Source organism: Meriones unguiculatus, chromosome 6, assembly GCF_030254825.1.
Source record: "Meriones unguiculatus strain TT.TT164.6M chromosome 6, Bangor_MerUng_6.1, whole genome shotgun sequence".
NCBI lineage: Eukaryota > Metazoa > Chordata > Mammalia > Rodentia > Muridae > Meriones > Meriones unguiculatus.
Window position 1 is genome coordinate 69634054 of NC_083354.1, and position 288358 is coordinate 69922411.

The window sequence follows — 288358 nt, forward strand, 5'->3', positions numbered from 1 at the left end:
CTTGCTAACTGAGTTGTGTCAACCCAGAACGTTGTTTTGTGCTTAAAAGCTCACCCAAGGTTCAGGGCTACATTGGGATCCCAATCATGCACTGTAATTGCTAGCAGGCTAATAAAGATTTTTCTATTGGCTTAAACCCATGTCGGAGCAGTCTGCTCTGGTGGATTCCCCACAAAACCAAGAGAAAATATAACTCCAGAAAAAAAGATAAAATATCTCCCCCAAATTCTTTGTCATTATAAAGATCCCCCTTCCCACAGGATACAAAATCACCAAAACAAGAGTTCAGCATCTAGCTGCAAGACCACAGGAATAACTGGAAATGGTTTTTTTAGTGCTAAAGATTTGGATTCCAACACAATACCACTATAGAACCAATAAACCATAAATCTTAAGGGACAGGCAAGACAGGTCTGTATATAGGATTATGGACAAAGACAAAGGGTTAAGACATTGTAAGAAAGAAGAAGAAAAGAAGAATAACTGGAATGATTTAATTGTAGCTTATGCTATCCATGACCTAAGGAGATTGTCACAGGGTTAAGTTGCTAACACTGATGTAGAGAGCTCCTCAGATGAAATAGTGCATGTTCGGTTATGGGCATGAGCTTGTGGCATATTAATTCCTGTATATCTGTGTATCCTTCTGTAATATTTATTTTAAAAGTTAAAGGCAGTACAAAATACTGACTGCCATTTGAAAGGGGTCATATAATAGATCAGAAAAAAAGAGGATAATTATAGTTAATATGCCATCTGGGATATATGGTTTAATGTTCTAGCATTTGCATAGCGCGTGCGAAGCCTTGGTTTAAGTCCCCAGACATCACTGAGGAAAAAGCAGACATCACTGAGTTTGTTTGCTCAGCTTTCTTATAGAAAGAGAAATTCTTCTTCTTGGCACAAAAACACAAGGAAAAAAAATGTAGCTCTCAGATTTCTGTTGCTCACATTTCCCTGTGGTCATATTAAGGCCAGATGACAATGGAGCTGTGTCTACAAGCTCTGAACAAAAAGAAGGATTTCAGATGTTGGCACCCAGTCACACTGAACTTCTAGTGTAAGTGGAGTAAGCAGACAGTTTTAGGCATGAAAACATTCAAGGAGCATAGCATTCATGTGTCCATGACAGATGATGAGTCTAGCCCACAAAATAGATGATATGGAAATCAGCATTAAAGGGACACCAGCAAAAGCATATTCTGGGAAGAAATGGTAAAAGAGCTAAATATTCTTGGAAGAAAAATATGTGTGTCTGACCCAAATCTCCTAACACTAGGTGACCAGTTCTTCAAGGACAAAGGCTAACGCAGCTTTAGCAAGGGCAGAGAATGCCTGAGGCACAACGCTGAAGAGCACTCTTAAAAATGCTGCTTGTCTAAGAAATGCAGTTCCCAAGACTTGAATGAAAATAGAGGTCTCAGTAGGTAGACAATGCAGCAAGAAGACACACTAGTTTATATACCTTTATATATAGAACATGGCAGAGATTATGATTTATAAAACAACTAACACTTAAAAATAACATAACCAAGGAAAAGTGGTGATGTTCCCCTCCTATTTCCAGAAAGTAAGTCAAAATTGGTAGCAATAATTAAAAAAAAAACCCGTTTAAGTTTTATTTAATGCATGTATGTTTTGCCTGCCTGCATGTATGGGTGTCATGTGTGTGCCTTGTGCCTTTGGAGGTTAGAAGAGGGCTGAATCTCCTGGAGCTGGAGTTACAGATAGTCATGAACCACCACATGAGAGCTGGGGACCAAATCTAGGTCCTCTGCAAGAACAAATGTACTTAAAGCTAAGCCGTCTCTCCAGCCCGCAAATCTGGATTTTATTAACTTTAAATTTAGTCTGAAAGATATTTACATGCATTCCAGAGCTTTAATTTTATTTATAGTACATTTTTTACATTAAACTCAAGCATTTTTTTCTTTTACTGTTTTCAAGATCTTAAAACAGCATGTCCATTTTGTAGAAATTGACAAGATGGTCCTAAAATTTGCATGGAAATGCAAGGATGCTAGGACAGCCACCCTGATCTTTGAGAGAAGAAAGTTGAGGGATTCATTCCACAATGTAAAAGATACTACAAAGTTCCAATGATCAAAGTCTGAAGCTAGATGTATGGATAGATCCATGGAACAGATGTAAGAGTCCAGAAATAAGTCTTTGCATCTATGGTCAATAATACTTTTACAAGAGTCCCATGTTCATTAAAAGAAAAAAATAAAACAGTTAAGTGGTTTGGAAACAACTATAAACTGGGCCCCATGATGCACACCTGTAATCCCAGCACTCTGGGAGGCAGAGGCAAGCAGATCTCTGTAAGTTCAAGGCCAGCCTGGTCTACAAAGTGAGTCCAGTACAGTCAAGGCTAGACAGAAACCCTGTCTCAAAAAAAAATAACAATAATAATAAAGAAAACAACTATATACCTACATTCAAAAGAATGGATTTAGCCAGGCAGTGGTGGCAAATGCCCTTAATCCCAGAGCACAGGAGGCAGAGGCAGATGCATCTTTGTGAATGCGAGGCCAGCCTGGTCTACAAAGTGCATTCAGGATAGCCAGGGTAAGGGAAGCCCTGTCTTGAGAAAAAACCAAACAAAAAAAGAATGGATTTGGGAGTCAGATGGTGATTGCACATGCCTCTAATTCCAGCACTTGGGAGGCAGATGCAGGCTGATCTGTTTGAGTTCAAGGCCAGCCTGGTCTACAAAGTGAGTTCCTGGACAGACAGGGACCCTGTCTCTAAAAACCAGAAAGGGGCAAGGTGGGGATGGGTGGGATGGATTTGGACAGGTACCTCACATATCACACCAAAAACTAAACCCAAATGGATCACAGACTTAAATGTAAGAGCTGAAACTATACAGCTCTTAGAAGCAACCGAGGAGTAAAACACTGGTGGCCTTGAATTAGGCAAGGCACAAGACAGTGTTACAAGTCTTTATGTGATTGTGCACTTCATTTTGATTTAACTTCACTTGCTTAGCTTTTCAGGAAACTGTCAAATCGTTTTCCAAGATGGGAGCCATATTTTCAGTTTTTGCCATAGGTGTTATGGAATCCCAGTTGTCCCATTTACTTGCCAACCTGCCGGAATCAGCTTTTAAACGTTAATTATTGCGATAGAAGGTAGTGACTAATTGACATTCCTGTCATGCACAGTGGCAGTGAGTGTTTCATGTGTTTTGGGGAGACATATATGTACATATATGTTTACATATAGCCATATGTGTGTCCTCTTTGTGAAGTTTTTTTTTAAGATTTATTTATTTACATACATGCCAGAAGAGGGCACCAGACCTCGTTATAGACTGTTGAGAGCCACCTTGTGGTGCTGGGAATTGAACTCAGGACCTTTGAGAGAACAGCCACTGTTTTTAACCTCTGAGCCATCTCTCCAGCTCCTTTGTGAAGTTTTAGTTCAAATCTTTTGTGCATTTTTGTTGGGTGGTATATAAACACTTTGTGGGATGTATATGTTACGAGTAATTTCTACCTATTTGAAATCTATATTTCATTCTTCTTCTCTTCCTCCCTCCTCCCTTTTCTCTTCTCTCTCTCTTGCTCCTCCTTATCCTTCTCCTGCTCCTCCTCCTCTCTTTTTCTTTTTCATGAGACAAGGGTTCCCTCTGACATCTGGGCTGGACTAGAACTCAGTGTATAATTTGAGCTAGCCTAAAGCTTGTGTCACAGCCTTCTGACTTACGCTTCTGCACCACTGAGCCTGTTTGCAAGCCTTCTTGATGTCTTTCAGAGAAAAATGTTTTCCCTTTACAAATTTTTTACTTATGGTGTGACTGTGTATGTACATGTAGGCGAGTTTGTGCATGCATGTTTGTGCACATATACACATACACATGCGAAGGTAAAAGATTACAACTTTATGGAGTCATTTCTTTCTTCTCCACAATTATACAGGTACTGGAAATTGAATATAAGTCTCCAGGCTTGCATGGCAAATACCTTAACCTGCTGTTCTATCTCATTGGAGGCCACCAAAGAGAAAAGACTTTAATTTAGATGAGCAATTTTTTCTTTATTATATTGATTTTTATGTATCTAAGAAAATATTTCTTGAGAAAGAATTTTTTCTCCTACATTTTTTCCAAGGTTTTATAGCTTTAGGATTTAGGGCAGTGATCAATTTTGATCTAAGATTTGAGTAGTCAGTGTTTATTTTTCTATACTTACATCCCCTTGATTCAGCAGCTTTTGAAAGGATTATCACATTACTATTGTAAAAAACTGTGGGCCTCCACGTATAGGTTAGTTTTCAAATTCTATTCAATATTTGGTGATGGTGTCTCTTCAGCAGCCTGTGATCCCTGAGCCTTCTCTCCAACCCCTTCTAATTGACAATTTCTATTATAAAAAGACTAGACTATTTTATTTAGCTTCCTATTTACAGATCTTGGTGAATTCATATGTTAATTTTAATAGTTGTTTTATATTAGTGATTAAAAATGCAAACCATCCTATTACTCCTAACTAGGGATAGTCTTACTTCCTTTGTGATCTTACTTCCTTTTTTCCCCATTTTTCATTGGTAATTATCTCCAATGAAATACTGAACAGTGTGATGAAAACAGATTTTAAAAAATAATTTTCTTTCTTTCTTTTTAAAGATTTATTTATTTATTATGTAGATAGTGTTCTGCCTGCATGTGTGCCTCCAAACCAGAATTGGGCACCAGATGTCATTATAGATGGTTGTGAGCCACTATGTGGTTGCTGGGAATTGAACTCAGGACCTCCATCATTAAGACATCTCTCCAGCCCTCGTCTCATTTTTTCTATCACCATTAAATAGTCCATTAGTGCCTCTCCTCCCCCTCTCTTCTCTCTCTAACATCTCTTACACTTGTTAGATAGCTCAGATGGACTTCAAACTCCCAAGCAAATTCTCCTGCAGACTCCTGAGTGTTGGACCACTAAGCCAATATTATGATTCTAATTGTATGACTCTTACATATTCTTTAGATTCTTTAGGTGTTTTCTATCTATTCCTGGCTTGCTAAAATATTTTTATTTGATTATGATAAACTGAAATGTACCCACCCTTTTACACAGAGGTTCTAGCTCTGGGAGCTTATGCTGATTTTTATACCTGTGTATAAAGTTATTTGCTTGTGCCTCCATGCCCAGCTTATTTTGATTTTTTAAATTACATTAATCTATTTATTTTGAATATGGGGGATGGGTCTGAAGGCCAGAGGACAACTTTTGGGAATCTGTTCTCAACTTCCACTGTGAGGGCCCTGGTGATCCTTTATAAGGCATATATATTTTTTAAGAAGATAGTTACAATATTATAGATACGTTGAAGAAAAAAAGCAAACTTCAGGAATTTATACAAAGTACAAACAAATATCTCAATCACTTCTTATTACCTCTTACTTTTCCAGGATGATACAAATAGAAATTTGAATGGGCCACCAAGATAGCGCAGCCAGTCAAGGTGCTGGCCATGAATCCTCATGATCCAAATCTGAAGAGCATTTTTTATTACCTCCTACCCTAGACCCCAGCCCCACTCTCAGAGGAAGTACTTCCCATTTGACTGTAAACTGTAGTCATTGGTTTGCTGGTCTGTCACTCCGTCATTTCGACAGCTTAATCTGAGGATTACCTACTATGCAGACCCTCCCTCCTTAGTTCAAAGTACTTGCTCAATAAATGTAGAATGAATGTCAGAGCAGAAGAAAGGGCTCTGGCTAAGACTCCATCAATAGCTTTTATTACCCAACCAACAACTGAGGATTGAGTTTCTCAAGACTTCCCTCCAGCTGTACAAGTTCAGGCAATAGCACTTTAACTAAGTCACCAAGGAACTCTACATCTCTCTGTGTAGTTAGAGAAATCTTCTTAGATTTGACAAACCGGATAAGTGGTAAAATGAAGAAAAACCCCAAAGCAATGTAGATAAATGCATTTATCTTTAAGATGAACACAGATCTCTCACACCTTTGTTCCACATAGAGTAACGAGTTGTCTCAGGTCAAGCTCACCACCACCATAGTTCTTCATTAGCTAACTTAAACAGGAAAATACAGAATTTTTTTTGTGTTGCATATTATTTCCCACAGAGGTCCAACAGTATAAATTGTTTAGCACTTGTTAAAAAGAAATCAAAGTTTTCACTTTTCCTGTTATGTCAAAGCAGATGACTGCAAGCCCTTCCACCATGCTGGCTGTGCAGGGTGGGGCTCAGACAGGACCTGATGGATTTCCATGCAGCTCAACAGTAGCTACAGTGAGGTTTGTGTGTGGCCAGGCCTTCCACATTCACATTTCCAGCGCTTCAGAGTTAATCAGAGCACCAGAAATATTTGCAAAAATAGTATATTTGGGGGTAGTGGTGGCAAGATGACTCCGTGCAAAGGGAGTTTGCTGTGAGACCTAATGACCCAAGTTTGATTCCTGGAATCCACATGGGAGAAGAAGAGAATCCAGTCTTGCCAGGTGTCCACTGACCTCCACGTGTGTGTTGTAGTATATGTACACACAAAAAAACATACATGGAAAATAAAGTCATCATTTCACTTGAATCCAGGTTTGCATGTGCTCACCTGTAATCCCAGGACCTGGAAAGCTGACCAGACTCTACTCTGCGTCTTCACACAGAAAACACCGGTTTTGTAGACGTGAGAAACAATGACCCTCTCTTCACAATAAGAGAATGCTCACTTCATAACTGGAGTTGTGAAATGCAAGCAGTTAATTTAAGAGCTTACAAACTCAGTCCGCCTACAACGGCAGGTGAGCTGAGAAATTACATGTTTTTATTTTTTAAAAATAATTTATTTAGTTGTATGTGCATTAGTGTGAAGGTGTCAGATACCTTGGAATTGGCCTTACAGACAGTTGTGAGCTGCCATGTGGGTGCTGGGAATTGAACCCTGGTCCATTTGAAAGAGCAGACAGTGCTCTTAACCACTGAGACATTGCTCCAGCTCCCAAGAGTAATTGTTTTTAAAAAATTAATTAAATAAATATTTAAGGGCTGGAAAAAGATGTCTCAGTGTTTAAGAACACTTGCTCCTCTTGCGGAGGACGTGGGTTCTTTTCCCATCGTGATGGTGGCTCTGGAACTTTCGTTTCAGGGCATCTCACACTGCTTCTAGTCTCTGCAGGTTCCTGCATGCGCACAGTGCACAAACACACACAAAGTAAATAAATATTTTTCTAAAATGTTAGAAAGTCTGTGTATGCGTGCGTGCGTGTGCCTGTGCGTGTGTTCCGGTGCCCCCAGAGTTCAGAGGTGCTGGATCTCGCTGGAGCTGGGTTTACAGGTGGCTGTGAGCTGCCTGATGTGGATGGCAGGAACCAAACTCTGGTCCTGCAGAAGGGTGGCGAGTGTAAATGCTGGGCACCTCTCACGCACAGGAAGTCCCGAGGACAGCCCAGAAAAGAATGTCAGAGCACCCGAAGGCTCCGTTCTCAAGCCTCACCCCTCATGGTCTCCCAAGGACAGTGGGCGAGTTTTTCTTCCCTCTGTCTCAGGGGCTCATTGAGCTCCCTCCCACCGCACCGCACCGCACCGCACCGCACCAAGCAAAGGAAGCTGCAGACCCAGGGTAGAAACTCACCGAGAGGAGCTGGGGGCTGAGACAGAGGATGAGGAGAAAATGGTGATTTTTCTACCACATGCTATGAACTCTGTGACACTCATCTTTCACCTTCCCCTCCTATGAAACAAGAAAATTTGAAACTTACTTCATACCACGCGAGTAGAGTCTTTATTAGAATGAAAATGTGAAGATAGCTGCAATGGACTACCCAGTCAACCCAGCAAGACAGCCAACCACCTGACATTTCTCAAGATCAGAATTGAGGAGGGGGCAGATGGATAACAAGTCGGAGCACAAACAAACAAACAAAAAACCCAAAAAGTATTTTAATAGCTACTGTAGAACTAAAGCCATTTAAAAAGCTTGTTTAAAATAAGCTTTTCTGATGAGAACATTGGGTTGGGTAATGCTTCTTTCATTACAGCCTTTCAAAGTTAAGAATAAAACTGCAAGCTGGTGTCTTTATGCCAACACTTGGGAGGCTGGGGTAGACACTCACACTCACACACTAAACTATCATGTTGTTTCAAACTATCAAACTGGCAAGTTAGACAAGAAGATGGCAGTCTGGCTCGCGGCTGACATGTGCAGAGTGGTTGGAGCGGAAATCGGCAGAGCCTATACAGAAAGCGACCTGGGAAGTGTTTATCATGACATGACTGGCTAGGAGCTGAGAGATGGCTCAGAAGTTAAGAGCGCTGGTTCTTCTAGAGGACCCTGTTTGATTCCTATCACCCACATGGCAGCTCACACCTGATTTTAGCTCCAGTCAGTCCCACAGGAACCCTCTTTTGGCCTTTGTGGGTACTGCATGAAGACAGTGCAGATACACATGCAGGAAAAAACACCTGTACAGCTAAAGTCATTTTTAAAAAGAATAAAAGAAAAAAAAATGAAGTTCTACTTCTGGCCAAAAGAGTCCCAAATTCTTAAGTATACCTTAAACCACTGTAAATATAAGCCAACATATGAAATAGTCATTTTTAGGACATTGACCCTCAGGTAACACAGAGCAGTGATCTGGAGCCAAAGGAAATACAGAGACATTTCCTCCTCACTGCCACACACAGCTCACTGCAGAGACAGGGCCCCTTCTCCATCCAGGAAGGCAAAATCAGCTTGAGCCTAGTGGGTTCCCTGTGCTGAGAAATGGAAGTCCAGGATAGATGTGATTGCAGGGAGGATATGGGGGGGGGGTGACGATAGCACAAAGGTGTGCCCTCATGCAGGCAAAATGGCACCGCAGTGCTCTTCACAGTAGGGAAAGATGCTCCAGTAGTCGGCTACTCATCCCTTGTAGGGCTGCATAGCCTCAATGACGGTCAAGTTCTTTCTGTGATGCAACAAACAGGTTATTTGGGATGCTAAGATGGCTCAGCAGATACGGGTGATTGCTGCAACGCTTAATGACATGTGCGCCGTCTCTGAGTCCATGTATTGGAATGAGAGGACTAACCACCGCAAGCTGTCCTGTCTCCTCTGTGTACACACCGCGGCACACGCGAACTCCACCCTCCACAAATAAAGACAGACATGTAAGAAGAGTAAGAGAAGATACCTTATTTGAAACCATCAGAAAGTTTATCGTAATGTGTTTTATTTTGTGTGACATAGAGAGAGATACACATATGTTCTTATGCATGCATTAAGAAACTTCGGAAGAGTAACACAGAAACCAGCAAGTAGTTACTTATGCTTATACAGGAGATGAGGAACCGGGCACACTGGGACCAGTGTTGAGAGGGAAAGAATTCCTCATGTACACACACACACACACACACACACACACACACACACACACACATCCTGTGAAAGCATTCCGCAACCTACACATGTCCGTATTTGTAGGCCTACACCCACTTAGTCACACTTAGAATCCTTCCTTCACCTGTATACCTTTATTCTCTCTCCTCTCACCCGCTTTCTCATCATCTGTTATGCAGCCATCAGCCCATCATATCTACAGTCATTCTCCCTGGCTTCCCTGAGATTTCGCCCACGCCCCTGACGCAGACCTCACAGACCCCCCTCAGTTCTTTTGTGACATCTGGCTCAGTGTTCCTCCTCCACTCCTGTCTGATTACACCAGCTCCCTCACACCGTGGCCCAGCTGCACTATTGTATTTTTTCCTTTGTACTCGCTACTGTCTCCAGCATTCCAACCCGAGACCTTGTCTCTCCACCTCTTGCTGTCACCATCAGCCCGGGAAGTCTGACTTCTTCACGCACACGCTAGGATGTCATCTCCAGCTCCCGCCCAGATGACCTGCTACCTTGCACTTCTTTTGCCACAGTTCTTTTAATGCTGAATTGCACTTGCTTGTCCGTTTCCTGCCTCAGCTAATAAACTACAAGTTTCTTGAGGACAAGAGCCTTCTGCTTTCCACCCAGGACTCAGTGCTTTCACAGTATAAGCTCTCAAAACCACATGTTGAGTTGAATGAGTTGATCGTGTCTTGCAACAGGAGTCGATAATATCCAAAGGATTTTGGAGTTATAGCATGCTAAGCATCCCATTAAGGCATCTAAAGAGGCCCGAGGATAATGTGTTTTTTAGAAAATATTTTTAAATTATTATTTTAAAAATTGTGTGTATATGTGTGACTATGGGTGTGTGCAGGTGTGGTTTGCCGTCAGGGCCTGTCCTAGCTAACTACCACTGCCAGCTTGACACAGCCCAGACTCACTTGAAGGGATCTCAGGTGCGGATTACCCAGATCAGATCGGTTTGTGGCAAGATTAAAGATTGACGTGACCCAAACCACTGCAGGTGGTCCTACCCTGGGCAGGCAGTCCTGGGCTACATATGAAGATCATATATATATATATATATATATATATGATATATGTATATATACCATATATCATATATCATATATATTTGAGATATATGTATATATACCATATAGCTCAAATATATCATATATATTGTTGTCAAATATTAATATTTACTATTGATTTATCTTTTGGTTAAGCAGTGGTTATTCCTAAACTAGCCGTATACTCAAATCATCACACAGAGACTAGGATTTAATTAACCTAGAGCACAATGCTGGGCAATAGTTACTCCATCCTAAACTTCCAAGCTTGCATAGCTTCCCCCCATTTGGAATTTCCAACTTTATACTTGCTATTAGATATATTTTAGGTCCAGTTTATTTCTCCTCATGGTCACAAGCTTTGTCCTGCTGATCTCTGCTCTTCTACTCCTCCCTCTCACTTCCTTCTTCTCCCCTCTGGACCAGAATGTCCCATCCTATTCTCTCCTTTGCACTGCTTCAGCTGGTTGTTTTATTGACAATATTTTGCCAATATCTCCCACACGATCCTGGTTTTGGCCACATGAAAGTTGCAGGAGTTAGGGGGTCATGGAGAGAAGCTGAGGCCTGGCAGCTGAGGCCTGTCAAGGTTGGTGTCCCTGAAAAGAGGCCAGAAGTCGCTGGTCTTCAGCAATGCAGCCTCCATTACAGTGGAGGCCTTAATGTATTGAAGATGTCAGGACTACAGGATGATCACCAAGGAGGGCAGTAGATGTAGCATAAGCCCATCTGAACTTGTGAGATGGGCTGTGTGTGCTGGTGGTAGCAGAGCTGGAGAAGGGGGACTGCCCAAGCCCTTTGCAGCCCAGAAGATCGCAAGTGAGTTCTAGATGTTGGATGATTAGAATTTGTTTTATATTTGGTTTTGGATTTTGCTTTGATCTTATTATAATTGTGCCCTGGTTCTTTTTTTCTTGGAATAAAAAAAAATTATATAATTTTTTATAGGAGCCCGTAGTTAAAAGACTTTGTATTTTTAAAGAAGACTTGGACTTTTAAAGTGTTGAAATTTTTAATGACTGTGGGACTTTTAAAAGTTGTCCTGTGTTCTATACTGTATAATAATATTAATATGAGATCTTGGGGAGAAAGAAAGGGAAAGTTATAGTTTAATAGCAATATGTTGGTATATCAAATTGACAAGTGAAATGTATTCATTAGCCACAGGCATCAACCTGATGCAGCCCTGTAAAGTTTTAAAGAGTCTCAAGTGAGGAATTGCTCAGATCAGATTGCTTGTGACTGCATCCCTGAAGAAGTGTCTTGACTAATGACACTAGCTGCTGTGGGTGGTGCCACCACTGGGCAGGTGGCCTTTATCTGTCTAAAACAGTTTTTGAACAGAGCACCAGAGAACAAGACACTACGCGGTCCCCTCCGTGGTCTCTGCCTCCGTTCCTGCTTCGTCTCCTGCCTCGGCTTCCTCGATGATGGACTTTAACCTGTGACATGAAATCAACTCTTTCTCTCCCCAAGTTGTTTTTGTCAGTGTTTTATTACCGCAACAGAGAGCAAACCAGAGCAGATCCATTGGAGCTGAAGTGGGAAACAGTCATGAGACACTCAGCATGCACACGGGGCACTGAACTCTGGTCTTCTTAAGAGCAGTAAAGGAATATACCCACGGAGCCCTTTCTCCAGACATCCCGAAGGTATCTTAAGGTCATGAAACATGCAATCTTATACTCAAGAGTACTTTTAAGAAGAATCACATTAGCTTTGCAGAATATCACAGTACAGGAATGGATTGATGTTTTACACTGTCCTTAAGGAAAGTGTAACGAAGTATGGGCCATTTTCCAGATCCGACGTGGTGGAGTCACAGCAGAGCTTCTAGGTCCCACGCTAAGCGTCCCTTTGATAAGAAGGCGTGCATTGTGCTGGCTTTTTGTTGCAGATGTGAAAGAGGAGTGTGAATGCCTGTGTCCAAAAGAACCTTGTGTTTAGCTGCCACTGTGGGCCCACATTTCTACCCTGGTGAAGCTGCTACCTCACACTACCGCTCTTGGCATGTATGGTTGTCCCAGAGCTAGACTGTGCCACTGTTAGTTTTTATCTCTAATATCGCTCAAAACTTGAGGATCCACACCTTTAGGCGCGTGCAAGGACAACCTGGCTAACTACGGTTCTCACTACAGTAGGAGGATGACAATGTAGCTGATCTTTGCTACTTTGTGGGTTCTTTTTTCCCCATCCTTTATCCCCTGGATTTTACCCCTTATCACTAGACAGGAGCAAAAGAGGGGCAGAGGGGGGTGCATGTGTGTGTGTATACACACATATATACATATATATGAATGTATGCATATATATCCTTGAATCTAATGTTTTTCTTCTCGTTTTTTTCTTTAAGCACAGCTAACTACCTGTAACTAGTACTCCTGCATAACCAACAACCATTGACCTCTCTTGTGGGGTCTTGCATTTATATACTCTCTGAAAACTTCCCAAAATTCCACGTTATGCAATTGCAGAAACTTTCTGCAGCCAGCAACACCGCACCTCTGCTGGGACACAAGGCGTAGTCAGCCCCATCCCCACACCTGTGATTAAAATGAAAACATATTCCTATAATACTTCTGTGTATTTAAAAGAAGCTGAAATTCCAGAATTCTCACCACAATAATATCCTACACTAGGTCTCTGGGATTTTTGATGGTTTGTTTGGTTTTTGTTTTTGAGCTAGGTCTCCCTCAGGCTGGCCTCAAACTCAAGAGGTAATTCGAACTTCATTTTTTTTTCACTTTTAAAAATTTATTTATATTTTTATAAAATACAGTTTATTCACTTTGTATCCCCACTGTAGACCCTCCCTCATCCCCTCCCAATCCTACCCTCTCCCTCATCTCCTCCAATGCCGCTCCCCAAGTCCAATAATAGGGGGAGGTCCTCCTCCCCTTCCATCTGACCCTAGTCAATCGGGTCTCATCATGCATTGTTTTCCTCTGTGGCCTAGTAAGGCTGCTTCCCCCTCAAGGGGAGGTGATCAAAGAGCAGGCCAATCAGTTCATGTCAGAGACAGTTCCTGTTCCCCTTACTAGGGTACCCACTTGGACACTGAGCTGCCATGGGCTACTTCTGTGCAGGGGTTCTAGGTTATCTCTATGCATGGTCCTTGGTTGGAGTATCAGTCTCAGAAAAGACCCCTGTGTCCAGAAATTTTTGATTTATTGCTCTCCTTGTGGAGCTCCTGTCCCCTCCAGGTCTTCCTATATCCCCCTTCTTTCATAAGATTCCCTGCATTCTACCCAAAGTTTGGCTATGAGTCTCAGTGCCTCCTTCAATACCTTGCTGGGTAAAGTCCTTCAATGGCCCTCTGTAGAAAGGGCCTCTGTCCTGTTGCCTGTTTTCTCCCTCTTCTGATGTCCATCCCCTTTACCTTTCTGCATGAGGATTGATAATCTTACCCTGGGACCTCCTCCTTGCTTAGCTTCTTTAGGTGTACAGATTGTAGTACGTTTATCCTATATTATATGTCTAGTATCCACTTATAAGTGAGTATATACCATGTGTGTCTTTCTGCTTCTGGGATAACTCACTCAGGATGATCTTTTCTGGTTCCTACCTTTTGCATGCAAATTTCATGATTTCCTTGTTTTTAGTTGCTGAGTGGTATTCCATTGTGTAAATGTACCACAATTTCTGTATCCATTCCTCCGTTGAGGGACATCTGGGTTGTTTCCAGCTTCTGGCCATTACAAATAAAGCTGCTATGAACATGGTTGAGCAAATGTCCTTGTTATGTATTTGAGCATATTTTGGATATATGCCTAGGAGTGGTATAGCTGGATCTTGAGGAAGCACAATTCCTAATTGTCTGAGAAAGCACCAGATTGATTTCCAAAGTGGTTGTACAAATTTACATTCCCACCAACAATGGAGGAGGGTTCTCCTTTCTCCACATCCTCTCCAGCATGTGTTGTCACTTGAGTTTTTGATCTTAGCTATTCTGATGGGTGTAAGGTAAAATCTCAGGGTCGTTTTGATTTGCATTTCCCTGATGAATAAGGATGCTGAGCATTCCTTTAAGTGTTTCTCTGCCATACAGTATTCCTCTATTGAGAATTCTCTGTTTAGCTCTGTACCCCATTTTTTAATTGGATTACTTGATTTTTTGCTGTTTAACTTCTTGTGTTCTTTATATATTCTGGATATTAGTCCTCTGTCAGATATAGGGTTGGTGAAGATCCTTTCCCAGTCTGTCGGCTGTTGTTTTGTTCTGATGACAGTGTCCTTTTCTTTACAGAAGATTTTCAGTTTCATGAGGTCCCATTTATTGATTGTTGATCTTAGAACCTGTGCTGTTTGTGTTCTGTTTAGGAAGCTGTCTCCTGCACCAATGAGTTCAAGGCTCTTCCCCACTTCTTTTCTAAGAGGTTTAGTGTGTCTGTTTTTATGTTGAGGTCTTTGATCCACCTGGACTTTAGTTTTGTGCAGGGTGATTAAGTATGGATCTATTTGTACTTTTCTACATGTAGACATCCAGTTAGACCAGCACCATTTGTTGAATGGTGCTGTCTTTTTTCCATTGTATGGTTTTGGCTTCTTTGTAAAAAATCAAGTATCCATAGGTATGTGGGTTTATTTCTGGATCTTATGTTCAACTCTATTTATCCACCATTCTGTTTCTATGCCAGTAGCATGCAGTTTTTTTTTTTTTTTATTACCATTGCTTTATGGCGCAGCTTGAGATCAGGGATGGAGATATCTCTAGACAATCTGTTATTTTACAGGATTGTTTGAGCAATTCTGGGTTTTTTGTCTTTCCTATATGAAGTTGAGAATTTTTCTTTCAAATTCTGTAAAGAATTTTGTTTGTATTTTGATAGGAATTGCATTGAATCTGTAGATGGCCATTTTCACTATGTTAATCCTACTGATCCATGAAAAATCTTTCTATCTTCTGATATCTTCTTCAATTTCTTTCTTTAGAGACTTGAAGTTTTTTTGTTTTTTTTTCCAAACAGGTCTTTTACATGCTTGGTTAGAGTCACCCCAAGGTACTTTATGTTATTAGTGGCTCTTGTGAAGGGTGTTGTTTCCCTAATTTCTCTCTCAGCCCTTTTGTCTTTCATAAACGGGGAGGGAAGGCTACTGACTTTTTTGAGTTAATTTTGTATCCAGCCACTTTGCTGAAGGTATTTATCAGCTGAAGGAGTTCTCTGGATGAATTTTTGGGGTCGCTCATGTATACTATCATATCATCTGCAAGGAGAGATACTTTGACTTCTTCCTTTCCCATTTGTATCTCCTTTGATCTCCCTTAGTTGTCTTACTGCTCTAGCTAAGACTTCAAGTATTATGTTGAAGAGATAAGGAGAGAGTGAACAGCCTTGCCTTGTCCCTTATTACAGTGAGATTGATTTGCGTTTCTCTTCATTTAGTTTGATGTTGGCTATAGGCTTGCTGTATATTGCGTTTACTATGTTTAGATATGTGCCTTGTATCCCTGATCTCTCCAATACTTTAAACATGAATGGGTGTTGGATTTTGTCAAATGCTTTTTCAGCATCTAAGGAGATAATCATGTGGTTTTTCTCCTTCAGTTTGTTTATCTGGTGGATTACATTGATGGATTTCTGTATATTGAACCACCCCTGCAAATCTGAGATGAAGCCTACATGGTCATGGTGGATGATATCTTTTATGTGTTCTTGGATTTGGTTTGCCAGTATTTTATTGAGTATTTTTGCATCAATGTTCATAAGAGAGATAGGTCTGAAGTTCTCTTTTTTTGTTGGGTCTTTGTGTGGTTTAAGTATCCAGGTGACTATGGCTTCATAGAATGAGTTTGGTAATGTTCCTTCTGTTTCTATTTTGTGGAATAGTTTGAAGAGAATTGGAGTTAGCTCTTCCTCAAAGGTCTGGTAGAATTCTGTGCTGAAACCATCTGGTCCAGGGCTTTCATTTTTTGGAAGGGAGACTGTTGATGACTGCTTCTATTTCCTTGGAGGATATAGGACTATTTAATCTATTTACCTGATCTTGATTTAATTTTGGTAGATGTAAGTTGAACTTCTGAACCTCCTGCCTCCTCTTTCTGAAAACTGAGATTATAGGCATGTACCAGCACACCCAGTTTATGTGGTACTTGGGTGGAATCCAAGGCTTCATACATGCTAGCCAAGCAGTCTACCAACCTAGCCACATGCCCAGTCTCTGTCATTTGATTCTCCAACTTCTGTCTTATTGCATCAGAATAGGCTGAATGCGGTTTTGACTGTAGAAGAGAGGCATCTCTCATTCTTGCAAGCTATAGACAACCTCACATGAGAGGCAAAAGCCAAGAGAAAACATAGCAAAAAGCCTGGGCTTTGTAGTTGCTATAGTACCAATATAATTTATTTAGTACATCCCCTTTTATAATTATATGCACATTTTGTTCAGTTTCTCTATAGAACCTGTAGTGACAGACTCCACCCTCCTTGATGCCTAATTCAGCATTATCTCTGACCATGTAAATGTTCCATCATCCGGAAAGAGATATAGCTTTCAAATCTTTTAATGTAAACATGCAATGAAACACCTTTCTGCACAAGGCACTCTACGGAGTTGTGTTGGGGGTCCCAGCAAGCAGTAACTTCCCGAATTTTTACTTTAGGTGGAAGGCAGGCATAGTTTCGAACAAGGCAAAGGCCATCAATGAAACACTGTGTTTACTGCTTAGGCACTGTAACATAGTTATATAGTCCAGACCATATGGTTACATGTGTTAGATCTGCCACATTTGCGTGAGACATGTAATTAATCCTAACATTGATTCCACACCCCCTAGAGCATTGCTCAGGAGTGAGGTAGGGATGCAGCAGAGCACTGTTGTATGGGTAACTGTCAGCTACATGGGTAATATGTAACAACAGTAAAGGTAGGAACTTTTACTGTTGTCTACTGTCTTCTGGAGGGTAGAGCAATTCACCCGAAACAGAAAGATGTCCTCTGCATGTTGAGGTCTTTCAACTTTTCATTAGCTTGTTCACAAGACGGTGGGTTTTACACTGGGTACAGCAGCGCTTGCCTGCAATCCCAGCACTCGGGAGGCAGAGGCAGGTGGATCTCTGTGGGTTCAAAGCCAACCTGGTCTATAGAGCAAGTCCAAGACAGCCAAGGCAACACAGAGAAACCCTGTCTCAAAAACCAACAAAACAAAACAAAAGGGTTTCTTTGTAGAGTTTTGTTTGTCTGTGTCATGTATTTTTCTCTTTCATTTCTCTTTTCTTTGTCTCTCCCCTTTCCTAGTCACGGCTACTTTCATGTTATATGTTGGGGGCACAGAGGTGCTTGTCCTCACAAAGAAGCACTCAGAGAACCAGGAATGTTAACCCTGCGGGGATGTCTTCCCGGTGGAGGAGATAAAAGCAAATATCTGCATTCCATCCGAAGGCTGAGAGTTAATGGTTAATGACCTGGTCACCATTTGCTGTCTGTGGAGGCAGATCTCACCCACCTTTCGCTATAGAGGCAGACCTCACAGAAATGCCCCAGGATGATTATCCCAGACTCTTTCCTCCCTGGAATGTTACCCATCCTTAGGGGAGATGTCACATGCATTTTATGGCCTGCTGACCTCTATGCTATTGGTCAGAGGCCACACTAGGTGCTAGACCTTTTAGCTATACAAACTACCCCATGGTCACATGTACTTTGTGAAAGAGTTTCTATGCAGTCACACCTTAAGCTTTATTGTGCACCTGTAATTGGACTGACTGAGCAGATTGTTGCCTGGAAACCGTTGCCCAAATTGTGTTGTGTTTTAAATATACTGACATTAAACCATCTGATATTAGACTCCCTGAAGTCTGATCCAGGTTGATGAAGTCAACCTGCACCGGGTTCTCATTCTTATCTCTTCACTAATCACTGCCTGCACTGACACCCGCAACAGTCACCTCACACACACACAATCTCAGATTTCTCAGAAGAGATCTAGGGGGGTTTTGTTGTTGTTGTTTTGCCTGTTTGTTTTTTTTTTTTTCTTTTTTAAGACAGATCTCATTCAGGCTGGCCTCAAACTCATGACGTAGCAGAGGATGACCTTCTCCTTCTGATCCTCCTGCCTTCACTTTCTAAGAGTTGAGGTTACAGACATACATATACTACGACACCTACTTTATGTGGTATGTGTGTACGTTCATACATATATGGACATATACATACACACATATAGGTATGTATATACGGTGTTGGCCTGCTACAATGCCCTCCTGTATTACACAGGTAAGAAAAGATTCTAGGGGAGGGAGAACAGATCAGTGGATTTAAAAGATTATGGGAGCACAAGCAGATAAAGAATGGTCAAGGAAACAGAGCCAGGTAGAAGCAGAAGACAATAAGATCACTGTCCTGAATGTTGACTCCTCTCCTTGGTGGAGTCCTCTTGTTCGCCGTCTGGTCTCTATTCCACACTGCTTTTTAAATAGTCCGCTTCTTCTCCTGTGGGCTCCCAGTTCCACAAATTTCAGAACAGGGTGATTTTAGCATGTTGCATTTCTAAATTTAAAACCAGAAGCTAATCTGTGTACACAAAACTGTTAATGATGTCTGTGACTAAACTATGAGAGAGTTTCATTCTCCATGCTGCACTTTCTGAAACATCTGAATTAAAAGTGCAGACCTGTTCTATATTGATGGTTAGAAGACTAAAGAGACCTTTAGGAAGCCTCTAGAGCAGTGGTTCTCAACCTTCCTAATGAGAGTTGAGACCTTTAATACAGTTCCTCGTGTTGTGTTGATACCAACCGTAAAATGTTCTCGTTACTACTTCATCACTGTACTTTTGTTACTGTAAGAAGTCGTAATGTAAATATTTTTGGAGACAGAGGTTTGTCAAGGGGTTGCGACCCACAGATTGAGATCTGCCGCGCGAACTACTCTGCTTCCACAGGAGGAAGCTCAGGAGAGGCTCGAGATTTAGAGCGGAGCAGCTTCTGAGCTTTGAGGAAAACCAGCTACAGTTTGAAAAGCTCATGTCGGCCCCACCTCCCAGAATAATGCTATCAGAATGGCCATTTCCTGTTTGCTCTGTTTTTCTCTAGTGTCAGCAGTCAGGGATATCAGGGTTCAAAATTTAGGAGATGTTACATAGAAGCATTTTAAAAAGTGTTTGAGTTTGGTGTATTGACTCATACCTACAATCCCGGCACTCATAAAGCCGAGGCAGGAACTTCAATGCAAGACTGAGGTTAGCCAGGACTATCCAATGACCTCCAGGTGAGCCTGAGCTGCAGTATTGAGGCCCTGTCAAAACAAACAAGTGAACGAATCACAAAGGGATGGGGGTATTTTATTTTTGTTTGTTTTAAGAAACAATCTCTTTTAAATATTTTTAAAAATGTATTTACCTTTATTTTATGTGCATTGGTGTTTTGCCTGCATGTATGTCTATGTGAGGGTGTCAGATCTTGGAGTTACAGTTGTGAGCTATCCTGTCTCAAACATAAGAAATATGAATGAACTTGAAAGCGTCTAAGAACATAGTATAGAGAGAATAGTAAAACCAAGTTACTATTGAAGACTAACTTACCATGTTATTAATAAGCATTTCTGAAATAAATTAGGTGGTTTGTATTTTCCTTAGAGATCACAAGCACAGACCCATAGGAATGAAATAACTCCATCAGTCCCTGCTTGTCTCTGGCAGAGGAGGAAGGGTATGGGTTGAGGAGGAAGGGGTGATGATTCAGGAAGGAACAAAAAGAGGCTGAGTGCTCTCAGGAAACTGGCTTGTGTCTTCTGGCTCCTTGTTCCTGTTTCCTATACCTTCCTCTCTCCCTCTCCCTTCCTCTCTCTCTCCCTCCCTCCCTCTGTCCTCTCCCTGTGTCCCTTCCTGCCTCCCTCCCTCCCTCCCTTCCTTCTTGCCCAGCTGATATGGTAATATGTTTTTTTTCTTTTTACATATTTAGATGGTCTCTATCTCTTGGCATATCAAATATAGAAGTAAGGATAGTAAAATATTAAGACTGACATCTGTATAATTTTTTTTTCTAATTTCTTTTGGCTTTTTCTAAGACAGGGTTTCTCTGTGATGCCGTGGCTGTCCTAGAACTCATTTTGTAAGCCAGGCTGGCCTCAAACTCACAGAGATCCATCTGCCTCTGCCTCCCTGAGTGCCTGTGTAATCTCTTGCATTAAAATTCCCACATTTCATTAGGAACCTATATAAAATTTCTATTTCTACATAATACATCAATGCAGACTTTGAAGCCAGGCACAGTGGCACATGCCTATAGTCCCAGCACTCAGGGAGGCAGAGGCAGGCAGATTTCTTGTGTGTTTGAGGCCTGCCTGGTCTACAGAGTGAGTCCAGGACAGCCAAGGCTACACAAGGCAACCCTGTCTCAGGGGGGAAAAAGCGAAAACACAGACATTGTAGCTTATTTATTATGAGACAGCAATATACAGGTCAGAAGTCTGGATCAGGATCAATGGGAGTCTCTCCTTTGAGTTTTCATTAAGACTAAAATGAAAGACTCAGGCATTTTTGGGCTTTTGCTGCAGTCTGAGGTCCTCATCTTTGCTCTTTTATGTTAGAATTCTGTCCTTGGAGTCATGTGACTAGGTTCTTGGATTTCTTGCTGGCTATTAGGTGGAGGACATTTTTAGCTCTCTTGCTTTTTCTGCCCTGTGACCCTTTCTGTATCACCGCATTTTGTATGGTTAGGCCAGTAGGATTGCTGGAGCTTAAAATTCTTCTGCGTTCTTGTATCTCTATTAAGCCTTTCTCCAGAGGGGCTCATCTGATATGTTCACACTCATCGAATAATCTTCATTTTGATTTATAACAACTGGTTAGGGATATAAATTATATCTGAAAAAAAAAAATCCTTTTAGCATGTAATGATAACATTCATAAATTCTTCCCGAACTTTAGGGTAAAGGTTTATAAAAAGCACATTCACCACAGAACAAGACTACCAGGGTCATCTCAGAATTCCAAATACAGCTCTCCCCTGTCCCTAGAGCTCCTCTTTCCCTTCAGGCGGAACATATATTGGGCTAGTGAGGTGGCTCAGTTGGCACAGGTGCTTGCTGCTAAGCCTGATGGCCTGAGCTCAATCCCTGGGACCTCCTGTAAGGAGAACCATCCCCTCTGACTTCCATATATGTGCTGTGGCATGCATATGTTCACACACATAAACACATGCATAAAAATAAAAATATAATAAAAATTTAAAAACACGTATATTTCTGAAGTCTCCCAGGAATATCGTATCAGTGAAGTATGAATTTGATAGCATAAATCTCACCATCTCAAAGTAAAATCTCTCTCTACAAAGTACCTCAGTCTGGAACACATAGGGCTCCTGGCACAACCCTTTAATAAATCAGAGCTACAGTTTTACTAGGCTAGGACAATCCATCAACCCCTACTTGTTATATGTAATTACACTTAATGGTAGATTGCCACTGCATACCAAGCTTTTATGGGAAAGATAAAACCTAGTTTCTGGTGGTGAGACCAAACTCAGATTTCAAAATCCCTTGACCTATAAGCAGTTAGCCTTTTGCAGGATCCAGTAGCAAGCCAAGAGGTTATTTCTCAGAAGGATAGTAATAATGCTAAGAGTACATGGATTTACTCCCAGTCTCTAGAATTGTTTTCCAAATCTATTGGCATCTGAAAGAGATTCTAATAGACTCTAATTGGCTTCTTGGTCATTAGCATCAAGTTCATGAGGCCTAAGTGAAAGAGAAACTTGTACTGTAAAATAGATTTATCACCTATGTGGTAGTTTAATTTCTGTTATGCTGAAACACAATTACAAAGATCAATTTAGGGAAGAATCATTTTTTTCAGCTTATAATTCTAGTTGCCATCCGTCATTAAGAGCAAGTCAGGTCAGGGACTTCAAAGAGCTAGTCACATATTCACAGAGAGAATAAATACTTAGATGCTTGTTGCTTATTTGTTCTCATAGCTGACTCCACTCTTATTCAGTCTGGGACCCCCTTCCAAGGGAATGGTATCACCCACAGTGAACAGATCTTCCCACATCAGTTATTTAAGGCTGTTCAGACAGACATGCCTACAGGACAAGCCAGTACAGACAATCCCTCATTGAGACTTTCTTCCCCGGGTGATCCTATATTGTATAAAGTTGACAGTTAAAGCTAGCTTTCACAACCTATTCAAAGGTGCCAGAGGATGAATAAGAAGCAAACACATCCTGTGCTGGCTAGTTTTTATGTCAACTTGACACAAAAGAGTCATTGTGGAAGGGAGACCCTTCACTGAAAGAATTCCCTTACCAGATTGGTTGGCAAGCCTGTGGGGGATTTTCTTGATTGATGGGGTGCGGACACAGCTCTCTGTGGGCAGTGTCACCCCTAGACTGGAGGTCCTGGGTTCTATGAGAAAGTAGGCCCTGAGGAGCAGGGCAGTAAAGCAGCACTTTCCTTTGGCCTCGGCATTAGTGTCTGCCTCCAGCTTCCTGCCCCGGCTTCCCTCAGGGATGGACTGTGATGTGGAAGTATAAGCTGCAGGAAACCCTTTCCTCCCCAAGTAGCTTTTGGCTGTGGTGTTTGTTACAGCAATAGAAAAGTAACTAAGACACTCCCACCTCCATCCCCACAAAAAACAAGTTAAAACAAGACCCCGGAAAACTAGATGAGCCAGAAAAAGCAAGAACCTTGTACCTGCACCTTGTCTCGGTGTTTATAAGAAATTCAATCCATAGGAAGCTAAAGCAGCCCAGTTCTGTAAGTTGAATAAGGTTTTTATTCCCAGTAGAAATGGGTGGTTGAAAACCCAGTCAACTTAAACTATAGGGAGAAAATTTTTAAGAAGGAAATCTCCCCAGTTCTTTAGCAAATAGATTTACTTAGCATGCCCATGCTGCTTAACCTGTGGGTCAAATCTGCCTCCTCAAGGTATTAAAGAGCTTGCTGTGTCCTATATGTCGGATAATACACACAAAGAGGGAAGGTGATACATTGTGACATTTCGCGGCATCTAAGACAATCAAGATGTCTGCTAATTTCAGCAGAGAATAGGAGAGCTCAGACAGCCACAGCCAAGGCTGAGGTGTACTGGAAGCTCTGCCAAGCAACAGCAGAGTTTCTTGCAGTCCTAGGAGACTGGGAAAAAAGTATTTCTCATGTCAATGCCTGTAGACCAGTAGTGGCTCTGTCACTAATATTTCTTCCCCAGGGCAGATACAAACCTCCTCCTGAGGTCCTAATGGCAAACCCAGTTACAACTCCACAGAGTTTTGTCCTAGGGAACAAATGAGCTTATCAGTTCTTACTTACAGAGCAGTGAGTGACTGGTCACAGGCAGGAACATGGGTGACCCTATAGCAGCCACGAGGGAGGGTCTGTACTCAGCATGGATGATGACTCTCCGTAGCTGCTAAGCCGGAGGGTTTTTATCATGAAGGGGTGTTGAATTTTGTCAAAGACCTTTTCTGCATCTGAAATGATTATTGATTTGTGTCCTTGAGTCCATTTATAAGATAAATTGTATCCCCGGAATGAAGCCAACTTGGTCATGATCTTTTTTTTTTTTAAACATTTTATTATTTGTGAGTTTCACGGTATGCACTCCAGTCCCCCTCATCTCACTGTCCTCTCATACCTTCCCTTCATCCTTGCAACTTCCCCACCCCAAACACACACACATCACCACCACCACCAACAACAACAAATCAAAGCACGGAAACATCTCATGCGAATTGTAGTGTGTCACAGTGTGTCCCACAGTATATCCCTGTGTCCACACATCTTCATTTGCAAATGTTCACTGCAATGAGTCATTGGTCTGGTTCGAGGTCTCTGGCTTCTGTGACACCATCAACACTGGATCTTCAGTGGGCCTCCTCCAGGTTATCCTGTTGTTGCCCTGTGTCATGGAGATCCTGCAGCTTTAGATCAGCAGGACTGGTTCTTTCGTGAGTCCCAAACACATTTTGGATGGGCCAACTCAGAGACCTGGATCCGGGCCTGGATAGCAGCTGAGCTTCTCAGCCCTCTCTCTCCCGCTTATCCGTACCACCAGGATGACTTCTCCAGCACTGCTCCTGTTAGGCCGTTCAATGTCACCATCAGCAGGAGTCACTGTCATCTCTCCTGCTCTCCTGTCCTCAGGGGTAGCTCACCAACACCCACGCCTCCAGAGCCACCTCCACTGTGCTGCCCAAGTCAAGGTGTGGGGCCCACTTTCTCAAGTGCTGCAGCCTGCGAGGGTCTGGGACAGCTCTCCTGCTCTCACCCCTCAAGGCTGGCTCACCTGGGCCTCTGCCATCGGGCCAGGTCTACCATGTTGCCTAGGTGAGATGCAGGGCCAGCTCTCTTGAGTGCTACAGCCAGTGAGAGACAGCGATAGCTCTCCTTTTCTCCCAACTACCACAGGAGGCAAGAGGAAGGGGGAGGAGAGGGCATCAGTCCCCTTTCCCCAGCACCTCATGACAGATAAGTGGTCAGCTCTCCTATGCTTTGGCACTGGGTGCTGGTTAATCTGCACCCCCACCACCAGGGTCAGCTCTGTTGTGCTATCAGGGGAGGTGCAGGGTCCACTCTCTTGAGTGCTGCAGCTGTTGAGGGGCTGGGCCAACTCTCTCAAGTTCATGACCCTGTGGGCAGCTTTCCCTACTGCCAGAGGTTCGAGGAGCAAGGTGAGGGGTGGGTGTCACCTCTGCACCCATGCCTCTCCATGGCAGACGAATAGCGAGGTCAGCTCTCCCACACTCATGCCTTCACGGTTAGCTCACCCACACCTCTGTCACCAGGGCCAGTGTGCTACCTGGGTGAGGCACACAGCCAGCTGTCCTGAGTGCTGCTGCCAGTGAGAGATGGGGCCAGTTCTCCAGAGGCCCCAGCCAGTGAGGGGCAGGACCAGTTCTGCACAGCCACTCAGCTTCCAAGTGTTCCCTGGTGGCTGTCCCAACTGGGGACACCCCCATGTTCTATACTGGTAATATGAGCTGGAGATATCAGCACCAATCCCTGCCTCTGCATAGCCATAGACACAGACATGGCCATCATTGGCCACTCAGGCTGGAACCTCTGTGGTAGGCTTCTGTCCTGTTTCCTGTTTTCTCCTTCTTCCAATGTCCATCCCAATTGCCTTTCTGAGTGAGGATTGATCATCTTACCCAAGGTCCCCCTTCTTGCTTAGCTTCTTTAAATATACAGATTTTAGTATGTTTATCCTCTATTATATGTCTAATATCCACTTATAAGTGAGTATATACTATTGGTCTTTCTGCTTCTGGGATAACTCACTCAGGATGAAATTTTCTGCAAATATCATGATTTCCTTGTTTTTAATTTCTGAGTAGTATTCCACTGTGTAAATGTATCCACAATTTCTGTATCCATTCCTCCGTTGAGGGACATCTGGGTTGTTTCCAGCTTCTGGCTATTATGAATAAAGCTGCTATGAATATGGTTGAGCAAATGTCCTTGATGTGTATTTGAGCATATTTTGGATACATGCCTAGGAATGGTATGGCTGGATCTTGAGAAAGCACAATTCCTAATTGTCTGAGAAAGCACCAGATTGATTTCCAAAGTGGTTGTACAAGTTTACATTCCCACCAGCAGTGGAGGAGGATTCCCCTTTCTCCACATCCTCTCCAGCATGTGTTGTCACTTGAGTCTTTGATCTTAGCCATTCTGATAGGTGTAAGGTGAAATTTCAGGGTTGTTTTGATTTGCATTTCCTTGATGACTAATGACATTGAGCATTTCTTTTAAGTGTTTCTCTGCCATTCAATATTCCTCTACAGAGAATTCTCTGTTTTGCTCTGGACCCCAGTTTTTAATTGGATTACTTGATTTGCTGCTTTTTAACTTCTTATAGTTCTTTATATATGCTGGATATCAGCCCTCTGTCAGATATAGGGTTGGTGAAGATCCTTTCCCAGTCTGTTGGCTGTTGTTTTGTTCTGATGACAGTGTCCTTTGCTTTTCATTTTCATGGGATCCCATTTATTGATTGTTGATCTTAGAACCTGTGCTGTTGTTGTTCTGTTCAGGAAGTTGTCTCCTGTACCAGTAAGTTCAAGGCTCTTCCCCATTTTTTCTTCTAAGAGGTTTAGTGTGTCTGGTTTTATGTTGAGGTCTTTGATCCACTTGGACTTCAGTTTTGTGCAGGGTGATAAGTATGTATCTATTTGCATTCTCTATCTGTGGACATCCAGTTGGACCAGCACCATTTGTTGAAGATGCTGTCTTTTTTCCATTGTATGGTTTTGGCTTCTTTGTCAAAAATCAAGTATCCATAGGTATGTGGGTTTATTTCTGGGTCTTATGTTCAACTCCATTGACCCACTATTCTGTTTCTATGCCAGTGCCATGCAGTTTTTGTTTCCATTGCTTTGTAGTACAGCTTGAGATCAGAGATGGAGCTATCTCTAGACAATCTGTTGTTTTACAGGATTGTTTGAGCAAATTCTGTGTTTTTTGTCTTTCCATATGAAGTTGAGAATTTTTCTTTCAAATTCTGTAAAGAATTGTGTTGGTATTTTGATGGGAATTGCATTGAATCTGTAGATTGCTTTTGGCAGGATGGCCATTTTCACTATGTTAATCCTACTGATCCATGAAAAATCTTTCTATCTTCTGATATCTTCTTCAATTTCTTTCTTTAGAGACTTGAAGTTTTTTTGTTTTTTTTTCCAAACAGGTCTTTTACATGCTTGGTTAGAGTCACCCCAAGGTACTTTATGTTATTAGTGGCTCTTGTGAAGGGTGTTGTTTCCTTAATTTCTCTCTCAGCCCTTTTGTCTTTCATAAACGGGGAGGGAAGGCTACTGACTTTTTTGAGTTAATTTTGTATCCAGCCACTTTGCTGAAGGTATTTATCAGCTGAAGGAGTTCTCTGGATGAATTTTGGGGGTCTCTCATGTCATATCATCATGTCATATCATATCATCTGCAAATAGTAATATTTTGACTTCTTCCTTTCCCATTTGTATCTCCTTTGATCTCCCTTAGTTGTCTTACTGCTCTAGCTAAGACTTCAAGTATTATGTTGAAGAGATAAGGAGAGAGTGAACAGCCTTGCCTTGTCCCTTATTTCAGTGAGATTGATTTGCGTTTCTCTTCATTTAGTTTGATGTTGGCTATAGGCTTGCTGTATATTGCGTTTACTATGTTTAGGTATGTGCCTTGTATCCCTGATCTCTCCAAGACTTTAAACATGAATGGGTGTTGGATTTTGTCAAATGCTTTTTCAGCATCTAAGGAGATGATCATGTGGTTTTTCTCCTTCAGTTTGTTTATCTGGTGGATCACATTGATGGATTTCTGTATATTGAACCACCCCTGCAGATCTGAGATGAAGCCTACATGGTCATGGTGGATAATATCTTTTATGTGTTCTTGGATTCAGTTTGCAAGTATTTTATTGAGTATTTTTGCATCAATGTTCATAAGAGAGATGTCTGAAGTTCTCTTTTTTTGTTGGGTCTTTGTGTGGTTTATGTATACAGGTGACTATGGCTTCATAGAATGAGTTTGGTAATGTTCCTTCTGTTTCTATTTTGTGGAATAGTTTGAAGAGAATTGGAGTTAGCTCTTCCTCAAAGGTCTGGTAGAATTCTGTGCTGAAACCATCTGGCCCTAGGCTTTTATTTGGAAGGGAGACGGTTGATGACTGCTTCTATTTCCTTGGGGGATTAAGGTTTATTCAATCTTACTACCAGATCTTTATTTAATTTTGGTAATCTATCAATAAATTGTCCATTTCATTTAGATTTTCAAATTTTGTGGTATATAGGCTTTTGTAGTAAGACCTAATAATTGTTCAAATTTCCTTAGTGTCTGTTGTTATGTCCCCCTTTTTGTTTCTGATTTTGCCGATTTGGATAGTTTCCCTCTGCCTTTTAGTTAGTTTGGCTAAGGGTTTGCCTATCTTGTTGATTTTCTCAAAGAACCAGATCTTGGTCTCCTTGATTCTTTGTATTGTTTTCTTTGTTTCTAATTCATTAATTTCAGATCTGAGTTTGATTATTTCCAATTCTCTACTCCTCTTGGGTGTGTATGCTTCTTTTTTTTCCTAGGGCTTTTAGGTGTGCCATTAGGTTGCTTATATGAGATGTCTCCAACTTCTTTCTGGAGGCACTTAGAGTTATGAATGTTCCTCTTAACACTGCTTTCATTGTGTCCCATAAGTTTGGGTAAGTTGTGCCTTCATTTTCATTGAATTTTAAGTCTCTAATTTCTTTTTTTTCATTGCTTCCCTTACCAAGCTGTCATTGAGTAAAGAGTTGTTTAGTTTCCGTGTGTATGTAGGCTTTATATTATTTCTGTTGTTGTTAGGGTCTAGTTTTAGGCCATGATGGTTTGATAGGATACAAGGAATTATTTTGATCTTATATCTGTTGAGGCTTGCTTTGTGCCCAACTGTATGGTCAATTTTTTGAGAAGGTTCCATGAGGTGCTGAAAAGAAGGTATACTCATTTGAGTTTGGGTGAAAAGTTCTGTAGACATCTATTAGGTCCATTTGATTTAGGACCTCTGTAATTGTCACTATTTCCCTATTTAGCTTCTGTCTAGATGATCTGTCCCTTGGTGAGAGTGGAGTGTTTAAGTCTCCCACTATTAAGGTATTGGGATGTATATGAGATTTAAGCTTTAATGATGTTTTATTTACAAGTGTAGGTGCTTTTGTATTTGGGGCATAGATGTTCAGAATTGTGATGTCCTCCTGGTGGATATTTCCTTTGATGAGAATGAAGTGCCCCTCCTCATCTTTTTTATTAATTTTGGTTGAAAATCTAGTTTATTAGATATTAAGATAGCTTCCCCAGTTTGTTTTCTGGGCCCATTTGCTTGAAAAACATTTTCCAGCTCTTTACTCTGAGGTAGTGTTTGTTGCCGATGTGTGTTTCTTGGATGCAGCAGAATGTTAGATCCTGTTTCTGCAACCATTCTGTTAGTCTGTGTCTTTTTACTGAAGAGTTGAGTCCCTTGATATTGATAGATAATAGTTACCAATGAATGTTAGCTCCTTTTATTGTGGAGTTGGTGGTTTTACTGTGTTTCAATGCTTGTTTTCTTTTGATTTTTTGTTGTGAGGTTATCTATATCCTGTGTTTTCTTAGGTGTAGTTGTTTTCATTGGATTGGAGTTTTCCATCTAGTATCTTCTGCAGGGCTGGGTTGCAGTGTAGATATTTGTTTAAGTTTAGTTTTGTCAAGGAATATTTTATTTTCTCCATGTATGTTAATTGAAAGCTTTCCTGGGTATAGTAGTCTGGGTTGGAATCTGTGAGAGTCTGCATGACATCTGCCCAGACCCTTCTGGCTTTCATAGTTTCTGTTGAGAAGCCTGGTGTGATTCTGATAGGCCTACATTATATGTTACTTAGCCTTTTTCCCTTGCTGCTTTTAATATTTTTTTCTTTGTTCTGTAGAGTTATGTGACATGAGGAGTTTCTTTTCTGGTCTAGTCTATTTGGTGTTCTGTAGGTCTCTTGCATATTTATGGGCATCTCTTTAAGTTGGGAAAAATTTTCTTCTATGATTTTCTTGAAAATATTTTCTGGACCTTGGAGCCTGGAATCTTCTTTTTTGTCTATTTCTATTATTCTTAGATTTCATCTTCTCATGGCATCCTTGATTTCTTAGATGTTTTGTGCTTGGAACTTTTCTCATTTTACTTTTTCTTTGAGAGAAGTATCAATTTCTGCAAGTGTATCTTCAGCACCTGAGATTCTCTCTTCCATCTCCTGTATTCTTACAAGTGATATTTACCTTTGTGGTTCCTAATCTTTTCTCTAAGTTCTCCAGCTCCAGGGTTTTCTCTGTTTGTGTTTTCTTTATTGATTCTAATTCTGTTTTCATGACTTGTACTATTTCCTTCATCTGTTTAAATGTGGATTCCTGTCTTTCCATGATGGCCTTTATTTTTTTGTTTGTTTCTTCTCTCTATGCCACTAATTGTGCCTCTACTTGTATCTCTATTTGTTTGGCTGTAGTTGCTTGTATTTCTTTGAGAGCTTTGTTCATTTCCTCTTTATTTGCCTCCATTTGTTTAGCTTTCTTTGAGAGAATTGTTCATTTCCTCTTTATGTGCCTCTAAGAACTGGGTAAGCATAGCTTTAAAGTCATTTTCCTGTGTTTCTGGTGAATTGAAATATCCGTTGATTTGGGGGGTTGCTGGTGAAGCCACAATGTCCTGATTTTTGTTGGGTGTGTTTTTACGCTGACCTCTGGCCATCTGCTTATCTGTAACCTTCACTGTTTGTTCCTGGAGTCTGTACTTCAGACTGGGTCTGTCTTTCTCTGGAGTGTTCTTCAGGAAGATGAGAGAGGTCCACTGGTTTGAAAGTGAGTGTTGGTGTGTCACTGTAGCCAAGGAAGGAAGGGCACAGGTGCAGGTGCACAAGTGCGGGTGAGCAAGCATGGGTGTGTTCGTGGAAGTGTGCCTTGAAGGATAGAGTGCTAGAGTGTGTAGATACCTGGAATGTGGAGCTTAAGTGCAGGAGGGGGCGCCGGTGCTGGCGCTGTTTGCAGAGTCAATGTGCATGCGCAGGTTCCCTGAATACCTCAGCGGCCTACAGGCCTGTTGTACTGTCCTCCTGGTATTCTGATCTCTCTGGGCTCAGGAATTGTTTGCCTGGACTCCACTGGTAGACCCACAGACAGAGGCTTCAATGTTGAGAACACTGTCCCAAGAATCCCTGTGTTGCCCACATGGGTGTGTGGGTGGCAGGAATCAAAATTTTGGCTGCTAGTATAGAGGGACCCTGGGTCTGGGGCTCTGCAGGCGCTCATTTGAAGGGGCACGCACTGGCTGGCAGGCCTAATTGGAAAGCGCAAGGATCCCCCTGTTCTCTACTCTCAGATTTGGATCTGCAGGGGCAAATAAAAGCGTAAAAGATTTGTCAGCTCAGTGGTGTCCACTGTTGTCTGCTGGCAGGGAGACCCTTTCTTGGGGTAGCCACTTCTGTTGTCTCAGTCATGGAGCATGAAGGTTCCTGTTAGGGCCAGCTGCCACCTCACTGCCACCACCACAGATCTGGGAGGCTGGTACAGCCACCTTCTGGGAGGCCCTGGAGGTGTGACAGCTTCCTGCCACTGCTGCAGACCTGGAAATCTGGTGCAGTTGCTTGCTGGGAGGCCCTGGGAAGCCCGGAGAGCTGCCTGCAGACCTGGGAGGCCTTACAGCTGCCTGCAGCTGTGGAACCTGGAGGCCCGCCTTCGCTGTCTCAGTTACAGAGCTAGGCTTGGAGCCTTGGGCACTGTGGGCCACCTCCGAGGAGGAGGGAGGGGGGAGGCCCATCAAGGGGAAGAGTGCGGGGGTGGGGTGGGGGGAGTTGAATATCCACCGCCCTCAGTCCCCAGAGAAGTCTGCAGGTCACCTGGATCCAAATGGTCTCAGCTCACAGGTTGTCCCCTCTCACCCAGGAGCCTCAATGTCGGTGTTCTGGCTTCAGCTGCCCCTCCACTCACTAATTTTGGAGTTTCAGATCCTGTTCCCCTCAGATATGTTGCGCGCTGGTCGCCGCCATCTTGGAGCACCTCTTTCTATTTAATTTCACTGAGCTATTTCTTTGTGTCTTCTTTAAACTCCTTGAATTTTCAAAAAGGTTTATGGTTGTCCTTTTAAATTCTGTGTCTGGGGTTCATTTAGGCAATTCTCACTGGGAAACATTTCTACAGGTATTGGAGAGAAACTAATGTCTTGATCTTTCACATTTTTGGTATTTTTGCAAGGAGATCTGGACATGTGGACTTTTTTGTACAATTTATTTTATTATTTATTTATGTGTATATGTGTATCTGTGTGAGCACAAGTGCCAGCAGACGCCAGAAGAGGGTGTCCACTTCCCAGGAACTGGAGTTATAGATGGTTGTGAGCCACCATGTGGGTGTTGGGACTTGAACTCAGGTCCTCTGAAAGAGCAGTCAGTGCTCATAACCACTGAGCCATCCCTCCAGCCCTGTGGACTTGTTTTACTCGTTCTAAGTCTGATGTGGACAGAGCAGTTTGGAATGAAAGAGAGATGTGTGTATAGGTTGGGCCTGGATGATGGGCCTCCACAAGGTCTTGGGTGAAGGGAAGTCAGGTGGACAGAGGGAACTTGGCTTGTGTACCAGATATGCCTCCTGGCCCACGCCTGAGTGTGAGGTAGGCCTGATAGGCCCCAAAGGTTGGATGTGGTGTGGTAGAGTCCTGAGATTGAAGGATAGGCGCGTTCTGGAAAAAGCATGGAGATCAGTTGAGGCCCAGGCAGGGGAGGCCACACTGGAGAATTGGACATGGGACCCAGGCCAGATCTGGCAAGCTGGGGAGAATGCATGCATGACAAGTGTCAGAGACACCTGCTGGGCCAGAAGGATGTAGGAGATCAAGCCGGGCGGAAATGTTGGGTGCAGACACTGGGGGCACAGTTCTTTGGGGGAAAGGCTTGCTGGAGATTTAGAAAGTGTGCCTGATAGTGCTGCACTTTCCTCCCTTAAAGGGAGCTAGCCCACATTTCCACCCAGGGCTTCCGAGCTGTGAACTAGACTTGGTCTGCAAAGTAGATGAGAGGAAATAATGTCCCATTAGTGATCCAAACTGGGTCCCTGCTCACCAGACCTTGAGTTTTTCCTGGAGGAGTATGTTACCAGTCCTCTGTACATCTCATTCCTGCATACAGGGCGAACACCTTTAATATCAGAGTCTGAAAAGGGAAGGGCTCCAGAGCGAGGGCATTTCCACCCAGCCTTACATACCAGGCCACACGCGAAATGCAGGTTGATGAATTGTGTGACATCACCCACTGGCTAGGTACGTCGGATGTGTATAAAATAGGAATGTTGTTCAGATTTATGTTGTATGAGTTTCTTGGCTGATAAAAAGGCTAAGGATATCAGAAAGCAAGTGTGCAGGGGGAACTGCTGTAGTGGGCTGAGGAAAGGTGAAAACTAATCAGGGTCAGGCTTGAGGAACATTTTTAAAAATTAAGTGTGTGAGGGCTCTGGCGCTTTCTCAGGGTGTAAGAAACTACAGAGAAGCGGGAGCTAAGACCAGCCTTACGGATTGCCAAGTCCTACTAATAGTCTTCAACTGTCTCAAGTAAATAGTGGGACCCCTCCCCCCCCCCCCCCCCCCCCCGCCTCCTGCGAGTGCTTCTTTTTTTTTATTTTATTTTTCTTTTTAGTTACATTTTGTTAACTCTGTGTCCCAGCTGTATCCTGCTCCCTCATTCCCTCCTACTCCCACCCTCCCTCCCTGGTCTCCTCCCTGCCCCTTTCCAAGTCCACTGATAGTGGAGGACCTCCTCCCCCTTCATTTGACCCTGTTTTATCAGGTATCTTCAGGGCTGGCTGCAAAGTCCTCCTCTGTGGCCTAACAGGACTGCTCCTCCCCTGGCGGGGGGGGGGGGGGAGGTCAAAGAGCCTGCCCTTGAGATCCTGTTAGAAATAGTCCTTGTTCCCCTTACTTTGGAAAACTACTTGGTTACTGAGCTATACCACAGGCCACATCCGAGCAGAAGTTCTAGGTTATATCCATAGATGGTCCTTGGTTGAATGTCAGTCTCAGAAAAGACCCTGTGCCCGGATATATTTGGTCCTTGTAGAGCTCCTATCCTTTCCTCATCAGACTAACTCCCCTTCTTTCTTATGATTCCCTGCACTCTGCCGAGGGTTTGGTTATGAGTCTTAGTGTCTGCTTTGAAACACTGCTAAGTAGAGTCTTTCAGATGCCTTCTGCGGTAGACTCCTGTCATACATTCAATGCACATCTCATTTGTCTTTCTAAATGAGGATTGATCATCTTCGCCCGTGTCCACTTTCTGGATTATCTTCTTTAGGTGTGTAGATTTCATTATGTCTATCATATCTTGTAGGTCTATATAAGCGAGTATTTACCATGTTTGTCTTTCTCCTTCTGGGATACTTCACTCAGAATGATCTTTTCTAGATCCCACCCATTTGCCTGCAAATTTATCTGGCGCTTTCTCCGACAATTAGGAGTAGTGCTACCTCAAGACCCAGCTATACCACTACTAGGTATATACCCAAAATTTGCTCAAGTACACAACAAGGACATTTGTTCAACCATGTTTGTAGCAGCTTTATTTGTAATAGCCAGAACTTGGAAACAACCCAGATGTCTGTCAACAGAGGAATGGATACAGAAATTGTGGTATTTTTACACAGTGGAATACTACTCAGCAATCAAAATGCAGAGTGCTTCTTTAAAGGTGAGTCTGCATGTTTACTGGTTGATAGGAGTCTCTGGATGTCTTGTCGTTTCCTGACTTGGAATTGCCCACGGATGTCTACCCTAAGCTGGGTTCTGGCTTAATCTCTTTGTATCCAGTCTTTAATTCTCCAACCCAAGTTTTTTCACACAGCTGTTACAGCTAGGCGGTCCCTTAAGATACACCAGGTTGGAAATAACGAAATGCTTTCTAAAGGAGATCTTAGGCAAGGCGTGGCATGCCAACTGCGCTGACAGTCACTGCAATTATATTTTTTAAAGGTTTTACACTTTATTACTGGACAAACCACATTCCCAATTTAGACATGACCAAGTCTCCAGGCTAAAAACGTCGAACAGCATCTGTAGGATCCGTCGATGACCATGATTCAGGCCTCAGTCTTGCCGTTGTGCAGTTCCTCACAGACCCAGCTTCGTTCTCCTCTGGTGCCTTCTCTTGGAGTTGTACCTGACTTTGTTACCAATTTCCATCCGAATCGGTCGAGGAATAGGACGACTTTGCTTTTGTTTCCTGGCCAGGAGTCGCATGATTCGGAAAGTCTTGAGAGAGGACGCGGGGAGAAGCCGAGTTAGGCGCGAAGCTCTGGAGGGAAGGAGAGGAGGAGCGAGTCGCTGCAATTACATCCCGACTTCAGGTTCTTTCACAGGCCTCCATTAAAACGCCAGCCGGGCGCAGTCGCTCCGCTCCGCGACTTGGCTGGAGGGAGACGCCTGTAATCCGTTGCCAGCAGGGGCAGCTTAGCCTTCGGTCACTGGGACTGTGTTCCCCATTGGCTGCTTGCAGAAAGCTTCCTTTGGTCCCTTTCCACGCGAGTCTTTCACAGCACATTTCGTAATGCACTGGTGCCTTCAGAGTGAGCAAGCGGTACGGCAAGTGACAGCGCCAGCGAGAGAGCAGCCGGCCTGTGGAGGTGGCGTGCTTCCACTTTCGCAAAAATTCACCCGGGAGACAGCCCACTGCAGTAGGCTCATTCATGAGGACAGGGACACCAGGATCGCTGTGGGTTTTCCGAACAGTCTGCCTAGCTGTGTTTTGACACCTGTAAAAGATCCCGGGACTCGGGAGATTGAGAAAGACCGCGAGTTTGAGGCTATCCTGGGCTACATAGTGAGTTCCAGACCAGCCTTCGGATACACAGGGAGACCTTGTGTTAAAAACAAAGAATACATCCCTCTGGCCATGAAGATTTTGGTGACTGACACTCCTTACAGCATCAGTAGTGATGAATAACTGTTATCAACAGTTGGCGATAAAGAACTGACAGAGAAGAAATAATCAGAATATCAGGTTTGTTTTCACAGAAAATGATACTAATTATCAGACATTGAGTGAATTACTCTCAGTTACGCCTTACCATGATAAACTCTGAGGAGTGATTACTGTTCGGATATGGCCAACACTTTCTGTATTTTCAGGGTAGGTATTTTGTTGTCTCAGCTATATGCTTTATGTACTTAGAAGTCAACACTGACTTCTGTGACAGGCCCCATGTCAACAATTTAGAGTACAGAGTGAAACCTTATCTCACAGTGCACAGTGTGCGGCCATCTAAACAATACATGAATCAAATCAGAGTCTATCAGTTGGCTTCTACAAAGGAAAATAATTCTTATCTCCATTCCCTCATGAGAAAAAAATAAAAAATGTATTCTTTTCTCTATCGTCATCACTCAGAAAAACTTTCTCTTGTTTACTTTATGAAAATGGCTCTCATGTTTTTCTAATATATTTACTATGTTATTTTAAACATGTAGCTTTTGCATATGGAGTATGTGCACACACATTCTCACATGTGTTTACATTGAATTAGGTGCTTGGGAGGAGAGGGAACTTTTTCCTCATTTCTTGTAGAGACAGTTTTTTCAGTATGACACTTCCCCTTCTGTCAAGCACTCCTGGGCTTTTTCCAGGAAAGATGGATTGACCCAATAACTTGGAAGTTGAGGAAGCATATACCGACTATGATCAATATTCCTTTCCTTATGTGGGAAGGATGCCCACCAGAAGCATAAACAATATTTTCTCTAATCCATATGATTAGTGGGGGAGAGTGAGAAACGAGTGGACAGATGTGATGGATTCCAGTGTTCCCTTTTAATCTCCAGTTCTATGTTAGGAATTCTTTTGGTAGCAAAAATAAGCTATTTTTTTTTTTATCATCAGAAAATCTGGCATTGGGCTAGGGTTATAACTCTGTGCTTAATTGCCTACTTGTGGTTCGATCTCCAGCACCACAAAATAGGGGTGTTGTGTGTGGTAACTGAAATTTTCCAACATATTTCTAAGTCTTTTGTTTGTTTTTTGTTTTGTTTTGTTTTTAAGATAGTGATTCCCTGTGTAGCCTTGGCTGTCCTGAACTGGCTCTACAGACCAGGCTGGCCTCAAACTCACAGAGATCCACCTGCCTCTGCCTCCCTGAGTGCTGGGATTACAGGCATGTGCTACCACACCTGGCTATATTTCCAAGTCTTACTCTTCAAATTTTCAGAACATGATAAAAAAACAAAACCAGAACAAAACCAAGAATGTCTTTGTTGGGCTTCCTCAAATGCCAATGTAAAGGGTTTTTTTTTTTTTTGTTTTGTTTTAGGTCTCCATCATCTTGGGGGAGGGAGTAGTCAGAGATGCATATACAACTCAAGGAGGATGAAATGGCGGCTCAAAGAGTAAAGTTCATGGTCTCGTAGAATGGCTTTCTTCCATAGAACCAGAGAGGTCTTAACTAGTCAGAGGGGGTGTCCAAACAGCCACCGGAGAACCGCGCTGGGCAGAGCTGGGACCGGAAGCAGGTCAGTGCCATGGTCACATGCTGCTCTCCTCTCTACTCAACACGTGCTATAATCCGTGTCGCCAAATAACACATTAAAAAATAAAAAGCAATAGGAACCCCCTGTGTTTGACTAGGGCCCTGAATCGGCTTCTTCCCACGTTGCAGGTTCTGAGATGTTACAATCTACCATTCACACGTAAGTCCTCAAGTAAGGGAATTCTAGAGAAAATTCAAAAGATGTGTGGGTACCTTCAGAAATGTGGGTGGTTTTTGTTTGTTTTTATACTTACCTATATTATATGTATGAATGTTTTTCTCCTGCATGTTTGTATGTGCACCACATGTAAGCCTGGTGCCAGGGAGGTCAGGAGAGGGAATTGGCTTTTTGGAAACTGGAGTTACAGATGGTTTTGAGCTGCTGTGTGGGTGTGGCAAGCAGAGCCCTGGTCCTCTTCAAGAACAGCCAGTGCTCATCGCCCCGCCATCTCAGCAGCTCCATTTACTTGTTTCTAAGACAACATGCCCCTGAAGGCTTTCAACATAGTATAGAGTGTTGGGGTTCAGAAAAAGTGTCCACGTGTCTCTAGGGCCTTTTCTTGCCCTGCAGTGTCCTCCCTGCTCACTCTCTCAGAGGATGGTAAAGAACAATGCTGATCCACTGAGCTTTCACTCCCTTTGCTCTGTCAGAGCCCTTTCCCTTCCAAATGTCTTGATCTGGCAGTCCTGAGCTCCTAAAAGACAGAAGCTTCGAAGCGCGGTTTAGTCACCGTTCCTACCCCTAGGGAAACCCAGTCCTCTCTCCCTTACTACCTAACTTGCCCAAGCCCCTTTCCTCATCTGCAAAGTCATGTGATGTGCTTTACAACATACTTCACAAAGGTGTTGTAAGATGCGTGCAAACTGACACTTCAGGCAGCGTCCAGTAAACGGCGACATTTGTGACTGTGTCTTAGACCTTCGATAATCCAGCCATTGACAACTTTCCAGGAAGCAATATTTGCACCCTTTGCCTCAGTTTCTTCAAGATAGCCCATGCAGAGCCAGAACAGGAAGGATAAGCTGCTTTATATGAAGGTTCAAGCACAACACTGAGAGGTGGAGCTGGAAGCCTTGAGCGGCAAAGTTTTGATTAAAAAAAACCAAACAACTCACCCTTAGCCTAAGGAATTGGGGCTTTAGAACTCGGTCTGAAAGGATCTGGCTTCTTCGGAAGGGATCATTCTGAAGTCAGCAAATTTGCTGACCTGTTTGTGCCCTAGGAATTGTGGAGAAGGATAAAGGAATGGAGGTCTAACTGATTTCATCTCCTCTCCCTAATCTGTGAAACACAGTTAAGGTGAAAGGACAGTTCAGAGTGGGTCAAAGACATGCCCTTTGTGGTTGGCACACCTGTACAGCTATCAGCAGGAGCCCGAGAAGACCTCAGAAATCTGGAGGGTAGCCACGTAGTGGCAGACAATGTCGAGGTTGGCCCCGGGACCCTTCAGCCCACCTCCAAGGTAGAGAAAGTCACCCCAGATGAGTCTCTGTATCATTTGAAAGGGTTTCAGATAGGTGGAGAATAATCCACATGGTTTACCAGAGGGAGTTAAGTGACGTGCTCCCAGCTAAAGCCAATCAGCTTCACTTCTCCCTGGGGTGACTTGGGGAAATGTGGGTTTCGCCATTGGCCAACGGCAGGTGGAGACAAGTACTAACAAGCCCATCGTGTGCTTCCTTCAACGTGCTGAAATCTGGCCTCAGGGCATCGCACAGATGCACAAATCTGTGTTGCAATGGAAACTTGGACACTTGCCTTCACTCTTACCTGAGTGAATGTAGAAGTGAAATTATTACTTAAATTGTTATGTTCTTCATTGGTTTTTCCATGTTTTCTTAAAGTGTTTGATGATTAAAAAAAAAATTCACATGAAGTGCTTGTGAAAACCACCAAGGAATTTCTCTCCCTAACCCCCCAAAAACTGAATTAGGATTTATTGAGGGAGAGGAGCTAATTTTATATATTTAGGTGTTTTACTCCGACCCAAGCTTTGTAACAGGACTGAGGGGGGGTTATTCAAGCTAGACACAAAACCACTGGAAGCTCAATGAAAACACTTTAAAAAACTACCACCTCCTCAAAGACTCAAAATTACATGTACTCACAGCATATCTTCATATAAGAGGAGAGGGAGAGAGGCTGCTTCTCTTGTATTTTGGTCTCCATGTGGACTGGCCTCTATTTCTTACATCTTTACTTGAAAAAATCTAGTTGATACTCCCAAATTGATCGCTTGAACTTCCGTTTCTTTCAGAGGCGGGGCATATGATTGCCACAGGACCCCTCCCTTGAAAAGGTCAATGTAGGGATATATATTTTGGGATCTATAAGTAGATTTATTTCAGAACAAATGGAAAAATGAACCTTCATTACTCTCTGGAGCTATTGCTTAAAACAAAACAAAACCCTCCCTAACCCTTTTGCCCAGGCATGACCAGGGCAACGTAAAATTGGGATAGCCAAAACTTGAATCCGAAGCTTGTCATATGCACTCCCTATCATTGTCCTACTTAAGTCTATCTTTTGCAGATGCCTCTTAGCGTTGCCTCTAAGTGTGCCTACAGCCGTGATGAATTCGAGGTGAGTCCTGTCTGTGGAGAATTTGAGGTGAGTCATATCCGTGGTGAATTAGAGGTGAATCCTGTGTGGGTCTTGTGTGCCCTGAAGTAGACAGGGCTTGGATGGAGATTGCTCAATAGTAGAGAATGTGTGAGGCATTGGGTCTGACCCCTACTACTGAGAGGATGCAAAGAAAGTGAACAGAGTTTAGTGTACCTGAAGATACACTGGGGAAGGAGTTGTTTAATAGGTACAGACCTCTGTCTTCTTCCCAGAGGCCAACTGAACAGATCTTAAAGAGGCTCGAGCAATTTTCGTTTTTAACAAAATACCATGGAGATTCGGGCACACATGACCTGTGCCTCTCATCTAGAATAATAATGATCTAAATGGCCTCAGGCAGATAAGCAAAAAGACCAGATGAACTCTCTAGGAACAGAGTTCTTATTTTTCAACCACTCCTTATTGTAAAAACCCTTCTAATGTTTTCTCTCGAGTAATAAAACTGTTAAGAGTGAGCTTTTAGACAGGCCCTTCCACCATGAGGACAACCTAGAATCACAACCATGGATTGTTCCAGTCATGACCACCACAGACAACCTGGAACAACTGGGAAGCAGTGTGCTAATCAAAATGAGAGGCGAGGAACACGAGATGAACCTGATTATCCATTGCTATTCTCAGTCAGGTCAAAAGGGCAGCATTCCCCAAAGAAAGTCTATGCTTACTTCAAACACAGTCTTTCATTTGTGCAAATGACTGTACCATAATTGCCACAGCCCCTCCTGGCCATGTAATTAGACTGTTTAGCTCACTTTTCCAGTTAGCTAGGAGATACCTCTCTGTGCCATTCTTGGCGTTGTAACACTAGGCCCATTATTATATTATTTGTTGATTGTAGGAAGGGGGATGGATGAGATAGTATCTTATCCAAGGCTAGTCTTTAACTACACTATGTATCCAAGAATGGCTTTACACTCCTCATCCTCTTGTCTCCAATTCCCCAGTGCTTGAATTATAAATGTACACTACCATTTGTGGCTCAACATTGGGGCCAAGAAAGTCTTCTCTTGAGCGATCTTTTCTTGCCTTCTTTCCATCTTTATCATTAGATGTCACTAGAGAGTGGGGTGTTGAAGTCTCCCACTATTAATGTGTGGGGATCTATATGTGCTTTAAATTTTATCAATGTTTCTTTCACAAATGTGGGTGCCCTTGTATTTGGGGCATAGATGTTCAGGATTGTGATGTCTTCCTGGTGGAATTTTCCCTTGATGAGTATGAAGTATCCTTCCCCATCTCTTTTTATTAATTTTGGTTGAAAGTCTATTTTATCAGATATTAGAATGGCTACTCCTGCTTGCTTCTTGGGTCCGTTTGCTTGGAAAGTCATCTTTCAACCCTTTACCCTCAGGTAATGTCTATCTTTGTGTCTTAGGTGTGTTTCTTGTATGCAACAGACTGCTGGGTTTAGTTTACGTATCCATTCTACAACCCAGATGCCCCTCAACTGAAGAATGGATGCAGAAATTGTGGTACATCTACACAATGGAATATTACTCAGCAATGAAAAATAAGGAAATCATGAAATTTGCAGGTAAATGGTGGGATCTGGAAAGGATCATCCTGAGTGAGTTGTCCCAGAAGCAAAAAGACACACATGGTATATACTCACTCATATAGACATACAACATAGGACAAACCCACTAAAACCTGTGCATCTAAAGAAACTAAGCAAGAGAGAGGACCCTAACTAAAATGTCCAATCCCCATCTGGAAAGGCAAAGAGGATGGACATCAGAAGAAGAAGAAAACAGGAAACCACCTAGGAACCTCCCACAGAGGGCCTCTGAAAGCCTCTGCCCTACAGACTATCAAAGCAGATGCTGAGCCTGATGGGCAACTGTTGGGCAGAGGGAAGGGAATTTTATGTAAGAACTGGGAAATAGTAAGAGCTGGAGAGGACAGGGTCTCCACAAGGAGAGCAACAGAACAAGAAAATTTGAACACAGGGAACTTCCCAGAGACTCATACTCCAACCAAGGACTATTCATAGAGATAACCCAGAACCCCTGCACAGATGTAGCCCAGGGCAGTTCAGAGTCCAATTGGGTTACATAGTAATGGGAAGAGGGACTGCCTCTGACATAATCTGATTGGCCTGCTCTTTGATCACCTCCCTCTGGGGGGGAGCAGCCTTACCAGGCCATAGTAGAGGACAATGCAGCCACTTTTGATGTGAACTGATGGACTAAGATCAGAAAGGAGAGGAGAACCTCCCCTATTAGTGGACTTGGGGAGTGGCATGCATGCAGAGGGAGGAGGGAGGGTGGGATTGGGAGGGGAGGAGGGAGGGGCTTATGGGGGGATGCAGAATGAATAAAGTGTAATTGATGAAAAATTAAAAAAAAAAGAATAATAATAAAAGAAAAAAAAAGATGTCACTAGAGTGGGCCGATCTGGTTACACAGGAAAAGATGGCGAACACAGCAATGGAGGGTTAGCAGTAGTGAAGGTGGCTGTGGTGGTAGTAGCAAAAGAGCAGCCGAAGAACTCCAGAGGGCGACCAGGACAGGAAGCAAAGTTGGCAGCGACAAAGAAGGCTGCAAACTGCTGAGGAAGACACTACAGGTGCTGGTCACTGGATGAGTTCCCAGGAGCTGCCATGCCTTACAGGTCAAGTGTCTCACATCCTGACCCTGGAAGATATAATGATAGTTGCTGTTAAAGGCAAAGGTTCAACACCCCAGGTAGAAGAGCTCTAACATTAGCATCTAGGCTGAGGGTCCAAACGCTTGAGACCTGTTCAGGAGCTGTCACTCTAGTGAGCACTGCCTGATGTTACCTGCTGGCTGTATTCACAGCTGCTGGAAACGAGGGATTAAAGTAGCCAACTGCTGCAGCAACTGGTGCTTAAAGTCCAGCATTACAAGGCTCCAATCCGAGTGCCTGAAGTTGTGACTCCAACTTCTAAAGGCCAGTGCCATAGGCCTCTACCCCTCAGGGCTTGACACTTTAAACCTCTGGTCTGCCAGGCCAGCCCCTAAGCCTTGGGCACTAAAGGGCCCAGGACTGCCTGCGTAGAAAAACTCCTGTCAACTCGTGACTCATGATTTCTACCTGGGTAGAGCAAAAGGATGCAACCCTAATGCTGGTGACAGTTTGTCCCTACTGATGCACATTTAAATTTCACTTCTCCAAGTGGAGTGTTTATTGGGTAAAGGCCAGAGAACGGTGACTAAGCTATGGGGTACCTCTTTTGGTTGGGGTTAGTATCCATCTCTCAGGAGAAGTTCAGGGTGTGCAAGGCTGGACTTATTCTAGAGTGGATTGAAAATCAAGTATCTCGCCTTCCTTTTACCTGGGTCTCTCTTGTATACAGCAACTCGTCAGTCTCACACGCACATTGTGTGGTGATGAAATACAGATGTCCACTAATACAGATGTCATCACCATGTTAGGATGCCGTCTGGTCTTGAACTTCACTGCTTGCAGAACTGTCAGCTCAAATACATCTCTAATATAGGCTTTACAGATTTTTCTGTGCGTAAAAACATTTTCAATTTTCATAACTGATTATAGTGTGCTATCTATGTAACTGCAGGAACAGGAGTAATCATATCTAATTGCAGATGTTTAGATTAAGGCACGGAAGAGTTAGAAAAGGTCTCTAAGATGGTCAAGAAATGAGGCTGAAGTACCTGGTCCTCAGGCTCTCCCTTCTTGCTCTGGAATGATAATGAGAGAATCTTCCATTTTAGAAATGACCTCTTGACTTTTAAGGAAGAGTATTGCCTTCAGTAGGGCTCAAGCTCTGGTGGAGACAGTAGGCACTTCAACCAGAGTTCTACAACTACCTAAAGCAGAAATTGGGAATGCCCCTTCTCTCCCTAATCAAGGACCACCCACCTCCAGCAGAACCTGAAGACGCAGAAAAAAAAAAAAAAGTCAAGAGGGCAAATTCAGTGTGCTAAAGGGAGACTGGGAAGGTGTATAGAAAGCAGGTACCTCAAATAGGCTTAAGGTAAAGGTTCTTTGATGATGTAACAAATACTGTGTATGTTCATAGCCTGACACACACTCTTACGGATGTAAAATATTGACAGGAGACCTTTGATTAAAGATTTAAGGAGGATTTTTCCCCCATAAAATAGATTGGCTGGTCAAGTGTTGCTTTATGTAGGAAAATGTCTTATTTCCTAGTAACCACTAGATGCTGCTAATGGGCTGTGGAGTGTTTGTTTGTTTGTTTTTTGTTTTATCTAAGGCCACTAAATTATTGGCGTAGAATTTAAGGGAGCTCAAGAGAATTTACAAACATTACAGTCTATACATACATATAGGAAAATATATCCTACAAAATCAGCAAGGAAGTACTAAAGATGGCTGAGTATTTAGAGGAGATGTTGGCATTGTTGAAGGTCACATCAGGATTTTGACTCCTATTTGTCAGTTAAACAGGAATGTTAAATCTTTGGAGATTACCTTTTGCACATCATCTGAAAGTAAACACTGTAACCAATGGATCATTTGCAATAGGGAAGATTTGAAACCAGACCAGATGCCCAGTGACAGATGAACGGAAAAAGAAAATGTGGTGTTTATACACAATGGAATTTTATTTGGCCATAATGATGATATGTCATCTGCAGGAGAGTAGCTGGAACCTAAGAGCATATCAAATGAAAGAAGCCAGTCAAAACACGTATTGCATGATTTCTCTTACAGAATCCAAATGTAACTATAAGCATCCATGTACATAGGATGTAAAAATAGAAGGGCTCTCAGGGGAGGGGAAGAGGTCTAAAGGACAGGGAGAGAGGAGAACAAAGAGAAGGTAATCAGTGGGGCAAGAAAGCCAAAACATCCATGTTTTCTCTCTTATGTAGAATCTAGATTTACACAGACACACACTAAAAATGTAAACAACAAAAAAGTGCCACTATTCTGGGTATTGTTTTCGTTTTTTGAGACAGGGTTTCTCTGTGTAGCCTTGGTAGTCCTAGACTCAATTTGTAGACCAGGCTGGCCTCAAACTCACAGAGATCTGCCTGCCTTTGCCTCCCAGAGTGCTGAGATTACAGGTATGCACTACCACTTGGGTATTCTAATTTTTAAATTTTATTTAAATTCACTGCTTTTTGGCTAAGCAAGTGAAGCTTACCCTCTTTGTGAGTTTTCTTTTCATGCATTTGACCAATCTTTTTTATTTTTATTTTTTATATTAATTACAGTTTTTTTGCTTTGTATCCCAGCTGTAGCCCCCTCTCTCATTCCCTCCCAACCCCACCCTCCCTCCCTCTTCTCCTCCCTGCCCCTCTCCAAGTCCACTGATAGGGGAGGTCCTGCTCCCCTTCCATCTGACACTAGTTTATCAGGTCTCATCAGGACTGGATGTATTTTTCTCCTCTGTGGCCTGGCAAGGCTGTTCCCCCCTCAGGGAGAGGTAGCTTGATTTAAAAATATCTGTAGGAGTCAGGCATGGTGGTGCATGCTTTTAATCCTAGTAGATGTCTTCTAAAATTCACTGCTGTAGATGTCTTCACTCATTCCTTAGTTATGATATAGACTACACATAAAATACCTCAATGGTATGAATTCTCTTGATGCGCAGTTAGGCTTATTTCCTCATAGTGAGACAATTGGATTATTTATGTCTCTTATTGGATTATTTATGTCTCTTATTTATGTTATGTGTATGTCCTGGTGCTGCTATGTAGGCAGTTCTTTAGGAGTGCGATTACTGGTGCTTAGGATGTGTGTTTTATTTAGGATCCAGTGCCACACTTGTTCTCACACTGCTTGTATCAACTTAGATTTTTCCTAGTGAAATACACCAGTTCCTCGTGCTCTCTTGGTGGTTCCTACAGGTTCCGTATTTGCCAATCTGTTGAGAATGCAATTGCATCTTATGATGGCTTTAAATCGTATTACACCCTCAGACCTCTAAAATAATCAATTTTATGTTTATGGCTGTTATGCCTGTACATATGCCTGGCACCACTTGCATGCCTGCTGCTGGAAGAGGCCGGACGAGGGTGTCAGTCCTCTGGAACCTAGTTATAGACAGTTGAGTGTCAATCACTGTATGTGCTGGAAACTGAACCTTCATCCTTTGGAAGAGCAACCAGTAGCCTCAACTGCTGAGCCATCTCTCCAGCCCCATACTCTTGCTTCTTTTTATGTGATTCTAGTCCTATTTTCTTCTTCAAAATGCCTATTAAGTCAGATCACTAATATATTTTTATTGATATTTAGATATTCTTTATATTCTAGGTTTTAATCTTCTAGTTATATATGTTATAAGTATCTTCTGATTACAAAAGAGGATTGTATCTTTGGATTAATATAAACTCTTAATTTATTGGATTAATATAAGCTCTTAATCTCACTTCCATCTTTTTGGTGTGGTAATTTGACATCTCAAAAACTCTTTCTTTCTTAGAGTTTAAATTTAGGTATTTATTTATTTATCAATCTGTTTATTTACTTACTTAAGAGGAGGAGCTTGCCAGCACATGCTCGTGTAGGTTAGAGAATAACTTGCTGCACCCAGTTCTCTCCTCCTATCACGTGGGTGTTAGCAATAAGCATTCTTGCCAGCAGAGTTGTCTTGCTGGCCCCAAAGATTGTTTTTTCTTATCCTGAATTTATAAAAGTATCTTCTTATGTTAGATTGAAAGTTTTTAACAAGCCGAGAACAATAGCTAAGGATATTCTACAATCAACTGTGTGTCAGCAACCCCATAGGCATTTAAGGTAGTGTGGCTAGCAGTCATCATCTGTACTTAGGATGTCAAATGTCAGAGAAAAGGACGATGTGCAGGGGTCTGTCATTTGATGCCTTCTTTTGAGAGAGCAGCTGGTGGGCTGTGACTCGATTCTTTCCTCTACCCAAGGCTAGAAAGCACTTCACAGAGAATTCCTGAAAGGTTGCCATGTGCCCTTTGCACTTAGGGTCATGGAAGGCTGATGTCTGGTTCACGCTTGGGGAAATGGATGGGTACAAAGTGATTGGATCTGATGGTAGAGCAAAGGGAGTGATCAGTGTGCTCTATTAGAATTTGTTCCGGCAAAAAGTGTTTCCCGTGAACTAGGTACAGACTCTGTTCAAAAGGGAGCCAGCCTGGTAAAATCCAGACCAGAAGGTACAAAGGGAGAGGAGACCTCAGCAGAGAAGAAATAGATAGACTTCCATACTCCGGGTTCCCCAAATTAAGTAATCATTTGAATAGGCTACATCCTCCCAGAGCAAGTGGTCAGAAGTGTGTGTCAGAGATCAGTGGCAAGTTAAACCTACAAAATCCTTACAAGACTTCTTATGAGAGAATCAACTTGAAAATAATGGCAGGTCCCAGCAATACACAGATGCCTTCAGATAAAAGTATTCAGAAATTCATTGGTAATATTTGATATCCAGTTATCTGCAGGGGGTGGTGGACTGTGTTTAAAATAATAATAATTGATTACACTTGCTAGAGTATTGTGCAAGGAAAACTTTTTCTAATAGGCACCGGAGTCTCTGAAACAGGTTCTAAGAGTGGAAAACAGAGCTTGGCTCAGATATGCATTTAGCATGGACAGTGGGAATCGATAGCCAAGTGCGGGGGTCAGTAAGAGGGACATATTAAAGAGCTAAAATAGCCGAAGCAAGGGAGATCAGGAGGCAGTAGGTACAATAGGGCCCTTCCTGAATACATAGGCCCGCGGGCTAGGGCGTAACTGCGGGGAGTGGAAGAGGTAGGCCACCTGTTGAGTGCGGTCAGGAATCTGGGGCTGGAGAGTTTTTGCTATGCTGATTTATCAGAAATCTTTGCAAAGGCTACACGTTTGAAGGAACTGTGCGATAGAGCCCAGCGTTTGGGAAACGTGACTGAAATTTGGCCAAGCACAGAGCCTTTGTTACGGGAAAAACTAGGATTTGCAGCATTAGAAGAGCCTGTCATGCTATATAGCGTACATAATTTATACAGCAGATGCATTCCATACATCACAACCTCTTAGTTCCTGCTTTTCTTTTACTGATCTTATAGTAAAATACGTCAAAAGAACTAAAAGTTAATGAGTTCTTTTGTACATATCGCAATTATCTTTGATATAATTTACTTAATTATAAGCATATATATTCTTTAATGAATACATGTAGAACTGACTTTATGTTGATACATATATTGTTGAAAGCATATATTGTTGAAAGTCCTTTGAACTCTTGTTCTCACAAACTAGCACTTGGCATGGCCTTTCCTGCCTTCCTTTCTCTGTCCCTCCCACTTACCACTACTGGTCAGGTAGTTGTGAGAGTGAAGAGAAACTGGAAAAAAGAAGTCATAACATGCAGAACACATTTTGGAAATTTCAGTTCTCTGAGAAGAATATGAGGTATTCCGCCATCCAATAACATTGGCATTACATTAGAGAGAATGTGTACGAGGTAGAAAGCTGAAACAGGCCAGGCAAAAAGAAAATGAGTAGGTGAAACGAATGTTGGAGGGGAAGGATGACAAATTGGACAGTAATGTCCACATTATTTGGGTTTCTAGTCATCGTAATTACTTGTCTTTTATCTGTCTCAGCCGAGGCCTGCCAACATTGATTGCTTGCTTGATCTTTACCAGTGTAACTAGCTTGTAGCTGATTAACTAGCTCTCAGCTCTGACCTTCCATTAAAAAACCTCATATTTCTCTTTGCTAGGAGGCACTAAGAGCCAGCTCTGGCCTTATGGCTTTTAGTGCCTGTGCCACAGTGGTCAGTCTCTGTCACTTGATAGTAGAGATGCGACTGGTTTCATCCTTGCACAAATATCACAGTGCCTTACTAAGACCTGGATTTTATACTATAGTATATGTCAGGGCCTCACAGCTCTGTAGCGTGAGGTTGTAGTGACTGCTGTAAGGAATGCATTTCTGTTTCTAACATAAAAAGAGCAGTAAAAATACAAAATATAGAGGCACAAAATGTCCCTCCTCTATAGTATAATTCCCATAGAGGGTCTAGAAGTTGTCCTGGGTGAGTTGGTAGGTGACAGGTGATGAACGTGAAAGTCTAAGATATTATGTGTTACTGTACATTGTTTTTTGAGACAGTGCTCCACTATGTAGACAAGGCTGGCCTCAATCTCACAGAGGTCGGCCAGCCTCTGACTCCGGAGTGCTGGGACTGAAGGCGTGCACGGTCACACCCAGCGTCTTTGTGAAGAGGAAATGACATCTCCATGACTGTGGCTTAGGCACTACATTAAAATCGAGGAGCCATCTACTGGCTTGGATCGTGTTCTTCCTGGGACTTCAGATGGAATCTGTCTGGGAAACGGAGCTGTGTGGTTAGAACTAATCAAGATGAGCCTAAAGGAGTTAGGGTGGGCTTTCCTGTAATATATTTGTTTATCTTAGAAGAGAGACGCAGAGACAATATTATATAATGAAGACAGAGCCCCATGCACCTCCATGCAGAGGACTTCCAAGAAGTGTTGGCAACCTCCTCAGCTGTCTCATACCCCATACATCTGCTGATTGCTGAGTCTTCATTGCATCAAGAGGCCGTGTCAAGGCACTGACCTTTACCATCTCAGATTGTGTAAGGACATTCTACGGTGTTTGCAAAGTGATGAAATAAATCTCCTAGCAGTACATTTACAGTACTGCCTGTCCTGGGTGGCACGTAGCTGTGCTATAAAAAGAAAGTCATTGCATTGCCTGGCATCAAAACTATAATTAAGCTCTTTTGGTTTTGTTTATTTTTCTATATCTGCAGACATACAAATTAATTTAAGTACATTTACATGATTATTTTGAAGGTTGCTCATTGGACAATCTCATTGGTTCAGAAACTATTAAATTTGGGTTTTTTTAATTATATATTGTTTGTTTATATTGGTTTTAGTTTTGCTCTTCCTCCACCTTTATTTAGGCAGGGTCTTATGTGATCCTGGCTGGCTGTAAAATTTCTATGTAGCCAGGGATGGCCTTGATTTTCTGATTTCTTTTTCTCCACCTTTAAAAAGAGATTTATTATTATCAACTATCTGTGTGTGTGTGTGTGTGTGTGTGTGTGTGTGTGGCGATGTGCCCATGAATGCAGGTGGCAAGGGAGCCAGATGTGGGGAGGGATATCGACACCAACAAGAATAGCGTTTTCTGTTCGTGCGTAGCTGGACTCAAACTGGGCCACGATACCTTTGAGAGTGAACCATCAAATTTCATTTTTTCACATAACAAGATCCTTTCTCAAAAAGAGAAAATATATTACATATTTCTATAAAATGGAATATTTTTCTTTCATCAACTGTGGTTATCCTAAAATAAAGATTTGATAGGAAAGGTGGGATAAATGCTTCATTTGTTCCTTTATTAATTTTATAATAAACAGTGTTCAGCATCTTCCAAGAGTGGTCAATTATTGTTGTGAATACCAAATTCTATGTATTTTCAATAGAGTTGAAAAAAAATTTTAATTCAAACTACCAAAAAAAAATTGAGTTATCCTTCTTTTCAGTTACTCTTTGAGTATCTGGTCCCATCACCTCTGAAATGCTTGGGTTTCCCTGGAGGGGTCAGTTCTCTGACCTAACTCACCCTAAAGCAGTTTTACCTGCAAGGCAGCACCGTTTCCTGCACAGGTACCCTTGTCCATTATTCTCTGTCTTGCACTGAAACCCTGACCTTCATTCTTCTTTAAAATATGACTGTGTTCTTGAGGTTTGTCTCTGCCGTTTCTCCTTTGTGCTTCATAATTGCTAACTCTCATTAAAAGAGCTGGGGATGGTGGTACATACCTGTAATCCCAGCCTCCTGGGGAGACAGAGGCAGGCAGATGTCTGTAAGTCTGAGTCCAGCCTGGTCTACAAAGTGAATACAGGACAGTCAAGGCTAAAGAGAGAAACCCTGTCTCATAACAAAAAACAAACAACAAAGTAAAAGAATTAAGCATGAGAGTTAACCTCAGACACCCCAAATTTTCTCTACTTAACTTATTAGTGCCTGGAACAAAGGCTGCTGTCAGTGGAAAGTGAACTGCTGCTTATGGCCTCTAGAACAACTGATCAGTCTTTGTTGGGAATGCATTTTCTCCTGCCCAGTGGTGAAAGTAGAGCTGAGTGATCAAAAGTGTTGATGAGCAGGAGAACAGATAGGAATTTACATATCATTTTAACACAGAACATATTAGATTAAGAAGGGAATGGAGGTCTACTTACTCTTAATTCTTATGAAGAATGTTTCTGTAAACTTAAAACCAACCTGATGGTTTTTATCAGTGAAACAACAGTGGCTTAAATATGATCTATAAGTAAAGATAAAAGGCAATAATGATGAACCCACTACAGGGAATAAAAATGCAGGAATTGGGGCATTAGAAAATTCTAGTTCCACCCTCTTATTGACAAAAAATTAACACACACACACACATACTAGTAAAAATTCCAGTGATAGGAAGAAACTCAGTCTTGTCTGAACCTTTAAGCTCTCACACAGCATGTAGACAGCGATATGTGTCTTGAGCAGTTATGTGGTTGTGCTTACACATTGATTGTGCTTACACAAACTGAGACTTTGGACATGGCCAGGCAATCACTGGCTGGAATGGCGTCATGTGTTGTACAACTGTAGTTTGAATTTAAAACCTTCAAATAAAGCTGGGCCTGGTGATGTGGGTTTGTAATCCCAACTACTCAGAAAACTGACGCAGGAGGATGTCAAATTCAAGCCAGCCTGGACTACAGAGTACGTGGAGGTCAGCCCAGGCAACTCTGTGACTCCTTGACAGGGCTGAGTGGCAGACACTTGTCTAGTGTGCACCAGTCCTGCAATTCAGTCTCTAGAACAACAAAAACTTTCAGGTAGTTTGAATCGCTGAAATGTGAAAGGCACCTCAGAGGGTGGATGTGACGGCAGAGCACTTGCCAAGCTTGACCACCGAGGTCTGATCCCTGGGTCCCACACAGGGGAAGGAGAGAACCAGTTCCTGCAAGCAGGTGTTCTTTGAACACCACGCCCACCTACCCACCCCCACACCAGCCTCTCCACCAGCTCGTCCCCCCATGCACAGAGACAGAGGAACATGCAACAATTTTTAAAAATCATTGAATTACTTTTTTAAAAAAATCCTAGAACTTCATTGAGAAAATAATCAATTTTGGGTGTTGTTAGCCACCACTATTATAACATTTGATAAAAGGAAAAAGCAGTTATTGTTAGTATTTAGGCACCTGTTTCTGAGTTGCCTAGCAACCTATGATGTCATCGTGTCACAGGCCAGGTGGCTCTTGGCTCTTGCCCTCTCCCCTTTCTTTGTTGGAGGGGGGACCCCTGCTCTTCCCCCATCATGTCTCCCTCTCTCTTCTCTCTCTCTCTCTCTCTCTCTCTCTTCATCTCTCCATCTAATAAACCTCTTTCATATAGAATCTGCTGTGTGCCTCATCATTGTCTTAATTAGTCCTAATAGTTATATACTTCTTTTCCTATATAATCTGTATTTAGAGTAATTTATAGAGTAGTGTAGTGAGAAAAAAATGTTTATTGGATTAGGAGATCAGAAAACCTTGACAAACATTTCTTTTAGGGGACACTTAGGGAGGTAGTATCAAAGGGATTAAGAAGTAAGGACCCTGTTTTCTCCCTCTTCCGATGTCCATCCCATTTGCCTTTCTAAGTGAGGATTGATCTTCTTACTCAGGGTCCTCTTTCTTGCTCAGCTTCTTTAGGTGTACAGATTTTAGTATGTTTATCCTCTATGATATGCCTAGTATCCACTTATAAGTGAGTATATGCCATATTCTGCTTCTGGGATAACTCACTCAGGATGATTTTTTCTAGATCGCACCATTTGCCTGCAAATTTCATGATTTCCTTGTTTTTTAATTGTTGAGTAGTATTTCACTGTGTAAATGTGCCACAATTTCTGTACTCATTCCTCAGTTGAGGGACATCTGGGTTGTTTCCAGATTCTGGCTATTAAGAATAAAGCTGTTATGAAGATGGTTGAGCAAATGTCCTTATTGTGTACTTGAGCATATTTTGGATACATGCCTAGGAGTGGTATAGCTGGATCTTGAGGAAGCGCTATTCCTAATTGTCTGAGAAAGCACCAGATTGATTTCCACAATGGTTGTACAAGTTTACATTCCCACCAGCAATGGAGTAGGGATCCCCTTTCTCCACATTCTCTCTAGCATGTATTGTCACTTGAGCTTTTGATCTTAGCCATTCTGATGGGTGTAAAGTGAAATCTCAGGGTCATTTTGATTTGTGTTTCCCCAATGGCTAGGGACATTGAGCATTTCTTTAAGTGTTTCTTTGCTATTCTATATTCCTCTACAGAGAATTCCCTGTTTTGCTCTGGATCCCATTTTTTAATTGGATTACTTGATTTGTTGATGTTTAACTTCTTGAGTTCTGGATATTAGCCCTCTATCAGATATAGGATTGGTGAAAATCCTTTCCCAATCTGTAGGCTGTCATTTTGTTCTGATGACAGTCAACAGGAAATAGGACAGGAGCCTATCACAGAGGGCCTCTGAAAGACTCTCCCCAGCAAGGCATCAAAGCAGATGCTGAGACTCATAGCCAAATTTTGGGCAGAGTGCAAGGAATCTTATGAAAGAAGGGAGAGATATAAAGACCCGAGGGGTCAGGAGCTCTACAAGGAGAGCAACAGAACCAAAAAGTCTAGTCAAAGAGGTCTTTTCTGAGACTGATACTCCATCCAAAGACCATTCAGGGAGCTAACCTAGAACCCCTGCACAGATGTAGCCTGTGGCAGCTCAGTGTCCAAGTGGGTACCCTAGTAACAGGAACAGGGACTGTCTCTGACATGAACTCAGTGGCAGGCTCTTTGATCACCTCCCCCTGAGGTGGGGGCAGCCTTACCAGGCCACAGAGGAGGACAATGCAGCCTGTCCTGATGAGACCTGATAGGCTAGGGTCAGATGGAAGGGGAGGAGGACCTCCCCTATCAGTGGACTTGGAGAGGGGCATGAGAGGAGATGAGGGTTCGGTTGGGAGGGGATGAGAGGGGGCTATAGCTGGGATACAAAGTGAATAAACTGTAATAATAAATAAGTAAACAAACAAACAAATAAATGAATAAAAAGAAAAAAGGATCCAGCCAGGCGGTGGTGGCACACATCATTAATCCCAGCACTTAGGAGTCAGAGGCAGGCTAGTCTAAAACTCACAGAGGGCTTTCCAGGGTTACACAGAGAAACCTTGTCTTGAAAAACAAACAAATATACAAACAAAAGAAGTAACGAGCCACTTGGTAGACTGTAAAATCCCCTGGGTCTAAGATTATATTCTGGCTTTAGAATATTCTGGAGCCGAGGCCTCTGGGACATGTAGATAATCAAGTCAGAAGTATTAGAAAACGGCCCAAACCAGGCTTGAGAGCTGGCCATGATCTGGTTAGACCAGAATCTCAGAGCAGAGCAGATGGCTCATGGCCATCCTGCTTAGCCATGCTGCGGAGGCAAGGCTGAGGCCTGAGAGCCGGGGAGGAGCCACGGGGGAGCGAGGGGCGGGACCTGGGGGCAGGGGCGGAGCCTTGTGCTCCTGGGCAGGCTCTCGTGCGCTTGGGCGGGGCCCCGGGTGCCGGGGGCGGGGCCTGGGCCTGTCGGGCCCCTGCGGTTGCGCGCTGCGCTCTGGTGTCCGTCGAGCACGAGAGCGGCTTAGCCCGCGCGTCGACGACCGCGCCGCGAGTGCGGATATTGGCGCCCTCAGCCGCCCAGAGAAGCCTTCCGTGTCGTTGTTCTTTTTCTTTTTTAAAGCCTCAGTTTCCTCCCTCCCACGAAGCGTGCTTTTACTTTCGGATAAAGGAGGAGATTAAGACCCTCGAGTGAGGGCGGAAGATGGAGAAAGGTTCCCGGGTCTCCGACAGTGACAGTGATGAAACAGTGATTGAGGGGTCAGTGACAGAGAACGAACTGGAGGACGAGGAGCTGCCCTGGAGAAGGTGACCTCCGTCAGGGTTGGCGCCCTGAGCCCTCGCGCCTAGCCACTGTCGGCCTAGGCTTTTCGTGGTTTTGAGTAGGAATGGCCGCCAGCAGGACGGGCTGGTGGGGGAGACTAGAGCTTTGGGGGACAGCCATGCTAGGAATGCACAAGTAGCAACCGTCCTCAGGCCCCACGCCCAGCTAGAAACAATAGGGTGGTTATGGGTTTATGGCATTTTAAAAGTCCTTGTCTTATATTGGGGCTAAGTACTTGGGATATGAACAAGGACCGCGTTACCCCAACGTAAGCTTTGGTCTAGGAGGCGGGTCTCAGAATTTCGTTTAAGAACTGTAACGGGGAATCAGATTTGCATCAAACTAGAAACGTGTTAGAAGAAGGAATGGTCCTGGAGAGATGGTTCAGTGGCTGCTCATCCAGAGCACCGGGCTTTAATTCCCAGCACCCACATGTAGGCTCACAACTGTCTATAATTTCTCTTCCGGGAGACCTGACACCCACACACAGGCACACATGTGGGCAAAACACCAATGCACACAAAAAGTAATAAATAACATATTAAAAAATAGGTTCATTTTGTCAGCATCCCTTTCAAAGCTTGTATTGCACTGTGTAGTATGAATAAACTATGTAATGTGTTCAATGATTCCCTTAATGACATTCAAACTGCATTCTCTCATTGCCCTCTACATAATGCTTCTTGAATGCTGTTTATGTCTTGCTTGGCCTTATACCTGATGCCAATTAAATAAAGCTTTATTATTGGAAAAAAAAGACAGATTTAAGAAGTATTTCAGCTTATCAGTCTCATTTGAATACAGTCTCGGTGTTAGACACAGGGAAAAAAAAAGGCCATTACCTTTGAGAAAACTAGGCCTGGAAAAACACTATAATACGTGGCGTCCAGGGATATGTCTTGGGAACCCAGTGGAACTCTTAGCCGCACGCTATATAAGTGGTTGACAAGAGTTTGCCAGGGGTGGCTTCTGAGTAAGAGCTTGGAGGTGGCAAGGAGTCAGCTCTATGAAGAAAAGGTAGTGTTCTTGGAGAATGGAGTGCATGGGTGTAGCTGCACGGGTGGAACATAGCACTGAGTTACATGTTTTGGTATGTGTAAGTTAAATCTTTCAGAATTGTGAGATAGATGTGCACTGATAAAGAGGGAAGCAGGTGAGGTCTGGTAGGCTACGTACACCCTGTGTGTTCCTTGGTAGGATGCTGATGCTCCTTTCTCGTTGTTTTCGGTTTTCAAGACAGGGTTTCCCTGCGTAGCCTTGGATGTCCTGGAACTCGCTCTGTAAACCAGGCTGTTCTCACATTCTCCACATGCACCTGGCTCTGCCAGTGGGGAGTGCAGGGATTAAAGGCCTGCCTGTGGCACCACTTTGAGAGGTGGTAGTTGGAATGGAGGGAGCAGAGCAGATCTGAGAAGTCTCTGCAGGGGACATTTGGTAGGAGATGGTGACTGATTAGACGTGGTAGGGCACTGAGCCAAGGCTATAAAGAATAATACCCAGATTACTGCTGCTGTTACTTCTCCCTCTTCATCTCTTCTTCACTCACCATTCTCCTTTTAGGGTCTCACTATATATCCCAGGCTGGCCTTAAACTCACAATAATCCTGCTGGGATTATATATGGGCACCAGCACTCCCATTAAAAAGAATGTATACACACAGCATTTATTCTTGCTGGCGCTCAGCGAATGTTTTAGTAAATGCATGGAGTTTCATAATAACCATTACAGTCAATATCTAGAAGTCTACCACCTTCAAAGGTGTTTTGCGGTGTCTCTCAACAGTGGCCCCTGGCCCGTTTGAATTATTGTTCTTTAACATGTGAACGATTTTCCCCTTCTCATCTTTGGTTCTCAGCAGTGCCATTGTGGCATGTCTGCAATGATATTTTATGTTTACTTGTTTGAACTTCTGAGCTGCTTTTTTTTTTTGTTTGTTTGTTTTTTTCAAGACAGGGTTTCTCTGTGTTGCCCTGGCTGACCTAGACTCACTTTGTAGACCAGGCTGGCCTTGAACTCACAGAGATCTGCCTGCCTCTGCCTCCCAGAGTGCTAGGATTATAAGTGTGCACCACCACCCCCGCCCCCCGGCTTCTCTTAGTGTCTTGAAGATGTAAATGTACTACATTTAGGATCTGTCATGGTTTTTTAAAAATATTTTTCCTATGTCAATCTAATTTTCTTCTTAAAATTATTTATATTTGTACATGTATGTATAGACGCGATATATGTGTGGGTGCATGTGCTGTGTCAGATGTGTGGAGGTCAGAGGACAATTCTTGGACACTATCCTTCTGCCTTTATTTCTGGGGATGGAATTCAGGGTCAGCAGTGTTATGTGTTACATAGCTAATGCTTTTATTTGTTGAGCCATCTTGCCAACCCCCAGTCTCTTTTCCTTTCTGTTTGATGTGCATTTTAGATTTTGATGTATGGTCTTTCAAGCCCTTGAACTTCTATTTAATTTTTTTTCTCTTAGGGGCTCAGACTATATAATTTTTCATACCATAATTTAGGTTCATTTATATACACACACCCCTTTTAAAAAACAAGGTTTTTCTGTGTACCATAGGCTGGCTTTCAGCTCAAGGTTTTGTTGCTTTAGTCTTTCTAGTGCTAGAATTATATATTTTAAATGGCTACTTCAACCTAATTATCTGAAAGATAGGTGTTGATTCTGTTTCTCAAGGACATTCTAGTACTGTATTCGTGTGTTTATAAAATAAGTTGAGGAAAGGCAGGAGCGAGAAAGCAAAGCATATGAGGCATAAACTTAAATAGTCACATTAAATAGTTCATAAAAATAAGTTTTCATCAAGATCTGTGCCAGAGTAAAGGGTCTACTATTGATGAAGGCAGAATGTTGCCAAATACTGTTTTTTAACCATTATGTTGAAAGCATGTTTTAATTAGATTTGCTTAATTGAATAAAAAACTCAATGTGATGTTAGGACTTAATTGCTAAAGTTTTGGTATACATAAAATTGAAACCTAATTGTCAAAAATCCATTATATTTTTAATCAGTGAAAATTATTTCGAATCTCCAATCAGATTTTAACCTGAAAAACATTTTAATTTCCTCCTCCTTTTTTAATGGCTAATACTTTTCAATGTTTCATCTTTCTAATATTAGAAAATAATATGGTTCAAATGTTAGTCTGTTTTGGAAACATGTAATTAATCTGTGCTTTCTTTTTTACATTTGAAAGCTTGTTCTTGAATCAAGACACAACTTACAGATTTGAGTCCTGTCTTCCTTCTGGTATAAATGGAATATGCAAAGGTGAGGAAAACCTTTTACCTGATGTTGTCTGTGTCCCAAGTATTATTATTCTGTTAGCTTCTTATTTTATGTTACTCTTCTTCCTTAACTTTACAGTATTTCTTCTGCACATATATGATATCTCCTAGGATCCCTTAAGATCTATACTAAGGACAGCAGTGAGAACTGTAGCTTCCACAGGCTGTGTGGGACTCCTAGAAGGGAGTGGCACTGGGCAGCTCTTCTCATCCATCTTCTACTATCCTGCCTAACTCTAAAACCAATTTGTAAAAGTATGAAAATAACATTTTTTTCCTTTTTTCGTGTTTTTTAAACTTAGCACACAGAGTCATGAGTTATGTTATGGCCTTTTCATACATATATGTCATTATAGTTCTGATTTATCTCTCATCAGTAAGATAGGTGCGTCTGTGTGCGTGCATGCCTGTGTGTGTATATAGATTGACGTGTGTGGATATACACATGCCTATATGGAAGGATGACTTCATGTATCATCTCTCCAGCAAGCAGCTTTCTCATGTTAAAACTTGTTTTGTGTCCTAGTTGTCTATTTTAGAGAACGTTCCATGGGCTGTTGAGAAGAATGTGTGTTCTTTAGTGTTTAGGCAGAATTTCCTGTAAGTGCCTGTTAGGTCTGTTTGATTTATGATGTCATTTAACTACAGTTTCTGTTTTTTCCAGATGACCCATCACTGTGAAAGCGGGGGCATGGAAACCACCCGCTATCACTGTGTCGGAGTCCATCTGTGGTCCTGAGTCTGAGAGAACTTCTTTTATGAAATTGGGTGCTACTGTGTTTGGCGCAAATGTACCCAGGGTTAGAACATCCTCTGTTTTCCTTTTAATGAGTATAACTAGTTTTGATATGAAGTCTGTTTTCTCAGGTATATGTTTTTCACCCTTTTACTTTAAGGTGGTGTCTGCCGTTGGTTGTAAGGTTTGTGTTTTTTGGAGGCATCAAAAATATGGATCCTGTTTTCTGATCCACTCGGTTAGTCTTTGTCTGTTGGGGGAGTTGACATGATTGAACCTTGTTTGTTAATTGCTGATGTTTTGATTCAGTGTTCTGGAATTGTTTCTTTTGTCTTTTTGAACAGTGTTTTAAATGTTTCACATCTAAGCATCCTTTTAGTGTTCTCTGTAGAGCTGATTTGGTGATCATAGTTTTTTAAAATCTGTTTTTGTCATGGAAAATCTTTTTTCCTCGACTATGACTGATAGTTTTTCAGGGTATAGTAGTCTGGACTGCTATCTGTGCTCTTTCATAACTTGTAGAACACTAAGCCTGATCCATTTAGGCTTTTGTTCTCTACTGAAAATCAGCCGTTATTTCTGACGGTCTTGCCTTTCCGTGTGACTTGATCTTTCTTTGTTGTCACTTAGTGTTTTAATATGATGTGGGGAGTTTCTTTCCTGGTTCTGTCTATTTGGTATTCTGTTTGCCTTTTGGTCTTTGATAGACATTTATTTCTTTAGATTAGGAAAGTTTTCTGTGATTTTGTTGAAAATACTTTCTGTGCATTTGATCTGGATCTTCTGTTCTTTTCCTATTATTGATAGATTTGATTTTTTAAATAGTGTTCATATTTGTATATGTGCATTGCGACTGTTAGGTCATTGGTAATGTTCTTGGGATGAGAATCTAGTCGTGTTTACTGAGTGTTGAAAGCCGTGTTTCCTGTTCCCCCAACTTGTCAGGTGGTTGATCAATTGTGTAGTTCTGGCTATCTTGGAACAGAAATATGCCTTATGAGGACTGGCACTAAAGGTGTGTACCACCACACCCAGCAGCATATTTTTTATTAGATTGGTGTTTAATTTGTGAAGTTTGTGTGTATGTGGGTGTGCACACATGTGCCCATATAGATTAGAAGGCAAGCTTGGGTCTCATTCTTCGAAATGCTGTCTGCATTTCAGAGTCTCTCCTTGCCCTGGATCTCACTAATTAAGCTAAACTGTCGCCAGTAAGCCCCAGAGATCATCTTGTCTCTACATCCCTGGTGCTGGGATCATAAACATGTGCCTTTACGCTCAGCAGTTTTACATGTGTTCAACTCATGTCCTTGTGCTTGTGGGGAAAGTAAGTGCTGTACTGGCTGAGCTGTATCTCTAGTTGTTTTAATGCTTCTGTTCTTAATATATTTACAATATTTTGGTATATGAGAAAAGATCTAATTTTATTTTTTCAAGTAAGAAACTAATTGTCTCAATATGATTAATTGGGTATTCCATTTTGTTCTGTTTGAAACACTATAGTTATGATATGTTAAACTATAAACTTAAAAACCAGGAATTTATAAAGTGACATATTCTGAAGCATATGCCACAGTTTGTGTGTGTAGGTCAGAGAGAATCAACTTGTGGGAGTTGATTCTCTTCTTCACCTATGTGTGTCCTAGTGTCCTAGGGAGTTGTAATTGGTTAGGCGTGGCAGGATGCAATTATTCTCGCTGTGCCATGGCTTATTAAATTTCTATGTGCATATAAATGTCAATTTCTATGTAAATATCTGTTTTCCTCTGCTTCATTCATCTGTGCCATTAGTACATTAGTATCTTAAGCTCTTGGTGTATTTGGAGGAAATCACACAGTTACTTCTGAAGCAACTTCTTATGTTGCATGACAAGGTATGTCTTAGCTAGAGCTGCTTTTAGAAATGACAGCAAGCACTTTACGCACCAAGACATCTCCCTAGGGGCAGTGTATACATCCCTTCATCCCAAGGCCAAGAAATATTAAGCATTGTTTTGTTCAATGCAGCATGACCCCGAACTAAGTAATAATTTTAAAATATTGACATATAAAAGTGACAGTTAAAACTGTAGTGTGGGGCTGGACAGATGGCTCAGTGGTTAAGAGCACTATCTGCTCTTTAACAGGGCCTGGGTTCAATATTCAGCACCCACATGGCAGATCACAACTGTCACAACTCCATTTCCAAGAACTCTGACACCCTCACGGTAAAGGATGGAAAATGAAATTAATTATTTAAAAAAGAAACTGTGATGTACAAATATTTTGCACTGTGCTAGGATTTGAATCCAAGCCTCCTATGCTAAACATGCATGCTACTATTTAATAATATATAATGTTAGTATTTCCCATCAGATGATTTTTAGTGACATTTTACAGTATTTATAAAATTCTTGACTTCAACTAAGGAATTAAAACTATTGCAAGATATTGACTATTATACTTCATTACAGGCATGCCTTCTCCTGAGATTCATCTTGGGTCCAAACAGAGAAAGGACTACGAAGAACAAAAGGATAAAGATGAGGCATTGTTGACTGTTAGTGAGGACCCAGTATTACAGGTGTGTCATTGTTGTTTGAACATACACCCATCAAAATGGAGCTGCTATCTGTGGCAAATTACTAATTATAAGGGGTTTTTGCCCATTAATATTTTGGTTCTCTTCCTTTGTTCAGTTATAGCTTTTGAAAGCAGTCATTCAGTTCCTTAGTTGTAAATTTGGTGAAGGTCCTTTGTTTTAGGAGGGGGAATTTAAAATATTTTCTTTTTGCTCTTCTTCCAGCTTTGTTTTTCAGTGGAGAATAGGAAGTAAAAGGAACAGAGGTTACAAATAGGATATAATAATTCTCATTTTTATATCTATTTTGTGTCAGAGTTCATTTTAAAAATACCAGTACAGTATAATTTGAGATATACAGCATTAAAGACTCTCTGATGTTTTATGTGTGAGTACACGTACATAAGTGTATATAGATTGTCTAAGAGTTGTTTCTACTTGGTGTGAATACTATTGGGAGAAGTAGGAGATTCTGACCTGGCTTGATTAAGCCAGCCAGCCAGGGGTACCTACCTACAAAGTCTTAAGGAATGGAAGGGAAGGTACATGTTGATGTTTGTGTTGCAAAAGGGGCTTTACTTTATAGTACAGGCTTGTCTAGGACTCATAACGTAGTTCAGGCTGGCCTTGAATTTAGGGCAGTCTTTTTGCCTGTCTCTCTCTCTTTCTTTTTTTTAATTTTTAAGCAAAAACAGGTTCGTTAGAAAAACTTGAACAAAGCAAAGGTGTATTGTTGTCCAGGCACGAATACCCAATGGGCTAGAGCACTGAATGGAGGTTTCTGCAGTCTGGGTTTTTATTAGGGTATTTTTCCTTGGGGGTTGGGGGACTGGCTTTAGACTCCTGAAAGATAGATCTCTTCCACATGCAGTGCAGGAGGTTTTTTTTTTATCCTAGATGGTCAGCCTAAGACTGTCATGACACCATTTTGCCTAATGAACTGTTAATGGGGTATTAGCAGACCCAGAGGTTCCTCATTGCAGGGAATGTTTGTTTTCAAAGAGCAGTGAGACAGTGCATGTATGAGGACTTCACTCCTTGCTGGGGCAAATACCTGACACATGAAGTTTAGAGAAGGGAAGTTTTATTCTGGCTTACAGTTACCAAGATCCTGATACCAGGGTGGGACCCTGCCTCTGCCGCTTCAGTGCTGGGATTGCAAGCATGAGCTACCACACCTGACTCTCATTCCTCTCTCTCTCTCTCTCTCTCTCTCTCTCTCTCTCTCTCTCTCTGTGTGTGTGTGTGTGTGTGTGTGTGTGTGTGGTGCACATGGATTTGTGTTGGGGGGTTACCCACACATGTGTATGTGTGCATATGAAGGCCAAAGGTTGACATTGGGTATTCTTTTTTTTTTTAATTAATTTATTTTTTATTCAATCACTTTGCAGCCTGACCCCAGTCCCCTCCCTCCTCTCCTTCCAGGCTTGCCCTCACACTCCCTTCCTTCCCCCCCTCTCATAAGGGGGAGGCCCCTAGGGTTACCAACCCTGGCACTAAGTGTGTTCTCTCTCACTGAGGTCTGATGAGGGGAAAGGGATCCAGAGGCAGGCGACAGAGACAGAGACAGCCCCTACTCCCATTGTTAGGGGACCAGCATGAAGAACAGGCTGCACATCTGCTACATATGTGGAAGGGCCTATGTCTAGCCAATGCCTGCTCTTATGTTGGTGGTTCAGTCTCTGTGAGCCCCCAGGGGCCCAGGTTAGTTTACTCTGTAGGTCTTCTTGTGGTGTCCTTGACACCTCCAGCTTCCTCTGTCTTTCTTCCCACTCTTCCCCAGCTTGGCCTATTGTTTGGCTGTGGGTCCCATGGGGTGGCTTTCAGCTTGGGCCAGTTCCTGATTGACATTCCCTCAATCTCTTCTCCAACTTAATCCCTATACTTCCTGTAGGCAAGACACATTTTTGGGTTGAAGATTTAATGGGTGGGTTAGTGTTCCCTTCCTCCACTGAAAGTCCCACCTGGCTACAGGAAGTGGTGATTTCAGGATCCTTAACCCCAGTTGCTAGGAGGCTCAGCTAAGAGTCATCCCCAAAGCCTCCTCTGTCCCAGGATGTGCCCCCACTGATTTCTTTTCTCTTTCCCAGTACCCTCTCCCTGGCTCTCCTCAACATTGGGTATTCTTGTTAGTCCCTTGCCATTATATTTTTTTGAAGTAAGATCTTTCATGAATCTGGAATTAGCTGATTCTGATAGACTGGCCAAACCACTCCAGCACTGGTCTCACAGGTGCAAAGCACCACACCTGACTTTTCTGCGGATGCTGGGGTGGAACTTAGCTCCTCATGCTTACAGAACAAGCGCTGGCCAGGCCATGGTGGCGCAGGACTTGAATCCCAGCACTGGGGAGGTGGAGGCAGGCAGATCTCTGTGTTTAAGGCCAGCCTGGTCTACAGAGTGAGTTTCAGGACAGCTAAGGCCACACAGAGAAACCCTGTCTCTAAATGTGCCTGCGGGCGCACACACACACAAAAGAACACTATACTGATTGAGCCATTTCTATAGCCCCCATTTTAATAGTGGAAATGACAGGAGTTCCAAAAGTGACTGAAAGTTCATTTAATACTACACCTAGGAAGGTTTACTTCATGAATTATTTTTCATAAAAAGAGGATATTTAGTGCTAGATACTTTCCTTGAAACTGGGATATCTGTGTTTGGCTTCTAATAATTTGTTTAAAGTTTTCTTTTTCAATTTCTGAGTTAAGAAAAAGTAGTTTTCCATCTACTTTCTGTAACTGAAATAAGTATGTATGTATGTGTGTATATATATTTGTTTGTATGTATATATGTTAATGGAATTCTATTAGTATTAATTAATGTTGGTTATTAATACAGTGGCAGTTTTCTTCAGCCTGCTATTTTATAAATAAAAGACATGAAACTTGTTAGATTTAAAACATCAGGGCTGGACAGAGATCAACTCCCTAAGCTGCGTGACTGCCTTGTAGCCACACGTCCCATGCCACTTGCCTCAGTCATTCCTGCGTGGGCTGCTTCTACTCTGTCAGGCCAGTCCTCAGTCCAGATCCATGAGGTCTTGGCCTCATGCTCTTGGTTACCCCTTGGCAACCTGCTCCTTTCTTCCTCTCCCCTCGTGCTCCTCCTGTGACCCCAAAGCTCTGGACCATTAGCTCTGCCTATTTCTCTTCTCACCAGCCCAGGCTGTGGGCAACCTTATTAGCCAGTCAGGGATAATTTGGGAGGCAAGGTTCACACAACATCATTTTGTGTATGAGAGCATCTGCTTGTAGGGCAGTAAGGATCTTGGGGAAGGGGGCAAGCACTTAACACTTAAATACATACTAGCTCCAGATCAACCACAACATGCATTTGTATGTGTGTATGTGTGTATGTGTATTTATGTATTTATGCATGTGTGTGTCTTTCTTGTGGTCTTGGAGATTGAACCCTTACCTTCTAGGGAAGCACTTCACAGTACTTCAGTTTTTATCCCTTAAGAAAGATTCCTGTTTATTTTATAAGCATTTACTATGGACTTTGTGCCAGGCTCTTCACTTCCACCAAAGAGTATGGTGTTGAATCCTTGGTTATCATTGTACTTAGAGTAGTTTTTTTAAAAATATGTTTTGCCAGACCTGTACTGGGTAGAACCTGGAAACATCCAATGTTGGAACTCCCAAGTAATTTCAGATTACCCGTAATTTCAGCACAATTGCCTTAGATACTTCTAAGTTAGTGGGTGTGTCTTTCAAAGGTTAACATTAGATAATAAGTTATCCATATTAGTATGTGAAATTAGTATGTGAAAGATAAATTAAGTACTTTATATTTGTCCCTCCTTTTAAAATTTTAATTGGAAAACTAGAAACCTTTTTTAAATTTTATTTTATTTACATTAGTGTCCTGGCTCCATGTATGCCTGTATAAGGGTGTCACATCCTCTGGAACTGGAATTACAGACAGTTATGAACTGCCATGTGGATGCTGAGATTTGAACCTGGGTCCTTTGGAAGAGCAGCCAGTTTAAGTTTTACAAATGAAACAATTATCAATCCCATAAATTTAACAGTCTCAATGTTCTTATAAGGATCCGTTGGTGTGATGATCCTTCATAACTGCATTTCTGGTCATCTGTCCTTCAGAAAATGTTCATTTCAGCATCAAAGTTTTGCAGTCTGTCAGTCTGATGTATAATGTCTGTCTTCTGCTGTTTCCATGAAAGGGGGAATACACTTTCTGCATCTCTTCCTTTAGTTGTACCTTTCAAGTGAAGCTTCTCTTACTCAGATCGGATCTTTATCAATTTTGATGGAACCCAGTCTTTCATCACCTGTGGAAATAAAAGCAAAACCTCTTTCCCAATGTAACTCATTTCCTGATTTCCATTCTGATGTTAAAGCATCTTTAAAGTGGACACCTTGATCTAATTCAGCATTTTTTTCTACAATCCAGTATCTTTCAACTAATCTTATTCCTCCTTTCTGTTTAGCAAGGTAAAATTAGATCTTTATGAATCTACGCATAAACTGGACACTCCCATTCCATGCCCAGCTCCATGACAGTGAGCCTACTTCTTAATCACCAGATCCTCAATTCCATTAGGTACCCTAGGTTCGCAATTAAGCACTTTCTGTTCTTTCTCTGTCTTTTGTCTCTCAAGCCTTTATACTATCATAGCTAATTTTTCTTGTTTTACAGCTATTTTTCTACGTCTTTTAAGAGAAAATATATAAAGATTGCAATTGAAAGTAGAGAGGGGTTTACTCTGGTGGTCACTATTGCAGTAAGCACTATGATGGCTTTTTCAAGTAACATTTCTATCCCCTCACTTCCTAACCTTGGTCTTAAGGGATCTGAAATGGAGTTTTCCACTATTTAATGCAGGAAAACTCTGCCTATATAATTAAATTTTTTTTCTTTTGGGGTGGCTTTTTGTGATTCACTGTCTGAGAGGCTCCTTGCTCCGGGCGTCCAACTGAACTTATATTTCCTCTGAAGATAATCCTTGGCAAATTTCTCCTTTGTGGCTTTCTGTCAGATGTCTCCTGTCCTCTGAGAAATTTCTGTCAGATGTCCTCTGCTTTCTGAAATGTTGGTGGGCTTTCTTCTTCTCCAATCATGTTTGATTATCCTTTCAACCATGTTGAGTACCATAACCCAGATCTACAGAGTGAGTTCCAGGATAGTCAGGGCTACACAGAGAAACCCTGTCTCTACAAACAAACAAACAAACAACTAAGCTAAACAACCTTCCCCCCCCCCACAAAAAAAAAAAACCAACAACATAAAAGCTAATCTATATTGGGCCAGGATTTGGCATATGATCACCACTGGGAAGGTGAGTTTGCCTAAACCCATTCTAAAGAGATAAGCAGGATAAGGAATTATCCCTTTAATGATACTTTCCTTCTCAGAATTCTCTTCCTGGACATAGCTCCTGTGAGCTTCCATGTAGTTTGTCTGAATCTGTCTGACTCAGAAAGGTGTAACTTTTTTTTTCACAGCCTAAGTATGCTTGCTTACATATGTATATATGTATGTATGTATATATGCATGTATATACATACGTACGCACTCGGGGCTTTTTTACTCTAAATCTCTTACTCTTTATGCTGTGTGGCTGACTTCTATGCCAACTCATCTCAAACATGACTTTAACCCCCTTCTTCATGCTCTGGTCAGCTGCTGAGATTTACAGTTTATCTGCCCTGGGGTTTTTCTTTTAAATGCTAATAATTTTTTTTTTTTTTTTAGTTTCTATTTGAGTCCATTCTTAATTATTTTATTAATGAGACTAAGAACTATAAGAAGGGGCTCTGATTTTCTCAGTAACATATCCTATAAGCTTGTAGGTGATTGAAATAACAGAATGAGCTAATGGCAAGATGAAGTTATATATAAATAAATGCAGGTTTATTGGAAGCAGTCAGGGAGAGGAGGGGAGAGAGAAGGGAGAAGTATATGCGGAGAGAGAAGGAGAGGGAGGAGGAAGAGGAGGAAGAAGAGATGAGGAAAGGAGAGAGAGAGGAGGGGGGAAGAAACCAAAATGTCTGATTATATTAGTGAAAGGCCTCTGGGAGAGAGGAAGCCCTGCCCCTGGGCTGGGAAAGTCAGGATAGAGGGCAGAGTATAGCAGCCACACCTTGTAGCAGGTAGGGACCAAGGGATGTCTAAAACCAACAATAGGAACATTCTTAGTAAAATGATTCTTGGGTGAGGCTAGTTTTATCTTCTAACCTTTGATTCTCTGAGTTTTATAAAGCCTGTATAGAAGGATGTAGATATACGTGGGTCCTATATGGATAACTTTGAAGTCTGTAGACTGCATTGTCAACAAATAGCACTGAACATTAATTGGAGAAGATAGAGGTGATTTTTTTTTTCAAATTTTGAAATATTTTTATTTGAAATAATACAAAATCATAGAACGGGAAATTACTTTATTTTGATTCCCTTTGGCTAGCAATAGTATGTTTATTGTTATTTGAAATTTTTTAAGTTAAAATTTTATTTATTTATAAATTAGTATATTACATCATAGCCAGGTGTAATGGTGCATGCCTTTAATCCCAGCATTCAGGCAGGCAGAGGCAGGTAGATCTCTGTGAGTTCGAGGACAGCCTGGTCTACAAAGGGAGTCCAGGACCGCCCAGGCTACATAGAGAAATCCTGTCTCCAGTAAACAAAAAAACAAAACAAAACAAAACAACAACAACAAAAAAAACCGTCCTCCCTGAGGCAGACTGTTTCTTCTTTAGCATTCCTTAGTTGCCTGTAGTTCTTTGTCTATGGGTAGGCCACCATGAGATTTCTCCCTTCTATATTAATGCATCTATTGGTGAACTTCTTCAGGTCTTATTTAGAGACCAGCATTATTGTGCAATTTTAACATCCCTACCATTTCTAGGAGATAAAATCTCACAGCAACTTTCCTGGTTCTCTGGCTTTGTGTCATCTTTGGCCTGGGCCCACCACAATCACTTACTTCTCTGTCATAATCAATTGTGCTTTTCTGTAATGGTATTCTGTTGCAGGGAAAAGTTTCTTTGATGAGGGTTGAAAATTACGCTTATCTATGGTTATAAGGATAGATGTTTAGAATGCAGTGAGGAGTTATACTGTTTTTGTAAAATGGTAGTGGCAGGTTCTCCTCTAAGATCTGTGACCTCACAAGCTAGGTTTCTGGTATCAGGCATGGTTTTCTTCCTGTTAAGGGACCATAAATTCATTTAAGAGATGTTGGTCACTACTAAGATGCGAGTGCCCCTGTTGGACTTTTAGGGCTATGCTGCCATGTTGGTGGTTGTTATAGGTCATAGGCATCGCAGCTAGGTAGGACTGTTGGATGTTTCCATCCCTTGGACGTTTCTGTTGCCCCTCCTGGTACTATTAAAGCTTGTCCATGGAGAAGAACTTTCAGGTAACATCCAGCTTAGCTTCCAGGTCTTATGGCTGAAGTGCATGGTATCTTCAGCAATCCGGATTTACCTTCAACCCATAGGAGACAAATGAGGGCAGCATTCTAAAACCTATATTGTTTTAGAAGTCTCTTGAAGGCCCCTGACCAATAACTCCAAAGAAGAGTTCTTGTGCCTGGTATTGGAGTTTTTGTTAGATAGTCTGTGGTTATTTGGAGGAATATTATCAAGTGGTATAACTTCATTTAAGATATATATATATATATATATATATATATATATATATATATGTACAGATACACTGAACATTAATTAGAAAAGATACAGAAGTTCTCATATACCACGATGTGTTTGTGTGTGCTTTTTGGAAAAAAAATTATTGTGTTAGTTTGGTTGTTAAAATGTTTGTACATTAAGGCCAATGACTTTATTTTCAGAAAGCTATATCTATAGATCATAGAAATAGGCAGAGTATCCCCAGTAAAAAATTTTTTCTAAACTTTTTTGACAATATGTTTAAGGCAAGTTTCTTTTTAGAGTGAACAAAGCAAATATTCTGTGAAATACTAAACTGAAAATTAGATCAGTGAATTTTATCTTTTTTTAATAGGACCCAGTAGCTTCAGTTTTTCTGGTATGATGTGAGGGTGTGAAAGAACCAGCCAGTCATTTGATGTACTGAAGTAGTCTAATTTTTTTGTCTCTAAGAAAGAATAATTAGAGGCAGAGACAGGCAGATCTCTGTGAGTTTGTGGCCAACCCAGCCTAAATAGGGAGTGCCAGCCAGAGCTCCATAAAGAAACCTGTCTAAAAAAATAAGAATAAAGAATAATTTAAAAAAGACCTGAAGTGGTAGTGCACGCCTTTAATCCCAGCACTTGGGAGACAGAGGCAGGTGTAGCTCTACCAGGCCAGCGTGCTCTACAAAGTGAGTGCTAGGGCAGCCAGGGCTACACAGAGAAACCCTGTCTCAGAAAAGAAAAGAAAAAAAGAATCAGGACTCAGAACCTGACAAGTATTGCTCCTCAGAATCATGGGTCAAAGAGAGGAGGTAAACATGGAGTAACATATTTCCCCTTCTCTTTGCTTACACCTTATGTTATTTGGATGTCCCCCACAGTCTCACTTGTTTGAATATTTGGTCCCCAACTGATGGCACTATTTTGGGAGATTGTGGAATCTTTTAGAAAGTGAAGCCTGGTGGGTCACTGAGGGCAGGTTCTTGTAAACAGTCTGTGCCACAGGTTTCTGCTACCCCAGCCCCAGCCACTGGGACTTTCCTGCTATAGTTCATTACACCTGAACGATGAGCCAGAATCTTTATTTCCTAATAATGAGAAAAGTAACACACTTACCAACTTATTTTCTAGAAGTAATATATAGAATAAAATATATAAGCTGAGTAACAATAGTAACTAGAATAAAATATAATAGAAAGAATGCGAAAAACAAAACAAAAAAACCGAACCAAAGAAAGTTAAAAACTTGATCATGAAAGGATGTTAACAGAATAAGAAAGTAGTCCATGGAGTGGGAGAAAATTATTTGCAAATAGGATTGGTATCTAGCATGTATAAAGAATTCTTACAATGCAACAAAATCTACTCCATTAGAAAATGAGAAAATGGCCAGGCCTATTGGCATAGTCCTGTAACCTCTCTTATACAGGACACTGAGACTAGAAGATAGCAAGCTCAAGGACTGTTGGGCTATAGTGAATTCAAGGCCATACTGGTTAACTGTCTTAAAGTGAAAGAATTAAAATGAGGGCAGAGGTTACAGCTCAGTAGTAGAATGCTTGCCTAGCATGCATGAGGCCATTGGTTTAATCCCCAATACTGTAAAGGAAAAAAAGAAAGGGAATAGCAAATAATTTGAATGATATTTCACCAAAGAAGATATACAGATGACTAATAAGCACAAGAAACTATGCCAACTAAATCTCCCTGGGGGGCCATTCACACTCATTAGGATGACTATTAGAGGTGGCAAACAATAGAAAATAAAGATTAGCAAGGATGTCTTAACAACTGGAACCTTTTTAATTGTAAGTATGAATGTAAAATGGTACATTGTATGGTGATTCCTCCCAAAATTAAACAATAGAATGCCATATGATCTAATAATTCCACTTCTGAATCTATACCTGAAAGAAATGAGAATAGAGAGCTGAAGAAAGATTTTAGTTCATGGCAGAATTATTCTATAGAAGTATTTATTATTCACAATAGCCAAAATGGTGGAAGCAATGCAAGTGTTGATAAATCATGAGTGGGCAAGTAAAATGTGGTAGATAGTCAATAGGGCTTATTCAGCCTTAAACAAGAAAATACTGATACATACTACAGCATGGATCAGCCTTGTGTGTGAAATAAACTCTTCACAAAACCGCAAATACTCCAAGATATTTCTAGAGACGTCAAATTTATAGAGACAGAAAGTAGATTTCCATGGTGAGAGTAGAAGGAAATGAGGAATTTGTGTTTAAAGGGCATGAAGTTTCACTTGAAAAGTTTCAGAGGAAAAAGTTCTGGAAATGCATGGTGATAATATGGCACAAAATATAAGCAACTTAATGCCTTAAAACTATGCATTTAAAAATAGTTAAAATGGCATATTTTATGTCTATTTTTGCACAATAAGAAAAGCTTATAAGGCCTCAACCTTACACAAAGAACTACAGGCAAATGAGGACTACCGAGAGTCAGAGAGTCTTCTCTAGAGAAGAACACACCCATTGGCTGTTCAGTGCCAAATGGTGGCGTTATACAGACTGAGCAGGTTGTCTTTATGTCTTTAGGAACATACACACACACACACACACACACACACACACACACACACACCCACACACCCATGTATCTAGCAACAATAAAAAAGAGAAGAGACCGACAATTTAAAAGAGCAAGAGGGGTATAAGGGAGAGCTTAAAGGGAGGGAAGGTAAGGGGGCAATGTTGTAACTATATTATAATGTTGAAAGCAAAAAAAATTAAAAAGCTAAACACTAATGTAAGCATTTTCTGAAGTGTTATGTTTTTGGTTTGTTTCATTAAATTATAATTTCTCAGTTTGACAAAAACTTTGTTTTCCCTCCTTAGGATCTTCCAGATGAAACAACACAAAATCAAGTTCTGTTACAGTTAAGTATAATGATTTTGGGCTTCATTATATTATGGGGTATTTATTTTGTTACTATTTGCACAGCTGAGTGTTTTTATAAGACTTTTAAAAGTATATATCGTGGAATATTAGTGGCATAAATATAGATTGTTTTATAAGCATTCAAGATAAATTTAATTTCATGTGATGCTAGAATTAAAGAAATTCAGTTTGTCTGCTAATGTTATTTAAAAAGTGAACTTACAGCATAGCTTAAAGGAAGAATTTTAGAGTCTTCGCTGTAATGAAACAATATTCTCTCATTTCCTTAAAAACAGTAGTTCTCAAAATACGGTGTGTGGACTCTCTGGGTAGTTCCTGAGTTTCTTTTATGTGGCCTGGGAAAACTGTTTTCTTAATAATACTAACATTATTTGCCTCTTTCTGTGGGGTTTACGTTTGTACTAATAATGCTAAGCAGTGGTAAGTAAAATGCTTAATGGTCTTAGCATGCGCTAACTGTAAAAAGGAAATGATGCTAATTTTACTTAAGAATGTGTTTGATAAAATTAAAAAGTTGAAGGTTTTTACAAAGTGTCTATTTTTAAGTGTGCGCCTTTTCAGTATTCACGGTGGTGAAACTTGCAGTAGCTTTGAAGCACTTCTGTGCAATGTGAATTAGTCACAAGAAAGACACAAGTACACTCGCTTTAGTTAGGAACATCATAAAACCCACTTAAAAAGGCTCAAGAGTATAACTGACACACTAGTTATTCACAGTTGAAGGGCTGGAGAGATGGCTCAGGTTAAGAACACTCACTGTTCTTCCAGAGGTCCTGAGTTCAATTCCCAGCAACCACATGGCAGCTCACAATTGGTTAGATGGCTCAGTGGTTAAGTGTGCATACTGCTTTTGCAGAGAACCCACACTCAGTTCCTAGCACCTGTGTTGGGTTGTCCATGACTGCCTGTAAAAACAGGTCAAGAGATCCGACTTCTTTGCCCTTTGTAGGGATCAGCACTCACGTGTACACAAGTGCGCACACTTAATTAAAAACAAACATCTTAGAAAGGAATAAAGTAGACTGGTAATTTCAAGAAAAGAACTAATAATTATTGTTGCCAATGGATAAAGAACCTCAAGGTTTTATATTTATCCCATGAAAATTTCATGCATGTATGCAGTGTGTCTTGATCATATCCACCCCTCAGTCTTCTATCTCCCTCTCAATGTCATGTCTTCTGTTTATAAAAACAAAACAAAACAAAACAAAAAAAACCTGCTGAGTTCCATTAGTGCTACTCATGTGTGTGAGTCACGAGCAGGGGCAGGACAGCCTTCCAGTGACCACACTCCTAAAGAAAAGTGACTCCCTTCCAGCAGTCATCAGTTGCCTATAACTCCCCAACCAGGGCTGAGATCTCAGGAGCCCCTCCTCCACCCATGCTAGATTTTAAACTGGCTTGATCTTGTGCAAGTCTTGTGTGGGTAGCCACAGGTGCTGTGGTTCATGTGTACAACAGCCATTTTATATCGAGAGGATAGCATTCCAGTGTTCGCTGTTGTGGGAGCCTCAGGTGGGGGAGCGATAGAGATGCCCCATCTGCCTCACAGTGGCTTATTCCCGGCATAACGTGGCCCCGCAGTGACCACAGCCCACTTTAGCCAGAAGCTTCAGTTTTACAAAACTGTCTCTTCTTTCCCTAGATTTTTTCAAAATTAAAAACAATGTATTTACATTGTGGGCTGAGTGGCTGACCCAGACACGGTGGGTATAGAGGAGGTGGCTGCTCCGTGCCCAGGCGACTCTCCTTCCTCCAGCCTGAACTACTCGACCGGGCTCGTGTGGAGATCCTGCCGGCTTGACTAGGCTGGAGAGTGAAGGCAGGGCCAAGCTGAAAGCCTAGATGATGATTCCATTTTTCTCAGGGGGTTACCATCGATAAGCCCAGTTTATGGTAATATTGCCCCGTATTTTGGGAAGCAAAGAGAAGATGGGCACACTTACCAGTGGGCAGTACATATAAAGCCATATAGAAATGAGAGAAAGCAGTATTTCAGAAACAAACTGAAAAAGTGGTCATTGAAATACAGTGAAACAAGATGGTGAATATGGAGGATCACTGCAACCCAAAACACCTAAGATGTCCTCACAGATTGAAGATCTGAACTGGGGCAGCCAGAAAACATTTTCAGAAAAAAACCCAAAAAACTGTGTAATTCCTGGGACTCATAGGAACCATATCACTTCCCCATTTTCATTCTCATTCAAGTCAGATAGCTCAGAATCTAAAGTCAATCTAATTCAACTACATGATGGAGGACACTTATTCATTGTAAATGAAAATTGCTCCCTGACTGGGGAGGCAGTGATGGTCTTTCTGAATTAAAAACAAAAAAACCAACCAACCAACTAAAAGCCTCATTCTTTATTCAGTAGTTTCAAAATTTCTCAAGAAACTACAGTCAAAAAAAAAAAAAAAAAAACCCAAAACAAAACAGGAGAGACATCAGACTAGATCTAGTCGCTGCCTGAGATGGATGTTTGAGTGGTTATTGCTGAGGCTGAGGTCATAATTCAGAAGCAGGAGGCTCTCTTTTGAGCTTATTGGCTCCCAAGATAGAACAATGCATGCTCAGTGTCCCCAAGCAGTTCTGTGCTTTGCAGGAGGCTTCTTGCCATTGTTCTGGATCCATAGAAGTGGGTTGTAGAACCTCTCTTAGCTCTCCTAATAATTGCCTTTGTGTATTTAAACTGTGTTTTAATACTCAATATATTCCCAAATTTAAAAAAAGGAAGTTCTTTTGTTAAACTGTGGTTTTATTTTGTTTTCAGTTAGCTTATTCTTTTCAGATTTGGCATTCTTTCCTTTTAGGCTCACAGAAATTATCATTCTCTTTGGGGAGCTTAATCAACATTTTCAGCCTAACTTTTATTGACCATTTTTGGTTATGGACAGGAGAAAATGCTCTATTTGTTATTGCTAAGGATTTAAATAGCTCTGCCTAATATATTAAAAACTATTGTTAAAACACATGAAGCAAGAGGATTTTTTTATTTCAAACAGCACAATGCCTTTTTGCGTGCATGCAGTAAATTATTTCAAAGAAATAAAATAGCTATCTGATTGCTTTTTTCAGTCAGGTGTTTTGTTTTTTGTTCGTTTGGTTGGTTGCTTTGTTTTTTGAAACAGGATTTCTCTGTGGAGCCCTGGCTGTCCTGGACTCGTTTTGTAGACCAGGCTGGCCTTGAACTCACAGAGATGTGCCTGCCTCTGCCTCCCTGAGTGCTGGGATTATAGGTGTGCACCACAGCACCCAGCTCTTCAGTCAGCTTTTAATTACCCAAAAGTAGAGAATCAAATTTGCACATTAGACATGACCTTCATTCTGTTTTAATCCTCTTCCTTTCAGTATTTTCTGCTCCCCCTTTATACTTGTTATGAAATATTTTAAAAAGTAGCAAATAGTATCTGAGAGATTTCTCATGTGACTCCCACTTACATCTAAACTAATGCCAGACCATCAGTATATTTGAGGATAGCCCAGTTACACAATTTGGAACCATTTTCTCTAACCATGCTACCCTTATTTGGTAGAAAGTCATCTCTCAGGTCACTTTCAAACCTAAATGTAATTAAGATTGTTTAAATTTCTGAATTTATCAATTAGCCTTTTTAGCACTCTTTATTTTTGGATTAACTTTAACAAATTGATAATAATTGCAAAAGTAATATAATAGTATAACCACAATTATTTGTTTTCTTTCCATTTTAAAGTATGTTTTTATTAATTAGTTAATTTATTTTTTAGAACTAGAGAGGAATTACCAGCATTCACTGTGTCATTTCCTCACCCTGAACTTTCATGGAGCCACCAAAACACTGAAGGTATGCTTTCATGAGCAGCAATACATAAGCATCTTTCTTTATGAGTAGAAGATCGGGCTAGAGAGATGGCTCAGCAGTTTGGAGCACTGACTGCTCTTTCAGAGGACCCAGGTTCAATTCTCAACATTTACCTGGCAGCTCACAGCTGTCTGTAACTTCAAGATCTGACACCCTCACAGACTTACATGTAGTCAATACATCAGTGCAATAAATAAACTTAAAAAAATTACAAGACCTGATTAGATGTGATTTATTTCCAATAGGCTGGTGTATTTTAAGTATAAAGTCAAGTTGTTGCTGACCTTTAATTGTGTGTCAGCTGCTGACTGGAGAAACAGGGCAGTTGTACCCTGTATCTCTTGTTGCAAATATGTACGCTACACTTCTGGTTTTGAAGAATTATATTTGAGAATGTATACATGCCTCACGTAGGCCCATTTAGCCATTTTTCCCCTTCAATACTGAGGTATCTTGCTAGTGACTTCCTCAGAGTAGGTATTTTGCCTGCTGTTTCACAGTGGAGCAGATATGCATAGTTGTCAGTGTTCTTGTGTTACAGAAATGGGCACAAGGACATAATAAAAAGCCTGTTAAGGTCATAAACTTCTACTTTATATTACTATTTTTGCTATTACCTATACATACATGCACTCTAGTACCTAATTTTTAATCTATGTTATTTTTAATGTTTCTAATAAACATTTATTGAATGATGTCCGAATGCAGTGAGTGCATGAATTCTAAATACAGGGTCACTGATCTGTCTTAAAGCATGAAGGTAACAAGATACATCTAAGACATGTCATTCCTGGAAAGCAAGGACTGTTTTCAAAGTGTCTGTGGGCAGTGCTGAAAGAATAAAAGCGTAATCTGTTCTTGCTTCTACTAGCCAAGCTGTGACAACTTAAATGCAGACTAAAAAGAAAAAAAAAAAAAAAAAAACCCAAACAAACAAGAATTTTTTTTTCTGCACAGAAGTATATTTTCTAGAGTGCAACAGCCAGATTACAAAGTGAATAAATTATAATAAATAAATAATTAATAAAAGTTAAAAAATAAATGTACAAATGGTTGCCTTAGTACAAAAGTGACTATAATCAGATGTGTTAAAATTTCTGTGACTTGAAATTAGGGACCTGTTAATACATGCGCTGTTTCTCTTTTGTTTTTTCGTCTTTTAATGCTTAGGGATTGAATCCAGAGCTTCATATATGCTAACCAGGCATTGAACTACAATTTAGCCCATTTTCTTTCTTTATTAAGTATATATCTGTTCAAAAAGTCTAATATATTTTTGTTTGTCACTATAAGTGGAGAAAGGAGAACTGAGTTAATCAGGCAGTCTTGGAGAAAATAAGAATTATACCAAAAAAAAGGGAAAGACCACTTACATAGCACCAGTGGTAACACATAAAATCATCTAAGAAATGAAACTGAACAATGTCCTAAGGTAACAGATAACCGAAAGCCAATTAAGGAGACTTTGCACATTCTAGATTCCTTTACTATTGGAAGTCAAAGCTTTCAATGACCCTGCTTTATTACCACATGCAGAAAGAAGGTGTGAGTTTACACTAATATTAGTAGGTCAGGACGTAATAACGAGACACTTTTCTAACACTAACCAATAAAACTTATAGATGGTATTCTGTGACAAAGTGTTAAGTTACAAAGAAAAATTCTTTTGAAGTTCAAACTATTATAGGTCAAACTAGAAAATGGGTTATTCAGGTTTGAATCCTCTCAGGGGTTCCCATGCTCTAATAAAAGAGATAGTCAGGAACCCAGATTCTGTTGCACAGTTGGTCGAAGACATTTGTTTGTGTTTGATATAAGTTCTAAAAGCCTGGATGTATAAAAAAAGTATTTAATGTTTATGATGAGAAAACAGAATTAGCTAACTAGACTCAATATAGTTGATCCTAATTTGTTGACAGTGTTCCAGAGCTAAACATCCTGTTCTCTGTGTCAGACCTGACCAGGTGTCATAAGTGAAAAGGTAGATAGGCATAGTTAGTATAACAAAAGTTATATTTTATTATGCTGAGTGTCATCATACAAGGTTCTAAATTCCTAACTATGGTCCTACGCCTTTCTCCCCAGTGCTGCTCTCCTACGCCACAAATTTTAGCTGAAGGTCAGGTCCAAGTTAGGTCCCTGATTTGAGGGTCAGGATCCTGGGGGAGACTGTCCAGCTGCAGTGCAGATCAAGGTGGCATCTCTCCAGATGTGCAGAGCAGAGCATTGCTCTTGGTCTCTGCTTATACACTGTCCAGTGAGCAGTGTGGAGTTCTAGGACTGTGTCTGGTTATATTAAGTGAGTGACGTCCCTGGGTTCTGGTTATCAGGTGCAGCCTTGGGTCTAGTGGGGTTCCTGACTTAGCTATTTGTGCATGCCTAAAGTGCATTTGTTACCAACCTCATTAGACCAGGGTATTGGCTTTGTCCTCATCAATGGGGTCGAGTGACACTTACAGGGTAGCATATCAGGTCTACTGCCTATTGGATATTTACTTTACAGTTTATAACAGTAGAAAATTACAGTTATAAAGCAACAAAACATTTCATTTATTATTATTGTTTTGTTTTCTGAGTCAGGGTTTTCTCTGTGTAGCCTTAGGTGTCCTAGACTCACTTTTTAGACCAGGCTGGCCTCCAACTCATAGGGATCCATCTCCTCCTGCCTCACCGAGTGCTGGGATTGCAGGCATGTGCTACCATACCCGGTACAAAAATACAATTTTATGATTGCAAATTACCACAACACGAAGGTTGTTGTGGCATTAGGAAGGTTGAGAGCCATATTGTAGGGCCTGTTTACTCAACAATGAACACAACGTGTTGTATTGTTTTCTGTCTTCATGGCAGAACAAGTGATCAGAAAAAAAAAAAACTTGCTAGTTTAATAATAAAGTTTATTTTCTCTAGGAGTACTATTCTGAGGAAGTTCAGGCTTCCACTGGGTAGTGGCCAGGCCACATCCCCAGAGTACCCCAAGGGCCTTTTTCAGCACCCCTAGACACAGGTGGCCAAGCTCTGCCCTATAGAGAAAAAAAAAAAAAAAAAAAGCTCAGGATCAGGTCACAGAATCCCACCAATCCCTGATTTGCCCTAAGATTCGGCCACAGAATCTCACAAATTATTGAGTTTGACTCAAGGTCAGGCCGCAGACTCCCACTGTGGTAGTTTAATAGGAATGAATGCTTGGCCATAAGAAGTGGCACTGTTAGGAGGTGTGGCCTTGTTGGAGTAGGTGTGGTGGCTTTGTTGGAGGTGTGTCACTAGGGTAGCTTTGAGACTCAGAAGCTCACGCCTTGCCCAGTGTGGCACTCTTTTTGCACCAGCACCTTGTCTGCCTGCATGCTACTGTGCTTCCTGGCATGATAATAATGGACTAAACTTCTGAAACTGTAAGACCCAGTGAAATGTTTTTCTTAATAAGAATTGCTATGCTCATGGAATCTCTTCACAACAGTAGTAACCCTAACTATGACATCTACCAATCCCTGAGCTCAAAATCCCACCAATCCTTGAGCTTTCTCCAAGATCAGGCCACAGAACCCTGCCAGTTCCAGGCCTCTCTGAAAAGCCTTGCCTCTCCCCCTTTTCCTGGAAACCTTATATAAAGCCTGCCTCCTACTCAGTTCTTTGTATCCTCTTCTCTGCAGGAATGGCAGCTACTCTTTTGTGTCTTTCCCAGTAAATGTCTTGTGTGAGGTTTGCTGTGCAGTGTGACTTCATGGTATTCCTTGGGTCTGAACTGCTAGGATACCTTTCTCCTCAGAGCTGTAACACTTACACTCTTTAGCCACAGGATCTTGTGCCACTAGAAGGTGGGTAATGGGTGGCATTTTTGGGTGGATGTCTGGATGCCTTTCAATGTTACCATCTCGACCATCAAAGTCTTAGCTTTGGCTTTGGTACTGGGAATGATAGGAACTGTGGTGAAATGATAGGAAATGTGGTGAAAAGGGTTCAAAATAAATATTACTTTAATATTAACAAGTTCCAGTAACAAACAAGTAAGAGTGAATCATACTAACATTATTGCTCCAAACCTTGTTGAGCAGAACCGATAAGTTAGGTAACTATTATAGTTGGTTGTGCTCTATGTCGTAAGACATTTGCTGTTAACCTCAGTGGGTAAAGTGCTTGTTGTATAAATATGGGGACCTGAGTTTGATCCCCAGTAAAAAAGCTAAATTTGGGGCTGGAGAGGTGAGTCAGTGGTTAACAGCACTGTGCTCTTCCAGAGTACTCAGGTTCAACTCTTAGCACCCAGTGGCGGCTTGCAACCATCTGTAACTCTAGTTCAGGGGGATCTGACACCTCTTCTGGCCTTTTCAGGCCCCAAGCATGTACATGATCTATAGACATACATGTATGCAAAGTACCTGTACATATAGAAGACATTAGCACATGCTTGTAATCCCAGTGCTAATGAGGTGGCTTTAGGTGGATCTTTGGGGCTCACTGGCCAGCCTGCCTAACCTACTTGGTGAGCTCCCAGACCCCAAAAATAAGTTGACAGCTCCTAAGGACTGACACTCTTGGTCAATTCTAGTCTCCAAAGGCATGTGCACCTGTCACGGACCGGCCCAGTCAGGCTTCCGGCGTCCTTGGGAGAACAAGGCTTTGGACAAGAAGACACAGATTGGGCGATGAATTGACAGACAGAGACACCTTGATGTTTTTGGCTCTGCTGCGCTTTACTGAAATTAAGCTAGTATTTTTATAATGATTTTACAAAAGGCACCTTAAAGTTGGCATACTTCCCAGAACATTCAGACTTTTACCAAGAATACAAAGTTTACATTTTAACTCAAAATGTAGTCAAACATAAAGCAGTGCCCACAAGAAATCTTGGCCTAAAAACTTTTTGATCAGAGCAAACAAAGAAAAAGAAACCTCAAATGTAGTTTTATTATTGCTAACCAGTGAAGAGGAAAGTCAGGAGCTAAGTCAGATGCCTGCCAAAATCTCTCTGTATATCAAAATCTAACTACACCTTTGTTAACCATCCTCCCATATGTCCCGCTAAAGATTTATAATCTTCCTTAGAAACAAGGCACTGAAGGGAGGGGAAACTCCCACCAGCTGCACCTCTCATGCTATTATTTCTTAAGAAGGAGCCTATTATTTTTTTTACTATTTTTAATGTCTATTAATACTAAATCTAATTTATTACTTTTCTTAAACTTATTTCTTTTACATATTATTTTTATTAAAGCTTTTAATAATCTACTAGTAATAAATTTCTTTATAAAATTAGTTGTGCTGTTTCAGGAGTTACAGAAAAAGATCAAAAAACTCATTAATCCAGCTCCACAACCGCAACCGAAAAAGTGTAGAAATCTCAGAACTTGTCTCTTTGCCAGGCCAGGGACCTTCCAGGGAGCAAATTTCCGAAGAAAGCGTGTCTCCCGCCCTGTAGCACATGCTACTATGGCGACACTGGTGTGGGTGTAGCATGCATCCACATGCACCCATATGAATATGCATGCCTTCCTGACAAGTTTGAGGTTGTAAAAAATTAAATGTTATTAAATTTGTAGTTTTTATTGTCGAAAGAAATTTCAGTTTGTAATCAATATTTAAATGTTAAAGAAGCAGTAATTTTCAAGTTTTTGTGTGTAAGTACATGTGTATGTGTGCACACACATGTTTGCAGTTCATGTTTAGGGCAGAGGTTGAGAGCAGGTATCTTTTCCAGTAACTGTTCACCTTATATTTTGGGTCATTCATTGAACGTAGAGCTTCTGAGTTTGGCTAGATCATTTAGCAAGCAAGCCCAGGAATCCTTCTGTATGTAGCCAGCTCTTCTGTAAGTGGGTACTGGGGACTGAACTCGGGTCCTCATGTTTGTACAACAAGTACTTTACTGAATGAGCCCTTGCCTCAGCCTCTCTAATCATAGTTTATTTCAATGAGATAATAATATAAGATAATTAATTAACTTAGCAAGCTTTTAAAATGACAACTTATCATATAATGTTAATTATCTTTATGATGAGATTGTTAAAGACAACGTGGGGAAAGATTTTTTCTTTTCTTTTTTGTTTATTATTTATAGTTTTCTTTATTAGTCAAAGAAATTGTGAAGAATTTTTCATTTTTCTTAATTCTAACTTCAAGAATCTGTTTAAACAAAGAAAAATGTACCCTCTCTTCAAAGATAATTAAAGCTATGTTTAATTTATTAGTATTAACATTTAAATTTTTATTTTATTTTTATGTGTGTGAGTATTTTACCTACATGTTTGTCTGCATGTCCATGTATGCAGCGCCTGTGAAAACCAGGAGAGGGCATCAGGTGCCCAGGGACTGGGGCTACAGATGGTTGTGAGCCAGCAACATGCAGGAGTTGAGATTCAGACTTGGGTTCACGTATAGGTTAGCAGTGCTCTTACTCACAAAGCCATTTCTCTAGCCCCAGTGTTACTATTTTTAATGACTTAAGATAAGGGTTATACCACTGTAGACTGAAATGTTTGCAAAGGAATTGCATCTGTGCTAAATAACCACAGACTTTATTTTCATAATGGAACAGTAAGATTCACACTGCATAAGTATTGTATTTTCTATTATATGTAATGAAGACATGATTGCAAGTATAAGGGGAGTTGCCTCTAAGTTCTATTTAAATTCTGCATCAGTTTATATGGTGAACCTAAGCATCTGTGGTTTTTAGTATACACAGAGATTTTATAGTCAGTCTTCTGTGAATACAAGAGATGGGTAGACTTATTTTTTTTTAAATAATTACAAATCTGATTTAATGTGAGAATGCAACTCATATTCCAGCTTTAAGTGGCTATATGTGTAAATTGTCATAAACTAAATAAATGAGTAAAATGTGGCTTGGGGAAGAATAAAAAAAAGATAAGGGTTATAGAACTTATCACTGCTACTTAACATAAAAGATTCTAAAAGAAAAATGTGATTAAATATTGGTTCTAAATAAGTAGTAAAATTATATATTGGCTGATTTTCACTGATCATTCTGCAGAAATACAATGCTATTATTTTAATCTCTTAAATTATTTATTTATTTATTTATTTATTTATTTATATTTATGCTTGCATGTATGTCTGTTCTACCTGTGTACCTGGTGCCTGTGAAGGCCAGAAGAGGTTATCAGATACATTAGGACTGGAGTTACAGACAGATGTGAGCTACCATGTAGATGCTGGATGGTGGGAATTGAATGTACAGCTTTTAGAATAGCAGCCAGATTTTTTCTTTTTTCGTGACAGGGTTTTTCTGTTTAGAGTAACTCTGGCTGTCCTAGAACTCAACTCTCTTTGTAGACCAGGCTAGCCTCGAATTTACAGAGATCCACTTCTTTTGCCTCCTAGTAATGGGATTAAAGGCATGAGCCATCACGCTGGCTTTAGCAGCCAGATTTTAACCTTCTTAATTTTTGTACTATTATTATCAAATGGCAAGGTGAAGCAAAACACCAAAGACCAAACAACTGAAGCAACCACTCCCTACATTGTCCCCCCAAAACCTAAGAGTTTTAGATGGTATGAAGTTTAGCAGGTATATTTATGCTTAGTTTCTTCCCTGTAAACCTGTATTGCCTGCAAGGATGGATGTATTCTTAGAGTCAGCAGATTATTGCTTCTTGTTTTTGTTAGCTGTGTAGATTTTGTCTATTGTCAGAAGAAACCAACAGAATGACTCAGTCACTGTTTGCAGTATCAGTGAGTTGTGCATTCTACCCAACTATATTGGATTACTTGTACATTAATGGTAAAATGAAGGTAAAAGGCAGAAGGGATATAGAATAGGAGATCATTCTGTTCTAATGATCATTCCTCAGTCTAATTTGGTGTGAGTTGCTCTGATCCAACATTACTTAGAGGAGATAGGCTAAGAACAGGACAATAGAATTGAAATCTCAAAGTCTCAATGATCCCCTGGTTCCTTTTGGCCCTACATGAAGTAGTCACATCTAACTGCAGATAACTTGAATTCATTTAAGTTCTATTACCTATCACAGAAGAGCTCTGAGAAAGTAGTTACAAATTCTGCTTGTGTAGTTATAAATACTTAGAAAAACGCAACAGAAATAGAGAGGTTTGTTTTTAGCTAAACTAATTTTAAATACTTACAGTTCTGTTTGGATTCACATTGTTTACCACTCTAATTGGCAGTTAGACCTGGGAACATGGAGCCTATAATGAGGTAGACTAAACTCGCATGCAACAACCAACTTTCTTCATAGCATCATAGTCAAGAAAGGTTACATGAGTAAAGTTCTCAGGAGTTCAAGCTGTAGACAATCACAAGGACAAGCTGCATGTGGCAGAATGTGTTTCCATAGAGGCCTGTAAACAGGTAACAGTAGCCAGCTGTAATGAATAAGCTGAAGAAAACTCACTCCTCTCTGCTACACCTGAGAGGGACAAGAAAGCACATTCCAGGAACAAGTCCATGTTCATGTTTTGAAGAAACCGAGTGTTGTTTTAATGAAGGAAAATCCCAACTGTTCAATTTTACTAGTAAAGACTAGGGAGCCAGATGGTGGGGTGAAAACCTGCTAGCTCAGAGAGGCAGAGAAAGTAACCAGCTAGCCTTCCTTCTCAGCTCAGGTCTAGATGGAAAAAACCCAAAAGGCTCACTAGCTCAGCTAACAGCCCAGGAGCAAAAGGACAAACCAAACCAACAAACAAAAAACCCCCAAGGCCAAAGACTTGCTAGCTCAAACCCCAAAAAGCCAGGGAGCTGAGGAGCTGAAGCCTAAGCTAAAGCCAGAGCTTAAGCTAATAGCCCTTCTTCTTCATGTTGCCTTAAATAACCCTCAACTCAAAGTCCCTCCTACTCTTTAACCTCTATCAGCTGGTTTCTTGCTTTGCCTCTTGATCTAGGGTTAACTTTATTAGGTCTGGTATACAGAGAGCTCTTGGCTTAAAGGTGTGTGTTAGGGCTGGGTGAACCACATCATAATCACCAGTTTACAATAAACAGAAAGTTTATTGGATTAAAGGTGTGTGATAGGACTCAACCACACCAAAGAAACAGGGTTTACAGTTCACAATATTGGGGATCACTGTGGGATTAAACATCCTGCAACAATTGAGGCCACTTTAGACCTCTGTCTTGTTTTTGTCTTTTTGGAGTTTTTTTCAAAAGCATTCAGAATTCTTCTTGTACAACTCTAACTTCATTCATGGACTGTGTTGCACATATTTATTTAATCTTTCTTTCCTTTCTTTCTTTCTTTCTTTCTTTCTTTCTTTCTTTCTTTCTTTCTTTCTTTCTTTCTCTTGTTTTTTTTTTCTCCCTCCCTCTCCCTTTCTTCCTCTCTCTTTCTCTAGCTCTTTCTTAAAAAATGATGAACCAAAATGTCTGATTTAACCCTGGTTAGTCTTAATCTCACTGGGCAGCCTAGGATGGCTTTGAGCTTCTGATCCCACTCCTGAGTACTGGATTATAGGCCTGGGCTGCACTACTGCTCCTAGTTTAAGGGTTAAAGGCTTACTAGGGGTAAGTAAGTCTACCAGGGAAGCAGTCTACCAGATGAGCTGTATCCCCAGCCCAAGAAATAAAGGATTTTATCATTTTCTAAATAATAATGTTTACATCAACAAATTGATATATTTTTAAAATGTTTGAGATATCTGTTGAGTTATTTAAGAAAATTCAAGTTTTGTTGTTATAAAATCCTGGTTGAATAAAACTAGAATAAATGCATACTGTTCTCTTCTAGGGCCTGAAGCTGAAAATTGTGAAAATTTGCCAAACCCAGAAAAGGTTGGTTTAATGTAACCAAGATTGACTCTGTAGATTGTGGATTTAGATTTCTTAAAAGTCATGTTGTTTAAGTTTCAAGCTTATTTAGACTCTCCTCTAGGTATTAATCTGACTAAATCACATCAATAGCTAGAAACTTATTCTTTTTTGTATAAATTTGGTGTGTGTGGGGGGGGATAGAGAAGGAGACAGGGTCTCTATTTGTAGCCCTGGCTGTCCTGGAACTCTTGCTGTACACCAGGCTGGCCTTGATCTCACAAAGATCCACTTGTCTCTACATCTCAGGTGTTAGGATCAAAGGCATGCCACTAGTACACAGCTACAATATTTTTTGAAGTTATAATATAATTACACCATTGCGCTTTCATTTTCTTTCCTCTGACTTCTCCCATGCACTCTACTTGTCTGCTCTCTCTCAAATTCATGGTCTTTTTTTTTTTTAATTGTTTTTATACTTCTTATATGTAGGCCTGTAATCTCAACACCCAGAAGAGTCTTAAGTTAAAAGTTGTGTGTGTGTGTGTGTGTGTGTTTATGTTCCTAAATGTATTACAGCTTGTTCAGTTTGTTACCTGTATGTATATGACCTCAGAGCTGACCACCCTGGGGAAGATCATTTCTTCCCCTCTCAGCATTCCTCCATTGTCTGTAGTGCCTTGGTTAGGGTTGAGACCCCACAAACTCTCCCCTACTATGTTAACAAGTTTATTGGTGTCATCATTGTTCAGGTCTTGTTGATGAACAACAAGGGTGTTGTTCTCACATTTCTAGAAGATATAATCTCACAGCAAATTTTCTGTTCCTTTGGCTTTTACAGTCTTTCCACCCTCTCTTCAATAATCTGTGAGCTGTAAGCGCAGTGGTTGTCTTGTAGATCTATTGGCTGTTCTCCATATTTTGATCAGTTGGGTTTTTCTGTAACTTTCTCCTTGTGTTGCAAAGGGATTTTTTTTTTTTGGTAGAGATTTTCTTTTTGTAAATATTTAGAATGTATTTAGGAATCATGCTGGTTTAGTAAAGTGGCAATTGTAGGGTCTCCTCTAAGGTCCTCACTAGCCCTGGGTAGTTGTCTGGGTTTCCAGTGCTAAGGAACTCTTATTGAACATGTCTTATGTCCAACTAAAGAGCTGTTGGTTTTCAACAATGTGCTATTGCCACTATTGCACCATTAAGATTGTTGTGCTGTACTGGTCATTGTTATGGTTCAGAGTTGTTATATCTGGGTAGGATTATTGGTTCCTTCCCTGCCTTGTAAGCTCACATGGTGCTTTCTGGTGTCATGAAAGATAGTCCTTGGGGAGGAAAACGTTGTCTAAAACTCTGTTCATGTATTTATTCTTCATTATCTTTAGTAATTTTCTGATCTGTGTTTTTACCACTATTGCAAGTCTCTTATTCTATGTTTAGAGAAGTGTACAATTTGGTATTATGTATGCCCAAATGATGGAGTGTAACCTTTTTTGTTGTTTTTAATGTTAACCTCATTTCTTTATTATTTCAGGCTTGTTTTTCATTGTCCTGTTGCTAATGTTTATCAAGGGCCTGTATTGTCTTTGCTTTTTATTTCGTGCTGTGAACTGGCTCTGCCCACAGTGGACTCAACATCCTCCCTCAAGATATCAAGTAATGGACCTTCTAGGCCCACCTTATTTTACCATTTTACCTGGCTATCTCATCTTAGCTGTCCCTTCTATATAATTACCAATCTTTTATTGCTGAAGTTTGAGCCAGAGGATTTCGAGTGGATGTGGCTTCAAGGGTAACTCTTTTTTGTATCTATAAAGTACTGATAGAGAGATATTTCTTTTCTTTAATATATTTATTTTTATTAATTACAACTTATTCACTTTGTATCCCTGCTGTAGCCCTCTCCCTCATCCCCTCCCAACTCCACCCAGCCTCTTTATTCTCCTCCCATGCCCCTCCCCAAAAGTCCACTGATAGGGGAGGTCCTCCTACCCTCTCATCTGACCCTATCAGGTCTCATCAGGACTGGCTGCATTGTCTTCCTCTGTGGCCTGGTAAGGCTGCTCCTGCTATCAGGGAGGTGATCAAAGAACCAGCTACTGAGTTCATGTCAGAGACAGTCCCTGTTCCCATTAGTAGGGAACTCATTTGGAGCCTTTGCTGCCATGGGCTACATCTGTGCAAGGGTTCTAGATTATCTCCATGAATGGTCCTTGGCTGGAGTATCAGTATCAGTCTCAGAAAAGACCCCTGTACCCAGATTTTTTGGTTCTATTGCTCTTCTTGTGGAGCTCCTGTTCCCTCCAGGTCTTTCATCTCCCCCTTCTTTCACAAGATTCCCTGCAGCCTGCCAAAAGTTTGGTTATGAGTCTCAGCATCTGTTTTGATATCCTGCTGGGAAGAGTCTTTCAGAGGCCCTCTGTAGTAGGCTCCTGTCCTGTTCCCTGTTTTCTCCCTCTTCCAATGTCCATCCTGTTTGCCTTTCTGAATGAGGATTGATCATCTTACCCGGGGTCCTCCTTCTTGATTAGCTTCCACTCCTAGGCATATATCCAAAAGATGCTCAAATACACAACAAGGACATTTGCTCAACCATGTTCATAGCAGCTTTATTCGTAATAGCCAGAACCTGGAAACAACCCAGATGTCCCTCAAATGGAGGAATGGATACAGAAATTGTGGTACATTTACACAATGGAATACTACTTAGCAATTAAAAACAAAGAAATCGTGAAATTTTCAGGCAAATGGTGGGAACTAGAAAAGATCATCCTGGGTGAGGTATCCCAGAAACAGAAAGACACACATGGTATATACTCACTTATAAGTGGATATTAGACATAGAATATAGGATAAACATACTAAAATCTGTATACCTACAGAGAGACATTTCAAAGAGCTGTTGTGAAGACCATGAGCAGTGATGACTTCTGGCCTGGCACCTATTTCTATCAGAATAAATGTATGTTGTTCCTTCCCTTCATAAGTCATTCATTCATGCCTCAAGTCCTTTCTTGATTTTGGATCTGTGTCATGTGAGTGGTAATATTGACCAAAGTAATTGCTTCTTCTCTGATACTTACTTTTCACTGACTATACGAGCATTTCCCAGTAGATCGTCTGAAAACAAACTTTTAAATAAAATGTTTGGAGACCATTGTGTCTTAGATCTTTATATATTTTGAAAAACTTTATAGGTAAGCAACTTGATTAATTTTGTCTCACCAAAAATTTATTAGAAAAAAATCAGCAAAACTGTTTATTGCTCCCTGAAGGTTAGCTACTCTTACCTATTAAGTTTCTATGGGGCTATTGCTTGGTACACCTTAGTGTTCTGAATTTAATAAATGTAAAAGGACTTTAAATAGCAGGGAGCCCTTGAGATGTGACTCAGATATAGAGTAGGATCCAGTTCTTGGTTTTCTTAGCTTATAAGAAAGTAGTTAGCATTACAGATAAATAAAGGTATTTTCTTAGGCACTGTATGCTATAGACATGGGAGATGGTGGCAGATAGAATGTTAATTTTTTTATTTTTACTCTTTTTAAATCCAACTTAGAACAAATTATTAGCAGTCTAAGGACACAATAACTCTTCTTGCCAGAGAGGTATTGGGCATGTTGTGGGGGTGTAAATGTTATTTTTATTTCCTCTGACAAGGGAATGAAATAGGTGCCATACCAAATCTATACAAATACAGGGCTTGAGCTGAGCCCAGGGCACTTTTTTCTCTGATCTAACTATCCCTAGGCCTCGGCCTGGAAGCTTCTAGCCTCCTAATCTAATCTTCAATAATCTGAACCTTGAAGGTTTCAGCTTTCAGCCTCCATCTACTATCCTAGGCCTAGAATGCTTTCCGACTCTGAGACTTATTGCTGAATAAATTTACCCTTTCTAGCTGTTTCTGAACTCTTGCTAGCTGGTTCAACTCAGCTGTTCTGGCCCAAACTCTTCACCAAGCTGATGGATTCAATCTGGCTTCTCTCTCTGCTTCTTCTGACTGAATTGCTCTGCTTCATCTCAAACTAACTCTGGCAATATGTTCTAATCTTCTGGTTCCTTTTCATTCTCTGGCTTCGTTCTCTCTGCAACCTGTCTGTAAAACTGTCCGGTAAAGCTGCCACACACTCTAAGTGAACTACTCCTAGTACCCTCACTGCTCTCCCTGCGCTGCTCTTAGGGAGCCTCCTGTTCTCCCAAGAGCTGGCCATGTCCTATCCCTGGCTCATTCTGTTCTCATTCTTTGATTCATCCTTTGACCTTCCCTCAATTAGACTTCCAAACATAGCTGTTTTCTTCTATAAACTAAGCTTTCTTTCATTGTTTGGGATTAAGTTTGTGTACCAAGGGCATGCCTGTATTCCAGCTGGATCACATAGACCTAGAAGGTCTTTAGATGTGATCCCTTGCCACAGCAGCCATGTTGCTGGATTAAAATTCCTCCACAGGGGGAACAACAAAAGTGCCTAAAAACTATAAATTTCAACACCTATAAAGTATATTATTTTTCTGAGTAGCATAGCAGCTAATTTGGATAGCAACTTTAAGACTGATTCTAATATTGGACATTGGAAACTTTGTAAGAACAAGAATAATCTGTTATAGTATTGCCTTCAAAGTAAACTCGCTGGGAAAGTTGGTTTTTGTTTGTTTAAAAATTTAAAAAAACAAGTTATCAATTTAAAATCAGGATTCATAAAGTTTCATAGAATTGCACCCTCATACATTTTATTTCCCTTTCTGATTTCCTGTTCATTTCATTTTCTTATTTCATATTTGCATGTTTATTCAGAAGGTGAAATTATATCAATTTTATAATTTTTATGACTAATAGAAATATTTCACAAGAAAGAATTTTATATCATTACTTAAACTGTGAAGTATTGAGGTCATTTCTTAATTTAAATATCCAGAGCACCTGTCTCTTTTGTTGGAACAGATAAAGCTTAGTTGAAGAGATAATTTGTTATCTGTGATACTAGTGTCACTCTTGGTCCATTTAACCATGTATTCAGGCATTACCAATTTCATATAGGAAAGTAGTAAGGAATATTTTTATTTATGGATGAAGTAGACAGCTGGTAAAAATAAATTACTAACAAAATGAGCTATAAATCTAATTTTTAATGTTACTTTATGTTTTATGTAATACACAGGAACTAAATGAAAACATAGATTCCCCTGAAATTAGTCTTCTCTCAGGTACTTCTCTTATGGCATCTGATTTGGTTGCACTAAAGGAGAAATCATTACCAGAGCCAGTGAAGACCTTAGCAGTAACATTTTCTGAGCCTGGAGAGGAAGTAACACTGACCATGACATCTAAAGAAACCAAAGATGAAGAAAAATCTCTTGAAACATTTGTGTCTGCTTTAGAAAGGTTACTAGAATCATCAGGAGACACCCAAGAGGAAACCCTTCTTGAAATAATGAATGACTTCAATTCTCAAGATTTGTTGAACCCATTGAGCAACTCCTTGAGTTCTGTGTCAGGCCATTTGAATGCCTTGTCAGCGTGTTATAAAGATGTACAAGAAAACATGAAGGCTGTTGCTGCGCTGCCAGCTGACTTCCTGGCAACCGACAACACATTACTGGGTACTGGTGTAGAACCTCTCTGTCAAGGACAAGAGAAAAGCAGCTGTGTTAGTGGTGGAAATGAATGTTTACAAGTGCAGCCCACTATGTCTCAGATAGATGAAGATTGCACACAGATAGACCAGGTGAATTTTCTATCCTACTGTTGAGAAAGTTCAGGTTATCTAGGTTGTGAAACAACCATCTTTGAGTAGGACAAGTGTATATACACTGTATGATTATCTGAATATAAATTTTGTAGTGACCTGTAACAATCTTGATTGTGTTAAATTCAAATCATTTCATCAAATACCAACATCTAGAAGATATTGTGTAACTTTCACAGCTAGATGGCTCCTTTTACAAGTACTGGGTAGAGTACTTGTAAGGGATTAAGTTAAAATTCTTTTCTCCTCAATTTATATAAGAAGGCATATCATTTGGTTTTTTTTTTTTTTAGTATATAGGAAAGAATTTCTTATCAGAAATTTCTCTTGTTCAGAATATTACTATATTTACCTGAGGACAGAGTAGATAATGAGCCCTGTGGTTTGACGCAGAGTAATTTGGGCTACTAAGTGTCAAGCTTTCTTTAAGCTCTGATTACTTTTAGTATACGGGTGAAGAGCCATAACTTGTGGTTTTAGAATTTCTACATTATGCCTGGAGGCCCTGTAGAGACATAACAGGAGCCAAGTTCCCTTTTCATGTTGACAGTTTGTATTTTCATTATTTTAAAATTAAATGTAAGTATGGTGATACATTCTTGTAATACCCACACTGGAGAGGCTCAGGCAACAGGGTCAACAGTTCAGAGTTCAAGGCCAGCATGGGCCCACAGTAGCACCCTGTCTCCAGACCAAAACCAAAAGAACATATCTGACATTACAAGATTATTTAACAGTATGGTAACACAAGTCCTCCACCTAAATCCACAGTTTGGTGCATCTTCAGTTACTTCTATCCTGTGCTCATTTATTTCATTTAAATGAGACTGTATAATACAGAATGCATTGCAACTTATTTTTTAAATATATGTTGCTTATCTTTTTAATGTGGGGAAATTTAGAACTTTTAAATCTTTTAGATTACTAAAATAGGATGTAAATGTATTATAATTTAATCAATTAATAATGGAAACAGATTTCTTTTTTATTTCCTCATCCTCCAGAAGATGTAGAGAAAGCCTGAGTTTCTGTTGGAGCATATAAACCTGTAGTAATGCCAATGTAGTCTGGCTGTCAACTCTCAGATAGACCTTAATATAGGACTCAGAAAAGAAAACAGAAGAAAGACACATAAAAATCTCCTTGATCTTTATCAAGGAGATCAAGATGATTAAACATCTCAGTTCTGGTATAAGAAGAAAGACTGAGTAAAATGTAGAAAATATTAATACTGGTAGAGCAAGCACAGGTTTTAGTGAGTCTTCAAGTTTAAGGAGAAAAACCCTTTAAACAGTAAAAAGAAATAAAGTTTAAAACTCAGCTGCAATGAAAATATTTAATATTTTATTTTGTGAAGCTTTGCATCTGGTACATAAATGAGCTCAAAAGGTTTAGGTGGTACATGTAAAATGTAAATGTCTTTGTAGAAGTTAGATCTATAGTAGTTTATCAAGGAGAAATTAGAAGATTCATGACATACTATTGACCTTTGAAAATATAAAAATTATCTATCACCTTATCCCCTAAATTTCATTGCTCTGTCAATGGAGTACTGGGTTGCACAGACCCTTAATCTGATCTTGACTGGTCTTTGTCATGTTCTTATGTGTGTGTTATTCTGAACAAGTTCCTTACAAATCAATGCACCAAAAGTGATCTTTTATTTTTCTTTGAATTTTAAGGTGAATATTGATGAAATAAGGTCTTTCCTTTTCTCCTCTGCCACCCAATCTCCTTATGAAGTCCAGGCTGACCTCAAACTCACAGTCCCCCTGCTTCGTTCTTTTAGTGCTGGAATTATAGATATGTGTCACCAAGACTGGCTCCTTATGTTTTCCATAAGCTTAAAATCTTTGTTCTTTTAAAAATATGATTATAGAATTTTTCATTATGTGCACATGTGCTTATGAGTTGTTATGCTTTCATCTTAAAGACATTTTAGTTGTAACAAAGTAGAAGATAATTTTAATTTTTTGTTTTAATGTAACTATGGTTATATGTATATCTTCATAGACTTTAGAAGATGCAAAACTATTTACGTTGCAAACATTGACTCATGAAAATGCCACCTCTTATGAGCAACTAAACAATAAGGGAAATTCAGATCTCATGAAAAATGCCTCCGTCCAGGAAACACCTCAAGTACTAAGAAGATCATCTAGACTGGAAAAACTGAAAGCAAGCAGAGATGTGATGGTAACAGTTGACATATTGAAGATGCCAGAAAAGATTTCATCTAAAACATTTAGCTATGAGGATCAAATGGATAGCACATTTACAACTGAGAATTTCAGGTATTCTATCAAATTATATTATTCTTACTAGATACGCTGCAAATCCAATTGGCAATTGGGTGATGGAGGATGTTAGAAGCAGTATCAACCTACCCTTAAGTAAAAAGCCTTTTATGTTGCTGGGTTTTTTTCTGCAGTTTTTGATCAGTGCCCTACTATATAACAACTCCCTTTACCCATCACAACACTGCAAAGAACCTGCCTCCTTTTCCTACGAGATGAATAGAGTGGATAGTAACATGCCAGCTGGGAGAGTGAGGAGGCCTAACAATTAAAAGTCTGACAGGGGCCTGTCTCTCACAGAGTTAGCTACAGTTTTCTTAGACCCCATCTTCATGTTTAAGTTGCTTTTCCAGTTGAGAATAACTCAGTGTGGGTTTTCAATTTTTTTGTCAAACTTTTATGTGATTTTTCATGAATGTTTATGGAAAACATTGCAATTATTTAATAAGCCCATTTTTAAAAGAATGCTGGATCCTGTTTTAATGATTTACAGTAACAGGAAGAATATGCGTTCATCCAGTATCAAGAGTGAACATATAAGGAATAAGAAACAACTTAGAATAAAAAATGGTGAGACATATTTTGAATATTTCTTCATTCCTTCAAGTAGGTTATAGAAACAGAACTGAAGTAGAGCAATTTCTAATATGATTTTATATTTGGGTGTATGGCTAACACAGCAAAAGACTGACAATGCATACCAAAAATACTGGTAGAGAAAAGAAGAAGGCAAATTAATTAACAGGTCAATTATTACTAACTTGTTCTGTTTCTATATAACCTATAATATTAAACTAAAAAGTTGTGTTACAATAAAATAATATAGAAACAGTGGTTAAAAGAAGTAGTGCATGTGACAAAATTGAAACATGGATTATAGATTGCATGTGAGTTTTCTGAATTTGAAAATAATATTTTTGATTGTATAAGAGAGAAAATACATGTTAAGTATTAGTGGTAAAACTTGTATAAAAGTTCTTCACTATCATTCCATCTGTTATATACTACAATATCTGTTATATACTACAGATGATAGGTAGGTAGATGGATGGGTGAGTGGGTGGGTGGATGGATGGATGGATGGATGGATGGATGGATGGATAGGTAGATGGATGGGTGAGTGGGTGGGTGGATGGATAGATGGATAAGTAGATGGATGGGTGAGTAGGTGGGTAGATGGATGGATAGATAGGTAGATGGATGGGTGAGTGGGTGGATGGATGGATGGATAGGTAGATGGATGGGTGAGTAGGTGGATGGATGGATGGATGGGTTGGTAGATGGATGGGTGAGTAGGTGGGTAGATGGATGGATGGATAGGTAGATGGATGGGTGAGTGGGTGGATGGATGGATGGGTGAGTAGGTGGGTAGATGGATGGATGGATAGGTAGATGGATGGGTGAGTAGGTGGGTAGATGGATGGATGGATAGGTAGATGGATGGATGGGTGGGATAGGTAGGTAGGAAGGAATAGATGAAAATTATTTCAAGTAGTGGTAAAATGTTTAACTTTGAATCATTTGCTTATTTTTTTCTACTCAGGTCAAACTCAAGGCTTCACACATGCTTATCAAACTCTCAACCACTTGGCTATATTCTTAGAACATTATTATATTTACATTTTCTGAGAGTCTGAAATCATTTCAAAATAAAACACAAATTTAATAAACTGAAAAAAAATCCCAAGAACAGTATTAACTAGATAAGCAGTGTAAGAGGAAATTATATATAATTATAATAATTACAGTGCTGTAAAAAAGAAGAAAAATTCTACTTATGACAACTAAACCTATATCATACCTATAAGAAGAGGGTTTAAAATTCCTCCTGACATACCAAAAGTTGAACAAATGGAAACAAGAAACTAGTTCTCAATTAGATTTAGAACTTAAGAAGTTTATCCCATTTGTCTTTCTAAATGAGGATAGATCATCATACCCCGTGTCCGCTTTCTTGAATATCTTCTTTAGGTGTATAGATTTCATTATGTTTATCCTATCTTTTAGATCTATATAAGCGAGTATATTCCATGTTTGTCTTTCTCCTTCTGGGATACTTCATTCAGAATGATCTAGAAAGACAAATGGGATATGCATTGAACGTATGACAGGAGTCTACCGCAGAAAGCATCTGAAAGACTCTACCTAGCAGTGCTCCAAAGTAGATACTAAGACTCATAACCAAACCTTCGGCAGAGTGCAGGGAATCATATGAAAGAAGGGGAGTTTGATGTGGAAAGGATAGGAGCTCCACAAGGACCAAACGTATCTGGGCACAGGTTCTTTTCTGAGATGGACACTCAACCAAAGTCCATGAGAGGATAAAACCTAGAACCTCTGCTCGGATGTGACCCGTGATAGCTCAGTAATCAATTGGTTTCCCATAGTAAGGGGAACAAGGACTATTTCTAACAGGAACTCAATGACTGGCTCTTTGACCTCCCCACCTCCCAAGGGAGGAGCAGTACTGTTAGGCCACAGAGGAGGACTTTGCAGCCAGTCCTGAAAATACCTGACAAAAGGGAGTCATATGAAAGGGGAGGAGGTCCTCCCCTATCAGTGGACTTGGAAAGGGGCAGGGAGGAGATGAGGGAGGGAGAGTGGGATTGGGGAGGGAATGAGGGATACAGCTGGAATACAGAATTAACAAAATGTAACTAATGAGAAAAATAAAATTATATAAAAAAAAAAAGAACTTAAGAAGCTTTCTTCCCTCTCAGTTACTTACAAGTACTTGAGATCTCAATCAAAAGTAGGTTTGGGGGGCGAAGGATGTAGCTCAGTCAGGAAAATGCTTTCCAAACAAATACAGGACCTGAGTTTAATTTCCAGCACTGTGGTGGTTTGAATAAGAATGGTACTCATAGGCTCATGTATTTGAATGTTTAGTCATCAGGGAGTAGAACTTTTGAAAAGATTAGACGGATTAGGAAATGCGGCCATGTTGCAGTCGGTGTGGCCTTGTTGGATGGACTATATCAATGTGGGTGAGCTTAGAGGTTTCAAATACCCCCCTTCCAGACCTGAGGGTCAGGATGTAGCGCTTAGCTACTGTGACACGTATGCTGCCATGTTCCTACCATGATAACAATGGACTAAACTCTGCAATTGTAAGCCCACAAGTTGATGCTTTGTTTTATAAGTGTTGCCTTTGTCATAGTGCCTCTTCCTAGCCACAGAACAGTGACTGAGACAAGCACATTCTTGTAACCCCAGCACGTGGAGAGGCAACAACAGGAAGATGTGTGGGTATTGATGGCCAGCTTTTCTGTCAAATCCTTTAGCTATAGGTTTAGTGAGAAACCCTGTCTCAAAAACTGATTGAGCAAAGACTCTTGACATTGACCTCTGGCTAGCCTCCATACACCCCTGCACATATCCTCACATATATCACACATATATGTACAAACGTGCACACACATACAAACCATAGAGCTGTGTGTGTGTTTCATGCATGTGGGTATGTTGGTGTGCATGCCTGTGCCTATGCATGCAGAGGCCAAAGGAGGCATCAGGTGTCTTGCTTTACCACTTTCCACATTATTTCCTTGAGACAGAATCTCTCCCTGGCCTGGAAGCTTGCTGTTTTAGCTATATTGGATGGCTGGAAGAGCCACCTTCTTTTGCCTCTTAGTGGTGAGATTTCTGGCATGCACAACTATGTCTCTGTTTTTACATGGGTGCTAGGGATTTGAACTCGGGTCTTCATGCTTGCAGAGCAAGTACTCTTACCCATTAAAAAAATCTCTCTAGTCCCATATACATAGATCTTTGTTTGCTTGTTCATTTTATTATTTTAACAGGGCTGGAAAGTAGCTACAAGAATGCTACAAAATTATACCAAATTTCAGGTAGAAAGGTAAGTATAAAAAAAAAAAAAACAGGAAAATTTAAGAAAAAAAAACAGGAAAAATTAAGAAAAAACAGGAAAATTTAAGAAAGCCACTGAAATTAATTTGTCATGGTATAGGACTACACAGATAAATCAATGAAATTGAAAAAAGGATTTAGATTTGGAAAGCAGATACAGTGGGAATATAGGGTGATGAGTGGTACAGACCTTATTTAAAGTATTGGTAAAAAGGACTGAGTGTTTCAGATAACATCCCTCATTCTAAATTGAGTTTTAGGCTGATCAAAGGTTTAAGCGAAAAAAATTTGGAAGAGAACAGAGGTGAACTTTTTTGTAGTCTTAAGACTGAAAAGTCCATGTCTCTTTAAAGAATTATTCAAAGAACTATGATAGGAAGGAGAAATGTATAGAAGTACATTCCACAGAAGATCCAACATGAAACAGAAGAACTATTGTAATGCAACACAAAGGTTTAAATGCACTAGCATGGAACTAAGTCTCATGAAACAGTCAGTACAAAGAGGGAGGTTATATCTGATCTTTATGATAATGATTTTACAGGCCTTGTCTTCACACTCACTACTTGTATACGTTAAATAGTGTGAGTTTTACATGTCAAAATACTAATATCTAAAAGCTTTATTACTGATAGTGGCCTTAAATTTGAAAATTACTCATTGCACCTTGGTATGTTAACAATCTCAAAAGGAAAAACTATATAGATTATTTCAGCAGATATAAAGAAAGCATATAAATAACATCTAACATTCACTTTCAGTTAAAAATTAATAACCATGGATAGAGGAGGATTTCCTCAATCTGACAAAGGGCATCTACAGAAATGATATAACTATTATATTTATTGATGAAATAATAAATGCATTCTTTCTGTCTTGGTTAGGGTTTGTATTGCTGGGACAAAGTACTATGACTAAAAGAAACGGGGGGGGGTTATTTTGTTTTGTTTTGCTTTTCTTATGTTACAATTCTCAGGTCATAACCTATTACCAAGGGAAGTCAGGACAGGAACTCAAGGCAGGGATATGGAATCAAGAACTGAAGGAGAAGCTTTGGAGAAATACTGCTTACAGTCTTGCTTCCCATGGCTGGTCCAGCCTGCGTTCTTACAGTTTCTCATGCAGCCCAGGAAAGCATCAGCACAGCGAGTGGGACTCTCCCACACCAATCATCAGGGAAGAATACGTCCCTCAGCCTTGCTCACAGGGCAAACTGCAACTGAGAGTCCCTCTTCCCAAATGACTCCAGTTTGTGTCAAGTTGATAAACTAAACTTAAAATAAGCAAGAAACCCCCTAACAAAATATCTATTCTCACCACTTCTGTTAAACATTGTGACATTCTAGATAATTATTATGTAGAAAAACAAAAAGGAACAGTGTTAGAAAGAAGTAAGAACATGTTAGTCACAAACAACACAATCATCTATGACAAAAGTTTGATGGAATTTATAATAAAAGCTACTTTAGCTCTGGAACTGTTAGCCAAAATTTAATACCTAAAAACTGGTCACAGGGATATGCCATCGTGTATGGCTTTTACATGGGTGATAGAGATCCAAACTCAGGTCTCAGGCTTACAAAGCAAGCACCTAACCCACTGATTCATCTCCCCAGCCCAAGGTTCCTTTCTTAAACAAGCAATTTATTTAATGATTCAAGGACCTCCTTATGTAGATTTCTGGTACCTAAGATTTTTCTCATCTATGGTATCCCACTTGGAAAATTAAATTATAGCTATAACAGCCTTCCCAAACTCTTGATTCTATTTTCTAAGATTAGTGGGATCACCTTACTTTGTAACACCCTTCTCCTGTACTGAAAATTCATTTGAATAGAAAGCCATTGGGACCTTGGAGCTCATTGAATTCATTTTCCTATACTCAGGGCCAAAGATCCAAACTGCAAATTTTCTTGTTTGCAACAGGGTCCTACACATATTTTGTATGTTTTCTAGTTGTTCCCCTTGAGAAGACAAGTCACTGGGCATTAATGTTTTTCATAGCTTAGTGTTCACTGAAAAATTATTTATGCCTTGTGTTCTCATTTGCTTCTCTTGATAAATTACATAATTATAATACCAAGTACAACCAAAACAGACATATTTTAGAGCAAGCACCATTTTTTTTCTTAGTAGGAATACATATTATCTGTGGGAGGATCTTGGTATTCTTTAGAAAAGAAAGGACAGTAGTCTCTAATGTTTAGCAATTAGGATGGTCTGTCTGTTTTTCTCCCTCCTTCCCTCCTTACCTCCTTTCCTCCTTCTTTACCTCCCTTCCTCCCTCCCTCCCTCCCTCCCTCCCTCCCTTCCTTCCTTCACCCTTTCTTATAGCAAGACCTAATAGAGGCAGCAAAATAAAAGGCAAATTAATGAAGGAAAATTAATGAAATTATAGACAATTAAGGAAAGTCCTCCAGAATTCAGACTTAACCTTGAATGGAGGTAAGATGAGATCAAAACTGGGAGAAACTGATGTTAACTAAATCTCAAGGGAAATGCATAATAATGGCAGAGATACAGAAGGAATAATGGACAGAGAAATAGACTAGAATATGAGGTAGAGGGTAGACAGGTTGCTCAGAAAAAGTCTTTCCCTGTGGTATAGCAGCCTTTCTTCTGGGGAGACACTTACATGTTATCTGAATAGGAGTGACTGTAAAGATACTCTGAAGAGCAGTGGGCTAGGCTGGGCCCCTGCTTTGGAGTATCTATAATTTTCCTTTCATTTTTAGAAAGGAACAAACTATGTGGTGTAGAAGTGATGGACTAGCCCATGGGTAAGTAAGTCCTCCTCCAGTACTTAGAATACTAAGGCCTAGGTTTGCAGTGTGGTCATAGTTTAACAAGAATTTTTAACTTTATATTTCTATTTAAACTTACTTCCTGATTTAGTATACAGATATATGTGCGTGTGAGTATGGCTGCATGTGCACACTCACACTCACATGCCTGCACACTTGCAGTAGCAAATGTGTAGACCTCAGAGAAAATTTGTGGAAGTCAGTTCTCTCCTTCTCCTCTGAAGAGCCCCAGGATTGAACTTGGGTCACCAAGGTTAGCAAGTTCCTTTACCTGCTGAACTCTCTTTCTCTAGCCCCTAAATCTTATACTCAAATTAATAACCATGACTGTATAAACCTTACTCATCTGCTTGCAAGAGCATTTACTCTCTTGATTATTTTTATAATTTTATTTCTTTTTTTTCATTTTTTTTGAATTGTATTTTTATTATTAGTTACATTTTTTTTATTAATTACACTTTATTCACTTTGTATCCCCCCCAAAAGCCCCTCCCTCCACCCCTCCCGGTCCCACCTTCCCTCCCCCTTCTTTACACACGCCCCTCCCCAAGTCCATTGATAGGGGAGGTCCTCTTCTCCTTCCTTCTGATCTTAGTCTATCAGATCACATCAGGAATGGCTGCATTGTCATCTTCTGTGGCCTGGTAAGGCTGCTCCCCCCTCAGGGGGAGGTGATGAACAGGCCAATTAGATTATGTCAGAGGCAGTCCCTCTTCCCATTACTATGGAACCCACTTGGACACTAAACTGCCATGGGCTACATCTGTGCAGGGGTTCTAGGTTATCTCCATGCGTGGTACTTAGTTGGAGTATCAGTCTCTGGGAAGACCCCTGTGTTCAAATTTTCTGGTTCTGTTGCTTTCCTTGTGGGGTTCCTGTCCTCTCCAGATCTTACTGTTTCCCACTTCTTACATAAGATTCCATGCACTCTGCCCAACGGTTGGCCATAAGTCTCAGCGTCTGCTTTGATAGTCTGCAGGGCAGAGCCTTTCAGAGGCCCTCTGTGGCAGGTTACTAGGTTGTTTCCTGTTTTCTTCTTTTTTTTTCTTGTTCTATTTTTTTTTTCAATGCAGTTTATTCAGGAACCTTGAACAATCATCTGACCCTGGGGAAAGCCAGCCCACAGCTTAAATAGCCTCTGGGTAGCCAACCCCAGTGTGCCACGTGGGCAATGCAGATAGGTCCACATACATGGAAGCAAGCCAGATCCTCAGCCTTAGCGAAATGTGGAGTTGTTTGTGACAGAGAGCACTCACCATCGGGAAGGTGGAAGGCGGAAACCAGCTCCATCTTTAAGGTGCGGCATTACGCAGCTCTCTACAGTTCCCCCTTTTTGTTTTAGACGCATCAAGCAAGAGTAGAGGTCTGATCTCTGATATTAGAAATAAATTGGGACTTTGTTCATTTAGGTGTCATCCACCCAAAGAGCATCAGACCCGTCTGATACCTTTTTCTCAGAGGCAGGACCTGGGGCATCAACCCGCATGCAATCAGACTTGCTCTTCTCTGGGTCGAAAGCGGCTGACCCTGAGTGCAGTGCTTAGCCTCGCATCCTGAGCATAACATTTTAGCTTTTTATGGTAGCCAATCATGCTTGGGGAGACTGTCCTGCTTCAATGGCTGTAAAGGCCTGAATGATCATGGCTGCATTATGCTGTTGTGAGACTCTAATCTTGCATATACACCACAGGCAAACCAAGGAGACCAACACCAGAAGGCCTGCTAATGCTCCCATGCCCACCCATTCCTTCAGATGATTCATGGCTGCAGCAATCCATGATGATAGTCCTGTGGCTAGTCCTGTATCCACTCTGGTAGAATTTACCGTGATAATGGCCACTCTCAGCTGCTCCATCGTAGTATCGAATTCTCCAGTCCAATTACCTAAAATATAGCTCGACAATTGTTTGGACAGATTTGCAGCACAGGAAAAATTTTCATGTTGTATGCTAGTGACACAAAGTCCAGCATACTTTCATTGACAGCCAAGTTGGGCGATTTGCCATAGGGTATCAATTTGCTCCTGCACGAGGTCAATCCTCTGATTGAACACCATCAAGCCTCCTTTTAGTTGAGCATTAATTCCTTTTTGTACATCTAAGACATGAGCTACATTGGCTAAAAGATTATTCAGGGTCTGAGCAGTCTGCAAAGTATGACTCATGGCTAATGCCGCGGTGGTAGCTCCAACAGCCGCCAATGAGATGGCAGTAACAATGGCGGCTGTGGTTCCAAGATCCTTTTTCTATCTGAAGAGAGTCATAGCGTGAGGGGCATCAATGGGCACAGGCACCCAGCGAGGCATGCGAGTAACCAGGGCATACCTAAATTCACTAGCATTCCAGCATCGGGCAAAAAAGCAAGTATCATCACCACAATTACTTGGCTCTATCTGGCTAATAATGAATAAAAATGGGGAATATAAACAAACAGGTGTGGGCTTATAGGAAATATTATGAGAAGCCTTAACCCCCTCGTTGGAACATCTTGCATCAATTCTAGAACTAGGAGTAGTGGTGTCCGAGGTCTGAGTAGGTTCAGGAGACCATTGCCCCCAGGGGCGAGACGTGCTCCATGTAAATTGACTAACTCCATGTTTTCCTCCACTTTTGAAAGTCATTTAAGGTTCTTAAATTATTTTTTCCCTTTTTTAAAAATTTTTCATCAATTACACTTTATTCATTCTGCATCCCCCCATAAGCCCCTCCCTCCTCCCCTCCCAATCCCACCCTCCCTCCTACCTCTGCATGCATGCCACTCCCCAAGTCCACTGATAGGGGAGGTTCTCCTCTCCTTTCTGATCTTAGTCCATCAGTTCACATCAAAAGTGGCTGCATTGTCCTCTACTATGGCCTGGTAAGGCTGCTCCCCCCCCCCCCACCAGGGGGAGGTGATTAAAGAGCAGGCCAATCAGATTATGTCAGAGGCAGTCCCTCTTCCCATTACTATGTAACCCAATTGGACTCTGAACTGCCCTGGGCTACATCTGTGCAAGGGTTCTGGGTTATCTCCAAGAATAGTCCTTGGTTGGAGTATGAGTCTCTGGGAAGTTCCCTGTGTTCAAATTTTCTTGTTCTGTTGCTCTCCTTGTAGAGACCCTGTCCTCTCCAGCTCTTACTATTTCCCAGTTCTTACATAAAATTCCATTCACTCTGCCCAGCAGTTGCCCATTAGGCTCAGCATCTGCTTTGATAGTCTGTAGGGCAGAGGCTTTTAGAGGCCCTCTGTGGTAGGTTCCTAGGTTGTTTCCTGTTTTCTTCTTCTTCTGATATCCTTCCTCTTTGCCTTTCGGGATGGGGATTGAGCATTTTAGTCAGGGTCCTCTCTACCTACTAAAATATGTACATCTAAAGAAACTCTTGATTTTTAAAGAGTTTTGTTGTCTTCAGTACTTAGAGTTTCTTGAATTCAAAAGTAGCTCTGCTTGTAACCAGGTTTGACTTTATGAATTTCCCAATTATGTAATTTATTTTTTTCATTCTTTTTCTTGTGCCAGTGCCATCCTTTCTGGCTGTTCCCTTTTATGTCTTTAGCCAGTTTCCTCATTCCCCCAGGCACTTCTGTGACCTTCATGAATTACTTATTTTTATTTTCCAGGTTTCTCAAACATTTATTACTCATTTTTTCCTACTTCACATTCTATCTCTGTTTTCATTCCTTCATATTCTTTAGTCATTGAGAGAAGTGTTGCCACAAGGTAGCCAGTAAGCCATTTTCATCAGAAATGACCTACAATATTTGTTAAAAAAATACACCATTTTCTGGGGCTGGCGAGTTGGCTTAGCGGTTAAGAGCATTGGCTGTTCTTCCAGAGGTCCTGAGTTCAGTTCCCACCACCCACATGGCACCTAAGAATTGTCTCGTCTGTAACTCAAATTCCATGATCTGACTCCTTACATAGACATATATGTATGCCAAACACTAAATGTACATAAAAATGTAAAAGTGCACCACTTTTTTGTCTCTCTGTCTTTCTCAGTCTGTCTCTGTGTCCTTCCATCTCTCTCTTTCCCTCTCCCTCCCCCGTGTGTGTGTGTGTGTGTGTGTGTGTGTACACAGATACCTGTAATTTAACAAGTTGAACCATTTACTTTTATTTATAAAACAAGAGCTATTGGCACAACACTATTGAAATCAGTTTGGGGTACCTTAAAACTAAAAATGGAGCTACTTACCATGTGCTTAGGAATGTAGATGTCATAGACAGTGTTTGGTTGTTGGTACATCTGGGTATGGCTGTCACAGCAGCATAGTGCTTGTCACTTTTTGAGAATGTTATAAAGGTAGATCTGCTCTGTTGGGTCATTATTTTGGTCTGGGTGGGTACACAATTCCTGGCAGCAAGGAGGAAGGGTTTGTTGGTGTTAGTGCATTTCTTGGAACCCGAGTTGCTGTTGTATATAAAACCAGGCAGGGCGCCTCTCAGGGTTTGCTTTCTAAGTTAATTTTGACCCCTTCTCTCTCCTCTCTCTCTCTCTCTGTCTCTCTCTCTCTGTCTCTCTGTCTCTCTGTCTCTGTCTCTCTCTCTCTCTCTTTCTCTGTGTGTGTGTTTGCCCACCACCCACATTGCACAGGGATTTTTGTTGTTGTTACCTTGGTGGACCAAGCTGCTCAGCTGCTTTTTGGGACTGTTTTGTAAGACCTCAGGTTGACAGGGCTTCAGATGACACTAGATAGGAATGCTCCAGTTGAGGAAGGCCCAACTTGGGATGAACTCTTTTTTTTTTTTTTTTTGTTATAATACAATAGTACAAATTTCTTGAAAGCCCCTCAGTGTGGCTCAGGGCCTGCAAGGACTAGAGGCTTCTCCAACAGCAAATGTTTAAGGTGCTTGTGTTACTAGTGGGGCCACCTATACCTTGTCATGTGAAGTCCTTCATTGGTTCATGGTTGCTATGAGTAGGGAAATGGGACAGTAGTTACTTGTGCTTTGATCTAGTTTGCTTTCTGTTGCTGTGAAAAAAAAAATGTCAAAAACCAGTTTTGGAAAGCAAAGGGTTTACATTTTATAGGTTATAGTCCATCAAGGGAAGTCAAGACAGGAACTCAAGCAGGAACCTAGAGGTAAGAATTGACCAAGGAACAACCTGTGGAGGGATCAGATATAGCTCCTCCCTCAGTGGGCTGGGCCCCTCTGCATCAGTTAACACTTACGAAAATTCCCCACAGACATGGCCAGCAGGCCAGCAGGCCAGCCTGATCTCTGCACCTCTTCAAAAATGTGTTCCTTCTTTTCAGGTAACTAGGTTTACATCAAGCTGGCAGCTAAAGCTATGGTATTTTGTTCTTCATTAATAAAGCCATCCTGAGTTTGTGTGGTCTACAGATCTCTCTCATTCTCTCTGCACTCCTGAATTCTTCTCAAATACCTTAGTGGAACAGCTGTTACTTTTCCTTTCTTCTGGTCCTGTATTTTTCCTGTGAAGTAAATTGTACCAAGCAACTCTGGTCAGTTACCTTATGATATTAGCTTTTTCAGTTCTATGAAGTGGAAAAGGAAGCTATTGATTTTGTGTCTTTTCAACTAATATAAGCATTTTTTACTTAATATAAGAAAGGGGTTAGGATTACTGTTCTCATTATTCCTGTGTTCTTAATCTGCTTGTTTCTTTTCTGTTGTTTTTAGTGGGTAGTATAGTAATAACTTATACCTGTAATGTTCTGTAGTTTTCTTAGAGCTAATATTGTTATAGCTTATATAAAATATAAGGGCATTAATTATATACAGGTTCATTTTCCTCAGCCCTTATGATATAGCTATTTATCACATCTGTATAGTTCAAATATCAAAGGATAATTTTATAATTGTTCTTTTAAACAACCATATGTGTTTCAAGGAACTTTTTAGGGTAAAATCTATAAGCAGTATTTACTTACTTGCATATTCTTTTCCTCCCTTGTATTAAAAATAGATATTTTTTTTTTCACATAATATAACCTGATGGTGGTTAACCCTTCTCTCCTCCTCCCAGTTTCTCCCTACCCTCTCCCATCTGATTCCAGTCCCTTTCTGTCTCTTATTAGAAAGGAACAGGCTTCTAAGAGACAATACTAAAATATGACAAAGTAAAGCATGATAGTAAAAATCAGCTATCACCTTGAAGTTGGACAGGACAAACCAACAGAAGGAAAAGAGTTCAAGAGAAGCCACAAAAATCAGAAACGCACTCATTCACACACTTAGGAATTGGATAAGAACACTAAACAGGAAGTCATAATATATACATAATATATACCTGGTGCAGACCTGTGCATGCTGCTTCAGTCTTTGTGGTTTTGCTTTGCTTTGCTCATGTTGATTAAGAGGGCCCAGTTCTCCTGGTTCTTAAAATCTTTCTGCCTCTTCTTCCATGGAGTTCCCTGAGCTCGTGGAGGGATTTGTTGGCAACATCCAATTTAAGGCTGAGTGTTCTAGGTTCTTTTGCTGTCTATGTTATGTCTGGCTGTGTGTCTGCGTATTTGTTACCATCTGCTGCAGGAGGAAGCTTCTCTGATGATGAGCAAGTCACTGATCTGAGTGTAATGGAATATCTTTAGGAATCGTTTTATTATACATTTTGTCTTTGTTTAGACCAGTAGTGTTTGGTGTTTACCCTAGGTCCCTGGGCTGTCTACCAGCAGGATTCTGCCTTGTGAAGTGGCCTTAAGTCAAATGAGGTATTGGTTGGTTACTCCTGCAAGTATGTGCTACTAAGATATTCTTGCTTATGCTAGCATTGCCCTGGCATATCTTGCAGGCAGGGCACCACTACAGATTAAAGGGTTTGTAGCTGGGTTGGTGTCTCTTTTCTCCTTTAGTAGGATACAGAGTACCTTCCTGTACCAAAGATACTAGCCCATAGGAGTGAAGGTTCTGTGTAAGCACCAATTTGACATCTCCTCGTTCAATGCATTGTGTATGTGTTGTCTTTAGCAATGGGGCCTTGCTGTCAGATGGTGGACAACAATGTACTGTTTTGGAAATTGCCTGGGTTGTTTGGGGATTTCCATGAGACATTTGGCCTACAGCTCAATGTGATGTGATCAAATTCTGGTACTGGAAGCTTTGTTTGGTGACAAGAAATGGCCAGTTGAGAGTCTCTCTTCCCCATTATTTGGTGATTTGATTTAGATTGCCTTAATATATGTTACATAGTTTAGGAAGTTTCTGCTGTGTTAGCTTTCCATACTTCCCCTCAATTGCCCTTAATTTTAGCTAACTTTCTATTTATTTTCTCCCTAAACCTCCTCCCCCTTTCTCCCCCCCCTCCCGTCAGATCCTTCTTTGATTATCTGTTCCATTTCCCTTCCCTAACTAGATTCATCTGTTGCTTCTGGTCCCTTGTTCTATAACTACCCTCTATGGTTCTACAGATTGTAGTTTGGCTATCATTGACTTAAAGGTTAATATCCACATATAAGCAAGTGTATACCATATTTGTCTTTCTGGGTCGGGATCAGGATGATTTTTTTTCTAGTTCCATCCATTTGCCGTAAAATTTCATGATGTCATTTTTAAAATAGCTAAATAATATTCGTTTGTGTCAGTGTACTACTGTAAGAGCCAGTGTTTATTTACTAGGTCAAGGTTAACTGATATGGCCATTGAGAGATAAATCACAACCAGGCACAGGCTGTAGGTGTCATAGCAAGACTGTGGCTGTGACAAGCTTATTGCAAACAATCAGACTTTTTATGCCCTTATCAGAAACAGAATGTAATGCTGATTGCTAGGATTGACTTCTGGGAACACAGAGAAACAGAGCGACCTGGATGCTTCACTGCCTAAGGTAGTGCCTCAGTTTCTCAGGAACTGAAAGGCGCACAGTGCCATTTGTCATTTGTAAATAGGAGGCCTATTGATTTTTGTGAGTTAATTTTTTTTTTAATCCAGCTACTTTGCTGAAAGTGTTTATCAGATGTAGGAGTTTCTGGAATTTTGGGGAATCAGTTGTGTATCATCTATAAATAAAGATACTTTGACTTCTTTTCCAGTTTGTATGCTCTTGATCTTCTTCAGTTGTCTTATTGCTCTAGCTAAACTTCAAGTATTATATTGAATAGGTATAGAAAAAGTGGAAAAACTTGTCTTAGTTTAATTGGAATTATTTTTGAGTTTCCATCTAAATTGGCATTGGGTATGGGCTTGCTGTAACCTGCCTTATTATGTTGAAGTATCCTTAATTAGGGATACCCTTGGATCCCTAATCTCTCCAGGACTTTTTATTATGAAGGGATGTTGGATTTTGTCACAGGCCTTTCTGCATCTAATGAGATGATCATGTGGTTTTTGTATTTCTGTTTGTTTATGTGGTGGATTACACTTATCAATTTTTGTATGTTGAACCATCCCTGTATCTCTAGGATGAAGCCTGTGTGACCTTACAATTTAGGTCTCAATTTAGCAGTGAAATTTTTAGGCTGGAAATTTCATTTTTGTTGACTTTTCTGGCCTTAGCCTCCTGAACTGAAGAGATATCTCCTATTTCAGTGTTTTTGTATTCGGTATGCACATATTTTATTGTGTATTTTGCATCTATGTTTACAAGGAAAATTGATCTCTAATTCCTTTCTTTGTTGGGTCTTTATGTATGTGGTTTAGATATCAGGGTATACTGTGACCTCATAAAATGAATTGCCATTGTTCCTTCTGTTTCTATTTTGTGGAATAATTTGAGGAGAATTAGCATTAACTCTTCTTTGAAAGTCTGGTAGAATTCTGGATGAAAACCTGAGTTCTTTTAGTTAGGAGACATTTAATGACTGCTTTTATTTTACTAGGGATTATAAGTCTGTTTAAATTGCTTGACCTAACTTTAGTAAGTGGTATTTAGTAAGAAAATTATTTGTTTTAGATGTTCCAACTTAGTGGAATTCAGATTTTTAAAGTTACGATTCTCTGGATTTGCTTGGTGTTTGTTGTTATGTCTCCCTTTTGTTTCTAATTTTGTTAATTTGGATATTCTGTATTTGCCTTTTAGTTAATTTTAATTAAGGGCTATCAATCTTACTGTTTTTCTCAAAGAACCAACTGATTTTTTTTTTGTATCTTTGTAGAGGAAAAATTTACAAGTAATATACTTACTGGTTTGATATTCTTTATTTCTTTTTTTAAGGCTCCATAGTTGGTGGTTTAAGGGGAATTACTTTCATGATGTTTGTATTAATAGTTTCTCAGTTGAGTTGACTTTCCCCTTGATAGAACATTGGAGAATATTTGCAAACTTTTTTTTAATTTTTTTATTTAACTTTTATTAATTACACTTTATTCATTTTGTATCCCCCTCCCTCCTCCCCTCCTGCTCCCCCCCTCCCCCCCTTTCTGCTTGCATGCCCCTCCCCAAGTCCACTGATAGGGCAGGTCCTCCTCTCCTTCTTTCTGATCTTAGTCTATCAGTTCTCATCAGATAAGTGGCTGCATTGTCAGGGTTCTAGGTTATCTCCATGAATAGTCCTTGGTTGGAGTATGAGTCTCTGGGAAGTTCCCTATGTTCAAATTTTCTTGTTCTGTTGCTCTCCTTGTGGAGTTCCTGTCCTGCAAACATTTTTAATGGTTGTTACTGAAATAAGAAATCTCTCATCAGTCCAAGAGGTTGTGGGCAGAAAATTCAACAAAAATGTAATTTCCAGTCTAAAAATTTCAATGCTAGATTGAGACCTAAATTGTAAGTTAAAAATTATTTTAACATTTTTTTGGATTTTATTAAATCTATCACATAACTTATTAGAATTTAATAATTATCAACAACATACTATTACCTCTCACTAACAAAGAAGATATTTATATAAGGACATTGTATGTTGTTTGCTACTTGAATTACTGTAAATATAAATAGCTGTTTTATAAGTAAACAGCTTATACTGAGCTCTGCCAGCAGTTTGGCTGTGAGCCTCAGCATCTGCTTCGATCCCCTGCTAGGTAGAGTCTTTTAGAGGACATCTTTGGTAAGCTCCTGTCCTGTTCCCTCTTTTGTACCACTTTACTCACACACATGTGATATTCTGGCTGAGCTATTTTAATGATTATACCTTGAATTAGAAATAAATTTTTTTTTTCCTATTTTTCTGCAGAAAGTAGCTTGTAACCAGTCTCAGTTAGTTGATAAATGCCCTATAAGGATTGTTTCTTATTTTGGAAAATTAAGAATGCTTTAAAATATTTGCCTTCTTGGGTTGGAGAGGTGACTCAACAGTTGAGAGTTCATAATGACCTAAGTTCAGTTCTCAGCACCCCCCAGGCAGTTCAAAACTACCATCTATTACCTTTGATCTCCATCGGCGTTACATTCATATGTCCATACCCACTTAGAGACATACGTACACATGTCATTAAAATATTTGTCTCGTTTTTGTATTTTGCCATAGCAAGGTTAAGAATTTGTTTTTCCTCTTCACTTCTTTTCTTCATCTTTTTTTTTTAAGACAGAGTTTCACATAGCTCTTGTTATGTTTCAGAGGATGACTTTGAAACTTTATATTCTTTTGTCTTTACTTTCCATGTGCATGGATTCCAAGCATATACAACCATGTTTGGCTTTATGTAGTAAAAGAGCTTGAACCCAGGTCCTAATGCATGCTAGGCACACGCTATAAACTGAGCTACATTTCCAACTATTCTTGAATCCAGTAAATAATATAAAATACTTTTATCATAATACTTTTAAAGAAAGCATCTAAAATTAGAGAGCTTTGAAATAATTATTAGTTTTAATTATGTGTGTATGTGTGTGTGTGTGTTTATTTCTGTGTTAAGGGTAACACAGAAATAAATGTAAATGCCCATAAAGACCAGATGAGGCCACTAGATCCCCTACAACTGGAATTATAAGTAGTTGTGAGCTACCCAGTGTGAGTTTTGGGTAACATACCCAGGTTTCCTGCAAGAATAATACGTGCAGGGGGTCTAGGTCCTCTCTATGCATGGTCCTTGGTTGATGCATCAGTCTTTGCAGTCTACTCTGGGCCCAGATTTTTTGGATTTGTTGGTCTCCTTGTGGAGCTCCTGTCCCTTCCGGTTCTTTCTATTTCCCTCTTTTTCCATAAGACTCCCTGCACTCTGCCCAAAGTTTGGCTGTGAGCCTCAGCATCTTCTTTGATCCCCTTCTGGGTAGTCTTTTAGAGGACATCTGTGGTAAGCTGTCCTGTCCTGTTCCATCTTTTCTACCACTTATGGTATCTGTCCTGTTTGCCTTTCTGAATGAGAATTAAGCATCTTCCCTAGAGTCCTTGTTGTTTAGTTTCTTTAGGTCTGTAGATTTTTATCCTAGCAGCTCAGTTTCCATGTAGGTTCCCTAGTAAGGGGAGCACGGGCAGTCTCTGACATGAACTTGGTTGCCTGCTCTTTGATCACTTCTTCCTTGGCTGGGCAGCCTAGCCTGCCCACAGAGGAAGCAGATTCAGACAGACCTGATGAACCTGATAGGCTAGGTCACATAGTAAGGGAGGAGGACATCCCCTATCAGTGTTCTAGGAGAGAGAGGGAAGGGGGAAGAAGAAGGGAGGGTGAGACCAGGAGGAGATGAGGGTGGGTAAATACATTGTAAAAAAAAGAAAACTGTATGTGCTGACAGCTGAGCCATCTCTCTAGCTCCTGGAATTGTTGTTTTTTTTTTTTAAGAGAAGGCTTGAAATATTATTAAGATGTAAAATAAAAATCTTTTTTGGTATAATAGGTTGGAGAGCCACTTCATGAAGCTAGTGTAGGAGGATATTATCAGACAGTAAGTGAACTATTAATGGGTGGAGCAGATGTGAATGTCAAAGGAAAGTATCAGATTACTCTCCTCTATGATGTTGTGATGAATAGACATTACAAGGTACTTCACTGCTTTTGTTTATAGGACACACACAGTATTTGTAAACATGGACAGTCTTTGGTACCACAAAATAGGAAAGTAAGTTTCAGTTCATGTACTAATAAAAACTCAGAATTTGTAATAAATTTACCTTGTGATATTTGCCATTATGACCAATGTGGTGGAAGCCATTTTACACTTTCTTTGGTGACATTTTTATTTTTAATTTGAAATACAGTCTTAATATTATTGTTCAGGCTGGCCTTCAGCTTCTAGGCTCAAGGGCTCTTCCTATCTCAGCTTCCTGAGTAGCTGAGATTACAAAAAGTGCCATTTTAACATACTATTTGTATATAAGCATATAGAGCATGTTTTTGTTATGTCGTATGTTTTCAGTGTGTACTCCTTTAAAGCGCTTTTCATACGGTGATTTGAAGGTTCTCAAAGAATGTTTCTTCTATAAAGTGCCACACAGTGATGTTCAGTCCAATAGGAAGCCAGTATAGCTTCTTGGACTCATTCAAAATCATCACAAGGTAGGAAAATCCCAGAGTTAATCATAGTTGCCTGCCTGGTAATACAACTGTTTAAAATCAGATACATTTATTCCATTCTAGTAAGTGAAAGTACTAAGCAAGACTATGAATCTACTATCCATCGTTTATCTTAGAAACTATAGGCACTGTGTTAGAGGATTATGGCTTTGCTGAAGATACGTCCAACCTTAGGAAACCATTTTCTGTTGGCTGTATCATGGTTAGCCCAAAGTTGTGGGCTTGAGTGAGGAAGACAGAAGGTGGCGTTCTCGTTACAACATGTCACTTCTTTTACCTGCTTTTCTTTTCTTTCTTCTTGTCTCTCCCTTTTTCTTGTTTCTTTTTAGTTCTTTTGTAAGAGAAATGGTCTCTAGGTATACAAATTGTGACTCAGTGGCAATTACTGATTATTCTTGGCAAAGATTTTATAGATAACCCCAGTGTTGTTGAAGTGAATGTTTGGTGTTGTTTAGAGTTATGTGCTAGCACACATTTACAATAATGTATCTTTGTCTGGGCTCCTTTATATGAACAATATTTTTCTATGTGGCAGAATTAAATCTTCTGAATGGAGTTGATTCATTATTTAAAAATGACCATGGAACATGTGCTTTGGATGAAGCCAAAGATTATTTATGGGAATCTCCTTATGAAATAATATTCCTAAACATAAATATATCACCCATCATTTAAGATTGAACCACTCTGTTGTAGTTATTGGTCGTGTTGATAGAATTTATAGAAACTGAATTTAGAATTGTGGAAACTGAATTAGTTTCTCCTACAAGTTTTGAGAAAATACAATCAGTAATGTCTTTGTTCCAATCTTTTTATTAAAACTTCTTGTTTGCAGTTGTACCTAAGAAAAGGACCCCCCCCAAAAAAAAGATCCTGCTTTTCTTCCAGCTGTGGCGTTGTTAATAATTAGAAACCCTTTTGCAGGCCAGGTGTGGTGGTGCACAACTTTAATCCCAACACCTGGGAGGCAGAGGCAGGCTCTGAGTTTGAGGCCTGTGTGTGGTCTACATACTGAGTACCAGAACAGCCAGGGTTATATTAGAGAGATTCTGTCTCAAAAACAAGCAAACAAGAAATATTTTACAAATTGCTGCTGTCTTCCCAACAATATTTCTTTCTTTTTGGTTTTTTGAAACAGGATTTATCTGTGGTGGCACACACCATTAATCCCAGAACCCCAGGAGGCAGAGGCAGGCAGATCTCTGTGAGTTTGAGGCTAGTCTGTTCTACAGAGTGAGTCCAGGACAGCCAAAGAGAAACCCTGAATTGAAAACAAACAAAAAAAGAAGAGAGGGAGATGTACTTGTGCAAGACACTTTATTTTAAATTTCAGTTAAAGAGGACTTTATTTTTTTGTTTTGCTTTGAAATGCTATGGATCAAACTTAAGCTGGGTAAACCCTCTTCCCCTAAGCTGTAGTCCATCCCTGAAGAATGTTGTTTTTTAAAATTATAAGGATGAGGAATCAAGAACATTCACACTATGAAACATATTTGCTGATTTCTATCTTAGGATATACATCAACTTTAATGAGTTTTAACTCATTCTGACAGATTTTATTAATTGGATAATTTTGGGTAATTTACATTCCCTTTGGCCAAATTGCCTTTTTTTTTTTAGTTTTACTATGTAGTCTATAAATATGGTTTTGCTATGTATTCTTTGTGTGTGTGTGTGTGTGTGTGTGTGTGTGTGTGTGTTCACACAGTACACATGCATGCATGCATGGATATGTGTGTGCACCATGGCATGTGTCTAGAGGCCAGAGGACAGCTTGTAGGAGTCAGTTCTCTCCTTCCACCTTGTGAGACCCAGGCATGGAACTCAGCGTATCAAGCTGGGCAACAAGTTCACTGAGCCATCTTGCCAGCCCATGATACTCTGTGCCCATCTTTATTAATAGTTATTTTGTCAGATCTGTTTACTCTTCTAATAGAAATATTATTGTTCAGAATAACACTTAGCTTGTAATAAATGTGGATATGGTGTAGCTATGTATGTGCCAACTTTAATATAAAACATTTACATGATTTCACATGTCCCCTCTAGTCAAAATTTTTATTTATTTTGAGTGTGCATATGTGTTTGTCTGTTCATGTACATAAGTACAGGAGTGAGAATGCCAGGTGGATATGTGGAAGGCAGAGGACAACTCTGGGGAGTTAGTTCTCTTCTGGCACCTGTGGGATCCAAGGATTGAATTCAAGACATCAGGCCTGTGTGCAAACCCGCTGGCCCATTTTGCTGGCCCACCCTCTAGTGTTTTTCATGGCCAAAGACTTTCAGATCTAACTACTGGAAGCTACTTCCTTCTGTTTTTGTCTTTTATCTGTAGCTCACGGGAGGAGGAGCGCTGGCCCAGCATACGTAGAAGATGTATTCCAGTACAAGGTATATCTGTATTTAGTAATGAACAGTTGTGAAGGTCTGTACCTGCTCGTTATTCTTACAGGTTACCAGAGGGAAAGAAAGACTGGTGAAGCATACTTAGGTTAGTGACTTCACCTTTAGTGTAAGACACTTTGGAATAATTGCATGAGCTAGCAGAAGATTCCAGCCTCTTAGTCAAGTAATGAAGTAACTACTTAACTCGTTAAGTAATTTACTTACTTAGTTAAGTAAGTGTAGCCACATACATGGCATACTAGGGGAAATGTATTGTAAGTCATTTTCTTTCTGTTGTTCTTTATGGGTCCTGGAATTTATCAACCATGTCAAAATTTTATCTGATTTAAGTGTAATACAAGAATTACAGTTGTGAGTCCAATTTTACATTGTGGGAGGTTACTCTTCACCGGGTGTTAAAGTCATGTCCAGTAAGAAGCAGTGTTCTGGTTTCAATCTTAGCATCCCACAGTCAGGTTTCCAGAGAAACCATTTTAGAAGTCATCTGTCTTTTAGCATTTAAATCCCATCTTCAACTGCCCAGCCTATGTTTTTTCAAGATGGCAAAGGAAGAGACTTCTGTAATCTTAGCTCGCTATGTGACAGTTGGAAGGATATAGTCCTGTAACACTGCCTTTACAGTGTCTGATGTAGAATCATGCTCAACTATAGATCTACATGTGAAATTAAAGCTAACCAGGTTGTTTGTTTGTTTTTTATAGAAACCAAAATTAAGTTTTAATAATTACACTGAGTCTATTTTTGATGAAAAAATTAATGGACAGGAACCAAGACATGTAGAATTCAATAAAGGAAGCAACAGTTTACTTGAAAATAAAGAATATGTACATGAACATTGCCAGAAAAATTCCAATACCACAAAATTTGGTGATTCCAAGCCTAGGCAATCAACTGTTAACCAAGTAGACTCTACAGAACTTAGAAGAAATAATCTGCACAATGTGAAAGATAGCAGAACTAGTGTGTCTGAAAATAAAGGACAAACAAATATGCAACATATAAGGACTCAAGTACATGATACAGACTGCAATTTAAGCCAGGCAATAGCTATTTCTTCTTTTGGGAGAGTGAATAAATTAGTTGCTCAGCAGCAGCATACTGTCCAGACTCTTTATGACCTTCCAGAAGAATCATGTGAACTTTCTACCCCAACTCTACGAAGCTTGAAAAATGGGTTTTGTAACAGTGAGGTTTTTAAAAAGTCAAATACACAAATCCTGGATTTATCAGATAGTCGAGAAATGCAGTTCTTGGAATTAGAGTCCGTTGATCAAACTAAAACTGCTTCCTTCTCTGAACTTTCATCATATAAAGAAATAAAATCACTACATGTAACTACAGTTCAACAACCTCACACTAACCAAGAACAAAGCAGGAGCCCATGTAAGTCCCCTGAAAACAATAGCTCCGATGAGAAAGACAAGAGCAGTAATAAATGGGAGAATTCTTTCCTCTCCTTCATAAAGGGACACTCTGCTGCCAGTGACAGTGATAGTGATTGCCACAGCTCTGACAAGTCTGTAAGATCTCAAAAAGAGGGCACAGACCCCTGTCATCATGAAGAACGCTTGACAGAGAGAGAAGAAGTGGATTCTCAACACTTATCTTCTAAAAACTATTTTTCACAGGAAAATGAGCTAAAAGTAGGTGGCCTAACTACACAACCACAAAGGGAAGCTGTTAATTCTTGTGATTCAAATAATACACTAATTTCTGAAAAACATATTCCAGTTAATAAAAATTGTACATATGGAACTTCTTTTGATCACTCCTCTGACAATACTGAGCAAAGTTCTATGCCTTGTACAAGACTGCCTTCAACACAGAAAGTTTCACCATTGAGTGTTGAAGTGGAGCTATTAAAAGCATTCCAGGAAAATGTCCCAACTCTTTTAGTAAATCAAGCTGATACACAAAATGTGGAAAAGAAGCAAGACACAGAAAGGGATTATACCGTGAAAGGCCAAATGCCAAGTTCTTCAGATAGCCCTTTACCCACAGCCGTTCATTCTCAAGTAATAGAAATAACTAAAGCTGAGAAAAGGAAACCAGACCTCCCAGGGATAATGAATAATTCAGATTTTCATTCCCCTGAGAATGTGAATAAAGAATCGGCCAATGCCTTACAACTTAATCAAGGAAAGGAAAAACCTCACAAATCAGGTATTAGTATTTCTCAATTTGTACATTTCTTACAGGTTTCCTCCTGTAGAAATTCACAACTGAATTTTACTTACCCTGTGGCCCAGCTGAAAAGCATAGGCCATCATGGGGTTCATGATTTAGGAAGCTGAGAAGCTCAGTAAGGTATTTGTGCTTGATTTGCAATTAAGAGGCCTGATTTGTTCTATTGTGTGAGCTAGCCAGACATGCCTAGTAACTTTGAAAGTCAAACAGTTATTACAAAAGTTACTAAACTATCAGTGAAAGCTAGTGAATATGTCTACCAGTTTTTATATCTTTTTAATATGGCACCAATTTACTATTCAAACTAATTTACTATTCATATTTAGTATCCAAACCATAATGTCATTTGTAAAGCAGAAAATTGGTACCTCTCATTGAAACAGAAACTGGAAGAACAGTTTTATTTTCTTGTCGTGTAACTATAAGACTAATAATATAAATGGTTGTGTTTCAGATGAAGATGTAACTAATAATGCCAGTAGAGCTGAAAAAAATGTAAAATATTGTAAGGAGAAAAAAGAAAAGATGGACTGTGGAACTCAAATGCTTTGTGATACACAAGAACACAGAAAAGACCAGAATTTCAGAAAAACAAAAAGTTCTCTGAAAGCTCACTGCAGCCAAGGTTTGTATAAATATTTGTGTCAAAGTTTTGTAATTAAGCTCCATTATTTGCTTTATTTCAAAGAATTCTTAAATGTTTAATTAAACTGGTGGGGGTTCTGCTTGATTTTTATGCTGGAGCTATGAGATTATTTCAGCCACTGTTGTTAAAGATCCACTTGAGAATATCTGGTGGTCTCCAGATACGTGTTTGTCATATTGCTGACTGTGGCTTTCAGTTGTTACATTAGAGTAGATAAACAGCCCAGATAGCAAGAACAGTTAGTGGAAGCCAGGTGCAGTGGCGCACGCCTGTCATCCCAGCACTCGGGGAGGCAGAGGTAAGTGGATCTCTTTGAGTTCGAGGCCAGCGTGGTCTACAGAGCCAGTCCAGGATAGCCAAGGCTATATAGAGAAACCCTGTCTAAAAACAAAACCAAACAACAAAAACAAGAAGATTGAGCGGAAGATCTAGCAATATGTAATGTCTCAGATTCTTAAGACACACCCATTTCACCCTTTTAATTTAGGGAATATTAAAGAAGTAAGGGCGCAGTGTTTTTGGGTCTGACAAAGTAACCATTTTTTAGTGGTTTTAGAACTAACCCTGTGGTGAGCAACAGCCTAGACACCTTAAGTTAAATATTGAGCACTGAAAAGTCAATTCATATGTTGTTATGAGGTAGGGAAGGTGCTGGACAAGGCATTTCCTTTGTGAGCCTTCTCTTATTTTCCCTCTTTATGTAAACTGAAGACCTTTATGGGCATTCTTCCTAGACGGGATTGAATGGTGGTTCTTCCGTAATGAGTCTACTTCCTAGTCTCTGGAACTTGTGAATAACACCTCTGTGGTAAAAGAGTGAATATTATTATCTTCTTTGAAAAGAATATTTACATAAATAATCCAATTAAGCTCTTTAAGGTAGAACTATTCTGAATTATCTAGAGGAACCATAAATTTAATGAATTGTTTCTTTATAAGAGAGAGATGGAGGGGCACTTGAGAAACCTAGAAGATAAAGTTAAGCAGTTCATGTAGCCTCAAGCTGGCAAATAAATATAAAAATACATCCTGGTGCGACCACCTAGTATTGCTTGTATGTATATGTTTTTAGGGATGACCACTTGATATTAGATAATCAGTATCTATTTATCCCTTGGGAAGACTAATTCTTCCTCTCTCAGTAGTCACTGCTTTCCTGTAGCTCTTCACTTAGGGGGTGGGACCTTGTGAAATTTCCCTTATCAGTGTTGTTATGTTGTGTTCTCATTTGCATCTTGTTTAAGCAATCATATTGTTGAGATTTCGTGGCTGCAGCTTCCTTGTCGTATATAGATGATATAATGTCACAGCAGAGTCCTCTGGCTCTTGCAGTCTTTCTTCTTCTATGCAGTTCCCTGGACCTTAGATTTTAGGGTTGTATTGTAGATGTGCCATTGGTTCTCTGTATTCTGACCATTCAAGGTTTTCTATAATAGTCTCTGTCTGCTGCAAAAAGAAGCATCTCTGATGAGAAATGAGAGCTACACTAACCTATGAGTATAAGGTTACATGTTAAGAATAAAGAAGGTTTATACTGGTTTGAGAAAGTGGCAGTAGTAGGTTCTCCCCTAGGTTCATGACCATACCAGTCATGGGTCCTTGTCTAGGCTTACAGTTCTAGATATAAATAAATCCCTCCTATTGAGTCCAGTTAGACAGCTTTTGGTTACTACCAGAGTATAAGTCCCACTATTGCACCTTTGAGGATATTCTACCTTTCTGGTCATTGTTGTAGCCCATAGGCATCACAGCTAGTTGATACCTTCTTTGCTACATCTGTACACACCAAGAACAACGTACTAGGATTCGTACAGTCTACATTAAGAACTATTGGGAGATTTTTCAGTTGAGATTTTTAGTTTGCATGCCCACTACCTTAAGTGCTTTATACTTAACAATTTTGTCTCTGTCTCTTTGGATACCCTCTACCTTTCTCTTTGTATTTTTCAATAAAGAATTGTGAATACACAAAAAGGAGTATGTTTGCTTTTTGTCTGGATGTCATTAGAAAATATCTGTGAAAGGGCTGACCGGGCTATGACTCAGTGGGTTAAAGCACATGCATTGCAAGCAGGCACGCCTGAGTTGGAAGCACCAGCACCAGTGTAAAAAGCTGAGCATGACTGCACTTGTCTATAACCCTAGCATTAGGCGTGGAGATAGCAGATCCCAAGAATCTACTGGTCAGCCAGATGATGCAATGGCAAACTTCTGTTTTGCTGAGAAACCCTGTCAAGGCAATAAGGCAAAAACTGTTAGAGACAAACACTCAGTGTTTGCTCTACAGTAGTAGGCATGTCCACAGTGTGTACATGTGCACACCAGCATGAATGCAGTACACACACATGCGAAAATAGCTTTGAAGTCACTCAAAATCCATTTTATAGACAATAGTCTTTGGTCTGTTACCATAGTTACATATTTGGTTGCTGATATTTAGCAAATAGGGCAGGAAGGGTCTCATCCTTAATGCAGTGGTTCTCTAACTATAGCTTGTATCAGAATCATGTGGCCAGCTTGTTAACTGTTGATTGCCTGGTCCTGCCTCAGAGTCTGCTTCAGTTAAGTGTACTAGTTGCCTCTGTTGATAAGAACATGATCACAAATTTAATAGTTCTTTAAAGACACACATTTGTCTTCCATAGATTAGGAATTGAGCACCACTTCACTGAGTCCTTCGACAGTAACTTTAATAGGCTTCAGTAGAGGTGCTCTTTGGAACTAGCTCTCACCTGAAAGCTGGACTTCCTCACCTGAAGGAAGGACTTTAAGATCATGTGATTGCAGAATTCAGTTCTTTGAATGTGATTGTACTGAAGGCTTCAGTTCCAATTACAATCTTCAGTGACCTAATCGGAGAAGTTAAGTACATTCAATATTGAAGTATTTTGGTGAGGAGAAAATTATTCAAGAGAGAGAGGGTTACATAAAACCACAAACATCAGAAGTTGGGGGTTCTTAAGGGGTTTTAGGGTTTGGTCTTTAGAGCAGGTTGGAGCTGAAGAGCCTGCCTTTGTAGTCAGTACTCATGCTGCTGGCGTAAAGAATGTCCTTTCGTTTCTTACCCTCTGTTTTGCTTCAGTCTTCATCTTCTGTGAGGTGCTTCGTGCAGAAAATGAACCTCTAGGTTCCTGGATTTTGGGTGGGAGTATAAGATAAAGTGAATGGTTGCCATTCAGTTCATAGTTGGAGAAGGGAGCTCAGAGTTCCCACTTTATTCTGTCAGCTGTCAGTCAGTTTTTCTGTGTCTACACGTTTCTTCCATGGCAATCAATGGCCCCAGGTACTGGCTGCGTGGGATCAGATAGGCTTTTTTTTTCCATGATTCTCTTTGCAGGCACTTGAATTTGAACATCCCACAGTCTGCTAAAGCAGTTCACTCTTCAACAGTGACTTTTCAGCTCCCCTGCCCCAAATTTGTTCAAGTCTATCCTCTTTTCTTTCCTTCTGTATTTTCTTTTATAGTTAAAAAAAAAATACCCATCACTGTAATGTAGCAGAGTATGAGGAAGAAATGAGGAAAAACCATGGTTTGTTCATTGTTTTTAGTTCCAACTTAATCTCTCTGAAAAGAACAGACTTTTAGTAAAGGGACTCTTTGGAAAATGATTTTGTGTACTATGAAAGAAAAACAACCCAAAAGACCAGTTTGCTACTTGGCACCATATGTGGTAGGAACATGCGCATTGAGAAACAGCTGTAGAAAGAGGAATTCCGTTTTATTTTTGCGATAGTTTCACCTAGAACTCAATATTCTCCTGCCTCAGTCTCCCAACTGAGTGCTGGGATTCCAGGCATGCACTAGTACATGCAACCTGAAGGAGTTTCCATAATACCAGAATTTGGTTGTCTTAAGGAAAAATTTGCCAGGCACAGTGGCACACATCTGTAATCCCAGCACTTGCAGGACAGGCAGGCAGATCTCTGTGGGTTTGAGGCCAGCGAGTCCAGGACAGCCAAGGCTATACAGAGAAACCCTCTCTTGGGAAGAAAAAAGAAGAGAAAGAATTACCCCATTGTTGAAGGACTGCTGAGAGTGAGGTGAATGTGGAATTAAACCAAGTGTTCAGCCGAGTATTTGCCTGAATGAATGCAAACCTCTATTCTTTCCTCTCAAGATGCGACTTAAACCAAAAGCAGTAAAGAATTTTTCCAGTCCACTAATTATGCCCAAGAAATTATGACACCGCTTTAAAAAGAAATTCTCACCTGCTGTGAACTAACTCTGAAAAGTAACAGATGTGTCTCCTGTTTATAAACACCTTAAATGAGGCATCGAGTAAAGGAATATATGGTATCCAGTAGGCAGTTATCAATTGAATCATGAAAACTTTCAGTGTTTTCAGGAGTTATCTATTATATACCTTCTGTATACTTAAATATAATCAGCTTGCAAGATCTTAAGCTATCTCAAACTCCTGTTCCTGTGACTTCCCCATGGTGAAGGTCTCTTACCTAGAATTTTGACCTAAAATAAACATTCTCTCTCTTCCTTAAAAAAAGTAATATGACATATTTTGTGTAGCATCCTGTTTAGAGTATTATCAGGAAGTAGATCTGTATTTTCTAAGGTCCTTTATAACAGTGAGCATTTTGCTCAGATTTGCTTGTTACAATTACAGAAGTGAACACAGCTGGAATCAATAAGAGGAATGCCAAAGGAGAAAGCAAGCTCCATGTGGCTTCCAGAAGAGGAAATCTTTCCCTAGTGAAAGTTCTAATAGAATCTGGAGCAGATGTGAATCTAAAAGATTATGCAGGTTCGGGTTCTTTTAATTGTTTTCAATTTGAACTCACTGAAATACTGATTTTTTTTCCCTTTGCCCCAATTTTGATGTTGGCTGATACTAAACTAACTTTGAACTGTATTTTTATACCATTTTTAGTTTGATGAATAAGATTTGTCACTGTTTCAGCAACTGTCACCTTTGAAACAGTTCTTACAACTAAGAACATTCAGAAGGGTGTACAGAGTTAGGAGTAAAGGGAGTAAGTTGGACTTTTCCTTGGAAGCCTTAAACCCATTCCCTGACTTGGGAGAAATGCAAAATGTTCCCAACTTTCTGTCCATTCTCCCTCTCTGCTCCCTTTATGTGACTCCCTCTTTCCTGTTCTTTCTCTCTTATTCTAAACCTGTTCTAAAAATCAAATTTGTGGCATTTTGCTTATACATAAAATAATCTCTTGTAAATAATTAAAGAGGAAATGCAAAGATTTACTGAGTCAGACGCCACCTTAAATAGAAATGTAACAGTGCAAATCTGAGCTATGAGAGTTAGATATTATGGCCAAACCTAAGCTGAAATGATTAGCATCACTCCCATTTCTGTTTGGGCACTTTAATCAACAGTGTTTATGAAGAGATTACTTTTTCCCAAAATGAAGCTTGGGAAATATATTTTAAAAGCAATACTTTTAAAATTATCTCTAGTCCAACACTTAGGCATGTATTTCAGTAGCATTATTGAGTCTCCTAACATAAGACACCCTTAATGATATTACATGAATCTTGGTAGGCATAGAGCAGCTTTATTATTGTTTTCTTTTTCTCTTTTTCAGGTTGGACACCCCTTCATGAAGCATCTAATAAGGGATTTGAGGATGTAATTATGGAGTTATTAAAAGCGGGTGCAATTGTGAACTGTGAAAATATAGATGGAATTTTGCCTTTACATGATGCTGTGGTGGGGAATCACTTAAAGGTAATGATGCTTGTCAGATTAGGTTCCTGTTCTTTTCCTAGAAAAATGGAGGTGGGGAGATGAAGGTATGTTAAAGTGAGAACCAAAGTGGTTGCGTGTACTAATGATTGTAAAGCCTGCTAAAATTATGAATGGACAATATTGTATGTAGATTAGAAAATCAGTACATATTTTAGGGAATTATTTTTCCATTATCTATCACATATGTTATATATCACAAAAGAAAACATTCCATAAATCTTATTTTATTTTTAATTGTCTAAAGTGATTTCCACAAAGGGTCGAATATTAATGATGATACATGTGACAGATACTTTGGTTTTTGAGACAGGATCTTTTTTGTGTGTGTGAAACTTTTTTATTATTATTATTATTAGTTACATTTTATTAACTCTGTATCCCAGCTGTATCCCTCTCCCTTATTCCCTCCCAATCCCACCCTCCCTCCCTCAGCTCCTCCCTGCCCCTTTCCAAGTCCACGGATTGGGGAGGACCTCCTCCCCCTTCATTTGACCCTGTTTTATCAGGTATCTTCAGGGCTGGCTGCAAAGTCCTCCTCTGTGGCCTAGCAGGACTGCTCCTCCCTTGGGGGGTGGGGAGGTCAAAGAGCCTGCCATTGAGTTCATGTCAGAAATAGTCCCTGTTCCCCTTACTATGGGAAACCAATTGGTGATTGAGCTACTTCGAGCTTCATCCGAGCAAAGGTTCTAGGTTAATGAGACAGGATCTTAATATGCAAGCAATGCTGGCCTCAAATTTAAGAGTGCTTCTGCCTCAACCTTCTGCATATTACAAGATATCATGAGCCCACACACCCACCCAAGGCATTCTTTTGTAACCTAGACATTCTCAGTAGTTTTGAGGGGAAAACATGAAGTAATTGCCATTTGGAAGTTACTTGAGTTTTCTCTACAAAGCAGTATAGTAAACATGTCAGAGGAAATTAAAAGGCCAAGGTAGAGGCAGGCGGATCTCTGTGAATTTGAGGCCAGCCTGGTCTACAAAATGAGTCCAGGATAGCCAAGGCTACACAGAGAAACCCTGTATCAAAAAACTGAAAAAGAAAGAAATTAAAAGGCCACCATTTCAATGACACACTCTTTCAGATATTGGTCGTAAGATTCATTGATGTAGTACCCTCAGAGGCCAGAAGAGGACATCAGATCCCCAGGAACAGACAGTTGTTAGCTGCCATGTTTTATTTGGAATCTTACCTGGATCTTCTGGAAAGAAGATAAAGAACCAGTGCTCTTTAGCCCTGAGCCATCACTCCAGCCTGAAACTCATTATCATTTTTCATCTTTTTTCTTACATTTCTTTTCTTTTTGACAAATCTAGGGAGGAGGAATCTTACTATAGCCAAAAGTAAAATAGGGGCTGAGACCATAGCTTAGTCAGAAGACAACTATGAGAACCTAAGTTCAATCCCCAGAACCCACATAAAGGAAAACCCAATGTTGAAAAAGTGGAAGTGGGCAATTCTCTGGTGCTCAATAACCAGAAAGCCTTGTCTAAACAGAATGCACCAGATTCCAGTGAGAGACCCTGTCTTAAAAAACAATGTGTAAGAGTTCATGTCAGAGACTATCTCTTCCCCTTAGAGAGAAAGAGGATCCAGGCAGTCCTGAAGGGACCTTATAGACTAGGGTCAGACAGTAGGGGATGAGGACTCCCCTTTCAGTGGACTAGGGATAGGGGAGGAAAAAAGGAAAGGTAGAACTGGGAGGAGATGACTGAGGGGGCTACAAATGGGATACAAAGTGAATAGTAATAAATAAAAAAAAAATGATAATAATACAATTTTTAAATTTATTTTTTATTGATTACAGTTTGTTCACTTTGTGTCCCAGCTATAGCCCCCCTCCATCTCCTTCTGTTCCCCTCCCCAAGTCCACTGATAGCGGAGGTCCTCCTACCCTTCCATCTGACCTTAGCCTATCAGGTCTCATCAGACCTTACTGCATTGTCTTCCTCTGTGGTCTGGTAAGGCTGCTCCCCCCTCAGGCAGAGGTGATCTAAGAGCCAGCCACTGAGTTCATGTCAGAGACAGCCCCTGCTCCCCTTACTAGGAAACCCACTTAGAGACTGAGCTGCCATGGGCTACATCTGTGCAGGGGTCCTAGGCTATCTCCATGTATGGTCCTTGTTTGGAGTATCAGCCTTAGAAAAGACCCCTTTCTATGCCAGTACCATGCAGTTTTTAAAACTGTTGCTCTATAGTACACTTAAGATCAGGGATGGAGATACCTCCAGAAGATCTTTTTATTGTAGAGGATTGTTTTAGCAATTCTGGGTTTCTTGTTATTCCATATGAAGTTGAGAATTTTTCTTTCCAGGTCTGTAAAGAATTGTGTTGGTAATTTGATGGGCATTGCATTGAATCTGTAGATTGCTTTTGGTAAGATGGCCATTTTTACTATGTTAATCTTGCCAAGCCATGAGCATGGGAGATCTTTCCATCTTCTCATATCTTCTTCTAATTCTTTCTTCAGAGATCTGAAATTTTTTTCATACAAGTCTTTGACTTCCTTGGTTAGGGTTACTCCGAGGTACCTTATGTCATTTGTGGCTATTGTGAAGGGTGTTGTTTCCCTAATTTCTTTCTCAGCCCTTTTGTCTTTTGTATACAGGAGGGCTACTGATTTTTTTGAGTTAATTTTGTATCCGGCCACTTTGCTGAAGGTGTTTATCAGCTGTAGGAGTTCCCTGGTAGAGTTTTTGGGGTCACTCACGTATACTATCATATCATCTGCAAATAGTGATAATTTGACTTCTTCCTTTCCAATTTGTATCCCCTTGATCTCCTTCAACTGTCTTATTGTTCTAGCAAGGACTTCCAGCACTCAATGCAGATGCTGAGCCTGATGGGCAACTGTTGGGCAGAGTGAAGGGAATTTTATGTAAGAACTAAGAAATAGTAAGAGCTGGAGAGGACAGGGTCTCCACAAGGAGAGCAACAGAACAAGAAAATTTGAACACAGGGAACTTCCCAGAGACTCATACTCCAACCAAGGACTATTCATAGAGACAACCCAGAACCCCTGCACAGAGGTAGCCCAGGGCAGTTCAGAGTCCAATTGGGTTACATAGTAATGTGAAGAGGGACTGCCTCTGACATAATCTGATTGGCCTGCTCTTTGATCACCTCCCCCTGGGGGGGAGCAGCCTTACCAGGCCATAGTAGAGGACAATGCAGCCACTTTTGATGTGAACTGATAGACTAAGATCAGAAAGGAGAGGAGAACCTCCCCTATCAGTGGACTTGGGGAGTGGCATGCATGCAGAGGGAGGAGAGAGGGTGGGATTGGGAGGGGAGGAGGGAGGGGCTTATGGGGGGATGCAGAATGAATAAAGTGTAATTGATGAAAAATTAAAAAAAAGACAAATATAGAAAAAAAAAAGAAAAGACCCCTTTGCCTAGATATTTTGGTTCTCTTGCTCTCCTTGTGGAGCTCCTGACCCCTTTGGGTCTTTCTATCTCCCCCTTCTTTCTTAAGATTCCCTACGCTCTGCCCACAGTTTGGCTATGAGTCTAAGCATCTGCTTTGATACCCTGCTGGGTAGAATATTTCAGAGGCCCTCTGTGGTAGGCTTCTGTCTTGCTTCTTGTTTTCACCATCTTCCAATGTCTATCTCATTTGCCTTTCTGAGTAAGAATTGATCATCTTATCAAGGGTCCTCCTTCTTGCTTAGCTTCTTCAGGTGTACAGATTTTAATATGTTTATCCTATACTATGTGTCTAGTATCCACTTATAAGTGAGTATATACCCTGTGTGTCTTTCTGCTTCTGAGATACCTCACTCAGGGTGATCTCTTCTAGTTCCCACCATTTGCCTACAAATTTCATGATTTCCTTGTTTTTTAATTGCTGAGTAGTATTCTATTGTGTAAATGTACTACAATTTCTGTATCCATTCCTTAGTTGAGGGACATCTGGATTGTTTCCAGCTTCTAGCTATTAGGAATAAAGCTCCAATGAACATGGTTGAACAAATGTCCTTGTTTTGTACCTTTTCATCTTTTGGATATATGCCTAGGAATGGTATAGCAGGATCTTGAGGAAGCACTAGTCCTAATTGTCAGTGAAAGCACCAGATTGATTTCCAAAGTGGTTGTAAAAGTTTACATTCCTACCAGCAATGGAGGAGGAGTCCCCTTTCTCCACAACCTCTCCAGTATGTATTGTCACTTGAGTTTTTTATCTTAGCCATTCTGAAGGGTGTAAGGTGAAATTTCAGGGTCACTTTGATTTGCATTTCCCAAATGACTAAAGATGTTTAACATTCCTTTAAGTGTTTCTCTGCCACTCAATATAATAATAATAATTTTAAAACAAGGTATAAGACTTCCAGTCTAATGAATGACACATAAGGGTGACCTTTGACCTCCATAATCACATGCACTAATGTTCTCTCACAGTCACCCACACGTACATGTACACACACATGGGCATGAACGTGGACACAGACACAAATTTCTTTGGAACTCTCTTGAGTACTTATTTTTATGTTTATAGCTCTGAGACCCACGTTATAATAATTTTGTAAATGTTCCCTTGCTGTTTCAGCTTAAGTGTAGCCATATGTTACTGAATTTAATATTTACAGAGATAGAAAATGTGAACTAACATTTAAGACCAAGGTAGGTTGCCTTTTTTTTTAGCAGAATTCTTTGGACTTTAAAGTATTTAAAATAACAAAGAATTAGATGAGGGAGGGACCATAGCCGTGACACAAATTGAATAAATTGTAATAAATGATAATAAAAAAGGAAAAAATAAAATAACAAAGAGTGAACAAATTCTTAAGAATATATGGTTTTACAAGATCTGGCTAGATAGCCCATAGTACCTTGAACTTATTGTTTCCTTACCTTTGTCAAGCAAATGCCATGTGTGCTATCGTGCCAAGATGATTTGCTTGTTTTTAAATGCTGAGTGTTATGCTATTGCAATGTGTGTGAATATATAAGAATATGAAAATATTTGTCTGTGACTTTTGCATCCATCAACATACATGGATGAGTTCATTCCATATCTTTGTGTGTGTGTGTGTAATGTGGGAATGAGCATGGCAGTGCAGAGACCTCTTTGAAACAGTGCCTTTACCCCATTCATGTATATGAACAGTAATGGGATTGATAAATTATATATTAGTTTTTAATTTTCTAAGGAAACTCTGTGTTCACTGTAATTGTTATGATACAAAACACAGTTTTCATTCTAGTGAAACAATTTATTCAGCATCAGCTATACATGACCATGAAACAGAAGCATGGATTCATTTGCCACAAATACCATGTTCCATCTTGGAAGTAGTGACATGAACTCCTATAGTCAGAGAACAAAATCATAAATCAAAGTATTTACCAAATACAATGATGGAGACATCAAACTGGTGGGTTGTGACTAAGTAGGGAAAACTGTTACAGGGTTTAAATGTTGTCTGATAACATTCTGAGCTTTGGGACTAGTAGGAATTAGTGGTCAGCTAACAATACATTCCAAATGTTTTACCAGACTGTCAAAGAGATGTTAGATCATGTAGTGTGTGTGTGTGTGTGTGTGTTTGTACATATACACATATATGTATATAAGTATGTATATAACACACTTATAGGTTTCCTATGTAACACAGTGGAATGTACAGTGCATATATACAGTAAAAAAGTTTTAATTTTTAAAAGGGTTGTTAGGTCAGACCCAGGTGACAAATAAATTTAAAGAGACTAAAGTTAGACTGATAGAGTTCTGTCTCTGGATCTGCAACATTCACATTCTCCAGGACCATGAGATTCCAATCAGTCTATTAACCTTACACAATCTTCAAAATCAGCATGACTTTTTTTTCTGGGATTACAGCAAAATTATAGAAAAGATATACTCCACAAGTAATAAGAGAAAGCATGGCTCTGGGAACATGTGGCAAAGTAGATGTCGAAGCAAGTAATAGTGCGAAAGAACAGACATTGCATAATGATAAAGGAACATTTACCAGGAAGACATTATAGTTCTGAAAGCACGTGGCATAATTATTAAATTACAAGACATCAAGTAAACCTAATAGAATTGAAATGAAGATGTAAAAAAATCCACAGTCATAGCTAGAAACTACAATTTTAAAAAATAAATGGTCTGGATTTTAAACATTTCAGCTTATTTATTTGCTGTTTATTGAAGATGTATGATTTGTGACAGAGTATGCAATCTTTTTGAGTGTTCATAGAATATTTACCAATATAAACCATAGATTTAAGCCATGAAGTTAAGTTTAATAAATTTAAAAGACTTTAAATCATGTAAAGGTTTTTCTCTAGCCAAAATGGAATGCAAACATATATTGAAGACTTTTCTAATGTGTGATAAAACACCATGACCCAAAAGAAACTTAGAGGAGAAAGGGTTTTATTTGGGTTTCTGGTTCATAGTCCATCATTGCAGAGAAGGCATGGTGGCAGGAGCAGGAATCTAGCTATTCATACTGTAAGCCACACAGGAAGATGAGTGAAAGGATGAAGAGGGGCAAGGCTATCTCCTGTCCCCAGTGAAGTGCTTCCTCCAACAAAGTTTCACCTCCTAATGGTACACACCTGTAATTTCAGTGCTCAGGGAGGCAGAGGCAGGCAGATGTCTGTGAGTTTTAGGCCGGCCTGGTCTACAAAGCGAATCCAGGAGAGACAAGGCTATACAGAGAAACCCTGTCTTGAACCCTCCCCTCCCCCCCATAAAAACCCAAACACAAAACTGAACAAATAAAAAATTTATATGGAAATGAAAAGAGCTTGGAATAGCTGAGACAAGCCTGGCACAGTGGGAGGCAGAGGCAGGTAGATGGATCTCTGTGAGTTCAAGGCCAGCCTCCTCTACAAAGTGAGTCCAGGACAGCCAAGGCTACATAGAGGAACTCTGTCTCAAAAAAAAGCAAAAAAAAGAAGAAGAAGAAGAAGAAGAAGAAGAAGAAGAAGAAGAAGAAGAAGAAGAAGAAGAAGAAGAAGAAGAAAAGAAAGAAAGAAAGAAAGAAAGAAAGAAAGAAAGAAAGAAAGAAAGAAAGAAAGAAAGAAAAAAGAAATAGCTAAAATAGCTGAGACAAGAAAGATCTCCTGTGCTCATGGCTTGGCAGGATTAACATAGTAAAAATGGCCATCTTACCAAAAGCAATCTACAGATTCAATGCAATTCCCATCAAATTACTAACACAATTCTTTACAGACCTGGAAAGAAAAATTCTCAACTTCATATGGAATAACAAGAAACCCAGAATTGCTAAAACAATCCTCTACAATAAAAGATCTTCTGGAGGTATTTCCATCCCTGATCTTAAGCTGTACTATAGAACAACAGTTATAAAAAACTGCATGGTACTGGCATAGAAACAGAATGGTGGATCAATGGAACCGAACAGAAGACCCAGAAATAAACCCACACACTTATGGACACCTGATCTTTGACAAAGATGCCAAAATGGAATGGAAAAAAGAATAAAAACAATGGAAAAAAGATAGCATCTTCAACAAATGGTGCTGGTCTAACTGAATGTCTTCATGTAGAAAAGTGCAAATACATATCACCCTGCACAAAACTGAGGTCCAAGTAGATCAAAGACCTCAACATAAAACCAGACACACTAAACCTCTTAGAAGAAAAAGTGGGGAATACCCTTGAACTCATTGGCACAGGGGATAACTTCCTGAACAGAACACCAACAGCACAGGCTCTAAGGGCAACAATCAATAAATGGGACCTCATGAAACTGAAAAGCTTCTGTAAAGCAAAGGACACTGTCATCAAAACAAAACGACAGCCTACAGATTGGGAAAGAATCTTCACCAACCCTTTATCTGACAGAGGGCTAATATCCAGTATATATAAAAAACTAAAGAAGCTGAAAAGCAGCAAACCAAGTAATCCAATTAAAAAATGGGGAACAGAGCTAAACAGAGAATTCTCTGTAGAGGAATATAGAATGGCAGAGAAACATTTAAAGAAATGCTCAACCTCATTAGCCATCAGGGAAATGCAAATCAAAACGACCCTGAGATTTCACCTTACACCCATGAGAATGGCCAAGATAAAAAACTCAAGTGATAGTACATAGTGGAGGGGTCGTGGAGAAAGGGGAACCCTCCTCCACTGCTGGTGGGAATGTAAACTTGTACAACCACTCTGGAAATCGATTTGGCACTTTCTCAGACAAATAGGAATAGTGCTTCTTCAAGATCCAACCATACCATTCCTAGGCATATATCCAAAAGAGGCTCAAGTACACCAAAAGGACATTTGTTCAACCATGTTTGTAGCAGCCTTATTTGTAATAGCCAGAAGCTGGAAACAGCCCAGATGCCCCTCAGCTGAAGAATGGATGCAGAAATTGTGGTACATCTACACAATGGAATATTGCTCTGCAAAGAAAAATAAGGAAATCATGAAATTTGCAGGTAAATGGTGGGGCCTGGAAAGGATCATCCTGAGTGAGCTGTCTCAGAAACAGAAAGACACAGATGGTATATACTCACTCATATAGACATATAACATAGGATAAACCTACTAAAATCTGTACATCTAAAGAAACTAATCAAGAGAGAGGACCCTGACTAAAACGCTCAATCCCTATCCCGAAAGGCAAAGAGGATGGACATCAGAAGAAGAAGAAAACAGGAAACAACCTAGGAACCTGCCACAGAGGGCCTCTGAAAGGCTCTGCCCTGCAGACTATCAAAGCAGACGCTGAGACTTTTGGCCAACTATTGGGCAGAGTGCATGGAATCTTATGTAAGAAGTGGGAAATAGTAAGATCAGGAGAGGACAGGAACCCCACAAGGAGAGCAACAGAACCAGAAAATTTGAACACAGGGTTCTTTCCAGAGACTCATATTCCAACCAAGTACCAGGCATGGAGATATCCTAGAACCCCTGCACAGATGTAGTCCATGGCAGTTTAGTGTCCAAGTGGGTTCCATAGTAATGGGAAGAGGGACTGCCTCTGACATAATCTGATTGGCCTGCTCTTTGATCACCTCCCCGAGGGGAGAGCAGCCTTACCAGGCCACAGAAGATGACAGTGCAGCCAGCCACTCCTGATGTGATCTGATAGACTAAAATCAGAAGGAAGGAGAGGAGGACCTCCCCTATCATTGGACTTGGGGAGGGGCATGTGTGAAGAAGGGGGAAGGAGGGTTGGCCTGGGAGGGGAGGAGGGAGGGACTTCTGGGGGTATACAAAGTGAATAAAGTGTAATTAATAAAAAATAAAAATAAAAAAATAGCTGAGACAGTTTTGAAATGCAGTCTTTGATGGTTCAACATCTTTTGTAGGGTATAGATACTTATCCTATATCTGGAACAATCAAGAAATGCAATTTAGGACAGGGTATTCAACATTAGCACCACTAAATGTTTCTTAGTCGTTGAGTGCTACCATGTACATAAACAGGATGTTGAACAGCATTGCTGATCTCTACCTACTCAGTGCCATCTGTATCCAAAATGTGATAAGCAAAATGTCTCTAGACATTGCTGAATACATCCATGGGGAAAAACCACCGTAATTATGAACCACTGAGTTTTTCATATACAAATCAATTGGACAGAAAACAGCATGTCGAAATAGACCCACAAATATGGTCAGTTGATTTTTTACAGTGATACAAAGTTGGATAGAGTTGGATATTTAGATTTCTATATGCAAATTTTTAGAAACTTAATCTTTCTAGTCTATATAGAAAAATTAACTTTAAATGGGTTATAGATCTGAAAGAGTTAATTAAGACAACCTCCTAAAAGAAAGCAGAAGAAAATGTGATTTTTCAGATAGGCAAATATTTCCTAAGTAGAATCAAATAGGCATGGGCTTTAATGGCTGACCTGACAAGTTAAGACTATGAAAATTAAAAAAAAAGAAATTCTTTCAAAGACGTGAATGAAATAAAAGAACCAGACTCTCAGATTAGGAGAAACTATGTTTCCTAAGTCATATGATAAATGCTAATTTCTGCTGCCTCAGTGGCTTCTAAATGTCTCCTTTGTCTCTGTATTCTTTGTATAAGCAGAAAGGTAAAAATCTGTTGTCACATAGTAAGCCTCCATACTACTCAAGTTTTGAGCATATTTTTGCCATTTCATATTTCCCATAGTTTTGAGTGACTAGCTTTGCTGTAGGATCACTGGCTCTTAGACTGTTTTGCTTATACTGTAACTTAAATGTTAGCTGCTTTTAATTTTGTTTGATTACAAACTTCTAACACAAATCTTTTTTTCTTTAATATCTTTTTAAATTTTATTACAATTTATTCACTTTGTATCCCAGCTGTAGCCCCCTCCTTCATCCCTTCCCAATCCTGTCCTTCCTCCCTCTTCTCCTCCCATGCCCCTCACCTAGTCCCCTGATAGGGGAGGTCCTCCTCCCCTTCCATCTGACCCTAGTTTATCAAGTCTCATCAGGGCTGGCTGCATTGTCTTCCTCCTAACGCAAATCTTTTAAACTATTTATTTTATCTCATTTTATGTGCATGTACCCTGAGTGCATGTGTCAGCACATGTGTGCAGGAGCCCGTGGAGACCAGAAATGTTAGATCCCCTAGAACTAGAACTACAGACAGTTGTGAGCTACCAGCATGTGAACATGCAACTTTTTCTTTGAGTTTACTTTAAATTGTATTACATTCATTTATTTGTATGTGGGGCCATATATTTGTGGGCATTTTTAGGGTACTATACAGAAGTCCAAGGACAACCTCTGTTGGTGGATTCTCTTCTACCATGTGGATCCCAGGTATCAAACTCAGGTCATCCAGCTTGGCAGCAAGCACCTTTACCCACTGAGCCAACTCTCTAGTCCTTGTAACACTCAACTTTGAGTTATTCAGAGTAACCTTATTTATATTACAAATGATTTATCATGAAATGGCACAACCTTTTGACTTATTTTCTTTCTGTATAATGACGGTGTTAGAGTAGATCATTTCTTTTAATTTTTTATGACATCATATTTTTGTTTTTATTTTTAAATTTTTATTAATTACAGTTTATTCACTTTGTATCCCCACTGCAGCCCCACCCCTCTTTTCCCAGTCCCACCCACCCTCACCCTTCTCCCTCTATTCCTTTTCCCTAGTCCTCTGATAGGGAGGACTTCCTCCCCTTCTATCTGACCGTTACCTTATCAGGTCTCATCAAGGCTGGCTGCATGATCTTCCTCTGTGGCCTGGCAAGGCTGCACCCTGCCACCACCACCCCGGGGGGAGGTGATCAAAGAGCAGGCCAATCAGTTTCTGTCAGAGAAAGCCCCTGTTTATTAGGGAACCCACTTTGAAACTGAGCAGCCAATGGGCTTCCTTTGAACAGGGAGATCTAGGTCCTCTTCATGCATGGTCCTTAGTTGGAGTATTAGTCTCTGCAGGCTCCCTGGGCCCAGGTTTTTTGGCTCTCCTTGTGGAGTTTCTGTCCCCTCCAGGTCTTTCTGTCTCCTTCTTTCATAAGGATTCTGGCACTCTGCCCAAAATTTGGCTCTGAGTCTCAGTATCTCCTTTGATACCCTGGTGGGTAGAGTCTTTCAGAGGTCCTCTGTGGAAGGCCTCTGTACTTGATATTAGCCATATAATATAGACTAAACATACTAAAATCTATACCCCCAAAGAAGCTAAACAACAAAGAGGATCCTGGGTAAGATGATCAATCTTCATTCAGAAGGGCAAACAGGATAGACATCGAAAGTAGGAGAAGACAAGGAACAGAGTAGATCATTTCTAAATACTACTTCCATCTTTGGTGCTTTATAAGGCACATATTTCTCGATAGAAGATTTTAGAATAGATGTTAGGTTGGTAAATTAATTCACCAGAATGCTTGTCCAAATAGAATTTCATTAAACTACACTGAATTGGTAACATGCAGTATGGGTTATACTATAATGTAGTCCTGAAGCAAGGCTTGCCATCTTTACATGACCAGAAGGTTGGGCAGAGGAGTGAGACTGTATCAGCGACGCCACAGTGTATACAAGTGACTGTGCTGTGTAGACCTGTCAGTGCAGTAGCTGTGATCTACATTTTGCTATTTTAATTTGAATTAATATAATAAAGAATTCTGTTACCTGGTTATATTTGCTGTGATTCAGATACTCAGTAGGGCACATATGGTTTACAGCTACTTTTGGGAACGATAGGCACAGAAATTCTTCTGGGCAGAAGTGACTAGAGGGAGCATTACCTGTACTTACCTCTTTTCTACAAGGAAGCAGCACACTGTGCTTTGTGCTTGTTAATGTTCTCTTCTGGGGCCAGTCAAGCTCAATCAGAGTTATAGTTACCATATCAAATCGAAATGCTTCTTGTCCATAACCTGAAGATAAATGCTTGGTGGTGGTGTCTTAAGATGAAAGCAGATATGTAGACATAACCTCGAAATATTACCTTCCAGGCAGCTGAGATACTCCTAGAACATGGAGCAGACCCTAATCAGAAAGATCAGAAACAGAGGACTGCTTTGGACGAAGCAAAAAATGAACAAATGAAAGAATTACTAAAATCTTATGGTGCTGTTGAGACCAATAATGGAGATGGTAGTAACTCTACGGTTACTGGTAGGCATGTCAACATTACTTTTTATTTTATACAGGTATATATCTCTGCTTAGCAAAATAAAACCATCTCATATAGAGTATATTGTTATTTCCTAACTGGGGATTGGTATTTCCTCTGTTCTTCAAAATACATCATTTATTTTTAGAAATTAGTATTCTATTTGTTTTATTTAGGGGCTGGAAAGATAGCACAGCAGTTAAAATTACTGGCTGCTCTTCCATAGGACCCAGGTTCAATTCCCAGAACTTACATGGTGGCTCACAAGCACACATAACTCCAGTTTCAAGGTCTTTGATGCTCTCGTCTGGCCTCTGCAGGCGCTGCATGTACAGGGCCAATGACATATATATAGGAAACACTTACACACATAAAAATAAATCCCTAAAGATAAAATTTATAGATCATGTATTACTAATTTAGTTTTCCCCTTTCCACATTCCTTTTTGATTTTTTAGTGCAAAAGATACTATTTTATCAATATTGTCATAGTATATAAAATTTTTTTAATTTTATATTTGTGTACAAATCTCTCATGAGGGGCAGTATAGCTAGGCATTTACCTGATGCCCAAATCTTACTACTTTGGAAAACCAGTCTCTAGGTTCATAAAGTCTTCTGTGACCCACTGGATGGTTACATTTGCTGTTGCTGGTCTAGAAACCACCTGTTGGAATGTCTGTGGGGCTTTCTTGAGGTTTGTGTACTTCTGTATCCATACACATTATTGTTCAGGAAGACACCACCTGACCACTAGACACAGAGCCTAATGACACAGAACTTTATAGACCGCTAGTTGTTCATTGTAGGGTTGCTTAGCTGGCTGGAGGCTCCACCAGGGAGTTGGTGTGTTCCTCTACACCAAGGGAGAGGGACCCAAATCTAAATTGGTCTCTACAGAATGTGATGGGCAAGCACCACAATAAAGCTAAAAGAAAAATGCAAACAAAACATTGTTGGGTTTGAGCTACCTATCTATTTCAGGAAGAAGCAACTGGAGATAAGTGGCACCAAAACTATAATTTATTGTCTAAATAACAAAAGATAATGGGTAGCTATTGACATTTTTATTTCCCAGGGGTGTGATGGTAGTCAATTCTGGGAGAAATTAGAGATTTAGAAACTAGTATGTAGATGTTGAAGATTGAAGGGTAAATAGAACCTGAGTGGTGGGAAAAGTATGTTGGTGAAAAACCCTGTGGATGCAGGGAAAGTATGAGCAACACATGAGCGCCTATTGTCAAATCTTACACATTTGAAATTATTCCACCATAGATATGCTTTTCTCTTCCACAGTTCCCATCTTCAGGACGTGGAGTTTTTAAATCTACTGTTAGGGATCAAGCCCAGGAATTATGCATGTTTGGTAGGAAAGCCTTTTTTCAAAACCCGTATGATGCTATTGGATTGAGATTACTGAAGTGAAACACACCATGTGTTCATCAAACCTTGATCTCCCTACCTTTGTTTTGAGACAGAGACATAATTTAAAACAAGGTGCTGATTTGATTGTATAAGGAAGGGCCAGAAAAGAGTGACATTATGTTGAAGTCCTAACAGCTAAAATTTCATTCTGTTAAAAATGTGTAATGATTTCTGAATTTATTAGATTCATAGTTAAGAGACTATTTGAAGAAAATGTATAACTAGGCAAAAATTTATCAAGTAATTTTGCAATAATTTACACTTTATAAAGTGTTGAAAAGAGTTAGCTTTTTTGTTTGTTTGTTGTTTATTTTGTTTTTTCCTCATGATTGAACCTTGACTCAGAAGAAACTTGGGAGTGTTTCTGCTCTTGCTGTAGAGAATGTAGGAGTGAGACATATCTTTCCAGGCTTACCATGCTTTTCACCAGCTGTTGATTTTCAAGCGTAGATGGATTTCTATTGTAGTTGGTTAAAACAAAAATATTAATGTGTAATTAATTATTAGTGGTCTAGATCACATGAAACATTCTTCTCTTCTTTGGAGCCCATTGAGTTTGCTTTCCCTACAGCCATACTTGAAGATTAAGCTCCCATAATTTTACTGAGCTTACCATATTAAGGAATCTTGAAATTTGGAGATATTGGGACTCTTATGTGTACTGTTTCTTGAATGTATATTTGGTTAGATTCTCAGAGGAATGAGGAGTATAGAACAAACGGTAACATGGGCATAATAGAAAGTGAATCCAAGAGAGCACTCCAGAGCAATGAGTCATAGTAGTTAGTGCACGTGGATTCAGACAGCATCTAGTTTCAGGAATTAACTGTGTTATATTGGGAAATTTCCTGAACTTCTGACATTTCACTTCTTAATAAAATTTGTAACAAACTGCCTACTTCAAGCAAGGTGTTCATACAAATATTTGAATATTAAATAAGATGATACACCAAGAAATAATCTAGTATGTAATAAGTGCTGTTGTCATAGGTAATAATAATGAGAAGCTAGCTAGCATTAAGGCAATAATTATTGTCTTAATTTGTCTTTTTCTTCCTTTTCACAATTAAAACTGATAAACGAAAGCAACACTTTTGACCACTCTTATTTTATAACTTTATTTTTTTTTAAGTAAAAATTCCTGCTGTTCGGCCAAAAAGATATAAGCAGAGTATTTGTAAGGATGACAAAGCTATTGGTTCTCCTCCCTTACAAAAGGCAAAGGGAAATGAAAGCCTTCCTGAGGTGAGTGACATTAGATTTCTTTCATTCTTCAGCCTAGAAAATACCATTCCTTCAAAGAGCCAGCCATTGGATAGTGACAGCAGTCTTTCCATTTTAAGGACATGGATTGAATGTTAATTTTTCATGATAATGTCAGTTGAACAGAGTGAGTCAAGATAATGCTATGTGATTTACTGTGTTTGCTTTTGTAATCATAAGCAATTTACCATGTAAAGAGATAGACCTCAAGTTTTTTGTTTGTTTTACAATTTAATATTTTATAGTTTTATGATGCACTTAATAAATGGCAACACAAAGATTGCTTTACCATCTCTAATAAGAAAATTCACCAGGTAAAGGCACTTGCCACCAAGTCTGGCCACCTAAGTCCCATCCCCAGAATCCAGGTGGTAGGAGAGAACCACCTTCCAAAATTTGCATGTGCGTAAGTACACACACATACACACACACACTAAATAAACAAATAAATAAATAAGTAAATGTGTGCATGTAAAGAATTTTCTAGGCTTTAACACTAATTAAAATAATAATATATATTGAGATTTTATGAAAAAATGTATATTGGTCCATCAGTCTTTTATTGCATGACAATTATGTGTACATGATTTTGTAAAGCATACACAAAAATTTTTTAAAAACATGTTCTAGCTTATAAGACATGAAATATTTTGTAAAAAGCATTATGTGGCTCTAAAATTACTAATTTACGAAAAGACAAGTCAGTGTGGATTATGTTGGGCAGAGGTTTAATATTTGAAATGGGTTGTCTAGAACAATGATAGCCAGCATTTATTTGCCCTTACTTTCTACTGGCGTTGTTAACATTTTACATGAGTATACCCTCAAGGAAAAGTAACTTGCAGACAGGCGGGAAGAATTGGAACCTGGGACTCACACCAGGCAGTCTGCCTCCAGAGCCCGCTTCCTGGTTCTTGACATAAAGGGAACTGGGAGTGCATTTTAGACAGCAAGTCAGTATTGCAAAGGGCACAGAGTAGCTGTCAACCTCCTTTGTGTGCATTTTGAGAATAGTGCTTCATATATCTAGGGTTTGGGTTGGGATTTTAATAATGAGCAGTGATAGTCATGCAGTCTTAAAAGTGAACTTGTCGCAGATGTGATCATGAAATAGTATATGTTAGGTTTTTTTCTCACATTTCTACAATTTCAAATGAAGTCAGAAGTTATAATTCCTTTAATGGTTACCCCTTTTTGTCTGTTTTTCAGTAGACCCACTACATAAAGCAAGGTATATTTAAACTTATTTATATATACCTTCAACATTCATTCAATTAAATTACATAAATCATGAGTACATTTTGAGAACAAAGAAAGATGAGCTTTTAAGCTGTATATTATTTGTATTTGTCAGACTATCTGCATTTACATCTTCCCTCTTATAGTGGAATTCATAACATTTTTATCTGGCAGCATCAGACCATCAGTGCCATTCTACAAGATATAGAAGAAAAACAAGAAAATTTACTAAAGTTTGAAATAAGAAACTCTGAAGATGCAGGTAAATATATACTTATTTCCAAGTTCATAATAGTTGGAAGAGTAAACTATGGGGGGTATGTGTGGCAGGCATAGGCCATGAAGCATGTGTGGAGATGAGAAGACAGGTTGAGGATGCCTTCCCCTCTTTCATGGTCAGCTTACTGTGGTAAGGAAGATCATTTTTAAAAATTAAAGAGGAATAGGGATGAGGCATGCTTGTAATCCCAGCACTCGGGGAGGCAGAGGCAGGCAGATCTCTATGAGTTCGAGGCCAATCTGGTCTACAAAAAGAGCCAGGACAGCCAAGGCTACACAAAAAAAAAACCTTGTCTTGTAAAAACCAAAAATAAATAAAAAGGAGTTAGTGGAATAATCTTTGAAACTTTGATTGAAGAAAAATTAAATGCCTAAATGATAAAAAAGAATGATGGAACTTTGATTTTTAATTAAACAATGTTTCTAGGCTGGTGGATAAACTCAGTCTTTTCGGAAAGGCTAGAAATAAAATTACTTCCCATGTTAATATGAAAGATATAAGTGGTCATTATTTTTCTTTCAGAGATCATGTTCTTTGTTCTAGAAATAATAAAAGTGATATATTGATGGCATGTACCATTTACATCTATAAATTCCGAATATTTTGTGCCCTGTGTTTTCACCATGTATGGTTTGCTCTAGGACTATTTGACCTTATTTTGTGAAGTTGTAGACACTTTTGAAAAGTAATATCAAAAAGACCAAATTACAGTGGATAACATTTTTTAAGGAAAATAAATATTTAGTCTTTTTAGCCAAAATAGTGAACTTTAGTTTGAGGGAGGGACTGTGTCCCGAAAAGTAAAGTAAAAGTCAAGGAGATTTCACAGTGCTCGCTGCACAAATCTGGCAACCCAAATTCCATCTGGTTTCTCATGCCTATGTATGGGGCACTACATATAGAAATTTGCATACATCACACATACACACCACCACAACATACAAGACAGACAAGAAGAAAAGAGAGCTGATCATAGAGATATATCAGATGAATCCCAGCTCCTACAGGATAAATCAATGGGTAACAGAATTAGAATTTACAAATGACTGTTCTTTCTTCGTACAGTGTTCTTCTCTGAATACCTCAGGGCATAGGATGATATAATTAAATAAGCTTTGATTTAAGTATCTTGACCACTTGTATTGGTAAGTGGGCTTGGAACAATGAAGATTGAAGCCCCATTTCAAACAATAAATGAAAATAGGTCTAAATTTGGGTGAACAGATTCAGCATTATCTACTCTTCATTTAGCTGACCTTTTATTTTATCACTATGTTTCTAGAACAATACATTGGAAGGATGTTAGAGATAAAAGAAGTTATGGATAATATACTTGCTCAACAGAAAACAGAAAGGGATGATCTAGCTAAAAAGTACAGGTGAGTGGGGAAAGGGCTTGTTCATTTAAATTAGTATAATGCCAGGGTTTAGATTTGGAGTGTTTCCCAAAGGCCCATGTATTAAAAGCTTAGTTTTCAGCTTAGCACTGTTGGATTTGGTGGGAACGTTAAAGTAAGGCCCAGTAGACAGTGTTCTAGTTGTTGGAAGACAAACACCAGAAGAGTATAATGAAACTCTAGCCCTTCCTTCCTCTCTGTTGCATCTTGACCATGAATTAAACAGCTTTGTTTTGTCACACACTCCTGCCATAATGTGTAACCTCACCGCAGGATAAGAACAGTAAGCTGCAAATTTCATGATTTCCTCGTTTTTGATAGCTGAGTAATATTCCATTGTGTAAAAATACCACAATTTCTGTATCAATTCCTCTGTTGATGGACATATGGGTTATTTCCAGGTTCTGCTTATTACAAATAAAGCTGCTACAAAGATGGTTGAGCAAATGTCCTTGTTGTGTACTTGAACAACTTTTGGATATATGCCTAGAAGTGGTATAGCTGGGTCTTTAGGAAGTACTATTCCTAATTGTCTGAGAAAGCGCCAGATTGATTTCCAAAGTGGTTGTACCAATTTACATTCCCACCAGCAATGGAGGAGGGTTCCCCTTTCTCCACAACCTCTCCAACATGTGTTGTAGAAAAGATCATTCTGAGTTAGGTATCCCAGAAGGAGAAATACACACATGGTATATACACACATGGTATATACTCACCTATATAGACCTATAAGATATGATAAACATAATGAAATCTATACACCTAAAGAAGATAAACAAGAAAGAAGACCCAGGGTAAGATGATCAATCCTCACTTAAAAAGATAAATGGAATGGGCATTGGACATAGGAGAAAACAAGTAACAGGACAGGAGCCTACCACAGAGGGCCTTTGAAAGACCCTACCTAGCAGTGTATCAAAGCAGATACTAAGACTCATAACCAAACCTTCAGCAGAGTGCAGGGAATCATATGAAAGAAGGGGGAGTTAGTATGATGTGGAGAGGATAGGAGCTCCACAAGGACCAAATATATCTGGGCAAAGGGGTCTTATATAAGACTGTTTCTCTAACCAAGGACCATGTATGGATATAACCTAGAACCTCTGCTCGGATGTAGCCCGTGGTGGATCAGTAACCAAGTGGGTACCGTAGTAAGGGGAACAGGGACTATTTCTGTCATGAACTCAGTGATGGGCTCTTTGACCCCCCCCTCCAAGGGAGGAGCAGTCCTGCTAGACCACAGAGGAGGACTTTGCAGCCAGTCCTGAAGATACCTAATAAAACAGGGCCAGATGAAAGGGGAGGAGGTCCTCCCCTATCAGTGGACTTGGAAAGGGGCAGGGAGGAGATGAGGGAAGGAGGGTGGGTTTGGGAGGGAATGAGGGATACAGCTGGGATACAGTTAAAATGTAACTTAAAAAAAAAAAAGCAAAAAACAGTAAGGTGGTGATGACTGAAACCTCTAAAAGTGTGGCCCCAAATAAAATTCAAGGCTTTGTTACAGTCACTAAAAGCGGGGTGGTATTAGTAGTTAGGCCAAGAATTTCTTTTTTTAAATCTCTTATTGAATGTATTCTCTCAGCACTGGATACAACTAACAGTATCATTTCTATTTCTAGCTTTTGAGGAACCTCCTTGCTGATTTCCATGGTGATTGTACCAGTTTTTACTCCCAAGAGTAATGCCTAAGAGTACCTATTCCCTATAGCTTCTCCTGTAGTAACTGACATTTTGAAGATCATTATTCTGACCAGGATGAGATGGAATGTCAAAGTAGCTTTAATTTGCATTCCCTGATAACTGATATTAAACATTTTTTGAAATGTTTATTGGCCATTTGTCTTTTGTTTGTTGAGAATTCTCAGTTCCAACATATGGGACATTTTGTGGGGGGCAGCAACCTCCCTTCCCCCAAACAGGATATCTCTATGTATCCCTAGCTGTCTTAGGACTCACTGTGTAGACCACACTGGCATCAAACTCAGATCTCATATCCACCTGCCTCTGCCTCCCAAGTGCTGGGGTTAAAGGTATGTGCCCCCACTGCCCGGCTCTGGGTTGTTTTCTTGGTGTTGGTTTATTTACTTTCTTGTATATTGTAGAATTAAGTCTCTGTTGGATGTATAGATGGAAAATTTCTCTCTTATTCTATGAGTTTCCTTTCTGTTTTAGTTTCCTTTGCTGTACAGAAGGTTTTGAATTTCATGAGCTTTCATTTATCAATTGTTGTCAGTTGTATTTCCTGAGAGACTGCAGTCCTTCTCTGTTCCTGTGTGTTTTTGTAGGGCATTCCCTACCTTTTCTCTAGCAGTTTCAGAGTTTTATGTTGAGGTTTCGGACAGATTTGGAGGTGACTTTTTGTGCAGAATGATAGATGGGTATTTAGAGTCATTCTTCTATACACAGACATCCAGCTTTCCCAGCACTCTTTGTTGAACATACTATCTTTTCTCCAATGTATCTTTCATACCATTGGCAAAGGTGAGGTAACTGAAGATACATGGGCTTTTGAAAAGTTTTCTGGTCATGTATCCTACAGGTAAATTTCTTTCCTACATGTGATGGTTAGTTTTGTCAACTTGAGATTGAGAATCACCTGGGAAGAAAGCCTCAGTGAGGGATTACCTAGATCAGGTTAGCCTGTGAACATGTCTGTGAGGGATTGTCTTAATTGTTCATTGATGTAGGAAGACCAAGCCCAGTATGGGCAACACTATTTTACCATGAATTGCATAAGAGAGGAGAGAGCTAATGAAAAGCAAGGAAGGCAGGCCATGTGGGCGCATGCGTGTCTCTATGCTCTTCACTGTGGATGTGGTGTAACCAGCTGTCCCAAGCTCTTTCCTCTGTGAGTTCCCTGCAATGATGGACTATGAATTGGAATTGTAAGCTAAATTAACCCTTTCCTCTCTTGTGATGCCTTTTGTCATAATAATAGCACTGTTATTTGTCATAGTAACAGCACTAACCTACTGAAATTTTCATTGATTCAATGTCAGGTTTTGATTAGCATGTGAATTTATTGTTTAATTTTTATGCTTTTTCCTTATACTTCAATCAAATACATTCTGACCACAGCCTCTTATCCTTCCCCTCCTCCGAGCGACGGTCTTACCCCATCCCCAGATCCACTGCTCCTCTGTTTCCTTCAGAAGAGAGCAGGCCTCCTAGGGATGTCAACCAAACACAGCATAACAGGATGCAGTAAGCCTCCTGTCAAGGCTGGATGAGGCAACCCAGTAGGAGGAAAAGTGTCCAGGAGCAGGCAGAAGAGTCAGATGCACCCTCCACTTCCACCAAATAAAATTTGTTTCACTTTTTTCTCTATATTTATCTCAATACCCTCTTCTTCCTTTGTGTCTTCCTGTTCCCTTTCATCTTTCATCTCATGTGTAACATTTAGCTCCCATCTTTTCTCACCCCTGCATTGTTCATAATCAGTTTAGCTATGTTAATTTTTTGATATCACAAATGTCATTCAGATTGAGGTTTTATATTCTAATTCCTTGGGGTCACTAAGGAACTATATAATGCAATATTGGTGATATATTTCTTATGCTTTTTTGAGAAAATATTCTGTAGCTTTTTCTTTGGGCATATTAAAAATTAGTTTTTCGTGACTTGGCTACAATGCCCTCTTTATTTATGTTCAAATTTTAAAAATATTTTATTTGCATTTTTGCCTTAAAACCATTTGACATCTATTATGTATCTACCTTTTCTGAACTTACCTAAAAACTAGCTCTTAAAGGCTCATTTATAAATCTTTTGTCTTTGTTTTATTTTCTATATGCCATACTGGCTTAATTGCTTTTAGCTATGTATACAAATACCTTCTTGTAGAATTAATCATACAGTATTTCTGGTTTTAATTTGTATTGAAAGTTTTTATGCAATATATTTTGATCATATATTTCCTCTACCCCAATTCTTCCCAGATCCTGCCCATCCAACTTTGTGTTCTTTCTCTCTGAAGTGCCCTTAAAAAACACAGAAACCAAGAAACACACGCACACAAATGGAAACCAGATTAAACAAGTAAAAGAGACTATAAGACAGAAAAAAAGCAAAATGAAACAAAAAATTTACAAAAATAACATTGAATTTATTTTGTGTTGGCAAACTATTCCTGGGTGTGGGCTCTGCCCTGAAGTGTGGTTAATAAGTCCAGTGAAATTTCATTGGAGAAAACTTTTGGGTTTTTTTCACCAAGGTTTATCAGTTGTAGATAGCTTATTGGCTCAGTGTGGGAGCCCCTGTCCTCTTCCCCCTGTCAGTACTGGAACCCCATCTGTCTTGAACCTGTGTGGACACTGCATGCTGCCATAGTCTCCGTAAATTCTCTGAAGGACTAAGTGCTCCAAACTTTCTTACTCTCTGCATTAGCTTCCATCTGTTGCAAGAAGAAGCTGTTCTGATGAGGGCTGAGTAAGGAACTGATCTGTGAGTATAGGAGGATGTTGTTAGGACCATTTTATCACTATGTTCCTTTAGCAGAATGGTAGCATTAGGTTTTTCTCTAGGCCCATGAGCTATCTATTGTCAGATTTTTGGTCACTTTAGTACTGTCAAGTGTGGGTTCCATCTCATGGAATGGACCTTAAATCCAATCTGAAAGTTGTTGGTTACTCCCATAGTGTTTGTGTCACTATTGTACCAATATATCTTATAAACAGGCCACTGTTGTAGGTTTCAGGGGTTGTAGCTAGGAGGTGCAAATGACTGCTTTTCTCCTCGGGTAGTGTGCATAGCACCTTCCAGTACTATGAACACTAGTCAGTAAGGTGAAGCTTCTGTTTAGGTGCCAGTTCAACTTCTTCATGTTCCATGACATAAATAATTGGTGTCCTCAGCATTAGGGCCTTATCAAGTTGTAGAGAAAAAAAACAATATTCTTGACAGTAGCCTTTAATGTTTGGGGGTTTCCAAGGGACTTTTTTTGGCCAATAACTCAACAAGGCATTAAACCATTCCTGGCACTGGAGGTTTTACTGTGGCATGATATCTAGTTGGGGAATTTTACCCCCTATTCTTTGGTGACTTCATTTAGATTCCTTTTATTTATGTATATATTTTAGGAAGCATCAACAGTAATAGTTTTCTACATGGGTTTTCTTTTCTGCTTTGTTTTGGTTTTTGTTTTTTATCTTTTTTTATCTTTTAATTTTTAAATATTACAGTTTATTAACTTTGTATTCCAGCTGTAGCCCACTCCTCATTCCCTCCCAACCCCACCCTCCCTCCCTCATCTCTTCCCTGCCCCTTTCCAAGTCCACTGATAGGAGAGGTCCTCCTCTCCTTCCATCTGACCCTAGCTTATCAGGTTTCTTCAGGACTGGCTGTAATGTCCTCCTGTGGCCTAGCAAGGCTGCTTCTCTCTCGGGGGGTGGGAGGAGGTCAAAGTGCCAACCATTGAGTTCATGCCAGAACTAGTCGCTGTTCCCCTTACTAGGGAACCCACTTGGATACTAAGCTACCATGGGCTACATCCGAGCAGGGGTTCAGAAATGGCTCAGAGGTTAAGACCACTGGCTGTTCTTCCAGAGGTCCTAAGTTCAATTCCCAGCAACCACACAGTGGTTCACAACCATCTATAATGAGATCTGATGCCATCTTCTGGTATGCAGGTGTACATGCAGAGAGAACATTGTATACATAATACATGGGGTTTCAAATGGCTTTTAGTATTAGCTGTTCCTCCCCATATTCTCTCTTTTATCCTTCTCTTCCATTATCCATCCTTTTAAATCCTCCTATTCTAGTTTCCCATTTGTCTTTCCATAACAGTATATTGTTTTCCTTCCTTGGGAAATTCTCTTCTCCTAGTCCCTTGCTAGGTGCCTAACCTCTGTGGTTTTTTGGACTGTAGAACACATATCATCAAAGGCATGGAAGATAATATCCACATATAAGAGAAAACATTCAATATTTATCTTTTAGGGTCTGGGCTTCATTCACAATGATTTTTTCCCTAGCTCTACCCATTTACCTTCAATTTTCATAATTTCATATTTTATTGTGTAATATACCATATTCTCATTATCCATTCTTCAGTTGATGGATATCTGGACTTTTTCTAGATTCTGGCTAGAATAGCAATGAACATGGATGAACAAGTGACTCTGTGACTGTAGAGTCTTTTGGGTATACGCCTAAAAGTAGTACATCTGGATCTTGAGGTAGATTGATTTCTATCATCCTGAAGAATCACCACACTGAATTCCATAGTGCCTGTACAAGTCTGCACTCCCATCAGCAATGGAAGACTGTTATGCTTTGCCTGTATCTTCACTAGCATATTATATTGATCTTGATCATTCTGACTGGTGTAAGATAAAATCTTAAAGTAGTTTTAATTTACATTTCCCTAGTGGCTAAGGATGTTGAACATTTCTTTAAGTGTCCCTCAACCATTTATGCTTCATCTTTTGATAACTATTTATTTTTGTACCCCATTTTAAATTATATATTTGTTTTTTGTGTATGTTTAGGTTGTTTAGTATTTTTTATATTTTTTATATGGTAACCCTTATGGGATGTATAATTGGTAAAGTTATTTTCTCATTCTATAGCCTGCTTTGCTTGAATGGTGGTGTCCTTTGCCTTCAAAAGATTTTCAGCTTCATGAAGTCCCATTTATTAATTGTTGGCTTTAGTGCATGTGCAAATTGGTGTCCTGTTCAGGAAGTCCTTTCTTGTGTCAATGAGTTCAAGCTTATTCCCACATTCTCTTCTATCACATTTGGGGTACCTGGTCTTATGTTGAGGCCCTTGAGCCATCTGGAGTTGAGTTCTAAGCAGCTGGATAAATAATGGATCAATTTTTTTTTCTCTTTTATGTGTAGCCACCCAGTCTGACCAGCACTCTTTGTTAAAGATGCTTTTTTCAGTTTGTATTTTTGTGTTCTTGGCTAAAATTCAGTGTTCATAAATGTGTTGACTTAGTCTAGATGTTTAGTTCAATTTCGTTGATAAAGTATCCGGTTTTGTGCCAATGCCTTGTTCTTTTTGTTGCTATAGCTATATAGTATAACTTGAAATTTAGGGCGGGGATACCACTAGCAGTTCTTTCATTATTCAGGACTGTTTTAACTATCCGGGGCTTTCTCTATTCCATTAGAAGTTGGAAGAATTTTTTTCAGTTTCTGTGAAGAATTGTACTGGAATTTTGATGGGGATTGCATTGAATCTGTAGATTATTTTTGGTAGGATGGCTATTTTCATGATATTAATTCTACCAGTCTGTGAGCATGGGAAATCTTTAAATTGTCTTCAATGTCTTAAAGTTTATACAAGCCTTTCACTTGCTAATTAGTTACCCAAGACTTTTCTTTAAGCTATTGTGAAAGGTGCTTTTTCCCTGATTTCTTTCTCAATCTACTTGTCATTTGTATATAGGAAGGGTACTTATTTGTGTGTGCTAATTTTGTATTCTACTACTTTGCTAAAAGTATCAGCTGTAGAAATTTCTTGGTGGAGTTTTTAGGGTCTTTTACATATAAAATTGTATCATCTGCAAATAAAGATACTTTGACTTTTTCCTTTTCTATTCATATCTCCTTCACCCTCTTTAGTTGTCTTACTGCTCTAAGACTTCAAGCATTATATTGAGTAGGTATGGAAAGGGTAGACATCCTTGTCTTAGGCCTCATTTTAATGGAAATGTTTTGACTTTCTATTAATATTCTATTAATATTGGCTGTGGGTTTTTTGTAAATTACCTTTTTTTTTTGGTTAAGTTATGTTTTTTGTATCTGTAGACTCTCCAGGAGTTTTATTATGAAGGGATATTTGATTCTGTCAAAGACCTTTTTCTTCATTTAGTGAGGTGATCTTTTTGTCTTTTGGTCCGTTTATATGGTGCATTGCATTTATTGAATTATGTGTGTTGAATCATCTCTGCATATCTGAGATGAAGCCATTTTGATTGTGATAGATAATTTTTCTGATGTGTTCTTGGATTTGGTTTATAAGTATTTGAGAATTTTTTCATGTATGTTCATATGATATATTGGTCTATAATTTTTTTCTTTTTATTGGAACTTTATATGGTTTGGTATCGGTAATAGTAGCTTTGTAAAAAAGAATTAGGAAATGTCTCTTCAGTGTCTAGGGAATATTGGTATGAATTCTTCACTTAATATGTCCAGCACTGACCTTTTTGTCTACTCCTATGCCCCTCTCCAAGTCCACGGACAGAGGAGGTCCTCCCGTTCCATCTGATCCTAGCTTATCAGGTCACCAGAGCTAGCCACTGTCAGAGACAGCCCCCATTCCCCTTACTCGGAAGCCAATTTGGAGACTGAGCTGCCATGGGCTACATCTAAGCAGGGGTTCTAGGTTATATCCATGCATGGCCCTTGACTGGAGTATCAGTCTCAGAAAAGAACCCTGGGCCCAGATATTTTGGTTCTGTTGCTATCTTTGTGGAATTTCAGTCCCCTCCAGGTCGTTCTTTCTCCCCCTTTCCTAAGATTCCCTGAACTCTGCTCAAAGTTTGGCTGAGTCTCAGCATCTGCTTTGATACTCTGCTGGGTAGAGTCTTTCAGAGGCCCTCTGTGGTGGGCTCTTCACTTGTTACATGATTTTTTTCTTCTTCCAATGTCTGTCCCATTTGCCTTTCTGCATGAGGATTGATGCCCAGGGTCCTCCTTCTAGCTCAGCTTCTTTAGGTGTACAGATTTTTGTAGGTTTATTATATGTCTAGTAACCACTTGTAAGTGAGTATATACCGTGTGTGTCTTCAAGTACTATGCTGAAGAGGTATGGAGAGAGTGGGCAGCCTTGCCTTGTCCCTGATTTCAGTGATACTGATTTAAGTTTATGTTTAGTCTGATGTAGGCTATAGGCTTGCTGTATATTGTCTTTACTATGTTTAGGTATGTGCCTTGTGTCCCTGATATCTCCAAGACTTTAAACATGAATGGATGTTGGATTTTGTCAAATGATTTTATGGCATCTAAGAGATGATCATGTGGTTTTTCTCCTTCAGTTTGTTTATATGGTGGGTTACATTGATGGATTTCTGTATATTGAACCATCCTGCATGCAGGGAATGAAGCCTACTTGGTCATGATGGATGATATCTTTTATATGTTCTTGGATTTGGTTTGCCTATTTTATTGAGTATTTTTGCATCAATGTTTATAAGAGAGATAGGTCTGAAGTTCTCTATTTTTGTTGCGTCTTTGTGTGGTTTAGGTATCCAGGTGACTGTGGCTTCATAGAATGAGTTTGGTAATGTTCCTTTTGTTTCTATTTTGTGGAATAGTTTGAAGAGAATTGGAGTTTAGCACTTCTTTGAAGGAATGGTAGAATTGTGCACTGAAACCATCTGTCCCTGGGCTATTTTTTGGAAGGGAGACTTTTGATGACTGCTTCTATTTCCTTGGGGATATAGGACTATTCAATCTTACTACCAGATCTTTATTTAATTTTGGTAAATGGAATATATCAAGAAAACTGTCCATTTCATTTAGATTTTCAAATTTGGTGGCATATATGCTTTTCTAGTAAGACCTAATGATTGATTGGATTTCCTCAGTGTCTGTTGTTATGTTCCTTTTTTCATTTCTGATTTTGCTGATTTGGGTAGTTTCTCTCTGCCTTTTAGTTAGTTTGGCTAACGGTTTGTCTATCTTGTTGATTTTTCTCAAAGAACCAGTTCTTAGTTTCATTGATTCTTTAAATAGTTTTATTTGATTCTAATTTATTTATTTCAGCCCTGAGTTTGATTATTTCCAGCTGTCTACTTTTCTTGGGTGTGTCTGCCTCTTTTTTTCCCTAGGGCTTTCAGGTAGGCCATTAAGTTGCTTAATTTCAAATTTCAAATTTCAATATTTCAAATTTCTTCTTGAAGGCACTTAGTGCTATGAATTTTCCTCTTAGCACTGCTTTCATTGTGTCCCATAAATTTGGGTATGTTGTCCCTTCATGTTCATTGAATTCTAGGAAGTCTTTAATTTCTTTATTTCTTCCCTAACCCAGCTGTCATTGAGTAGGGACTTGTTCAGTTTCCATGTGTGTGTAGGCTTTTTGACATTTCTGTTGTGGTTGAGGTCCAGCTGTAGTCCGTGGTGGTCAGATAGAATACAAGGGATTATTTCAATCTTCTTGTATCTGCTGAGGCTTGCTTTATGACCAACTATATGGTCTATTTTGGAGAAGGTTCTATGAGGTGCTGAAAAGAAGGTATACTCTTGAGTTTGGGTGAAAAGTTCTGTAGACATCTATTAGATCCATTTGATTTAGGACCTCTGTAAGTGCCTTTCCCTGATAGATAATAGTGACCAATGAATGTTAGTTTCTTTTATTGTAGAGTTGGTGGTGTTACTGTGATTCATTGCTTGTTTTCTTTTAATTTTTGTTGTGAAAGTTATCTGTATCCTGTTTTCTTGGGTGTAGTTGTTTTCATTGGATTGGAATTTTCCTTCTAGTATCTTCTGTAGGGCTATGTATCTTCTGTGTTGCTATGTAGATATTGTTTAAATTTAGTTTTGCCATGGAATATTTTGCTTTCTTCATCTATGTTGATTGAAAGCTTGGCTGGGTATAGTAATCTGGGTTGGCAACTGTGGTCCCTTAAAGTCTGCATGACATCTGCCTAGGCCCTTCTGGCTTTCATAGTTTCTGTTGAGAAGTCTGGTGTGATTCTGATAGGTCTACCTTTATATGTTACTTAGCCTTTTTCCTTTGCTGCCTTTAATATTTTTTCTTTGTTCTGTAGGTGTAGTACTTTGACTATGATGTGATATGAAGAGTTTCTTTTCTGCTCTAGTTTATTTGGTGTTCTGCAGGCCTCTTGTGTATTTTTATAAATTTTTTATTTAACTTTTATTAATTATACTTTATTCCTTTTGTATCCCCCCATAAGCCCCTCCCTCTTCCCTTCCCGGTCCCCCCTCCCCCCCTTTCTGCATGCATGCCTCTCCCCAAGTCCACTGATAGGGGAGGTCCTCCTCTCCTTCTTTCTGATCTTTTTTTTTTTTTTTTTTTTTTTGTTGTTCTTCTCAATGCAGTTTATTCAGGAACCTTGAACAATCTTCTGACCCTGGGGAAAGCCAGCCCACAGCTTAAAATAGCCTCTGGGTAGCCAACCCCAGCATGCCTCGTGGGCAATGCAGATAGGTCCACATACATGGAAGCAAGCCAGATCCTCAGCCTTAGCCAAATATGGAGTTGTTTGTGACAGAGAGCACTCACCATTGGGAAGGTGGAAGGCGGAAATCAGCTCCATCTTTAAGGCGCAGCATTACGCAGCTCTCTACAGTTCCCCCTTTTTGTTTTAGATGCATCAGGCAAGAGTAGAGGTCTGATCTCTGATATTAGAAATAAATTGGGACTTTGTTCATTTAGGTGTCATCCACCCAAAGAGCATCAGACCCGACCGATACCTTTTTCTCAGAGGCGGGACCTGGGGCATCAACCCGCGTGCAGTCAGACATGCTCTTCTCTGGGTCGAAAGCGGCTGACCCTGAGTGCAGTGCTTAGCCTCACATCCTGAGCATAACATTTTAGCTTTTTATGGTAGCCAACCATGCTTGGGGAGACTGTCCTGCTTCAATGGCTGTAAAGGCCTGAATGATCATGGCTGCATTATGCTGTTGTGAGACTCTAATCTTGCATATACACCACAGGCAAACCAAGGAGACCAACACCAGAAGGCCTGCTAATGCTCCCATGCCCACCCATTCCTTCAGATGATTCATGGCTGTAGCAATCCATGATGATAATCCTGTGGCTAGTCCTGCGTCCACTCTGGTAGAATTTGCCGTAAGGCCTCTTGTATATTTATGGATGTCTCTTTCTTTAAGTTGGGAAAATTTTCTTCTATGATTTTCTTAAAAAATATTTTGTGGGCCTTTGGAGTCTGAAATCTTCTTTTTCTTCTATTCCTATTATTCTTAGATTTCTTCTTTTCATGGCATCCTTGATTTCTTGGATGTTTTATGTTTAGAATTTTTCTGATTTTACTTTTACTTTGAGAGAAGTATCAATTTCAGCAAGTGTATCTTCAACACCTGACATTTTCTCTTCCATCTCTTATAGTTTATTGGTGATGCTTGCCTGTGTGGTTCCTGATCTTTTCTCTAAGTTCTCCAGCTTCAGGGTTTTCTTTGTTTGTGTTTTCTTTATTGATTCCAATTCTGTTTTCATGCCTTGCACCATTTCCTTCATTTGTTTGAATGTGAATTCCTGTCTTTCTATGATGGCTTCTATTTTTGTTGTTGTTGTTGTTGTTGTTCATTTTCTCTCTCTATGCCACTAATTGTGCCTGTACTTGTATCTATTTGTTTGGGTGTAGTTGCCTGTATTTCTTTGAGAGCTTTGTTCATTTCCTCTTTATTTGCCTCCATTTTTGTGGCTACTTCTTTGAGAGCTATGTTGGTTTCCTCTTTATTTGCCTCCACTTGTATGGCTATTTCTCTGAGAGATTTATTCATTTCCTCTTTATGTGCCTCTAAGAATTGGGTAAGCATAGCTTTAAAGTCTGTGTTTCTGGTGAATTGAAATATCTGTTGATTTGGGGGGTTGCTGGTGAAGCCACAATGTCCTGATTTTTGTTGGGTGTGTTTTGACGCTGACCTCTGGCCATCTGCTTATCTGTAACCTTCACTGTTTGTTGCTGGAGTCTGTACTTCAGACTGGGTCTGTCTTTCTCTGGAGTGTTCTTCAGGAAGATGAGAGAGGTCCACTGGTTTGAGAGTGAGTGTTGGTGTGTCAGCTGTACCTAAGGGAGGAAGGGCACAGGTGCAGGTGCACAAGTGCCGGTGAGCAAGCATGGGTGTGTGCGTGGAAGTGTGTCTTGAACGAGTGAGTGCTAGCGCTTGGAATGTGGGGGAGGGTGCCGGCGCAGGAGGAGGTGCAGATGCTAGCACTGTTTGCAGGCGCAATATACTTGCGCTGATTTCTTGAATACCTCAGTGGTGTTCAGTCCTGTCTTTCTGGTATTTAGATCTGTCTGGGCTCCAGGAGTTGTTTGCCTCGACTTCACTGGTAGACCCACAGAGCAGGGGCTTCAATGTTGATAATGCTGTCCCAGGAATCCCTGTGTTGCCGCAGAACCGGGGAGTTGGTGTTGCGGTCCACTGGGAGTCCAGCCACTACCACAGAACTAGGAGGCCGCTGGCACAGATGCCTTCTGGAACCGCCTGGGGAGCCGCAGGCCTCATTGGCCTAGTGGAGCCACTGGCTCTGCGCTCTGTGCTAGGAGCTGAGGGCACTTCGGGCCAGGCACTGCACTCTGTGGCAGACACGGTGAGCCACCTTTGTAGCCTCCTCCAAGGAGGGAAAAGGGAAGCCTGTTGAGGGTACATGCTGAGGGATTGATATTCTCTGTCTCAAATCTCAAGCGGGGTATTGTGTGCTAGGAGCTGTGCTCCACAGCTGCAGCCTCTGCAGCTGCCGCCACCGTTGGCTATGAAAGCCTGTTAAAGGGGAGGTGCCTGGGAATTGAGTTCCCAGGAGAAGTCCGTGGTTGACCTGAATCCTAATGGTCTCAGCCCAGGGTTTGTCCCCTTTCTCCCTGGAAGCCTCAATGTCAATGTTCTGAGTTCAGTTGCCCCTCCACTCACCAGTTTCAGAATTTCAGATCCTCTGCTCCTCAGATACGGTGCGCACTGGTTGCCACCATCTTGGATCCCAGTTTTTTGTTTTCTTTTTATGAGCTGGATTGGTAACTAGAAATTAAGTTTTGGCTTTCTTGTGGAATGCATTTCTTCCTCCATTAATTCTGATTAATTTTTTTTTTTTCTGGGTAGAGTCTGGACTAATATCTGTAGTCTCTCAGAGTTTGTAGAATATTTTTCCAGGCCTTCCTGGCTTTTAGAGTCTCCATTGAGAAATCATTTACTTTCTAATGAATTTGCTTTTATGTTACTTAGTCTTTCTCCCTGGCAGCTTTTAATATCCTTTTATTGTTCTGTACATTTATTTATTTCTGGTTCTATGTGGTCATCTGCATGCATCTTGTACCTTGATTGGCAATTCTTTGAATTGGGGAAATTAACATTTTCTTTGCCTGCACTATCTATTTCTTCTACCTTGTCTTCAGTCTGATATTCTTTCTCCTGTGTCTTGTACTCTGATGGTGAGGCTTACTTTTGAGGTTTTTGTTTGACTTCCTAAAATTTTCATTTCCAGCTATATTTCAGTTTGAGTTTTCTTTAATAGTTGGTTTTCTTTCTTTGTTAAATTCTACTTTCATGTCTTAAGTTATTTTTATTGCTTCATTCAACTGTGTGTTTGTTTTCACAGAGTTCAGTAAGGGCTTTATTCAAATCCTCTTTAGGATTCTTGAACATATTCATGATAGTTATTTTGAAGTCCTTACTGTGTGCTTCAGTTATAGTGCATTTCTCAGGGCCTATTGCAGCAGGGTTACTGTCTTCTGCTAGAGGATACTGACTACTGCTGTTCTGGCTCTTCATGTTTGTGTTTTGTGTTGGGATCTAGGCTTCTGGAGTTGTAATGTTTGAGGTATTTCTTGTTGTTGACAACTGGTTTTGCCTTTGTTCTTTTCTTTGGTTGCTGCTGCCCTCTTTGGATCCTAAGCAATAGTTATAGCTGTTGGGTCCCTGGTACAGAATGCTTCTACAGGTCAGGGGTAGCAGAAACACGTAGAGATAGACTAGGAGGAAAAGGCTGAGAAAAGCCATAGGAAAAATTCTGGGTGGCAGGTGAGTCTATGCCAAGAAACAGAGGCCCCAGGAATGCAGGCAGGGTGTGAGGAGGGGCTCCTGCAAACAGGCAGCTATAGAGCTAAGAGTAAGTCTGGAGACAATGTAATAAATGACAGGAAGTATAATGAAATTTTACTACCAGAGTCCCATCCCAGTGTGACTGGGGGTCCCTAGTAGAAAGTGTTTCTTAAGATAGTAGGCTGATTCCAAGGAATGAGGATGGCCTAAAAGAGAAGACTGAGAGGTTTGGCAGAAAAGGTCTAGTCTTTGGGGTCTCCACCAAGAGGCAGAATCCCCAAGGCCATAGGGTAGGATGAGGAGCTCCCACAGGACAGGTTGCAATTAGACAAGCAATACGTAAGTAAGCTTAAGTTTGCTTTTTTTTAAAAAAATATTTATTTATTATTTATATGGTATTCTGCCTGCACACCAGAAGAGGACACCAGATCTTGTTATAGATGGTTCTGAGCCACCATGTGGTTGCTGGGAATTGAACTCAGGACCTTTGGAAAAACAGCCAGTACTCTTAACCTCTGAGCCATCTCTCCAGCTCCCAAGTTTGCTTTTTTTAATGCATTCTTTATTCCTTCCTACGTAGTTTTCCTAATAAGCAAGTGAATTTCTATCAACTGATGAGAAATTGACTATTGGCCATTAGGAGATTTTGAGTGTCTCCTAGCTTCAATTCTCTTTTATTGTCCTGTGGTAAACAGTGTAATTTTGAAATGTTCCCATTTAATTGAGAATCAAAATCATATTACTGTTGCTGTAAGATTTCAATCTTGATGAGGGTGATCTAAAGAGACCGCTTTTGTATTTTCTGTGAATTCCTTTTCTTTTACATATATTTTACATATATTATTTTCTTATTCTGCTTATATCTTACTCTACTAGTTGTTCGCCTGTCTAACTTCTTCTTGCCCTCATATATACTAGTGCTGTTATCACAGCCTGGGTTCAATATCAGCACCTATAAACTTCGTTAGGAAGACAAGCTATTTCTGCAATGCTTTTCCTTAAAACAGTAGCTCTTAAAGTATATACTGTAGGTTCCTGGTATATCCTTGAGACCATTTTATGTGAAGTTAAAGCTATGTTTTATAATACTAAGATATTATTTGTTCTAATTCACTTGTTAGTATTCAGTAGAATTTTTCCCAAAGGCCACTTCCTAGCTAATAAAATATACATTTTATATTCCTCTTTAATTTTTTTTCTGTTTTAATTCTAAAACAATAAATGGTGATAGATACAATGTGTACAAACAAAAAATGTTTGGGTTCCTCAAGAGTACGAATAGGTCCTGAGGCCAAAAGGTTTGAGAACCAATGAAGCCAATGTCAGTGAGGGACTTGTGCTTAACCAAAAGACAAATGTGAAGGGTGAGATGAGTCACTGTGTACCTTAGTCTTTAAGAGTCAGAGGTGTTGGAATTGAAAGTGCCTAGGCATGTGTTTTGTCTGGGAGATCCTTCTCCACTTGAAAATACCTTGAGACAGATTCAGAACACAAATGAACTAACTACATTCTCAAGTCTCATGGAAGTATGATTATTCAAAAACAATCTTGTACTCTGTAGCTAAGGGAGCCTGAGTAGAACTTACTCCCATATATTAATTTCTTACACCCTTTTTTCTTTAAACCAGGTAAGCAAACTGAAAATCAAGTAACAGTAGTCTTATTCAGCTGCCAATCACTACCTTTGACCCAGTATAGTAGGGTTATCCAAATTCTGTTTTAATTTTGAGCTCACTCAAATAATAATGTTATATTCTTTTTTTTAATAAAACGCAAATTGTGACTAGAGAGTTGTCAGAAGTTAAGAGCACTTGTTGCCCTTTCAGAGAATTGGGCTTCAGTTCCCAGTACCCACATGGTGACTCACAACCATCTATAACCAATCCCTGGGGATCTGTAACTCCAGTCCCAGGGCATCCGATGCTTTCTTATGACCTCTGGCACCTGGCATGCATGCAGTGCACCTATATCACTCAGGCAAAACATATACATAAAATAGCAAAATAAGTAAATTTAAAAATGTTTTAAAGGCAAACTTGCATTAAGTGTCAGATTTCTTGCAAAGGAAAAAATATAGACTTTATTGTACTTAAAGCTGATTTACATTGAGAAAGAATCTTTTATATCCAAAAGTTTGAAGAGAATTTTCTGTGTTAATAATTTTTTTCTTGTTCTTATAGAGTATCCATGGAATCATTTAAACACGGGGCCCTGAGAGAACAACTGGCTAACTTGGCCACGAGACAAAAGAGTCTTTTAGTTGTAGCAAAGAAACAGAAAAAGATAAGACTGAAGATTCAAAACTATAAGAACGCCACATCGCTATCTGGCATTAGTGTAAGGGAGCTTCCATGTAGCTCAGACGTCTCTGGTGAGAAGAGCCAAGAGCCTCCTGGTGTGGAAAACCCAGCATGTTCCCAGCCAGGCTCATTTTCTCCTGACAACCTTGCTTACAGAAGCGTGCAACAAATACCATTGTCTCTGGAGATACGGAGTGACAGCCAGAATACTGACATTTGTTTAAATACAGAGGCAATGAGAAGAGAAGACTTCTCTGAAAATGAAATGAATTCTAAACGAAATGTACAGGATTGTGTCTTGGGTGGGTTATTGAAATTTAGGCACTCAGATAGCCCTGAGAAAATTACATTATCATCCCAGCCTGCTGTTCTTACTCCTCAAATAGAAAATATTTTTACAGAAACTACAGTCAAAGGCAATGGATTTGATAGTTCTCCTTCAATAACTGGCACTATAAATATTTCAGAAGATAAAAGTATATTTTCCCAAAATGATGCCTGTTCACCAGCTGTTCCTCAGAATCAGGATCTTTTACATTGTAATCCAAAAAGAAGAAACAAGAAAACAGCTTCCCAGCAACCATCTGGGGGAATAGCAGAGCCTCTGGCTCCTCAGGTGATGGCTGTCTTGGACACTGAGACTGTGCATCAGACAAAGCCCCATCTTAAAAAGACAGCTTCTGTTGCTTCACATGCAAATAGCATTCCAGTTTCTCCTTCCTCTGTGTCTGCCCAGCAGCATTCTACTAAAAAGGCTTCACCATACAGCCCAACTCCCAGAAAGAAGAATATGCAGCTGAAAGACTTAATATTATGTGGAAGAATTAATCCAGGAAATGACGTTCTGGAATTCAAAACACAGGTATTTTTTTCTCTGAAGTCTTGCAGATTTTATAAGTAGTGTTGGTGTAGCCTAGAATAGGCATATGGGAAATAAGATTTGGCTGTGCTTTCTAAATGGAGGAACATAGCTATTAAATTCCTAGGAAGCACATCCCTACCCTATTCTGGAAGTGCCCTGACAGAATTAGTCACAAGCACCTTTGTTTCTCAACTGCAGTCTGTCAGTTATATTGTAGCAGGAAGAATTTAAGAGGAAATTTCATATAGAACCCAGGACCACCGGCCCACAAATGGCACCACCTACAGTGGGTTGGGAACTTCCCCCACTGGTCACTAATTGAGAAAATTCCTTATAGCTGGATCTCATGAAAGCATTTTTCTCAACTGAGGATCTTTTCTCCTTGATGTGTCTTGTGTCAAGTTAACACACGAAACCAGACAGGACACCATAGTTTTTCCATTCACCTGATAGATACTTCTGTTGTTTCCAGCTATTGGCTATTAAATATAAAGCTGCTGTGAATTTTGTTCTACGGGTTTTGGTATGAAATATACTTTCATTTTTCTTTGGTGAATACCTGTGAGTGGAGATCTTGAATCCTGGGATAGCTGTATATTTAACTTTTCCGGAAACTGCTGGAATAGTTTGTAAAGTCTAATGAACGCGCCACTTGTACATGAGAGGTGTAGTTGTCCCACATCACCACCAGTGCCTAGGGTGATCAGTCCTTAATCTTAGCCTTGCTAACGTACAGTGTAGATGCATGTATGATGTGTTAGATAGCATGTATATATGGGTGCTGCTTATCATCATGGATTTGTGTTTTGGTTTTGGTTTTTGACAGGGTTTCTCTGTGTAGCTTTGGTTGTTCTGGACTTGCTCTGTAAACCAGGCTGGCCTCGAACTCGAACAGTGATTGGACTGTCTCTGCCTCCCTGAGTGCTGGGATTAAAGGTGTGTGTCACCATGCCTAGCTATCGATGTGGTTTTAGTGTTTGATTCAAGTATTGATTGGTTCAGATCCATTGCCAATTTTTCTAGCTGGTTCTTCATGTGCTTTTTAAGAATTATTTGTGTAAGTAGGTTTTCTTCTTAATGTCATGGCCTTGGTAGGCTCAAAGATTAACTAGGTTTCCGGTACCAAGCATGATTTCCCTCCTATTGAACAGATGTTATGTCTAATTAGGCAACTATTGGTTAGTGTCAAGGTATAACTGCCATCTCTCAGGGTTGGTCGTATTTATGATTCATAGACAGCACAGCGAGGGAGGATTGTTTGTTGTTTCCCTCCCTTGTCAGCACACATAGCACCTTTAGGTTCTATGAAAGCTATCTGTGAAGGCTTTCTGGACAAATCTAGCTCAAACCTTCCAAGTCCTGTGTCCAAAGTGCATGGTGTCTTCAGTAATAGAGACTTAACCTTCAGCCTCTGGGAGACAACTGAGGGCAACAGCAATAGTTTGTATTGTTTTGGGAATCTCTTGGACTTCCATAACCAACAATGCAAGAGGTTTCATTTAAGGTATGTGTGTGTGTGTGTGCGCGCACGCGTGCACATGAGAAAGAGAAACAGACCAACTGACAAGACAGATTATCTGTCCTCCCTTTTCCTTCTGTATTGACCTCCCTCCCTACTTCCTAACTAAGGCCACCTTTCCATTTTCTCCATTTCCCCTTCATTGCACTTGTGTCCTGCTATTCCCTCTCCAGCAACCCCTCCCGATGGTTTTGTTTCACTTTCCTGGTTTCTGTAGTTACTCTAGATTATATATTCACATCCAAAGATTCAGAGCTAGGAACCATAGATGAGAAAGAACATGTAATGTTTGTTTTTCTGTCTGGATTACCTCACTCAATTTAATATTTTCTAGTTGCATCTATTTATCTGCAAATTTCATTAATAAATTTTTTTCTACAGCTGAATTTTACAACATATGTACCATATTTTCTTTTTTTCTTGTTGTTTTGTTTTTTGGTGGTTTTTCAGTTTTGTTTTTTGAGACAGGGTTTTTCTGTGCAACCTGAGTTGTCTTGGACTGGCTTTGCAGATCAGGCTGGCTCAAACTCACAGAGATCCCCCTGTGTCTGCCTTCCCAAGTACTGGGATTACAGGTGTGCACCAGTATGCTTGGCTATGCACATTTTCCTTATTCATTAATTAGATAAAAATCGTTTCTGCTGTCTCTATTTTTAGCTGTTGTGAACATGGCTGAACACATATCTGTAGAGTAGGATGTTGAGTCCTTTGGGCATTTCCCAAGAAGAGGTATAACTGGTCATATAGTAAATTTATTTTTAGCTTTTTGAAAAAGTCTCTGATTTCCAGAGTGGCTCTACCAGTTTGCAGCCAGGGAGACTTAGTCTTCCCCAAAGTGAGTTCCCCAGTTGGTACCAAATGGTCAACACTGAAATCATGTGCTTCAAAGCAACACTAAAGAGATTCAGTGGGTTGTATTTATATATTTATGCATTTTTATACTGACGGCTCTCTAGAGGTACACTGTAGGAATTAACATTAAAGGGATTTATTGGACCTGCCTATAGGAGGCAGTCCAGATAGGCCAGCAATGGCTGCCTCATAACTGAAAGACGAAGAACTCCGTACTTGTTCAGTCCACTAAACTCGATGTCTTTGCAGTCCCAGTCTTGTGCTAGAGTTCGGGAGATTCCTGGAGAATATCTGGTTTTCAGTCTATATTGGAGTCCTGAAGAAGTTGGTTTTAATATTTGCCACAGCAACAGAGGAAACAAACTTGATGATTAGAGTGAAGGCAAGAAGGCAAAAAGTAAAATTTTCTTCTTCCTTGTCCTCCTATGGGCTGCCACTAGAAGTTGTGTCTCTGATTTAGAATTATTTTAATCAAATAACAACTTGATTAAGATGAGTTTGTAAGATTTTTAGTCCTAATCAAATTAAGAAAATTTCTCACAGGTATGCCCAGCATCTTGGGTTTTGGTTAATTTCATGTCATCAAGTTGACAATGAAGATTACCCATTATATACATATAAGCAGGGAAAAGAAGCCATGCATTTGAGAGGGAATAAAGGGAAGAGATATGGAAGAAAGTGGAGGAAGAGGACATGGAGTTGGAGGGAGGACATGATGTAATTATATTTTAATTAAAAATTTAAAAAACAAAAAAATCTATATTCCAAATGAAAGTGAAGAAAAAAATGGTTTGTCTCACTCAAAATGACAATAGCTTTCTCGTAGTGTTTTCTTAAAGCCAAGGTAGTGAGTTTATTAAGTAGTTGAAATTGTGGGGTTATGGTGGTGACTTAGGTGTCATTACTGTGGCACATGATCTTGTGGCTTCATAAATTACATTTCCCAAGGGACATAATTGACAAGGGTTAAAGATTAAGCATTATTTTTATAGTTTTATGGCTAAGATTTATTCTAAATTAATTTTCATATTAATTTAAATATAAACTAGAATTATATATGAACATATATGTGGGACTATAATTTTTATATATGGGTATGAATGTTTTTATCTATTTTTGAGACAGTATCTTACTCTGTATCCCAGAATGGCCCGGAACTCTTCCTATAACCAATATTAACTTGTGGTGATCCTCCTGCCTCAGTCTCCAACTTCCGGGATTACATGTATAAGCCACCAATCCCAAGCCCTTTCACATTTTCTAATTTGGATAACCAGTTGGCCTGGCATCATAAGTTGGAAGAGGCACTCTTGTTTCAATAAATTGCCTATGAGTCTGTGTGAAAAAACAACAAAATAAAAACAGCTGTTTATATATTCCTATATATTCCCTATTGTTTCATCATTTGTCTTTTACCTTTCTGTTAGTAATAAGCTGCCTTGATTATTGTTGAAATCCAGTTAATGCTAGCCTCCTGGGTTGTTTTGTTTTTTCATTTTTTTAAAAAAAGTTATTTAATTAAATTTTTATTTATGTTAATTACAGTTTATTCACTTTATATCCCAGCTGTGGCTACCTCCCTCCTCTCCTCCCAATCCCATCCTTCCTCCTTCATCTCTTTCCATGCCCCTCCCTAAGTCCACTGATAGGGGAAGTCCTCATTCCCTTCACTCTGACCCTAGACTATCAGGTTTCATTTCTTTCTTTTTTTAGTATTTCATTTCTTATGTATGTTCTAGGCCAATATTATACCACTGAGCTATCCCACCAGCCTTTGGTGTTTTTAAATACATAATTGTGCTATTTTTATTTTAGCCTAGGCTGCCCTTAAGCTCATAATCCCCCTTCTTCTGCCTCCCAGGTGCTGGGATTATAGGTGTGCATGTATAAGCCACGAAAGTAGAAATTTCTGCTTATTCTTGTTAAGTCTAGTGTTCAATTTTATAGTAGTTGAATCTTGTCTTTTGAATTGATATTCTGCTCATTTGATTTCTGTACCTCCTTGTTAAAAGTAAGACAGTGAAGTCGCCAACTATCCTTATTAATCTGTCTGTTTTCCCTCAAGTTTTGCTTCCTGTGTTTTGGAGCTCTTCTGAGTCTAAGCACACGTATGCCTATAATTGTTACATCTGTCTGAGGCAGTAGCCCTTTTAGCATCATAAATTTTCTTTCTATTTTTAGTAATTTTTAGCTTAAAGTATTTTTATTAGGAGTGTAGCCATTTCGGTTTCCTTGTGCTTTTTGTTGGTATGAGAAATGCATCCATCTTTTAATTTTCAACTTACTTATTTCTTTTAATATGAAGTCTGTCTATTGTATAAATTATATAGGTGGATATGGTTTATTGAATCTGGCCTGACAACACCTGCCTTTTGATGAGTTATTTAAACAAGTTAATGTTGTTATTAATATTGTTGAATTTGCACCTGTTAATTTTTATTGGATCCCATATAATGCTGGATATTTTTACATTCTTAATATTGTTTGGAGGATTTGTTGGCCCTTTGAATATTTTTAAAGTAGAGCAGTGTCAAATTTAGGACTAATTATTTTTTCTTAGTGAATCAGAACTTTCTGATGAAATTTTCTAATGATACCATTAGTCTTGAGGGTTTTCTTTTATTTTTATGGTGAAGAAAAAGCATTAATTCCTGTTCTGTGAGAGTGCTAGGTGGCATTACCTCCAATCCTTTCACATAGGTCTTTTTTTTTTTCATTTTTTTGTCAGTTTGATAATTACTCTCATATAAACAGCATAGCTAAGTCCTTCAGGAGGACCCTGTGAGGGTCTTAAGGTGTCTTTTAAAGGAGTATTTTGTCCTGCTATGACCCCTTTACCTCTGTATTCTTGCCTGGATTACCTTTTCTGCTCTGTGGTCTGGAGCCCGAGACAGAAGGCTGAGGCAGGGGAGGCCCCCCTGCATTAAGTTTTGACACCCCAGTGTTCAGTGGATTTTGTTTTGCCTGATACTTGGTGTGAACCAGTGTATTATATCTTTTTGTTAAGGTTATTGGTGGGGGAGGTCAGGTCTTAGAGTAAATCTGATCTCTCTTATTTTATCATAGCCAGAAACAAAAGTTCACACATTTCAGCAATTGTTTATCTTAAGTTATTTTTCACTTCAGGAGACTACCCACAAAGCCAGTATTTTGTTGAATGGTAAACTTAAGGTAGAAAATGGTCAGATTTACCAGAACCCAGTTTCCTGGCTTAAGGATCTCCTGGGAGGTGGCAGTTTTGTGACCTGGAATTATGCTTGGAGTAAGGTGAGTCATTTTTAAATTTAACTTCATAATAAAACAAAAAATATTTTTTCATTTCAAACATCACTAAAAGAAAGATTGCTGAGCTGGTTGTACCCCTGCACAGTCTCCTGTGACATGCTACATCTCCTTTCCAAGGGTGTGCAGCACAGCTGACTGCACCTTCCTTCCTTCTTCCTTCCTTCCTTCTTCCTTCCTTCCTTCTTCCTTCCTTCCTTCCTTCCTTCCTTCTTCCTTCCTTCCTTCCTTCCTTCCTTCCTTCCTTTCTTCTTTTCTTCCTTTCTTTCTTTCTTTCTTTCTTTCTTCCTTTCTTTCTTTCTTTCTCTTCTTTCTTTCTTTCTTTCTTCTTTCTTTCTTTTTTTCCTTTCTTTCTTTCTTTCTTTCTTTCTTCTTTCTTTCTTTTTTCCTTCCTTTCTTTCTTTCTTTCTTTCTTTCTTCTTTCTTTCTTTTTTTCCTTTCTTTCTTTCTTTCTTTCTTTCTTTCTCTCTTTCTTTTCTTTCTTTTTATCTGCTTTCAGAAACTTCATTGCACCTATGCACCTCTTTTTTTTTCTCCCAAGCAATTTCAGTTTTTTGAATCCATAGGAAATTTGGTATCATCGATATACCTGTTATTATTAGTCTAATGAAATGAAGCCAAAATTGTCTCCTAAGTATATGAAGAATGGGCAAGAATGGTAAGGCTTATATCAACACATTACACTTTCATTTTTTAACATGACCCTATCCTCAAGTCACTTAAAGAATTGTTTTTCTCATTTCCATTTAGACTTCTTAGACTCTTAGCCTTCTGCTTAGTGCTGGCTTTAAATTATAAGCCAAGTTAGAATTTCTCCACTTTAGGAACCATCCTACTGTAGTTGACCCAGAAAAGCATGAGTCATCAAAGCTACCTGTACTGACAGTTTTATGTCAACAAGACCTAAGCTAACATCAGTTAAGAGAAGGGAGCCTCAACTGAGAAAATGCGTTCATCAGATCTGTCTGCACACAAGCCTATAGGGCATAGTCTTTTTTTGCACGTTCAGAGTCTTGTGTTTATTTTGTTCAATGATAACCTTTTTTAATTTAATTTAATTTTTTACAATTTATTCATTTTGTATCCCAGTTGTAGTCTCCTCCTTTGTCTCCTCCCGGTCCCAATCTCCCTTCCTCTCCCCCGCCCCTCCATGTCCCTCTCCCCTAGTCCACTGAGAAGGGAAGTCCTCTTCCTCTACTGTCTGACGCTAGCCCGTCAGGTCCCATCAGAACTGCCTGGATCCTCTTCCTCTGTGGGCTGGCTAGGTCACCCCACCAGGGAGAAGTGATCAAGGAGCAGGTAACCGAATTCATGTCAGAGACTGTCTCTTCTCCTCTTACTAAGGGACCCACATGGAGACTGAGCTGTCTATGTGCTATATCTGAGCAGAGGGTTTATGTGCTCTCTATGCATGGCCTTTGATTGATATATCAGTCTCTGTAGTCCATCCTGGGCCCAGCTTTTGGCTGTTGGTCTCCTTGTGGAGCTCCTGTCCCCTCCTATCTCCCCCTTCTTTCATAAGATTCCCTGCAATCTGCCCAAAGTTTGGCTGTGAATCTCTGCTTCAATCCCCTGCTGGAGTCTTAAAGAGATCTGTGGAAGGCTTCCATCTTATTCTCTCTCTTTTACCACTTCTGGTGTCTGTCTTGTTTTCCTCTACTGAGCTATGTTCATAGCAGCTTTATTCATAATAGCCAGAATCTAGAAACAACCTAGATGTCCCTCAACCAAAGAATGGTTGCAGAGTTTGTGGTACATTTATACAATGGAATACTACTCAGGTATTAAAAACAAGGAAAACATTAAATTTGCAGGCAGATGGTGGGAACTAGAAAATATTCTGAGTGAGGTAATCTAGAAGCAGAAAGACACACATGGTATATACTCAGTTATAAGTGGATATTAGCCATATAAACATAGAATAAGCATACTAAAATCTACAGTCCTAAAGAAAATATACTCTACCCTGCAGGGTATCAAAGCAGATGCTGAGACTTATAGACAAACTTTGGGCAGAATGCAGAGAATCTTATGAAAGAAGAGGGAAGTAGTAGACCTGGAGAGGACAGGAGCTCCACAAGGAAAGCAACATAACCAAAACATAACAGGGGTCTTTTCTGAGACTGATACTCTAACCAAGGACCATTCATGGAGATAACCTAGAACCCCTGCACAGATATAGCCCATGGCAGCTCAGTATCCAAGTTGGTTCCCTAGTAATGGAAACAGGGACTGTCTCTGACATGAACTCAGTGGCCTGCTCTTAGATCACCTCCCCCTCAGGAGGGGTGCAGCCTTACCAGGCCACAGAGGAAGACAATGCAGCTAGTCCTGATGAGACCTGACAGACTAGATCAGAAGGAAGGGGAGGAAAACCTCCCCTGTCAGTGGACTGGGGGAGGGGCATGGGTGGATTTGGGAGGGGAGGAGGAAGGGAACTATAAGTGGGGTACAAAGTGAATAAATTATAATTAATAAAAATAAAAAATAAATTAAAAAGAAGATATACAACAAGAAGTCCCCTAGGGAAGATACTTGATTCTCATTCAGAAAGGCATATTCTTAATTAATGGTGATGGGGAGGACCCAGCCCACTGTGGGTGGCACTAGTAAACAGCACCCCTCCATAGCCTCTCTGTCAGCTTCCTGCTCTATTTAGTTCCTGCCATGACTTCCTTTGATAATGACAGTGATATGGAAATAAACCCTATCCTCCCTAACCTGATTTTGGTTTTGTTTTATTACAGCAATAGAAACCTTAACCACCATTATCATTTCAAAGAAGAGGAGATATACCAGCTCCACTAGCCACTTCAGTAAACATCTGCACACATTAACAGGGGCCAGCTTCTCATTTTTCCAGCCTAGCTCTGCATACCCTCCCTTCTAGCTCCTGCTACACCCCAACTCTGCATCCTTCCCAGTGGCGCTCAGCCTGTGGGTCTCAACACCTTTGAGGGTCACATATCAGATATCCCACATTACAATTCATAACAGTAGCAAAATTAGTTATGAAGTAGCAATGAAATAATTTATGGTTGGGGGTCACCACAACATAAGGCACTGTATTAAAGGGTCGCAGTATTAGGAAGGTTGAGTCTTACTGTTCTAGATCTCTGTAGGAACAGCTCTAGTGCGGTGTTTTAGTTCCTTCAGTTGTGCCAGCGTAGCTTGGATTTCATGTTATATAATCTGTCTGCCAGTGCCTCTCCTCTTTGCCAAAGGGTTACTTGTTTTTCTCCCCTGGGAATCACCATGGTACCTACTTTCAGTTCATCCTTAGCCAAGTCCTTTTCATGGATGCATAGTTCATTTTAAATGTGAGCAATTAGCTTCTTAATGATCCCTTTCATTGCAACTTTTTTAAAAATTATGAGAGATTACAGTCTTTGCCAACACAGAATCTTTCCTCTTATCATGAGTCTGGCAGATTGCTTGGCTTTGGTCTATTGGCTTCAGGGTGCTCGTGTTACAGTGTATCCAGTGTACAGTGTATCCAGGGACTCACTCTACCCAGTTTTTCTTGGAACTGCTGCATTTCCTGCCTTTGAATAGCTGACTAATACATATGACTAATACATATGACTAATACTAATACATATGGCTCTTCCACATACTAGTGACTAATTTATATGTTATCTTGCTTCTGGTAGTTTGTTATTAGCCACATAACCTAATTGTTGTAGTTCAGCACCTGTGCGATAGTGAAGCAGATGAAAATGTGGGTACTAAAAATAAGCAGCCTTAGATTACTTTTTAAAGATTGTTAGGAAGAAAAAAAAGAGTATAGCTTCGTCTGTGCAGGGGTTCTAGGTTATCTCCATGAATGGTCCTTGGTTGGAGTATCAGTCTCAGAAAAGATCCCTGTCCCAGAATTTTTGGTTCTGTTGAGCTCCTTGTGGAGTTCCTGTCCTATCCAGATCTTAATATTTCCCACTTCTTTCATAAGATTCCCTGCACTCTGCCGAAAGGTTAGCCATAAGTATCAGCATCTGCTTTGATACCCTGCAAGGTAGAGCATTTCAGAGGCCCTCTGTGGCAGGCTCCTGTTCTGTTCTCCATTTTCCCCTTCTTCTGATGTCCATTCTCTTAGCCTTTCTGAATGGAAATTGAGCATTTTAGCCAGAGTCATCCTTCTTGATTAGTTTCTGTAGGTGTATGGATTTTAGTAGGTTTATCCTATATTATATGTCTAATATCCATATATGAGTGAGTATATACCCTGTGTGTCTTTCTGCTTCTGGGATACCTCATCAGGATGATCTTTTCCAGTTCCCACCATTTACCTGCAAATTTCATGATTTCCTTGTTTTTTTATTGCTGAGTAATATTCCATTGTGTAGACGTACCATAATTTCTGTAGCCCATGGCAGTTCAGTGTCCTAGTGGATTCCATAGCAATGGGAACAGAGACTGTTTCTGACATGAACTGATTGGCCTGCTCTTTGATCGCCTCCCCCTGAGTGGGGAGCAGCCTTGCCAGGCCACAGAGGAAGACAATGCAGCCAGTCCTGATGAGACCTGATAGACTAGGATCAGATGGAAGGGGAGGAGGACCTCCCCCCTAACAGTGAACTGGGGGAGGGGCATGGGAGGAGATGATGGAGGGAGGATGGGATTGGGAGGGGATGAGGGAGGTGTTCACGGGGGGATACAAAATGAATAAAGTGTAATTAATAAAAATTATTTAAAAAACAGGTATATAAAAAAGCATAACTTTAACACTTCCTACAGTTCATTCATGTATTTTTAGTAAATGCTCTAAGAAACAGGACTTCTTTATAGTATTTTACCAAAAAACCTGCTCTTAGGGTTTTAGTGGAACTTCTAAAGTCACAGAGACTTCCAGATACAAAGGACTTTTTGCTTTGTTTGTAATTGTGTCAGGTCAGTCCGATGTACCCAAATCCCAGAGCAACTAGACCTTTCTGGTAAAAATATGGTGGTGAAATACGAGGCACGTGTGCGAAATACATACTCGCTTTGGTGAGCATAAGATATGTTGGACATTTTTAAAACGTAACAGATACAAAATCCATTGTTTCTAATACTGGTTCTTTGAAAGCTGACAGATAATATTTAGGGTTTTTCCATTCTGTGACAAGAAAGGAAGTATTGACACCCTGGAGAGGCCTGGTATGGCCCATTTTTCCCTTCAGACTTTGGTCTATGAGTCAAGCCCAAAGGGTCCCTTCATCTTTCAGATCTCCTATTACTTGGTCACTCTGTCCAATTTAGTAAGAATTTATTGAATACTGAAAATATACTAGAAAAACATGTCAAATGTGTTTTGGATGTTATCTCTTTCAATACTAACTTAATAAGCTGCAGGTAATTCTTTAAAAACTTACAAACTGAGAGATGGAATATAAGAGTCTTACTTTAGAGCTAGAACTTTAGAGTCTTTCATTCCATAATGGCAGGTGCTATGTGACAGCTAAAGGTGTAAAAATGTGTATGACACAGGTCATGATTTTAATGGAACAGATACATTAAGTCATTTAAATGAGATAAATTCTGTGACAGAAACAGGAGCACAGAAATTATAGGAGCCTTATGTGGATATCATTCTTTATTATTTTTTTATTTAGTACAATTTATTCTCTTTGTATCCCCAGCTGTAGCTCCCTCCCTCATCCCCTCCCAATCCGACCTGCCATGCCCCTTCCCCTTTCCACTGATAGGGGAGGTCTTCCCCTCCTTCCATCTGACCCTAGCCTATCAGGTCTCATCAGGACTGGCTGCATTGTCTTCCTCTGTGGCCTGGTAAGGCTGTCCTGCCCCTCAGCGGGAGGTTATCAGGTCTTATCAGGACTTAGTGAATCATCTTCTGTGACCTGGTAAGGCTGTTCCTCCATTAGGAGGAGGTGATCAAAGAGCCAGCCACTGAGTTCATGTCAGAGACAGCCCCCATTCCCCTTACTAGAAAGCCCTTTTGGAGACTGAGCTTCCATGGGCTACATCTGTGCAGGGTTTTTAGGTTATCTCCATATGAATGGTCCTTGGTTGGAGTATCAGTTTCAGAAAAGACCCCTTTGCCCAGATATTTTGGTTCTCTTGCTCTCAGTGTGGAGCTCCTATCCCCTCCTGGTCTTCCTATCTCCCCCTTCTTTCATAAGCTTCCCTGAACTCTGCCCAAAGTTTGGCTGTGAGTCTCAGCATCTGCTTTGATACCTTGCTGGGCTGAGTCTTTCAGAGGCCCTCTGTGGTGGGCTCCTGTCTTCACCCTGTTCTGATGTCCGTCCCGTTTGCCTTTGTGCATGAGGATTGATCATCTTACCAAGGATCCTCCTTCTTGCTTAGCTTCTTTAGGTGTACAGATTTTAGTATGATTATCCTATATTATATGTCTAATATCCACTTATAAGTGAGTATATACCCTGTGGGTCTTTCTGTTTCTGGACTACCTCACTCAAGATGATCTTTTCTAGTTCCCACCATTTGCCTGCAGATTTCATGATTTCCTTGTTTTTAATTGCTGAGTAGTATTCCATTGTGTAAATGTACTACAATTTCTATATTTTTTCCTCAGTTAAGGGACATCTGGGTTGTTTCCAGGTTCTGGCTATTACGAATAAAGCTGCTACAAACATGCTTGAGCAAACGTCCTTGTGGTATACTTGAGCATATTTTGGATATATGCCTAGGAGGGGTATAGCTGGATCTTGAGGAAGCACTATTCCTAATTGTCTTGAGAAAGCACCAGATTGATTTCCAATGTGGTTGTACAAGTTTACATTCCCACCAGCAATGGAGGAGGGTTCCCCTCTCCAGCATGTGTTGTCATGTGTGTTTTTGATCTTAGCCATTCTGATGGGTGTAAGGTGAAATCTCAGGGCTGTTTTGATTTGCATTTCGCTGATGACTAAGGATGTTGAACATTTCTTTAAGTGTTTCTCTGCCATTCTATAGTCCTCTATTGAGAATTCTCTGTTTAGCTCTGTACTCCATTTTTTAATTGCATTACTTGATTTGTTGCTGTTTAACTTCTTTAGTTCTTCATATATTCTGGATATCAGCCCTCTGTAAGACATAAGGTTGGTGAAGATCCTTTCCCAGTCTGTAGGCTGTCGTTTTGTTCTGATGACAGTGTCCTTTGCTTTACAGAAAATTTTCAGTTTCATGAGGTCCCATTTATTGATTGTTGCTCTTAGAGCCTGTGCTGTTGGTGTTCTGTTCAGGAAGTTGTCTACTGTGTCAATGAGTTCAAGGCTCTTCCCCACTTTTTCTTCTAACAGATTTAGTGTGTCTGGTTTTTTTTTTTTTTTTTTTTTCAATGCAGTTTATTCAGGAACCTTGAACAATCTTCTGACCCTGGGGAAAGCCAGCCCACAGCTTAAATAGCCTCTGGGTAGCCAACCCAGGCGTGCCACGTGGGCAATGCAGATAGGTCCACATACATGGAAGCAAGCCAGATCCTCAGCCTTAGCCAAATGTGGAATTGTTCGTGACAGAGAGCACTCACCATAGGAAAGGTGGAAGGCGGACACCAGCTCCATCTTTAAGGCATAGCATTCCGCAGCTCTCTACAGTTCCCCCTTTTTGTTTTAGACGCATCAGGCAAGAGTAGAGGTCTAATCTCTGATATTAGAAATAAATTGAGACTTTGTACTGATGTTCATTTAGGTGTCATCCACCCAAAGAGCATCAGACCCGACCGATACCTTTTTCTCAGAGGAGGGACCTGGGGCATCAACCTGCATGCAATCAGACATGCTCTTCTCTAGGTCCAAAGCAGCTGACCCTGAGTGCAATGCTTAGCCTTGCATCCTGAGCATAACATTTTAGCTTTTGATGGTAGCCAACCATGCTTGGGGAGACTGTCCTGCTTCAATGGCTGTAAAGGCCTGAATGGTCACAGCTGCATTACGCTGTTGTGAGACTCTAATCTTGCATATATACCACAGGCAAACCAAGGAGACCAACACCAGAAGGCCTGCTAATGCTCCCATGCCCGCCCATTCCTTCAGATGATTCATGGCTGCAGCAATCCATGATGATAATCCTGTGGCTAGTCCTGCGCCCACTCTGGTAGAATTTACTGTGACAATGGCCACTCTCAGCTGCTCCATCGTAGTATCGAATTCTCCAGTCCAATTACCTAAAATATAGCTCGACAATTGTTTAGACAGATTTGCAACACAGGAAAAATTCTCATGTTATATGCTAGTGACTCAAAGTCCAGCATATTTTCATTGACAGCCAAGTTGAGCGATTTGCCATAGGGTATCAATTTGCTCCTGCACGAGGTCAGTCCTCTGATTGAACACCATCAAGCTTCCTTTTAGTTGAGCATTAATTCCTTTTTGTACAACTAAGGCATGAGCTACATTGGCTAAATGATTATTCAGGGTCTGAGCAGTCTGCAAAGTATGACTCATGGCTAATGTCCCGGTGGTAGCTCCAACAGTCGCCAATGAGATGGCAGTAACAATGGTGGCTGTAGTTCCAAGATCCCTTTTCTGTCTGAAGAGAGTCATAGCGTGAGGGGCATCAACGGGAACAGGCACCCAGCGAGGCATGCGAGTAACCAGGGCATACCTAAATTTACTAGCATTCCAGCATTGGGCACAAAAGCAAGTATCATTACCACAATTACTTGGCTCTATCTGGCTAATAATGAATAAAAATGGGGGATATAAACAAACAGGTGTGGGCTTATAGGAAATATTATGAGAAGCCTTAACCCCCTCGTTGGAACATCCTGCATCAGTTCTAGAACTAGCAGTGGTGGTGTCCAAAGTCTGAGTAGGTTCAGGAGACCATTGCCCCCAGGGGCGAGACGTGCTCCATGCAGGTTCTTAAATTATTTTTTCCCTTTTTTTAAAAATTTTTCATCAATTACACTTTATTCATTCTGCATCCCCCCATAAGCCCCTCCCTCCTCCCCTACCAATCCCACCTTCCCTCCTCCCTCTGCTTGCATGCCACTCCCCAAGTCCACTGATAGGGGAGGTTCTCCTCTCCTTTCTGATCTTAGTCTATCAGTTCACATCAAAAGTGGCTGCATTGTCCTCTACTGTGGCCTGGTAAGGCTGCTCCCCCCCAGGGGGAGGTGATCAAAGAGCAGGCCAATCAGATTATGTCAGAGGCAGTCCCTCTTCCCATTACTATGTAACCCAATTGGACTCTGAACTGCCCTGGGCTACATCTGTGCAGGGGTTCTGGGTTGTCTCTATGAATAGTCCTTGGTTGGAGTATGAGTCTCTGGGAAGTTCCCTGTGTTCAAATTTTCTGGTTCTGTTGCTCTCCTTGTGGAGATCCTGTCCTCTCCAGCTCTTACTATTTCCCAGTTCTTACATAAAATTCCATTCACTCTGCCCAACAGTTGCCCATCAGGCTCAGCATCTGCTTTGATAGTCTGAAGGGCAGAGGCTTTCAGAGGCCCTCTGTGGTAGGTTCCTAGGTTGTTTCCTGTTTTCTTCTTCTTCTGATGTCCATCCTCTTTGCCTTTCCAGATGGGGATTGGACATTTTAGTTAGGGTCCTCTCTCTTGCTTAGTTTCTTTAGATGCACAGGTTTTAGTGGGTTTGTCCTATGTTGTATGTCTATATGAGTGAGTATATACCATGTGTGTCTTTTTGCTTCTGGGACAACTCACTCAGGATGATCCTTTTCAGATCCCACCATTTACCTGCAAATTTCATGATTTCCTTATTTTTCATTGCTGAGTAATATTCCATTGTGTAGATGTACTACAATTTCTGCATCCATTCTTCAGTTGAGGGGTATCTGGGTTGTTTCCAGCTTCTGGCTATTACAAATAAAGCTGCTACAAACATGGTTGAGCAAATGTCCTTTTTGTGTACTTGAGCCTCTTTTGGATATATGCCCAGTAGTGGTATGGCTGGATCTTGAGGAAGCGCTATTCCTAGTTGTCTGAGAAAGCGCCAGATTGATTTCCAGAGTGGTTGTACAAGTTTACATTCCCACCAGCAGTGCAGGAGGGTTCCCCTTTCTCCACAACCTCTCCAGCATGTGTTGTCACTTGAGTTTTTGATCTTGGCCATTCTCATGGGTGTAAAGTGAAATCTCAGGGTTGTTTTGATTTGCATTTCCCTAATGGCTAGTGAGGTTGAGCATTTCTTTAAGTGCTTCTCTGCCATTCGGTATTATTCCTCTACAGAGAATTCTCTGTTTAGCTCTGTTCCCCATTTTTTAAGTGGATTACTTGGTTTGCTGCTTTTCAGCTTCTTTAGTTCTTTATATATACTGGATATGAGTCCTCTGTCAGATAAAGGGTTGGTGAAGATTCTTTCCCATTCTGTAGGGGGTCGCTTTGTTTTGATGACGGTGTCCTTTGCTTTACAGAAGCTTTTCAGTTTCATGAGGTCCCATTTATTGATTGTTGCTCTTAGAGCCTGTGCTGTTGGTGTTCTGTTCAGGAAGTTTTCCCCTGTACCAATGAGTTCTAGGGTATTTCCCACTTTTTTTTTCAAGCCGATTTAATGTGTCTGGTTTTATGTTGAGGTCTTTGATCCACTTGGACTTCAGTTTTGTGCAGGGTGATAAGTATGGATCTATTTTCATTTTTCTCCATGTAGACATCCAGTTAGACCAGCACCATTTGTTGAAGATGCTATCTTTTTTCCATTGTATGGTTTTGTGTCTTTGTCAAAGATCAGGTGTCCATAAGTGTGTGGGTTTATTTCTGGGTCCTCTGTTCGGTTCCATTGATCCACCATTTTGTTTCTATGCCAGTACCATGCAGTTTTTAAAACTGTTGCTCTATAGTACAACTTAAGATCAGGGATGGAGATACCTCCAGAAGATCTTTTATTGTAGAGAATTGTTTTAGCAATTCTGGGTTTCTTGTTATTCCATATGAAGTTGAGAATTTTTCTTTCCAGGTCTGTAAAGAATTGTGTTGGTAATCTGATGGGCATTGCATTGAATCTGTAGATTGCTTTTGGTAAGATGGCCATTTTTACTATGTTAATCTTGCCAAGCCATGAGCATGGGAGATCTTTCCATCTTCTCATATCTTCTTCTAATTCTTTCTTCAGAGATTTGAAATTTTTTTCATACAAGTTTTTGACTTCCTTGGTTAGGGTTACTCCGAGGTACCTTATGTCATTTGTGGCTATTGTGAAGGGTGTTGTTTCCCTAATTTCTTTCTCAGCCCCTTTGTCTTTTGTATACAGGAGGGCTACTGATTTTTTTGAGTTAATTTTGTATCCGGCCACTTTGCTGAAGGTGTTTATCAGCTGTAGGAGTTCCCTGGTAGAGTTTTTGGGGTCACTCACGTATACTATCATATCATCTGCAAATAGTGATAATTTGACTTCTTCCTTTCCAATTTGTATCCCCTTGATCTCCTTCAACTGTCTTATTGCTCTAGCAAGGACTTCCAGCACTATGTTGAAGAGATATGGAGAGAGTGGGCAGCCTTGTCTTGTCCCTGATTTCAGTGGGATTGCTTTAAGTTTCTCTTCATTCAGTTTGATGTTGGCTATAGGCTTGCTGTATATCGCCTTTACTATGTTTAGATATGTGCCTTGTATCCCTGATCTCTCCAATACTTTGAACATGAATGGATATTGGATTTTGTCAAATGCTTTTTCAGCATCTAGGGAGATTATCATGTGGTTTTTTTCTTTCAGTTTGTTAATATGGTGGATCACATTGATGGATTTCCATATATTGAACCACCCCTGCATACCTGGGATGAAGCTTACTTGGTCATAGTGGATAATATCTTTGATGTGTTCTTGGATTCGGTTTGCAAGTATTTTATTAAGTATTTTTGCATCAAGGTTCATAAGGGAGATTGGCCAGAAATTCTCTTTCTTTGTTGAGTCTTTGTGAGGTTTAGGTACCAAGGTGACTGTGGCTTCATAGAATGAATTTAGTAATATTCCTTCTGTTTCTATTTTGTGGAATAGTTTGAAGAGAATTGGTGTTAGCTCTTCTTTGAAGGTCTGGTAGAATTCTGCGCTGAAGCCATCTGGTCCTGGGCTTTTTTTGGATGGGAGACTTTTGATGACTTCTTCTATTTATTTGGGGGATATAGGACTATTTAGTTGATTTACCTGGTCCTGATTCAGCTTTGGTAAGTCAAATCGATTAAGAAAATTGTCCATTTCATTTAGATTTTCAAATTTTGTGGCATATAGACTTTTGAAGTAAGTCCTAATGATTATTTGGATTTCCTCAGTGTCTGTAGTTATATCCCCCTTTTCATTTCTGATTTTGTTGATTTGGGTGGTGTCTCTCTGCCTTTTAGTTAGCCTGGCTAAGGGTTTGTTGATCTTGTTGATTTTCTCAAAGAACCAGCTCTTGGTTTCATTGATTCTTTGTTTTATTTGTTTCCAATTGATTGATTTCAGCCCTGAGTTTGATTATTTCCAGCCGTCTACTCCTTCTTGGTGTGTCTGCTTCTTCTTTTTCTAGGGTTTTTAAGTGAGCCATTAGGGTGCTTGAATGAGCTGTCTGGAATTTCTTCTTGAAGGCACTTAGTGCTATGAACTTTCCTCTTAGCACTGCTTTCATTGTGTCCCACAAGTTCGGGTATGTTGTGTCTTCATTTTCATTGATTTCTAGAAAGACTTTAATTTCTTTCTTTATTTCTTCCCTGACCCAGCTGTCATTTAGTAACAAGTTGTTCAGTTTCTTGTGTGTGTAGGCTTTTTGTTATTTCTGTTGTTGTTGAGGTCCAGCTTTATTCCATAGTGATCAGACAAGATACATGGGATTATTTCAATCTTCTTGTATCTGTTGAGGCTTGCTTTGTGACCCACTATATGGTCTATTTTGGAGAAGGTTCCATGAGGTGCTGAGAAGAAGGTAAATTCTTTTGTGTTTGGGTGTAAAGTTCTGTAAATGTCTGTTAGGTCCATTTGATTCATGACCTCTGTCAGAGACAATGTTTCTTTGTTTAATTTCTGTTTTGTTGACCTGTCCTTTGTTGAGAGTAGTGTGTTGAAGTCTCCCACTATTAATGTGTGGGGATCTATATGTGCTTTAAATTTTATCAATGTTTCTTTCACAAATGTGGGTGCCCTTGTATTTGGGGCATAGATGTTCAGGATTGTGATGTCTTCCTGGTGGAATTTTCCCTTGATGAGTATGAAGTGTCCTTCCCCATCTCTTTTTATTAATTTTGGTTGAAAGTCTATTTTATCAGATATTAGAATGGCTACTCCTGCTTGCTTCTTGGGTCCGTTTGCTTGGAAAGTCGTCTTCCAACCCTTTACCCTCAGGTAATGTCTATCTTTGTGTCTTAGGTGTGTTTCTTGTATGCAACAGATTGCTGGGTTTTGTTTACGTATCCATTCTGTTAATCTGTGTCTTTTTATTGGAGAGTTGAGTCCATTGATGTTGAGAGAGATTAATGACCAGTGGCTGTTAGATCTCTTTATTTTGATGTTGGCTGTGGTCATCAGGTTGTGTGCTTGGTTGCTTTTTGTTTTACTGAAGTGAGGTTATTTATTTCCTGTGTTTTCTTGAATGTAGCTAGCTTTCTTGGGTTGTATTTTCCCTTCCAGTGTCTTCTGTAATGCTGGATTTATTTGTAGGTATTGTTGAAATTTGTTTTTGTCATTGAATATCTTGTTTTCTCCATCTATGAGGACTGAGAGTTTTGCGGGGTATAGTAGCCTGGGCTGACATCTGTGTTCTCTTAGGGTCTGCATGATATCCGTCCAGGCCCTTCTGGCTTTCATAGTCTCTGTTGAAAAGTCAGGTGTGATTCTAATGGGTTTGCCATTATATGTTACTTGGCCTTTTTCCCTTGCAGCTTTTAGTATTTTTTCTTTGTTCTGTATACTTACTGTTTTGATTATTATGTGGCGGGAGGATTTTCTTTTCTGGTCAAATTTGTTGGGTGTTCTGTAGGCCTCATGTATTCTAATTGGCCTCTCCTTTAGCTTGGGGAAATTTTCTTCAATGATTTTGTTGAAAATATTTTCTGGGCCTTGGAGAAGGGAGTCTTCTTTTTCCTCTATACCTATTATTCTTAGGTTTTGTCTTTTCATGTTTTCTTGCATTTCTTGGATGGTCTGTGTCAGGAATTTTTCGGATTTAACATTTTCTTTGACAGATACATCGATTTCTTCCATTGTATCTTCTACACCTGAGATTCTTTCTTCCATCTCTTGTAGTCTGTTGGTTATGCTTACCTCTGTAGTTCCTGTTTTCTTCCCTAGATTCTTCCTTTCCATTATTTCTTCCATTTGTATTTTCTTTAATTTTTCCAATTCTACCTTCAGGTCTTGAGTTGTTTTGTTTACTTCCTTCACCTGTCTGATTGTACTTTCCTGTTTTTCTTTTAGTTCCTTCAACTCTGTTTCTTTCATTTCATTCAGTGTTTTAAGCATTTCCTTTCTAAAGGCCATAAACTGTTTGGCTGCAGCTTCCTCTATTTCTTTGCGGATGGCAATATTCTGTTTGAGATTATCTTCCTCTATGTCTTTACGAATCTTATTTGTTTCCTCTGTTATCATCTTCATGAGCATACTTGTTAGGTCATCTTCTTGGATTTCAGTTATGGTGAGGTGTCCAGGGTTACTTGCCCCTGGGTAACTGGGTTCTGGAGATGCCATATTGCTCTGTCTTTTGTTGCTTGAGCTTTTACGCTGGCCTCTACCCATTGTGCTATCTTAGGTGTTTGGTGTTATTTTCTGGTGGTTCCTGGGGATCCTGTGGTGGAGAGAATCCCCTTTGCAGAAAGATGGTTTTTCCTGAAGGATGTCTTCTCAGCTTTTTGGGTATAGTCCCTGGATGGCTGGTGTTTTTTCAGGAGTTGCTCACCTCAGGGATATAGACCTGAGTGGTAACTGTGGTCTTTGTTAGTCGAGAGGGTTCTCCTCTCACCCAGGGAAATCCTGAGGGCAGCTGTCCTGTTTCTGGGTTTCTTGTTGTAAATTTAATGATCAGCTGCTGTGACCCAGTTGGACATCAGGCGCGCATCAACTGTTTGTGCCTGTGTCTGGAGCACAGCTGAGTGCTGGAACCTCGGCCCCACTGGTCTGCTAGACTTTTTCTAGGGAAGGATTGGGTGATTTAGGTCAGTACAGTTTCCTTCCTTCCCTGTGGATTCTCTGGAGACACGGACTCCCAGTGTCTTTTTTTGCCCTGGTGCACACTGCTCAGTGTCCACACAGCTCAGTGGCCGCAGAAACTGCCTGTGCCTGGAGCACAGCTGTGTGATGGCGGCTCAGTCTCTGCCAGCTGTCTGGTGCGCAGAAACTGCCTGTGTCTGCCTTTGCGGCCTTTGGGAACCTGGGTGCCTCCCTAAGCTGGGTGATTTTCCGGGGACCTTTTCAGGCTGGGGGTGTCGGCTGAGTGCTCTGAGATCAGACCAGCCTTTTCCCTCCCTGTGTGTTTGCACCAAACAGTGAAACTCATTCGCTGGTGCCCTGGTGCCCACAGTTCTATCTCAGGCAGCGAGTCAGGCACGCAGGCAGGCAGGGCTCAGTGCCAGAACCTGGGTCCCCGGCTCTGGCTCCGGGCTGGCTCCTGGGGTGCCCGTGGACCCCGAGTCTTTTCCAGGGGATGTCTGGGTGACCTAAGGCCGGTCCCAGTCGTTTCCTGTACCCTGGGGTTATCTCTCGACTGAAAATTCCAGTCTCTGATAGTGTGGTGCGCACGGTTCAGTCTGAGACCGTGACCAGAGACACTGGCTTGTGGCTCTGGGCTGGGGCTAGGGCTGGCGGCTGGCAGCCAAGCGTCTGGCGGAACCGGGATCTCTTCCGCGGTTTAGCCGGGTGAGTTAAAAGCTGATTGAATCCCCCATCGTGGGGTATCCTCTCACCCGGGAAACACAATGACTGTGTTTTATGGCCGAGAGTTCTGATTGCTGTTCACTGTGCTGATCCTGCTGCTGCTGCTCAGAATGAGAGTCCTCCCGGCGCCGCCATCTTGCCCCTCCTCCCGTGTGTCTGGTTTTATGTTGAGGTCTTTGATCCACTTGGACTTTAGTTTTGTGCAGGGTGATAAATATGGATCTATTTGCATTTTTCTACATGTAGCCATCCAGTTGGACCAGCACTGTTTGTTGAAGATGCTGTCTGTTTTCCATTGTCTGGTTTTTGCATCTTTGGCAAAAAATCAGGTGTCCATAAGTGTGTGGGTTTATTTCTGGGTCTTCTATTCGATTCCACTGATCCACCATCCTGTGTCTATGCCAGTACTATGCAGCTTTTATTACTGTTGCTCTGTAGCATAGCTTGAGATCAGGGATGGAGATACCTACAGAAGATCTTTTATTATAGAGGTTTGTTTTAGTGATTTTGGGTTTCTTGTTATTCCATATGAAGTTGAGAATTTTTCTTTCAAGGTCTGTAAAGGTGTTGGTAAAGACAGTTCTTTACAGACCGTATCATTCTTAAGTTTAGAGGTTATAAAAATATGCTCTAAAGAAAAGAATGTTCAGTTTGAAACTTGACGCATTGTCCAAATGAACCTCCCTTCTGAGGCTGTTTCATTAGAATGTCCTAGCTGAGAGCAGATGCTGTTTGGGAGTCTGCCACCGCCCTCCCATTCACATACAGATATGTTTAAGCTTTGAGCTTTGAGCTGATAACAGTATCTACATTCCCAAGCACATTTTAAAATATTTAAAAACATGTTTGTAAATGTTAATAATGTGATGAGTTGGCTGTCTCATTTCTTGAAATGTGTCATCACTTTTGTGGTTTAGTTTTATAATTATGTTCATTTTTAAGTTACAAAGCAGCAGATGGTAGATTAGTAGGTGCTGGACCTGTGGTGCTAATGGTAAACAAAGGCTAACATGGTTTTTTCTGCACCTGCAGATAGTAAATTATAGTTCAGGCTTCACTGATACATGGTTTCTGCCACAAGAACTTAATTCTCCTCTAGCCCCAAAGCAGCCAGAGGTGTTAAGCAGATGAGCATAACTATATTCCAGCAAAAGAGTTTCAGAAAAGTAAAGGTGGCAGGTTAGACATGCTGTGATCTCTGCTATTATTAAACAGATTGTTGGCAAAAATCAGTTTTTTAGGAAATAAGTATATTTGCTTCTTACAAAATCTATGATACTTAAATTCCATTCTTAATTTCTTACAGGTAACATATTTTGGAAAGGAACTTTTGAAGTATGTTTCTGAAGAATCCCCTGTTTCTTCAGAACCACATATCACACCTCAGCAACATCAGCCTTGCCTCCCAGGTAAAAATAGCCCAGTAACTAGTCCTTAGTTTGGGGGTATATGCACCCAAGCCTAGTGGGAAAGTACTACTTCTTTTCCCGTTAGCTGAAATTCATAACTAGTCATTTTTTTTAATAATTTCTTTTTTTTAAGATTTTATTTATTTATTTCAAATGTTCTATCTTTATGTACACCTTAATGCCAGAAGAGAGCAGTAGAAGGTATAGATGGTTGTGAGCCACCATGTGGTTGCTGGGAATTGAACTCAGGACCTCTGGAAGAGCAGTCAGAGCTCTTAACCTCTGAGCCATCTCTCCAGCCCATAACTAGTCATTATTAATTAGCCATTTGAACATAAAAATCCAGTGGTATTTAGTAAATTCACAGTGTTGTACAATACTACCTGTGTGTAGCTTCAAAATGCTGTCGTGGCCTCCAGGGAATCCTATATTCATTCAGTAGTTACTCCCCAGTCTCTACCTCCCTCAGTCTCTGGGACTTGCTTTCTCTCTGAATGGATGTGTTCTTCTCAGTGTGTCATAGAAGTGGAATAGTGCACTCTGGCCTCTTCTGTCTAGCTTTTATTCAGCACAGTGGTTCTGAGGATTATCCCTATCATGTGCTTGTACTTTGTTCCCTTTTTGTGGCTGAGTAAGACTCTATGAGTATGCCATAGTTTATTCATTCATCCTTTGAGCATGTGACCTGTTTTCACTTCCGAGATATGAGCGATATTGTTGATAAATATGCACACACATTTCGTTGTTTGAGTACCAGTCTTGGTTCGTGGAATGGAACTGGTTTATTGTATAGTGTAACTCTAGATTTTATTCTTTTTTTCTTGAAAAAATGGGGTTTATTGATTTTTAAACTGCAAATAGTCATTACAAAAAGTTTTTTTCTTTTAAATAAATTCACATAAAGAAAAAGAGAAATAGAAAGCGAAAGTGACGGTAGTGACCAGCAAGAGGAATAATCATTACATTCATCTTTCTGTGTGGGCGCCAGTTGTTTACATTTAACAATGGAAAACTCCAACCTGGAATCCAGAGCCTCAAATCTGCGAGCGGAATGTCTTGAGATGGGCAGATGGAAAAGGGCTTTCTGTTTTTCTGTTTTCCCTTATAGAAGCTATACATAAATAGTGGTTTTCTTTCTGTACTGTCACAGAACTTGTATGTACATTCTCAGTCCTACCTGTGAAAGGCCTGAGGAGGAAGAAACTCAATTTGCAATCCAACACAAAGGGGAGAATTTCTAAAATAAATAATCCAACAGTTTTTTGCATTTTTTAAATTAATTTTTCATTTTTTTAAAATAAAATAACAAAAAAGTGTAAAGGTACAAAAATGTTGTTGAAGAATAATATATTAAAACTGTGGAAAAAAAGAAAGACACATCACAAAATTTTAAGATTAATATGAAGATCATAATTCAACATAAAAGAATATATTCTATGGATTTGTCATCCCGATAAATATGAACAAAATTAACAAAAAAAGCATAGTTTAGCAATAAATACGTTTTGATAAGTTAAATAAGCTTTTTTTATATTGATGTGCAGTGACAAACTTTTTGCTCTCCAATTTCTGAAAGTCAATTTGTCAGTGGCTTCTGGCTTGAAACTCCCTCCCTCCATTTCATAGCCCACTTAACCATGCATAACAGGGTCCCATATTTGTCAGTAGATGCCTTTTTTTTTTTTTTTTTTTTTTTTGGCTTAAGCCTTAAGTGCCAAATCACAAAAGAAAAAAAAAAAAAGCAGTAACCGTTTACAGAAGCAACTTAGTGCCTTTTAATCTAACTTTGTCACTGTGACTACATTACCTCTTCAACGCCAGGGGGCACCCGTGGGCCTCCCAGAGCCTCTGCCAATGGCGTTGGGGAGGGTGACCCGCAACCAGCAGCTCCCCCAGGTGGCCACACAAGTGCACCTTCCTTTCAGTCTCCCGCATAGTTCAGCCCGTCTCCCTCAGAGAATTGTTGCTGGACTTGGCTTTTGGGGCGGGGGGGGGGGGGGGGGGACCTATTTTGACATTCAAAACCTTTTTCTTCCCGGCCTGAACCCCTGTTCACTAATCTTGCCTGGGTTTGTATAGGTCTTCAGGGAGAAAGCAACAAGTTGGACGAAGGTTTTGACGTTAAATGGGACTTTGTGATTTATTTTTTTTGTTTGTTTGTTTTTTTCTTTTTTTCTTTTTTTTTAAGTGGGGAGGAAGGGGAAACTAGATAGACTATGAGAGACTTGATTTTGGTACTAAAGTTCCCCAGTTCATATGTGACGTCTTAAAAATGACAAAATGAGAGAAAAGCTAAAAAAAGATGCAAGGGGTGAGCAGTGAATGGTATTCAGTCCACATACAATATCCATGTAACACGATTTCCTGTAGAAGTAGCTTTAACGGATTTTGCTCTAGAATACCTTAGGTCTCCCTTAGAGCCCTCACGCCATGCTTTTTTCCCTGGGTTTAAACTTCATCTAACTTTCAGAAAAAGTTATTTTTTTGCTTCTAGGAAATTTTTAGATGACATTATCTTTTATAATTAATTCCTTTATCTGAATCTATTCTAAAATCACTGAGTGTGTTTTTAAATTATCACACAAAGGAAAAAGTACTTTTCCTTCCCAAATACTTACATTCACATATTTTCTGAAAACTTGTGCTAAAATGAACCTTTATTTATTGAGCTAATACTCCTTATCAAATGGAGATAATATTATCCTGAAAATACTAAAGATGCAGTCTCACAAATGAGTGTCACACCTTGACTTTGATTATGAAAGAGCAAAAACACAGTCCTGAAATCAGATATAACTAACATTATGTTGCTCTCCTCTGCTACAGTGCCCCTCCTTCTATCACAGCATCCCTCAGACCAGTTAGGGACAACCTAGGCAGAGGGGTGCTGCACAGCAGAAAATGATGTCATTGTGATGAATAAGGCCAAGAACTAAACAGGATTCCTGTTGTCCTACCTGGGACTCTCTGGAATTATCACTTTTCTGATAATAGAGCTACATAACTCAAACTGCTTCTCTTTCCTAGCTTTTTCTTAATCCATCTTAACCTCTTAGGATCCTGTCTCAAAAAATACTGTGATGGCTAGTTATATGTAAGCTTGACACAAGGTAAAGTCATCTGAGAGGATGGGGTCTCAACTGAGAAAAATACCTCTATAAAACTAGGCTGTATAGAACTCATTGGCACAGGAGACAACTTCCTGAACAGAACACCAACAGCACAGGCTCTAAGAGCAACAATCAATAAATGGGACCTCATGAAACTGAAAAGTTTCTGTAAAGCAAAGGATACCGTCATCAAAACAAAACGACTGCCTACAGATTGGGAAAGAATCTTCACTAACCCTTTATCTGACAGAGGACTAATATCCAGTATATACAAAGAACTAAAGAAGCTGAAAAGCAGCAATCCAAGTAATCCAATTAAAAAATGGGGAACAGAGCTAAACAGAGAATTCTCGACAGAGGAATATCGAATGGCAGAAAAACACTTAAAGAAATGCTCATCCTCATTAGCCATCAGGGAAATGCAAATCAAAACGACCCTGAGATATCACCTTACACCCATCAGAATGGCTAAGATGAAAAACTCAAGCGATAACACATGCTGGAGAGGTTGTGGAGAAAGGGGAACCCTCCTCCACTGCTGGTGGGAATGTAAACTGGTACAACCACTCTGGAAAGCTATCTGGCGCTTTCTAAGACAAATAGGAATAGTGCTTCCTCCAGACCCAGCTATACCACTGCTAGGTATATACCCAAAGTTTGTTCAAGTACACAAAAAGGACACTTGCTCAACCATGTTTATAGCAGCTCTATTTGTAATAGCCAGAACCTGGAAACAACCCAGATGTCCATCAACGGAGGAATGGGTACAGAAATTGTGGTATTTTTATACAATGGAATACTACTCAGCAATCAAAAAGGAGGAAATCATGAAATTTGCAGGCAAATGGTGGGATCTAGAAAAGATCATTCTGAGTGAAATATCCCAGAAGGAGAAAGACAAACATGGGATATACTCACTTATATAGACCTATAAGATATGATAAACATAATGAAATCTATACACCTAAAAAATATAATCAATTGAGCGGACATGGGGTAAGATGATCAATCCTCGTTTAGAAAGACAGATGGGATGTGCATTGAACGTATGACAGGAGTCTACTGAGCGCATCTGGAAGAGTCTAACTAGCAGTGTTTTCAAAGCAAAGACTCATGACCAAACCTTTGGCAGAGTACAGGGAATCATAAGAAAGAAGGGGAGTTAGTCTGATGGGGAAAGGATAGGAGCTCCACAAGGACCAAATATATCTGGGCACAGGGTCTTTTCTGAGACTGACATTCAACCAAGGACCATGTATGGATATAACCTAGAACCTCCACTCAGATGTAGCCTGTGGTAGCTCAGTAACCAATTGGTTTCCCAAAGTGAGGGGAACAAGGACTATTTCTAACAGGAACTCAATGACTGGCTCTTTGGTCTCCCCACCCCCGAAGGGAGGAGCAGTCCTGTTAGGCCACAGAGGAGGGCTTTGCAGCCAGTCCTGAAGATACCTGATAAAACAGGATCAGATGAATGGGGAGGAGGTCCCCCCCATCAGTGGACTTGGAAAGGGGCACGGTGGAGATGAGGGAGGGAGGGAGGGACTGGGAGGGAATGAGGGATCGGGACACGGCTGGGATACAGAGTTAATAAAATGTAACTGATAAAATAAATAAAAAAAAAAACTAGGCTGTAAAAAAAAATAAACTAGGCTGTACACAAGACTATAAGGTATTTTCATAATTAATGCTCAGTAGAGAGGGACCCAGCCCATTGTGGGTGAGGCCATCACTGGGCTGGTAGTTTAGGGATCTATTAGAAAGCAGAGTGAGAAACTCTGGAGAGCAAACCAATAAGCAGCATCTCTCTATGGCCTCTGCATCAGCTCCTGCTATCAGGTTCCAGTCCTGCTTGAGTCCCTGTCTTGACTTCCTTTGATGGAAGTGTAAGCCAGATAAACCCTTTCCTCCCCAACTTGCAATTTTGTCACGGTGTTTCAGAGCGTAGTAGAAACCCAAGCTAAGGCAAGTACCGTCATCATAGTTAGATACCTTCTTCCAGCTTTGTAAAGACAGCTTTCATAAGAACATTCTGTCATTTGGGAGAAACTTGGTCTGGGAGATTACATTCATGAACATGGGGAATTAAAGGCTTAAGGAACTAGTTCTTATAGCAACTATGGTGTTCGGTTCCAGACTATCCTAATTTGCATCTCTGTTACTGTGATGGAACAATGAGCAAAAGAAATATAGGAGAGAAAAGGGGTTTTTGTTTTGCTTGTTTGTTTGTTTGTTTGTTTGTTTGTTTTGGCTTATGGGTTATAGTCCTCTACCAGGCAAACTTATGACAAAAATCTGGAGGCAAGAACTGAAGAAGAGACCAAAGAGGAAGGCTGGCTTCTGGCTTGTGTTTCATGACTGGCTTAGCCTGCTTTCTTACACAGTCCTGGACCACATACCCTCTAAGGGGGCACAGTCCGTGGTGGGCAAAACCCTCCTACATTAATCAACAATGAAGAAAGTGCCCCACAGACATGCCTCCAAGCCAGTATGATGGAGCTAGTTCCTCAGCTGAGGTTCCCTCTTTTGAGGTGACTCTAGTTTGTGTCAAGATGACAGAGAATAGCCAGCACACTGACCATGACTACTACTGTAGTATGGAGTCAGGCCTAGTAACCATTATTTTTAAGTGTCTCATATTACAGCCTGACTGTAGATTTTGGATGAGTAGTAGTATTTCATTTCATTTCTTTCTTTTTATTTTTTAAGTATTTCATTTCTTATGCAAAAGATAATTTCATAGCGGAATTGCTATGTCAGTGTCTCCTATGATTGTGCTCACTCCTTCCTCGCTCCCCCTCTGTCTCCACCCCTCTACCCTAGCCCACATATATCTATACATCATGTTCACAGCAATTTCCAGCAAACCTTTCTCCTCCTAGTCTCTAACCTGGATATCAAAGAAGAACTTTCTTCTTTATATCCTGAAAGCCATCTGCTTCCTAAATTTGTCCCCTGTTGTATATAGTATAGACACAGTCTTACTATTAATTTCTTTCTAAAATCCTGATTTTATTTCCTCCAGATACTTTAAAAAATGTGTATGCTAATTTGGAAGCTATCGAGGTAACAGGGTGCCATCTAACTTCTTGCTACCTTGGTCTGAGCCTATAAATACACAAGCAGACCCTTGCAGACATGCTACATACACTGCTGTTGGAGTTTTATTTCAATTTTCTTGATTAGGATTCTTGTGTCCCTGTTGTATGGTCTGACAGTATAAGTTAGAAAAATATAAAGTGCTTTAACCAAAGTACAAGAGAAACTCACAAGAGTTTCTCCTTCCTTGCATATCAAAATAAGTTAGGAAAATAAAGACATAGCTTTGATACTGTTGAGAAGACCAGAGCAGCCTGTGTGGGCTTTCATGAGCCCACTCCAGATCATAAGCAATATCTGTATACCTGTGTTTCCAGTGACCAGTCTTCAGAGAGCATTTTGGGGAGAGGACGAAAGGGGGAAATTAGAAAGAGCAATTTATACTTCTTACTGCTAGAATGGCTATATTTTTTTAGATTTGAGCAAAACAATATCAAATCTAGAAAAACTTAGTAGCATTCCCTTTAATTTTAGAAGTGTTTTGCATCAGTGACTGGTATAAAAGCTAAGTAAATTGGTATTTAAGAAGCAACATCTGGAAGAGGAAAAGCTGAGACTGTTTTTCACCTTCTTTTATAAGAAGTATATAACACACTGCAAATAGAATTTCAGACCTTATGCCTATCATTTTCTGTTATAAATAATTGCTGGTTACATGGCTTTTTCTTCTGAGATTGAAGAGGTCTTTGAGTTCAAAGAGATTTTTATAGGCTCTTACTCCTTTTAATCCCCAATGTTCACCACACCACAACTTCCAATAAATACCATTGAATAATATTCACTGAATGTATGAATAAATGAATGCAAGCATGGATGTGATCCCAAGGACCCTGTTTTAAAACTAGATTTAGTTGGATGATCTTCGTAAGTAGGCTTGTCAAAATCTCAAAAACTATAATAGAATTTGAGGTAAGGAATTCAACAAATAATAACTATGATTATAGTTCGTATTACCTCTTTTAAAATATGTATTTATTGTGTATATATGTGTATGCACATATGTGCACATACATGCATGCCACAGTGAGCATGTGGTAGTCAGTGGACAACTTGCAGCAATCAGTTCACTCCACTTACCATGTGGTTCAGAGAATAAAACTCAAGTCCTCAGGTTCAGTGCCTTTACCTACTGGCCCATCTTGAAAGCCCAGTCAGCATCCCCTTTTTCAGCTAGAACTGCTGTTTCTAATTGTGAGGTCAGTAAAGGCAATGGTCGTTTCCATTGCCTCAGCCAGAAATTAGAGAATGCTCACATTCACTGTCATATTTCCTCTCTCTCTTCCTCTTTATGAGAAATCACAAAGTGTCTTCAGCTTTGCTCATCATTTTCTCCCAAACTTATAAAATTAGATGACATCTATAACATTTTATAAACAAACAGCAGCTTCCTTAATATAATTATATGTATGCATGCATACATATATGTATGTACCATATTTGACTCATGGTATTAAGAGAATCTTAAATCATGAAAATAGTATTTTAAAAGTTTGATCTGGCCATTTTAAGACTTTCTTCAAGACAGGTGTAGTGATGCACACCTACAATTCTAGCAATCAGGAGGCCAAGGCAGGACTACAAACTCAAAGCAAGCCTGGACTATACAGTGAGACCCTGTCTCAATACATACTTAGGTTTCCTATCAGTACAGTACCAGGACACTCAAAACATCAATATTAAGCTGATCGTGTTTAAGAAGAGAACACTGTCTAAGATGTTTTAGAACATCGCTGTAACACATTAATTACATATTTCATAGAGAACTGAGACCTTGTTTATCATTTAGAAACAGAATGTGCTTTTCCAGGAAAAAAAATAATAGCATGCTTTTCCAAATTATAATAAAATCGTCTTTAATCTACTGATAATGTAATTTTTAAAACGACTTGAAAAAATGGAGTTCTCTTCAGTGCTACTGTTGTGCTTCCTTTCTCTATGAAAATGCATGATAAAGCCAATACACGCACAAGTGCTTGTGTTTTATGTGGTTAAGAACCAAGCCAAAGGAAGAGAGGTACTTAATAATAATATCAAGGTTGTTTATTTCAGCTCTTATTTACAATCCTGAATTATTTTGTATTGTTTTGTCATAGTTTCACATTCATGTATCATGATTAACACTACTTTAACCTAATTCATAAATTGGAATATATATATGCATGAAGATTTGCCTTATCTACAGCCCTCCAAGAAGTCAATATATATAAATTACCATTTACTTCTTTATAATAACATTCTGGGAATCTTTTTATATTTTATCAAATGCACAAAAGCCTGAACACTTCACATTTAAAATCAAATACTCCAATCCCAATAATTTTAAGAAACTTTGGATTAGATTTTAGGACTCTGTCTGTGTGTCTCTCCCTCTCTCTTTCTCTCTCTCTCTCTCTCTCTCTCTTCCCCCTCCCTCTCTCTCTCACTCATACACACACACACACACACTAAGGCTTAAGTTGATTTTAGCTCACAAATACTTCGGGTCTCATGTGCAAAGCATCAAAGCATCACTGTAGCAGGAGCATGTGGGGAAGGGTCTGCTTTGTCACATGATGGACATGAAGCAGGGAATTCAAACATGCCAGAGAAAGATATAGCCTCAACCCCATTCCAGGATAGACCCCTGTGGCCTGCTTCCCCTAAGGCACAAATTCCTAGTCTTTCAGAAACACCATCTCCCAGAAACACCATCATTTCATGAACACATCAAGGTGTTAATATTCATTAGGTCAGAGCCCTGGTGATTTCATTCTCTCCGGAAACACTGTAACACACATTCTAGGTAACTCATATATATAATTTTTTGAAATCTTTTATTTATTTTTTAATTTTTAATTTTACTTTATTTTTATTAATAAAGTGTATTCGCTTTGTAGCCCAGCTGTAGTTACCTCCTCCATCCCCTCCCTCTTCTTCTCCTATGCTCCTTTTTATCTTGTCAAGTTCACAGTGAAGACCAAGAGTCAATCCGTCTGTTCTAATAATTGTTGATTGTTTTGTTAATAGTTTAATAGTTTAAATTATGTTTATCATTCTGAGTTATTATAGAAAAAAAATTGGTTTTTTGTCTCTGGTTCCTGGCACAGACCTCCTTACGTCCTTGGAATTTCCCAAATTATAAGAATAATAGGGCTGTCTTCATTTTGAGATGGGCTGTGGCTGGTTCCTAGATAGCTTCAAGATAAGAGCTGACCTCTAGAAACACCAAGCCTTGATTGGAAGCTTGGAACCTTGAGCTCTACCTTCTAGACTCTATGAAAGAGAAGAGCTAATATTGGGTTAGTCACTAGTAGCCAGTAATTTAATCAATTAATTATTTTAGGCCTGTGGAAAAGTAGGTACGCTATAACAGGAACATGGGGTGACTTTTTTTTTTTAAACTTCATGTGTAGCATAGCCAGGAAGCAAAAGATGGAGGAGGATATGGTCACACGGTATCCAGGGCATGTCTTCAATAGCCTACGGGCCTCCCTTAACTCAAGGCCCCACCTTTCAGAGCGTTCACCACCACCTCTCAATGCCATCCACATAAAGGCCTTTGGAAGATATCCAGAAGCCCTACTACAGCAAACATACAGGTGGTGTCAGACAGCTGGTTAGTTGATGTAAGGGAAAAATAACAAAAATCCAAATGTCAGAAGTCCTGGGAGTAAATAGAGCTCATTAGAATTAAATGCACATGTAAGTCTAATGTGGTACCTTCCGCCTAGTCCCAGAGTAATCTAAGTTCCATTTACCAGTCCTAATGGAATGTAGTGCTTGGCTTATACAAGTCCTAGAAGTCTTAAGTTTAAAATTCCACAATCGGAAAAGAACCCATGTGCAAACAGGAACATTGGGCCTGGTATATAGTTAATAAATCTAAGAGCTAGAGATGTAAAATGGGTTAAATGAAAAGAGCTGATGGATTAGTGAAGTTTCAGAAGCTGAGTTAGAACAAATCTGATGATTTTGCTTTTAATCTATTAAATGGAAACAATTAAAACATTGGGGGGAGCCAAAAATAAAAATTGCTTTCAACCTAACCAAATTAAAATACCAGCTAAAGTATTAATTCTCGTAACTAGTTAACATAAAAATTGCATATGCATGATTTTGCCTAGTTAGTGAATCTAGCAATTCAGTTAGAACATACTTACAGAATATATAACGTATGGTAATCTTACCTGAAGAAAATGTATTTTTCCCCACCCCATTCATGGACATAATAGTTCCTTAGCTACACAGTCCTTGTTGGAGAGGAGACACAACAATAAGTATTAAGTATCCACATATATGTGCTCCTATTTTTTTATAGCCTCACAGGCCAGCAACCCTGTTTAAGAATTATATTTCAGTAGAAATGAAAATTAAAAGGCAAGATGTCTCCCAACCAGGTGATTGCAGTCATGAAGCTATCAGTAAGGCAGCTTTGGTCATCATTATAAAAATATTCAACATTTGACCCAAGAAGGGATTGAATCACTTCTCGGGATCCTAACTTTTTCTTTCTCTAGTCACAAAAAAATTCTTTCAAAAACAGGATTTCTTTTTTAACCCTCCACTAATATTTTCTGATACTTTGTTCTTTGTACAAACATGTAAGATGAGACAGGGAGATTTTTCTTTTCTTTAATAATTTGTTTATAATACTACATATGCTATTGTTGCATATGAGCATAAGCAGCACCTATACAAGGCGCTTTTATTCGCCTGAATTGTCCCAGAGGCTTACTGCCTCCTGCTCCTAACCTAGGCTTAGTCTTGGAAGCTTCTAGCCTTCATACAATTGAACCTAGGCCTAGAATGTTTTCAGCCTCTGAGACTTACGCTGAATAAGCTCACCCTTTCTTGTTCTTACTGAGCTCTGGGCTGGCTGGCTCAACTCAGCTGCTTGGCTCAAACTCCTCTCCGGCTAACTTACTCAATCTGGCCTTTCTCTCGGACTCTGAATTGCTCTGCTTGGCCTCAAACTAACTCCAATAATCTTTCCTAATCTTCTGCCTCCTTATTCTCTGGCTTATTCTGTCTTCACCTGTGTCTAGCTTGTTCTCTCATTCAACCTCTCTCTGTAAACTCTCCCAGTAAAACTGCCTCTACCCTCTCATTCTCTGTGTTGCTCCCTTTACTCTCTCATGAGAGTTGGTCATGTCCTATTCTGCAAATCTTTCTCTGATTCATCACTTTTTCTGCCACTCAATCACTTTCAAAAAATGGTGCTTCCTTCTACAAACTAACTTTACCTTCATCATTTCAGATTAAAGGCCTGTAACACCACACCTGGACCTAAACTCTATTTTATCTGATACCAGGCAGACCTTGTACTTGAACTCAGATCTGCTTGCCTCTGTCTCTTGGATTAAAGGTGTGTTTGTATTCCAGCCAGATCACACAGACCTAAAAGATCTTTGGATGTGATCTCTTGCCAGAGCAGCCATGTTCTGAATCCCTGCCCCCCAACCCCAGTCCAGTCCTCCTTACCTTCATACTTCAAAGCTAGCAAGTGTCTGGCTCATTTCATATAACTAAACTTCTGAACATGATTCCACATAATCCTTTCCACAGTTAAGACTGTGATAGTTACAGAAGGAAAAAATGAGTAGCACATATTGTTGGACTTCATGAATGTCTGTGGAGCAGCAGAGATATCTCTAGAATTAGTATTTTACATGTCAATTCATACTACTGTCAACACAACAGCTTAGTTTTTCTAAGTTTTTCTTAGTTTTTATGTGACTAGGAGCATTTCCTAGTGGACCCAAGACAAGATCTTTTATAAAAGACATTGCATTTAAGCATTTACTAGTATCTGATTTCTTCCTTCCTCATCTCAAATGAATGTCAGGGCTAAAGTGAAAATAAACTCTCGTGTGGGACAGTATTCTGTTCCAAGACAGATCTTTTTATATGTGTTCTTCTCATAGTCCCCTAATCTGCCCCTTTCTCTCTTCATGGCCCTAGTCAGGGTAGTAGGAGTTAAAGTATAGACTAGATTGGTGGGAAAGCTTTTGTTAAAGCTCATGTTTAAAACATTATATTGAGTATTATAAATGAGTTAGTTATTAAATTAAGAAAAGAAAAATCTACTACCTAACTACTTTGGATTCTTTTTTTTTTTTTTGGTTTTTCAAGACAGGATTTCTCTGTGTAGCCTTGGCTGTCCTGTACTCACTTTGTAGACCAGGCTGGCCCCAAACTCATAGAGATCTGCCTGCCTCTGCCTCCCCAGGTGCTGGAATTGCAGGTGTGCTCCACCATGCCCAGCTCTTTCATTTTTTATTATTTTTTTCTTACATATTTGTACAAGGATTTAAGTATCAAAGGTGCTAGACAAATATGCAATATTATTAGAGCACAGAAACAAATTCAGAAACTAAGATACAGCCTGGGTTTTTATTGGTTACCTAGGAAAGAAAAGGGAATAAAACAGACAGGAGAAAAAGCCAGTATCTACAAGACACACCTGAGACATGGACAAAGATAAAAGCTGAAAACTCAGTAATCTGGGGCTCAGATAGGTGATTTTTCACTTTCTGTCCTCCATTAAGATCTCTCAAGCTCTTTTTTGTGATACCTCCTAGTCAGCTATATCAAGATAAAACTAAGTATCTCCTCCTCCTAGCTACTGGCTGTCAGAAACTCATTAAAGTGAACATTGAGTACAAATTTGGTACTTTCTATGAGAAGCACATGGTCATAGAAGTTGCTGTTGATGTTCTGGGTGAAGAGTAGAAGGACTGGGTTGTCTGAATCCGTGGTGAGAATGACAAACAAGGTCTTCTCATGAAGCAAGGTATCATGCCTTTCATCAGAGTATGTTCTTGTTATAGACCAAGAACTGGAGACAGGAAGCACAAGTCTGTTCATGGATGTATTGTGGATGCCAATCTGAGCATCTTCAACTTGGTTATTGTAAAAAAAAAAAAAATGGAGAGAAGGATATTACACAAGAAGGATATCCTTGTGCAAACATGTAAGACAAATAAATAAATAAATAAATAAATAAATAAATAGAATAGAATAGCATACAATAGGATAGAATACTACTGTGCTTCATAGGGCTCAAAAAAGCTAAAACAATCCAAGAGCTTTTCACTGAAGAAGATAGTACCTACCAATATATTGTAAGAAAGCCTTTATACAAAGAAGGTAAGAAGCGCAGGGTCAAAACATCTGCTACTTCACTGTCCTGCAACTGCAACGCCAACATACTGCTCTGAACAAACACTACACTAAGAAAAACATGGAGGCGGCTGCAGAAGAAACTAAACTCTTGACCAAGATGATAAAGTAAGCCTGGAATAGATTAGCAAGAGACATGGGCTGTCCTCACTGAGTGCTTCTACTTAGTCTGAATCCGGTCAAAAGGAAGCCATTAAGAGTAAAAAAAATAAATAAATGATAATCAGATCTTGAAAAATAAAATTTTAAAAAAATCTCTCCAGATATATTTTTAGTCCTATAGCAGCTTGCCTGCAGGAGCCCCTCCTCCCACCCTACTTCCATTCCCTGGGGACTCTGATGCAGACCCAGCTTAGCACTTTGTCAAAGGCCCTCTTAGCTTTGTCTTTTAACCCATCACTATTCCTTTGTGTCAGGAACTAGTCCTCAGAAACACATTCTACCAGGGACCTTAATGGCCACACTAGGACGGGATTCAAGTGATTTTCATTATCCTTCCTGTCATCTATTGCACTCTTTCCAGATTTACTCTTTGTCCTGTAGCAGCTTGCTTGCAGGAGCCTCTCCTCTCACCCTCCTGCATCCCTGGGTACTACAACCTCTTGATACAGACTCTAGTCTCCATAGCTCTTTCTAGGGCCCCCTCTCAGCCTTTCTTCCAAAGCTGCTCCCATGTATTTCTACTACTTACTGACCTGACCAAAGACCCAGTAGCTAATCATGCTTCCCTAGGATCCATAGAGGGCAATAACAATCAATGAACAGAACACACATCCAGCAAAGGTAAAACTAGGTGTCAGTACCAAAAAATAGCTTAACCATCACAACCCCAGGTACCTAGATCCCAGCACAAAAACACAACCATGAACAGCCAAGATAATACGAGTCTTCCAGAAGGATGTAACCCAATTGGCCCAGAAAAAAAAAATGCAAATTAGCTGAAGCACAACACAAGCACTCTAAAATAGCAATTATAAGTATGTTGAGAACCTCAAGGAGGACATGAATAAATCCTTCATAAAGTTTGGGGGGAAGAGGGGCAGGAAACAGTTGAATGAAATAATGAAAACAATTCAAGACATGAAAGTAGAATTTAACAAATAAGTAGAACCACTAAAGAAAACCAAACTGAAATCAAACTGGAAATGAGAGATTTAGGATGTAAACAGATTACAAGATATGAATGTGAGAATCTTGGGTATTGAAGGCAATGTAGAAGAAATGGATAGCTCAGACAAAGAAAATAAAAAGATCTTTCTAAAAAGATCTAGAAATATACACAAAATATACAGAACTGTGGGGCACTGTGAAAAAACTAAATCTAGCAATAACGGATAGAGGAAGGAAGAAAAAAAACCCAGGTAAAAGACACAGAAAATATTTTTTAAACGAAGTCATTGAAGAAAATTTCTCCAATCTGAAAAAGGGAATGCCTATCAAGGTACACCAAATTCCCTCACTCAGCCAAAGATAAATAATAAATAAATAGCCCAGGGCCAAATAGATTCATTGCAGAAATCTGCCAGACCTCAAAAGAATGAATACAATCCTCAAATCATTTCACAATACAGAAAATAAAGCAACGTTTCTTAATTCCTTTACAAGGCCTCTATTATCCTGATACCAAACCCCCACAAAGACCAAACCAATGGAAGGAAAGAAGGAAGGAAGAAAACTATGGATAAATGTACCTTATGAACATGGCTGCAAAATTCCCAATAAAATATTTGCAAATGTCCTTTGAACAGGGGGTCTAGGTCCTCTACATGCATGGTCCTTCATTGGAGTATCAGTTTCTGCAGGCCCACCTGGGCCCAGGTTTTTTGGCTCTGTTGGTCTCCTTATGGAGTTCCTGTCCCCTCCAGGTCTTTCTATCTCCCCCTTCTTCCATAAGGATTCTGGCACTCTGCCCAAAATCTGGCTCTGAGTCTCAGTATCTCCTTCGATACCCTAGTGGGTAGAGTCTTTCTGAGGTCCTCTGTGGAAGGTTCCTGTCCTGTTCCTCGTCTTCTACTTCTGATGTCTATCCTGTTTGCCCTTCTGAATGAGGATTAAGTGTCTTCCCTAGGCTCCTCCTTATTGTTTAGCTTCTTTAGGACTATAGATTTTAGTATTTTTATCCTATATCATATGGCTAATATCTATTTATAAGTGAGTATATATCATATGTGTCTTTCTGCTTCTGGGTTACCTCACTCAGATGATCTTTTCTAGTTCCCACCGTTTGCCTGCAAATTTCATGATTTCCTTGTTTTTAATTGCCGAGTAGTATTCCATTGTGTAAATGTACCACACTTTTTGTATCCATTCCTCCATTGAGGAAAATTTAGGTTTCCGGATTCTGGGTATTATAATAGAGCTGCTGCAAACATGGTTAAGCAAATGTCCTTATTGAATGGTGGGGCACCTTTTGGGTGTATACCTGAGTTGGATCTTGAGGTAGCACTATTCCAAATTTTTTTGAGGAAGCTCCAAATTGATTTCCAAAGTGATTATACAAAGTTAAATTCCCACCAGCAATGGAGGAGGGTTCCCCTTTCTCCGCATCCTCTCCACCATGCATCAGCCCTTGAGTTTTCTTTATCTTAGCCATTCTGATAGGGGTTAGGTGAAATCTTAGGGTCATTTTTATTTGCATTTCCTGAATGACTAAGGCTGTTTAGCATTTCTTTAAGTGTTGCTCTGCCATTCGATATTCCTCTGTTGAGAGTTCTCTGTTTAGCTCTGTACCCCATTTTTTAATTGGATTACTTGGTTTATTGGTGTTAACTTCTTCAGTTCTTTATATATTCTGGATATTAGCCCCCTGTTTAAAGGAAGCACATTGGCTGCTCAGTTTCCAAGTGGGTTCCCTAATAAGGGGAACAGGGGCTGTCTCTGACATGAACTTAGTAGCTGGCTCTTTGATCACCATCCCTTGGGGGTGCAACCTTGCCAGGCCACAGAGGAAGATGATGCAGCCAGCCTAGAAGATACGTGATAAGCTAGGATCAGAAAGAAGGGGAGGAGGTCCTCCTCTGTCAGGAAACTAGGGAAAGAGCATAGGGGGAGAAGAAGGAGGGTAGGTGGGCCTGGGAAGAGTCGAGGGAGGGGGCTGCAGCAGGGATACAAAGTGAATAAATTGTACTAAATAAATATATAAATAATATTAAATTAAAACAAGAATACCAACTAATGAAATAAAAAGGAATACAACAACAACAAAATACTTGCAAATGAACCCAGCAACACATCAAAAGGGTTATCCACCATGGACAAGTTGACTTTCTCAGAGGTACATGGATGGTTCAACATACACATGTAAATTAATAAGTGTCATCCACTATATAAAGAGACTGAAAGAAAAAAACAACACATGATCATTGGAGAAAAGAAAATATATTGTTATGAAACAAAGGGAAACTAGAATAGGGTTAAATAGGGGGATGTAAGAGTAGGAACAGGACAACTAATACTAAAAGGCCATTTGAAAATACATATAAAAACTACACAGGGCCAGGTAGTTTCAGCACAAAATTCTACCAGACCTTCAAAGAAGAGCTAACACCAATTCTCTTCAAACTATTCCACAAAATAGAAACAGAAGGAACATTACCAACCTCATTCTATGAGGCCACAGTCACCTTGATACCTCAAACACACAAGGATCCAATGAAGAAAGAGAACTTCAGACCAATCTCACTTATGAACATTGACACAAAAATACTCAGTAAAATGCTTACAAACTGAATCCAAGAACACATAAAAGATATCATCCACCATGACCAAATAGGCTTCATCCCAGATATGCAGGGGTGGTTCAATATACAGAAATCCATCAATGTAATCCACCATATAAAAAAAAAACTGAAGGAGAAAAACCACTGATCATCTCCTTAGATGCTGAAAAAATCATTTGATAAAATCCAACACTCCTGGATAGATCAGGGATTCAAGGCACATAACTAAACATAGTAAAGACAATATACAGCAATCCTATAGCCAACATCAAACTAAACGGAGAGAAACTTAAATCAGTCCCACTGAAATCATGGACAAGGCAGGGCTGACCACACTCTCCATATCTCTTCAACATAGATCTTGAAGTCCTTGCTAGAACAATATGACCATTAAAGGAGATCAAGGGGATTCAAATCAGAAAGGAAGAAGTCAAAGTATCACTATTTACAGATGATATGATTGTATACATGAGTGACCCCAAAAAATTCTACCAGGGAATCCTACAGCTAATAAATACCTTCAGCAAAGTGGCTGGATAGAAAATTAACTAAAAAAAAAAAAAAATCAGAACCCCTCCTTTATGCAAAAGACAAATGGGATGAGAAAGAAATTAGGAAAACAACACCTTTCACAATAGCCGCAAAAGAATAAAGTACCTTGGTGTAACTCTAACTAAGCAAGTCAAAAACTTGTATGAAAAAGAACTTCAAGTCTCTGAAGAAAGAAATAGAAGAAGATATTAGAAGATGGAGTGGTCTCCCATGCTCATAGCTTGGCCAGATTAACATAAAAATGGTCAGTCTGCAAAAAGCAATCTACAGATTCAATGCAATTCCCATCAAATTACCAACACAAGTCTTTACAGACCTTGAAAGAAAAATTCTCAACTTCATATAGAATAACAAGAAACCCAGAATAGCTAAAATAATCTTCTACAGTAAAAGATCTACTGGAATTATCTCCATCTCTGATCTCAAGTTGTGCTATAGAGCAACAGTAATAAAAACTGCATGGTACTGACACAGAAACAGGCTGGTGGATCAACGGAATAGAATCGAATACTCAGAAATAACTCCACACACCTATGGACACCTGATTTTGACAAAGATGCCAAAACCATACAATGGAAAAACGATCACATCATCAACAAATGGTGCTGGTCTAACTAGAAGTCCACATGGATCAAAAATCTCAACATAAAACCAGACACACTAAGTCTGTTAAAAGAAAAAGTGGGGTAGACCTTCAAACTCATTAGCACAGGGGAATTCCTGAACAGAACACCAACAGCTCAGGCTCTAAGATCTACAATTAATAAATGGGACCTTGTGATAGTTGAAAAGCTTCTGTAAAGCAAAGGACATTATCATCAACACAAAACATCTTACAGACTGGGAAAAGATCTTCACCAACCCTACAACTGACAGGGTAAAGGACTCAAGAAATTATACACCAACAAACCAAATAATCCAATTAAAAAATGGGGTACAGAGCTAAGCAGAGAATTCTCAACAGAGTAATATCAAATAGCAGAGAAACACTTAAAGAAATGTTCAACATCCTTAGTCATCAGGGAAAGGCAAATCAAAACAACTCTGAGATTTCACCTTACACCCATCAGAATGGCTAAGATCAAAAACTCAAGTGACAATACATGCTTCAGAGGATGTGAAAAAAGGGGAACCCTCCTCCATTGCTGGTGAAAATGCAAACTTGTACAACCACTATGGAAATCATTCTGGCACTTTCTCAGAAAATTGGGAAGAGCACTACCTCAAGATCCAGCTATACCACTCCTGGGCATATACCAAAAAGATACCCAACTATTCAATAAGACATATGCACAACTATGTTCATAGCAGCTTTATTTGTAATAGCCAGAATATGGAAACAACCTAGATGTCCCTGAGCAGAGGAATGGATACAAAAATTGTGGTGCATCTATACAATAGAATACTACTCAGCAATTAAAAACAAGGAAATCATGAAATTTGCAGGCAAATGGATGGAACTAGAAGAGATCATCCTGAGTGAGACAAACCAGAAATAGAAATACAGGCATGGTATACACTCACTTATAAGTGGATATTAGCCATATAATATAGAATAACCATCTACAGAGCTAAAGAAGCAAAACACTAAGGAGTACTCTAGGAAGGATGCTTAAATCTCATTCAGGATAGCAAACAGGATAATTAACTCTCTCATTTGGTATTTTCGCTCTTTACAGTGCTGTGGATGGAGTGTGGAATGGTCACCACAGGTTCGTATTTTGACTAATGGGTTGACAGCTGGTAGTGCTAATTTAAGAGGCTGTAGAAACTCCAGAGGGTAAAACCCTGATGAGGAAGGAGGCCCCTGAGGGTAGGTCCTCTGGCTACCTCCTCGCCTGCTGTTCCCCTTACTAGGGAAAAACCAGTTGGTTACTGAGCTACCATGGGCTACATCCGAGCAGAGGTTCTAGGTTATATCCATACATGGTCCTTGGTTGGAGAAACAGTCTCATGTAAGACCACTGTGCCCAGATATATTTGGTCCTTGTGGAGCTCCTATTCTCTCCACGTCATACTAACTCCTCCTTTCATATGATCCCCTGCACTCTGCTGAAGGTTTGGTTATGAGTCTTAGTATCTGCTTTGATACACTGCTAGGTAGGGTCTTTCAGAGGCTCTCTATGGTAGGCTCCTGTCCTGTTACTTATTTTCTCCTATGTCCAGTGCCCATCCCATTTGTCTTTCTAAGTGAGGATTGATCATCTTACCCCAGGTCTTCTTTCTTGCTTTCCAGTTATCAGTTCAGTTGTGTTTGAATTAAGTGTTATGAACCTGTTGACTTTGCTTTCTGTTTTATATAGTATTGTGGGAATTAATAATAAAAACTGTACTTCTAGCATTTATTTCAGTGTAGCTCTAAATAATTACACATGTGCTATTATCAAAGCATTAACTGGTAAATAGTAATAGCAATGTGCCATCTCAAATCCTATTATAAACTTGATGTGGTATGTGTGCATACACCCAGCTGCTTGGAGACTGACCTAATTAATATCATACTCTGGGTTGCTATCTGATTGGTTATTGCCAACAGATTCTTTAATAGGTCCCTTCCTAGGTCTAGGTATTTTAAAGGGCATTAAGTCCATATGAAAGATGCTCTTCTTATACAGTTATCAGGAAGGTATCAATGAAAACAATAGTTTTTATTTTGTATAGCCAGTGTGGGAAAGCTTTTAAAAATTTATACTTAGCAATATTAGTAAGAATGTGGAAGAGAAAACAGGCACCACAGGTATTCATATATTGGTAGTGTAAAAGAGGACTCTGTCAGAAGTGACTGAAATGGGAAGTATGTACACACCCCCAACTTAGTCATTTTGCTTACAGAAGTATGTACTTCCTGCAGAAGTATATTCACATGGCTGAAGTAAAAAATAAATTAGAAATAAACTGTCATGGATGGGTTAAGCACAGAACATAAATAAATTAGGTGCAGGTAAAAACAGGTAGTACAAGCCTTATTGTTATGAGTTTAGTCTGAGCAATCTCTCTGTTTCTGAAAACAGGGTGTGGTGATACATGCCCATAGTCCCAATTACAGGAGGATTACCAAAGCCCATTAGTTCATGTATGCTTTTCATACATCTCGAATGTAGTGATTTATTGTGGGAGGTAACTGTAGGGAAACAAACTGGGTGAGGGGAGAATGAAACTGTCCAGCCTAATTTAGGTAACCAGTGCTGGGCCAAGACTTAAAGAGTCTGACATCAGCTCATATATTTTGACATACTTAAGTATAGCAAAATTTTGTAAAAAAGTTTTCAGTTAACAGTTAACTCAGCCCCAGTGAGTATAACAAAGCTTAAGACATGTTTACACTGAAGCTCTTTTGTCCATAAAATGGGTTCTTACTGAGTTAGAAACAATGCTCTAGGAAGAATGACTGATGTAAAAATGCCTGTGGGGGTCAGGATTTAGTCTGACCCTAAGATAACATAGAAGTCACTTAGGCTGTTGTAAAGTACAAATGACATTTTTTCATAAGGGTGAATTTTATGGCCTTGAAGTTGTACTCAAGATTAGGGGAAAAGGGTCTGGGACAAATAAAACATAAATTCTGGGAGATACAGGTGGAGCCTGGCTCATCAGACAGCAAAGGATCACCAGATTGTTAATTACATCCATTCCCAGCATTCCAAGAGGAGGTCAGGTTAAACATCTTCCTTTGAAGGATACCTTCAAGTGTAACTTTCCTGGCTTCTCCAGTGCTTACCTGTGTGCACAAGGACTTTTGCTCTCTACAGTTAATATGAGGATATATTTATGAAACATTATAAAATGTAAAATAGTATTAAATTATAGTAACAGGTGCGGGGAGGGTGTAGGTGTAGGCACAGGTGTGCATGTACACATGAGAACAGTCAGAAGGCAACCTTGACTATTGTTCTTCAATTGCTATCTACTTGGTTTTTTTATTTTGGTTTTTTTTTCTTTATTTTGCTTTGTTGTTGTTGTTGTTGTTTGCAATAAGGTCTCATTGGCCCAGAACTTGCCAAAGAAGCTTGGTTGGGTGGCCAGTGAGCCCCCGAAATCTACCCATCATCATTGTCTACTTTCTGCATCACAAAGATGCACCGCTACCCTCTAAGCCTACTTTTTCCTTATTTTTTTTTCCTGGGTTCTGGGGAATCAAATTTAGCTCTTCATGGTCACAAGACAAGTGGGTACTTCACTAAATAAGCTCTCACCTCAGGCTGTAAGTAACCGTTTAAAACCCACTCAGACTGACTTAAACAACTGAAAATGGGATTTTATTGATGTGTCAATAAAGCCCCAGGGAGGGATCTGCAGATTTTAACTGGGATTCAAACAGCATGACTAAACATAAAGTTTCTTCTCTTCTAAGCTCCAATCCCATAAACTTTTTACACTTACCGCTCAAAAAGTTAAGGCAGGAGGATCAGAAGTTCAGTGTAATCCTCTGTCTCATAGTGATTTCAGGCCTGAGATGCATGAGACTCCATCTTTAAAGAAAAAAAAAAAAAAAGCCACTGCATCTCAAAGCTCCACTTACACATTTGGGTCTTTCCTAACAGCCTCTCATTACCCAAGGCTGTTTGCTTGTTGATTCAAGGCTTGAAAAAGAGGATTTAGATATGACTTTCCCCAAAGATTCAACAGAAATCTCATTGTATCTCACCTCCCTCTAAATGGATAGGGTCCTGTCATTGACTCATTGCCTGCTGATTGGTGCAGATGTAAATGAATCAAGAAATTGAGACTAAATACAGGCCAAAGAACATGAACCCAGTAAGGTGAAAGAGATTATTATGGTGAGACTATTACGGTGAGAAGTATAGACAGGTGGTGGTCATCAAAACCACTACTGCCTGTACAATACCTGCTTTTATGAGACATTTATATCCAAAGGATATGGATAAAATTAATGGTCGATATGGTATGTCTACTAAAACTTCCTTGGGAAAGTTAAAGCATATTGGAAGTCTCTGTGGAGTAAGATTTGATTCCCTAATTAATACATAACTTAAATAGCCAAGCTCTGAAGCTATTGGAACTTACAGCAACCAGTTTTAACATCAGTGACCATTTCAACTGGCAGAGGCAAAGGAACCCTCTCATTTATGAAAGAACTAGAAGTGGTAGCACTTCCCTGAGACCACACTTCACATGTATGGTAGAGGAAGGACTAGGAAATTGGTCACCTGTCTTCCATTCTACAACATCCTAAAAACAGCATTTAATAGGGATCATAATAACAACAGTTACTTCTTGTTTGCCATATGCCAAGTAATGTGTTAAGTGTACACATGAAAAATCTCATTTAGTCTTCACAGATGCTTTATTCGCAACTTACTGCAAATTGGAAGACAGGAGGCCTTAATTCAACTACCTTCAGAAGCTTTCTTCATGCTTTTTCTACTATAATTTTAGATTACAGTTCTCCTTCTTACCTCTTCCCCCTTCCCACCCACCACACTTTCATGCTTACCCCCTTGCTCCCTTCTTCCTTCCCTTTCCTCTCCTCCTCCCCCCTCGTCAGTCAGTTTTTGGTCTATAGGTTTGTCTCAGGTACAAAAAGTGGAGTGATGAATGTCCGGGTCAGAAATCCTATCAAGTATGCACTGACATGGACAACTGGATCCTAGGATATATAATAACTATGTTTAAATCTTACATTATAAAAGTCTTATTCTAATTTTAATGCATATTTTGGCAGGCACCTCCAGAAAGTCAATGCAAAGCATCCCCCATTATCTACAGATAAAAGAAATACTTCTAATCACTGATCAAGAGCTTCTGCCGTGCCACATAATGGAGCAGCATTGGAAGTTCTATGTGGAATGTAAGAAGCTGACATTCTGAAGCCTTGTTTTCTTGGTAGCTTATTTAGTATTTGTTCTTGTAATCAAGATTTCCATCTTATATGGTGGGCCTATCATAACCTATTATTACTAATTATAAACCTGTTAACCTAATTATTACTGGAGATGTGTATTCACTGTAATAAGAAAACTGTTATGGTAAGTTTAGTGCTTTTTTGCCTGAAATAAATGCATTTCTGGATAAGATTGTATTGAGTCTCTTGCTTTATTTTTATTGATATAAACTTAAAATTAATCTTGCATTCATGGCCTTTACCTATGCATGAGTGACAGTTCCTGTTAGGGAATTGAGGATACAAATAAATGATCAACAGATAATTACCCCTGAAGAGACCCTGGAATGTTTCCCCCATTTACTCTGAAATGTAGCTTAAAATCAAAATATAAAATTATAAAGGAAATTTAAGTTTTGTGTAAGATTGTTATAGGTGGTCCCAGATATTAGAACAGAAAGCTAGCCAAGTGTTGACTGTGGCTGACTGCTTTTGAAGGATGAACCTTTGACTTCTACATGGTCATGAGCATTTGTCAGATACTCAAGAGCTTTATCAGTTTTCTCAAACTCCTTAAAATTTTGATAAGCAAATTATTCTTATCCTTCATTATCCCTGACTCACAAGTAAGCTTTGGCCTGCCATTCTTACTCTATTACTTCTCATTGTCTAGAAAAGTGAAAATTGCAGTAAAATTCACTAGGAGGCTAGAGAGTGTTCAGAGGCCTAGTAACCACGTGTTAGCTCACAGCCCTCCATATAACTGCAGTCCCAGGAAACCCAGTGCCTCTTCTGGCCTCTGTGGGCACTAGGCATGCGCGTGCACAGGCACGCATGTAACAAAACACTGATACACATCAAGTAATAAGTTAACATTTTCTAAGTAGTAGAATAGTTTTTGGGGGAATATGGTATTGGCTTTGGGTGTCTTACTGCAAAAGGAACTTTTATTCACCTGTTGCAATTGTTGCCTCGGGGGCTTACTTTCTCCTTCTGCTAACCTAGGCTTAGTCCTGGAAGCTTCTAGCCTCCATACAATCTAATCTTGGCCTAGAACATTTTCAGCCTCTGAGACTTACTGCTTAATAAGCTCATCTTTTCTTGTTCCTACTGAGTTCTGGTACTGGTTCTACCCAGCTGTTCTGGCTCACACTACTCTCCCAACTGACTTATTGAATCTGGCTTTTCTCTTGGCCTCTGAATTGCTCTGCTTGGCCTCAAACTAACTCCAACAATCTGCTCTAATTTCCTGCCTCCTTCTCATTCTTTGGCTCATTCTGTCTTCACCTGTGTCTAGCTTGTTCTCTCATTCAGCCTCTCTCAGTAAAACTCTCCTGGTAGAACTGCCTGCGTTCTCTCTCTCTCTCTCCTTGCCCCTTAACTAGCTTTCCTTTCCTCTCTTTTCTCTCAAGAGTTGGTCATATTCTAGTCTGTCAAATCTTTCTCTGATTTGTCACTGTTTCTACCACTCAATTAGACATCGCTTCAAACATGGCTGCTTACTTCTACAAACTAACTTTACCTTCATTGTTTGGGATTAAAGACATGTACCACCAGGCCTGGACCTAAGTTGTTCTTTACCTGAAACTTCCTCTAGACCAGGATGGCCTTGAACTCAGATCTGCTTGCCTCTGTCTCCCAGGTTAAAGGCATGTGTGTATTCCAGCTGGATCACACAGGCCTAGAAGGTCTTTGGATGTGATCTCTTGCCAGAACAGCCATGCTCTGAGTTTAAAAATCCTCTACATCTTAAATATATAGAATCTTTAGATTTTACAGTTGGGAGCTGACTCTGGGAGGTGGGGATGCAGATCTGAGCAACTGAGAAGGAAAAAAGACTCTGTCCCAGCCAGAGCTAAAGAGAGCTGCTCTGCCACGAGTGGCTCTTTAAGATTGCTGGGCAACATGGAGGGTATTTACAAGATTTTCTGTCTATTCTAGGTTCTCAGTAAACCTTTTAACCTCTGACCCTCAGCCATACACAGAGCCTTGTGGAATGTCCCGTGATCCAATCTACCTGACTGAGTTCTCTCTGTGGAGCTGGTTTTTAAAAATTTACTACGTGTGTTCACTGTACTACATGGCACTGTTGCCTGCAGACACTCTCACACAAGTACATACTGCACATGGAGTATGTTCCCTCCTGTATGCCTTGTTCCCCTTTTCCCTCTTCCCCTCTCCCGTTAGTCCCCTTTTTTCTTACATAGTTTGGCCTCTACTTTCATATATACATTTATGATTTTACCTATTTAAAATATAAGAACTATTCATGAGAGAAAACATGGTATTTGTCTTCATTGCTATTTTCAGTTACATCCATTTACCTGGAAGTGGCATAACTTTGCTCTTTATTGAAGTGAAAGTTTCTGGTTTCTTTGATGACACAGTTGAGTCACATGAATGTACTTTTTGTTTTGGTCCCAAGTATGGGATGTGGGAGTGTTTTTCCACCTCTGAAAACAGACTCCTGATCTTTGTTAGCTAAAAATAGACTCATGAGAGGGCATGTGATGTTTTTCTGGAAGCTGTCTCTTGAGAGGGGTGTGGTTTTTGGAAGCTGGAAAACATCCTTGTGTGGACTATGAGGATAAATAGAAGCCCACAGACAGACAACACTTTTGCATTGCTTCGCTAGGCTTTGCGATGGTTCACATCCGTTCGCTGGTCTTCATTTTTCTACACTTCACTTCATAGACACTCCAGAGAACTCATGGCACTCCAGCTGAGTCTTGCCACTTCCACTGACTTGTTCCAGTTCAGCAGAGTCTTGTTGTTTCTGCTGAACAGTGCCACTGCTGCTGATTCCTGTTGCTGTTTGATTCTCCTCAGTTCAGTCCTTGTTGGTACCAGTATATATAGCAATTCTAACCAGTTTCTCTTACCATAGCTTACTTGTTTATTGAGCACTGTGGCATACTGCTGCATAATTATTAAATATTTGCATTGCCCCCTTTTCTGCTGCAAGTGTGAAACTGTAACAGGTGCCCAGTCCTTAGCTGAACTGACATTGTGATGGAAGTGGAAGTGCCATTCAGGCCTTAACCCGGTAGTAGTAACACTTGCCAAAATGAAAACAGACTTAATCTCATCAAAGTCCGTAGTTCTGGGAAAAGTCCCTAAATGTACTAATCTTGCTTTTTGGCTTCTATACTTAACACTATGGCTAAGTTCTTCCTAACTGAGGTGTATGAACCCAGGATGTGGATTTGTGCTTAAAAGCTCACCCTGAGAAAGTCTCGGGACTGCACTCAGGTCCTAAATGTCCAGTATAGCCACCAGCAGGCCAATCAAAGCTTTCTATTGGCTTGAACCCATGTCTGAGTGCTCTTTTCTGATGGATTCCTCACAACAAAATCCAGGCCAACAATTCAGATTACCTTTTGTGTGGTCCAAATGTAATCTGAGTTCATATCCCAATAATCTCTAACTCTTAAACATATTTTTGGTCCTGTTATGAACTGAATTGTGTCCCTCCACATTGCTAATCCCCAATTCCTCAACTGTGAGTTTATTTGGAGGCAGGGCCTTTAATAGGTTGGTTAAGTCAAGATAAACTCATTAAAGCAGCAGGCACTTCGAGACCAAAGAATTGAAAATTATTTTAGGGGCTATTAATTTAGGGTTTGGAGCACAGGCCTGAGTGAAGGTCAGCCAGGTGGAGGCATGTCCAGCCACCTGCAGGGAGGAGCCAGCTTTCCCACATTCTTTTCCTGCCCACTAGAGATACAGTTGTTAGGAAACCAGCCCAGATGGCCAAACCAGAACCATTTATGGACTTGGCGCCTAAAGTAAACCAATCATTTCAAAAGTCAGTTTCCCTTACCCAATCGTGTAACGCCAAAGCATGTAAACTGCCACTTGTGGTTTTTCCCTTTAAAAACCTTGTTCCCCTAGACAGCCCCGCCACACTCCTCCTCTTCAACCAGGGAGGTTGCTGCAACCCAGGCTTGAGCTTGTAATAAAAAGATCCTTGTGTTTTGCAGCAGAGTCAATTCCTGGTGATCTTTGGGGGTCTCACGAACTGGGCATAACAGCACTGTCTGACTCAATCTTCCTTATAAAAAGAGGAGACTTGGACACACAGGGATATAAGAACACAGTAATAGGTACCCATCTACAAACAAGTGCCCCAGCATGGAATCAACCACAGTGATGCTGATTATAGACCAGAATCTTTAAAAATGGACTTGTGTTTTTTAAAGCCACCTCCTATGTGGTATTTTCATTATGGTGACCCTACCAATGTATGCAGCCTGACTCCTCCCTGTTTACATTGTTTCCCCACCTAGAACATTCCCTCTCCGCTTCATCCAGCATGTCTCCTAGGTCTTGGGTCTAAGTGAGGGTGGTGAGTGAATGGTGTAAGAATATGTGTTATAATTTGGGGTGCCTTTTCTAATCACCTGCTCTTGTTCCCAAATAATTGAAATAGAGACCTATTAGATTTTACGCTTAAAGCACTAAAGCTGGACAGATACTGATCTATTCTAACCCATCTATGCTGGTCTCACTGTTTTCCAGCTATGTGACCCCCAGTTGTAGCCTGCCCAGGCTGCTTCTGTTCTATCAGGTCAGTCCTCTTAGCGAACTTCTCATGGCTGCATCCTTTCTCTTCCTCCTCTTACTTCTTTCCCTACCTCATGGTCCCTGAGACCCCTTAGTTGGGAATGGAAGTCCAGCCCCCTTGTCCTCTCTTGTCCAGCTATTGGCTGCTCAGCTTCTTTATTAACTAATCAGAGACAATTTGGGAGCAATGTTTACACAACATTGATTCAATGATCATGATAATGTCCATATCTGGACTGCAACCATAATCTCAGCACAGAAACCAGCATCTGAGTGCACAGCGCACCAGACCAACCACCAACAGAATGAAGAAATGACAGACAGAAAAAGTGGGATCAGGTGGTCTGGGCTCTCAACTGGAAAAGTTTCAGCACCCCAGATGCTCAGCATGTTTATTATATGGAGTTGAACAGGGAGGCAGGGTTACTGCAAAGCCAGAAAGGAGCTGGGGTTTATGGTATACAGCTGGATTAAGGGGACTGTTCTAGCTAATCTCTGCAGAAGTGGTCTCTGTCGGGGAGCAGTTTTCAGACTATAAATATTTGGGGGAGGGGAGGGCTATGGTGGACATTTTCTGTGCACACTGTCAATACTCAAACTTGGTCTCCCAAGGAAGATGGTGCCATTTGCTTCTGAGCCTCACTCCCAAGTGGCAGGGAGGGTTTGCCATTCCTCCATGGTTCTGGGACTCCAGGGTCCTTGACATGGCCATGCACGTGTCAACAGCATGCATTTGCTCAGAGCTTCACTCGGGGCTCCTTCACTCCCTACACCTCTCTCCCATGCCCATCTGTAGTTCTCATATAGTTCATCATATAGTTAGATATAAGGCTACCTCTTGTATATGACCTATGTTGCTTTGTCAAATCATCTTAATCCAAGCCCTTAATATTTGGTGCCTGCTATTCCATATTGTAGTTTTCATAGTTTGTCTCCCTGAAGCACATGAAAACCTTGATGAGAATCCAGTACAGATCTCTATAGTTTGTATTTCCTATAAAGTATCTTAAGTACAGTAGATTGTTAAGAATTTCCTGTTAGTTACATACAATGCTTTGAGGTCAGAAAATCCTACAAAAAAATAGCTTAAGCTTCACTTCAACAAGCCATGGTGTAGGAACTTAGGCGCTATCCTTCTGTTGAGCAATGTCATTATTGTTTGTTCATGTTCCTTTCACAGTGGTTCTGCCGCTACAGTCAGAAAAGTATTATTAGAAATAAGACAATTTTCTTCCACTTCTTTTGGGCAGTAGCTTTCCTGAACACTTCATTCTCAAGAAAGTTGTGTTCTGGTCTGGCAAGCTGACCCAGCAAGGAAAGGTGCTTGTCAACAAGCCTGGTAACCTGAGTTAGAGACTCAGTGGTTGGAGAAGAGAACAGACTGCCATAAGTTGTCCTCTCATGGCATGCACGCACGCACACACATACACACACACAAATAAAATTTTTGAACCTTTTATTGATTCTTGTGAATTTCACATCATACACCCCAATCCTACTCATCTCCCTGTCTCTCCATATCCACCCTTGCAACCTCCCCCAACAAAAGAAAGAATAAAAATAAAAACAAAAACATTAAGATATAAAATCTCCCATGGAAGCTGCAATGTCATGATGTGTCACTGAGTATGCCATTTTGCCCAAATAGCTTTACTTGGAAATGTTCATTGCAATGAATCATTGGTCTGGTTCAAGGTCTCTGGCTTCTGCTACACTATGATACTGGACTGGCTTCTGCTACACTATGATCCTCACTGGACTCCTTTTGGATATCCTGTTGTTGCCCTGTATCATGGGATCCTGTAGTTTTGGATCTGCAGGACCAGCCTCTTCACAGATGGGAAGGAAGAACAGAACCAGCCTCTTCATAGTTGGGGTGGGCCAACTTAAGGCCCTGAATCCAAGTCTGGATGTTAGCCTTGTTAGCAATTCTTACCCACCAGGGCCAGTCCTGCTTGCAGCTCTCACACCCTCTAGGCTGGCTTTCCAACACCTACACCTCCAGGGCAGGCTCTACTGTGCTGCCCAGGTAAGGCTTGGAGCCTGCTCTCCCGAGTGCTACAGCTAGCAAGGGACTGGGTTAGCTCTCATGCTGCCCAGGCAAGGAGTGGAGACAGTTCTCCTAAGTGCCAAAGCTGGTGAGGAGTGGAGCCAGCTCTGCACCCTGCCCCAGAGGGCAGCCCAGGCCAGGGACAGCTGCATGGCCTTTCGTCATCACGTGGGCCACAGACATCGACAGACCCCTGCTGCTGCAGGACCGTGGGCCCAGAGAAGGCCCGCAGCAGCAGCAGCAGCAGGGGCAGGGACTTCTCATGGAGTCAGGTGGCAGTGCAGGCTACGCACATCAGGCTGCTCCTCACAACCCTCAAGTCTCCAGTTTGGCCTCTCTTTATAGTGCTCAAACCAATCTTCTTTCTATCCCATCTCTCCACCACACCCTTGCTTACCTTAGTGTTGCCTCTGGGTGTCTTCTGCCCTCCAGTCACGTGACAGCTGACATTTCTGGGTTTCTTCAGCATGTGCACCTGCCACTGCATGGTGGCAGGTGTTCCATTGGGTGTCTTATGACTAAAGAAAATTCTTAGAATTTTCTTAAAGTTATTTTTCCTTGGCCACAGGGCATCCCCTGCTATTCCTCAGTAGGTCACTCATTGGAGAAGTGACATTACCTTGATTTTCTGAAAGTATGTCCAGGTGTAAGAGAACAACCAGCTGCACAAATCATCCACTGAGCCCTTCAGACAAGCAAGGAAAAGGGAGGATAGGGAAGAGAAAGAAGGGGGTGTGGCGGGTGATATGTGTAAGGGGTTGGGGTGAGAACTCATATCTTTAACAATGCATTGCAGTGGTCATTGCAAGCACTTTTGCTATTAGTATGGGTAATCCTCACCACACCTTGAGAAGTAGGAAATGCTATCACTCGTTTTCAGATGAGTGCACTGAGGAAAGGATGAACTTGGCCCAGGGTTACAGAGCAGCTACCAAGCTGGAAATCAAATCTAGGAGGCTGACTTTGGAGCTCATGTTAGGTGCTGTGTATTTATTGCTTTCTCAACCAGTTACCTACTTCAAGATGCACATTAAACTACTGGAACAATGTCAGCCTTGTGATGGTGACTCGGGCTCCTGCTACCTGTACATTTTAAGGGAGTCAATTTGCTCACTGTGGTAGGGCAGACAGATTCTCACTGTCTGCCAAGGGAATACAGCAGCCCAGCTGACCAGTTCTAATATAAACACATTGGTGTCTACTATTAAAACTCTTTGTTTTCTGTCATGGAAAGTTCTAAATATGATCAAACTAATTTTGCATAGGAGAAATATCTTGCTGCTTTGAATGCTTTCATGAGCCCATAGGAGCCAGCTTGCAAAGGACTTTGGATTTCTTGTCTATTGGATTCTGTGCTGTTTTTTTGTTTTTGTTTTACTCTTGGTTTCTCTGTTTACATAGTGTCCATTAAAGTGTATTTTACAGGAGGAAACTTATTCTTAAACATGTAAAAGCCAAGAACTGTGATTTTGTCCAGCTGAAACCATAGTGTTCTTAAGCCCTCATTCTTTTATCATCTAAATAAGAGGTTCAGAGTTGGAAAGCATGCCAAGTCAGCTTGCCTGACTTTATTTAATCCCAAATACAGGGCTTGAGGTTAACCACTATATTACTTAGACATATTTCTAAGTTTATATTCTTCATTTGGTACTACTTTAGCAGGAGTTTTTTAGTTTCGCTTTTAAGATAAAATGACCTTGAAATCACCGTGACCTTAAATTTCTGATCCTCCTTCCTCCTCCCAAATGCTGATGTTACAGGTTTGCCATAGCGTAAAAGTAACTTTTATTTGCCTGATGTAATTGTCATCTTGGAGGCTTACTGCCTCTGATGTTTTCAGCCTCTGAGACTTACTGCTTAATAAGCTTACTGCTTTCTAGCTCTTTCTGGCTGGCTAGTTCAACTCAGCTGTTCTGGCTCAAACTTCACTCCAAGCTGACCGATTTAAACTGGTTTCTCTCAGCCTCTGTCTCAGCTGCTCTTCTTGGCCTCAAACTAACTCTAGCAACCTATTCTAAACTTCTGGCTCCTTCTCATTCTCAGCTCATTCTATCTTCACCTGTGTTTAGCTTGTTCTCTCTTCAACCTGTCTCTGTAAAACTCTCCCAGTAAAACTGTTCCCTCTCTCTCCTCTTCTCTCTCTCCTTCCTCCTTCTCTCTCTCCGTCTCCCTCTCCACTGCCTCTCAAGTCACTGACTCAAACAAACTTCCTGAACAGCACTCAGCTTCTGTCTCCTGAGTGCTGGGATTAAAGGCATGTACCACTAAGCCTGGACCCAAGCTTTTTCTTTACCTGAAACTTGCTCTAGACCAGGCTGGCCTTGAACTCAGAGATCTGCTTGCCTCTGTCTCCTGAATTAAAGATATGTCTGTACTCAAGGTGGATCACACAGATCTAGAAGGTCTTTGGATGTGATCTCTCGACAGAGCAGCCATGTTCTGAATTAACGTTCCTCTACACCACGCACCCAATTTACATGGTATTGGGGTGTATGCAAGGTAAACACTCTCATCAACTAAGCTGTAGCCCAGCCCTTTTTTTTCCACGAGTTTTAAGGGGAAACCAGCAGGTACACACTTAAGATGCTGTAATATCAATAAAGTACTTGTACGTAGTAAAAAGAAGTTGACATTTATGTTTTCAGCACAGGACACCCTAGAGTTCCATAACATCTGACAGTTTGTCTGAGATATGAAGTTGGGTCATGTCCTTCAAAGCTGAAGGTAAGGATGTGGTAATGCAAGATAGCTAGTAGTTGAGCCTAGCCAATCACCTAGCATTGCACAACAGAGCTTTCCTACACACTATGGCCTATGCAGTAACTGCTGTGAAATGAGCCAACAGAACAAGCCAAAATTCTCTGTGTGTGTGTGTGTCCAAAGAAATATACTGGTGATAAAAGGAAATAGTTGAAGAAAATATTGGCCAAATTTGAAAGGTGCCAGCTCTATGCTACAAAAGACATGCTCTTCAAACCATGCAAACCCACCCCTAGGCACAGGGATTGTGGCTGTCCTTTTCCTTTAGAAGCCGAGTAGGATGGTTTGAGTTAAGCATCTTCTTCCATATACAGGGCAAAGCCTACCCGTCCCCTCACTGTAGTTGCCCTACCCCTGTTTTTCTACACTTACAGCTGTTTCTGTGTCTTTGATAAAATGTTCCATCAGCCTGCTCCTCAGCTTGGGTCCTGGTCCCACTAGAGCTATCAGCCCTGCGTCAGCTACCCTCACTCCACATGGCCATTTTCCCACCCTGCCCATAACTGTATGAAGCAGGTTTTATTGACAGTTTGCTGGTAAAAGGTAAGGAGCTATATGGCACACAGCCCAGCAAACAGAAAGTGGGTCGTGACCTCTACTGCATGACCTCTTCCAGGAACTCTTCCTTGGTTTTTATGTCAACTTGACACAAGCTAAAGTCATCTGAGAGGAGGGGACCCTAATTAAGAAAATGCCTTCAGGGACTGGAGACATGGCTTAGAGGTTGAAAGCACTGCTTGCTCTTCCAGAGGACCCTGGATTCAATTCCCAGCACCCACATGGCAGCTCACAAATATCTGTTAACTCCAGTTCCCAGGGGACCTGGCACCCTCACAGAGACATACATCCTGGCAAAACAGTGATGCACGTTAACTAACAAACAAACAAATAAATCTTTTAGAAAGAAAATGCCTCCATAAGATTGGGCTGTAGGCTAGCCTATAGGACATTTTCTTAAAGAATGATTGATGTGGCAGGGCCATTGTGGGCAGTGCCTTCCCTGGGCTGGTGGTGGTCCTGCATTCTGTAAGAAAGCAGGCTGAGCAAGCTATGTTGAGCAAGCCAGTAAGCAGCACCCGTCCAATGTCTCTGCATCAGTCCCTACCTCAAGCTCCTGCCCTGGCCGCTCTGGATGACAGACCACAAGCTGTAAGATGAAATAAACTCTTTTATCTCCATGTTGCTTATGGTTGTGGTGTTTTACCACAGCAATAGGAATCCTGAGACAGTGACTCACTCTGTAGCCTAGGCTGGCCTGGAATTTGCCATATGGCAAATACAGCCTAAAATTAACATCCATCAGCCTGCCTGTGCTTCCCCAGTGCTGGGGTTACAGACATGAGCCACCACACCTAGGTCAGATTTGCAGGTATTAATTGCTTTTTACCTAGAACCTACAGGCAGGCAGCAGGACAAACTGAAATCAAAGATCCTTTACTACCACCTGTGCACATTCAATCAAGCCAAAGAAACAGAAGTAGCCAGAGAAAACAGAAGTGAGAAATACCTGCATTGGCCACAACTTGGCATTTGTCTTTTTAAAATACAGCCTAAATAGTCCACTGCTGTGATTGGCCGAGACCTAGCTATTTGTGGCAAAGGCAAATGCCCAGGTGTTCACCCTCTTGGTTAGGTTGCAATTCGCTGTGTAAATACTACTCAGTTCCTTGCAGAGCTAGGAACTAACTTAGTGCACTAACAATGATAAAGCCAGAGGGTGACACAGAGAGGAGGGAGGCTGTCACTTAAGAAGCTGGCCAAACCAAGACTTGGCATGGAACACTTGGAATCCCAAAAATAGAAGCAGGAGGATCAGGAATTCAGGGCTAGCCTGGGATACATAATATCCTGTCTCAAAAACTAACTGTTGGGGTGGCAAAAATGTTTTTAAAATAATTTAAAAGGGTAGCCAAGGACAGCTGCTTACCGATTCCTGTACAAATACACACAGAATGTTCAGTCTAGGATATTGCATGCCTCTTACCTTAAATAGACTTTTCTTAAGGTCAGGGACTACATTTTATATTTTTATATTCTCGCATAGCAACCTGGGCATCACTGTACCAGCAAGAATGCAGTGGCTCACAGCAGACTCAAAAGCATGTCAGTCTGAAATGTGTGTATCTGTAAAGACAGCCAGCCAGGGACCCAGCAGGTCAGCAGTTTGCCAAGTAAAGCAAAATCCAGGAAAGCACAGAAAACCCTCCATGAGATCCTCAGCCTATGGCTGGACTTTCTGCTTATCATAGTTCTCACCCCACAAAAACTTCGAAATTTGCCAACATCTGTTTGTTGAGTGCTGCTTCGCCTTGGTGAGGTTAGACATTGGGGTGTGAACACCGAGCTCTTTACCATCCTGACTGGGTGGAGCATCTTGAACAAGGATTGCCGGACCAGTAAGTTTCATACCAGCTCTAGTATTCATCCGGGGCTAGTCAGCTGATTCATTTGAGCCTTGGGATCCCTGACTGAAGACAGAGATAGAAAGACCTGGAGGGGACAGGAAGTGCACAAGGAGACCAACAGAGCCAAAATACCTGGGCCTCTCCGAGACTCCAACCAAGGACCATGCATGGAGAGGACCTTGACCCCTTGCTCAGATGTAGCCCATTGTCTGCTCAGTTTCCAAGTGGATTCCCTAATAAGGGGGACAGGGACTGTCACTGACATGAACTCAGTGGTTGACTCTCTGATCACCTCCTAGGCCACAGAGGAAGGTGATGCAGCCAGTCCTGATGAGACCTGATAGGCTAGGGTCAGATAGAAGGGGAGGAGATCCTCCCCTGTTAGGGGACTAGAGAAGGGGCATAGAGGGAGAAAAGCGGGGAAGGGACTGGGAGGAAACGGAGGGGGCTACAGCCGGGATACAAAGTGAATAAACTGAAATAAATAAATAAATAGGGGAAAAAAACATGATGATCCTCTCTCTGACAGTGCTCTGGATATTCAGGAAGATCACATGACACTACAGAAAGTGAGTACTTATTTTCGTATCCTTTGTGCTCAACTCCTAACCCATGTCTCCGTGTGCCTTCCACCCCTATTTCCTTACTGTAACTCGCTAAGTTCTTCGAACAGATCCTAGCAAGTCTCAGAAGGCCAACGGAGATTCTTTGACACTCAGGGGAAGCCTGTTCAGGTGTCCAGGAAGGCGCCACCATTTCCCAACTGGAACTCACACCACTTTAGGGAGGCTGTGCATGCTTTCTTCAGGTGCTTTCCTCTGACCAGGAGCAGCACAGGCAGTGCTGGAAAAGCAGCCCAGGAAGCCCAGGAAGCCCCATCACCATGTGGGCAGGGAGGCGTGACAGGTTCCCAAACAAGCAAATCTCCAGAGCGGTGTCTCATTCTAACTCTGTGACTGACCTGTGATTTAACCGAGTTACACAACTCCTTCAAGCCTTATGAGACGTGCATTCCCCTTGCTGATTATGCTCAGGACTTTCCTTAAGATCAAAGGACTGAGGTACACCCCCACCCCCACCCTGCTGCCACCCTGGGGGATGAACCCAGGGCCTTGTGAGTCCAAGCAACCACTCTTCCACTCAGCTGAACCCTCAGCCCAACGGGTAAGTGTGTGCTTAATGTGTGCAAGGGGGTGCAGTAAAAAAGCTGCTGCCATGACTACTCCATGATATGGTTAAGGGGCTTATTATAAACGAGAGAGCCTAGAAGAGTCCAGGGCAGGGAAAGAAAAAACATAACCAAGGACATGACCAAGGCTGTGTTTGAGAAAAGGGAGACGAGCCAGAGATAAGGAATAGAAAAGAGCTGGGCTAAAAGCAGCGATTAAAAGCACTAACAGCTCTTCCAAAAGACCCAGGTTCAATTCCCAGCACCCACATGGCAGCTCACAATTGTTTGTAACTCCAGTTCCAGGGGCTATGACACCCTCACACAGACACACGTGCAGGCAAAAACAAAGCAAAATAACAACAAAATACCAATACACGTGAAATAAAAAAAATCACTTAAAAAGAAGAAATGTGGATTTACAGATAGGAAAAAGAAAGAAAAAAAGAAAAGGAAGGGGGGTGGAGATATGGTTCATTGGTGGAGGGCACTGACTGCTCTTCCAAAGGACCAGAGTTCAAATCCCAGCACTCACTCACATGGCAGCTAACTGTCTGTAACTCTGAGATCTGACACCTTTACACAGACATGCATACAGGCAAACACCAAAGGCACATAAAACGAAAACTTGAAAAAAAAAATGCCGAGCATGGTAGCACACACCTTTGATCCCAGCACTCAGGAGGTCAGGAGGCAGAGGCAGGCAGATCGCTGTGAGTTCGAGGCCAACCTGGTCTACAAATCGAGTCCAAGGCAGCCAAGGCTACCCTTAAAAACACAAACCGAAAAGAAACCAGCAAGGGCTGTAGCAGGTGGGGAGGAGGATGAGGGTGGGGGAGTAGCTGGGCGTGCGGGAGGCTTTGGGACTTTGAAATATCTAACAAGCATGCCATGTTCAGCTGATGCCGCTGGGAGGGCTGCTCTTTGCTGAAGGGAAGCAGAGGAGTGGATCCAAGGGAGAGGAGAGGTGGAAAGAGTGGAAGGAGTGGATGGAGGGAGGGCAAACTGTGCTGAGGGTGTATTGTGCGAGAGAGGAAGAAATGCAAAAACAAAGGCAGGTATAGCAAGTACTTGTGAGTAGGGACTGGGGAACCTGGAGGCTGGCATGGGCCTTGATGTGCTGGTGGGCACCACAGCTATACGTTCATTGCAGGCCATATGTCCCTTTGGTAGACAGGAACTGGCTTCACAAGTTCCCGAGGAACCTGGCTTTCTCTAACCAGCAGAAACCCTCCTACAGCCCCGGCTGTGCTCATTTCTGGATAGTTCAGCTGCCTTTCGGAGCTTGGGGAACTGGCCGCCCCTTTGGACCTGCCGCATGGCTGTTGTATCCTTCCGTCTGCAATGGGAAGTACGCTCCTTCCTTCAGTGGCTCCCTTCTGGGGACACGCAGACGTGGATGCTGCCAGGCACATCCTCGCCTGCCTTGATCGTTTCTCCTTCGAGGACGGGCTTGGACCACTCTTGCCTTTGGATTAGGTCCTCTAGTGTCATCCTTACCACTGTCCCACAGCTGTTATTTGGCCCATGGATTGTCATTTGGCCCCAGTCCCTTGGCTCTTAGTATCTCCTTTCTTGGTTATTTATGTTTTTAGTACAAGATGTACATCTGCAGCCAGAGTTTCCGTGAGGGCAGCAAGCACATCAGTGTATACGTCTCTGCGTCCTCAGCTGAAGCCGTCTTGCTTCTCTCAGTTTCTGACTGCCTTGTGCTGCCTGGCATCATACTTTGACCATCTGTTCTAATTTTCTATCTCCTTCTCCTTCTCTGGCGCATTCTGTCTTCCCCTGTGTCTAGCTTGTTCTCTCTCTGCAACCTGTCTCTGTCAGTCTCTCCCAGTAAAACTGCCTCTGAAGTCCATGAACTAAACTCAGCTGCACCGCCCTGCCTCTCAGCTCAGTGACTCGGCCTAACCGCCAGAACAGCACTGACTAGAACTCAGAGATCCTTATGCCTCTGTATCCTGACTGCTGGGATTAAAGGCGTGTCTGCTTTCCAGCCAGATCTCACAGACCTAGAAGGTCTTTGGACGTGATCTCTTGCCAGAGCAGCCATGTTCTGAGTGAGAATTTCCCTCCAGCCCAGTCCACTCTGAGCAGTACATCCCTAGGCAGGTGAGCAAAGGCTGTGTACGAAGGCTAGTCCGAGCTAGCCTGGAAGCAAGCCAAGAAAGTTTTCCTGCTTGAGTAGCTTCCCTCAGCGATGGACCATGATCCGGATGTATAAGCCCGATAAATCATTTCTTCCCCCAGTTGCTTTTTGTCATGGTGTTCATCACAGCAACAGAAAATTAGAACAAAATGTCTCATCAAGGGCAGTTAACAAGGTCCACAGGGTGAAGGCATTTGCCACTGAGCCTTACAAGCTGAGGTCCATCTCCAGGACCTACGCAGTGGAAAGAGAGAACTGACTTCCAAATGGCAGTTGTCTTCTTATCTCTTTGCCCCAAATAAAGTAAGTGTAAAAGTAAAGACAAAGGCTCCATCATAGAAACCACTTGCTTTAGAGCCAAATGATTGGTCAAAGAGCGGGGGGGGGGGGGGGGGGCTAGGGAGGCGAGGGAGTAAGTGGATATCCATTCTGATATGTTCAAAATAATGAAACAGACATGTGGGAGGGAGATTGTGTGTTTCCTAGTAGGCCTGGCTTGAGAGAACTGGAGGCTCTCCTGGCTTAAAGAGCTGGGACTCATGATAGCTGCTGGTTCCTGTGAATTCCAGCCTCCGTGGTTAAGGGCACACACCCAAAACACCACAAAGTCTACATTTTGGCTCTCCCCTTCCCAAACCCTCCTCCCCCTATTTACTCGATTCCCACTTCTCATTCAAAAATATCAAAATAAAAATGCTCCTTCCCCTCCATAAGGTGTGGGGTTCTATTTCAGCTGCATTAACGCTTAGAACAGTACACAGAATGGAGGACGGTTTGAAGCCTCCTTGGTTTTCTCCTCCTTTCTTCTTCATCTCATGGGCAGATGATGCCAACTTGGGAAGGTGAATTATGGAGCTGATATAGTGACTTGTCCAGAAAGTAGAGGTCCCACTGGGGAGGAGATGTGGGCAAAGCTGGCCCACTTCCCTCTGTAAGTTTGTAAAATGGAGTGGAGCACTGAACACTTTTAAAAGCCAAGCCGGCGCGGGGAAACGGAGGCTCTTTGCTGACCTTTCGGAATTGACTGCATCGGGATTCTAGGTCCTACCGGCTCCTCACCAGCTGAGCAAGCATACAGCAAGCTTTCAGTCCATTTCAAAAGATGGAACCGGGGAAAGAACAAGCCAGTTGCGACTGACTTGCTTAGGGCCTCTCCTTGCCCTGCAGGGCAGGTTCCATGCACAGTCCCCGCCCCCCACGCGCAGCACTTTGACGGGGGAAGCACTTCCTCGCCGGCAGTATCTATCTGCTTTACAAAGTGCGCCTACTCACAGGACCCCTTACGAGGACCCCTGGAGTCAGGTGCTGCCGGCTTAATGGGAGTGGACCTCCTTCCGTGCAGGCCGGATACGCCACCCCCCGCGGCCACCCTCGCCCCCGCCGGAGGGGAAACAGGAAGCGTATTCCGCATGTAGGCACTGATTAAAAGCCAACTTTGTACCCTAATCATCCGGCCAGACCTCACCTTCCCACGCCGCTGATAACGCTCTCCCGGCAGCCGGCAGCGTTATCAGGGCTGGCCTCGCCCTCCGGGAGCCCGCTGCGCCGACCCCGGCCGGGCCCCGGGCCAGGCGTGCGGGGGACCGGCGGGAGCGGCGGACAAGAGGTGCTCTGTCACCGCCCTCCCGGCGACTTTGGGAAAATCACTTAACAATCCTGTTCCTCGGGAGGTCCGGTGTGTGTCCTGCGGGGCGCGGCAGCCGCAGGGAAGCAGGCAGCGGGGCCCGAGAGCCGCGTGCGCGCCCGGGAACTTCGGCGGCCGGCGCGGCGCGGGGACCTCGGGCGGGAGCGCGGTGGCGCGCTCCTCCGGGCCGCGGAGCCGCGGGAGTCTCGGCGCCGTCCCGCTCCCGGCCGCGGCAGGCGACTCCGGGACAGCGCCGGCGGCGGGGCAGCCGGGCTCGGGGCGCCGCGGCGGGAACCCTGCGCCCGGGGCTCCCCGCTTCCCGGTAGGTCACCGGCCACGCAGGCCGGCCAGGGGCGCCGGGCGGCCGCGCGACCCCTCCCCGCGCGCCGCTTTCACTTTCCCGGGTGGGGGTAGGCGGGAAAGTTGAGCCCCGCGTGCCCGTCGCTGCGGGGCGAGGGCGGCGCCATCTGGACCTGGCTGGGTCTGGTCTCCTCCGTGGCGGAGTCCCCGGGTCCGCGAGGGGCAGGCGAGCGCCCGGCCGATGCCGCGGCGGAGTCCCGGGACCGCGTGGGAGGGGAGCCGGCCCCGGCTGCGGGACTCACCGGGCGCCCCGCGGGGCGTCCCCGCAGAGTGGCGGGGAGAGCGGCGGAGGTCCTGGCAGGGTCACGCTGCGGGTCGCGTGGCGCAGCCCGTAGCCTCCACGGGGACGAGCGCCCGCGCGCTTGGAGGTCAAGTTTTCGTGCCGCAGAGCGGAGCCCGCCAGAAATCGCACCCCCTGCGAGGCTGGCGGAGTTTCCCCTGAGCGCTGGGAACCTCTGGGGAATCCGGGCCCCAGGGACGGGTCGGCAGAGCCCCCTTCCCGGCGTGGGCGTCACCAGTGTGGGCGGGGGGTGTGGAAGAGAGCGCCGAGTTTCCAGGTAGGGGCTGGAAATCCTGAGTGGTGTTCCTGGTGATGTTACTTCGGGGGCAGGTCCCCCCCCCACCTTTTTATAACCTTTAAAACTTCAGAGCGAGGGAAGATGAAGGGAGCTGGAATCATATTGAGTCTCCCGTGTGGTTTGAGAGGCGTAGATTGCCTTTAAAAAAAGAAAGCTTATACGCTTAAGACCCTTGTTATTTATTACGCTATGTACAGGTCTAAGTCTAGAAACTAATGGTCTGTTTTGGCAGCCTTCGTTAATAGCGAGTGCCTGGAGGAAGTTCGGCCTTTAAGAGTGAGTTGTTGCGGAGAACTGTCTGTATTGCGCTCAGTCTGTGATCCCGGTCTGTGAGGAATGCTGGGTTTGGATGTTTCTGGATTACCTTTTACAGGTCTTACAAGAGAAATGACCAGAGGTGAGTGGCCCTGGGAAGACTGGAATCAGAGCTCCCCTGGGAAAGTTGGGTACACTCTTCTCTTTGAGAGGCAAGGCTTAGAGTCATTGGCTAAGCACTGCACATGCGCTGTGCAGAGGTGGGCAGGGTACGGGGTAAGTTCCCTCTACCTAGGCAGGCTGGAAATACTTGCCGAATAAACTCCGGGCAGAAGGGGCTGTGGAGACTGCATGTGTCGCTGCCCTTTCTGCCCTGACCTGAGGAGGCAGCAGTGATGGGCATGGCCTGGTTCCCTGAGGCTTATCGTTAGCATTCAGCTAAGCCTCAGAGGTTGTCTTAGTCTTGTGTGGTGTGAACACCACCTTGAGACAATAAAATTGAGCAATGAGGGGTCAAAAAGTCAGTTGTGATTACGGTGAGCTGGACCCGCGCTGTGGGACACAGAGGGCTGTAGCTCACCTTGTTGAGGTGCAGACCCCTTGCTGGAAAATACAAGGTGGCCTAAAGGTGAGTAGGGGCTGTTTAAAACTGAGGGATATGGGAAGTAAAGCCATCAGTGGTTAAGAGCAGAGGAGAACAGGAGCTAGGGTAGTCCTACAGAGCCTGAGGGGACAGTGGAGACCGGTGCTACTGAGGAATGGTAGGAGGGGCCAGTGACATTGTGAGGGTGGATCTCCAAAGCAGCTTCACACCTGTGAGTATCTAAAAACAAAACTAGCCAGGTGCCTGTGCGCATGGCTTTCAGGCCCAGCCCCTTGGGAGGCTGAGGGTGGAGAATCTCGATGGAGCCCAAACAAGCATTCACCCTGGCTGCTGCATGAAGCATGGCCTAGAGTGTGCAGGGCTGGGTCCAGGCAGTGATGATTTGGTGGGAGGCCTGGATGCCGGCTTGGCAGCCATGGAGATCATTTTGGGTGGAAGGTTCCCTAAGAACTAGGGAGCACTGGAACAGCAGCTCCAGGAAGCAGGGCAAGTTTGGTTCTGTTGAGTCAGAGTCTGTCTTGAGGCTCCCAAGAAGTGTGTCCCCTGTGGCCAATTGAGCAGTTTGACCACTTTTCCCAAGCTGGCCCCACCTGCTGTAGGGATGAGGTGTGAAGAGGAGGAACCGGAGATTAGGAGGTGGGAAAGTGGACCCAGAGGCAGAAGGGCAGGAGCGGTGGTGGCCAGGTCTGTTAGCTGTTAGGGTGAGAGGGAAGCCAGAGAAATGGCTTGTCACAGCTATTTAAACGTGAATGACACGGAGCCAGTGGAAGAAGACATCCGGAAAGGTGGGAATTCCCCCACTGGATTATCAAGTTAAAGAAGTTTGTTGCTGATGGTGATAGTACTTTGATACCAAACTCACATAAACAGTCAGTCTTACAGATACAGTATTTTGAAGCGAGTATGACTGCAGTTTGATTTTTTACTTTGTAGATAACACAAGTTTAATGATGCCAGGAATACAGAGGGTGATCAAAGTATCACAGCTGAACTTTGATAAGGGACAAGGCCCCTGAAGTGAGGCTATGACAGCTTGTTTCTTGGCTCTGTAACTTCCATGCTTGCATCTCAGCTCGTGTTTCCTGGCCTTTGTGACTTGTCTTGGTCTCTGAAATGACCCCTGATGGACTGTTTGCAAGGATTTTATGTTTCCAGCACATAAGTATAGTTTGTGCTGTGTGTGTGTATTTGTGTCTGTGTGTGGTGCATGTAGCACACACTCAGTAAGCTCAATGCTGCTGATTTGAATATGATGACAAAATCATTTCTGTGATGCCATATTTTGAGGTGGCAGAGGCCATAGAACCAAGCAGCAACAAGTTAAAGCCTGCATCCCTTGGACTTCCAAGCAAGGGCTGCTTCCCCAGCATGTCAACTGCTGAATGTGGCTGGACACCAACGGAAAAAAAAGAGACTCCAAGCCAGACATGCTACACTTATGTGTAATTCCAAGGCTCAGGACACCGAGACAGGAGGATTCATGACAGCTTGGGCTATGTAGTTCCAGAGTACTCTAGAATACTTGAAGGAAGGAAGGGGATACAGGATCCATTGCTTGCCAGAGTGTGGCAAGGCAAAATAGATAGCATCAGTCTGAGCAGGGCCTACACGCTTAGCCCAGGCTATTTAGTCTGGTATTAATTTGCATTGCTTTGCATGTCATTTGATATGCATTCCCGTATGCTGGTAATTTTCCTAGCAAGGTCTAAAATCTGAAACTTCAAGGATAAGAAGAAAAACAAGATCAACCAGGAATTAAATGCAGCTGTGATATCCTAACAGACAGGAACCGTTGGCTCAGTGTGGATTTCAGGGGGACAGTATTAGGTCTGCATTTACTATTTCAGAAATTGAGGAAGCCAGACACCATTTAGAAAAAGCAGGGTTCTCCTTAATATGTTACGAAGCCTGTCCTACTGACCACGATATGAGAAAACATTGGAAAAGTGGAGAAGACCAGAGGGAAACTGGATTATATAAAATGCAGAAAGCGCAACAGAAGCAGACCTGCTCTAAGAACTGAACAGGCAAATCCTAAAGTGGCCAGAACAGAAAGGCTGGCCCTCTGCTAAGCAGTCTGAATTTTTAGAAAGTAGATAATCTTAGATACAAATGTGTGAGAATTTTGCTGGGTCTGGTGGCTCATGCCTTTAATCCCAGCATTCAGGAGGCAGAGGCAGGTAGATCTCTGGGTTTGAGACCAGCCTGGTCTACAGGGTGATTTCCAGGACAGTCAGTGCTACACAGAGAAACCTTGTCTCAAAAAAAAGTAGGAGGTCCTAAAAACAATGTTCCTCCAAATTTGGATTTACTGGGAAATAGGCCATTATGTTTCCCAGTAAAGGGATACAGGATGTCAAAAATCAGACACCTGTGTGGTGCATGTTTGCAATCATAGCATATAGGAGTTGGAAGCAGGACCAGATCAAGCTGTATAGTCAGTTCAAGGCCAGCCTGAGCTATAAGAAACTCTTGTGTAAATTAATTCATTAGCTAGATAATTAATTAAAGTGACAAAGCAAATAAACAGCCAAAGAAACAAATGATGCTTTTCTTTGGTTCAGTGTTCATGTGCATCCCTGGGCCGCCGGCTTCTGTGTCACCTGGGAACATAGGAGCACTGCGCTGCCTCTGAGACTGCACGGGTGTGTGAGAAGATCTGGGGTGAAGGGGCCAGCCACCAGCTCTCATGTGTTCTCTAGATCCTCAGAGTAGCTTTTGTTCCTCTTGACTGACTTGCTCATTGTCCCCTCGCCTTCCAGTTTCCCTCCTGAGGGTTACCATCTTCAGGACAGAGCAGAGCAGGGTGAGCTGTCCCTTCCTGGGGGCTGGGTCTAACCTCGTGATGGACGCTTGCTCACACAGCTTAGGCCTCCGGCCTTCAGCAGCCCTGTGGTCCTCAGCCATCCAGTGGTGGTTTCTGTGCTGCTACCTTTTTCTTTTTTCTCTTTGGTGACCTCCTTCTGCACAGTGACTCATGCCAAATGCCGTCAGCGAAAACGCAGAACTGTCCTCCACAGATGCCCCTGCAGTGAGCACTGGTGCATGGTGGGAGTGCCGAGGATGTGTGGGGCCCATGCATCACTCTCATCATTCCAGATTCCAGGGTGACAAAACTGCCTGGCCAGTTGGGTCACTGAGGTCCAGGCCAATGAATTAGTGACATGTGAGTTTCTTTGTTAATGGCCTCTCTCACAGCTAATGAGGCACAAAACTGAGGCCTCTTTTGTAGTCTGTGGAGGCTGCCTGAGAAGAACGGGTATGGCTGGTCCTGGCAGCCGTCCTTTTTTGAGTCTCTGCTCTTCTGAAAGCCCTCCTTTTGCATCAGCTCTGCTTATGTAACCCTGGCCCGGGACATGGCCCCTGGTCACGGTGGGACCGGTGAGAGTGACCTGCTTCTCTCGATAGTGTTTGTATCATAGCTTGGGGCCTGTGGGGGAGGGGTGGGTGTAGGTGGCATAACAGTGAATTCAGGAAGTAAAACTTGGGATTTAGAATTCCTCTCTGCTTCGTGCAAGTTTTCTGCTGGAGTCTCGATTGAGCCAGGTGTCTCGGATGATCTAGGTTTTTAAGTATAAAATTATGGGCCTATGTGGTTCTTAAAGGAGTACAATTGGATGAGATAGATCTACTTCAAAGGTTTCCTAAATTTGCTGGACATGGTGGCACACACCTTTAATCCCAGCACTTGATAGGCATAGGCAGGAGTTCCTCTCAGTTCAAGGCCAGCCTGGTCTACACAGTGAGTTCCTGGGCAGCCAGGACCCTTTCTCAAAGACGACAGTAAAGTTTCAAAAGGCAAAAAGCAGAACAACTGTGTAACAGGAATACCTTTAGCCAGGCCTCTAGAGTGTGGAAGTGCAGTCCTTACCCCTCCTGGTCTCCCCTTGCTTGCATCAAAATCCATAGTCCCAACGCTAAGCTTTTTTCCCCTTCCGAGATGCTAGCACCATCCCTCCACTTTGGTTTTTGTTTTGTTTTGTTTTGTTTGTTTGGTGCTTGGGTGCTTGGGGTGGAATTACAGTCGTGTGAGTGCCAGGCACATGCTCTGCCACTAATCTACTGCCCACAGCCTCCGTTAAACAGATGGGCTGGACTTCCTCACTGAGATGAGTGAAAAACAAAAGAGAGAGGTACCTGGAGTCTTCTACAATTTGAAGTAAATCTCCCCTGTGCAAGGCTTGTGTTTGCCACCTTTATCCTTGCAGAGTGATTTGTAGGGCCTAAAGACTGAATCTATCTAAAGATGATCAGAAAAGTGCACGCAATGTGAGTCTCATGTGACAGACGTTCTTGTGAGAAATTTTAAAGGTTAGGGATGCACTAGACAGAAAACTGGCAAACTGCTGCAAACTATGAAAACAGGACAAAGGCAAAGGCCTTGGGCCCAGGTGGTGGGTGGAGTAGAAAAATGACCAGGAAGAAAAGATGAACACAGCAAGCTTTGGGAGGTTTCCATGATAAGCAGATCACTTGCTCATTTTCTGTGAGAACTTTGTCTTCTAATTTAAAGAGAGAGTGTGTGTGTAGTTTTATTTTATGTTATGAGTGCCTACATGTCTGTATATGTACCACATGCATGCCCGATGCCTAGAGGCCAGAAGAGGGTCTGAATCCCAGGAACTGTAGTTACAGATAGTTACATACCACCATAAGTCCTGCAGGAGCAGCTAGGGCTCTCAACCACTGAACCATCTCTTCAGCCCAGTCTCCTGCTTTGAAGAAAGTGAAGGAGCTGGGCGGTGGTGGCTCACTCCTGTAATCCCAGCACCCGGGAGGCAGAGACAGGTAGAACTCTGTGAGTTCGAGTCCAGCCTGGTCTACAGATTGAGTTCCAGGACAGCCAGGGCTACACAGAAATCCTGTCTCAACAAACAAACAAACAAACAAACAGGGAGCGCGAAGGCTAGAGTGTCTTTGCCCCTCTGATTGTCAAGAGCATTAGGCCAAAAAAGAGTGACATGTTTGACGGTGGCATAGTGTATCCTGAGTGTGAATACTCGACGCTTCTCTTCTTTTTTTACTTGCCATTTTCTCTGCTATCCAGGTTTTATTTTATTTTTTCTTCTCATCTAGTTAAAGAGAAACTAAATGTGGTTGTCCTTTAGACCAAGATCTCCTCATTGTGCTTAGGCTTGGTCCTGATATCAGCCTATCTAGTTATGGGTTATGCTGTGTGGGAACTGTGGTGACAGGCCAGTACTGTGTGGGTGGTAAAAGAATTCAAGACAAAACCAAACAAAAGGACAGGAATAGAGTTTACTAGATACCCTCTGGTAGAGTGCAGAGAGGCTGTCTGCACAGGGGCATTGTGAGGGGCTGCAGCTGTAGCGGTGGTCTCCTCAGGCAGTGTGTCAGGGTTCCTGTGCCCCAGCTACAGGGCTTACCAGGTGCTGAGGAATACGTTTTCCAGTGTGGGTTATCTCTCCATGGGATTGGCTGACTGTGCAATGCAGCATGAGTCACTAAGGGTCAAACTCCTGATGGGCTGAGCTGCTCTTAAAGCCTGCAATTCTCTGCCTTGTGTTGTAACACTCTAAAAGGGACTGCAAATGACTCTTCCTGGTCCCATGCAGAGGCAGCAGGGGTCTTGCTCTGAGCCCCAGCCTGTTTGGAGAAAGCAGCCTTGTTCTGTGGTTAGAAGAGTTTGGTATAGCCTTCCACCCCAGAATTATAACAACAGCATAGATCTGTCTCCAGGGGTCAGCAAGCCTTTCCTTTTTCCTGGTGGTCTGCAAGAGGGGGAGGACTGGAGAGTGAGCAGCAGGTGGCAGGGGGGAAGTAGCCCTTGCAGCCTGTAGAGAACACAGGTCTTCCCTTCCCTCCACTGGCCTGCCCGCACATCTGAAAGACCAGGCCACCTTGGCAGGCCCGGCTCTGCACAGCCACCGTTCCCCTAGGGCCCTTCTGCCTTCCCAACCATCATCCCTCAGCTGCCAGATTCAGAGACTTGCAGCAGAAGGGTCAGGAGGAAGACATGGGGTGACACATGGACATGAGTTAGGCCGCAAAGACTGGACAGAACATGAGTTATGTGGCTGGGATGATAAGGAGTTTGCACAGCTGAAGGAAGGAATGTGACATGGGACAAGAGAGCCAACAAAGGATCATAAGAAAGTCAACACCATAGCAAGAAAAGAGCAGAGACATCTCCAAATGCTAGCCACCAGCTTGTCTAAAGACATCCTCTCTGTACACACGGTGGTGGGGATTAGTCCTGGTCAGCTGCTGGTCTGAACGGGTGAAAGTGGACACAGGTGTGTCTGTGGGTGTATCTCAAGAGAAGACTGGCCCGTGAGGCAGTGATGCACCACCTTTCCCTTGAGCCTCTCAGAGAAAAGGTCCCAGTTAAAAGCAGCCCTCTGTCTGATCTTCTCTTCTTTAAACAAGTGCAGCTTTTGCTGCTGCAGCTGCTGTTACTGGGCTTTCTAGTATGAACACAATGCCAGCAACTCTCCAGGAAACGCCCAGCCTCGGTGCCACAGCGATACTGCTGAGATGCCCAACTTCCTGGCCTGAGAAGTTCCCAGGCCAGTAACCATCATTAACTACACCACCCCATTGTGTATGCCAGTCTTAGATCCCTTTTATTGTGCCTGAGTGAGTGAGTGAGTGTGTGTGTGTGTGTGTGCGCGCGCGCGCGCGCGCGCTCTCTGTTCCTCTAGAGGACCCTGCCTGTTAGTCAACAGGGCCTCACTTCTGTTTCCCTGAGGCAGCCCAGTGTTCAGGTGTGTTTACAGAGCGCCTCCAACCACGTGGCAAGTGTTTCTTGGATGGATGGTCAGTGACATTTCTTACTTCTTGGAAGGCTAGAGTAGCCATTCATAGTTGGTTGCTGACAGGAGAGGGAAGGTCAGTTTTCTTTAAGAGTGTGTAATGTAATTCTACCCCACTGCAGTGGAAAAACCACAGATCCAAGAATATATGGGCATAGGAGACTTGATGGGTTAAAAAAAAAAAAAAAGACAGTGTTGGACAAGGTAAATGAAGGTTGATCTGGGAGGGGGCGGGGTGAATTAATCAAAACACATGGCACAAAATTCTGAAAGAAAGCCAGGCGCGCACACCTATAATCCTAGCACTTGGGGAGGCAGAGGCAGGCAGATCTCTGTGAGTTTGAGGCCAGCCTGGTCTACAGAGTGAGTCCAGGACAGCCAAGGCTACACAGAGAAACTGTGTCGAAAAGAAAAAAATCACGAAAGAGTTGATTAAAACTTCCCTTAAAATAAACACGGAAGAAGGTGTGCCTTCTAAAGAAGTGAGGCAGAAGCTCAAGTTACTTATGCACCCCGTTCACAGCAGCATAAGAGCGCACCCACATACTTACTGACAGGGTAACGAGGGAGCAGGATGAGCCGTATCCTGCAGGGGACATTGGTCAGCCTTCAGAAGGAAAGACGTTTTGGTACATGTTACAGCATGGATGAATCTTGAAAATGTTACAGTCGCCCAAACACGGGAAAACTGTGTGACTCCATTGAGTGGGTTCTTGAGTGGTCAAAATCATAGAAACAATGGAATGGCATTTGCCAGGCAGCGGGCATCAGAGCAACCTGGGAGCTAGGATTCCATAGGCCCAGAGTCCATTTCAGGGGGTGGACAGTGCTGATCGCTGCACTCTGACATGAGAGTCTAATGCTCCAGAGCCATACTCTCAGAGGTGGCCAAAGCGGCCCTGGCATGCCCAGTACATGTACGCATGGAGGCAGCATACTCAACCCCACTGATACAGGCAGTTAATACATGTAAACTGATATTTCAAAATGGTTACAGTGATAATTATTTTTATTCCCCACATTTTACCACCATAATTTGAAAAAGAATATCTTTAAAAAATTACTATATTTAATGTAGTGTATGTAATGTGTGTGTGTGTGTGTGTGTGTGTGTGTGTGTGTGTTTGCACACATGTACTATGGAACACTTACGGCCAGAAGACTCCTCTCCTTCCACCATGTGGGTTCTGGGGTCAACTGGAGCCCAACTGAGGTCATTGGGCTCCATGGCAAGGCCCTTTGCCAGATGTTCTAGCTCCATGGCAAAGCCCTTTGCCAGATGTTCTAGCCAGCTCCAGGGAAAAGAATATCCTTATAACCCTCAGTTAGCTTATAAATACAGAGTAATAGATGTCTCAGAGTAAAAGAAGGCATTACTATATGAATTATTGAGAGAAAAGGTGATGGTAGTAGGCTTGTGACCAAGCCACCAAAACGGCTACAGCACAGGGCAGGGATTTTTACAGTTTTAGTCCTGGCTGCTTTGCCTTTCCCATGATCCTATGGTTCCTTCTTTTTAAAAAAATACATTTTCAAGGTTTTAGACTTTCAGTTAGTTGTAAATACAGTTGTGGGGCCCCATCTGATGGCTTGGACCACAAAACAAACAAACAAACAAAATCTTTGCTGTGGCTTGAGCCCCAGCTGCTGGACCCATGGCAGTTGCCTCTCAGTGACAGGTTCTGGGTGGAATGGGCAGGGTGCTTTGAGCAGGACTCCCTGTCCTGGCTTGCAGGGCAGTGTCTGGTTACTGCTTTAAATGCCTTTGAGTCTGAGCATCATACAGTTTTCCTGGCATGGCACACCCAGGGCATTGATTGAACTAACAGCCTCACCGCCGTGAGCGTCAGAGCTCTTATTGTTCTCCCCTAGTCGAGGAGGTAGAGGCCACCTAGTCATGACCTTGGTGATAGACTCTATCATCTCCTTGGTGATAGACTCAGGACTCAAATCAGAACCATTGGTTTCCAGTTACAGACTTGTAGGATGTGCCTGAAGGTCAGATGGAGGGGGTGAGTGCGTGCCAAGGAGGGAGATTGGTCCAGGAGGAAGGGGTGAGGGGCACACTCATGCTTTGAGTGGCAGTTTTCTTGAGTCACGTGGTTCTGACATCTTTTTATTGAAAACCTGCTCTAAAGACCTGTGTGATAAGAACCTCCCAAGAAGGGAGCCCCCTACAGGGTGATGTCAGCCTGTTGCCTGTGAGCAGGCTTGCTGAGGGGTGCGCTGAGGGGTGTTGAAGAGCAGCCTAGTCAGCCAGCTGCAGCTCTTGCCAGCACTGGAGTTAATTTGGTAAATCTTGCAGCCTGCCTTCCTTCAGATGTTTACCTAAAGCCTCCATCTGCCTCCAAATTTAGACGGATGAGAAGTTCAGCATATTTGAGACATATTTTTGCACTTGACTATATACAGGATTGCACTGTTGAGCAAGTACTCACTGCAACCTGATTTAAATTTAATTTGAGAGAACATCATTCATTACCCTTTTCCCGTGTTCATCTTTCAAAGTGCAAGTTGCCTAAATATGTAGGGCTTGCTTTTCTCGTCCAGCAAAGCTCATGGGGGTGTTTGCTGCTGTCAGCTGGTCCCTTCGTCTACAGCATCTTTTTCAAAATGGCTCTTGCCTCATGTTATAGTCCCAGGCTGAAAAGTAGAAGAGAGAAAAGGAGAGAAGTCCGGCTTTCTTCCTGCTAAGAGCCATCCCCCACCCCTTCACATCTCTCTTCATTACTGGTTGTTCCACATGATGGGTAGAAAGAAAGTTTTCATAGTTGCCCATTTCTGTCACCAGCAATAGAGGGACTCTCTGAGAGAAGAAAGGGAGGATGAGCGCTGAAGGCAACTGGCGGCCTGGTAGTGTCCTCTCGATGGCTCTGTTTGTAAATTTTATCACATCTCTGGCACTAGACCACATCTCTGTCCGTGAGAAAATCTGGTCTGAACAGGATGTGTGTGTGTGTTTTGAGAATTTCACCGCATAGCCCAGACTGGCCTCTCACTCACAGTCTTCCTGCCTCAGACTCCTGAGTGCTAGGATTACAGATGTGGGCCACTGCGCCTAAACATGACTTGATTAGTACAGAAGCCAATGTTGACTGGTGTCTGTTGAACTCCCACTGTTTTGCTTGAAACTGGAAAACCAATGAGCAAGGCTTCTAACTTGAAACACTTGAACCAGAGTGTATCTGATCCATTCCTCAGCAGCAAGACTTGGGCCTCTGCCATTTCTGACAAAGATCTCCTGATTCACATCTGTTTGTTCCCAGGCTCTCTCCACCATCGGTTATTCAAGGCTATAAATGCACATGTGGAAATCCATTGCTCACACATCTTGAGCAGCTACAGAGTTTTCCAGGAGTTGATTTGGGGAGAATAAAATATGGATTGACTATCTGATACCAAAATACACGCTTCCAGAGATCTAGGGGGACAGAAATGTTCACATCTGCACACACTGAGTAAGGAAAGGTCTTTTCTTTCTAACACAATGAACTTCATTAAAAAAAAAAAAAAAGACATGAGCTGGGGTCGGTGGCTCGGTAGGCAAGAGCAGGTACTACATAAGCAGGAAGACCTGAGGACCTGAGTTTAAATCGCCAATACTCATGTGAAAACCAGACAAGCCAGGCATGACTGTATGTGCCTGTAACCAGCATTGGGAGGCAGAGATAGTTGGATCCCAAGTTCTCAATGGCCAGTCAGACTAGGTGAAATAACAGTCTGGCTTCTAGTTCAGTGAGAGATCCTGCATCAAGTCAGCAAAATGGAGAGCCCTGGAGGAAAGGACCTACTCTGGGCACGCACACACTAGGATGCACACACATACAACAAATGTTTTCCCACTTTATAGAAAAAAAGAATCTAAAATATTCTTGACCCACATTTTAAGGTTAGAACATGGATCTTTAAACAAAGGTTGGTTTTCATTGTACCTAAGCAAAAGGAGATGGACAGAAGGTCTAAGGCATTGGTCAGCTTCTCTTTTGCAGTCCTTTGTGCTCAGACAGGCAGGCAAGGCATGTGGGCTTCCATCCCACTAACACTGGAGGACACAGGTGTTTGGGGAATCTGTCCTCTAAATTTTCTTCTGATAAAAACTCAATGTTTTATTCCATGATAAGGGTCACAGAATGTTATGGACTGGGAATTTTATTGGCTCCATGGTCTCTGGCACTTAAGCCTCACACTGGAGCTTCTTTGGCAGCTGGATATTTACCTGGAGACAAGAGAAAACTAAGAATCAGGTCGACTGCCTAGATTGCTGTAAGGACAGAACAGCAGCTGACTTCTGTGCTTTTTCTGTTACGTTGCTATGAACCAGGTCTCCTGCAACCTTGAGGGCCCACTCTCAGTCTGGTTAGAGCGTCTTGATACAAGTTCCTCATTTCCCACATAACCTTGCACATCTTGTGATTCTCCCTAGACCTGAGAGACTGATCTAAAGAACCAGCATGGAGAAATGACTTCTATGTCCTGCATTTCCACGGAGGCCTCTGTTCTCACAGATTTGCAGGTAAAGTAACTGTTCTTAAGAGATGTGCTTTGTATGCAGCCATGCTGAAACAAACTTCAGCAAGAAAGCTGTCAGTGGTAGCGCACCCTACGAGGGCCCCAAATAGAGCCCGTTTGACGGTGAGCAGCCTGGTGACCTGTGCCGAGGCAGTGTCACTGGACAGGGGGTCTTTGTGACAGGGCGCTGCCGAGGTCACACCTGGTGCACATTGTGTGCCCACGTTGCTGTGAAAGCCTCCCGTGGCTTTGCTGGTTATGTGCTCCTTAGGGATGACTTTCCCAAACTCAGGTCACCCCTAAAAGAGTGGGGGCCAAGAGGAGCAATCCGTAGCTTCTGCCACACAAAACATCACTAGTACTGCCACACAGGGCACAGGCTGCTGGGGCTCAGCCGGGGAGGGGTTGAGTGGTCTAGATGCTTTTCAAAGAAATTCTTTTTTTTTTTTTATTTATTTATTTTTTTTCCTGTGCTGGAGAGAAGAATGGTTTTTTGTTGTTGTTTTTTTTTTAATTTTATTTTTTTCTTATCAGTTACATTTTATTAACTCTGTATCCCAGCCGTGTCCCGATCCCTCATTCCCTCCCAGTCCCTCCCTCCCTCCTCGAAGAAATTCTTTAGAAACCATTCTCTCAAAAGAAATGGGAAATCACCTCTAAACAGTAACTATGGCAGCTATCTTCCTGTCTCTCACAATCAGGGAAGATCTGGGTCTCCGTAATTTGGAAGCCCCAGGGAGAATTCTGAAGCTTCAGTTAAAAATTACTGTCAACAAAAAGAGTATTGCCAAAGAGTAAGCAGTGAATAATCATTTAGAATGTCAGAGTGGGAGAATAATGGATGCACTGCCTCAGGAAAATAAAACAAAGTGTTGCCTCTGAGTTTCCCCAGAAAGCCATTCTTCTTATGGAGGTCCCAAAACCTGACATTCCCAAACCAGCATATTTTTCCCATAGCTCTCTCACATGCGTCATGCCATCGGGTCCTCACAATAGCTCCGCAGAAGAGAAAAACTATTATCCTGCTAATACCTGGCCTGTGATTAATAAGTAGCTGCATCACTTGAGGAAGATTTGATAGCAGAGCCCAGACTAGAATGTGGGCCTTACAGCTTTGTCCTGCCGAACAACTGCAGTGTACCAGGATGAGTGTGCTTGGGGCTGAAGTGGAGGAGGAACCAAAGCCTTTGAGGACCTCGTGTTCCTGCCCAAAGACAGATTCTAAATGAGCACAAGCGAACTATGGCAGTGGCTCAGAAAACAAAACAAAAACAGGAGTGTGGGTAGGCCAGAGAGAGATTTCAAAAAGGTAATCAAAGAGAACCCAAGGAAATGGTACATTTGTTTTTCTACAGTGTGGGACCCCTAGCAGGCCAGGTTCCAGGAAAAGGTGGTCTAGATTAAGGAACAACAAGGACAGAGTCCTGAGGCAAGAGTTCTGGAAGGGATCAGGAGGCTGGGGTCTCCTAGAGCTAAATGAGAGAGTGAAACGAGCTGAACTTGCAGAAGAAAGCAGACACTGGGAAAGGAATCAGATTCCATCCTGAGCGAAGGGAAGGGCTTGACCTAGCGAGCAGGTGTGTGTGGCAAGGGCAAGTCTTATTTCCTCAGGAAGAATGGATTAGAAGAAACAAGGGGCCGAGTAGGAGGCTGTCTCTCATGCAGATGGAGTTGATGTGGCTTGGAGCAGCGTGCCTCCGACAGAGTGGGAAAGGGCATAGGCTCAGAGATGCATTCTGGATGTAGAGCCAATGGGTTCCTGCAATATAGGACTAATATGCTTTCCCACTATGAAACCTCTCCACCGCTTAGAGATGGGGAAATCAATCTCGTTAATAATAGCACATGTCTGTTTCTGGCTCATGTACAAAAGGGACCCAGCCCTGAACAGAAATCCCTGTCAGTTTATGTAGTTTCACAGCCCCAAGTTATACTTTGAGCAATTAAACCTTTTTTGCAGAGACAAATTCCAAAGTTTGGTTGTTTGGACAGATGGAGAGATTTCTAATGTAAAATAGTGTCATCGTCATCCTGACATGGAGAGGGCTGCTTTTCCACACAGCTGTAGGCCAGGTTCTTCCTTCCTGTGGGGCAGAATTGAAACCAGGGTTGTGTTCCTTTAGTTAAATTCTATTCTGTGTAACTTCGTACTAGTCCCAGGCCCTGTAGATCACTGAGCGACTGGAAGGGCAAGTCCAGTTGTTGTTGATGATAATTGGGCTAGAGTTGAAATTCCTGGCTCTTGTACATATTATGACCCAAAGTAAGCTATGTATCTTCTGTGACTCATTTTCTCATCTGAAAAAGCACCTAGTCCATCGATTTGCCGGACAGTATAAGTAAGAAAAGACAAATAATATTGACGTTCTGCACAGGTCATTAAGAAGGAACAGGATGTGTCCACAGACTCTGCCAACGTGAAGAATTTTGTTGACTTTGGTCAGAACCATCTCAGTGGTGAGGGGTGGGGAGCCAGGTTGTGCTGAGTGCCCATCAGGGGCCTACATAAGGGACTTGGGGATCCTACTCTGTGGAGTCCCCTTGATGGACAACAAATGTGTCCTCCCCAGATTCATGTTGAACCTTAGCTGCCAATGTGATAGGGTTGGGAGGTATAGGAGGTTGGTAATGCCTTAGGATACAGCACCACAAATGGAATTAGTGACCCTCTAAGGAGTGTGAGGGAGCTGCTCACCCCTCCTACTCTCTGCCTTCTGCCATGAAGAATGCAACCCTAAGGCGCCATCTTGGAAGTTGGAGTGAATCACTGGGTGTGAACCTATATTTTGGTCATGGCTTCCCAGCTTCCAGTAGCATGAGAAACACATTTCTGTTGTTGATAAACTTCTGAATTTATGGCAGTTTGTCATAGCAGTGGGAGCAGACTAAGACACATATGCAATGGAGGACACGTGTTCCCAGCATCTAGGACTGACGTGAGGGGCTGTGATGGGCAAGCACCTTTGGAGAAGGGCTGCGGACTCAGGCACTTTTAAAGTCCTTTCAGTTTTAAGATTTTACACTTATGTTTCTTTGGGAATTGTAGATTTCTTAACTAAGTGTTGATGGAAAAGACCTAGAAAAATAAACTCTCTTATTTAAGTGGGTTTTTGTTGTTGTTGCTGTTAGAAAACCTTTAAGTTTATAGAGCCTATTGCGAGCAGCACTGGCCATAGTACCCTGGACGGAAGAAATGGGTAGGACAGTGCCTGCTGGCTTCTACAGAAGTGAACCTAGAGTGCACGGTGGGTGGGTAGGGATGATGCCATGGAGAGCATGTTTCTTGAAAACAGCCTGGAAGAACATGTTGTCCACAGAATGTCAGGCCAAGTTATGGATCATTGCAAGCTTTATTTTCCACTACTGCTTTCTCTGCCTTCCTGAGTTTTGCCTTGTTTTCTTAATGAAATGATAATGAAAAGCCCTTTTTCTTTCTTCGTAAGGACTGTAATTGCTTGCCTTTTCAGGGCTGTCTTCATGTACACTGCCTAACTGGCCCAGCCACAGGCTCTTGTGTTTGGCGTAGGTGCCGTATTTACCTGCCTCACACTTGACAACTGTTTGCCATGTTCCTTCTAGACTAGAACAAAAGAGAGTGTACAGTCATAGAGAAACTTGTCTTTGGACTCCTCTGCATAACTCAAGGTACTGTGGGGGTGTTACGGAAATACACTGGTGCTGAGTCATCCTCCCACCTAATGGCCCCAGTCCAGAATTTTCTGTGGCCGGTGATGAGCAAGCTGTCATGGAGACTCCGTGGGCTTGTTCAACCATTATGCATCAGGTTCCCTGTCTAGGAGGAGATTTGGTTTTTTATCTATTTCTGTTTCTTTTTCTTAGTATGCTTATCCTTATCTTTCTGTCCTTATGTAATGATGAGTCTCCTTTGTAAGACTTTAGGGGGAAAAAATCCTGATATGCTGGAGAGATGGCTCAGAGGTCGAGAGCACTGTCTGCTCTTCCAGAGGTCCTGAGTTCAATTCCTGGCAACCACACAGTGGCTCACAACCATCTATAATGTGATCTGATGTCCTCTTGTGTATATGCAAATAGAGCACTCATTTACAATAAATAAATCTTTTTTTTTTTAATCCTGGTATTCCCAAGTTAATAAGCTTTCTGTATCCTGTTTTTCAAGTTGACATGGGATAAAAGAAAGTTTAAAGACTTGAAGGTAGGTTGTTGAGGGACACTCTCTGCCTGGAGAGAGATTCCATCCAGAAAGTTTTCTAAAATACTCAGGCAGTCTCAGACATCTCCAGCTGCACATGACGAGATGTGGCAGACATCACTGGTGGCTGAGTTCCTACTGCCTGAAAATGGCTGATGTTGTCATCAGCTCATGGACTGGCCAGATCCTGGGTCCTCTGGGGGAGCTACGACTCATCACCTAGGTTAATCCTTCACACGATTCTCTGAGGTGGGTGTAGTGCCGCATGAGTGGAATTCGCTTGTCTCTGCTTCAGTTCCGTAAGACTTCCAGTCAAGGGCTGAACCATTATGGGAAATATGGAGACTTTCCTCCTTCTAGCTAAGTGAGAGGTAGCTTGGAAGGCTAAGTAGGTCTACAGAGCAAGGCCTCCTGGCTTCAGGCTCCACCTATAGCATTTCCACATCTGGACCTTGAACAGTTTGGGGTTTTGTAGATTTTCTTTTTAATTTGGGACGTTGGTTAAAATGAACTTAAAGTTGGGGAGAGTTGGAATAAGATGAAAGAAAGGAGCATCCCTGTTTACATGCCATGACCTGAAGGCACTCAGGGACAGGCACCCAGGAGGGTGCTGGTCGGTGCCGCACGGAGAAGCTTTGAGGCCCGTCATCATAGAGAAGCCCCCTCCATGGGAGGAGAGATTTCTGCCCTTGCTCTTGGGTAGTATATTATTTGCCTCAGTTTCTTTTCTCATAAAAGAGGGACAGTGACAGTTGCCACTTTATTCATGTATGGAAGGGTTTGAGTTACACATATAGAAATCAGAACACTGTTCTGAGTAAATTCTCATCCTCAGCAATGCTATTAAATTCACAAACAGTTTGGGATGGAGACTTGAGACACTGATTTGAAAACACTGAATTTGTACCATGGCTTTGGGGTGGACTGGAAAGACAGGCAGTAGAGCTAGAGGTGCAGTAGAACTGGCCTAGGTACGTACACAAGGTCCGAGGTTCATTCCCTGTGCTGAAAAACAAGAGGCATTAAGCTGAAGTCTAGGCTTAATGAAATGTTCGCCATCCATCCTTAAGATTGTCTATGTAACACAACCTTAAAGATTCTCTTTCTAAAAGCCAGGGGCTAGTAAAATGGCTTGATGTATAAGAGCATATAAACTGTCTTTACAGAGGACCCAAGTTCAATGCCTAGCACCCATGTCAGGTGGCTCACAACCTCCGGTAACTCCAGCTACAGGAGACCCAAGGCCCTCTTCTAGCCTCCGTGGGCACTTGCATTCCTGTGTACAAATCCCCATGCAGATACACATGCAAACACATAACCACAAAATATGTCAGTTTTCTAAGATGGATAAAGTTAGTGAGTCCAGTATAATTGGTGTCCTGAAAAAGTTCAAAGATGTGTTAAGCAAGCTGGCTATGGGTAAGAACGGGCCTTATAGGTAAGGGAAGGTTTCAGAAACCTTTTATTGTTACTAAATTTTTCATGAACCCCATAATCAGCTATGTAACCTCATGTTCGGCATACAGTTTAGGATGCTGCAGCCTGGCAGGCCAGCTTTCTAAATCCCATATTGAGCAGAAACGCTGACTTCGGGAGAGGTTAACTAGACAGTGCTCCTCCAGGGTCCTCAAGCTCAGCCCCAGGACACCTTAAAGCCAGCACTCCCGTCTCTTTCTTTCCAGCGTCTGGCAAGATCTGTAAGTTCCTGTACTTTGAGTTTTTATTTATTTTTATTTTATGTGTACGGGTGTTTTCCTTGCATATATGTCTGTGTGCCACATGTGTGAAGCGCCCTCGGAGACCCAATGAGAACACTGGATCCTCTAGACGTGGAGTTACTGATGGTTGTGAGCTCCCGTGGGGGAACTGGGATCTAACCTGGGCCCTCTGGAAGAGCAGCCGGTGCTCTGACCAGCGAGTCAACTCTCTAGCCTTCTGTTTCTGCTCCCTAAAAGCTGACACTTACTCAGCACTTTTCTCCCAGGCTTCTTACTTTTATTCCTGATTTATGAGTCTCCTTCCTTTCTCTGATGGCCCAGGCCCTGAGAGTGCTGACTTAAAAGATGGCTGTACAGCTGCTGGTGATCTAGCCATTGTCCTTGAGTGCAGGTGTTTCTATGGATCTAGGCACTTACTACTGCTGCCTTTGAGCTCCGGGGGACCTGGGGAGAGCACGGATCAGGGAAATGCTTCCTGCTGGGGCATTAGTGCATCATTATAGATCTGGTTTACCTCAGCTGTAGCAGTCAAACCTTGCTGTTACTGTCTTCTTCCAGTTTGGTTGTCATGGCTAGGAACTGTGTCTCTGTGGTGATAGACCCCACCAGGCAACTGTGTTATCTACCCAGGTGAAAGGTAAGAGTCCCTTCTTCTATTGAAGTCATTCAAAATGCAACTGTTATATATGCCCAGCTGGCAAGCTGTCCACACACCTGAAGAGGAAAATAGGTCCTGGAGCGTTTACAGAAGGCGGCAGTGTAGACTGGTCCCCTGGGAACATGGCGCTCAACCTGAGGGCCAGCTTCACCTGGCCCACCCTTCACCTTGGGTAGGGCCTCCTCCATCTGTGCCTGGGGTGTTAGGGGTCTCCCCAGGTCTGGGGAGCAGGTGGCTATAGTTTGTAGGTGCTGGTCTGGTCACCTTCACTCCTGAAGCGTGTAATCCTGGCGGCCCTGCTGGCCTCCCTCTGCAGAGCCCAGTTGGGCACCAGTTCCTACAGGCAGAAGCCCAAGCCAAGCCGAGGCTGGAGGTTTCAGTCTCGGATCTCCTGGAGGTGATTTCCCTCTGTCTACCTAAGATGCAGAGCTGATCGCTCAGCTTAGCCAGCATCTTGGAATGAGGCCAACATCCTTGTTCAGGAATTATTAGCAGGAACTCATTAAAATCTGAAGGCATGCCACCTCCATGTCCTATTCTTTCTTTTTTCCTCTTTTTGCAAACCCCTTCCTTGTTCTTTTTGAAGTTTAGACAACATTCTTTTATGGTATTCACCTTCCACCCACTCCCAACTCTCGCCAGGTCTTCTCCCCTTTCTTAGCTGCCCAAATTTGTGTCCTTCCCCGACACTGAGGCATTTTTAGCTAAAGGACTGGTATTTTTATTTTGACTTGGGACAGGATACTAATACTGGAAGGTGCTTCTTTCAAACCAAAGGCTGCCCCCAGCCAGACAATCTTTTCTCTTAAAAAATCCTTGGGGCTCAGGACAGACATTCAGAAATACCGGACAGGCCTGGGCTGTCCCCGTGCCTCCACTTTTTCTTTTGATCGCTCTTGTCCCTGCCTGGAAAAAGCCAGAGCAGGAAGTCGGAGCTGGTTCCAGAGGGCTTTCCCCTACTCCAGAGCACCTCCCTACTCCATTGCCCGGTGCTCTGGAACTGGCCTGTTTTGGGCAGCCAGCCCTGGCATCCTGACAGCTCAGACTCTCCAAGCCCAGGGCTGGACCCAAAGAAGGCAGGAGCGTGGATGCTGAGGCCCTGGCAAAGGGCAGAGAGCTGACCCTTCTCTCTTTGTATATCTGTGAAGATGGTAGCAGAGTTATGCATGGCATGACAATTCTGGGAGCCTGTGTCAGCCCCCTTAAACATCTCACTTCACTAAGGGCAAGGCTAGCTAGTGCTAGTTAAGATGCCAGGACCTACAGCATGTGCTTGGAGTTGACTAATCTCTTGTCCTGTTTTGTCATGGCACCTGTGTCCATGTGCACTCAGGCTTCCGAGTCTGCAACATGGTGGCCCTTGACCTGAGCCGCAGCATCTCATTTCCTGGACACATCTCAGCCTGCCCTGTGATTGCCTGGGATCCCTTTTTCTACTCACTGCTCCATACTCACCCTGGTCATCAGGATTATCAATTCCACATTTATGTTGCTGACACATTTCTCTCCAGCATTCACCCAAGCTTAAGTCATGGCTGGGCCAGTTCCCTGGTGGATATTTCCTATGGAAATCCTGAAGGCACTCAAGCTCAATGTGATCAGAACTGGGCTGCTCTCAGCTGTACTGTGCCCTATGCCTCCACAAATGTAGAAAGCATCCACTTAGAAAGTACTGAGAGATGGGGCACACGAGATGGCTCAGAGGTTAAGAACACTGGCTGCTCTTCCAAAGGTCCTGAGTTCAATTACCATATGGTGACTCACAAACATCTATAAGGCGATCTGGTGCCTTCTTCTGGCATGCAGGTGTACATGAAGGCAGGTTAAGAGCACTGGCCCCTCTTCCAAAGGGTCTGAGTTTGATTCCCAGCAACCACATGGGATCTAGTGCCCTCTTCTGATGAGTAGGTGTATATGCAAGGCAGAACTGTATACATAATAAATAAATGAATCTTAAAAAAAAAAATAACATTAAAAAAAAAAGGAAAAGAAAAAGAAAGTAAGAGAAGCCAGGCTTGGTGTCTCGCTCCTTTAATCCCAGCACACAGGGAGACAGAGGCAGTTGGAGCTCCGTTAGTTCAAGGACAACAGAGACTATACAGAGAAATCCTGTCTTTAAAAAAAAAAAAAAAGTAGTGAGTTATCTCTTGATTCATCTCACACACGTGTTAACATAACAGGTCAGGTCATACATAACGATGCCTCTGATCTCTCTGTCTCCACTCTACTGCCAGGTCCAGACAGCATCTCTGTTGAATGAGGACTCCGGCTCAAGGGGTCTTGGCTCACTGTCTAACCTTCTATTCCAAACAGAGTAATTGAGTCTTGGCTACGGAGGCACAAGGTCAAGGTTCTGCCTATTGTTACAAAAAAAAAAAGCTATGGAAAACTGACTCTTCCATAGGCAAGACTGTGAGCCCAAGGATGTTTTTATAGCTACTCTGAATGAGTGCTGGACTTTGCCAGGCTGAAGGCCATTTTGCTAATCCTGTGAGAAAACAGGGAGTGAGGAAGGAGATAAGGCTGGTGCAATGTTCATAATCTGTGTGTTTCACAGTCTGTGCTATTTTTGAAATGGGGCTCCTGAAAGACTCCAGGCCTCCATACAACAAGCCTCTGAAGGCTGAAAGAGGTTAGATGATCTTTTGGGCCTCAAGTGAGTCAGTGCATCTCCAGGGATCATCTAATTCTCTCAACTTCTGCCCACCCACAGCACTCACTCCTCAGATACCCTAAGACTGAGTGCAGACTGTAAGGGGCAGGTTGTGCAGTCAGCCTTCTGCCTGTGGGTTACCTTCTGCAAAATCACCAAAACTCTCACTTGAAAAACCTGAAAACGAAAATTCTAGAAGGTCCCCAGAAACAAAACTTGAATTTTTCCCTGAACCAGGTGCTGTAATTTGAATTTACATGTGCATTTACAGGTGTTGTGTGAATACTGAATTAGGGGTCTTAAATTACCTAGACCCTGAGAAGGTTACATAAGACATTATGTATGGGATATATCCCAATATTCAGCCATTTATCTAAGGAACTTGGGCATCTGTGGCTCTTGGTTATCCCCTGGAACCAGCCCTCTTCCACACTAGGGAACAACTGTGACTATTAGGGTCTACTGTGTTTGATAACCAACATCTCTCTAAATGAGCTAATATTATTTAACACTGACTGTCGTGAATTTCCATGACTTATTTATAGGTTATTATTTTTTTGGATTTGAGCAAGGACTTTGTTTTCTTTATCTTTGGATGCAGCATTCTCTGGTACCCAGTACATTTTGGACAAACAGAATTTATTTTTCTCTTCATATTAGTTAATTAACAATTACTATCCCTTTCTTCTCTGCAGAATGAAGATATTCCGATGTTGCTTTAAATACACTCTTCAGCAAAAACTCTTTGTCCTGTTCTTAGCCCTGTGGCTGTTCTCCTTGTTAAAGCTTCTAAATGTGGGCAGGCTTCTCTTTCCTCAAAGAGACATTTATTTGGTTGAATATTCCCTAAGTACCTCACCGTTTGTAAGAAACAGGTTCCCCGCCATCGGGGATGCTGCCAGAGATGAAGTTAACTGCTCAGGGATCTATGAGCACGAGCCCTTGGAAATCGGCAAGAGTCTGGAAATCAGGAAGCAGAACATCATCGACTTGGAGGATGGTGATGTTGTGACGATGACAAGTGACTGCGACATTTATCAGACCCTAAGAGGGTACCATGAAAAGCTTGTCTCCAGAGAGGAGCAGGCCTTCCCGCTGGCCTATTCACTGGTTGTCCATAAAGACGCAATCATGGTCGAACGGCTCATCCGTGCCATTTACAGCCAGCACAATCTCTACTGTATCCATTATGACCTCAAGTCAACAGACACATTCAAAGTTGCTATGAACAACTTGGCTCACTGCTTCTCCAATATTTTCATTGCTTCCAAATTAGAGGCTGTGGAGTACGCCCACATTTCCAGGCTCCAGGCTGATTTGAACTGCCTGTCAGACCTCCTCAAGTCTTCCGTTCAGTGGAGGTACGTCATCAACCTGTGTGGACAAGACTTCCCCCTAAAGTCAAGTTTTGAGTTAGTGTCAGAGCTGAAGAAACTCCAAGGAAGGAGTATGTTAGAGACAGTGAGACCACCTACCAGCAAAATGGAAAGGTTCACTTACCATCATGAGCTCAGACAGGTGCCTTATGAGTACATGAAGCTGCCAGTGAAGACAAACATCTCCAAGAAGGCACCCCCTCATAACATCGAGGTGTTTGTGGGCAGTGCCTATTTTGTTTTAAGTCAGGCATTTGTTAAACACATTTTGAACAGCTCCCTCGTTGAAGACTTTTTTGCCTGGTCTGAGGACACATACTCTCCTGATGAGCACTTTTGGGCTACCTTAATCCGGATGCCAGGGGTGCCCGGAGAGATTTCCAGATCGTCCCAGGATGTGTCTGACCTGCAGAGTAAGACCCGGCTGGTTAAGTGGAATTACTATGAAGGCTTTCTCTACCCCAACTGCACGGGCTCTCACGTCCGCAGCGTGTGCATTTACGGAGCTGCAGAATTGCGGTGGCTTATGAAGGAGGGGCACTGGTTTGCTAATAAGTTTGATTCTAAAGTGGACCCCGTCTTGACTAAATGTCTGGCAGAAAAGCTTGAAGAGCAACAGAGAAAGCTGATTACTCTATCTTCAGAAAAGTTCATTATAGATGGAGATCCCAAAGCCACACATCATAAGGTCACTACGGACATGAGGGTGCCTGAAACAAAACCTTAAGGAAGATGGAATCATGTACCCATGACCAACACCCTCTGAACTTAACACCTTCCAAGGATGAAACTACTATAGAATTCCATGCCTGGACTTTGAGCCTGCAGTCCGGCGGTTTGTAAGTGCTAGTCTTAAATGTTCAGTGATAGCACATTTATTGAACACCTAAGAGTGCATCAGGCACTTTATCAGAAGACAGCCGGAGTTAAACCTAAGTTGTAATGAATTGTGCACCTGGGAAGCAGTGTTTAGCCTCTGTGGTGTTCCGGATTTCCGTGTAACACTGAGGGTGCTACGGAAGGTGACTTCGGAGGGTGCGCTCATCGTGCAAGCTGCTCGCCTCTGGGAAGCATGTGAGTGCAAAGCCGGCACTCCTTTTCTCAGTTCAGCAACTAAGACATGTTTAAATCGTCAGGAAACTAGGAGGAGGAGTCCACTACCTCAGAGAAACGCAAAGAATTGTCCGATCGCCTGCTTGCCAAAGTCTAAGTTACCTTTTGGTGCCTCACTTTTCTGATTCAGGGAGAGGGAACACTGTTGGTGTGACGTTTGTAGGGTCTGCTTATCTGAGAGGGCAGAGGGGGCGGGTGGGGGGTGGCTCGGGACAGGTGGTGCCTGAAGGGGAACAAAGGGCCTTGTTGTGTTACACAAAGTTGTCACGAATGGCTTCCTTTTTCATTCACTTCTGTCTTTAAAACACACACACCGGTGAAAATGAAACTGAGCACTCGCTGAAAGTGTCGTAGACCAGACCCCTGGGCCTCTGCCTACCATTTCACAGGTTAGCTTACTAGATAAGACTGTGCCCTTGCTGTGGTGCGCTTCTAAGTAACTGTCAAGTCAGTAAGTTTTCTTAGAAAGGTTTTGTGGAAATACAACAGCTTTCTCAGTTGGTTATTGTGGTCACTTACACATTTTTCTTTTTTAAGCAAAGTGGAATCAAAATACAAAATGATGAACACTCCAAGTTAGTGTAGCATTTTTCTCAACTGAGCACCAAAAGGAATATTAAGACCTTTATTTTATTAATATCCACACTCAAAAGAATTGTTTTACACATGCACATGGGTGGGCGGACACACGCACACGCACAGGTGGGAGCAGAGGCTGACACAGACTGGCTGTCTTGTGTGTCGTACCTTGCAGGCAGAGCCTTGAGAACAGCCTGCAGGATAAAAACAGTCCCCAGGGAAAGCGGCACACGCGTGAAGGTTCCGTGTATTCTGATGGCAGCCACAGTAACTTCTCAAATAGGTAGTAATCAGGGCCAAAACCAGATGGTGTGAGAGAATGAAGTGCTTAAATACCCTTTTCACTTTCTGGCTGCGTGTGAGATGCACGTGGTGTATTTAACAGTGGCACCATTTTCGCTTCATTATCCTTAAAGACAGTAGAGGGAGGGTGGCTCAGCAGTTAAGAACATGTGCTGTTCTCGCAGAAGACCCAAGTTCTGTTCCCAGCACCCATACGAGGAGGCTCCCATCTGCCTGAAACTCCAACTCTGGGGAATCCAGTGCCTTCTGGCCTCCAAGGGCACCTACACACGCGCGTGCGCGCGCACACACACACACCCCACATAGAGATAAGTTTTTAAAGAGTTTGACAGTGAAGCTGCTAGGCTCTATGAGGAGCCGTTGAGTTCTCGCCATGGGCGCCTGTTCTCTGCGCGCTGCACACATGGATGTGGGTTGTGGTTTCAAGTGGAGACAAATGTTGAAATGCGGTTCAAGTGGAGACAAATGTTGAAACAGCCGTGAGGTATAAGATAAGCACAAGTCCCAAAGTCCACGGGGAGACTTAAACCATCCTTTTTGAAACACACAAAGGCCACAGTCACAGGGAACCTGTGTCGCCAAATTCAGGTCTGAGAAAAAGCCCTGTCAGGGCATGCGGAGTTTCTTTACGGCCAACCAGCATTGCATGTCGGTCTAGACGGGGAACAAAGGTCAGAGAAACTTTGCTAACCATCTAGGATCAAACTCGCAAGGTCTGTGTGTGTGTGTGTACACTTACTTTGGCCATCAGTAGACTGTAAGTGCAACAAGCAAGTAGCATTTAGTTAGTCCCTGTCTCTCTGGAGAGAAAGGACCCTGTTTCCTGTTTACTAGGAAGTGTCCCGGTTGCTCCAGTCTTCCATGCTATTTTCCAGTGGACCGTAGTCAGTGGCGATGCCTTCCTTTCCCCACGGACACGTCTCTCTGCCCTCAAATGTCAGCTGCTAGCATTTCAGGGAGCCTGCTGAAGCACAGGCCTTGCCTTGGGGATCCTGCCGTCTCCCTGTTCGCCTTCAGAGCTGATTCTGACAAAAACCTTTTGCTACGAGTCCTTCCCCAGTCTGGGAATGTGCAACCCTGTTTTATAATTGTTCTTTGTGCTGTATTTATTGAATTTAGATTCTAATTTATCTAAAGATGAGTTTACGAATTATATGTGAATGTTAGAGGAATAATGAAAGATGAAAGCTGTCAAAATGTATTATGTGATTAATCTGCTGTACCCTAGGTACTATGTGTATCGAAAAGCCAGTATTACCATTTCTGTTTTGCTCATTTTACATAAAAATATCATTGAAAGTTTGAGATTTTAGGGCTATAGAGATGGCTTAGTGTTAAGAGCACTGGCCGCTCTTCCAGAGGACCCAAGTTCAATTCCCAGAACCCTGATGTCAGCTTACAGCCGTCGGTAACTCCAGTCCCAGGGGATCTGACGTCCTCTCTGGCCTCGGGAGGCGCCAGGCACACATGGTGCACAGACGTGCATGCAGGCAGAATACTCCTACACATAGACTAAGTTAAAAGTTAGACATTTCTCTTGCATTCCAGAATGTGAGTATATATGTGCTTAAGTATTTCATGGAAAGTAAAATGACAGTCTGGGGAATGTAAAGTGAGTGTATTGTCAATTATATACAGATTGTTCCTATTGATGGTATAATTTTCTATTTTTTCTTGTCACTCTCTTAAGTCTCCTTTTTGTGTGGTCCCTGTTTAATAAATTTATTTAATGTATTACTGTAGTAATAAATCACTTTGGTAATAAATTTCCCATGTGTGAGTTTTAAATACTGACTTACTGTTTTAATTATGCTGCTGGTCTGTGTGAGTTCTCTGGCATTGCAAAATAAAACCTGCTCCTCAAGTCAGACTCCTTGGACTTAGGAGCGACCCTGTCTGTGGGCGAGCCAGTCTCCACCAAAGTGCTCTCTGTTTGTAGCAGTGGCCTATTGAGTGAAGGTCAGAGTTCGTTTCCCTTTAGTGGGGACGAATCACAGTGCTTCACAGTCTGTAGAACTCAAACTGCCCCCTTTGATGAAGCATCAGTCCTCCAGGACTTGCCCACCATCGCTCTCCACCTTGGTTTCTCTTCTAAGATTATCTAGGTTTCTAGGATTGTCTTGTTTGGTTGATAACTTTCCGGAAGTTCCCAAGAGAGCTCTTTCCTTTTTAGCCCCATAAACCTTGGGAAATGGGAATTTTCTTCTCCTCTCTTTGTTGAAAGTTCATGGAGAAGTAGAACTGGGCACTACTGGTGACCGGGCTTGGATGATAGGAAAATAGCCTTTCTAATGCTGTAATGTAATGCTGACCATTTGCTGATATATGTGTATATACTGTACACAGCTCACGAACCTTTCAACAAGTAAGGCCACTTTAGCAATCCTCACCATAGTAGAAACTAGCACTCTGCCGTCGGAGCTGCGGGAAGCCTTGGGTATACTTGGCTGTGGGTGGGGGCAGGATCGTATGCTAGCTCTGAATTAGGAGTGGTGGTGCACACCTGTTCTCAGCACTCAGGAGGCAGGGGCAGGAGGGTCGCAAGTCCACACGCCAGCCTGGATACTGTATGGTGGGACCTTATCTCAAACACCAAGAAAAAGTGCTCTAGGTTGGATTCCAATGGGAACAGCCCACACTTTTTTGCTCTGTTTGGTGTCCACAAATGCATACCCATTTAGAAAATGATGGTTTCCTGAAACCAGTTAGGGAACCCCGGCACAAGAAAATAGAAGAGACTGTAAATTTGCCCACACTGGAAGATATTTCTTATGTTGTACGTAATAACTTGATCTTTTCTTCAGAGATGTGACCAAAATGGTGATGGAGGTTAACACATAGGAACCTCAGGAAGGCTGCTCTGCCAACCGTAGCCCTCAAGCGTTTCCACACCAGCAAAGGCCTCTTTGTGAACCTCAGAATGAGAAAGAGCTTGAGGGTGAATCGAGGCCAGTAGACCTAAGTAAATGTATTTCATTGCCATAGCAACGTGTGTGTGTGAACTGTATCTGACATGGTGGTAAAACACTTTAGTTCTCTAATCTGCGGCGTGTGCATAAGCACTTATTGCCTATGGACTAACACACTTTGCCACATGGTTTCGTGGTCTTTGAGACTATATAATGGCTAGAACATTGTTCATTCAGGACTTCCTTTATTGTGGGTCAATTAAGCTATAAACCATCTTTTTTTTGCTGTAGATAATGTTAATATTAACAGCTTTGCAAATACAGCTTCTTTTTGAATTATTCCTTCCTTCTTACGTGCCTTACATATAGTACAAATCATGGGGTCTAAATAGAACACTTGATTGACATGTGTCAATTACAGTCTCTTACCTGTGAAGTAGAGTGTCAATTTCTTTATTCTGATAAATAGCTATTTTGATTCTCAAAATAATCAAAGACCTTTGTGTAAAGCAGGGATGTAGATTTTAACTGAAAACTTAACGACAGTATTTTAATACATGGTTTATAAAGCTGTTTTGGAATAGTGCTCGCAAAGGTTTAACTTTGATAACTGACTCCATTCTAAAAAGAACCTAGCAATGTGTCCAATCTGTGGCCTCACGTTTGTAAAGAACACTGTATGTTAGTGGTAAAAGACTAGATATCCTTGCAGCCACTAGTTCCATTCGCCCTGGCCTCCTGGTCTTAGTCTAAATAACATTACCATCAAGTATCAGTTCTGACCTCTCTTCACTAGGGGTGGGAAAGGTTTTTAAGCCAGTGGTTCTCAACCTTCCAAATGCTGAGACCCTTCAATTCAGTTCCTCAGGTTGTGGTGACCCCAACCATGACACTGTTTTCACTGCCACTTCGTCACTGTAATTTTGATGCTGTTGCTAATCATAATGTAAATATCTGTGTTTTACTATAGTCTTAGGTAACCCCTGAGAAAGGGTCATTTGACTTCAAAAGGGTCATGGACCATCAGGTTGAGAACCACTGATTTAAGCAGAAGCCACTGGGCATATAAGAATGTTTAGATCGCTCCCATAACTGACCTTCCCTCCCGTACCTCCCTGAATTTTTCTCAGTGCCTGCAATGTTAGCATTAGCTGGGATTTCCTTAGCTACTTAACACTCTGAGAGTGTATACTCAGGGGGTGTCTGCCCTGTAATCCCAGAATTAAGACGATAAAAGCAGAAAGAGCAGGAGTCTAAGGCTCTCCCAACTATGGAGCAAGTTAAGGCCACATGAGACCCTGTCTCAACAATAGAAGAGCAAACATAAAAACTGTGAACGTGGAAGTTTTATTTCAGGACAGAGTAAAAAGATGAATTATTCAAGACTTTCAACCTTTTTAAATCCCAGAATTTTAATTATAGCCACGTAGTCCTTTCACCAGATAGAAACTCACACACCCTGAACTTTTAATCAGGTATTGCTGGCAAATTGTGCCACATTTAGGTCCCAGCTATCATGTCATCATTTTGGTCCTCCAACCCACGGTGAGTTTCCACAGTGGAAAAGATGTTAAAAACCATCTGGCCAGGCAGTGGTGGCACGCACCTTTAGTACCAGCACTGGAGAGGCATAGGCAGGTTGCTCTCTATGAGTTCAAGGCCAGCCTGGTCTACAAAGCAAGTTCTAGAACAGCCAGAGCTACACAGAGAAACTCTGTCTTGGAAAAACATATATATATATATCTCCCATATGAGGTAATATATATGATACATATATATCACATATATACATGTTCTACACATACTCAAGCTGACATGCATAAGCACCCTTCACCCCAGTCTTTGGAGGAGGAGGACTGCTTCATGGCATGAACCTAGGCCTTGAACGTGTTCGGTACGCATTCTACTGCTAAGCTGTACCTTCAGCCCCAGTTCCAAGGTTTTTCACAGTTAGGCTATATCACCACTGGCAGATTCAACACAACAATAATCAAACTTTAATTTTTTCTATTGTTTCTACTGATCACTTCTGCTGTCAACTATCATCAGGACAGAATAAAAGCATTTGCCTTCAATGAGCTGCCTTTTGTCAGGGTCAAAATGAGGAAAGTGGAACACCACTAGGAAAAGGTTCGCTAGGGAAAATCTGAAGATTTTGTTCCCTGTCTCTGCAAAGTTATCGACTGCCATACAGGACTTGGGGGCGGGGCTCCGGAGCAAAGCGCTATTGGAGAGACTTGATTTTGACAGTCATGGTCTACAGAGGAGCCAGCCTGGGTGGACAAAAGACAGGAAGAGGGCATTGCAAATACCTAAGATAAACGAGTTTCGAAGATTTGGCAGCAGTTGCCTTTAACATGAGGGTGATAGAAAACAAAAACCAAACAAAACACCTTCCAGATGGCTGCTATGAAGAATGTTTTAACCCAGAAAGTTGACTCTCCGCTAAAGCAAATGTTCACAGCCAATGTGTTTGAAACCTTTTGTGGAAAAATGTAACAAAGCAGTGATCACCTATCACAACGCCCACAGGAAGGTTTGAAACAGGCCCTAATGGCTGCTGGGGGCTGTAGCAAGAGCACACATGGAACAAGGGGGTCCGGGGGTGAGGTACCAAATTATTGCCAAACTCCAGGGCCAAAAGAAAAAGTTATCAAATAAAAGCTGTTCTCTGTATACAGGTGTGCAGTGTGGCATTTAGGTAACCGAGAACAAGAGCGGGTCTAGTGCCTGATGGGGACTCGACAGCGGGTGTGAAATGCAAACTGCCCTTCTGCTGGTGGCTGTCGTTTCCTTCACCTCAGGCTTCACCTAACTGCCTGGTCAAGTGGTCACGCTTCAAGGGAAGTATTTGTTTGTGAATGAGCATTAACCAACTGCTCCTCTCTGTACTAGCCAACCTAAGGCTGGTATAGAATCCTAAATTCAAAATGGGGGGAGAAATGACAATAGAACCAACTGAGAGGTGTCACCTTGTAGGGGACAGAGGGCAGTAAGGGCCAGTTCAGACAATACGGTGCTGATATGGCTACCAGCATGGACTAAGATGGCAACTCTGAACACCCAAGGGACGGCGTGTCAGTACAAAATGGCTGACACGGTGCATTTTATATACATTTGTATACTCATACACACTGCAAATAACTAATGACTCCTTTCTGAGGCCTAAGGCCCTTGGTCTTCACCTTTGCCAGCCGCCTGTGTGTGTGTTTCTGAGGTCTGTGTGTCTCTGTCCGTGCAGCTAAGTGTTCCGGAGCACTTTCCTGCATCTGCCTGTCTCTGTGTGACGGCCTTAATCCAGCATATATAACGTCTCACCTGCCCGTGGCTCCTCAAATTCTCATCAACTTCCCAGGGTCCCATGACTCTCCTTTTCCTGGCATCGAAACTTGAACTTTATACCATTTCACACGACCCATGCCCACTTGCTGCAATATTTGGGTCCCTTTGTGGTTTCACCTACTGACTCCCTACACAACTATTTTTTCCTCAAAAACACTAACACAAAAGCTTGTAGTAACAAGCAGGCCTATAAACATAATTCTCTTGTGCTAGAACAGCATTACTCTCCAGAATATGGTAATGGGTTTTTATGAATATTACAAATAAAAATATTTACATTTTTTAATCCCCAAAATACATATTAATGAAAACTTTTCTCTGAACCCAGATAGGTCTTTATGGTCTGTGTTGTGACATCACCTCACAAAACATTGTCATGAAAATCAGCACCCCCTCTTCAAAAGACATGCATGTACACACCGTATGTAAGCAGTGAGTTCTTGTCTCTGTATACACTGTCCGCGGGCGGAGTGTAAGAGAATGGGAATCCCTTGCTTTCAGTCCTTGGGAGGTAAATAAAATCTCTCTGAGCACATTTTAAAAGGCAAAAATTGTCAAAATGTGCAAACCACGCAGCAACTCCTATATATATAATATTAGAATAAAACACATATGTGATGATGTATCTCATGAAGAAAATAGAGAAAGAACATTGAATAACAATGAAAAACTGAATAGACAGATGATCAAAACGATTAAATATGTGTTCTGTGGCATAGTCAGGAATTTCCTCAGAGGAAATGACAGCCTCTCAGCGTGTTAAGCCGGCAGCCGTTGGTAGTAACCACGATCTTCTTGCATGGTCCTGTGTTTAAACAGGTGTCAAAAGGTATCTGTCCATGTTTGATAATCAATATTGAGGTCATGTGACAAATTCTCTGTTGCACATACTCAGCGAATCTCAGCGCAAGTTCAACAGTGTCAACTCCTATGACTCAAGAGCTCAACGCTTTGGGAGACCTTGGGGGTTATTTGGTGTCAAACAAAACTTAGATTCTCTGCTCAGACGTTTGGTCTACAAAACAACCTCAAGCCTACAAAGCTTAACATTATAAACACAAGAAACTGCAGAATGAGAACAGGCTTTTGGTGTGGAAAGCACCCCATCCTCAGAAAGGCACAAAGGAGAAAACCTGCAGGCAGGGAGCACAGCCTGCTAACGAGACAGGTATGTGTGCTGCCCGCAGGCTGGGGCTTCGTTCACCAGTTTGGTGCTGTAGGGAGGTGACAGAACCTTTACGTGGGGCTTAGTGGGAAGTCTTCTTGATCATTGCCCTCATAAAGAGTATTGGGATACTAACCCCTCCTCTACCTCTCTTTGCTCACTTTCTGTCCACTAGGTGAACGGTACTGATCCACAAGGGATCCCCACCATGATCCACTGCGGCATGACACTGCTCTGGAACCTTCGGAAGTGAAACCATGCTCTCTTTATAAGCTGACTATCTCTGGCATTTTGTTACAGTAATGGGAAGCGGGCTAATACACATACTGTTTAACTTAAAATATTCTCTGTACCCTGAACCACCTAGGGCCAAGTTCTAGGCGCCCACTCCTGAGTCATCTCCCCTGTCTGCCTTGACATTTTCTTGGTAGGGGTGGCAGGAAGATAGGAGTTCGCTATGTAGTCCAGTGACCTTGAACTCATTGTGTAAACCAGCTGTTTTAAAACTCAGATTCTTGTGCCTCCTTCTCCTGAGGGTTAGGGTGATGGGTCTGTGATGCCACACTGGAATCTGGCTTTGCCTTTCTTACAAAAATCCCACTAAATACTTCTTGGACCCATGTTCCTGCTTCTCCTCTGTGGCCCAGAGTAGCATGCATGCCTCTCTTCTCTGAAACAAGTAGCCTATGTCTTTCAGCGAAATGGCATTAGCTTCTCCATACGTCTTAGTTACCTTCATATATTAAAACTCCTGAAGGTACAACTGAGAGAGACTGTGCTTAGGGCGTTTGTGGTCACTGTTTTCTCTGCCAGAAATGCAATTCACGCTCACACTCATGAGTCGCTTCCCACCCACGTGGTTTCGTCCTCCACTGTATTTAGGTCTCGGCTCGAACATCATTCACCCCAGTAGCCTTCGTGACCGCCCCATCTAACTGACTCAGCCACCCTTTCATGTCTCACAGCCTCGGCCTCTTTGGCCCACTTTGTTTCCCTTTGTAGTTCCCATCACAACTTAACTATTTATTTTTCTATTTTGGATGATCCTGCATTCCTTACCACATAACCTAAACTTCATTAAAACCAAGTATATATTCATAGTTGTTGTTCCGCTAATTGCAAGAATCCAATCACTGAGAACAATGCCTGGCAAATAGGGAGTATTAAAAATATGTTTTTAATGAACAAACTTCATTTTTTTAGAGTACCTGGCTCATTAATAAACATATGAACCATCTCTTTGCCCTCAGATTTATGCTTCTTTTTGGAGTTGGACATATATGCAAAAGGCAGTTCTCTGAATCAATAGGACATGAATTTCTAAAAGGCAGTAAGTGCTTCAAAAACATAACCTGGGTGATCCCAGGATGAAATCCCAGGCTTGTGAAATCAATACTGGGGCTCCTGAGAATTAAGGAAAAGCATGCAATTACCATCCCTGACTTATCTCGCCATAAGACCTAGTTCTGAACACTCGCCTGCTCTCAACACGGGCTCCCTCGATGCTGATGGGGAGAGGGAAGCACTCTAATTTATCAGCCAGAGCAGCACATATGCTCCTGTGAGGGTGGAGCCGGTCTGAGAACATTTATTAGCCAGTGTTGGTGCAGACGCTGTAGCACGGACAGATGGGACTCCCCTCTCCATCTCCACTAGTGTCCTCCGCGTGCAGCCCGGCTCCAGGCCGCGCAGCCTGGCAATACAACTATTTTCATTGCTACTTCATAACTGTAATCTTGCTACTGCTAGCAAACAAACATCAATATCTAATATGCAGGAGTCTGATATGCGACCCTTGTGAGAGGGTCAGTCATTCTACCCCAGAGGGGTTGCTACCCACAGGTAGAGAAACGCTGGTCTACAGTAAAGACAAAGATTTGGTAGTGAGGACTGGGAATAGAGAGGCTTGTGAGCAGGAAGTAGGGAGGGAAAGAGGAAATCCTACTCTGAAAAGGCACAGGAACTTAAAAGTTCATCACCGGCATGAGAAACTCTCCAACGTAAATTTCCATACACGGTGATCTCTGAGGCTGAGTCACTGCAGGGAGTTAAGGTATTTTTCTTTCTCTAACCCAAATGCTGCCATTTAGAACTACAGTCTGATGGATTCTTGTTTCCAAGTCTGGAGGTATACGATAAAAACAAACAAACAAACAAACTAAAAATGGAGGGAGGATTAGAGTGATGGTTCAACAGTCAAAAGCACTTCCTGCACCTGGGCATTGGTGGGGCACGCCTTTAATTCCAGCGCCTGGGAGGCAGAGGCAGGTGGCTCTCAGAGTTCAAGGCCAGCCTGGTGAGTTCAGGACAGTCAGGGCTGCATAGAGAAATCTTGTCAAACAAACAAAGTGCACTTCCTGCTCCAGAGAATGGGGTTCAGTTTCCAGCACCCACATGGTGGCTTGCAACCCACTGTAACTCCAGTTCCAGGGGATCTGATGCCCTCTTCTGACCTCTGTGGCCACCTACACACACATGGTACACATACATATACTCAGGCACACACACATACGCATAAAATTTTCAAAAAGAAATATCCTAAAAATATTGTAAAATGAGAAAGCTAGAGCAAGCAGGTTAAAAAGGAATCTGCCTGGCTCCAGACAGCACAGGGTGTGGAGTCTGGCAGCCTGCACTCATCCCTGTGTACACACAGTACCCTACAAAGCTTCTACGGAAACCATATTTGCTCAGGACATACCATCTGTGCCCAGTCTGTGGTAGATAACAGGGCTCGTGGTCAATGATTGCCAGAGGCAGCCTGCAAAGCTGGAAATATTAACTATCTCTATAGAGAACATTTGCTGATCTTTGGGAACATCTGAAGAGTCCATGAACTCCCCAGACTAATACCAAGTGGTCTTCTTCGAGTATTTCTGAGGACTCTAAAAGGCTCTTGTTTTTTTGTTTTGTTTTGTTTTGCTTTCTTGTGTTTTTGGTTCCGGCTGTATCAAGCAGCCCTTTAACTACAGTTGTGTTTCTGGGGTATGTTTTCTATTAAGATACGTCCTCCGACTTGTCACTAAGAACTTCCTGCCATCCTGGACAGTGGTGTTTTTCCCCGTAAATAACTAATTGACTTTTCCAGTACATTTCCACAAACTCACACTGAGCTCCCCAGACGGCATCCGTAATATGAGCCTGTCACTGGTCCAGATCTGCAGGGTGGAAGGACAGTGCTGTGGGTGTGGGAGAATCCCATTCTGTCAGAGCACTGGGGTGAGGGATGCACTGTATTAGGAAATAATTGTAAGAAAATGTCCATTTTCTTATACATTATGCATACAGATATTTTAGAACATATTTTCTAACTGTGATTGGTTGTACCCAAAGCATGAGGGATAGTTACATTACAACCTGCGGAAGACATGGCAAGTCTTTGGTGACCCTAAATTTCTAGGCCCTTTTCCCTTTGATACGTCTTACTTTTTAAATCAAGGTAATGTATGAATAAAAACAAGACTAAAAATACTACTTCCCAAAGTGCTTCCACTACCCATCCTCAGCCCCTCATCATGACTGGCTTTGCTGCTGTTGCTGTTGCTGCTGCTGTTGCTGTTGCTGTTGCTGTTGCTGCTGCTGTTGCTGTTGCTGTTGCTGTTGCTGCTGCTGCTGCTGTTGCTGTTGCTGTTGCTGTTGCTGTTGCTGTTGCTGTTGCTGTTGCTGTTGCTGCTGCTGCTGCTGCTGCTGTTGCTGTTGCTGTTGCTGCTGCTGTTGCTGTTGCTGTTGCTGTTGCTGTTGCTGTTGCTGTTGCTGTTGCTGTTGCTGTTGCTGTTGCTGTTGTTTTTAAGGGTTGGTTTAGGCAATGCTCGGGACTGAGTCCAGGGTCTGGGCTAGACATCTCCGCCCTTTACTTTATATCTTCACACTTGACTTCATACTTCTAAACAGCACACCAAACAAAACTCTTTAAACTATAGTACCATCAATGAAATAATTATAATTTTTCCTCGTATCTGCTGAGAACTGATTTCAACCCCCTGCAGAGACAACAAATTCTGACTATATTCAAGTCCCACATAAAACGGTGAAATATCTGGATTTAAGTGGCAATAATCTTCTTAGATGCTCTTAATAACCTATAAATTTCCCATGTAAAATACAATGTGTATGCCACTTAAATGGTTGTTACACAGTACTAGGAAATACTTGTAAGAAAATATCCATTTTCTTATACATTAGGCATATAGATACCATTTTTAGAACATATTTTCTAACTGTGGTGGATCCAAAAAGATAGAAACCAAATTCAACAGACCAACTCCGGCAGCTTTGTTCCCCTCTGGAAGCCAGCCCGGAGTCTGATTATTCCGTGCTCGCTAGACAGCTATAACCCTACAGGCTCCTCTAGCATTGCTCGGGTCTTTCCAGTCTCTCGTTTGATATATTTTCTAGGGACAGTTAGAGAAAACCTGTCCCTCACATGTGGTAGGCGTTTCTGCATTGTCCTGTAACTTCCTGTGTTGTTAAGCCTGATGGGGTTTTCAGTTGATTTTATTTTATGCATATGGATGTTTGGCCAGCATGAATGTCTGTATGTTACTTGTGTGCCTTGTGCCTGTGGAGGCCTGAAGAAGGTGTTGGATCCCCATGAACTGGAGCTGCGACAGTTGTGAACCATCGTGTGGGTTCTGGAAGTTGAATCCTAGTCCTCTGCAAGCACAGCCAGTGCTCTCAATGGCTGAGCCAACAATTCTAGCCCCTTGCTGACATTTTTATCATTTTAAGGTCTTATCCTTTATTCAGGAATTCCAAAATTTTGTTGTGATACACCTTAGTATGAATATTTTTTCTTTCAATTTCTAGAACTTAACAGCTGGTGATCCTTTTTATAAGCTCACTTGTGCCTCCATTTGGTAAATTTTTTTCTACATATTTTTATTTATTTATTGACCTTTGTTTTATGTGCATTGGTGTTTTGCCTGCAAGTATGTCTATGTAAGAGTGTCAAATCTTGGAGTTAGAGAGTTGTGAGCTGCCATGTGAGTGCTGGGATTTGAACCTGGGTCTTCTGGAAGAGCAGTCAGTGCCCTTAACTGCTGAGCCCTTTTTCCAGTCCCCATGGGTATGTTTTTTAAAGATTTATTTATTTATGTATAATGAGTGCTCTATTTGCATGCATGCTTCTATGACAGAAGAGGGTATCAGACCCCATTATAGATGGTTGTGAGCCACCCTGTGGCTGCTGGGAACTGAACTCAGGACCTCTGGAAGAGCAGCCAGAACTCTTAACCACTGAGCCATCTCTTTGCCCCCTTTTACATAATGTTTTTCTTCCATTTTTTCTATTCCCTTTTTCCAGAGATACTTTTAATTGAAAGTTTGTATTTTCTTAATTAAAAACAAATAATTTTATCTGTTCTTCATCCTTTTGTCTTGTTTTGTTCAACTGCCTGAACTTATATACTTGTACCTTTGAGGGTGTCTACTGAATTTTTAATCTAGTATTTTTATTAATTCTTTGAGAATTTCATGTATCCATGCAATCATCTATTTTGGTCACATTTGCCTTCCCACTCCTCCCCCTAACTCCTTCCAGATTAACTTTCTGCCTTTCCACCCCTTCCAAACTTCTAGTCCTCTCTTTTTTTAAAATGACCCAAATCCAGTTTATGCTATCCATATAGGCAAAGGGCCATTCACCCAAGTGTAGACAGCCTACCAGAGGCCACACCCTGAAAGAAAACGAATTCTTCCTCTCCTAGGATTTGGGAATGCTGCTCAGTGGTAGAATACTTGTGTGGCACATATAAGGTACTAATCTTGAACCCCAGGGATAGAAAAATAAATGATAAAAAGAACTCAGTTCTGGTCTTGTAACCCCATAGACCCATAGAGAGTGGAGCTATTAGGAGGTGTGGCCCTTTGGAGTAGGCGTGGCCTTTTTGAAGGAGGTGTGTCACTGGGGGCGGGCTTTGAGGTCTCAGATGCTCAAGACAGGCCAGTGCTTCACAGTCTTTTCCTGCGGCCTGTGGATCCAGCCTTACCATGTCTGCCTGCACGCTGCCATGCTTCAGCCTCTGAAACTCTAAGCCAGCTCCAACTAAATGTTTTCCTTTGCAAGAGTTGCTTGGTCCTGGTGTCTCTTCACAGCAATAAAACCCTAACTAAGACAATCATAGTGTAAGCAACTCAATTCATTAGCAAGATGAAAAGGGTAAAATATCCCAAAGAAATAAAGATTTTAAAACACACATCTTAATGACTCATGCGTCAAAGAATAAGGATCCAAAGAAATTTGTAAGTGCTTTGAACTAAATGAAGACACAGTTTGTTAAAATTTGTGGCAGAAACAGTGCCTAGAGCCTAACACTAGATACATGTGTTAGAATAGATCAGGCATCTTAGGAAACTAGAAAGTGAAGAGCAAATTAGATCCAAAGTAAGAAGACAAAGAGTAAAAATTAGAGCAAAAATGGGTAAAATTGAAGACAGGAAAGTAATTCAGAAAACCAGTGAAATCCCAGTTGCTTCTCTGAGGATAATGAGTGAAGCCTCTCTCCAGGACACACATAGGCTTCTGAGTGTGAGAGCATTACCCACCCTGGGCCACTCTCTATTGCCCTACCTTTGGGTTTTCACTGGTAATTCTGAACAAAAGGCAAAAATGCTTATCATTGTAGCCATGAACTTGGCACTAAAAAGCTACTAGCAGAGCAGTGGGGTGAGACCACCCAGGAGACCAACCACCTGCATTCTGCCTGGGTTCTGCCAGTCCATCTCCTGGTGACTCAGGGCAGCACAGGTCACCTTTCTGGGCTGCCCCACCCCCATCCCAATAAACAAGTAGTTCAGATAACTAGCTGCCAGGCTATGACATCTACCCCAGTGTTTACTAAGGCAAATAGTCCCTGCAGATACCCAAGAGAAAGCTCCATTTTAACTGGTGTTTTCAGAAGTTTCATTTCATGCCCAGTTGGCTCCATGCTGTCTCAGCCTGTGCTTTGAAGAAGACTACCCCACACACCCTCAGCAACCTGCTTCCTCACCCATCTCCCACGGTTTCTAAAACCTGCCAATAGACAAGTTAATTTTTTTATTCCACTGGTAGATTGATCCATTGATTAGGTCAAAGCCCTCACAATACAAATCAGCTCTCAACAACTGACCCTACCAGGTAGGAACTAAGCCTTTAACACCTGAGCCTTTTGGAGAACTCTTCATATCAAAACCATAGTGTTTCCCACAAGGAGGCAAAAACATAATATGCCACTATGCCAGAGCTGGAAGGACTAGGCCTGGATCGGTGCCAGGCACCCCTTCACTGGTAGTGTTGAGGAGGTAGTGACCATTTCTGACATGGCAATACTTGTATAGAGCTGGGTAAGTGCTAGCATCCTCTTCTTAGCTACATCATCATCCTGGGACTAGAAAATAATCCTGAGCCCTACGCCAGCTTCTGACACTTGACACTTGTAGCTCAGGAACTGTTTTACATAAATCCTCAGCCAAAACAACAGGTAATTATATTTGATCTTGGATCTTTTTGAGGTCCTGGAGTGTTCCTCCTCTTTGACTGGCTGAGGCAAGTTCTAGATCCGGAATAGGTACAGAGCCCTCCAGACTGATTACACATGTAGGTGAGCTCGCTTCTGCAGGCTCTGGTGGATTGCAGTACAATGTTCACGAACTGCATGAAACAGGTGGCTTGCAGCTATGACGGGGTGAATTGTATTCCCGGAACTGATAGGTCAAAATTGTATTCCTTAGTAACCCAGAACATGAGCTCACTTGGGTCACTGCAATTAGATTTAGTTAAGACTTGACATCATTCTGGAGTCATGAAGCAAGGACCCTCGAGGGAGCCTGGCCCTCCTGGTGCAGACTTCCAGCCTCCAAGACTATGAAAGAATACATTTCTTTTGTTTTGAGCTCACTTTCTTATGGTAGTCTAGAAATTTAACTCACCAGATATACCTGTTTAAAAAAAAAAAAAAAAGCCGAGCAGCGCTGCCTTCAGTCAGCACCCAGCACCCAGCTATCACAGAATTAGACAGCAGCACAGTGCTGGAGCCCGAGCAACCCTGCATGTAATTAAATGGTCATCAATTTTTAAATCTTCAAAGCTGGCCAGTGAGTAGAGAGGAAATGTTGTATCCTTATTTTATACTTCTGATGAATTCCTGTCATCCACCCAGCTATATTTAAAACATAGAATTTTACTTCTTGGTGCTGCCTGACTTCTGACCAGTATGTATGTTTTGTTTGTTTGTTTGTTTGGTTGGTTGGTTGGTTGGTTGGTTAGGTGGTTTGTTGTTTGTGTGAGTCGTTGGTTGATTGGTTGGTTTTGGTTTTTTGAGAGAGGGTTTCTCTGAGCAGCCTCGGCTGTCCTAGGCTCATTTTGTAGACCAGGCTGGCCTCAAACTCACAGAAATCTGCCTGCCTCTGCCTCCCCGAGTGCTGGGATTAAAGGCGTGTGTCACTGTGCCTGGCGTGTATGTTAATGTCTAATCTAAAAATAAAAATCAAAAACAGAAGCATAAAGCCATACTGCCCTGATATGAACCTTTGCCCCAGGACCAACATCCTGAGGACACAGGTGGGACAAATGCACAGTGGCAGACAATTGATTGCATTCTAGTTCTAGCACATGAATGGCCTCAGAACACTGATGTTAGCATAATGCAATAATTAAGTATGGATATGGGTCTACCAAAAGAAACACCATTAGGAAGATTACCAAGAGCAAAGCACAGCGACACATTAATGCCCACGTGTTCATAGGAGCTGTGCAATGCTGAAAACTCAAATGAAGAGTAGGTGGCTGAAACAAATCCTCTCCTTATGGAACACCAGAGTGGGGGATTGTAGGCCCTTCTTGGTGGTCGTAAATAGGGCAGGGGATGAGCTTGGAGAATAACCAGTGTCCTGGATCAAACTTTCTCTGGGTTCTAGCATGGACAGAAAGCAAAAAACTTTGTCTTTTCCTCTGTGAAATTAATGTAATCTTGACGACCTCTCAGAAACAAACAAACAAACATCATGAAGACATCTGGCATCTATGTTCCTCTTCCACAGGCTGGCCTTCAGATGGATACAACATTCAGAGAAGCTCTGCCCTATATGTCCTGCTCCCCATGGGCTCCCAGCTCACTGTGTGACGTGGTGTGTTTGAGGACATCAGTTACTGAGCCCTACAGAAAGGCAGTGTGTTTGAAGATATCACTCACTGAGCCCCTCAGAGAGCTCTGTTCTGGCAGAATCTTAGCCAAATTATCATCAGGCTTATGAAGCTCCTGACCAATCTAAGCACTTCTCGGAAAAATCCGGGGTTCGCAAAGAACCCAGGTAAGTGAGCATCACAAAAGCCCTTCCTCCTGACCCTCTCACCACCCTCCATGCTGAATCTGCTTCCTCAGCTTCCTCCTCCCCGGGAGATTTCTGTCTTCACCAAGAATCTGTTAAGTCGGCCCCCCACAAACCTACCCCTCATGTTTCTTCTCAATAATTTTCCATTCACCAAACCCACCTTGCTTTTTGGTCATAATTCCTACTGGCTCATGCCAAACTCAACCTCTCTCTTCTGCTACAAGATGCATTGTCACGGGCTGCACCTGTTGTGATGATGCCAAATCATGTCTTCCTGCCCACATTTTAGTAACATCAATAACATCTTTTTTCCTTTAAGAATCTCTAACCTTAGTTTGACACATGTGATATGAATAGCATGTGGAATAAGGCTTCCACTACCGATGACTCAGTGATATTAACTTCCATTCTGTGCCTCTGCTAGAATTTTCATTGCTAGGCTGTTGCTCAAAGACAGGAACGTTACAGAAATAAAAAGAACCTTTCAGTCCCTGTGAGTAAGCCTAACCTAAAACAAATTCAACTTCCAGATATATATATATATTTTTTTAAAAAAAGCCACATCATTTAAGAAAATGACAGTTAACACAAAATGACTGAAATTTCACACTTCATTTTTAGCATGCTGTAAAGAAAACTCTAAGACTGATATTCCAGGCACGCACACATGGAGAGAGAGACAGAGACAGAGAGTGGGGGAAGAAAAGAGAAAGGCTGATTGACTTTAAAGGACAGATATTAAATAAGTCATACACCTGAGAATCATTTATGGCAAATAGGGGTATTTTTCTTTGTTTCAAGAGAACAGTGTTTAATGTTGGTTTTGTGACTCTGAGAGAAAATATCCCTTCTCCTATCTACCCTCCAGCTCTGCTGTCTCATTTATAAAACATACAAGAGGCACTGTAGGTAATTCCACGCGTAAGCATTAAATTCCACTCTGTGTGTGTTCTCTCTGCTATCTGAAAGAAACAAAGTTAGAAATTAAAAGCTGACAATGCACACCTGGGGACACACTGGAATGCGTGCACCTTTGGGGGTCGCGCCCTGTGGCTCTGGGGCTATGTACATTGGACAGTCCTTCCACATCTCTGGGTTTCTGGTTCCTTATCTATGAAACGCAGACGTTCATGGAAATGGAGTTTTCTTTCGAAGAGAGCTGGTGAAATGGCTCAGCAGGCAATGGCTTATGCATCCAAGCCTAGCAACCTGAGTGTGAGCCTCAGAACCCACGTGGTAGGTGAGGAGAACAGACTTCCTCAAGCTGTCCTCTGAGTGTCACACCTGTGACACAGCAGGCAGGAATGCATGCACACACGCTCACACATGCATACACATGCATGCATGCAAATTAATAAATGTAATGTTTGTTTAAATGGGTCACAGATCCACAGGAGAGACTTTGGGTAATCGAGGCACCTGTCAAATTTTAGCATTCTATGATTTTTGTTATGCAGGCGAGGTGTTGGACATAGCAGCAGATTAGGCTTCCAGCTGTGATCAACAGAAAAAGTGACTCCCGGTGGCTTCATTATTGAGGATTTCTTCAGAATTAAAGGGTTTGTAGATAGCTATACTGATTTAATGGCTCAACATGGCAGAGATAGTAAATTCTTCATCTTCTTTTTAAAGTAGCTTTTTTAAAAAAGGTATAATTGGTAAGATCCTACCACAGAGGGCCTCTGAAAGACTCTACCCAGCAGAATATCAAAGCAGATGCTGAGACTCATAGTCAAACTTTGGACAGAGTGCAGGGAATCTTATGAAAGAAGCGGGAGACAGAAAGACCTGGAGGGGACAGCTCTCCACAGGAGAGCAACAGAACCAAAAAATCTGGGCACAGGAGTCTTTTCTGAGACTGATACTCCAACCAAGGACCATTCATGGAGATAACCTAGAACCCCTGCACAGATGTAGCCCATGGCAGCTCAGTCTCCAAGTGGGTTCCCTAGTAATGGGAACAGGGACCATCTCTGACATGAACTCAGTGGCTGGCTCTTTGATCACCTACCCATGATGGGGGAGCAGCCTTATCAGGCCACACAGAGGAAGACAATGCAGACAGTCCTGATGAGACCTGAAAGGTTAGGGTCAGATGGAAGGGGAGGAGGACCTCCCCTATCAGTGGACTGGGGAAGGGGCATGGGAGGAGAAGAAGGAGATAGGGTAGGATTGGGAGGGGAAGAGGGAGGGGACTACAGCTCGGATACAAAGTGAATAAACTGTAATTAATTTAAAAATGAATAATTTTTTGAAATAACAAAAGGTATAACTGACAGATAATAAACTTCACAACGTGATAAATGTTGACCCTTGATATAAGCATTAAACCAAGACAACAATAGAGACAGTGAAGACCCCCTCCTTGCCCTTTTTAATCTCCTCCAGTGTATCTCCTCATACTTCTAAGAGAACAAGGAATCTGCTTTTTGTCTCTGCAGGCGTACTTCAAAGTAAGCCCAGTGCAAGATTGTTGGTGCTGATCTGGGGTTATTATGTATTCACCTGTTAATTGCTCGCCCCTCCAAGACTGTTACTGTGCTACATATGTATACAAAATATTGTGTGAACCTTGCCTCCTCACTGGCTAAGAAAATTGCTGACAGCCTGGGCTGAGCAGAAGAGAGGTAGGTGGAGCAAAGGTTCCTGGGCTTTGGGGTTGCAGAAGGACCACAAGAGAGGAAGGAGGGAAAAAGGAGCAGGTCAACCAGGAGCACATGGGCAAAAGTACCTTGCTCTGAGGACTGGCCTGATGGAGCAGAAGCAGCCCAAGCGGAACAAGTGGAAGTATGTGTGGGGAATTTGGATGGGAAGCAGACAAGATCGCTAAGTGGGCTGATCAACTGCCCAGTGGCAGAGCTCCGAGGCGTCCATTAAATCTAACAGGGCCCTAAGGCTTTTTTTAATAAAACAGCAGGTTAAGGAATAACTGCCGCCATAGTAATAACCAGCATTAATTAATAGTAATAGAATAATTCATTCCTTTTACATATACTTTAATAACTATATGACTCAATATTAAATACTATTACTTCTACAAAACCAAGATGATAATGCATTTGCTATACGTACCCTGCTGAACCTCACAGGTAGCAAGCCATGCCCTGTAGCCCCACCTCCCTCCCTGCGTGACTGTGTGGCTGAGGGGCAGCTCAGCTCATTGCCACATACTGCCAGTTCACACCACCTTCACATCACCATAAAACTGAAAAAAAAAAAAAAAACAAAAAAAAAAAAAAACAAAAAAAAACACCCCACACACTTGGTCTGCAGTTGGCGGTGATGTTTGAGGAGCCCATGCAACATTTCTGCAGTGGAGTTTGCTGGAGGAAATATGTCACCTGGTCTGCAGACGAAGATGTGATCTCTCAGCTTCCAGCTCTGTGCGGCCAATAGCTACCTAACATCCTTGTCACTCTGGACTCCCTTTCTGGAACCATGAGCCAAAATAAACTCTTGCATAAGTTGCCTTTGGTCATGATGTTTATCACAGCAAGAAAGAGGTAACTGATAACACTCATCGGAGAGCGTTTAGAGCATCTTGGTTTCCACTGTTATAGATATGGATACGGTCGGTGCACAGACCTTTTCATTTCAACATCTAGGAGTGCCACGACTGGACTTCACAGCACCCCGGAAGTGATTCTGCCACTTAACCTCCCTCCGGCAGTTTCTTAGTGCTCCAGTTCCACATCCTTGCCAGCACTTTCTCTCTAGATGTTCTTTGTTTTTGTTTTTTATCAAGGCAGGGTTTCTGGCTGTCCTGTAGACAGGCTGGCTTCAAACTCACAAAGGTCCTCCTGCCTCCTCCTGAGGGCTGGGATCACAGGCTTGCACACCACTGCCCGACGGCCTCTCTAGACTTTTTAAAGCTGTGCATTGCACCTTTTCTCAGCAAAGTGACTGCCCAAAATTTTGCCCACTTTTTAATGGCTTGTTTGTATTTGATTGTTGTCTATCAAGTTTTTGAGAGTTATGAATTATTTAATATCAGACATGATTTGCAATATTACTTCCTAATATGTGACTATCTTTTGACTGTACTTTTTAAAGGTTGCTCTACTGCTGAGGTTTTAAAGTTTTTTTTAATGGTCAATTTGTCAATTTTCTTTACAATCCCTTTAAGTATCATGTTGTAGCTAAGAAATCTTTGTGATCCAAATATCAAGTTCTCTGCATCTTTCCTTTGAAGTTTTACAGTTTTAGATTTTATGTGTACCTCTATTGATTCTATAGATGGAGTGTGGTATGAACCTGCCTGCTGTGTGTGAATAGGTGTGTGTGTGTCAGTGCAAGGAACTGTATGTGTGTGGAGGGGCCAAAATGGGGCCTCACATGTCCTCCTCTGTCACTCTATGTCTATTCTTTTGAGGCAGGTCACGCTTTGACTTGGGGACCAAGCTTTCTTTGCTAGGCTGAAACCAGCAATCCCCAGACATCCTCTTACCACCACTCCTGCCTTGGAGCTGGGTGACAGGCATGTATAACAGCAGCTCAATCCTCAGGTTAGGAGCTAAACGCTGCTCCTCAGGATTGCACAGCACACTCGTAAGCACTGAGCGGATTTCCAGGCCCCACCCCCTTTCTTAAAACAACAAAACCAAAAAATATAGATATTCAATATTATTTGTTAGGGAAACTAACTTTTCTTTTCTTTTCTCTTCTTTTCTCTTCTTTTCTTTTCTTTTCTTTTCTTTTCTCTTCTCTTCTTTTCTTTTCTTTTTTTCAAGACAGAGTTTCTAGGTTTGCTTGTCTTTATCTCCCCGGAGTGCTGGGATTAAAGGCGTGTGTCATCAGCATCCAGTGAAAAATTACCTTTGTCAGTTGAATTTCATTTGTACTTTCATAAGAAAGCAATGTCAATACATTTGTAGCTTCTCCCTTCTAGTCAATCATTTCCTTTTGTCCAGCTTCATTAATATTTTTCTGTTCTGGTTGTAGCTGTATAAGTCTAAAAATAAATTACTTTAAGTCAAACTTTTTTTTTGCAAAGTTAGAATAGCTATTTACAGTCTTTTGTATTTCAGTGTATTTTAGAATTTGTCAATTTCAACCTACACAGACATCACAGATCCTTAATCCCTGCATTTGGGAGACAGAGGCAGGCAGATTTCTGTGAGTTCAGGACAGACAGCGATACAGAATGAAACCCTGCCCCTGAGTGAATGAGGTGTGTTTGTATGTGTGAACTATTGGAATGGCTAACAGCTGTGGTCCCGCTGGTCCAGCAATGACTGTCTACCAGCAGGTGTTCCCAAAATCCAGCAGTTGTCCAGACTGTAGGTATACTTTTAAAAAACTTTATTCACATTTCTTTTATCTCTTTCTCCCTACACACCCCAATCCTTTCCAACACCCCAATATCAGGTAAGGGAGAGAAAGGGTTAGTGGGAGAGGGGGTGCAGTTCTCCTAGCTGCTTCCTGCTGGTTAGGGTTATCGGGTTCCTTGGAGCCAGTCCAATCCTCCTTTCAGGAGATCTCCAACTTCTTGTCTCACAACAGCAATCAGGAGCAGCAAGGGGGAAGCAGGAGCAGCCTTGTCCTTTCTCTGAGCTCCTCCATGCTCTCTGGGCCCTGAAATTTATTCCCTCTCCAGAGTCCTCAGATTTAAACTATCTGCAGCTGGCAAGGAGTTCCTCGAAGAGCAAGTACCTCTGGGATGTACGCTGGGAGGAGGCCAAATTAGCTTAGAGGGTTCAGAATAGAGAAATAACTGCTCAGTTATTGTGTTGTAAAGCTTCTTATTAAACAAATAGAAAAGAGTCTCAAGTATTTGTGTGATGGCCAGTTAAGAGAGAAACTAAGAGACACACAGTTTTATAAAAATAACATTAACAGCCTGCTCTACAAAGTTAGTCCAGGACAGCCAAAGCTACCAGAGAAATCCTGTCTCCAAAAGCCAAATAATAATAATAATAATAATAATAATAATCTTTTGTTATGGGTATTTAGTTCCCATATATTTGAGGTGAATTTCCAGAGCTTTCTGATATTCATTTTTATTTTAATCCTGTGTAATCAAACAACATTCTGTGATCCATCTGGAAGACTCTTCCTGGCCTCTGGTGCTTTGCAAACATGCCTTGCTGGTTGGCTGACACCCAAGGAGAGGCCTTTGCAGTTTTCTGCTGTTCTTTTGGTGTAGCAGCCCTTCTCTGGTGCTTATTCTGTAGTGGAAACTGTCCTTGCTTCCATCTCTTTAAGCTCTTGGTCCCAGAGGCAGAACTGTAAGATGTCCTCTTGGCTCTGCGAGCTGTAGAAAGGCCTCTGAGCTCCGTCTGGATTACCTTTTTCTCACAGCTTGGAAACTATTAGCCCATTACACAGGATAAGCATGGGGCTCATCTTTTTTCCTCACAGTTTCTTTGGTATCACTGTTGTTGACTATCTGATGTCTTAGTGTCTTTTTCTTTTAACTATCATTTTCTGAATTTTGTTATCTTATGTTTATTTTTAACAAAAAAAATCCTACCTCATTTTGACTGAAAATAAAAACCAACGAAAAGATCAGAATATTAATCTTTCTCTTGAAAAACCCTTATTTTGGTTTGAAATTGAAATATTCTGTGAATCTTGTGTGTACAAACTTTTTTCCCTATCTGCTGCTGGTGTCTGAGTAAGCTGAACCTTTAGGAGAAAAGCCCTAGCTGGAGAAAATGGTCACCAGAGGGCTTGAGGCTTATAACTCAGCCTTGCTTCATGCCTCCTCTTCTCTTCCTGCTCTAGATGTGAATAAATTTCTGCTGCAACAACCATGAACTTCTGCTGCCATGCTTTTCCCACCATGATGGCTGTATCCCCTTAAACCAGGAGCCCAAATAAATATTTTCTCCATAGGTTGCTCCTTGTCCTATATGTGGTCACAGCAATAAGAATAATAACTAATACAGAAAATTGGTACCAATAAATGTGGCCATTGCTATGGTAAATATGACTGTACAGGTAATGGACTTTCAGCACAGGTTGGCAGGAATGAGGAAGTGTAAATGTTGCTTTTGTTTACTTTATTTTTTTTATTGTTTACTTTACTTTTTCCTCTCATGATGAGAGCCATACCCAAGCTTTACAAATACATGGCTTGGGCTGAAGCCCACAGCATTTCTAACTATCCCTAGGCCTCGGACTAGAAAGCTCTAACTTCCATAAATCTAACCTTCCACAAGAGCCCAGACCTTGAAGGCTTTAGTTTCTAGCCTCCGAGACTTACTGCTGAATAAGCTAACCCTTTCTAATTCTTTCTGAACTCTGGTTGGCTGGTTCAACTCAGCTGTTCTGGCTCAAACTCCTCTCCAAGCTGACTGGTTCAATATGGCTTCTCTCAGCTTCTCACTGAATTTCTCTGCTTGAAAAAAACTGCCTCTGAACTCCACAAACTGAACTGCACCGGCTGCACAAACGGAATGGAACTTCACAAACTCAGCTGAACTCAACTGCACTCAGCAAACTGCACTGAACTCCACTTTCTCTCTCTCCCTGCACTGCTCCTAAGTAGCCTCTCTTCTCTGTCCTCCTGAGAGTTGAACATGTCCTGTCTCTGACTCATTCTGTCAAATCTTCCTCTGACTTGTCACTTTGCCTGCCTCTTGTTTAGACTTCATTGTTTGGGATTAAAGGTGTGTACTAACGGTGTGTCTGTATTCCAGCCGGATCACATCCAAAGCTTTATTCGTAATAGCCAGAATCTGAAAACAGCCCAGATGTCCCTCAATTGAGGAACAGATACAGAAATTGTGGCACATTTACACAGTGAAATACTACTCCGCAATTAAAAACAAGGAAATCACGAAATTTGCAGGCAAATGGTGGGAACTAGGAAAGATCATCCTGAGTGAGGTATCACAGAAGCAGAAAGACACACAGGGTATATACTCACTCATAAGTGGATATTGGACATATAATATAGTATAATCACACTAAAATCTGTACATCTAAAGAAGGTAAGCAAGAAGGAGGACGCTGGGTAAGATGTTCAATCCTCATTCAGAAAGGCAAATGGGATAGATACCAGAAGAGGGTGAAAACAAGGAACAGGATAGGAGCCCACCACAGAGGGCCTCTGAAAGACTCTACCCAGCAGAATATCAAAGCAGATGCTGAGACTTATGGCCAAACTTTGGGCAGAGTGCACGGAATCTAATGAAAGAAGAGAGAGATAGAAAGACCTGGAGGGGACAGGAGCTCCACAAGGAGCAACAGAACCAAAAAATCTGGGCACAGGGGTCTTTTCTGAGACTGATACTCCAAACAAGAACCCATGCACAGATGTAGCTCATGGCAGCTCAGTGTCCAAGTGGGTTCCCTAGTGATGGGAACAGGGGCTTTCTCTGACATGAACTCAATGGCTGTCTCTTTGATCACCTCCCTCCTGTGGGGGAGGGGGGGCAGCCAGCCTTACCAGACCACAGAGGAAGACAATGCAGCCAATCCTGATGAGATAGGGTAGGCACAGATGGAAGGGGAGGAGGACCTCCCCTATCAGTGGACTGGGAAAGGGGCATGGGAGGAGAAGACTGGAGGGCCAGATTGGGAGGGGCTGAGAGAGGGGGCTACAACTGGGATACAAAGTTGTATCAGCTTATCCCAAATAATTTATCCCAGATAAATTATAATAAAAATGAAAATAAATTAAAAGCACAGCCGAGAAACCATCACTGTATTTATTCTGCTTGTTTCACTCAGAGGTGATGGGAAACTTGAAGACCCTGTTTATTGCTACGGTAACCTAAAGACTCTGTTTGTTGCTAAGGTGACCTGAAGACCTGTTTGTTGCTAAGGTGACCTGAAGACCTGTTTGTTGCTAAGCTCTCCCATGCCCATGAAGAGGATTCAGGCAGATAGATGGGAACTTCCAAGGTTGCTAGCATAACTTCTAGACAAAGCCAACAGTTTATTTGGCCAGGGGTGGGGATGGGTGTGGACAGAGGTGGGCATCTTTCTAAGAAGTGCTTAATATGTCACATTCTTGCTTCTGGCAGAACCTTCAGGAGCTTGAATATTTAGGTTTCAACTTCCCAGAGAGAAAAGAGCAACTGCTCTTACACTAGCCTTCAAAGATGTCAGAGAAAGGGATGCTCTGCTTATCATATAAAAAAGACAAACGAGCTGCTGAGATGGCTCAGGGGGTAAAGGCATGTAGTAGTTTGAATGAAAATGGCCCCCATAAGCTCATAGGGAGTGACATTATTTAAAGGAATTAGGAGGTGTGGCCTTATTGGAGGAAGTATGTCACTAGGGGTGGGCTTTGAGGTTTCAGAAGCTCAAGCCAGATCTAGTGTCTCTCTTCCTGCTGCCAGCCAGTTCAGATGTGGACCCAGAGTTTCATGTCTGCCTGCATGCCACCATGCTTCCCGACATGATGATAAGGGCCTAATCTTCTGAAACTGTAAGCTAGCCCCAACTAAATGTTTTCCTTCATAAGAGCTGCCACAGTCATGGTCATGCTGTGTCTTCACAGCAGTGAAACCCTAACTAAGACAAGGTGCTTGGTGCCAAGCCTGACAAACTGAGTCTGGTTTCCAGAACCCACATGGTAGAAGGAGACAGCCGACTCCCACAAGTTGTCCTCTGACTTATGCACACATATTTTCCCACATTTTTTATTTATCAATTTATTTATTTGTTTGTGTGCATAAATGTTAAAAAGTAAATTAATTAATAGTTAAAGACAGATTTGGCCTGCCTCTCAGTGTAACCAGGGAAAGCTGCATTAAGTGAGGGGACTCAAATGCTCCCTAGACATTCAAACAGCTTTTCATTGTTCCATCTAGAACCCCCAAAACAGGGGTTTTGATCAAGTTTATTCTGTCTTCTAGCTAGACAATTAAAAGACAGGAACAATCTCAAGCTCAACATGTAGCAGGGAAGAAATCTCAAGCAGCGCGGACAGGAGCAGACAGGACCAGCCACTGAAGAAATGTGTTCACTGGTGGGAGGAAATGCACACAGATGGCGGACTCCGAGAACGACGAGACCATCCACAAAGCAGAGGAAGGAGTCTGGAACCAGAAGATCCAGTTTCTTCTCGGGGTGTAGGCGTCTTAGAGTCTCTAAAATCTTTTCCCTGTCTGATTTAGCGATGATCAGTTTGAAGAAAGATGGGTTGTCTGATTGGCCCACGGCTGTTGTGTAACGTGTCCTGGTCCAGCCTGGAACTTACTGAGACCTGTGTAAACGTGTCCTGAGCCGGTCCTGAACTTGGTGAGCTTGTCCGTCGGCCCACTGTCCCTTCGTTTTAAGCTTCCGGCTTCTGTCTCAGGTCAGGAGGGGAGGAAGAAGTTAGCTATCTTGGAAGTTTAACACCTTTATTACCTAGGCACGGCCCCTCCCCTTATCTGTCTGCCTACCAAGGAATCTCTCTAACTTCTAATCTCTCCTCATGACAAAACAGTAGGGTATCCATTCTCAGAAAAAATTCCCACTCAAACAAAGATTCTTGCGGTCTGGAAAGATGGCTCAGTGGCTAAGAGCACTAGCTACTCTTCCTGATGACTCAAGTTTCATATCTAGCACCTACTGGATAGGACCAAAGGGAAACGGGCAGCTGGTCTACTGAATGGTTCTCGTGTGAGCAAGGACAGGCTGAGCGATCCTGCGGAAACCAACCTCCGAGTGTCAGATGCTAATACAGTGGAGCGCATGTGTGGAAAAGGAAGCGCTCCAGGCCAGTTGCCCTAGGATGGCTGAGTTACTCAGGAGGCTTCAGTCTTAGCAGCTTTATCTCTCAGCATGAGGCCTTCTCTATGATTGCCTAAGTTTATGCAGAAAGACTCTGGACAGTCACACTAAGCTGGAAATGATATGTGTCACTATATTAGCCATCGTAACAAGGTCACATAGCTCTGTCTTCCTATGAGCACTGACCTAGCTGGCTTTAATTATGTACTTCACTTAGTCTAGAGTGACCTGAGAAGGGAATCTCTATAGAAGGATTTCCCAGACCCTATTGGCCTATAGGCACGTCTGGAGGATTGTCTTGATGGATAATTGATGAAAGAGAATCCAGCCTGCCGTGGCTGGCACCATTCCCTGGCCAGTTGTCCCTGGGACATATAAAAAAATAAAAATCTAAACATGAGTCTGAACAAGCCAGCAAGCAATACTCCTCGTGGTTCCTGCCTGAGTTTCTTGCCCTGTCTTCCCTCAGTGGTGGATTGTTATCTGTGCTGAAGCAAAGCCCTTCCTTCTTTTCTTTCTTCCTTCCTTCCTTCCTTCCTTCCTTCCTTCCTTCCTTCCTTCCTTCTCTCATTCCTTCTTTCCTTCCTTCCTTCTTTTCTTCTTTCCTTCTTTCCTTTCTTCCTTCCTTAAACTGTTTTTGGTGAGTGTCTTATCACAGCAACAGCGATGAAGCTAGAACTTGACTGAGCAGCAGACACCCATGTGTCTAGAACTGACAGACTGCATGCTAGAGCTGATGACTATAATGAGCACCCTTCTCTAAGCCTTAATGCTGCTCAGAAGAAGCAGGGAGACCTCCCTCCCCTACCTGCTAAGCCTCCCAAGAAGAAGGCTGTGCCTGCCCTCAGAACTTCTTTCTATGAGAGATCAGGGGCAATCTTCTGGGTTAGAAGAGGCGCTATGAGCCTGAATCTGTGCTTGCATAGCAGGGAACAATATTTATATAGGCAAGATGATTTTCAGGCCACTGTGGGAGACGCTAACAGAGGCTACGTATGTACGAGTGAGGGAGATCCTCCAATTCTACCCACTCCCACCCTTCCAGAGTCACAGCTTCTTCATCAGTACTCTTAATGTGACAGTCACCACATGCCTAAGTCCCAAACGTGCAGCCCACCAATGGGAGCAGAACAGGGAGACAGCCCTCACGTGGTTCCTCAGCCTGGACTGGCATCTTATTCCCTCCTCTGTTTCCTGCTCATCAGCAGCTTGCATCCTGCATCATTCTAATGTATCTTCTCAGAAAAGCAACCGGAAAATCAACACTAGTAAATTAGATTCTCTCTGCATTCCCCCGGAGCTCATCTCCAATTAGGACTGAGATGGTGCGCTGTGTTTGACAGAGCAGCAGAGTAAGAGTGATGAATAAGTGCAATTACTGTTTCCTTAGTGGGGAAACAGCTGAGCACTCAGGCCAGTCAATGAAGCAAGAGGTCAGACAGGAAGGCAGGCAGGCCGTCCACTTCCCCTCACGCTGAGAGCCTCTTGGAACTAAGGAAACCAGAAATCAAATCTCACAAGGACCCACAACAGGGAGACTTTTCTTATTTGAACAGTCACATCGGCCCTTCGGGTGGGTTCCGTAACGATTTTCCAGTCTGCCAAACATGATGACCAGCTACTGGAGCTGTTTGTGTCTTTGCAAGACTCCATCTGCCTTACATCAACCAGTGGGATTTTATAGGTCTGACTGGTGGAAACTGGCAACAAATAAATTTGTCCTTAGTGTTCCCTGTGCATGGCCCTGGCAGGGAGACCTCCCTCCCCTACCTGTTAAGCCTCCCAATGTGCCTTCTCTAGTTAGGCCACCCATCCCTTTCTAGTGACCATGCCTTGCCCTCTCTAGTTAGGCCACTGAAACCCTTCTGCCTTACTTTCATCACTATAGCTCATCACTTGCCTTCTCTAGTTAGCCCTTCTGCCTTACTTTCATCGCTATAGCTCATCCTCTGTTCCAAAGACTATTCTAGCCAGTGGATTAAAAATTAACAAGGTTCTTTTTTTCTTTTTATTATTATCAATTATTACAATTTACTCATTTATATCCCAGCTGTGGCCCCTGCCCTCCGTCTCCTCCCAAACCCACTCTCCCTTCCTCCCTCTTCTCTCCCTATGCCCATCCCCTAGTCCACTGATAGGGGAGGGCCTCCTCCCTTTCCTTCTGACCCTAACCTTTCAGGTCTCATCAGGACTGGCTGCACTGTCTTCCTCTGTGGACTGGTAAGGCTGCTCTCCCTCAGGGGTAGGTGATCAGAGAGCCTGCCATTGAGTTCATGTCAGAGACAGCCCCTGCTCCCCTTACTAGGGACCCCACTTGGAGGCTGAGGCTATGGGCTACATCTGAGCCAGGGTTTTAGGTCCTCTCCATGCATTGTCCTTGGTTGGGGTATCATTTTCTTCAGGACCTTTAGAGCTCAGTTTTTATGGCTCTGTTGGTCTCCTTTTGGAGCTCCTGTCCCCTCCAGGTCTTTCTGTCTCCCCCTTCTTTCATAAGGTTCCCTGTGTTCTGCCCAAAGTTTGGCCATGAGTCTTAGCCTCTGCTTTAATACCTCAATCAATATAGTCTTTCAGAGGTCATCTGTGGTAGACTCCTGTCCTGTTCCCTGTTTTGTCCTGCTAAATCAGTCCATTATTTCTACTTCTGTAAGTTACCCATCTTGTGTTCTTTGATAGGGACAGAAATCGTGAGGACGTCACTTTAGCCTTTTGAAAAAGAAGCTGAAAGTTAAGCACTCAAATTGCTGTTCCTATAGATTTCTCAACTGCCCCTCAAAAGTACAGCTGTCCACCTCAAATTCTGCAGTGTCCCTTTGTAGCTTCTGTATGATTCTGAAATATTTAACTTAGGCTTTCATGGGAGCAATTCCCTTTTATGAAGATTGCTCCTGAAAGATTTGTTTGTAAGGTGGATGTTCAAATGGAAATGGCCATCATCTCAGTCTTAGTTGAGACTCTAAAACTAAGAACAAAGAGTGATAGGTTTACACTCATTTGTGTGTGTGTCTGTAACACACATACATGTACACACCAGATGAATAAATAAATGTAATTAAAAACAAGTTTTGAAGAGTGGACCCAAAGAAACAACATTAGAGCCATCTGGGTAATGTGATGAAAATACAGGTTCCTGGGACCTTTGCCCAGGTGACTTTGTCAGACTGGCCAGGAAATTTTAATTTCCTAAAAGCAATGGCAGTAACTCTAAGAACCAGTTAAGTTCAAGAATCACTTACACACAACTATTGTCTTACTGACACACGTAGCACTGGACAACCAATGAGCTGAAAGGTAGCAGGCTCCTTGTTGAACTCAGTAACAGTGCGTTCTCAGCAGTTTATTGATATAAAACACTCTATGTGATAGTAGAACTAGATTTAGCCATTACTCCCATTTTTTATTCACTTATTTTTCAAAATTTGTCTTCAAGCCCTGCAGACCAGAATGGAACACCTTCAGCAGACGTGTCTCCACTTGAACCATTGGCAACATGGAGCATGATTTTTGGCAGCATTCAGCAAGAAGAGATATCCATAGCTAACGTTTCATTACTCCTCTGCATCGCTGCTGAGCTGCAGTTTAGTCCTAAGCTCTGTCACTTACTATAGCTCTGCCTGAATGAAAGAAAACCTCCCAGGACCTCTTTCTGCCAGGGTTTTCATATGCCAGAGCCACCTGTCCCTTCTCCAGTGTCTGCATTCTCAAATCCTGGAATCACGGCAGCTTAGCCATGCCGATCCTACCCAGAAGCGCACACCATGGACATCAGACTCTAAAGCCCCATGCTAACCCTGGAGGCATGGCTCAGCTGGCTCAGTAAAGGCACACAAGCCTGAGGACCTGATTTCAGTCCCTGGAACCCATATCAAAATGCAGGCACGGTATTGTGTGTTTGTAATTCCAGAAAAAGGGAGGTGAAGATGAGCAAATCCCTGATGCCCATTGGCCGGATGGTCCAGATTAGCAAGCTTCGGCCAGTGAGTCCTAGCTCAAGGTAGAGAGCATCTCTGAAGAACACCTCTGGCCCCTCACACATGAGCAACACAGGAACATAAACTCCCTCTTTCTCTCTGTATCTCTCTCTCTCTCATGTTGTGCATGCAGAGAAAGCTCACATACTCATGGTGTCTAAACTAAGACATGTGCGCAGACTCTAAGCGAGTGGGTGTGAGCAGTAAGAGATGGCGCACACTGGTGCCCTGAAAGGGGACTGTGCCCTGTCGCTCTTGGGGTTAATCACACGGAACTGGACATCCAGTTTCTTCTGATAGCCTGCCTTGCCCTCCTGGGCACAGTGAGAAGCCCACAGCTTCCCTTCTCTAGGCCAGACCTTCTGATCCTACTCCTGGAAGACAAGGTTGACTGCGAAACAGGAGCTGCGGTGTGGAGGAGCCCAGCCTGCAAGCTCAGTGTCTGACAGAGAAGGCCATGAGGCAACTCCTGCAGTCATGCACTAGTCCAGTACCTTTACGCTGCTACACGACTGCATCTACTTGTCAAAATTCATTATGCTGTGCAGAAGAAAGAGTGAGCTTTTACCGGAATGTGAAATGCAGAGCAGAAACTTTTTTTGAGATAGGATCTCACTGTGTAGCCAAGGGTTTGCTTTGAACTTATGGTCCTTCAGCTTCCCAAATGTTACGATTTTAGACGTGAACCAATATGCCTGACTAGGAAGTTTTGTATATAATTAATGACATAATGAATATTGGTAATGTTTAAAACATCTTCAAAATTCCAAATCTAGGAACCCGTGCCAAATACACACTTAGGACAAATACCAGTAAGTAGACTATAATGATGTTTAATTGCAGTAGTGATTGTGACCGCAGAAAGAAACAAACGTCATTTGTCTGAGGACCTATAAAATGAAACACCAGGCGGTTATAATCATGAGGTGATTCTCTAAGTAATAACAGAGGAAGTCACTATTTTCACACTGGGGCAATGGTTCTGTCGGCAAAGTGCCCGTTGGCTACCCGAAGATGGGAGTTGATATGAAAAGGCCAGGCTATGTCTGTACCCAGCACTGCGGGGGTGGGGGGACCAGGCAGATGCTGGCACTGACTGGCCTGACAGCCTCGCCAAGCGATGTGCTCCAGGTTCACCAAGAGACCCCTCAAAAGCTACTGTAGAGTGGACCCAGAGATGGCTCAACAGCAAGGAGGCTTTGCTGCTCTTGCACAGAACCTCGGTTTCATTCCCAGCACCCACACGGTGGCTCACAACCACCCTTAACTCCAGTCCCAGGGGCTGTGACACTCTCTCTGACCTCCACAGGCACCAGGTGCACACAGGTGCACACCCATACATGCAGACAAACATCTATATGCATAAAATAATGACAATAATGTGGAGTAAACCAGATGTGGAGGTGCACACCTTTAAGCCCAGCACTTAGGAGGCGGAAGCAGGTTGGTTTCTGTGACTTTGAGGCCTGCTTGGTCTGCAGAGCACATTCCAGGCCAGATGACCAGAGCTATGCAATGAAAGAACCTTTCTCAAACTATAAGACTAAGAATATAAGGGGCATAGAAGAAGGGGAAGGGAGGGGAGGGTTGGGAGGGGCAGGGGAGGGGCTACAGCTGGGATACAACGTGAATAAACTGTAATTAATAAAAATAAAATAAACATTTTTTTAAAAAGAATAAGAATATAGAGAGTAAAGGAAGACAATCAGGATTGTGTCTTCACGTGAAAGTGAACACGTGTACACAAACACCCACAAACACGAATGTACATGGAACAGCTTATGCTCACACACAGATCTTTTATCATCAAAACATAATATTAACTACACAAAGCAAGAAGCAATAACTTACGTTATATTTTGTGAATAAAAGGATTATTAATTTTATTTCACATATACAGATATGGCTTTATATGCATATGGAAATGTCTGGAATGGCATGCCAACCATTAATGGTTATTTCTAGGAGTGTACAGCCTGTATTTCTACATTTCTCGTAGTGCATGTGTGTATGAGGATTACATGTGTGTGTGTGTGTGTGTGTGTGTGTGTGTGTGTGTGTGTGTGCACGCCAGAGGCCAACCTTAGCTGTTGCTCCTCAGCAGCTGTCTCCCTTGTTTTGGGGGACAGTCTCTCACTGGGAGCTGAGGTTTGCTACGCTGTCTGGCCATCAAGTCCAGAGAAACATGCCCGTTTCTTTTTTGTTGTCCCGGGATTGCAATCACACGCTGTCACATCCAGCTTTCCATTGGGGGGAGCTGGGGATCAAACTCATGTCTCATCGTTCTTGCACACCTACCTCTCTAAAACCTCACTTGTTGTCTATTTTAAACTAAAACAAAAACAAAACGTTTTCAGACCTCTGGCTGCTGAGGTATGGCTGGCTGCGAAGGAGTTGGCATATCATGCAATTATTAACTCTGAGCTACAGGAAATCTTAAAAGTCACTCAATTTGTTGGCTTCCAAATGCTGTGTTCTAACTGTTTCAGAAACACTGGGAAACTTTTTTAAAAGTACAAATCCCTGGTTGTCATTTTCCACAAAAGTTCTGATTCAGAACTCCTGAAGTGAGACCTGGAAATTAACATTTAAAAAAAAATTAGTCTCCAAGAAAGTGTTACAGCAAGCTAGCCACAAAACTATGCAGCTGGTTTGACCGCCCACAGCAACAGGTGTTTGGGGCACCTTGAGAACATTCTAGAGAAAAGATCCATTGGTTGGTTGGTTGGTTGGTTGGTTGGTTGGTTGGTTGGTTGGGGATAACCCTGGGCCATCATATGTTAAGTAGGCACTCCACTACTGAGCTTTGCGCCGGCTCAATGCCGTATGTATCTTACTGACCGGATGTAGGCAGGCTCCTTTGATGAGTCTGGTTCTAATCCTAGAAATTCCAAAGCCTCCAGAAGCTTTGCTTTCGCCCTGGAGACTTCACCTTCTTTCTCCACAGTCGCTGGCAGTGCCCAACCGCTCACCTTATTTCAGTTCACGGGTCAAAAGTAGACCTGGGCGGTCTCTGACCCACGGGTCTCCTGGCTCTGTTTTACCGCAGGATATGTTCTGCAAACCACATCCCGTGTATTTGTGTGTCCACCTGCTCTCCCTCTGCTGAAGTCTGGTAAAAGCAGGCAGCCCTGCATCTCCTTGGCTCATTGCGCTGTCCCTTTTAACCAGTGCATCCCAGGACTCAAAAGTACGCACTGATACAGGAGCGCACAGACAGGTTTTTCCATCCCCTGATATCCTTACACAGACAGACCACTAAGCCCGCCCTTCTGGCCTCCCACTTTTTAATGGTTTTCCTCCCTGGAAACCCCACCCCCATTTTATTGTTCTCCAACAAAACCACGAAACTGTAAACTGTCCCCTTCTTGCCTTTCGAGATGTACTCCTCACCACCTCTCATCCTGCAAAGCTGCCGGCGTTCTTACTGCAGCAATTTCTCCAGCCCAAACTGAGCTTATCAGGGCAGATTCCCCGCCAGAAGCCTTTTCTCCACGGGAAAAGTTCTGGGTCAGAGATTATGTTTTATGTGACGTTTGTTTACATTTATCTGAAGTCCGTTCTCCATAATTTCCCCTTGACGTCCATACCCTGGCCCTCAGGAGCGATGGAGAGCACCTGTTGGTCTTTTCCACCAGGCCATCCTTGCTGAAGTCTGGGAGACTTCATGGTTTCCGGCTCCCAGTTCTGTGAAGTGGGTCTACACGGCCCCCAGATCTGTCCTTTCTTCTGCTGCTTCTTACCCGGAATTCCTCCAACTTTCAATGTTCTTAAGCTGCGTTGCACACACCTGAACACAGTCCAGGGAACAGTGGGGTCACTACTTCCAAAGACATGGCTCCAAAGACATAGCTCCCGTGTTCCCATTGACTCGCTCACCTGGAGCCAAAATGTGACCGTTTTCCCTCAACTGAGGGTGCTTAAGACTGTACCAACATGCAACCTTTTTGTCAAAGACTCAACAGTGGGTCAGATAAAGTTCTTTTCCCTCAAATGACCGTAGTCCAAAGTCTTGATCGGCTCCCAGTTGTGGCTTTCTGGGAAACGTGGGCTTTATTTTTCAGATCCTGTAGCTTTCTGTCCTCCAGGAACCAAATTTTTAAAGGATACTCTAACTCCCCAAGGCTCCTCTGTGCTTAGACTATCTAAATGAAACTCCAGTGAGTACTCACCAACGTGTTAGCAAGCCTGCATGGTGATTTCATCTGGTAAAGGTACCACTCTTGTCTAAAAATAACACGCTCCTCCTTTCTGAGTCAGACCCCCTTCTCCTTTTCTTCCATGAGGTAGGTCTGAGATGTTTCACGCTGTATTAACTTTGGACCCGCTGAAGTGAGGTTGGTTCATTTAGGTGTTCATCTGAGAAGGCTATTTGGAGCAAAACTCTAAACGCATATTTTTTTCGGGACACAGTTTTTTAGTGGCACGAATGTTAGCTTCTGACCATTCCAGCCTAGCCAGGGCCCACTGACCCAAAGACTCTTGGAGAGAAGGCAGGTAAAATTGAAGGGCCAGTGTCACAGAACGTCCAAGAGCTCCTGTCTGCCCCAGGTCCTCTCCATCCCTGGTTCTGCCATTCAGAAGCCTTCCATAATTCTGATTTTTATTATGTCGGCATCGTGGTTTGAACCTACAATATCTCCCCATCAGCACACTTTGAACACTTGGTTCCCAGCTCCTAACACAGCTATGGAACAGTCTTAGCTAGGGTTTTATTGCTGTGAAGAGACACCATGACCAACACAACTTTTATTGTTGTTTGGAGGGGCAGGGGTTTTGAGACAGGGTTTCTCTGTGTAGTCTTGGCTGTTCTGGACCCACTTTGTTGACCGGGCTGGCCTTGAACTCACAGAGATCCATCTGCCTCTGCCTCTCCAAATGCTGGGATTACAGGTGTGGGCTCCAACCCAACTTTTGTAAAAGAAAACATTCAATTGGGGCTGGCTTGCAGTTTCAGAGGTTCAGTCTATTATCATGGTGAGAAGCATGGCTGTATGCAGGCAGGCAGGTACTGGAGGCTCTGAGAATTCTACATCTTGATCTGAAGGCAGCCAGGAAGAGGCAAGATTCTACAATGGGCGGAGCATGAGCCTGGGAGACCTCAAAGTATACCCCCACAGTGGCACACTTCCTCCAGCAAGGCCACACCTCCTAGTAGAGACACTCCGTATTGCCCAGCATTCAAACACAAGAGCCTATGGGGGTCATACTCAGACCACCACAGGAGCCTTAGGAGGTGAGGGCTGTGTGTTGGAAGGTCTGTAGGATCCTGGCTTTGAAGATTTTATCGAGGCCCTGTTTCTAGTCCACTCTTTCTACTTCCTGGACCACTGTGGGGGGAGGAGCCTCTGCTTCATGTTCCCGCCACTGGGAGTGGAACCACTCTGCCATGTCTTTCTTGCCAGAATGGACTGAAATCACCGGAAACTGTTACGCAAATCTTTCTTCCTCTAGCCTTCCCGCCAGGCCTTCTGAAAGTAAAGAGCACAGTTGGCCAGAGCTGAGTTCGATCAGTGTTAAATTACAATGGAGTGACAGGGCGTCTGTCACTAACTCTGTACTCTTTGTCACCTTGTCCTCTTATGGTCATATCATGAGACAAACATTAATGTTCTCGTGGTTTACATGGATCCTGAATCCCATGGTTTTAACAAGCTCCTCGGGCCTTCAAAGCTGAAGACTTTGAGTTTCAAGACCTTATAATACATAGACATTGTGGCTACCAAATCTGCAGCTGCTCCAAGCATAAAGGAAAGGCTAATTAATACAAAATAACAGAATCTAGACATTAAACTTCAGATGAAGGTCAAGATAAATAGAACAATCACTCCTATTAGCAGCTGACAAAAATAACTAACATAATATATACTAGATGCTAGACAACTTCTCCATCCTCATCCTAGTAACCAGAACCCACCTATGGTTCCCAAGAATGTGAAGTATATAAATGCATGCACGCACACACACACACACATACACACACACACACACACACACACACACACACACAGAGAGAGAGAGAGAGAGAGAGAGGAAAATGCGTTGTCTATAATCCCAGCACTTGAGAAGCTGAGGCAGAAGGATTGCTTAGACTACACAGTGAATTCTGGGCCAATCTGGGCTATCCCATGAGACTCTGCCTTAACAATGAAAAACAAAAACCTGTGGTCAGTTCATTTCTAGTTGTGTGCACAACACAGAGTGTACTTACACAAGCCCAGGTGGCACAGAAATGCCACATGTAAGTGCCCTGAGTCCTGTAGTTCCTACACAGCAGAGAGTGTCTGAGTATCTAAACACAAAAACTACAGCAAAAACAGACTGGGAGAAATTGGTGTGCCTGTCCTTCTTTCCTTCCCCCTTTCTTTCTTTTTCTCTTTTTCTTTCTTTTTGAGGCAGGCTGTTGTTACATAACCCAGTGTGGCCTATAATTTACAATCTACCTGCTTCAGGCTTCCAAATGTAAGATTTTAAACAATTTTTTTAGATAAGCATAATTAAATAACAATAAAGATATAGCGTAGTAACGATTAACATAGTCATTTATTATCACTCTCAAGTATTGCGCATGTGATCAAGTACAGAACTGTGGCACACCTGTAAGAGCTTGTTTCGCTAGCATCACTTACAGGCACGTGAGTCAACAAAATGGCACAATGAGGTTGCCAGAGCTGGGGATCCCTCAGGCCTCCCCGTGACCCCATCCCACAGCAAGCTGCATGATTTGCATTACGTGGGGGAGGGGGCAAGACTGAAATTATTCGGGATTGGCTCCTGACAGGTTGCCAGGGCAAGACGGAGACCCAGGACAACCTATGGAGGAATGTAGCTCTGGAGGCCAACAGGGAGGCCCAGGCCAGCTGATGCTTTAGCTCATGTCTGTGCTGGCTACTTTTATGTCAATTTAACCCAAGACAGTCATTTGGGGAAAGTGAATCTCTTTGAGAAAATGCCCCCACTAGACTGGCCTATGAGCAAGTTTGTGGCACAGTTTTTTAATTAGTGATTGATGTGGGTGGCCCATCCCACAGGGGGCGGTGCTAAACATGCTGGTAAATAGCAGGGTGAGCAAGCCATAGGAGCAAGGCCGTAAGCAGCACTCCCCCATGGCCTCGGCTTCGGTACCGCCCTCTGGATTTCTGCCTGGAGTTCCTAACGCTTACTTCCTTTCATGATGGACTGTGATATACAAAAGTAAGAAAGAAAAAAAATGTGATAGCTCAGCTGAAAAGGAGACAAAAAAAAAGAAAAAAAGGAAAGAAAGAAAGAAAAAGAAAGAAAAGAAAAGAAAAGAAAAGAAAAGAAAAGAAAAGAAAAGAAAAGAAAAAAAGGAATTCCCTCCTATTTGGGGAGAGCCAACCTTTTGCTGGGGAGTGGGGAATGGTGGTGGTACATGCCTTTAATCCAAGCACTTGGGAGGCAGAGGCTCTGTGGGTTTGAGCCCAGCCTGCTCTTCGAAGTAAGTTCCAGGATAGCCAAGACTGTCACACAGACAAACCTATCTTGAAAAAACAGAAACAAAACAACAAAGGAACAAAAAGCGTGGTCCAGAGACCTCAGAACAGGGGCAGCAAGATGACAGATAAGGCACCTAGGCCAATCCTGACGGTTTGGGTTTGATCCCTAGACCCACATGGTGGAAAGAGAAAGCAACAGGTCTTCTGACCTCCACACATATTTTGGTACATGTTCCCACATAGACACACATATACGCACACAATAAATTAAAATGTAATTTTAAAGTTTTAAAGAAACCTTTGAACAATGGCTAACCAAATGTCTGGTACCCTATGGCCCAGTCAAGCTAGCAGATAAAAATCACTGTATCCCCCAGTTTCTCCCAGGCCCTCCTTGCCTAGCATTGCCTGTCCCTGACCATGAGTTGAGACGGTCTCTCTAAACACAGCCTATGGAATGGGGTTTCATCTTATGTAAATGTCAATCCAAATGAAACTGTCAGCCAATAAGTCGAATTCCTTCATTCAAGGGTGAGCTTGATTTCCTTAAAGTTAAGTGCATCATCCAAAAAAACCTCTGATACCTCCAACTTCAAAAGTCTAGGAATTTAGTCCTGGGAGAAAAAAAAAATGTAGTCTTTTAGGAATTATTTTGATGAATTTAGGACCAAGATTTCATACCAGACCCATCCACTTGGAGTCTCTAGGAAAACAGAATGAGAGGAAAAATAAACCACAATAAACAAAGAAACAACCTCTCACAGACAGACCTTTCTTAGATGGCGTGGGGCAGTGGCACTGAAGCCAGGAGCACTTGTGTGAAGTGAGACAGAAAAGTGTCTCCACAGGCACACTCTCTCGTTACCACTGTGGAAGTGGTGGTTAAAAAGCAAGAGTGCTAATGGGATCGGCACATTTACGTTTTATGCTTGCAGCAGCAGGATCTGAGCCAAATCATACTCCACAAGCCAAGAATTTACAGTGAGATTAGACGGAAAGGGAAGAGATAGCAGGTTCAGCCTAACTACCATTCCTCCTTACCACGGGCTTATATGTCTGCAAAGTGTCCCTGGCACACCCTGTAACTGCCATCTCTGCCCTGCGATCCTTGATCTCTCTGGAATTATCATGGCCCAACAGGACAAAGGGTTTCGGCTTCAAGACGGAGCGGTACGTGCCCAGGACCTGCCTCTCTCTGTCCTCACCGTGGCCATCACCACAATGTAGGCTGAACTCTGAGGATGGAGCTTCCATGAAGACCTGCCTCCCTG

At 41.7% G+C, this 288358-nt stretch overlaps 3 protein-coding genes and 1 long non-coding RNA gene across 8 annotated transcripts; 3 read left to right on the forward strand and 1 right to left on the reverse strand.

The window, feature by feature from the left end:
- Positions 1-34960: 34960 nt before the first annotated feature.
- Positions 34961-35179, reverse strand: LOC132654873 (large ribosomal subunit protein eL39-like; the record flags this gene model as incomplete). The annotated part of the gene is made up of 1 exon (XM_060386148.1): positions 34961-35179. A coding segment is annotated over one exon (219 nt), but the record flags the coding sequence as incomplete, so codon positions are not given.
- Positions 35180-54596: 19417 nt separating this feature from the next.
- On the forward strand, positions 54597-205891 carry Ankrd31 (ankyrin repeat domain 31). The gene is given in 22 exon segments (XM_060386149.1): positions 54597-54875; positions 58100-58173; positions 61380-61489; positions 71972-72012; positions 75787-75863; positions 85583-85626; positions 90750-91316; positions 93351-93631; positions 94128-94204; positions 114972-115027; positions 115744-117205; positions 117684-117854; positions 123435-123577; positions 135990-136152; positions 138708-138820; positions 140252-140339; positions 141640-141736; positions 158634-159615; positions 165113-165253; positions 182300-182402; positions 205727-205851; positions 205853-205891. Coding segments are annotated over 22 exon segments (5058 nt in total). The 5' UTR covers positions 54597-54771.
- A 16898-nt stretch (positions 205892-222789) lies between these two features.
- On the forward strand, positions 222790-268890 carry Gcnt4 (glucosaminyl (N-acetyl) transferase 4). 5 transcript variants are annotated; one of them, XR_009592385.1, is made up of 5 exons: positions 222790-222932; positions 235607-235696; positions 264698-264967; positions 267430-267615; positions 268262-268890. XR_009592385.1 is itself a non-coding variant. In XM_021661403.2 (4 exons), the coding sequence occupies exon 4, from the start codon at positions 245589-245591 to the stop codon at positions 246993-246995; it is 1407 nt and encodes a 468-aa protein (XP_021517078.1). In that variant the 5' UTR covers positions 222817-222932; positions 223781-223945; positions 235607-235696; position 245588; the 3' UTR covers positions 246996-250051. The 5 variants fall into 5 exon arrangements, 3 of the variants coding, with proteins under 3 accessions (XP_021517079.1, XP_021517078.1, XP_021517076.1); XR_009592384.1 differs by lacking the exon at positions 222790-222932 and adding an exon at positions 223557-223945; XM_021661403.2 differs by lacking the exons at positions 264698-264967; positions 267430-267615; positions 268262-268890 and adding exons at positions 223781-223945; positions 245588-250051 and having other exon boundaries at positions 222817-222932.
- On the forward strand, positions 255518-256916 carry LOC132654518 (uncharacterized). The gene is made up of 2 exons (XR_009592150.1): positions 255518-255682; positions 255855-256916. It is a non-coding gene; the product is annotated as an uncharacterized LOC132654518 (long non-coding RNA).
- Positions 268891-288358: the final 19468 nt, after the last annotated feature.

What these genes read in the sequence shown, in the direction of transcription:
- Gcnt4 (XM_021661404.2), top strand. Translation starts at nt 245,589, where the DNA reads ATGAAGATATTCCGATGTTGCTTTAAATACACTCTTCAGCAAAAACTC.